The sequence below is a fragment of the Odontesthes bonariensis genome, chromosome 21 (assembly GCF_027942865.1).
Source record: "Odontesthes bonariensis isolate fOdoBon6 chromosome 21, fOdoBon6.hap1, whole genome shotgun sequence".
Taxonomy (NCBI): Eukaryota; Metazoa; Chordata; class Actinopteri; order Atheriniformes; family Atherinopsidae; genus Odontesthes; species Odontesthes bonariensis.
The window spans coordinates 15,086,462-15,373,377 of NC_134526.1; the positions used below are offsets into that span (position 1 = coordinate 15,086,462).

Genomic DNA, 286,916 nt, shown 5'->3' on the forward strand with positions numbered 1-286,916 from the left:
AACACATCAGCACACCTGCTGCTAGCCACATGAAGAGAATCAGTTTGTTGCGACCATGCTGATGTGCTTTGTATTACATAATAGGATGTTACGGCCATGAAGTAATTTGTATGAATTGATGAGGGCCAGTGTCATTGTATATACACAGCAACGTGTATACAAATGTACATCTCTTTGATAGATATTTTATTTTGCATTGGACGGAACACTGGAACCCCATCTTGCACATATCTTTGCACACATGCTGTCTGCTGTCAGCATTGATCCTTATAAACACCCATGAGGGTCTACATCAGTGACTGAAAGAGAGAGTCTCAGATCTGGTGTCAAAAAGGCTCAAATGGATCAGGATGCCTTATTATATAGTGTACATACTACTGCACTCGGCTGGCCATTTCAGTACGAGTCTATCCAAAACTGGTGCTCAGTACGAAAGATCATCTTGGAAATTTACATTTCTAAAAGATGTTTTACAGCAGTATGTTACATGTATATGACACACATCCCAAGTTGAATATATCAACAGATTTCAGCAATAGGTCAATTAAAGGCACTGTCACTTTAACGCCACAAAACTCATCATGACATAAGCAAGGATTTACTGCGACTCTTGCAGAGCACCTTTATATAATAAAGACTAACAGGTGATGCAAATCACATCAACACTTATCAGTGTGTGTACTGTATGTATGCTATTACAATTTGAAGTTGTGATGTGTTGTCTTTGGACACTGGTGGTGATTCTATTGAAATTTTTCAGTTAGCATTGCTTTTTTAGATTTTATTGGAATTTATGTGATCTGTCAGTTAGCATTGCTGTAAATGGCCCTAACTGATTGTATGAGTGGTTCAGGGGGGCCCAGACTATTTTGTGCAATGAGACAGTCAGATTAACTATGTATAGCTCCTAAAATTGCTTGTTTAGCTGTCATTACCTTATATTTGATTATCTATGTTGGGTTGAGATTCTTTATCCATGGCATGCTCTGTTGCTTCTCCGCACAACTGTCACACATTGACATCACTTGCCTCAGGCAGGAAAAGAGGGAAGCAATTGCTAACCGTTTCCACAGTTTATAGGTACAGGATATTTCCTGGCAGCCACTTCACTAATAACCAACTGTTTGTCTAACTGTTGTTGGCATGTAAAACAACAAAATTATGATGGTCAGGTATCATACAAAGGCAATGGATAAAAATGCTTAAGGTACTGGTAAATTAGTACTTAATTATAGATATGACTCAAATTATTGCCGTTTTTTTGTTTGTTTGTTTTTTAGTGGTGTGGGGACTGAGACATGGCTGTGTGGTGGGGGAGCCCCAGCTCACGTAGTCCCAGCTACTTACTATTACTTCCTATTTGTTCTGTATAGGTGCTGAGCTCTAGCTGGGGACAAAAGGGAACATGGAAGTACTAGTGTAGCAGAAAGGATATGGAGTCTTTCCAGGCAACCACCAGGTTTGACCTTTTCATTCTCAGAGGAATTTAGCTTTCCCTAGAGGATGTTTGCGTCCTTTTATTTCATTTGCAGTGGATTTACACTAATTCTCTCGAGTTGCATTGCTCTGATGACTGCTTTGAGTTTAGTCTGCCTGATAATAAAACACTTTAGTTACTTGAGATTACTTTTGGTGAAGTTTGGTGAGTGTTTAACCTTCACCCAGTGGAGACTCTGTCTGGATGTGAGGGCTATCATTGTGTAGATGAAATTACATATCAGCTGAAGATCACCAGCATTTGATTTCACTCACCACACTCATCTTGGGTTTGTGTGCGTGTTGGTGTGCCTCTGTTCTCTCTGCTCTCTTGTTTTTGTTCAGTCACTTCCACCTTCAAAGTTTTTTTTTTACATTTTTAATCGTAAGAACAGGTTTTTATTTTTCAAGAAACATTTTCAATTAAACTGTTGCTACTTAACTACTTATCTAATCAAAAAGGCTCATGTTAGAGATACCAACCCCCATTCCAACATCATGTGTCAATTAATGGCTTTCCCTGAGACAGCTCTGGCTACCTTTAGGGCAGAATATAAATCTACTCAGCTACTAGATCCCTCATTTAATAAGATAACGCTTTATGTTGCTCTGCACAAAAGTTACATGTCGTTGTCGATAAACCAACAGTATTTTTACATGCTTGTTGAGGGAATTCATCACTAGCGACTTTAACATTTATTTAAACACATATGTATGCATGTGCATAGGCGTTTGCATTAGTAGTTATGCAACAATGACGTTGGCTGTTCCACCCAACAACTCAATTTAGCTCTGCTAGTGCATTTAGAGCTTCAGACTTGGGTACATATATTTATGGCAGCAGTAAAGTAGGCTGCTGGAGTTAATCTCGTAATGACGTCTCCCTCCCTCTGCCACCCGCCAGTCTGGATTGAGGCTACGTGGGACCAGTCAATGGGGACAACATGGGGAACATGGTCTCGTTTTGGGATGCAAATTCTGGGGACCACAGTGTAAGCTGAACTGACTTTGTGGTAAAGGAGGATAAGACCAGAAATAAGAGCAGACTATGTGTTTTTTGTGTAGTGCGAAGTACAAAATGACATGCATGTGACACAGCATATTCCAGAGGCGTGAGATCCATTACAAGTGACAGTGCCAGAGGGAAATGTTGCTAATAGGAAACAAACAGGTCTCATTTCTCTGCTCATGTCACTTGCTGTTTGCAATGCAGATTGTTGCATTCTCTTTTGATATTTTATCCATTATTTCTTTTTTAGGACATTCATTTGCAAGAATGCTTTGCATACACCTTTTTAAAGCTTTTTTATATTCCATAAATTTTTCAAGGTACTCTACATTTGCGTATGTACTTGATTGCAGGTGTCATTTGTGACATTTCTACATTTGCAATATTTTAAAAATATTTTTGCCAGCAATTTATGATTGCATTTATAGGAGAACCTGCTACTGTATTTAACTTCACTCATGTGATGTGCTGGTGACACTGGTACACACCATGCAGAGCAGTTACCGCCCTTTTCCTTTCTGTTCCAACTGTCCATCTTCCCTCCTTCTTCCTCTCTCCTCTCCTTGTTGCAGTTGTATTTGTGCGCCTTGGGAAGATTACAAAGAGGTGCTTTGTGAGGGGATGCAGCTGCTGAAATCCAACTAGATCCAGCTGAAGAGAGAAGGGAGCAGGTGGGTCAACAACGCCACCCTGCTGTTCCCAGAATATCAGGCTGCAGAGCTGTGCCTCCCTCCCCCACACAGAAACACACCAACACATGCACACACATCTTCAGAGCTCCTGTACCCCAGCCACTATGCCCACAAACATTGCACCATGTCAAACTACAAACACTGGTAACACCCACAAAACAGCAATACAGCAATTTGCACATGTCAAAGGACTACAGCAGTAGAAACGCTGCCCACTCATACAAGTGTGTTTAACAAGAATATTTCATACAGGGAGATAGTTTGCAACACAAGTAAAAATCACTCCAACACAAAAAGTTTTTCTTCATAAGGCCTTATATTAATCCTAGGTTGTGTCTCTGTTGCCTTATTTTGCAATTTCATAAACAGTCGTTTTGACAAGGGCAGCCTGAGTGCTGCAGAAAGCAGTTGAATCTCCTGTCAGCTTTGTGAGGTGAGATGTTAACAGGTCAGGATGCTGCCAAAATGTTGGATTTCTGCATCGCAATGGGGACATTGGTAAGATGACCCTCATCCGGCTTTGTGCCGCACAGAAAGAGGTGGACGGAGATGGGGAGAGGAAAGGAATGAATGAAAGGAGAGGAAGTCATGCTTGCTCCTGTTGAGGCGGATTAGATATCACACCATCCTCTCAGCAGGGATATGGTGTTGGACCAAAGATGACAAAAAATCTGCAGATACAAATTTACTTTATGGGTTTTTTAAATGAGAAAACTCGGGGATCCTAAAAAACTGGTGAGACGCATTGAAGAATTACTGAAATCAAATGTTCCCACTTTAGTTTATCATCTCCATACACCCTTAATCAGCCCCAGACAAGTGGCTTTTTTTCACAAGAACATTCCCAATTGATGTGCCAAAGTAATTAAGGAAGAATTTTTGTAATAACTTTGCATATGCTTTTCTCTCTGTCGTCATGTTCCACAAACAAGCTTTTGTTAATCAGAAAAGAAAAAATGATAATGGGATGTGAAGCAGTTAGCCTATATGAGAAGCCGTGGACTTCATTAACTATTCTCCTGCTTTGTGAAACATGTTTCTCCTACTGAAGTCTTTCTGTATCTTTAATAACAATTTTGACGCACATTGGTTCCTCCCCCACACTTTAATGTGCCCATCCCCCTGAATGAAGGCAATAATTCAGCCATACTGATAATATCTTCCTCTGTCCCTGCATGTAAATGCTTGAATTTCATTTCACAAATAGGGCTGTCCACTGAAAGAGTTCACTGTTCGACACATTTAATATTCTTGTCCCTCGGACACTTGAAGACATCCCTTTCACTGGCAGAAAGTCCAACATCTGAACTTTAATTTTGATTTGTAATTTTGCTTGCATTCTTTTTGTGTTTCATATTTTGTTTCATAGATTGGCAAATGTTTTCAACGGGCTGCAGGCAGGCCAGTTAAACAACCAGACGGAATATATGCAGAGTGTGGTTTGGCAATGTCTTGTGGTCTAATGCACCCCCATAACGCGATGGATGCTGGCTTTCGAACAGTGAGCTGGTAACGAGCCTATCTGTCTATCTCCTTAGTAAGAGCTTCCATATGTAATTTCCAAAAAGAATCTTAAATTTTCGATTCATCTAGCCATAGCAAACTTTCTTTACTCTGCCTCAGCCCAGCTGTGTTTCTGGATCAGATTTTTTCTTTACATAGTAGAGTTTGAATCCATTTCATGTTTTTCAAAGCAGTGACAAACAGAATTAGCGGACAATAAAGCTCATGCAGTGATTTCCATCCCAGATTTCGACCATTTTTAATGCAGTGTCATATATTGAAATTTCCCCATCTTTAATTCTGAAAGGCTCAACCTCTCCAGGACTGTTTCCTTATACCCAATCATATTATGGACCTCTTGCCAATCAAATTTCTATTGAGGTTCCACACCAAGTGGAAACACTTCTTTAGCATTAGACAGTTTTCCACTATATTGTTACCTATGTTCTTTTTGAAAAGTGAAATCCAAAGTGAAAATATATCAAGTAAGTTTTATCATTGTATAACTGAAACCTTCATTTAGAAGATATCTTGGGAATTTTGGGTTTAATTTTCAGTTTTGGCTCAGTTTGTTACTAAACATCAACATGATGTGAAGAATCAGTGGCAATGTGAGTTCTTTTACGGGGGTTACTCATTTTGTCAGTGTCTGGGCAAACAAAATAGCACTTGAACACACCACAAGCAGGACTTCCCGCTGCCGGCCAAGACAGCAATCTGCACCTGCCCGTATAGCTTGCCAGTCTGGAGGGGGCAGTAGTAAGTAGATCATAGATACAAGAGAAACTGCAGGGAAGACTGCAAAGATTTTAATATAATATGTAGGCATGTTTTTTGGTAATGTGAAACAGAGCTGGTCTCTCTTCATAAGGATTGTCAGTTAGTCTTCAATTTCATCAGTATACATGCTTTATGCTTGTTTTGAAGAAATAAGGATGACAAATAAGAGATTTGGTTGACATGTGAAGTTAGCTGTTTGCCCACTGTCGTAACTGCCACCTCCCTTCTTGTGCATTAATACAAGAAAGACAGACACTTACTCCAGACATGCCAAACAGACGATTTCTGGCTTAGTGTTGAAGGCCCCTTAGAGTTTGCTGCTTCAGGGAGACACTCAGTGGTTTTTCAAGCCCGAATATGACACCAAATCCCCCCCTACCATTATTTCTGAAATATTTTAGTTCTTTTGGGGTGCCAGCTGTCTTTTAGCATTCACGCAGCTTTATCTAACCACTGTCCTGTGATGCTATCAGTTCCATCACAGTGCCATCGTATGGACTCTGCGGGCTCCTCGCTGTGTCTTGCACCTCAGAGGAAAATGTGTCTTCAACTCTTCATACAATGTTCAAGGTGCTAATTCATCATGTTATTTGTTACTCAGGTTCAGTGATAGAGAGATTTTTGGGTCTCTTACTTGCTCATATAGTAGTTTGTGTGGGAGAGCAATTGTGACTAGAAGGTGGATGTCTGAAAATGCAGACTTTCAGCCATCTGGTGTTGCATCTTTCCACATGTTTTAGAGTGTGGGAAGCTGCAAGAACATGTCACTGGTTTATACCAAATCAGTAAATATTTCATCAACTCTATACTCAGTCGTGGGTGTGTTGGAGTTATTGTTTGAGGGTCTTTTTTTATTTTCCTTTTACCAATTACGGCCCCATCACTGTCATTTACGATAATTTCCATCAAATCATTTGTCATGTTAGATTTGTTTAAGCCCTATAAATGTGTCCAGCCCATGTTTCTGAAGTTAGACTAAATGTAGCCACATGCTCGCTCTGATCAAATGCCTTTAGCTTTGCGCTCTGTCATGTTAACCAACACTGGGCAACTGCATAAGATGCCCCATTTCTCATCAAGCTTCCATATTTTTAGAGTGAGAGTAATGGTCTCCACATTGGCAAGTGAAGCATCACGCCTGATTGCCGCCATTCTCACATCTGCTTCCTGGAACAGCAGTGGGGAAGTCTCCAAAGAGCTCCCAGTGGAGTGTGGAGCATGTGTGCTCACATATGAGGCGAGAGTATGAGACGGGGGCTTGCCGGTGCGGTTTATTTTCAAAGGGTAGTGCTGAGGACGTGTTGAGAGGTTGAGGAGTTGAGAGAGCTTTCTACACTCTGGTTTAGGTTTCACCTCCCTGGGACACTGCTGGGGAGGGTTGGTTTAGAAACAGGGGAAGGGGGTCCACAAGGATTTTGTGTTTAGACAACATCACAAACAAGACAGAATATTCTCTTTCTGTGTGTACTTGAGAGAGGGAGAGGAAGAGCGAGATAGATAGCTTCCAGCCTTGTACACAATGTTATATTCCCATCGTATTTGTAGGAAATAGCTCATGTTCTTTTAAAGTGTCATTTGAGAAAAGAAAACATGCAAACAACCCAACTGTACTCCAGCAGAACAGGGAAGTACATCCTCCACACCAGCGCCAGTTAACTGTCATATTTGCACCATTCATTTCCCTATTTTTCCGAAGCCACAGTAACATGTGTAGTGATAGGCATCACTCCAAGTGCACCACTTTGCATTGAAAAAAAAGTATGGGCAATATGAAAAATGTGCAGAGGTAAACTGAACTTATTTGGTTATTCAAAGCTACCACACTCTCTCTCTTTTCTGGCCCGAATCACCATACACGCACATTCTTCACAGCAAACTGGGAAGTTCCAAATGCAAAATAAGATGCAAAACTGTGCATTTGCATTACAGTACAGTTTCGTAACAGAGTCACCAAGGCTCACAAGTTAGATCTAGAAATTATTTAATTTGTGATAGTTAGGTATTTCAAGTATTACATGTTTAACAGATAAGTGCAACTCTGGGCAACTAAGCCACAGAAACTTTGTCTTTCATGTGGGCATATTTCATCCATGCTAATACCTTGTAAGCCATAAAAATGTATGTTACATTGATCTGTTATAAATAAGGCATTTCGTGTCCAGATATATTATCTTTGAAGAAAAAAAAACCTTAAAGTCTTTAAAGTAGTGATGGTTTAATGTTTTGTTATGGACTAGTGTTTTATTTTGTCATTATCTGGTATTCTGTAGTCTTCATTCCCAATTATTGCAATCACAGTAACCAGCGTTGCAAATGAAAACAGCGAATAGCAGACAGAAATCATTTCAGCTTTTTTCCCCCTTTTATGTTCTTTTTTTTTAATAATTCTTATGGCTTCACTGCATTGGCTACATGGTGTTGCCTGCCAAACACGGAGGGTGCTGCAGGTGGTGTTTTTTTCAACCAGACTTGTGTTGAGCAGAGCATGTACGATGACTACCAAGAATAAAGATTTTCTCAAATTCTAACAACTGTAAAAAGCAGGACTGATTCATTAAGACTGAAAGTAATAACAGGAAAAAGCATAGAAAAAAAGGTAAAGGCAGAAATTTTCAACTCAAGAGGCATTATTTGGTCGGTCTAATATCTGTTTTATTTGAATGGTTCAGTTTTCAAGTTGGTCATTTTTATAGGTTATGTGTTATTCATCTGGAGAAAAATGCCACTAGCTGTGGTTAACCTGAAGGACTATGTATTTTAGAGGGTTTATTAGGCTTTCATATACAAATATGCAAAAGCTAAATGGAAATATCTTTGATATTTGTATGTTGCCAAACTATCTGTCCACTTCCTGTGCACAGTATGACTGACTGCCTAGATTTCAACATAAGGATGACTAGAAAGGATCCTGCTGCTTTTGCAAATGAAGGTTCCTAACTGTGTGAAATGACTGTTTGCAAAGCAAAGGACCTGCACTGGTTCCTTCAATGCAACCCAAACAAGGATTAATTGTTTTTGTTTGTTTCTTTCTTTCTTTCTTTAACAATCATACTGATTCCAGTTATTTCAAATAAAGTTTTTGTTGTTTTAAAGTGACCTCTTACAAGGTTGTTCATATTCCTATAGCATGCATGAAACAACGTGATAAGATTGCTCGATGTACAGTACCAAGTACACTGTAGTCCATATTAGGAGCAGTTATAGTTTCACACAGCCGACCCACATAGCAGCCTAGTGTAGACGCAAGCATTTTCTCCTCGCAGTAAGCCTGTCTTTTCCTAATCCGTAACATTTTCCCTTCCCATCTTTCCCTGACCTCATCACATGTAACATCAAGGTCACAAGGGAACATTTAGGGAAAGACATAGGTCACATTTTGACTTTATAAATGTACCTCAAGTTTGTCTTCACACTGAGAGTACTACATGTGAGCATGCCCTGTGTCTGTTCTTGCAGAGCAGGGGGGGGCTTCAGCCCGCTTGTGAGAGCGTGACGCTGCACCTGTCAGAGAGGAAGGCCTGGATAATGGCTGTAAGCTGGCCACAGAGTGAACATGTGCACTGAGGAGACCCTCAGGCCAGGAGGGGAGGGTACATCTGATCTAAATTATTTCATGAAAAAAAAGAGGATGTAGATGAATTCCCTATATCATTTCTACACCTTCTGGCTACTCTCAGTGCTCCTCGGGTCTTCCCCTTTACTTCACACTCCTATCACCTTCAGACCTCAGATCATTTCTCTGTTTTACTTGTGAAATCAGCCAACTTTTAACAGTGGTTTCAAGCTTGCTCATGTTTGCTGACTCATCTCTGTGAAACCCACCTTCTTGGGATGATCTGGCCTGCTATTGGCTCCCTCAGGTCTGACAGAGTAGAGACTATTTCTCTGGTCTCTTTTTCTCTCTTTCACTCCATGTTGAGTCATTCTCTGGGAAAAGCAAATCAGCCCTCCACAGAGATTGCAGAAAATACGCTCTCCAGTTCTGTTTATGAAGGGTGAGGTTCTTCTTCTCCTCACCTCTTGAGGCAGGACCACACAGCGTGTGAAAATGTGGGCCACGGACACACCTCAGTTTCCATGCGCAATAAAACGTACATAGATGTTTTCCCACAACAAATGATTTCATCCCACAGTTGAGAGATTCCAAGACATCCCAACTCTGTTGTTGGATATATCTCAGGTTTAGTTTGGCTGTGCACAACTCAGCAACACTCAGTTACTGCCTGCATCCTATCTAAACAACTGCGAACAAAATAATGATTTGTCTGCAGTTTAGGAGCATGGAGCTTGTTGCTTTCCGGGTCTGCCAAATTGAAGGAAAGTTTGCAATTGACATCAGTTGTGGATGCCAAACGTTTGCCTCAGTTTACTTTGTCCTCGTGGACACCAGCTTATTTCAGTTGTATCTGTGCTTTGATTTATTGTCTATTCCTGGAAGACTCCAAATTCACATTACATTGAGTTTGGCCTGTTAGGCTCAGATTCGATTTTGTAAACTCCTTTTGTGTTTGCGTGTGTGGTGTAACTAATTGCATTTGGTCAGCACATCCAAACACTTCATGTTTGGCGGTAATCATTTCAATTGACCACCGTGACATTCCTTTAGAAGTCAAACCCTCAACTTCATTGCACTAATGCTTCTATATATTCCACACCCTCCATACTGATGTTTCTTACTGATAAAACAGCATCAAAAGTAGATCTTGCCAGTTGAAGACAAACTGATGGAGCCAACTTTCTAAAAAGGCTGTAAAAGGTGCAGGACATCTCTGATGTTCTTTTAAAATGAAATGAAATCACAGCTTAAATGAATTCCCCATGACACAGTTTTGGTATCTAAGCTACAGATTCACTTTAGATGTTGATATGCTGAATGAAAATGATTAAATATTTAAAAGAGCATGAAAAAAATGACAAAATACTGTGAGGCCCGATGACTTTTGAGCTACGAAGCAATGGGAATTTGTTTACGGTGCTCCAGAGTTTGAATCTTCCTCAAAATCTGAAAAATCTGATCTTCAGTGACAATTTCCCCCAAAAAAACATCAAGCTGAGTTCAATTGTCCCAACTGAAACATCAGTGACCCTGGGTCTATTTTCAGCATAGCCTATGGTCTTCTAAATGTATAGTCTTCTAAACATCAGAAACTGTGCTGGGCATTACATGCAGAGAAGTGCCTTCTGTCTACAGTTTGTCAATGTGCTTCCACTTACATCTACCATTTCCTCCTCCTTCTTTATCCTTTGTCTTTCTCTCCTCTTCCTCTTACTCTCCTGACCCCATCTCTTCCCCCAGGGAAAAATTTGAAGTGGTATTTCATGTTCTTTGTTTTCTAAATTGGCTAGGTCTGTTGTGTCTAGTGTCTGAACTTTGAAAAAGCCTCGATGCTAGCTGAATCTAATGCTCCACTCATCACGTCTCAAGAAAAGGGGTTTTGGATTCTCTCAGTGGCTGCTAGCCACTGTATTCTGGACCCAATTCACTCGTTACGGAGGTCAAACGCTTCCTATGCACAGAGGAAAATGGTTTTCTGTCTTCCACCGCTACTTCATTCTGAATGTTTCTAAACACACAGCTAATCTTTTATCTTTTTGAATATAATTTTGGGGATCATATAACCAGACAACCTGGAACTTTAAGGATGTACACGCAGCTCAATTCATGCTACATTTGAAGTATCAGTCTGCTATGATAGCTCGTTCTGTGTATAGGTATTAGAGGGAAAATTATAACTTCAAGAATTATAATAAGAAATGGTGAAAAAAATAAAAAGAGAAAGAGAGAAAACAGTCATATCTATCTATGTGGGAAGTTGGATTTGTGTCCATTGTTAAAGGGTCTTTAACAACTGTATTTTCATTGCAAAGCATTCATCATAGCACTCCTGCAGCATCATCGTTTTGTGATATTTCTGTTGATGTATTCAATTCTTTATTTGTCAAAAAGCAGCGATTTACAACAAAACTCCAGCAATTCAGTGGACCAAGCACAACGTGTATCCAGTGTATGACTAAACATATTAAGTATTATGATGGATGAAAATGGATTGTGAGCAGTTTGAGACTTTCAGGCCCATAAATAGTCAATATGTCATACTGCAAAGGTAAATCTTAGAAGGATGCTTAAACAGTAGGCTATTTGAAGCGAACAGACAGTGTTGCTATAGTTACTGCCATCATGGCTTTCTCAGTCTCCTTATTAGGTCTAAACACACACTTATACACACAAAAAGTCACACAAAGTACTGCGGGTCCCCCTGGTCTAGCTGGGCAGTGGGTAGCTTGTAACCCAAGTGTTTTATTAGCAACTGGTCCAACACAGCTAATTGCTTCCTGAGGGAGCCGCCTCCCTCCTCTCCGTGACTGATTAACGGTCCACATTATGTGTCTCGACAACCTTGACAATATTCTTTCTTTTTTTCGTTTTTTTCATTTTAGTCACAAAACTTTTTATTACTCTGCAGTGCCACAAATCTCCAGAGTAAATGTTCCCTGAAACTACTTTTTCATTGTGGAGCAGTTAAACGATTCAGAAACTTTTTTTTTGTCTGTAATTAGTGCATTTAAACATGATTCATTGATTATTGTAAATGGTGGGTTGCTCGAGTGTAATACATATTTGATACTGTATTTATACCTCTTTTACATCAAAGAAAATTCATCTCAAATTTCTTCTCTATAACTTCAAACCAAATAGTTTTTCATACCATGAGCAACTGCATCCTTTTGTGAATTTTACCAAAATTCAAAGATAGATCTTGATATCCTTTGACATGGTTGCTTTGTTTGGGAACTTATAGTGTAGCTTGTAAATTTTAGTGCATGGTGTATCTATTTTGTTTTCCCATCTGGGTCAGTGAAACTCAACAGAAGTTGTTTTCACTTCATTCTTTTAAAGGCCTTTTATCTCGCTTTTCTGAATTGTATAAATTTCTTACTTTCAAACCACTCAGTCTGTTAGTTTAGACATATTTAAAGTTGTCTTTTGCTTGTGTGCGTGAGTTCCTATGTGGATTGAATTTGTCACACATGAAAAACACACATGATGTAAGCGCATGATAAGGAGCTAAATCCAGGCATCATCTGGTTTTTGACCTATTACTCCCTAAAAAGAAAATCCTGAATATATGATCAGTAGATGTCTGTGTGGGAGGATATGCGTTTTGTGGCTCCTGAGAATTCCGCTTCATTTATTTACTTTCTGTTTTTTTTGTGCTGATATTTATTTAGAATGCAGCTTTTCATCTTCTCCAAAACTTTGTTCTTGAAAATCTTAATTACAAATTCTGCATCCCTGATCTCAGAGAGCAGTCACAGGCTTCCGGACGCTTCTTCTTCTTTTCTGCTCCATTTCGTATGCGTCTTTGATGATGCCATTGGGAGCTGTGAGATGGGTTTCAAAAGGCTCCTCTCCCAAACAGGATATAGATGATGTGTAGGTCTGTGCTCTCTGGAACAGATGGATCAAATGGTGTTCTTCCACCCCCCACTGCTTCCTCCATCTCTGCAGGGCGGGGCCCGGATGGAAGGCCTAAGGAAGAGGAGATCTTCCTCAAGTGTGCTTCAAGGTCATGTTGTCCTACACCATCATCATCATCATTTCCTGTGAGTCTGGATATCGTTACATCTACATTTCAGTGACACATCTCTGATAATTAAATAGACCTCTGTCATCCACATTGCTGCACTCTTACACCCCGTCCTGACTGAAAGCGAGCGAGCAAAACTGACGCGAAACGACGACAAAATGTTGCGAAGGTGTCTTATGTAGTTCGCTCGCTTTCAGTCAGGACGGAGTGTGAGTGTTGAAGCCAATCAAAATTATATCAGTCTCTTCATCATTCACATTTCATTTTGATCTCTAATTACTGAACTCTCCCTGGTTCCTAAAACCATGCTGGAGCAAATTGTGGTAACACATGCACATTTTTGGTTTGGCTTTGGAAGAATCTCTCACATGCTTTTTCTAAGAAGACCAGAACTAACATCAAGCATTGAAATGAGCATGGATTTCATTTTGGTACTTATTCTTTTAACATTTTGTTTCCATTAATATGTTAGTCTGGGACATGCGTCTCATCTGATGGATCTGTTCCCTACGTTGTACTCGTGTTTTTCAGCATTTGTACAGCTGTTATTGAAAAAAAGGATATTAGTACTAGAATCGACTTTGACATCAGTGGACACTGATGCAGATGCAGTGACTCATTTGGCTCAGACAGGTTCCCCTGCCCAGTGTGTGATGGCAACCAAATAGATGTGGTTGATAGGAGGACCACAGAGGCAGAGAGAGGAGGAGTCATTTTCGCATTAGCAGAATCACATTTTGAGAACGATGCAGCATTCCAGGACCCCTTTATTTGATTAGCTGTAATGTCATAAATGCAAGAATGTACTCTCATAAATGGCAAAAGTAGCCGATGAATTACTTATTCCCGTCAGCAAATACCCACGCTAGCTTGTCCTCCCTGTCCTCATCCCATGGGCCACATTGCCTCCTCAATCTGCAATATGGAGCATAATTATACTAATTTCTCTCAATTGCATTAGCAAGGGCCTGGAGAAAAGAAAGGCTGTCTTTCTAAGCAGGAGTCTTGACTATGCAGTCAGCCTCCGTGCGTGCACCTCAGAGAGCAAGTACAGGGGGAGGCAACATGACCCCTGGTCTTCCCCCCACCGCCCCTCTTTTAGCTGCACTCGCCTCTCCTGCTTCATTCCCTCCTGCCCTTGTCCCTCTTTTCTCATTCCATGTTTTCCTCCCACACCAACTGCTTCATCTGATATTGAATGAAACTTACATATTGGAAAAACATGAGCATGCTTTGTGGCGAATGTTGAATCTGAATCGGATTTTCATCTTTTTTCTTTGAGGGAGAAACATGAAATTCTGGTCTCCACTTAGGGGCCTCCAACAAACCCCTCTGCTCGTGCTTATATATCCTAAACGTCCAGCTTGGTCATGTTATGAACTATTGCAACAGCTACATAAAATGAAGACGTAATTTGGTCTTAAATCGATCCAAAAGAAAGCAATCAAAGCATCAATATAGTTTGAAAAAAAATCAAGATGTAGATTTTAAGAAAAACTTGGTTCAGCTCTTTATACATTATTTTATCCTAAATTTCATGCCTATTTGAGCAGGGCCAAGAGTGCACAATTGCTCCTAAAGAAAAAAACGTGAGCTAATATTTTAGGTCTGACTTTATTGTATCAAGTATGAATTCAAGCAGTTGAAAAATAAAGTGTAATTATGGGAATACAGGACTCCTCTTTCTGTGTTCCTTCCCTTGTAGATCCAGTCCGCCATGACAGGGTCACATCAGATCGGCCTGGTAGATGAGGGACTCTGGGGGACTGCAGGGTGCTGGTAGTGGGAACACTGCCTCAGTTATGAAAGAAGCCATTGTCTGTCTGCCTCGCCAACATAGAAAATGAATAAATCAAAGTGAAGAGATCAAGAGTGGAGGAGAGAAGGGGAATAGGAAGAAGGGGGGCTATCTGACATCTGCATTTTAAACTGTGCATTGAGCTCTGAAAGAATGTTGTTATCATCCTCCTGCAAATGTCATAATATCACCCCTCACACGTAATACATTTCTATTCATCGTCAAGTGTGTTTCAAAGCTATTCCTTTTTTGTCATCTCGTTTCATTTTTATTTTATTTTTTTCCTGACAAAGAAATTTTTTTTTAAAGTTTATCTGTGCATTTAGTTGATTCACAATAATGAATAAATACAAAGTTTGTTTGGGAATCTGCTTGAACCACTCTGATGATCAACCCTATGGGTCAGCATAGTTTTGCAACAGCTACTATTTTGCTTCCAGATCAAACGCAGTTGTGTAGTGATGCTATTTCTGTTGATTTGATCAAAACTTTTATTTCCCATGTTTTCTTCAAATGGCAGTTTTCAGTGACACATCATTGGTTTTAGTACCCCAACCATAAATAGATATCCTTTTCACTGGATGAAATTGAAAATCCTGCTAATGTAATCATCAGCTCTCAAACTAACCTGGAAAAATGTGACTTACTGGTCAAAACATAAAAGGGTAAACATGGAAGCAAGAACTGTTTCTATTTAAAACCTAAGGTAGCCATGTGTCCCAAAGCATGACTGAAACTTTTTTTTTCTTTTTGTATAAAAATCTGGGTTGTTTTTGCAAGTTTCAGCTAAAATTCAAGTCAGTTTTCTTTTTCGTCCTATACAAGTCAATAATTGTCCGTCTGTGCATTGCAAAAATGTGCCTTACCTCTGAAAACATGGTAGATGTTAGTCTCTGTGCGTGTAGAAGATCTCAATAAGATATCAAGAAGTAAAAAGATGAGATAAACACACACAGAGATCACAACACAACAGGTCTGTCATCTGCAGAGAACATTTTGCTGTGATGTTTTGATACCTATTTTAGAAATTTGTTGATATCTGAATACCATGCACATTGAAACTTATGCAAAAAAAGGTACCCTCTGCTTCTAAAACTGATGCCCTAGGGATACATGTGTGATGGGCTGGGAATTAAAACAGGTTTTAATTTCAAGTCTGATTAAAGTCTGCTAATCTGTCATGTAAATATATATGTGTGTGTGTGTGTGTGTGTGTGTGTGTGTGTGTGTGTGTGTGTGTGTGTGTGTGTGTGTGTGTGTGTGTGTGCATGTGTGTGACAATTAACTATCACTGGCCAATCTACATTTTACGAGCATGTACGGTGGCCAGTCTGTCAGCCTCTGCCTGACCTCTGCAGATTTACAGCCAGTATGGACTCGTGGATCCCTGTAACAGCAAGACAGCAGCTGGCTCTCTTATTCAGTTCAACACAGTGGCACTTTACTGCTGCCTCCGATCCCAGGTGTGTGAGAGTGTGTGTCTGTGCATAAATGGTGTCCTCACAATGGCCGCCCTGTGTGACCCTGTGCATCTGTGTCTGCCCGGACAAGCTCTACTGTCCTGCTTGCGGCTGGGCCCTCTCTTCAGTGTTGACAGCACACTACAGGTGCCCATCACATCTGGTGCCTCACACAACCCAACACATCTGCTGAGGCACTGATAAGTTAAATTAAGGGCAGCCCTCAAAAGAGCACACAAACAAAATCAGTAGGGACATAACAAATTGCCTTCAGTTGCTACTTTGAGAAGTGAGAGAAGTTAAGTGACTTTTTTTTTTTTCTGTGCAGTGCCACAAATACGTTCATTATTTAACCAGTCCACAAGTTCATGACCAGACCTCTGCTCATTAATGAAACTCTGTCTTTGGGGTGGGATTTTGAACAGTCCTCACACTGTTATTTCATCTAACACCCCCCACCATCTTTCAGTACCAAACCACATTCTGCACATAATCAATGCTCTGTCCAGAAGCAACCTCTGTTTGCTAACTCTGGACAGGCAGAAAAAGTTTGGTTGAAAGGAGCCTTTTATAGATGTTTTTGTTAGCTAAGAGAATATTTGTGATTCATTTAGTAACTTCTGAAACACAGTGGTACCCCACAGTTATAGATGTCCATTTTCCTTTCACTTCACAGCTTGCTGTTAAACTCAGCTTAGCTAGAAATTTGTTGGTCAAAAGGAGTAAATATTCTAGTTCAGCCCAGATATCTAATAGGCTATTCAAATAAATCATGTAATATAGTATTTAACCAGTGATAAATAAATGCTCCAGTGAGCTCATCAGCTTTGGTTTGCCACCCAAAATGCAGAAGAACAGTGTGCAAATGAGGACCAGAGGTTAACCAGTTAACAGGTGCACTTCCTCCTTCTACTGACTGGAAATTTGCATGACTGTCTAAGGAGGAACCAACCTCAGTCAGTGAAGTTAGCTTCATGTTTGAAGTTCAATATCTTCCTCATTAACCTGTAAAACAGGTTTGTTTGTTTTTAACCAGAAATGCCTTAAATGCATTACATCTCTATGATTGTGTCACCCAAAAGTACCTTATAGAAACTTTTTTTTATCCAGACATAGCTGGGTTATCCTTCTACAGTGTGTATGACTATGTGTGTGAAGACAACTCTTGGTCTAATAGGTCAGGTCACAGGACATGACAGTTGGCTGGCGTACAGCAGCCTTTAGGCTAGTGCAGCCCCCCCCCTCTTTTGCTCTCACTCTGGGTGGCCTGCGTTTAAGAGTTGCAAGAGCGGGCCATCCCTGTCCGGAGAACATGGCCGCTGCACGGGGGGACTGTTACTGGGTCAACTTTGGAGCAGCAACCAAGAATTTTTTACTTGTTGTTCATGTGCGCATACACACTTGCTGATGTGAGTTTGTGTGTCGATTTAGACTTCCTGTGTGCAGCAGCGCGGGGGAAGTGGATATGGGGGTGAGATGACCCTCGACCCTGACCACATGTCCTGGGCTGTTGGTTGATCACCCACACTTCCGTCAGAATGGCCTTTTTGCTCTTTTCTGAGTTTAAGAAATCTCACAGCTCATAAGCACCAATGTAACTCTGTTGCAGCATGTTTGTCATCAACACAATATGTGGTGTTGCGCAGTTTTCCTCCATCTTTCTCAAATGATTTTCTCAAAGTTCAGGAGCCTAATCGAATAAGTAGAGTTAATAATAATTGTAATAGAAACAGTATGCAATGGTCTGGTTGTGGTCAAGCTGCAACATTTAAGGCAGAAAATTCAAGCTAACATATGAGTGGCAAAAACTGCAGCTACTCCAAAACCGAGTCCATCAAGCCCAGCCATACTGAGTAAGAGCTCTCTGCAAAACTGAAGTGGATGTTTTCAATCATAGTGGGAGATTGTTTCAATTGGGGCATTCTTCAATTGGCAAAAATCACTCTTTGCGATGACTTCACTGCACGGGAACTGGTTCTTAACAGGAAAAGAAGATTGTAAAGAAGGAGATGTTTTTCTACCATAGAAAGTCTTTGCACAATCATACAAAAAATTAAGTTGTAATATTTTTTGGAGCGGTTAGGGCTGCGGTTCTGCTGTAGAGCTTGTTAGCATCTCAAGTAAGCCAGCTGTTGCACAATAAGGCAGCAGCAGGGTCCCCTCTACTCTTTTTTATTCACATACTGCACCTTAATACATCTTAATTCCCAATAAAGCTGCTCTCATTTACATATATCCTCCCTGTCATCAGGCACAAATAAAATCCTAATGTTTTTAAGCACAGAATCATCTGACAAAAGCAATACTCACTTAAGTTGAAAACAATGTTGACGATTACTCAGAGAGAAACATGTAAGCCTCATGTTTATAGATATAAAGCTATGTACGTAGCTAATGCATATCAAGCTCTTCACTTCAGGCACAATTGTGGGTAAAGAATATCAATTTAAACCTTTCTGCATGTCATTTCAAGACATTGGAATCTGTTAGGGTAAATAAAGTAAGATTATAGTGTCATCCAGTCACCATACATAAACAAAAGGATGCAACCATATAACATGCAAAATGATTTAATGTGTTAGGCTATAGCTGAATTATTTCATGATACCGGACTGCAGTGCCTGATCCCCTGACAGTACTAGGTGTTGAATGACGTGCGGAAAAACAACAAATTTGTTGTCAAGACACTTGACACAACTTGGCATGTTATCTATAAGCCGTCTCCTTAAACCAGGCTTGAATTTTTGAGAGCGAACTGATTTGGACAAAACGGCACTATCTGACATCAAGGATTTGGCATACTGGATTTAACACAGTGGGTCAATCCAGGCCCAAGTGATCCGATGTTACGATGCTGAGCTTTACAGCAGAAATTAACACATTTACAGCCTGTAGAAAACAAAGTGTTTAAGTCTCTTTACCTAATTTCCTCATTATTTAATACCCTGCAAGAGTAAAACTCAATTTATCCTTTAAAATGAAGCCTTTAAACTTAAGGTAGAAAGGATATCCGGTGGCCATATATGGTGCATTATTTTCACTTGGATCCATATATCCAGAGCTATACACATAAATAGGCTATGGGTCACCTTCTTTATCATGTTGCACCGAAATGACACTAGAGCAGTGAAGAAAGGGCAGACCAAACCAAAACCTCTGACATTTTCTTATTTTCCACACCCACTATAGTTTTGAGATAGGTTGGGTGTATTCAGTTGGTTTTAAGTTTTCAATTTTATCTTAGATATCACTTCACCTTAAACACAGAATCTTCAAGAGGCGCCATGCAATCATAACAAAAATCATGTATTGCTCTAAATGGCCCCACAAGACAACTCAATGAGACGCCTAAGGTCATGGAGAGGAAGCAGGCAAAATATTGTTTCTACGACTACGATTGCTACTCCACATAGTTGTAATGAACTGGTTGTGTATATTGGATCACTCATTTTCGAAAGCGTCTTAAGCTGGTCAATACGGACATTTTGTAACAACAATGGCCACGCTTATTTGTTACATCTCTATTTAACTCAAGAAGTGAAAGCTGAGTTTTTTATTTCCTTTAATACTGCTAGCAATAACATACTGACCTCTTTACCAGATACCCAATGAGGCTTTACAAAAGAATTCACCAGGAAAATCCACGGTTAATATCAAATTAAAATCTCAAGTTAGCATAGAAAAATAAATAACATTAAATAGCAACACGCAGAGTATGCTGATTTGTTAATGAAAAAAAGAAAATCTTAAAATATCAAAGTAGACTTCCAGCTTTTTTTTCCACCATTTTTTTCTCATCTTGCGCAACTTTTCCCAATCTGACAATGTACATTGTGCCATCCACCCTGATTATTGGTGACCTTATAGCTCCGGGTTCCCTGAGAACATCATCATTCCTGTCCTCTCATTCACACAGCAGTATTAGTCATCAGGTCGGGGCAAACCCATCACAAGGCTCTCTTTGACCATGTCTAATGAGAAGACTATGGTAGTGCATTGCAACCAAAAAGTTTGCTTCCTTTACTCCTCTTCTTATCAGTCAGTGAGTCGAAAATTATTCAATTATATACATCTCCGCTTTTCCTAGATTTTGTCCACTCCCGGCAGTACACACTATTCTATTAATGTGGTTAAATACAATTAAATTGCATAATCACAGAGGCAGTAATTAGTGCAGTATGCTTGTCGATAAAGAAGCTAGTATGTCTGTTGGCAGGACACGTTCTCCTTCAACATCTCAAATCCTGTAATTAAATGTAAGGGTCTTCGCTTTGGGTAATTGGATTTGTTTTGACTTATTAGCCCTGGCATTGACTGATGGATAAAACAGAGGTGGTGGTGTGTTAGCGGAGACAGAGAGGGGTCTGGCACAATCTGTGTGAGCATGCTATCATATTGCTGCTGTTTGTTCATGAGAATCCATCCTATGGGTCAAAGGTCAATAAACATCAGCTCACCAATAAAGCCTTTCAGCAATGCATTTTTAACACACAAAAAGCAGAAAGTGTAACTTGCTTTTAAGTCCACAAAAGATTTTACCCTCAGACTTTACTTCAGTACCTGAGAACTACTTATGTGCTAAGCCAACATCAGTCTGTAGTGTGAGTGTGTGTGTGTGTGTGTGTGTGTGTGTGTGTGTGTGTGTTTGGAGTGGCATTCGCTGTGTTTATTTGGTCAGGGTGTCAGACAGATTAGCTGGTGTGTTACAGGTGCTATAAAAGTTGTTGCTTTGGACACGGCTCATGAACAGCATAATGACTCCAGGCCTGTGTTAATCTCTCTCCACCTGGCTTTGTGTTGGGGTACTGGCCAGGCCGAGCTTAGCACTACAAAACAGGCAACAGATGACTCAAAGCAGAAAACAGTGCACCTACTGGCACTTGTGTCGGACCAGATGAGAAAAGAAGGAAAGAAGACAGAAAGAAGGACGGACTTCAATATTGTCTCCAAAAAGGGCTTAATGTGTTTTGCAAAACAGACTCTTATTTGACTGCTATACTTTATATTTTGGAAGGCTTGAGATAAGAAGAGAGAAATTATTCAGTGCAGATCATAAAGCTGTCATAAAATACGCAGGCAGGAAAGAGAAGAGGGGAAATTATGGAAAGAGTTTAGATGCCTGGTGTGCTCATCTCAGGGGGATAAGTGTGTTGTGGAGGCCATGCTGTTTGTTTTACTAGCCTTTGGGAGTAGAAGGAACAGAACACTTGTGGTGGATGCTAGAAAATGCATGGCTTTTTCTGTAGCTTCTGTAGTTTTTGTTCTGTTGTGTGGATGATACTCTTTAATGGAGCAATATGATCCACAGAGTCAAAGAACTGTCTTTTACTGTCTCACTACTTTGTTTGAGTGGTGTCTATTCGTATTTCGAATGCATTTGTTACGTATCTTAGCTCCTTCTTCCCCTATATGCAATCCTAATAAAGTATAGTATGATGAGAACATTGGGAAAAAAAACCTGTGTATCCTTGGTTGGAGCACCGCCAAGCTGTCAGACATCGTTCCCCTATGAGGTAGTGTTCTGGCCCAGCCGGCAGACGGGCTAAAAACTCAGGTGTAGTTTAGAACCTCAGTGTTTATGAGGCATGAGGTTGGTGTAATCCAAGTAATTGTTTATTACGGTCTTCAACCTATGTTAAAAGTAATTACTTTCGGGTGCCCCTGCCCTGTAAAAATCAGTTTCGTTTCCTGTCTGGGTGCCTAACACCAAAATCGAAGCTCCTCCTTCTAAAATGTATGTATTTTACTACACTTTGTGAAGAGTATTACATATAATTGTTGGTTTTCTGTGAGCTGCGCAGTTGTAAAATACATGCATATGCTATTAATGATCATTAGAGCTTCGATGGTGCAGAGCTATTCCTCAGTGACACTCCATCACCTGTGCCTATAAAACTGTGTGTGCCAAAGCAGTGGGGGACATTTTCTAAGCGCAATGTGGAGCTCTAATAGCCACTGCTTCAATCTGATGACAATATGTAATAATTAGCACTGCAGTTTATAATGTGCATGACATGAGTTATGAAATTGATTGGAGTGAGTTTGCTGGAGCTGGGAGTGAGTGAAGGAGGAAAGGAAGTAGAGCGGAGAAGTCTGCGGTCACAAACTCACCTTGGTCTGTTCGCAATCAGGCTGCAGAAATTGGGTACCTTATTAGAGCCTAACTGAGCTCTGCACCAGCCTAAAGCAACAAGGATTACATCATCTTCAACCACTCATGGATGCAAACACTTCTCTGACATACATATGTGCACAGGCACAGTCAGACATACGCCTGTTAGCCACACAAACTGTGATAACAGTTACAGCCATCACACAGGCCCGCACAATGACTCAGCAAGGAGCAGATTCTGCTCACATTGATTCCCTTTTTTGTCCACTGATGGCAAGAAAAACTAGTGAGCTGTGGAATAAATGTTAATGTTTTGGGTTGATCGTCCTGCTTTTCTTCCATTTTTTGGACAGTTTATCTGCTGCTGTTTTATGTCGACAACGAGCATCGTCATCATTCTACCTTTTACCGAGGAGCCAAAGGTCTAAATGAGACTAGTGTGGAGTTGAGGAACTTATTACCTGACAGTAATCCACAACCAAAAGGTCAGTTCTATTTACAAATAGCCTAACCAAGTGACTATGTGCAACTGAATACTGTACACAAAAGCTCAAAGGCACGTGTGTACACATGCACACAGCTGCACATACTTGAGCAAAGCTAGCATCTGTCACAGATACATCCGTCAGTGCCTTCACATCTGTGTGCTCCAGCTCAAGCCTTTGGCTCCAGGCCCCACACCCGCACACGTTCCCCTCAACTGGGTTTGGCTTCTATCCACAGTGTCAAAATTCTCCAGCTGAGTGATACATTTGCCAACCTCAGACAGCTATAATGGGCTGTAGCCTATTTTTTATTTTATTCCTGGAGGTAATGTGATACAGTGGGTTTTATTTGAAAGCTTTTTTTTTTGATTGAGACAGAAATGCGACAACTGCCTAACATCACTTCTAATGGCCCTATCGTCTTTTTGTTTTATGGTGACACATGTTCAAGGCTTTTCTGGCATACACGCCGAAGTAACAAATGCCGTCTATCGAACTCCCCTCATCTGTCTTAGACATGACTTTGCTTCTTAACTTTCTCACGAACAGACAGTTGAGGAACATCACCAATGTTAGCCTGGTCAGAGCCTGAACCTACAGGCAGAATCGTTATAAAAGAAGCAGTTTGAATCTGATATTGTCTTGATTTTGTGTTCATGTTTTCGAAATCTTCTTAAATCCTGTTCTTGAGGGTTTGTCAGAGGCTGAGTTTCAATTATGTGATGATGTTGTTGTCTTGGCATCTACAGCAACAGCATCATCCACTCTCCTCCCCCCACCTTCACCCCTAACTTACCCCTGACCCAAGGTCATTAGTCATAAACAGAGAGGGGGAGGAGGGAGGATTGTGAACAGTGCAGAGGGAACAGTGCAGAATGGATCCCATTGTGAAAGTCCCACAGGCCAGAGGGTGCCGTCTCATCCAGGGAAGTATCACCATTTGGCCTATGCTTGTAGCCAATTGTGTTTTCTTGGGTGTTTGCGCGTGTGTATTTTTCTGTGAATATGAGCACTTGTGTGTTTGTCTGCGAGCGCATGTATATGTTACTGTGTGTCTCCTCAGATCATTACCATGGTAACTGCTCTTTTTGGTTGTTCACATGTGATGTGACACCGGCTGACGCCACCACATGAGCATGTGAAGCTTCACACAGATTCATTGGAAAACTTGTTGTCTTCCATTACACAACATCATTGTTCATTTAAAGGTATTTCAACTTGCTGGCTTCTTGATGCATCGTGTGTAACTTCTTGTGGGAGGTGGTGGATGGATTAGTGAGTGATTAGAGACAGTCTGTCCTAATCTGAATCTACGTAAAAGCAGTCAAAACAATACAGATTACTAAATATATTGTCATGTTATCACATCCTAGATGATCATATCTTGCTCTGAAATGACACTGATTTCAATCCATTTATACATCCCGCATACTCACTTGACTTAGACTCACTTTAAATTATGCTTAGAGTGCAGAAGGCCCTATCCAGTGAGTGAGCACACCTTATTTCAGGGGATTTGAGCCAGTAGGAAAATCAGCCTTTGAAAAGTATGTAAAGAGAAAGACTCAACATGCCAAAATGGCAGCCGCCCTGTTGACTATTTAACTGGCAATCTGACAGCTAGTGAAGGAGGGAGTGGATTAGAATCCCAGCAATAAGAGTGTTTTTTTCCCCCCTCGCCCTTGGTTTTTATTGCCAAAAGACGGCATGTGCAGTAAGAATACAAGAAGAGGCTATACTGAAACATCACATTTTATGTCATTGTTTTTGCCTGATCCACTGTACAATGTAATCAACTGCCAAATGACCCCATCCTGTAAAAAGTTCCATCGATACTGCGATCCGAACCTACTGCATCTCTTTGTATTCAAGCACTTGACCTGCTGTCCTCACAGGGTAGATCTAAAATCTAATGGTAAGTCTGTTCAAAGTGAAGCTTGGTAGGGAGGAGGTTCTCACAATGTTGGAAACCATAGCACAGCCAGTGCAGACTCCAATGAGGCTTGAATTTTAGTTCAAGCTTTCCCAAAATCAAAGAATTATAATATCTCCCCTATTTATTCACTTAAACTCTCATTAAGATTTGCAGATGTTCAGAGGAAAGGATTTGATAAATTGGTACACTTTGCTCTCCCCTGTATCCACACATATCACTATAGATGCCTCCGACACACACCCGTCCACTTTTTTCCATTTAATGTCTGGACTTTTCATCATTAAAGTAATTGCACCCAGGCTACAATAATGTAAAATCATTGTCAGAGCATTTATGGAGCAGCAGAGTTCACCGTTCCCACTCACCATCACCAACAGAAGCAAAAACATTCAGCACACCAATAAACACGCACACACACTCAAAATGAGTCTTTGGTAGTAACAGTGTTACAGCTATCAGAGCCTCTTGGCCATGTGTTGAGTGCAGTAATGTTAAAGGCAGTGACAGGCTCGACTCATGCTCTCAATAAGGCTCCCCAAGTGCTAGGTGTGGAAAGGTGTCTGGCAAAGCGCCTGACCGCAGCACTCAAAGAGCACTTTGTCCACACACCTCACACCCACCATACCTGCTCATGTTGTGGAAACAGCTCAATGTTGTCACACAGTTGATTTAATAAAATTGGATCCTCAAAATGAGCCTTCTAGTGTTTCAAGGGTGCAATAATGGAAACACATATACACCACCTCCAGCCTCCCTTTTACTTTACAGGCATCCTTCCAGAGTCTGTACAAGTGGGGGAGACCCATGGTAAACGGATACTTCCCTACTGTGAGCCCAGTAGTCTGGGTATGGCACAAGTAACCCCACATCCAATGCAGGCTCAAATCTAGCCACAGCTCTTGATGCTGCTGCAGTTCATAGACTTGTTAAATGATGATTGCTTAAACAGAAAAAGACTGAAAGTAATATAAAGGTAGCACCAGTGGGGTTGAGGTGCTGTGGTTTTGGAAGTTGGTTTTGGAATTGGTAGGGAGCCTTATTAGTCTTCTCCAGACGAATACACAATGCGACAGAATGTACTGTATGTTTACAGTTGTGACATTTTGTAATATCCCCAAGACTAAACTAAATTTATTAGAGATATGAATGGTTTTTTTTAGCATGCATCTATCTGTGATTTCCAAGATTTTGGACTGCAAAAGGATGATCAAATTGCATTATTGCAGGGCTGACCTTGGAATACATAAAGGGCCCACACACAATCAACTAATGTCTTCAAAAAAGATTTCTGGTGTATTTCTAAAGGAATAGAGATGGCAACTATGATCTCTGTAACAACAGAGCACTCTCATTCATAATTCTTCTCCCTTGAGGTGCCTTTTGAGGGTGCAAAGACAAAAAGACTCTCCAATAGGAACTCTGTAGTCAGAGCCAAACCTCTCAATAACTACTAACTTCTGTAATTTTTTTGCTGGCAAAATCGTGGTTCCACCAGATTATTTAATTCCTGCAGTTGTGACTGTGGACTGCATGTAGGATAAACTAGATCTGCATATCTCTGGGTATTCTTAGGCCATAAAAGCATACATCACTGATCTTGTTTCATATTCTGATGATACAGTGATACCGTGAATAGATGATAATACATATATGCATTTTCCACACTGCCATTTGTCTGTAAATATTTTTTTGGAATGATTTCCTCCAACTTGGAACAATATATATGGTTTTCATCTGCAATCCTCCCACACTTGTCTATATGCAGTACACGACCATTTGTACGAGTGATTATGTGAGTACAATATGCATTTTTATATTTAGTTGTCAGTGGGTCTTGCTTCTTTAATTAAATATAGAGTGGCATGCAAATGGTTGGTATCCCTGGTCAAAATGTTAGTTTAGCATGTTTGTGTAAGCTTAAAGTTAAACACCTTTATTCAATAATTTTCAGATTAAAAGAAAAAAACAGGAAAAAAAAAAACAAGTGTGAAACCTTTGCAGGCCACTGCATATCACAACTCTCTCAATTTGCTATGCTATCTTATGTTTCAAGTTATTTTTTCCTCATAATTAACATTGAAACTGTGTTATTTCTATGTAGGAATACATAAATGTGTCCAGTTGTGAAGCCACGCAGTAAGGTTTTTCTGCTGGGGTGGGGTAAGGAACTGTGCAATTTGTAAATGGGTAAACAACTTGGTGCCATGTTTGCTTGTTTATCCACCAGTGAATGGTGACATAATGATATTTCCACAAGATTCTTAGGAAAGGTGGTGCGTCAAGGGTTTGTGTATACATCTGTGTGCGTGGTGGGTTTACAGAGTCCTTAAATTGTGGTTAATGGCTGGTTGTGACAGAGACTCCTTAATAATATAAGGAAAATGACTTGTTTCTTGAATACAGGTGATAAACCTTTCTCTGCATTATCTCCAAATTAGCCACTTGGAAATTGTTGTGTTACTCAGACGTTTTACCAATCCAGGTAGTCAAATGGCCAATGAAGAGGAAAGTATTTGATCACATGAAGGAGATTAAAGGGATAGTTCACCTCTTTTGACATGAAGCTGTATGACATCCCATATTAGCAATATCATTTATGAACAATGACTTACCCCCCGCTGCGTCCTGTGAGCCAAGTTCCAGCCTCGTTTTGGCGTTGATGAAGGTAGTCCGGCTGGTTGGCTGGGGCTTGAAAAATAAAGCGTTTTGCTTCTCAAAACAATATGTATTCAAAAGAGTAATATATTTGCATCACAAAATAGTTGTGCATGAAAAGTCAGACCTCACAATCGCTTGGCGCTATTTTTGCCTCCCTTGATATCAATGCGTCCAATGTAAACTGTGCAGACCGAAGTGCAGACCGAGCAGTCCCCTGCTTCCGAGCAGTAAACACCGTTTACTGTATGTATTATGTATTACTCTTTTGAACGCATATTGTTTTGAGAAGCAAGACGCTTTATTTTTCTAGCCCCAGCCAACTACCTTCGTGGACACCAAAACGAGGCTGGAACTCGGCTCACAGGACGCAGCAGGGGGTAAGTCAATGTTCATAAATGATATTGCTAATATGGGACGTCATACAGCTTCATGTCAAAAGAGGCGAACTATCCCTTTAATAACATTACTGTTGGAGACTAACACTGACACAAATATGAAACAGAGTTTCAGGCAGCTCGTTCCAGAGGTGGTTTTAGCTCCATAACTGCTTGGTCTGATTTGACCACAGAGTTTGTGTGTATGCGCTCTCATGTCCACACATCATGCTGCTATCTCCAACCAAAGTGATTTAGATAAGTTTGTATGGGTGAAATCCAGTGCAATAATTGCACTTTGTAGCATTGTCAACCAGAAGCACTGCAGAAAATGTGTGATTTATTTTTTATATTCCTCCTTTACATAATGAAAATCTCCCCAGAGCTCACAATAATGACAGCTTATGGCAGAAATCCAAAATTCCTTACTTCTCTACCTTCCATATGCCTTCCCTGTCCTCTAATACTTTTCTTCTTTAGTCCCATGTGTTTTAGTCGTCTTTTAAATCTTGATGGGGGTACAAAGAATGGGGAAATTGCACATGTGAGGTTTATTTGGCCTTCCCTTAGGGAGTGTAGTGAAGCTCTGCATCTTAAGGAAACTGCCAGTGTTTTCTGGTCAGCTTGGCAAACTCTCAAACACACAGTCAGACAGAGGCGGACACATACACACTGCCCATCTGGCTTAAGTCACCACTTCTCGCTGTCACAGTGGCAAACTTTGTCCAGTTTTCCTGCTCCTTGTGTTTTCACAACATTCAATTCACATTAGTTTGATGTGTATCTCCTTTGATTCTGTATTACTGCACCAGTCTACTCTCCAAAGCCACTACATCCCTCCAAGGGGAAGTGTGAAAAATGATTTTGATAGTAAGTAGTCCATACGTTGATAACGTAAAGGTGCCTTTTTATAAATCATCTGCAAGGACTGTCAGTTTGCAAATCTCTCATGCAGCAGGCTTTAATTGTCTTTAGTTCAGCTATCATAATAAAATGTTTTCTCTGTCTCTCTCTTTGTTGGACTGTTGTCAGACTTTGCACTGGCAGCAGTCCAAAACAAGCTGGCGCAGAAGACAGACAAAGAAAAGAAAGATGCCACCTCACCCCTCAAGTACTGATTCTCCTGTTCCGGCACCCATCCCCCTCTTCGTGTCTGTCCCCCACCTGGGTGTTATTGAGGTTAACATCTGGGGCAGCAGGATGCCGAAAGAAGACAATCACAGACAGGTGGCTCCTCCTGTGACCTGGATGTACTTATCCGCTGATGCTTGGCGACCCTGACAGGAAGTGAATCGCCGGCCAAGTGACCTCCCCTGGTGGCCCTTCCTGTCCCCATGCTGCCTTGCAGGAAGGAAGGATGCGGTCTGTTGTCCTCAGGCGCCACTCACTCACTATCCCCTCCTCAGCCTGACTTGAGAAACCAGATTATTGATTCCAGGCTTGTCCCTCCTTGTGCTCACTTCTTTTTGTGTCTCCTCCATTTCTCATCATCTTTCTTGTCTCGGCATCCACTTTATCCTACTTTCATGCCTTTCTTCTTTTGTCATCTTTTGAGTTGCGAGTAAACACTTCAGGCATTCACAAACCACAGCATGCCCATTCCCACTCAATTAGACTCAAGAGACGAACAAGTTCCTTGATTTATTGTCTCTGCTTTAATTTCTTCTGACTCACATGTGTTTATTTGTGTAATTGTTTTTTTATTGGCCGTATATTTACATTGAATATGGCAATCATTTCATGTGGTGGAGAAGTCCCAAGGTTAGGCTTCTGGGTTTAGTCTGCTCTCAATTGATGCACATGCACTGTGTAAATTACAGGACACCATTTGGTCGTCTTTAGGAAGAGAAGGGGATTTCCAGACAGACAGAAAAAGAGACCTCACTAACAACATCAAACGCTGCTTTTGTTGTTTTTGGATGAAGTATAAGAAGGGGAACTTAAATCAAAAAAGGTGAGAAGGTCAAAAAAATGAAAAAAACCTAACCAAAGGCTTATGCAATAGTTTTCAACTGTATCTGTTGAAAAACAACATCAAGGAGAAGAAAATTTGAGCCCTTGTGGGATTTCATAGCGTTTTCTGTCTCTAGTCTCTATTAGAATTATTACTGTCATTGGATGTAATTATACTGGGACAGCGAGTAGGTTTTTCATCCTAGTCAACACTGCTTTCACATGAGGACATTATGGTCCAGATTCAAATTTTGTGCGTAATTTTATCTTCAGTTGAACGTGTTACTGCAGCTGTTAGACTTACAAAAGACTGTTACAAGAACTTAACAAAGTCAATAAACAAAACTAAAAACTTGTGTTATATCAGTCAGGTGATACCTGATCGTGATGCTCTTCTATAAACATGCTATTAAAGTTTCTGCAAAGGGAAAAATACACCATCGAGATTTGAACGGTCCAAACATTTTATACCAAACATATGTTTAGGAGAATAAAATCAAGGAAATCATACATGAAGTTTTTGTATTCTAAATGCAAGTTAAAAACATAAGACTTGAATGATGTTAACACTCCACTTTGATTCATATCATTAAATCTTGCAATATGTAATCCGATATCAAGATGTATATCTTTCCATTCGCAAATTCAGTTATAATGTTCTGTGACTTTCCACATTTCTGTACTTCAAATGACACTGAAAAATAAGCCAGAATTGGCCTAAAATGTAGTAAAACTGTTGGACGAAGGTTTCCCAGAAAATCATCTGATCCAAATTAGTTTTTTTTTTATTTGACAAAAGTGTGTTCTTTTCTTTGTTTTCTATTGGCAAAAAAAACAAGTCTCAAAAGACACTGGGGGACAACAGGAAGAGAGAGTGAAGTGAGATGGCGTGATCACACAGGTGTTTTTCTCTCCTCTGTCATGTGAGTCTGCAGCTGTATTGCCACCTAGTGGGATATTATGTTCACTGACCTTTAACTGCAAGGGATTAAATTAATTTACATTTCGTACAAAGAGCCGGTTTGCACTGTTAAAGCTTTGGTAAGGCGGTGAAATAACAGAGCCTAGAGTAACTGCACTGTGTTTGAGCCAGTCATTTGTGTCAGTCATTGTAAGCAAACTGTTTGTCTGCGACTGTGAAATTTTCCAGCTGAGTTCCTGCATCCTGTCCTCCAGTAAACATCAAAACCAAACAGGCAGACTGTGGGTTCACATCTGGAGTCTATGTGGGACAGTTTGTACCAATCAGTGCATCTCTAGAGTCACAACATGTCAAGAAGACAGTGAAAAGGGCACCTTAAAAGTGGTCAAATACACTTTAAACCGTGGGTCAGTTTCCTACAGAAAGAAAAAAGGATAGACTAGATGAAAGGAGGGCAGGAAGAGAGTAAAATGTTGTAAACCATCAAAGACTTTGCTGCTGTGTTCAATTTGTTTTTACCGTTTTGCAAGAAACGAAGATTATGAAGTGCACAAAACTGTAAATGTCAGCTGAAATCACCTAATTTATAGCCGCACATTGTTCATCGTGTTGTTGCTTTCTCATTTAACAGATGTGAGGTGAAGTGAATTTGGAGACATTTATCCATTAGAAGCTATTTTAGGTTTTCACATTTCATGCTCACATTTGAAAATCTGAAAATGCTTTCATCCACTTTAATACCTTTCATGTCTGTCTCTATCTGTCAACCCTCTCAGGTTATAAATGGTCCTTCTCCTGACCCCTACCAGTCCATTTTGTCCATCTTTCATCGCCAATAGCTAAGGCACGCAGCAACAGAGCTCTGCCGTGGTCAGATGGCATCTGTCCCTTCAATAATCCTGGCGTTATCGCTACACATCAAAGTCCGAAAGGCTTGCATAATTGAGTTAACGAGTGCGTTTGGTATGAAACCTGATCTATTATTCCCTGTGTGAGGACTGTGGTCACAGTGTGTGACAACGGACAGAGGCAAAGTGAAAAGGCCCTAAAGCCTTGCAACAACTGTGGGTTCACTCAGTATGCCTGGCAAGCGGCATAACACTCTGGGCCAGCATCAGGCTAATGAAAAAACAACACTGGGATAATGCTGGTGTGGTGCTGGGGCCGAAGCTCCATGCCCAGGGCACAACTGCCCCGGTCAGCACTGGCACTGGCCACAGCGCCAGTTGTCACAGCTTTAATCCTGCCTGCTGAGTGACCTCATCTATGCCTGCCTGCAGCGGCTGCCATGGCTCGTTGCTGCAGCAGCGACAGAGTGACCTCACCTACATAACACAGACACAATCACATGCAAAGCAGGCAGATACGTTGGTGCAATGTCGAAAACATGCAAAACTTTAAGAATACATTTTTCGGTGTATGGTAAACAGTGGTATCTGACCAAGCAGGGTGTCATGGTATCAAGGTGCCAACAGTAGTTGTCGAAAAAATGAAATGCAAATTGAATACACTGATGGTAAATTATTTTATAAATTTTCTTTATGTGTGTGTGTGTGTGTGTGTTGGAGGCAGCAAGTGACAAATACAACATAGAAAACTACTTAACATACATTGGACTCAAAATCATATTGTATCGATCAAATTGCGATGAACTTTTTTTCTATTAGCAGACATGAACACACATGTACATGATCATATATCCACACTTACACACATGCGTGTGGTGAAAATAAAGAGACACTTGCTCTGTTGGCACCTCCTCCAATCACACACGCCGCCTCCACTCCCTCATCCCAGCTGTCACAACTGCAAAAACTCTACAAATACACACGCACACTCTTTCATATTCACACTCACCCACACACACCACTTTTCCTGCTCACACCTTTCCTGCTCACCACGGCTCTCTCCAGTTGGTACTTGTGTGCCCACTCTCTGCTGCAGCTTGTATGCAAAGTGTGTGCGTTTGTTGTGTACGTGTGTGTCTTTTGTTGTCATGGTTCCAGCTGAGTGCACACATGAAGTGCACACCTCTGGTTCTGCTGAACGAGAGAGAAAAAAGTACACTGTGAGCCACGTTTGACTCTGCTAAACTGTGAAAAATTACAGCCACCTAAATCTGTTCTGCGTCTGAGAGTGGGGAAAGAGTTGAAGTGGCATTGGGCAATTGTTTTGTGAAATACTGCTTTTCTCCGTCTTACACCACTTTAGAATTTGCCCCAAGTGTCCAAACTGATCCATCTCACAGCCTGACATGATGTTGGGCCTCTGGATCTAATGATGGGTGTGTGAAATCACTCCTGTGCTTACTCTGCATGTTTTGGCGTGTATGAGGGAGTCAGTGCAACACAAGCGCTTCCTTTTTGACAGCAACGCCATATGCAAGGTCATAAATCTGATCACCAGCGCAACAGAATCCAGTGACACTGTTTGCAGGAAGCACCCTGGATTAGCAAAGATTTATGGTCGGGCCTTGAATAACACACCCATCACTTATGAATGCGTTCATTATCCTCTTTCTTAAAATGGCATCTTTGCAAGTGGAAACACAGAAGACATTCAGATTAAATTCAATTAATAGTGCCAATATCCAAATAAATAAGGGGACTGAAATAAGGAGCATATATTGGGGGAAAATTGGGCCCCTGGTAGTGATTATTGCCTGTGTGGTGTTTTTCCATTCTGGTACCCTGGCTCAGATGTCTGGATCCTTTAAAAGGCCCAGTGAGGCTTGGGCATGTATAACATTTGACAGATCGGATTAAACTTTAGTGTGACTCCCTGATGTCTGAATTATAGAGACCCCCTGTTGGGTTACAGCAGAATTAAAAAGAAAAAATAAATAACCAAAGTGTCAACTGTGAGAAAGCAGAAGTGGAAATTACAAGCGTGTCACTGGGATGCCGGGATGACGTCTTTGGAAAGGTAATAATGAGCGTTGTCACCTATTTTATGATGCAGAGGAAAGAGAATTAAAAGTTGGTATGATGACATATTTGAAGTCAGGGCTTGGCTTCATTGGTTCAGCACATTAAAATATGGCAAGATTGAGTATAATGATCATATTAAGGCACTTCCAAGCAACTATAACCCACTGTTTTTGCAATTGTCTATTTCTTTCCATTTTCTTTGAGTCTTGTGTTAATTAAAGCACGTAGTGACATTAAGATAATATAAATGTTTAATCAAAATTTTGATGCAATAAAACTGCATGAAATATTGAGCTGAATAAAAGCATGTCATATTAAAAGTGCTCGACATCAAGAGCCTGTAGTCCAGTCCATGAAACGGCTCCACAGTTCACTGGCTGCAACATGTTTTATGTAATACAGACGTGGTTCCCATTTTTGGAGTTTGGCGTCTTCTGAAGCATCACAAGATGCTTCTGAGGAGTCAAATATTTCAATCGGGAAAATATTTTTTTATTAATAAAGATGTAAGTCTGTTTGTTACATAGGAAATAAAGTTCCTATGTATGTGCATTTACATATGTGTACATAATTTATTTTTGATAAACAGATATATGAATAATATTTTCAAAATATGAACACAGAAAGTATCCATTTAGATGGTGATCGCTCTTGGAAATACAAATAAATGAATGACACAATGGTGTTCAAGCAGTCCACTGGAAAAATTAAACAACTCTGTGGTCAAAGTAATCCAACAATATCAGTTTAGATTTAGAGTTGTCCTCCTCACCGACTCAAGCTACACCTAAAATGCATCTGAGATTTCTTACTCGCTGAAGCATGTCTGATATAACTACATTTGAATCAATTTACCAAACTGTAAACAAACAGGGGCCGATCATTCTCCTCTAAAACGCACTGTGTTTTTCTCCTTAAGATGCCTCAGAGAGTGAATAGGGGCCAGGCAGTGCCAGTCCACTGGTGGTTGCTCTCATTTGGGGAATGATCGGGTGACGGCTGGCAGGATGCCCTCTGCTGCCCCCGCTCTCCTCCCCCGCTCGCTGCACTCGGTCCACAGGCAGCTGAGAGACAGAGCAGCCAACAGATCAACAGTTGGTATGACTTTGGTTGAGCGACTGGTCGGGCTGCTGCACGCCAGCCAGCCCACACTCAGGGCACCTGACCCTGGGTAAACTGACAAATGCCTGGCCTTTGGGTCTGCCTGCAGATTGATGTGACCCTAAAGCTGCAAAGAGCTTACTACTCTGGGCATTCACATGCACGCGCAGGTACAGCCACGCTCTGCCTGCCTTGTGCTTCCAGTCTCTATGTTAATAAAGTACATTGTACTTCTATACAACCACACTTCTCTGACCGTACGAGTTGTCATCATAAAATATATCTGAGGATGTTTGCAATAAGAAAATGTGCCAGATTAACATGTTGAAGTGGTTGGATGCATTGACTAAATGATGACTAAATCACATGTTTTGATTTAATTGCTACTTTCTCAGTTTCAGTAAAGAACATGAAAATTGACTTTATTAGATTTGTCTCAACTGGCTATACAGTCTGTATTCATAAGCCTGTTTATATGCTCACACTGACATATATTTTGGCACAGACACTCAAAGGCACTTACAAGCATATGGTACACTAAGTATATGTTACTACCGCAAAATGTACAGCACAGTCGTTGGGCATGTTTAACTCATCTTGACAAGGCTGTTAATTTCTCTGAAACCGGGAGTGGATTCCACTGACCCTCTCTATCTTCGTCGCTTATTCCCTCCAAAATGCCCAGCTGTTGCCACTACAGACAGCTGCTTTGAGGGCAGAACGAATCTCAGCTGTCGAGGGGAGCTGTGTGCAGGGGTCAGTGGATTTTGGGGTTTGTATTCCCTCAAACCAATGACACTTCGCTCTCCAGCTTTCCATGAAGTTGGGTGGAGAGGGGTAAAATGCTGACAAACAGCAGTTTTAAGGGACGGAAAACAGATGCTACAACTGTGTGCGTTTACAACCAAACGGCTCACTACTTCTAAACTGGCGGTCAAAGAAGAGGTTATCGCAGAAAGGGTTAACTTCACCTTAGTGTAAATAAATTTGAAAATGAGGATAGGAATAGCATTGCTTCTTTGATTCCAGGTTGTGCTAAAATGCTATTATATGTGGGTCATAGGAAAAATTGTAAGTGAGACATTCCCAAACCTGCTGAGACATATTAATAATGTACTGTCTATTTTTGATCCATTAAACTCACCCTTTTCATGATTCAGAACAATGTAATGTGTGTGTTCTTCCTCTCTTTACTGATTTGTAGTCAATAAGATATGCATATATAGAATGGATCATCCTCCTTGATAGTGTAAACCTTTATGTGATATAGATCGTAAAGGTCATGGGTGAAACAAACTCATTTCAGTCATCTGTTGTGAGGGTCAAATACTATCTCTGGATTATGGTCTCGGACCACATAATAATAAGCCTCAGCAATCTGGAACTCGAACGGAAAGAAAAAGATTCCTGGCGGGAAGCTACACATCAGTGCTGGCTGCCAAGAAACAGGATACAGTCAGAATCTGTTGCTTTTATTTTAACTGGAGCCCAGTTATCATTCAGAATTCAGTGACCGCCAAGCTGATAGAACCTATACACACACAGCCAATACGGGGGCTACTACTAAAAAGGAATCCCTGCTGTATATTTTAGTTTGATTAAGATTCTATTTCATGCAGTATTTCTAATTTAGCTTATGAGTTATATTTTGCTGTTGCAGCACTTTCCCTCAGAAAATGGTAATCTTGTTTCCTTTACTGATAGCATTCAATCTTTCCAATTGTTTTACTATTTTAATTACCTGGAAATCAAAACAAACGATTGAACTTCAAGTGCAGTTTCTTTCACAAGTCAACTCCTTGTAGTTAAGACATGGTTTTCGATTTTGTGTTCCCATTACGCCCTCTTGTGGCGCTTAGTTGAAATCACAAGTCAGACATGTTCCACAGGTGGGAAATCCTTTTCAACTTTTGCCTCCACACAATAAAAATTAATTTCATACGAATAGAGACAGATTACTTTGATCATTCTCACTAACCAGTTACGTTTATATGGGGTTTGTATGCAAAAATACAAACATAATAAGTAAGTATATAATGGAAGCATTTCAGAATATTAAAGAAATATTTAGAAATAGAAATACATAATAATTTTGCTAATTTTTTTCTCTGAACCACAGCCGTTGCTTTCATAAAAACAACACAATCTCAAATATGATTGACATGTGTCACTCGGAAGGAAAATACAGGTGGCGCCATAAACATGCGCAATTATTCATACATATCTTCTGAAATACTTATCTGTAACAGAGGGTATGCGCAACGTATTGTCAAAAGGTAGCTTTCTAAAATTTGTTTATACTGGTAATAAACACACTGGTTTCGATGATTAAGATTTTATTGCAAACTAATGCCTGCAGCCTATTAAGTCATTACTTTTGACTCCATAACAGCAATACATATTATTGAAATGCTCTTAGGGATTTGAATTTATATTAAAATGTGTATACAAAGGTAAGGATTTTCTACATAAAATGGCTATTAGTGAGGACTTCATATATCAGCACCACGGACAGCGACGGGTGACCTTACATCATAGTCTTATCTTGGTTCACAGTTTAAACACGTTGTAATACTGTGTTGTTCGTGTTTTACCCCTTAACTTCCCTACAATCCACCAGTAATATTATGATATATTCAGTAAATATAATCAGCTGATCAGTTAGCTTTGAGCAAAGTCCTGATTGTTTTGCTCTCAAGGTGGAGTTTTCTGCCACATCACTTGTGATCGCTCCCGCAACAGCGCTCAGCCTCGCAGCTGCTGTGCTGAAAACAACAACAAAAAAACCCCGTCAGGAGCAGGAAGCGGCAGATCGACAGCGAGCCCAGCGCACGTTGCTTTTCGCGACAATTTCTCTTATTTGTAAAGTGGACAATCGTGTCGAGGAACATGCGTCCATTGTGCAGGTGAAAATAGAAACTGATCTATAACTTCTTCGCTGCAACAACTTTTCGGTTATTTCGCGTGCAAATTCGGGGGAGATTTTGTTTTGTTTTGTTTTGTTTTATTGATTATACTGAGATAATTTGACAGTTCTGAAATTTTGAGCAATGTCTCGCAAGAAGGCAGTTAAAGGTAAAACCGCAACCAGCAGCCCGTCTGCAGCCAGCCCCGCCGGGAAGAGCACCGGGAAATCTGCGAAAGGCAGCCCGGGTATTGTTCAGATGAATGGCGTGGTCCATCCCAGCAGACCCTCCATCAGCAACAGCAGCGAGTTCTATGACATCGCATTCAAGGTAAGATCACTGCTGCCGTTTACTGGGGTCTGGCTTTTCCTTGCTCCTTGCAAAAGTGAGGTTGTTTTCCTCTTTAATTTCCTTATGCTTTATGCACGCTCATGACTGCAGCTTTCTCAGTAGACCATCTTCAAACAGGAAAGGTCCACATTGCACTACAGTGGCCAGCACACACATCATTGAATCGGTCTGTGCAACCGTTTGAACAAATCTTCTCCTCAGTAGCCCAGGTTGCATCATGTGAGCTCATGTCTGAGTAGAGAGCTGCCACTTCACACTGACACAAATTCCCAGCCACAGATTCTCATTGTTTGGCTTCTCCCGAAACACTTCAAGTGACTTGTTCCATACTATGTGTTTCTGATGCAGGCAGCAAGTCCATTAATGTCTTTGTGTTGCTCCTTTTGTGGAAGAACTGATTGTTTCAACTAATTAACTTAATTAGTTAATAGATCCCTTTGAATTAGTCTGGTCTTGGCAAATTATATAAAAAGATCTCCTCCGCTTTTCCTTGGGAGACACACCAGGGCTTTTACCTTGCCACAAATTGATAGATACCTGCCGCATGCCAGCTTTGTTTTCACTTGGTTATGTGATCTGACAAGTAGCAAAAAAAGCTTTTTACAAATTCTTTTTTGTGTAATACTCTGTTTGATTCTGCAAAACTAACTGGATAAAAATCCAACTTGTAGCTTTGAGGAAATCATTTACAGATTAGCCTTTCTAAAAATAACATGTCCCACTCGTTTTTTTTTTCTCCAATTATCTTGCTATTTGTAGGTCAATGTGCAGTGTTTCACTGCTTTCTACTACCTGTGACTATTGTCCTGCAAGTCATTGAAGAAACTGATCTGCATCGAAACGAAAAACAAAAGAAGTTGGCAGCAGAGGGAAAACAGAGAGCATCATCCTCAGACTAACTTGCAACCTTCTGTGTCTGTTTATTGACCCTGTTACTGTGTGTCCCTTCATTCTCCTTCCTGTGTCTTTCATCTGCTGTCTGCTTCCTTTGTGGACCCAGGAGGCACTTTTGATTTCCATATCTAGGTCCCACAGTCCCTCAGCTAACCAGATAACTGTAATCACATCAAACCTTTAACCTAATCACAGTTGAAAATAAATACATGTACAGTTGGCTGGAAAGAAGCACAGCAATGTATGTTTGTTCACTAAAAGCACACAACTACAGGAACTGTCTGAGGACATCCACCAGTGGCCATTATGAGAAGTTACACTCATTCACACTCTCTTCACTGGCCAAACACCAAAACACAGACTAATTTAGCAGAATGATTCAAATGTTCTGAGGACAAACGACACACACTGATGTATGATTAGAATATGAGCAACAGCTCCCTCAGCTCTGGGTTTTTATTATTGTTATTTGATTTATGCAAATCTTAAGTTTTATTCTTCCCAACTTTGGTTGCACTAGTTTAGCACTTTAGACCTTGTCATTTTCAATTGAATTTTGGACTTCATTGGTTTCCTGTGTAGGTGATGCTGGTTGGAGACTCTGGTGTGGGGAAAACCTGTCTGCTGGTTCGTTTCAAAGATGGAGCTTTCCTTGCAGGCAGCTTCATTTCCACTGTGGGAATCGACTTTAGGGTGAGCTTAAATCAATGGGTCAAGAACCAATCACACAAATTCCCCATTTACGTGCACTTTCATACACGCTTATAGGTTTAGTAGCTTTGGGAAAACAAGGCCACGCTCTAATGGGATTCTTTCCACAGGCATTCCATGTCTTTACAAGCCCCAGAGCTTTGAGTATTTCCTGTGTCAGAGGATAGATATTGATTTCTTAAATTATGCTTTAGTTTTTTTTATCCTCCTTGGGCGATAAGAGTGTCTATCATGTGCCAGTTTCATGGTCCCACATGGATAGCCAGGAAATAATGTGTTCATCCTTTTTAATTTTCACATTCAGGTGTTTGTCCATGAGGTGCATCCAATAAAGCTTAGCTGAGACATTTTGTGTCAGCCATGTTTGTTTTGTTAATATGTAATAAACCTAAATCACCTTGAACATGCATACACCGACTTTCTATGTTTTCATTTACTTATAAGTAAATGCAAAGTAAATGCAAAATATATAATTCATAAGCCAGATGATATATCATCTGGCTTATGAATTATATTTGCAATAGAATTATCCAATCTGAAACCAAATTATTATTATTATTACTTTTTTAATGAAAATAAAGTTATGATTAATTCTAAAGTTTGTAAAATCAAATTAAATAGTGAATTACACTCTTTGGAGACACACAGACCACCACTGCATGTGCACGTGTGTGCTGAACTAAAGTATCCAACCACTTTACATCCTTGTGTGTGGGTTGGATGAGTTTGTAGGCGGATGAGCCGTTGACTTATTTACTTATGTAACGTATCTTATAACACTCTGTTGTGCTGATGCAAATTTAGGCCTATCTAAGCAAAGGGAAGGCCTTCATCAGCTCTCTGCCTGCTAAATTTGCTACTAATGAAGGAAAAAACACAAAACACTGCTCAGTTTGCTCTTTTGTCATGTTGACTCATTATTTAATTGCAGTGTGGTGCAGAGCAGTATGACATGTATGATTTCATTATCACCCTCAAGGCACTGACTCTTCTCTGAGCAAGTTTCTTGTTAAAAGTACAGTTTTTCTATAAAAGTGAAATAAATCCCCCTGAACTCATGAGTATCTTCACATCCAGTGTCACCTTCCAATGTTCACAAGTGTATAATGAATAGATAGACACAGTATAATTTATGATTACATTCATTTCAATAGCCCTCTTAATAAACTGCATAAATTGTATAAACATTGAGTTAGTTTAATGAGTCGAGAGACCAGGCCTTTGTTGAATAAGCGAACATGAGGGATCTTGTTTTTTTTTTGGTTTCATCCTGTGGAGATGGAGCAACAGACAGGGACTGATTGCTATTTTTAGAAAAGACCGATTTGTTTATGTGAAAGAAAGGCAATTAGCTCCATATGAGAGATTGATATGGTTCCCACTTCAAAGCTCCAGTGAGATGCCATGTTTTCTTTCCCCTGTTGTTTCCTGTAGTCTCATCTCATTTAAACCTCAACATGTTCTCGGGATTACAGAGCTGCTTTAGTGCATTGTTAGGCTTAACATGTACGTAGCAAGTCTTGATGCAAAAATAACTCTTCTTTTCCATTTAATTATAAAATACACTGATTATTTGGGCAGACTTAATATATCTAATATCATTCAAATGTTACTGACTGATATTACTGTTCAGAGTCTAAATATGGCAGGTGCAGTTATTATTTATCACTAATAAAAGTTAGAGCTTACTTTATATGGTTCTGCAGCACATTTGTGCCAATGTCTTAGTACAAATTAGATTCATTTTATGCAAGTTCTCCTCCATTACCTAATGAGTCAAACATTGGCACACTGTTTATACTACAGATATTATCATTGATTTCCAGATAATGTGCAAACTTATTATCTTTATAAATCTCCACCGCCACCCCATTTTGTTGCATATGAAAGGTTTAATGGAACTAAATGATAAAATGTAAATTACTGAGACTCAGTTTTCACAGTTCTGGAGCTTTTCAAATGATTCTGTTATGACTTAATAAACCCAAAAAAGAACATGTTTGTATAAAAGTAATGACTTCTGTGTTTTTGTTCATGGTACATTACAAGCCACAGAAGCAGAGAATAGAGTTAGTGCTTCCAGGTCAACAGTTGCCATGGTAGTCCAGTGCTAATCGATTTGCGGATGACTTGATGGACCAAAGGTCAGAAATTTTCTTTATCCACCTTGTGTGACCCAGAGTTCTAGGCTTTTGAGTTTGAGTGCTCTTTTTTGGCCTCAATCAACAGGTCACACGCTTTTTATGAAAGCCATCAGGTGGGTACAGGTGACTTTTTTTTTTTTTATTAGTTTTTGTATTTTAGTGAAAAAAGGTTCTGATGTGTTTTTAATGCTGCAACTCACTGTTTAATCATGGCAGCTGAATATTGAAAGTTCATTTAATTCACTATTTTTTCTCATTGTTATTTAATTTCTATCAAGCACCTTGTCATATTGCACCAAATCTTCAGCTTCAAAAGTTCCAAAAAAAACAAGATGAATATCTTTAGGAGTTATGAATGAAAAATCAGCATTGACTAATAAAATGATTCCTCCCTGCTAGTTTCTTTATTAAGTTCTTGTTTGCAGGGCACAAATAAAGGGCTAGATCTTTGCCATGGAAAAGTAATAGGATGGCATATTAGATTATGAATTTCAGATTTATCTGGTACTTAATCAAGAATTTGTTTCATTACAGAATGACAAATAGTCATTCATAATATCACTGTGCAAATGTAATTCATTTGGATTTAGTTAACCACATCTATTTAAAACAAAAAACAAATTAAGAAAAGTGATCCATGAAGCCGCCAAAAACAAAAAAAAAGTTTATTCCGAGACATTGTTCATTGTTTAGTGTTTAAATGAAGAGAAACTAATCCAAAAACATTGTTTCAGGAAGAAGCCTGCATCATTAGTTTTCCCATTAGTTTGTCAAGATAGTGGAAACAGTTGGCAACTCTATCACATCATTAAGAGGTACATGGATGACATTAAAGAATCGTTCCAATTTCCCCATTGCCTTGTAAAAAATATATTTTCCGCTTATTGGCCCTAATTAACAATTCAAATTTCACTGTGTTTTTCAAGCACTTTAACATATAACACACTTTTAATTGGCTGTTTTCTATGTCTGAAGCTCAGCCAGTTTAGTGCAAAACAGTTGGGCATTTCAGATTTTAGCTGATGTCAAAATGTCAAAATAGGGTCATTGTGTTGTGGACAAATTTTAGCCATGGAGCACACTTGGTATTCACTTGACACTTTGGCAATTTCAGTTATTTTTTTGTCCTGTGGTGGTCCTCATATTTATTTTTGAAAAAAAGGGAGAGCTCTTCTCAGTGCTCAATACTTCCTCAAAAGTTCAGAATGATAGAGATAAATACTAATCTCTCGAAATATTTGACATCTCAGTCAATATACAGTACATCAGTCTAATGCAATCATATTTTCCCGCACTGACAGACCCATATCAGCTGTAATTTTATGCATTCATCAAACTGAAAGTTTGCTTGATTTTTATTCCCTCCTTCGAGTCCTTTTTTTTGTATTTCATGCATATTTCTGGATGAAATAAAGTTTGATTTGTTGTTTATTCTTTTAAATGTCGTAGCCTGAAGGGAGTATTGTTTTTCTCACTACCAACTCAATGCCACAGTTTCAATTAGTGGCAGAGAGGTTTTATCTAAGCTATAAGTATAATGATTTCCAAATATTGTTTACAGAAAAACAACATCTCCTAGTGAGGAACATTTGTCTCTGTCTCGTTCCTGGGTTCTATATTTCTTTATTTGGAAACAAAGTCTGAAGACATTCAGACTTGATTAAGAATAATAATAATAAGAAAGAATAATTAACAAAAAATAAATGGAGGAGGAATCATGCAAAGACAAAGCAGCAAAACACAGATCCTCAGAGAGGAGCTAATTAGTGAAAGTACTCCAACAACCCTTTATATTATTTCTGATATACTTGAAAATCAACCTTTTCTTTCTGTGTTTTTCTTCCGAAACAAACACTGGTGTGTGTCATAATAACCATGCACACATAGATTTAAAAGAAAGTAAAGTTATATATATTATAATCGAGTACTTTAAGAAAGGTTCCCATGCATTTAGTGCGTAAAGAGATCGTTTTTGTATACACAAAAACAAAGGTGTGAGTTTGATGAACTGAGAGGATTTTTGTGGGTTTAATCAATTCTTGGAAAGGAAGAATTTACTCAGTCGTTGGCATGTATCCCAAGAAAGGATAAATGTCTTTCTTACCGTTAGCACAAACCAAACTCCACAATCCACAACAGATGCAACATCACAATGCGGTTTCAGTTCTCCAGTGATTTACTTAGAGCACTCTTGCGATCCATAAAATGTCCCTGGCAGGTTTAAGAGACATGGATCCCATCTAGCATACTAATTTAAGTTGCCCTATTTGTAGACTGTACTGTCCCCACAACCTTAATCACACTGTCTAGCTTTAGCTTTGCAACATTACAAGGGCCTTTTTGAGCTACAGGCACAAAGGAAAGATTTACTGCATTGTAGGTGGCAAAACACACACAGTAGTAACTGCAAGCAGTGTGTGCCATCCAGAATGACCAGCTATTTATGGGATGCCTTAAAAGTTAGCAAAAAAAAATAAAATGTATGGTTCCTATTGAGTCCAGCTGACCCTGGCTTTTACTCTGGTTCCACCATTAAGCCAACATTGGTGACTTTAAGTGAAATGTGTATAAAGTGGATTTCCATGAGACTGAGTACAAACATTTTCCAAAAAATAGATACAGCAGTTTAGTGATAGCCTTTGTTTTTTTTTTTAAAAAAAAGGTTCATAAGGCATCTGAACCATTTTTAAATCATCATTCCATTATTTGGGAGAAATATTTGTAAAACTGGCAATGTTTTAGGTGATCTGGATATAATTGAATAATAATCTATTAATAAAAGATGGAAAAATAGATGGTTTCCATTGATGGCACGACCAGTTAGTGCCTGATAACAAACAAAAGTCTCACTAATGACACTGACCCCTGTGTGTCACTTGTTGGAGATTAACAGCTCATCAGTAAGGCTGACGTATATAAAACCAAGTTTCCATTTTAATCACAGCAGGGGAGTTTCATACATAACAGACTACCCCATTGATTTCACTTTCCTCTGATGTTATTTTTGGTTTCACTTAATATGTATGCGGAGGTGGGGGCTATGAATCAGGCAACTGCTGAATCTCCACTCAACATTTCGTCTGATTTTGAAATAACTGAAAATGGAGATGCATTTCATCCCTATTCGTGCATTTTAATACATTCCTTGTCATGTTGTCTTCTTGCTCGTTGTCGGGCTGGACAATACAATGGGAAGACAGTTCAAAATTATTTGATTAACTAACTGCCAACTGTTTCTAACAGGAGGACTTTCCTTGACAAAATAGAGCATTTAGTCATTTCTTTCTACACTCAAACTAATGGATCAGCTACAGAATCTGAAAGTGTTGTTGCACGTGTGTCCAGTGACCTTCATCGTCTTTGGCCAATTTGTTTATTACATTAGTCATCAGCCGGGATCGATTTACTGTAGAATTTGTCCTTTTATCTATCCGTGAAGAGAAAAATACTTGTTGAATAATTCATATATGTCTGGTCTTATTTTACAGGCAGTGTCCAAGATTGTGTTGATAATTGTATGTGCATGTTCCGTCTGCAGTTTCAGAAAGTAAAGAGATAGGAAGGATGTTACAGGATCACTGAGGGGTCAGATTTTCTATAAATATTCTTGTCTAAGTGACACAGGAACAACACATGGCTGTGGACACTTTCAACATGTCTTTGAAAGACAAAAACAGGGGTGAATAAGTTCAGCATATTCCTCCATATATTGGGCTATAATGATGCTCCAAGGATCTTGGGAGGTCCTCCCCTATTTTTTTTTTTTAAACTTTTGCCAGTCTGTTGCCAATTAACGTAATTGGGTATGAGGTGTTCAACCTGGTTTCTTTTTATTCGGTTTAGCATTACCCAATCTTTCCAGTCTTCATTGCCCCTTTGCTAACTTGTAACTGGCATCAAATTCAAAATGCTCATATATTTTTCATGAAGTAATAAAATAGGATCTGCTCTCTTTGTATTATTTTAGTTAAGTATTGGGCCTAAATCATTTTTTGTTTTAATCCTTATGTGCTTGATAGTTTTACAGAACCATCTGGGAAGTCCCATGTTTAAACAAACCACTGGCTTCTGGTTTGTCTACTCTGGGCTACTGCTGAAACAGAGAGTGCAACATGGCAGACTGCTTTCAGAACAATCCAAACCTTCTGCTCACACTTGGTCAATTTAGAATCACCAAATAGCTCGCATATCTTTGGATGACAAGAGGACAGGGAAAACATGCAGACTTTTTACAGAAAGGCTCCAGCTGAAATTGGAACGAGGAACTTTCTTTGTGTGATGTCTCATGTGAAACCACTACACATACAGCTAATTAACAAGATTATTCTTTTAAACATTACTTTGCTCCCAGTAGATTTGTCTAAATGTTGCACACTTGAAATTGGAAGAATAGGAGAATACACCTTATATGTTGTTGGTTCCTATGACACCAAAACAGCTGCAAGACCTGAAGTTGAGATTTTGGCCATTGCCATCTGGTTTTTTGTTGCTGAATGAGCCAAGACAGTTGCAAATTATCAGTAGCTGGTTTTGATTGACAAGCAAAACAAATCTGAATCAGACACTTTGTTTGGTTTGAGGCAAATAAACTAGTCTGCTGTTGCAAGAGGGTGACTGTTCAAATTTACTAGATGAAGTAGTTACCTAACTTAATAACCTAATCATAAAAAAAATGGCAGTGGAAACCCTGCTAATCACAAGGTAGTGATGCTGTTTATTCCCCATCTTAAGCTTAAGCATTTGCCAAACCAGCAGTGTGCTTTGTTGACAAAGAGTTTAGAGAAGTGATTAGGACGAGGCAATGTGCTTCTTTAAGTGAAAATAGTATTCAAAATCACATTGAATTAAAAATTAAACTATTTTTCAAATTATACCACTGCATCACCTTTAACCCACATCCCTCTTACTGCACCCATGCTTATACACACACATATACCTGTGTTGATTTTACAATCACATTCTTTTATGATGCAAGGCTATAATAATTATAGTGTAAAACAATAGTGAAAAATGTGTGCTGGGAGCTTCCCACTCAAATATCCATGGCAGACTGGTACGCTAGCTTCACCTGGCAGTTGGCACTAGACTTACATTTTGTTTGTATTTTTTAAGGAGATTTGAACAAAACTTTTTGAAAGTTTGATGTTTGGCTTTGCAGTACACATTGTACCGGAGCCTGGCAAAAGTGAAAACTCTTCTGTTGTTGTGTCACAGTGGTTGATGAACATCTTGGTGCATTACTGCCACCATGTGGTGTTAGTAACAAAAGTACCAGGTGCCTTTAAAACAAGATTTTACCGACTCATATCGAGGCAATGGTAGCAAAATATATTGAGTTTCTTGTAATATAATAATTATTTGAAAATTATTGTCCATTCCTAATTGAGACTATAATAATTAACCTTATTAAATCATTTATACTAAATTTGGCCTTTGCCAAAGTCACACACCTTTACTCTTGCCTGCTTTTTCTACATCCAACACTTACCATGTTACCTTTCTTTGCCACACAGTATTACAACATGTCTATTTTCTTATTTTTACTGTACGTAAGTTTATAAGCTGTATTTTGTTTGTTTTTTAAATTAAATATGCTCAGCATACAATATGGTGTCTGCCTTTCAATTAATTAATTCATTAGAAACGTACCGCTTTCGTGTTCAAAGAGGCAACAGTTTTCTACGAGATTGTTTGTGTTCTTTTGTCATTCGAGCTGAAACTGGATCTGTGAATATTGATTTCACGCCTGACCTCTGACCCTCATAATCCTGAGGCTGTTTTCCCTCTGTATTGTGTCATTCCTCACAGGAGCTGTTTTCTTTGTGGCTTGGTCAGCATTCAGTAAACAGGGTTTTTCGGTTACACTGGAAAACTGAACAACGCTTGTGTGGTTTATAGTACTGATAACATCTCGATATATAAATAGGCTGAAAATGTGCTTAATAGTCACCTGCTAATGGCTATATTGCTATAATGGAAAAAACTGAGGAGGATACAGTATACTATTCATGTGTCCAAGTAAAAAGTGAAATGTCCTTGCATAAAAAAAATTTAGGAGCGTCAAAGTACATTTAAATGTAAGGACAATAAACCTTTTTATGAAATATAAATCCTTTCATTGATAAGTAAGTGTCTGTCTGGCTTGTGTTCAATCTTAAACTGATACAATGGTATGGTTTCCATTCTGTTTATTTCAGCTGCACATTATGCAGCACATTTAGCAATGATAGACTCACACATGTACACACAGAAATAAACACACACGATGATAGCAAAGCTCAGTAGATGTGGAAATTGTTAATGAACCAGGAAAGGTTCCGGCTGACAGTTTTCATGATGCTTCTCTCTCTCTAGAGCCAGGCATTATTAACAAGATCTCTTCCATCACTGTTGAAACATAAAACGTTGTGTAAACTGGCACCGTCTGTCTTCCAGTTGCCATGTTTCAGAATGAGTCAGTGTGCTAATGTGCAGGGATTCTGTTTGTTAAACTCAGGGTTTTTGGTCCAGTGTATAAAGTTTTAAAAAAGGAATGTAAAAAAAATCAAACATAAGATAAGCATGCTAATCATAATTTACACTGTTAATCAAGGCAGTTGTTATGTGGAACAGAGCTACAAAGATTAATTGAGATAACTGATTGACACAGCATAATAAAGTTGATGTGTAACTTTTTATTTAATTGTTGAAGAAAATGTAAGATTCTTTATACTTGTTTTTCATTCTATCTGAGGACTACATTTTGTTCTTTTTACTTCACTAATCTCTGCTTCTGTATTATCATTAGCTACCATACAGATTAAGGTTTTACTTGTTAGCTCTCCATCAGTATAAAACAGTGTAAATTCATTTTTAGCTATTCTTACATTTAATTTAAAAATGCAGGATTCTATAGGAAATGTAACACTGATAGTGGTCATTTAGAGAAATGCCAAAGTACTTTTACACATTTCTTAGATGTTTTCATAATAAAAAGTACGTTTTCTGAAACGATGCGTTGGGCATTTTTCAGAGTATGCATCACCATCTGTGATTTATAGATGCATCTATAAGAAAATGATCATCAAAAATTAAGGTAATCGTCATTTGCAGCACTAGTGTGGGACTCAACTTGGACATGCACAACATGTTCAGTGGCTGAGCCCTCATCCTGCCCTGTTGAGTCATGAGCCAGTCCGTCCTCAGTGATGGCTCTCTGAAATAGATTAAATGATGACAATCATGGTATGAATCACTCTACTTTCATATCTAACAGTGTGTTCATTAGCGTGCATTTGTAGTTGTGTGTGTTCATACACCTCCAAACTCTAACTGGGCTTTCTTTGACTTCTGTCTTTAATGTAAATGTCATAGCGGACATCGTACAGGCTTTTTTTTTTTTCTTTGAGTGCATTATTATATGTTGAAGTGTCTGTAATTTACTAAATTGCTTTGTTCCAACAAACATGAGGTAATCATTTTAAGATGGTTTAGAGAGTGAGTCATGCAACAAGTGGATGTTAGTCATCTCTTCATTGCTGCTCTCTGTTAGAGTTTAAAACTAGATTAACTTTAATTCAATTCCATTTGCATACTTTGACAGTAATTTTGCTTTGATATTATGAAATACCTGACCTTTGATTTTCCCCATGTGCAAAAATTTGGTTAATGGGGTAACTTTTTACATGAATTTGTAGATCAATTTGGATTCAAATGAAACTAATGACAGAACAAAAAGTCAATTTCACTGCTTTGAGGTAATTTGGATGCACAGGTTTAGGGGGGTAAAATAATTTGCTTCATCTCTTACTTAACTTCCTGCTGTCTGCCTTTAATGTAGGTTTAAATCCTCAATGCGCAGCAAGTTCTGCTGACGTGAAAACAGACATAGCCTTTTCCTTTTACAAGTCTTCAAAAACTGGAATCTGAGTTTGAAAGTATTTTGAAAGTCAAAACTGTCATGATAAGCCTGTTAGGGGTCTGTCGACGTGTCTGCCATGCACCTTTTTAATAGGGAGTCATGAGAAGAGAGGGGAAATAAGACAGCAGGGAGAGAAGCGGCAAGAGGATGAAACGCATCACAAAAATGAAGCATTGCTTGATGATTTGTTCCTCTGTTTGAAACCTTCCTCTCCTCTTCAATATATCTGATGTCGGTGTGGATGTCACTGACAGTCCATGGCCCCACTATCTTTCACTTATGTCCAGCTTCAGCACTTTCTTTGTTTGGTGGAGGGATGGTTGACTGATTTCTCCATTATCCACTCTCCTGCTTGCCAGTTTGTCTGCCTGCCAGCCTGCCTTCTCTGAGAGGGTGCAATTAAAGTGCCAAGCATGATCATGCCAGCAAGTGGCAGTGATGTTTTTTCTGCTTCAACAATAAATTGAATTAAGATGAATTGGGTGCTACAGTGCCAGGGGGAAAAGCACACTACCAAAATGAAAATGGGGTTATATGTGACCTTGAAGCCATTTTTATCAATTGTCTCTAGTTTTTCCAGTCATATCTTGTTCTCTACTGACACAGAACTATTTTGTCATGTTCATATATAAGCGTTGCTCCTCACGATATTAAAAGTATTGGGCTGGTGTTTACATTGCCATGGGAGGTGTTTGTTATTAATGAGAAGCAGCTTTACCACCTGCTGCCCTAATGTCACTGGAATCTAAAGAGGTAAACCCTGAGGAGCACCATGAATATTTAACCGTTGAATTAAAGAGATGTGGAGGGAATAGTTGGAATACTGAAGCATCACTTGACAAATAATGCAAAACAGATGGTAATGGAAATGAATACCAAAAAAAAAATTATAGGATATTTTTTAACAGTGATGAAAAAGAGTAATACTTATTTGAACATGTTTTTTACTCTTATTTGATTTATGAAGCAATTTTTCAGTTGTATTGCAAAGTTACTTCACAGCTACGAAGGCTAAATGATTGAATAAATTAACTCGCAGATGAAAGCAATAACGATTCTTTTAAAACTGATCTGTCATAAAGACAAAGACCTGGATGACTCAGAATTTTCTGCTCCTAAATTCAGACAAAACTGAAATTGTAGCCTTTGGACCCAAGAGCTTCAATGACAAACTGTCTAGTTACATACTTACTCTAGATACCATTTCCTTGGATTCTACTACTACAGTGAGGAACCTTGGAGTATTTTTTGACCAGGACCTGTCACTTGACGCACATAAAACAAGTTACAAAGAAGGACTACCTTCTTTCACCTTAGTAATATTGCCAAAATTAGGAAGATCCTGTTTTAGAGTCTTGCAGAAAAACTGGTCCATGCATTTTTTACTTCAAGATGAGACCACTCTAATTCTTTATTATTAGGCTGTCCAAAAAAAAATCTATGCAAGTCTACCAGCTGAACCAAAATACTGCAGCCAGAGTTCTGAGGAAACTAGCAGGAGAGATAACATTTCTCCAGGTTTAGCTTCTCATTGGCTCCCTGTCAAATTCAGAATATAATTTGAAATTATTCTCATTACATATAAAGCCCTCAATGACCAAACTCTATCAGACCTTACAGATCTCGTGGTGTAGTATTTTCCAGAGCAATTAGCTCACATACTGCAGGTTTACTTGTAAACCTTTACTTGTCTAAAAATAGAACGGGAGGCAGGGCCTTCAGTTTTTAGGCCTAGGAACTAGTTGCCAGTATACATCTGTGAAGCAGACACCCTCTCTACGTCTAAGATCTGGCTTAAAACTTTCCTTTTTGACAAAGCTTAATAATTAGGGATGGCTCAGGTGACTCAGAAATGGCCACCTTTCCTGTGTGTGGTTCTTCCAGAGGTTTCTTCCTGTTAAAAGGGAGTTTTTTCTTTCCACTGTCGCCTTGTGCACACTCAGGACAGGGGGTGGATCGAAGAGAGGTTCTGTGCTATCACTTGGTTTCCTTTTTTTTCAAACTGGCTTTGTATTCATGAATTGGATAAATGTGGATTATAATTAATTGGATTTGATTGGATTATGATGGGCTGCATGGTGGTGTGGTGGTAAGCACTGTCACCTCCCAAATGAATTGGATTCTAATTGGTTTGAAATGAATTGTATCTTTGAAGTGCCATAAGATAAGATTGTAATTTGCAGCTATATAATAAAAATTTTATTGAAAACTTGTTCCACATGGTAGCTTGCGGTGGACTTTGTGTAGGAGCCTTAACGGAAAATCAGGGAACACACTCTGGAATACAACAAGAAGAGAACTTAACCAAAGGACCATAAAATCAAGATCCATTTAAAATGATACAGAGAACCTATAGAATACAACACATGGAAATGAGAACAGAATTAAATGAAAACCTAAAATATGACGAGTCACATAAACCGTGACTGAATATAACAAAGGAGATCCTATAGAATAGGAAAACACTTTGCTAGTATGTAGCACCAAATTCAAAATTACCTTTTTTTTTTTCCCCTTTACTTTTATACTAATTTCTACTTATCAGATTTACATGCATTTCAAATGACTGCATTTTTATTTTTTTCATGGCATTCTGTAATGATTTGTGAATGGTGGAGAGATGAGAACCAAAATGCAGATCAACTGACTGGTGGCGGATAAAAACTGTATTTTAAGAAACTTTAACCAAAAATGTAGCTGAGCCAGAAAACCATAAACTAACACTGAGAAAACAAAAACAAAAAAGACTTAATACAAAAATAAACCATAAAAACAAAACAGATGTGCAAAGAATAGCCTCTGGCACATGACTCAGAGGTTGTAACAGCAAGACTCTAGCAGACTGAACTCACCAAAGGAGTATAAATACTGAAGGGAGAACTAATGAGGAAGTGGCTGCAGCTGAGACTGATTGAGTTGAAGACAGGTGTGGAAGTGGAGCTAATCACCAAAACAGGGGAATTGAGGATAACTAGGAGTAATGACCAGAACAAGAATCTAAAATCCCAATTCAGAGTATAAGTTCAAACAAAATACAATCTAAGAAGAGAACAGAGAGCAATCACAAAGTTAAAAAAAAAAGAAAAGAAAGAAATAGTTAAAACATAGAAAAGACCAGAAACTCAAAATCATGGAGTAACTTTGGACGAAAAGACAAATCAGCACGAGACAGAATAAATCATAATTTAAACCAAAGACTCAAGAACGCAAACAAGAAAACAGAATCAAGACAAAAAAAACATCAAACGTTTGAAAATCCACAAATCCTAACAGAGCCTGGTTTTAGTCGTGTGTTTTTGCCACAAAGTACCAAAACACTAGCCTGGCGACGCCAAAGATTTTGGCTCCGCACATAGTCTGGCCAAATCCCCCTACCTCGGTTCGCTCAGTGTTTTGCCAATCAGCAAACAGTTGCGAGTGGTGACGCAGAACTCACGCACGGAGTCCATTGTAGTCCATATAATTGTAGTTCAACCGCAGCGGAAATAAACATGGCGACGGAAGAACGCTAGAAGCTATCCATGAAGTTGTCTCAACTCTGGAGAGCATTATACAATTAAAACAAGAGCAAGGGGAATGCCTCGTCAATTTTTTTAGTGGCAAGGATGTCGTAGCTCTCCTTCCAACTGGCTTTGGGAAAAGTTTGATTTATCAAATGGTACCGGTATAATGAAAGCGGATGTGGGAAGCGTGATTCGCTAGCTAGAGCCTTGTGAGAGTAAGCATGAACCTCGGCGCATAACCTACGTCCTTTCTAAACATTACTGATTGGTTAAGGGAACTCCAATGAATTTAAGTTGCTGAGTAAGGTCCCACCCTCCATGGGAACGGATTCCTCTTGGGGTTTTCCAGACTGTTTGACGGAGTCAACAGTCGGCTTTCGCCCAGGCTACCAAAACACAGCCCAATGGGAAATCAGTTATTTGCACATACAATACTTCTTTGGAAGAACGACATTATTATAGCCTCACTAGTGGCTATTTTTGCTTGGACTTTGCTCGCATTTGTATGTTCTCTACAGTTCTAGATGTAGTGCATCCTACGTGTGTGTGTGTGTGTTAATTTCATCATTATCTAAAGTGTAACATGAAAAATTGAATTTCTGAGCTCAAACAAACAGCTTTCATCACACCCTGTTCTGTTTTGGGACTCAGCCACACAGGTTTATTCATCATCATTACTCATTATCACACATAGCCACAACAAACACACATAGTAGAAACTGCTGTGGAGCCATTTTCATTGATATCATTCCAGATTATTAGAGATCCTGGGGAAAAGAATTGGAGGGGTCATAGTTTCCTCTCATTGCAAGAGAGAAGTTAAATCTTCAAGATGTCAGATTTGAGATTTTCCACTCCACGCAAGTACAAATCAAGAAATTTAGTGAGGAAAATGGCAGATTAGCATTCTTTATAATGACCGAAGCTCTCAGAACGAGGAGGTCTGTATTTTTGCTGCAGGGCAGTTCATGGTATTAAAAAGCTAAAGGCCCCCAGCTCTTTCATTTAGTCTGTTCTCAATTTCACCCCATTGAGAAAGTCCATAACAAAAAGGTTCCCACTCTTACACCGACTGCACAGTTAGAGGCGTTTTTTTTCCCCTTTCTTTCTTTTTTTTTTTGTCGAGATAAATCATACTTCATAACCCTACATATTCTCCTAAAATTCCTCAATCAATACAGATTGCAAAAAAAATTGTTCTATTTGAATTGATTAATTTGAAAGTTGCTATTGTACAGCACATTGCCAAATTTGTTGATGCCTCAGCAAATTTGGTCTTCCTAAAACCTTGCAGGGTCAAGAAGCCCATCAATAAGTTATTCCCACAGTGTCCGAATGTTGTCTTATATTAGTATCCTCCTTAATGTGATTTATTGATTTATCTTAGTCTCCAGGAAAATATCCAGCACATTTTTGTTCAAGCATTTGTGAAATAGCGTCTTGTAATTTGAAAATGCTGAGTAAGCTGAGTACAAAGTCTCCAGAAGAATAGAGGAGACCCAGTATGTTCAGCTATTTTTTAATAACAGCATGTCTCTGAATGATTCATTTCTATCAAAGTGAACAATGTATCTGACAAGCTACTCTAAAACAGAGTTAGGAGTGTTTTGCTTACTCACGTCGCATTATAAAGACTCAGTACAGTACAATATGTGTACAACTATCAGATTAAGAATATTTCTTCAGAAGAATTTCATTGTTTGAAAAAATCCTTTTAGTCAATTCTGTCATGATCTGTGTCTTTTCTGTCTTGTCACGGATTTGTCAGTTCCTCACTTTTTTTCTCTGTTCCCTCGTGCCTGCTCATGAACTCCTCTGTCTCACCTCTGTTCATTTATCCTCAGCTGCACTCATTCACCAATCACACTCCCCACAGTATTTGGTCTCCCTGAAGTTTCACAGCATTTGTCAGATCCTCTGTTGTCCACAGGTTATCCTCACGTAATGTCGTTGCTGCTTGGTTTTGGTTTCGGTTTCTAGTCGTTTTCATCAGTTCCTTGTTTTTTGGGGTTTTTTTAGTGTTCTTTTGGATTTTTGTCATCTGGCTTCGTTTGTTTAAAAATAAATAGTTTTCTTTTCATTTTACCTTCTGGCTACCAATTTGTGTCTGCACCTGGGTCCTCCTTCCTCGCCACCTCCAACACAAGACAAATTCAAACTGTTAACAAACCCCCAAAGCTTAGTATTGAACAAAGGAAAAGTACATGTTGTCTTTCTCAGGGGGAATACAAATGCCTATAATTCTTAGGCAACAATTTGCTTAATCTCAATTTTTATTGTAACTATAACAAATAAAAACAAAATGACCATTTTGCCTTTCAGTGACCTATAGGAAGCATTGCTTTCAATGGATGCCACTGACCTTCTGTCCATGGAGTCTGTTTCTCAACTGCAGCCTCATAAATGGTGCTCAAAGAAGTGTTTGGTCTTCCTTCACTTTTAATCTCCCATTTAAGAAAAAAAGTACCAAAAGGTACCAAATAAATTTTTACAAAAATAGCCACATCACTTTTCAGTGATAATTGAGGCCTTGGAAAATGGCAGCAGGTTTTTGGCTAGAGAAGTAAATTATGTGAATTTACAAGCATCTCTCAAAATCCAAAAAGTAAAATGTGTACACCTGAAGGAGACCAGGAGGGTGATGGAAATGAATGTTTCCAAGCAGTATTTGTGAGTGTGTACATATGTTTATGTTTGTTTATGTCAGTTTACTGCAGTGTATGTACCTGCCTCACTGATATCGCTGTTATTTGGCTTGTTGCCCCAATGATTTGATTTGCATAGGGTGCATGCAGCAGTATGTACCAGTAAGCGATCAAAAGCAGCTGCACAGACACCCAGGAACAGCACCACATGGCCTCTTCCTCATGATTCTCATCAATGCCATTAATTTGTCTCATATGAGCTTTATGTGGACGTCATTCTCCTGATAGTTGCCTCATGCTGCAGCTATTAATGTTTTATTGGTTCACACTTCACAGGTCCTTCTGAAAGCTCCTCATGCATCTGTAATTTATGATCCCTGTGAAGTGCTTTTAGAGTGAATCTGTATTGTACGTTTTCAGCTGTGTACCTTTATTTGCGGGGAGTAGTTTGAATTTGAAAATGTCATCTGTGCACAGGTGGTTTGTTGCAGCTTAGGGAATGAAACTGACCTAAGAGTGGTGCATTTTTAAAACAAATTGAGCCTCTAAGGTGATGAAGCTGAGAAAGTTCTGAAAGAAAAGTGGAGTAAGAGCTAGTAGATCGATACCCTTTAATCTGTTATACCTTAATTCTTCAGTCCGCCAGAGTAGACTGGCTTGTACGCTATAAGCTGTTCAGATACATGCTTTTCATCCAACTTAATCTATTCTTTCAGTCTGTATTGCTGTATATTTGATTTAGTGTTTATTCTTAACATTTTCGGCATTATCAGAGCAATCAAACTGGACCAACCGCCCAAAATCCTCACCGTGATGGTATCACAAGACTCTTTTTCTGGGTCACTAAATATTTATGAAGCCTCCAAGCAAATTGAGGGTTGTTTTTAGCAATAACATCCACAAGGAGGTAGTCTTTAGAGACTGACTCCTATCAGACCACACTTATAAACTAGCTTGCAGCTCAAGTTCCCCACATGAATATGTATGGCATTCCCCATTTGTGACTCTCAGAGAGGTAGATGAGCTGAACACATCAACAAAGACCATATCTACATCCAAGTTCTCTGCTGGAAGATTAGGCAAGGCAAGGCAAGGCATCTTTATTTATATAGCGCATTTCATTTCACAGGCAACTCAATGTGCTTTACATAAAGACAAGGTATTTAAAAGAACAGCATAAAGCAGCATAAAAACAAGCAATTTAAAGAGAAAAAAATAGAATAAAAATTAAAAGCAATCAAAGAAGAGGGGAAAAAGAAAAATATAAACTCAACCATAAGCACACCGAAAGAGAAATGTTTTTAACCTGGATTTAAAAGTGCTTACAGTTGGGGCTGATTTCAGTTCTGCTGGTAGTTTATTAGCAGCATTTTGTCAGGGCTGAGTATCCTCTGTCTCTCCTTGGGGATCAGGGAATGAGAAGGTCACCCACACCTCTTGGGAATATCCCAAGGAGTTGGGAGTAAGGATAGGAGGAAGGATCTGAGTGTTGTACGGACAATAGGCAATTTAATCCACATCATCATACCGGGACAAATAAGAACACTTTGACCTCTTCTGTTCAATGGCACCTCTAAGCTCATGGAATGGAGAATGGAGTCTGGTCTAAATTCATAGAATAGACTTTTGTCTGAGATTATAAACATTTCAGCTGGAGCCCAAACATTTAGATTAACCCATTAGTAATCCGATATTAATTTAATGTAACTTGTTCTGTTGTTGGTTTAGGTTAGGTGTTAGCATACCAAAACTTTTGTCATCCTCTTTGTATGCCTCCTACAAACTTGACTTTTGCTGCCATTAGGTTGAGGATTTTCATTTTGGTGAAAAGTTTATTGAGATAGTTGGAATTGGGGTAACGTTTTACTAACTTTGATGTTAATGTCAGGATGAGTTGTAAAAATCTTTTTATTCCTGCAATGTTTTGCCATCATTGGCTGCCCAGTCTCAAAAGGAAACATGTAATGAATAAGTTTCTGCAAATGTCCAAAATATTTTATCATCACAATAAAGGTAAATAGGGATTGTGAGGTGGTAATGTTTTACATAGTCTTTTGTTATGTATAGGGAAGCATTAAATCTCTGTGAGGACAACCTGTGAGATTTAATATCTGTTAAATTAAAAAAATGTATTTTTACTCTGTTTACCAATGGTGCTGCTGTGGTAGGCAGCTCACAAATTAGAAAATTCCCAAAATAAAAATAAGATAAGCTGAACAATACAGTAACCAGAAGACACTATCTGCAAACAATAATCTGTAAGCAGCATGTTTTACTTTGGGGAACCTGGCCTTGAACACCGTGCTCGGAGCTGAAACTGCATATCCATTTGTGTGAGCTCTGTTGTGTGACGGAGCCAAGTGCAGCAGAGATCAGAAGAAAATTTCCCTGGAAGAGACAGAAGGAGGTGAGCAGAGCAGAGGAGGTTAATTCTCCAGAGAAAAGAGGCGAAGCTTCATCAAAAGGGGCCCGAGTGAGTTGGAGACATGCAATATTGATGGAAAGTGGAGTGCGGAAGGTAGATGAGAGGAATAAGAGGGAGAGACTGTTCAGACAGGTGCTTGACCGCAAAAACGCACACACCTCATGTTTCCCCCGTACCCTGAAAAAGTTTTTGCTCGTTGGGAAGCGTGTTTAAATTTAGGTACTGTCGCATAACCTCATTTCTTACTTTCATTTCCAGAACAAAGTCCTGAACATTGATGGAGTCAAGGTGAAGCTCCAGGTAAGTGCTTGATTTTTTTTTTCTCAAAAAAGAACATATATAAAGAATGACAGAATCTGTAAATGAAAGTACTTGAGGTTCTAGACAAAAAATGCTAAAAAATGATTAAGGGAAAAACCAAGTTAGGGGTGCAGTCCAGGCTTTAAAAGGTCTGCTCTGGATGGAAGAGATGATCTAACCACAGCTCGAGTCAAAATGACGACGCCCCCTGGTTGGCCTGAAGCATATGGGTTGCTTCTTAATATCATGATCCAGACTGAGTGTGTATAGATTAACTGATCAAATTACATGTAAAACAAATTGCCTGTATTGACAAAGAAACAATGGGAGTTATAACCTGATCTTGTTCCATTCAGCTCTGCAGGAAGTTTCAGCAGCTGTTGTTTTAGCAGTATAAGAAACTTAAACTTCGATTTATGGAGTAGACATGCAGTAAACATTTGTGATTGAAATGTGAGTCCAAAAGTTCTGTTTGCTCATTCTTGTGAGTGACACCTGTGATAAAAGATATCAGAATTGACTACCCGCCAGTCTCAATTAGAGTGGAAGCTTAAACCCAATCAGTGGTAAAAGTAGTCATAAGATACATGATAAAAATTAAGTTGATTAAAATGTCAGTATGCACTGAAAATAGTGGAGTCAAACTGTAAGTGAAAGAAACTTATGCGATGAATAAGGTATAACTTTATTTACAAAAGCTGATTTGATCGGGTCCTTGGTTACAGCGCTGATTTTTAGCAAAGTTCTGTTTGCTATATCCACAGCAGCAAAAAGCAAACAGAAGTAATTGGCAATTATAGTGAATATAATACAGATATTTTCTTGAAGAGTTTGAGATCAAAACAGAGCTCAGATCTGAGTGACTGTTTTTTAAGTTTTCTTGTGGTAGACAGAAAAATGACTACTACTTAAGGCAGTTGGTGTCTGCAGGATTGATTCATAAAAAGCATTAACACACTTTGCTTTGTTGACAAGGCAACAGACTGAGCTATGCCCCCTTACACAACTGTGTCTTTACAGATAGATTCCCACTCAAAAATCTGATGGTAAACTATTCATGATTTTGATTAAAAAGTATCTACTTTACATTGTAAGATAACTGTAATCACAGTCTAATCGGAATATATATTTCTTAGTTGGAATAAATATTGCACCTGCCATCATTACTCAGTCAGCGAACACCAAGGGTTAAACTGGGAGCAAGTTGTTCTGTATCAGAATCTTTGCAATTGGGGGGGGGGTAGCTCAGTGGTAGAGCATTTGACTGCAAATTAAGAGGTCCTCAGTTCAAGTCTGAGTGCCCCCTGTAATTATAACAATATCAAGTAAGGTATCTTCTCAATACTTAAAGGCCTTGAGAAAGCTTTCTGAGTTCTTAGGAAATATAAATGTAGTGTTTAGAGCAAACAGGCTTAACAGTTGGTTATTGTTGGTAGTACCACAGTTGAGATGTCATCAATAAAATCGATGTATTATTATAACAATATCAAATTAGTTATCTTCGCAATACTTAAAGGCCTTGAGAAAGCTTTCTGAGTTCTTAGGAAATATAAATGTAGTGTTTAGAGCAAACAGGCTTAACAGTTGGTTATTGTTGGTAGTACCACAGTTGAGATGTCATCAATAAAATCGATGTGTTATTATAACAATATCAAATTAGTTATCTTCTCAATACTTCTCAATACTTAAAGGCCTTGAGAAAGCTTTCTGAGTTCTTCGGAAATACAAATGTAGTGTTTAAAGCAAACATATTAAACAGGCTTAACAGTGGGTTTATGTTGGTAGTACTAAAGTTGAGAATTACTCAATAAAATCGATGTATCTCAGGGCAGACTCGACAGGATATTACACCATGGACTAGCATGCAACTGCATATCACATACATTAAAATATTGCAAAGGAACCTTTATCTGTGGACATAGCAGTGTTAGTTGTCCCATCTGGCTGTGAATTCTCTAGAACCAACTCCAAAAGGTAATCTAACACAAGACTGTAAAGCAGATTTTGGTTTTTGCTGTTTATCACATTTTAAACTTACAATGCTTGGATAAGCAGGGGGCACCCAGATTTGAACTGAGGACCTCTTGATCTGCAGTCAAATGCTCTACCCCTGAGCTATACCCCCCTGTGTTAAATTTCTCTCAAGTACTTTTTAGTAAAACTTCCAATTCCATATGGCAGAAGCATTGACCATCAGTTTCCAGTGTCAACACAAAAGATGTCAATGATAGAATGTATGAAATAGTTGGGGGGTATAGCTCAGTGGTAGAGCATTTGACTGCAGATCAAGAGGTCCTCAGTTCAAGTCTAGGTGCTCCCTGTAATTATAACAATATCAAGTTAGGTATCTTCTCAATACTTAAAGGTCTTGAGAAAGCTTTCTGAGTTCTTAGGAAATATAAATGTAGTGTTTAAAGCAATACTATGTAACTTCTCAAAAAGCCCATTATGGAGCTCCCCCTACAGGCTTTGAGGTAATGTACGGTTACGACACTGCCTCTCTTTCTCTTCCTTGCTTCATCAGTCAACGTCTTAACAGTGGGTTTATATTGGTAGTACTAAAGTTGAGAAGTCATCAATAAAATCGATGTATCTCAGGGCAGACTGGACAGGATATTTCACCATGGACTAGCATGCAACTCCACATCACAACCATTAAAATATTGCAAAGCAACCTTTATCTGTGGACATAGCAGTGTTAATTGTCCCATTTGGCTGTGAATTCTCTAAAACCAACTCCAAAAGTCCATCTGACACAAGACAGTAAAGCAGATTTAGATTTTTTCTGTGTCTCACATAATAAACTTACAATGCTTGGATAAGCAGGGGGCACCCAGATTTGGACTGAGGACCTCTTGATCTGCAGTCAAATGCTCTACCACTGAGCTATACCCCCCTGTATTAAGCTTCTGTTAAGTACTTTTTAGTAAAAGTTCCAATTCCATGTGGCAGAAGCATTGACCATCAGTTTCCAAAGTCAACACAAAAGATGTCATTGATAGAATGTATGAAATTGTTGGGGGTATAGCTCAGTGGTAGAGTGTTTGACTGCAGATCAAGAGGTCCTCAGTTCAAGTCTGAGTGCTCCCTGTAATTATAACAATATCAAGTTAGGTATCTTCTCAATACTTAAAGGTCTTGAGAAAGCTTTCTGGGTTCTTAGGAAATATAAATAAAGTTGTTTCAAGCAAACATATTAAACAGGCTTAACAGTGGGTTTATGTTGGTAGTACTAAAGTTGAGAATTACTGAATAAAATTGATGTATCTCAGGGCAGACTGGACAGGATATTACACCATGGACTAGCATGCAACTTCACATCACAACCATTAAAATATTGCAAAGCAACCTTTATCTGTGGACATGGCAGTGTTAATTGTCCCATTTGGCTGTGAATTCTCTAGAACCAACTCCAAAAGTCCATTTGGCAGCTCGTTCAAGCTCGCACTATTTTCTTAGCGGTGGCGGAGTAATATCAACGAACATCCAGTACAAAATGTCAAATAAAACACGACAGAAGCAACTTTTCGCAACGAAATTTAATATGGATTACCAGTGCACACCAGTAACCACTCCGGTGAGTTGATGATTTTGAAAACGGACGTTTATGGTGCTTTTACGGACCTTTTTGGACATGCACCATGCTTGCCATTCTGAAGCAGGTTGAGAAGAATCAAAATTAGGCAAATACCGGAGACAGCAGTAAACATCAAAAAAGCGGTGAGGGGGGTTCTAAAACATTGCAGACGACTCATAACTGAGGCTTAATGTTGAAAATACCGCAGTTCTCCTTTAACTAGGATGCTTGTCCATATCAGGAACTATACAACTCTCAAACAAGCAGGGTGACACTTCCTATGTAATCAAACGTGACATGAAAGTTTTTCCAACTCCTTTAAGTTTAAGCATTGACGAGATAACTAACTAACTATTGTTATAATTTCAGGGGGCACACAGATTTGAACTGAGGACCTCTTGATCAGCAGTCAAATGCTCTATACATATACAACTTGTTTAAAAAACTGAAAGTTTAATCTTTATTTCCCTCTAATTATCTGTAGATTTGGGACACAGCTGGACAGGAGCGTTTCCGCAGTGTCACTCATGCCTACTATCGTGATGCCCATGGTGAGACACTCATGCATGTGTACTATTATAGATTTTCTTGATAATTGTTCTACAGATTTACATTTTTCTTTTGTCAAACAGACAAAGCAATGAAATATGCAATTCCCACTAATAAAAACAAATGCAACTAAAGTCAGGTTCCTATTTCGCAGACTGTAGCCTTGCTGTAAAGGGGTCTTTTTTTCCCCGTACCATCTGCACATTCCACTGCATTCTTTCTGTGTGGATGAAAGTAATGCCAAATTGAGTTTTAATGACATTTTTAAAGCTGTTGCTTTGCCATCAAAATAAATGTTTACGTGCCAGTTATATCTCACAGTTGTGTTAGTGCCACGGTTTAAATTAGTGTTTTTTATTCCACTTTGCAGTATGTTACAAGTGCTGAGGTTTTATAACTCTTCCCCTAAAATGTAAGATGTAATGTAATCTGTCATCATATGTTGGTGTGTGTTTCTGTCTCTTTGTGATTCAGTAGGTCTATACATCTTCCTTTAATTCATTTTGATGTCTTTGTTGACTTTGTAAGTTCATTTAGAAAGCACTTTCTGGTAACTCTCCGTGGGATTCTGAAGACGCTGGTAATTAAGTCTGAAGTGTTTCTTGGAATAGCTTCAATCAGAGTGCATTAAAAATGTGTGTGTTATGAGAAAAACTTGGTCTCCTGGCAAATGAGGTTACATGCTATGTGATCGTCAATTTTTATGTGACCTTCACCATCTAGGTTCAACCCACAGTGTAATTACAGTCCTGTAAGGATTTAGCTTGTCTTTAGATTATTTAAGATATATGCAATCAAATATTTTCAGAAATACAGGCTGATATGAAATGTTAGATAACCTGGGAAAACTGGAGGATTTTTACAAACTCTTTTTCAGAGCAGAACTGACTTTTCTACTTAGGTTAGAAAATGACTGCTCATGTTTTTGATATTTGTTCTCTCAGTATTCGGGTGCGTTTTCGTAATTTGTACTCTTATCTGTATGTTGGATGTATCAATTCACTTCATTTCACTGAGTATCTGGGCAGCAGGGATTCTTGTGTGATCAAAGGGGAAATTTACCATCTGGATTTGTGTATTTCTATGATTGTCTTGACACACAACTTAAGTAGGACTAGGTTTCCTGTGTGGGTAAAAGAGAGACTACATGCATACCTACATTGTGAGAATGTTTATCTTACTCATTAACCATGTCATGGATTGGCTGTCAGCCTGCATAATTACAGCAGATTCATTTCACAGGATTGTCTTTGTTTCCTATGAGGAGGAGATCCCAGAGGACTTTCAGGAGTTTTTATGCACTATGCTTGGAAATATGCCCGTCTCTGGAAACACCAACACACATCTTGAGAGTGTAGCCTAACACATCTCTCCGTCCAGACTTTCAATTGCTTTTCCATTCCTGACATGAAGCATATCACACAGGATGTCCACACTTCTAAGACCTTTTTAAGGGTTATGTTGGCACAAGTGATCTTTATTGGAAGGTTGCTTGACAAGGAATGAGGGCAAAGAGAGGGGGAGGACATGCCTTTTTTTCTGTTCACCTACTGTCCTGTGGAGTAATAGAAGAATCATATGTTCATCCTTTTGTTAATGAAGAAAAAAGAGCAATATATATAATTACTCAGGCGTATAGTGAACATGATAAGATTATTGACAGGTTATTTTCAAGACTTTCCTCTCTTTTAAGTGCCTACTGAAAGGACTCCATTATTTCAACACTCAAGTGGACACCAAAGCCTTTAAATGTTGCTGACTATTCTGACTGCAACTGACTGTTTAATCTGAACAAACTCCTGTTTCAGAAGAAGTCTTTTTTAAAGTCTTTTGCAAAGTGGATTTGCTAAAAAATAATCAGAATCAATATCATTGTATGTCTCCTTGTACTTTCATACATAAGATTGGAATGATATTCAACCCCGGTTCCAAAAAAGTTGATGCAACATCCCCTACCAAAGGTCCAGCAAAATTTTCAACATTTTAATTTCTATGTATCATTGTGAATAGAATATTTGTTTACAAGATTTGCAAATCATCACATTTTTTAAAGTGGGTTTATGAAATCATGAACGACCAGAGCAAATACTTAAAGATGCATCAAGGCCAAAGCCAACAAAGTCTTATCTGCATGCAATCTAAATTATATTATGTTATATTTCATTATATACTATAGTTTACGGCCATTATATTTTTGAGATCACAGCAAAGCTGCTGGCACAGATTGTGAGAGTTAGTGCCAGTGCCAGTGCAGATAGATGAGTGTAAGACGATAAAGGAACACAGAATTAGGAGAGGCTCTGGAATTGGGAAGGAAAGAGTGTATTTGAAAAGAGTATTGTTTTAGATAGTGGTGGAAAGGAAGTATATCTGGTGTGTGGGAGAGAGTACAATCAGCAATCAGGTTTTTGTTTTTTTTACTGCTGTGTGAAATTCAGTCATTGTTGGTAAGCTTCAGGTTGTTTTCTGTTGCTGATAGGATTATACTGTATGTTGGTTTAGCATTTATTGTACATCTGTTATTGTAGACCTCGATGACGACACGGTGATGATAAAAGATGAAGATTAAAGCGACCACAAAAAATGGAAATTACAGAGAAGCACAAGGCAGTAAAACATTTGAGCTCAACAGCAGACCATCCTGTGTGTCCTGGATGAAGAGCCCTATTGAAAATTGTTTGTGTTTCCATAGTTTGCCCACAAGCATCCTGTCATATTTTTAACAAGCATTTATTTTTGCTGTTCCAGATTGATGGATGACTCTCTAGCTGACCCAATGGGATCTGTACTCTACTGTGCTGTGCTGTGTTGTGTTGGTGAACAATGTGTAGATGGTTGTTTGTTAGATGAAAATGCACATTGCACAACCCTTTCCTTTCATTTGGCTTTTATGTTTTTGTTCACATCATCTTTTGAACAAACAATCTGAAGCTGAACAGGAAACGTGAACATTGAAACCCAGGGAAAAGACTCATCTAGAAGAGAACTTAACAACATAAGTCTACATGAAAAAAAAAAACAGCTTTTGTGTCAGAGGAATACTTAGGGATCTTTTATTTTTCAACAAATAGCATATTTTCATTTAACTCAGCTGTAACATCTTTTCCTAGACATACAAAACCATAATTTCACTGTTGTTTGATGAAGCTCTAAGAGTGTAATTACTTTACTCTTATCACTTCACTGAATAGTTTATTGGAAAAGATCCAAGCTAAATGTGAATAGAAAAAATAATACACTCCTGGGGAGAACGTTGATGTGAGGAACAAAACTTCAAATGAATCTAAAATTTCCCTTCTTCCCACTTTTATGTACTCCTTAAAGGTATCGAACAATTAAGTTCTTTTTCGCTGTTGTTTTTCTTTTCATCGCAACATTTGTTCTTCCTTAAGTCCTAAACGCGTTTCTCTTTTTCTGCATCTGCAGTAAGTTTTCCAACAGCTCTCTGATTTAGATATATATTCGGTTGAGACATCAAAATTAAACATCAAATGAAACATTTGCTGAGAAACCTTTCTACCACAGTGTTTTACATTTGAACTTTTCTTTGTTTCTTTCAGCTCTTCTTTTACTGTATGACGTCACCAACAAATCATCCTTTGACAACATCCAGGTTGGTCGTTAGTTGTTCTTTAAAGCTCTCAATTGACTGAATATTTTGTGTTTGATCCAATAGCCTATAACATTTAAGCTCAGACTTGGATATTTCTACAGTCTTGATTCATTTCTATAACAATTTATTCCACCTGGGCTGTAATGCCTTTAAATAATGGAAAACCATTTTATGAAAATTTCTCAATCTTAGACTTTAATCGAGGCAAAGTCCAGAGCATTTTTTCTCAGTTTTCAGTTTGTACATGAGGATTGTGTTAGAAATCCAAAGGCAGTTGATGTATTAATTCTGGCCCTTCTTAGGTCAATCTTTTAGATTGGAACTCCTTGTTTATTTATTGGAGTAAGAAACGCAGTTCAGTTAAGTTCTATTTTATGAATCCCAGTGGGGAGATTCGTCCTCTGCATTTGATGAAGGTCAACTAAAGATTCAGCGGGAAGCCTCAGACCAACTCAAGTTCTGAGACCACCATCTTGTCAATATCAGTATTCCTAAAAGGCTGTTGAGGTGTATGGACCCACAGGCAAAATGGCGCCCAAGACACATGAGGAAATCTGAACTGAGTTCATTGAGGCCACAGACAAAATGGACGAACCGGAGTTTAATGAGTCCACAGCTGGTTAATTTCAAGACGCCTCCGCGCGTCTCCGTGCAAGACACTGAGATACACTGAAAAACAAGCCCTTGCATTACCAAATAAGATTTGATATAAGACATTCGTGCAGTCAGACCATATCTCTCTTGGCTTAACGCCTGGACAAGTGGCCTTGAAAAACCTTTAAAGAGTGAGGACTTTCTCTCCAAGAGCAGAAAGGATTTCATAGGGCTATTGGACACAGACTTTCTCCAGAAGATGCATCTCTCTGTAAATTAGACACGAACCTGACGACAGAAATAAAGATTTCTTTTGTTCGACTGAGTTCTTGTCAGCAGACTCCTTCATCACTCATTTTTTACACCGGTTCGGCGATTCTCCTCTATTGAATTCACTTCACTGTCTTATCTAAAATGTCTCATCTCTGTGTGGTAGGGACCTATTATGGCACGAATATGCAAATTCCAAACAGAAAGCTCCCAGTGACTTGTGGTGGCATAAAACCATGCCGGGCTCGGTGGCGCCTGCTCTGCCTGTTGGCGCAGACAGTCAAATGTTCATGTTTCATGCACTCTGACAGTAAGAGCACTGAAAACAGATTAGATTATGAAAGATGAAACTGATTTAAATCATATGAGCCCTCATGCAAAGGAAACCATTCATGACTGGTTTTTATTATCTGTGTAACAAGATCGACTCAGTGCACAGCTCACTGTGGGAATACGCTGTAGCTCAATTTAAAGATGGTGTTTCGATGCAGTCGGTCTCGTATAACACAGCATACAGATCAGTTACAGCTTACTATTAGCTTTAAAAACATATTCCCCTTTTGATTCAACCAATTAAAATAAAATTACAATTCGATACAAGCCTGACCCCAGTAATATCATAAATTAGACGAATAATCTTCGGGATAAGTTTGCCGCTGTGATTGCCTTAGAAACATTTTGATAATGAATTAGATTTTATTCTTGCTGTGTTCACAAAAAGCTCATGCCAATAAAACAACAAACAATAAATAATATATTTTTAAGTTAGAGACACATGACCAGGAGAAGGTTGACATTAATATGTGGTTGGACTGTATATGGTCATCGAAGTTATCATGTAATGTGAAATCACACAAAACTACAGCATTATATGAGCTGTTTGGTTCAGTGTTGCAGGATCAGTGCTTATACTGTACTAATATCATTTAGCAGTCCAGGTAAATTAGCAGCACCGTTATCTTTTTTTTTCTCTCCTTCTTTGCAAGAGAACAGAATCTTTTAAATAACTACGGAAACAATAGTTTTTGTGCTGTGTATAAATAAAGAATTTACCTAAAGGGTTAAAAAAACATCTTTAAATTGATTGTGTTCATGAATTTAGTGTTGTTTTTTTCTGTCTTCTTGTGATGTGAAGGTAAACTCGTGACCTGCAGTTTTGGTTTAAGATGTGGGGGAAAACATTATTATTGACTTGTACCACAACAGGGAGTAGGGTTGGCTTGGGTTTGGAGACGTTGCATCATAAATATTTGAGTGGCTCAACCATCTGAATTGGCTCTCAGTTTTTAGGTGGGTTTGTAAAAAACCTGCGCCTGCACATCTCCTCTGTGTTATTGGCTTGACCTGAGTGGAAGGTTTCCAGAACTTTCACAACTCCAAAAAAGAACATTAAGTTAGAGAAGAGCTGAAAATAAAGCAAGACTCTGGTTGCACCAGAGAGAGCAATTCTTTAATAGCAGTTATACTCCAAAGCACAAAAAATAATACCGAAAATAAACCGTCCAGATTCTGTGTGAGTAGATTCCATTCACTGTGGCCTCACTGTTCTCTGACCATACACCATGGCTGAGCTCTGACCATAATACACTTTGTGCTGCAGCTCTGAGAAAGAGGTTGGGCCAAAATGTTTAGAAAACACAACGGCCAATAATGCTGGCTGGCTAATCACATCATCTGCAAAGAATGTCAGCTGCACGGGTAGAGAGAACTTGAGGAGATATATCAGAAGAGCCTAAGTGAGCATGCTCTTTCAGTTGAAACTTAAAAAAAAACAATAACTACAGCTAAAGCAGTAATAAGAATGATGTGCATTTGCTGTCACACTTCAATATTGGAAACACAGGTTAAACAGTACCACTCTCTTCTTATCATAATACTTTTAAATAGAATGGATCACAATTCTGCACTTGTACAGTAAATGTCAAATGATTTGCCAGAGCTGTTAAATGGAAAGCTTTCACAAACCTCCTAACCTAACCTCCTTCGTTACTGTCTTTCATGGCACTGTAACTGCTGTCAGATGGACTAAAGCTTTTATCATGTTACCTGCCGTTTTCCACGGTTTAATAAGTGTAACATACAACACTCGAAGTGAGGCAGTTTTCAACTGCTGTAATTGGCACTGTCCAGAAGAATGCTTTCTCAGAGCACCAAAGGGCTCGTTAAAGGAAGAATATACTGTTTGCTACCACTGTATGACAGAGAAATGTGATGCACCACTATGCTCTGAGGGATCACTGAAGCAGAAAAGATGCTTCCATAGTCTAAGTCCGCTTCCCAAGCGGAGAAAGAAAAGCACAGGTATGTGAGCAGCATTGTCAGCAATGTGACACACTCTCCTACCATCTCTGTGGCGAGCTGATGCAGCTCCAGGAACACAGTTAGCTTCAGGTTCTGTTTTACACAGAAGTCTTTTCTATCTGTAGGTTTTCGGCTCACTGTGAGGCTATTACAAAGTGCTCTGTTAAAGGTTGGTGATAGCAGCAAATGTTCCTTTTATTTAATCCAAACTAGCACAGGAAAGTCCTAATTTCTTATTTTGAGTACCCCTTTATACAAAAGTGATTTCCACAAAAATAAAACACATTTGATTGTGAGAGATATTGAAAGGAGAAAATCCTCAACTTTGAGAAGCCTTTTTTGTTCTGATGATGTGGTGATACGAGTTCATCAACTTTGCATCTGATAACTGTTTCAAACCTCTGACTGACTATGATTAGTCTCTGGGAGCCAAAACATGCCTGCACAAAATCTACTTTTATAAATTCTATAGTTTTATAGAGCATATGGAATTATTTAGGATTTCCAGTGTGGCTCTGTCGCAGTTAACATTTTTACATGACTGAGTTGCTGAAGTCCACCTTAGGTGTTTGGTTTTATAGATTCTTTGAAGTAGGACATTAAGTGTCACTGCTGTGAATGTTGAAGTTTTCTGTTATAAAAAAAGTTTTTTTTCTCTCACATATTAGGGATATTTGTAGGAACCCCAGATTGGCAAATCATTTCCCACTCTGGTCAGTGTTCCTTCGTTCTTCCACAACCCTCCACCACTCTCACATTCAGTCAGTGTCTGTTACTGGAAGGAATACTGATGTCAGCTGCAAAGTACAAATGCCTGCTGGCACATCGCTGCCTAACAAGCACTAACTCATGTTAATGAACACTAGTGATGAATGTCACTAAGGGAAATGGATAAATTAGAGGGGCAAATCAATTTTCCTTCTGCAACCTCGGACATGCTTCTCTCTGTAGTGAGTCACTGTCTCTCCAGCGAGGACACAATTAAGAAGGCAAAGCATTAACGTCACTGAAGCTGTCCATCATTTTAGTGAGAGTGGCTTAATATCTAGGCATGAGAGGCTCAGTCAAAGCAATTAATCTTATAGTCTTACGGGCTGCAACTGAAATATTCAGCTGCTTTCATTTGGATAGAGCAATTTTGTGTAAAGTGGTTTGAGAAAACAATTTTATTCAAATCCGATTATTTTTTCTTACAGCTGCATCAGAATTTCTCAGAGGTTCGATGTTGTCCACTGTGGCATATGAATCAATCGCTTTTGTTTACATAATATGCAATAGCAAGTAATGCAAGTCAATCTTTTTTGGCAGAAATACACAAGCCATTAAGTCATGTGATGAATGTCTCGTCAGAAGCACTGCTTCAGGGATACTTCAAAAGTCCATTTGAGCCTCTGCTACAAATAATTTGTCTGGATTACTCTACAAAAAGCAACCTCCTCCAGCAGCACAATCATTCAGATGTCAGATTATTGGCTGTGGATGGGAATTAAAAGATTACCTAATCACCACGATTTGGTGATTGTCACTTAACCTACATTTAATCTAACAAACAATTTGCACAAAGTGTACCACACTATCAACACATAATTTCAATAAATGATCACATCATCTGCGTATGAATTGCACAGGTTCATTCAGTATAAACAGGACCAACATACATGCTGACAAGCATGATACCACAGACCTGTGTTCTCAGCTACTGAAGCCATTTCCTTGCATTTCTACAGTTTGCTGCAGACAACTGCAAAAGAACACGCACAGCTCACAGTCTGAAGGATACAGTTTAATGCCATTCCTTCCTGTTGTAGTTGTTCCTGGGAAGAAACTTATCAGCTTCTTGAAGGTTCTTGTAGGATAATATTTCAACCACTCACCCCAATATCTCAGTTACAAGTGAGATTGGAACTATCTTTAACATATCAGAGTAGATACAATTGAGGATACCATTGCTGATTAGGTGTGACTGCAAACGAAAATTACTCAAAGAGCCTGAGCTTCATCAAACCTCAAACTTGAGTTTTTTCTGCTCCATGGAAGAAATACAACAAAATGATGAATTATTACATTTCAAAGTGAATGCACCAAAGTTGTTAGAAAACAGTGGCTAATTTACACATCCACTGGCTCTAGGAAGTGTTTTGATCCGTTAACAAATTCACGTTGAAAATCTGCTCTCTTAAGAGCTCTATTGTTCTCAACTCACTCCTGAAACAGGCAAAGTACTCCACCAGCACTAGCAAGTTAGTCAGTAATTGTCTGCTGGTGGGTGTTCAATCAATGTTGGCTTTATCTTACCTTTTTTGAGCGACAAAAACTGCCTGCCATGAGGGTGTTAAATGTCCCATTAAATCAAACACAACGTTGAAGTGTTTTTACCTGATAAGTCTTTCATCATCTATATCTGGCAAAAACAAATGACAATGAAATTGTTGTATAGATATTCTCTACTCTCTTCTGATGGGAGGCTTTAAAAAATCTTGGTGACTGAGCATTGACAGGCATTTAATTTGTGTTCAATTTAATGCTTCCTGAAATTGTATATATTCACTTAATTTTTTGTCTCTCCCTTATAACAAAGTTGAAATTATGACCAATTAGAGACAGCTGTGGTACAGAAGACCAGAAGGAACTGTTTTTTCTCTTCCATGAGTCCTTTAGTCCCTTTCATAGTTGTTTCAGCCAGTGTTAATAAAGAAACATTGATTGGAGCAGCTGTAACCATAGGAACATGAGATCAGACAGTGTTTAAATGTTGTCTTTAAGTGTAACCACATATTCACAGTATTTGTCCAGCATAATCTCCTGATGTGTCCAGTCGTTCTGTTTTCAAACTGCACTGGATCTAAAGTGATAGATAAAAAAGATTTCTATTATTAGAACTGATGCGTATCCAGGCAGGGTTCCAGATTAATTAGTCACATGCAAAAAAAAAAAAAACCTCCTCGTCAACGTATTGATTATGCAGATGTGTAGCTCTAATGGATTAGGATACATTCCCTTTAAATAGAACACATTTTTCTTGTTTAGTAATCTCATTCTGATTATTAAATTATCTACCACTGTGGTGCAGCAACTTTGTGCGAGGTTGCTCATGTACAAATACTTGATCATGCTTACGTGTCTGTGTTGTAGAAACACAATGAAAGCCTGAAGGGAGATGAAACCTTAAGCTGCTCGTCTTCATTCATCTCACTGTCTGTCCCCAGGGCATGTACTGGCTTCAAATGAAATGACCGCCTCCCTACCCCATAGCTGCTGGTTAAATGTCATGCCACCAGCACACCAGATGGTGGTGAAGGAAGCTGTTAGTAAATATTGCAGTGATATAAATTCAAATACCATTTATAATCATAGAAGACGCTGGAATTTGAGTCATTTCAGATTCGGAAATGTTCTAAAAAGTCTCATTAGAATAATTTTACATCATCAGGTTCCATGCAGGTATGATATGCAGCAATCTGAATTGTTTTTCTGTATACAACAATATTAGTATGTCAGTTCCATAGCATCAGTAGATTACTGTAGTCATATATGATAGCTGCTGTGGAGTGTAGCTCTGCACAGTCGAAGTGTCGGAGGTGAAAGGATCCATCAGGGCTCAGGCAGCTGCTCTCTGTGGACAATTCCATTTACTTCAATGTCAGCTGCAAAGTGACAAAACAGATGGGCTTTCTGTGCGTGCACACAAACAGTGCAAGAAGAATGGACATGTTCTTTGAGTAGCTTGCTTTTTGTTTAAGCTGAATCAAATTTAACAAAAACAAAGAGGAGATTTTAGATTAAAATGGCTTCAAAATAGGTAAAGAAACATCGATAGGTTAGAAAAAACGATGGCCTCTCTCTTTCATCTCGCTTTTCTTTGTTATGTAACACCATCATTCCTGCATGTTCACCCGAAAAGTGGCTTTTATGCTCCTCTGAGTTCATTGCAGCTCTGCAGAAAGAAGCTTTTTACCTTTGACGGGTTAAAGGTTAAAGCTCCAGTGAAAAGCTGAAGAGTGTCTATCTCTGCTTTTACTGCCACAGAGAGCATTTTTTAATCATTTCAGATGATCAGGAAAAAAACTTTGAACAGATCTGAGGAGGACAGACGTGTATTAGCACTGTATCTCCTACTTCCCTTACACAGGAATATTCTGATGTAGTGGTGCATTTCCAAAAAGAAACATTTGAGACCAGACATTCTGAGGTCTATTTCTGATGCCGATTTGCAAAGTAATTCCTTATGATCTCTAACTAATGAGGGAAAAAAAGATTTTTTAGGGCAAATAAAATCGGTGGACAACATTCATTTGTTGCCTGTGATACAATTGTGACAGATATTGTCACAATTGTAGATATTCTGTTAATATTAGTTTTACCTCTTAGGCATCATAAAGATAGTCTGGAAGTCAGAGGCGTGTTTTATGTGTAATAGGTTTACAGTAGGTGACTCATCCAATCATCTTCTGCATTATTTCTCTATATCTTTATATTTTTTTCTGTTCATCACAGTAACTGTTGGCAACACAGCATTCAACAACTGGTCAAAGAGACATTTTAATGAAAAGCTGTACAAGTACAATGTCAAGTTTTCTGAATCTCAGTTGTATTTTTTGTGGAGAAGCAGAAAATCCCACTGAGCTTCTTCCTTTTTGTTTTATCATGGCTTTTTATGTTAATTTAGAATTTAGTCTGTCAAGAGCAGACGAATGCATGTCGGATGAATTGGGTGACATATTTTTTTGCTCTTTCTTACATTACACTCCTTTTGCCCATCTTTTCTCAAAGCAAAAGATTTTGTTTACTGCAAGGTTTCCTTTTGATTAGCGGGAGGGGACACAGGCCCACACCAAGACTTTAAACACTGTGGAAAAAAACATGGTACAAATGTCATCGGGGACATCAAAATAATCATAAGTATGCATGTTAATGCATTTTCAAAAACTGCACAAATGACTTTATCTGATTCCTGTCATGAGGTTAGATGGCTCTTTGATGAAATCACAGTATTGAAAATCGAGCATATTAGCTGTTTAATGACTTTTTTTATTTTTTTTTATTTAAGACTTTACATCCCCATCACGATGAATCTGCAAAAAAAACATTATTTATTCATTTCCATATTCATGCATTCATAATTTGTCACTTATGCAACATCTTATTAGCTTGTCACCTCTGTTTCTCTCACTTTAAAGAGATGCAGGAAGTCCCCAGGACAGAGATGTGCCGCCAATGAAGGAATGCCTTAAAGTGCAATATCATTATCAAGTGGCTTCAAAGTACTACTGTCTCCAATAAACTCCCATTTAAATGTTTCCCACGAGTCATTATGGTGTCATTAGCTAAATTAACTCATATTAAACAGTGTTCTGATTGTGTTTCAGAAAATATTGTCATGAAAACATTTATATTAGACCTCAAAGATAGATATTTTTATCCAAAATGGTTTCAAGAAGCACTCTCCTGCTCCACTTTCTTTTTCAGTTATCGTTACTTATTGCTCCAAAAAGACCTAAACGTTAACAGCCAAATACAGAACATGTCGTTTCAAACCAGTGGCTGACATTACAGTGCCAACATCCACTACTCATATGTAGTCTACATATGTGCATGTCAGTTTCACACTCCAGCTGGATATACATGTAGATCCAGAAAATAATTCATCCTAAATCACTGACATCTTCACTGTCTGACGGATTAAGTCCACATATCAGGATTAATTTTCTCTTATTGATAAAGAGAAAGTTGAAAAGTAACTGACAGGCACTAACAGGTAACAGATATCACCAGAAAACGTCTTCTTACATAAACCGGCACTTAGACAAAACATTGAATGTTAAAGTAAGAAATGTGAAAGATAAGGCAGTAACATTTTAACCCTGTGGTGTGTTGCCTCGTTTCTCTTTCAGTGTTTGAGAAATGAGCAGACCAATGGCTGTAGTTTTAAAACCAAAATGTTTTTCCCATTCTTGCTTTATAAGAATTTCAGATGCTCAGCAGTTCGTGACCTCTTTTGCCTTTAATGTCTTGTCTTTTTTTCCATAATTAAAAAAAAATGTTTTATGGTATGGCATCTGGACTATGAGCAGGCCACTTAAGTGCCAAAACTTTTAACTATATCATACTGTTATATTACCAGCAGAATGTGGTTTGGGATTGTTTTTGCTGATATAACCAAGGCTTTCTCTGGGGAAAGAAATCATCTACATTCCAACAAATGATCATCCAAAACCTGTAAACATTGTTCAGCATTATTGTGCCCTAATCTACCACCATGCCGTCATAGGTGGGGGATTTTGACTCATTAACAAGCCAGATGCTCCACCTCTACTTTATCCCAGAGGATGTAGGGTCCACAATGTACAAAAGCATTTTTAAATTTTGTTCAATCAGACCACAGAACAGTTTTCCACAATGACTCCATCTCGAAGGAACTTAGGCTCAGAGAAGAAAGCAATATTTGCAGACTTCTTTTATTTATTTATTTGCGCAGTGGAGTTTTAACGTCATTTACGGAATCTGCAATGTACTACATTCTCTGAGATTGATTATTTATTTATTTATTCATGTAGCCATTTCTATTTCAGATTTCTATCTGTTTTTAATGCAGTGTTGTCCGGGGGCCCAGAGAACACAATCATACAGTGCACAGTGAAAATGAGTACACCCCTGTTGAAAAGTAACATTTTGAACAATATTTTAATACACACACAAGTTATTCCCAAAACGTGCATAGAGTAAGTTTAATACAACATCTGTTCAGCTTACAACAGAAAAGAAAGGTCAATAATATAACTTAAATGACATATTTGTCCATTTTTGTGAAATTATGCTGGTGCAAAAGTGAGTACACCCCTATGTTAAACTCCCTGAGAATGGGCCGTGTTGGCCCGAAATGTCATGAAATGAAAAGGCATTAAAAGGGAGGTCATCGTTGTGCGTTTCATCCTTGCCTTACATTGAAATTTTACATTTTGAGTCTGCACCAGGCTAAAAGAGACGTGTGTGAGATTTGACTGAAATCCTATGGAGAGTATCATGATCTGCTTCAGTAGTCACAGTACATGTTGACAAGCATGTTTCTTTTGGTGAAATTCAGCTTCCTACTGTTGATGGCATCCATACAGCCCCAAACCATGTCACTCCCACTACTATGCTTGACTTTAAGCATGGGGCACTTTTCTTTGTACAAATCACTTTTTACCACCACACATGCTTGACACCATCGAAAGCAAATTTGTTTATCATTGTCTCATCAGAGACAAACAAACTAAGGATATGGATTGCTGGAACCATGTCCTGTGATCTGATGACACCAAGATGAACAAATTTGCTTTCGATGGTGTCAAGCATGTGTGGTGGTAAAAAGTGATTTGTACAAAGAAAAGTGCCCCATGCTTAAAGTCAAGCATAGTAGTGGGAGTGACATGGTTTGGGGCTGTATGGATGCCATCAACAGTAGGAAGCTGAATTTCACCAAAAGAAACATGCTTGTCAACATGTACTGTGACTACTGAAGCAGATCATGATACTCTCCATAGGATTTCAGTCAAATCTCACACACGTCTCTTTTAGCCTGGTGCAGACTCAAAATGTAAAATTTCAATGTAAGGCAAGGATGAAACGCACAACGATGACCTCCCTTTTAATGCCTTTTCATTTCATGACATTTCGGGCCAACACGGCCCATTCTCAGGGAGTTTAACATAGGGGTGTACTCACTTTTGCACCAGCATAATTTCACAAAAATGGACAAATATGTCATTTAAGTTATATTATTGACCTTTCTTTTCTGTTGTAAGCTGAACAGATGTTGTATTAAACTTACTCTATGCACGTTTTGGGAATAACTTGTGTGTGTATTAAAATATTGTTCAAAATGTTACTTTTCAACAGGGGTGTACTCATTTTCACTGTGCACTGTATGTATTGGTTTTCAGCCATGTCACTTACAGACGTTTCTCCAGATCATTAAATTATATTGTTTACCACAGATGATGGTTCCACAAACTCTCTTTCAGTGTCATATTAAGTTGGACCATTTGCCCTTTACTAAGTAAAGTGGTTGAAGCCTCTGTGCCTTTATTTCTGAGTTACCTTTTTTTTTTTTTTTTAAACATTGCACAATTTAGCAAAAAAATAAGTGTGAGGTTTTTCTCGACAAATATTTTCAACCATGGTTTGATATGATACACAAAAGCTTATCAATCAAACTATTTTGTTTTCCGCAACAGACATTAGCCTACCGTCCTCCACTTGCAAGAAATACACGTGCCGCCTTTCATCGGGTTATTCGTTACAAACAAAACTATGTAAACTTGTATCTGAAAGGGTAAGGTCGCAGCTCATTCAGCCAGTGCATTTCAAAAACTTTTTGGTGAAGTGTTTCACTCTCACTCATGCTTATGTTCACCCTGACTGCAGCTTTTCAAAGCACGTCAGTCAGCTGTACATGTCTCACACTCGGGTTTGTAAGCAGACACGTCAGCTGCTCTTTTACAAACACAAAAGCCTTTCTTCTCCCTGTCAGGCCATTGACATCAAGGCTGATCAGTAGTGTTTTTTGTGTTATTTACATTGTGATTTTTTTATGGCACAGGCACTGTATGCAGATCTTTACAAGCATGCATTGCTATAAGAAAACAATTTAAATGTGGATACTGTGTCAGACAGCGGCACAGTGCCACTCTGTTTAGCTCAGCTGCTTAAACCTCCTCTCTGGGGAGAAGTCCTACTTTCTCCCCACGCTCCTCTGGGTTGGCTTAAACTGACTCTGCCTGTTGTTGGGAGCAGACTTCTCCCCTCTGTCAGATACTCTTATCAAAGCTTGGCAAGAATAGCGTTGTCACCCAGAGCAAATCTGCTTTGACAAAAGTGCCACAGAGGGAAAGTTGGGGCATGAGGAATAACTCCAAGGCTCCCTGAAATGATTCATGCTCATTTGTTGTAATAGTCAAACTATGACCTAGGATTTATAGCATGGAAATAGATCCTGTTTACAGTATCGGGATGCATAGTTTGTTGTTACTGACAATAACATATCAGGGAATTCAAGGACAAGTCATTGAGATTTAGATTTTGATGTGTGTGCGTGCGTGCGTGTAATAATATTAAGATTATGTTAGCCTGATGTTTCATTTTGCCATTGATTTAAATTACTTGTCTAGCACGTGTTTTAATTTGAGTTTAGCAGTAAATGATTTTACACAAGTCATTCTGACACTATGAACTGAGACAACATCAAAAACCTCCTTTTATTTTAAACCATGAACCAGCTCATCAAAAGATTATGAAGAAAGTGAAAATGTAATAAGCCTCTCGCTGACTTCACCCCTCCAATTAAATCACACCCATCAGCAAGGCAGTTTCTACAGGCCTACCAGTTTTTCAAGAGCACCATTAGAAAGGTGATTTGTGCATATTAATTTGTGCTGCTTTGGTCATAACTTTCTGCATCTTAAATAGCAAAGTAATGAAAGCAACAGTGTAAAACCCACACTAAACCCCTGGTTAAGCACATAATTTTGAATATCTTCAGTAATAAATTAAAAAACAGTTTTATGCAATGCCGGTTTGGCAATGGTATTATCCGGGACCTATCCCGGCCCAAACCATCGACCTGGGCTGCTTGGCCCATGGGGAAAATAGTAATACTAATACTAATTTTTGTCACTTATAATATCAATTCAACTGTAGTCTGCATAAATTCACCATTGCAGTGCAGCCGCCTGCTGCATCACAGCAGATTAAATAGGTTCTACCATGTAAGGGAATTCTCTCCTCCCAAATGTTTCAGATGGTTTGGCCCATGGCTCGTCTTTTAAATAACAATGGCGCGAAACAGAGCGCGTCAGTGATGGAGGGTAGAAAGAGGCCAGGTGGAACAGAGAGGGCTAAGCTAAAAAAAAGACAGGAGGTTGCAGCCAAATGTGCCAAATTGACAGATATCTTCTCAAGACAAGCTGGTAGGTTACTGAGAGATATGGATAATAGGCCTGGTTGTGAATTTGATCAAATAGGCTATAACGTGGCGAACGTTTGCAATGTCAACTCAACTGTCATCTGACAGCTTTTGTTGTTAAATATGTAAAATCTCACAATTTATATGATTTAGAAGTGTATTCCTATATTCAAAGAAGAACTTTCTTTCTTTACGAACACTTTCTTTACATTCCAGTTCTGATGAACAATTGCTTATCACTTTATCACGCTTTATCTCCTCATCAATTGTAGCCTGCATTCCCACAGGCGCGCACATGTGGTTACTAACGCAATATTAAATAGGGGCGATCACATTTGTTGTTTGAGATTTGTTATTAAATGGATCTCAAACGTGCAATTAAAATAAATATAATTATTTAGAAGGGCTGTATGCAAATATTGTACATGGTTCGCGTGCGCAGGGACAGGGGCAGTAGGTATGGCAGGGCAGGGGCAGCGCGAGCACATTGGGGTGTTTAGTTGCCTTTTTTAATTACTGGAGAGTCTGCATGCGCTTTCTATCCGCGGGAATCAGCATGTTTCATGTTCAAGCCTTCCCCTCCCATTTATTATAATGTGAGCTGAGCCTGCTCACGCCCGTGCAGGGAATAGACTGTTCTATTTTCAAGTTGCAATGAGCACTTATCCGGACACCGCGCGGGCACGACGCTTTGATGTGAAAGGAAGAATCTGTTTTCTTGTTGATTTCTATCCATTTCGGACTGAACACAAATGCAGATGCAGACACGTTCACGTCCCGTGCTTGCTGTGTGTAAACGAACCGAACACTTGCTTTACATTCCAGTTAAAACAAATAAAAAGCATTGTGAGAGAATTGTTTTTTGTTTGTTTTATCTTTTTTCATGGACTCCAATTCCTCCTCCATATCAGAGTGGCCTGAATTTGAATTAAATTCCCGGACTGAGAAAATGGCCCACCCCGGCCCTGGTTTTATGTATTAAAACCTTCTTAGCCAAAGTTATTGAACTAAAAGAAAATTGGCTTTCACACAGTGAAATAAATAATACAGATCTTTTACTTAAAGCTATAATGTGTAATATTTCACGGACAATGAATGTCTCCATGTCGCTCCGCCATTTTAAAACTACGGGATTTGTAGAAGGACATGTCATCAGCTTCGCATTTTCCGTTTCCAATGTGGAAACGGAAAATGCGAAGCTGATGACATGTCCTTCTACAAATCCCGTAGTTTTAAAATGGCGGAGCGACATGGAGACATTCATTGGAGTGTAACACTCTTATGTACATTCGTATGCTGAATATAAAGAATATAAGAACACTGCACTTTTGTGATGGAGGTAATTAATAACGATTGAGGTAATACTTGTGAATGATAAGACTCAAATTTGTTAATAGACAACGTGAAATATTACACATTATGGCTTTAATTTCACATGGCCTAAATTAACCAGTTAGACACGGTTTCATTGCATAAAACAGTTGATTATTATTATTATGTTTCTTGCTCACAATGATGAAGACAAAAGAGCCATTTGAGAGAATCAGAGATGCTATTATGAAAAAAAAAAAACTAAAATAGTTCCAAATGCAACAAGGCAATCATCAGGATCTTGACATCCCTATTTCAACTGTTTCTAGTGTGAAAAGAAGTTTCACAGCCATAAATCCGTGAAGATTGCTTCAGGGATGTGAAAGAAACTCAGTGAGGGAAGTCTGTGAAGGTTGCTGCAGAATGTGGAAAAAATACATAACAATGTGTCAAAAGAGCTTCAGGCTTATCTGAAGTGGTGGTCTTAGCTTATAGTATATGCTGCACGCTTAACCAAATAGGGCTTTAAGGAAATATCAGTCTTGTCCTTCTATGCCTTCCTTTCCGACAACTTCCATAGATCTTTCTGGGATAATGTTTTATGCTGTACTTAAGAGGAATTTTGAGGTATCTGTATTTTTAGCTTTGAGTTTATTTTTCTGTCAGCTTTTTACTTACTAAATTTTGATATGAATATCTGTATGTTCTACTCATTTAAAGCAATACAATGTAACTTCTCAAAAAGCCCACTATGGAGCTCCCCCTACAGGCTTGGAGGCCTGTCGTAAATACAACACCCTTTCGCTTTTACTTTCCCGTTTGTTGACAAACCGGCGAGGAGTCAGAAGGTGCAAGCTATGTCGACCGAGAAGGTAAGAGTAATCAAATGTACCTGGGAGCGTGAGAGGGGTCTATTTGTTTTTGCGGTAGGTGTGCCAGAAAGCAAGTCGAAGTACTTCCGCTCAGCTCCCGGGCCGGTCCAGCAAAGTTACATAGCGCAGTTATTCCAACTCAGACCCCCGAAGGGCATAGGAGACAGGCCAATCGTAATATTAAAACTCATTCTAGCGGCACAATTTTTTTCAAGCTGTTATTTTAAGATAGTAATGTTACATAGTATTGCTTTAATTTTTAAAAGAGGCTCATCACATTTAATGTTTTTTTTTTGTTGTTATTTAAGATTAAGATTAAAATCAGATTAAGATTAAGATCAGATCTATTGTTATGTAGATGCAGGAAATACACAAAGTTACTCCTCCGCATTTAACTGTCACGTTTGGGTGGTGTGATGATGCGTGGCGTGGAGATAGGACACAGATGCAGATATTTCCAAAGTAAGAAACTTGATTTATTTCCACGAACAAAAAGCGCGGCTGAGCCGGATTACAAAAACTAAACTAAAACAAACCAAAAGGACAATCCTGACATGGGGAATAAACTTGACTAGGACAACTGTGGCTAGGAAGCATGAAAGACGATGACCATCTTGAGGGACGGGGATGGTGACGGTGAGGATCTGGCACTGGTGCATGGGAAACCTGGAAACTAAATACTGAGGGAGTGATTGGTGAGTGAGTGCAGCTGTGGGGAAAAAACACAGGTGTTGTGAGTGAAGGTGATGGCAGGGCAACAGAAACATGTTGGGGAACATGGCAAAACTAAAGACTAGACCTGAGCTTAAAGCTTAAAACTTAAAACTAAACAGGAACTGAAAACAAGACAAAAACCCAGAGACATGACATTAACCAATCCAGGTTGGCACCTGTTGAACACGCACATGCACTCATGGAGACAGATGCCATATACACTGGAGCGGTGGGCAGACATTCACAGCACCCAGGGAGCATGGGGGTAAGGGTGCTCAAGGGCACCTCAGCCATGGCAAGGAGCTGTCACCAATCTTTGAGTGGTGAGAGTGGGAATCAAGCCGCCAACCTTCTGGTTATTGGACGACCCACTCTAGCCACTGGGCCACACCATGTTTATTCAGTCAATAGTGACATTTAGAAATAGCAATTGCATGCTGTTTTGATCAGCACAGGTCAGACATAACAAGTCACATGAACATAACTTTACGAAACAGACAAGAAGGAGACTTGAATGTAATGCCTGTGCCAAATGGTTCAGCACAACACTGCAAATGGAGCTGATTCAGAGCAGCGAGTTAGTCCTTATCTGTAACATTATTGAACGGTTTGAAGCTGTCATCTGTCATGCTTCTGGCCAAATGCTTTGAGTCTGTGTTACTGTTTTCTTTCTTTTGTTCCAATCTTATATTTATAGTTAAAAAGATTTAATATTCTTCAGCATATGCATTTTATAAAAGGTTTAGTTAGTGTTGTTAACTTTGCACTTAAACAGCTGGTCGAATTGTTCCTCAAAGGGTTGTTATTTTATCTTACTCAAATTATATTTAAGAGCCTGTACTTACTCATTTTTACTTAAGCTTACTGCTTTCAATTTTTTTTTTAACAAAAGCCACCACCACCCCAGTTTCAGGTGTTTTTCTTTTCTCTAAAAGATGCGGTTGAAATCCTTATTTAAGAAATGTTCTCATAAAACTCTTGTTCACTTTCAATTGCCTTCCTCTGGCTCGTCTTTCTCTCCTTGTGACAACAAAGAAAAACAGATGCAAGGCAGCATCAGAACTGCTGATACACACCGTAACAAATGACAACTTGTCTTGACAACATCACATTCCACCTCCAGACAGCTGTCTTCCTGTCTTTAAGTTGTCCTTTCTCTCTGATGCAGATACTTTGGTCTTTGTCTTATCTTTTCCTCTGCCTTTGCTGCCTTTTGGCACCCACTGAAACATCTCTGCCTCTGTGGTGTCAGTCTTCCTGTCTTGTTATCTTCCATCACCTCATCAGCTTTACCATTTGGCATTGTAGCTGAATGAAATGTATTATTTGAAAGCAAAGAGATGCTTCTCAAGAACTGTTGATTGTGGACCAGAGATCTCTTGGCTGAGTTTGAGCTTGGATTTGGTGGCCCTTACAAATAAAACAGGCTTTGAGCTGCATTTGAATTGTCACAGTGTTTGGGACCTTAAATGCAAGGGTAATGAGTAGGTATAGAAATTCATCACCTCCTGACACTGCGCCATTATCATTGACATTTGGCTCCCTGAGCATTTGGCCAGAAATTCTGGTATTAGTCTTGAATAAAAGATGAACCCAGCCCATTTCCCCTCTCCTTGGCCACTGAGGATATTACTTATTTGGATCCTGACATTTATTATTTGTCTTATTCTCAATATGACCACTAAATGGAGTATTCTTAAAATTTTATTTGGAAAAATGTGTATACGTATACTACACTTATACATATGTATACTAGAATAGAATAGAATAGAATAGAATAGAATAGAATATAAATAGAATAGAACTTTATTCATACTACACTTCAGGTGCAGGATTGGACATGTCATAATCTTCAGTGCAGTTCAAAAGCTCCTCTCACAACACTCTCATGAAAAGAAAACAGCCACCAGTTATAATGAAATGTATGATCATATATCCAAAACCATCTTTTTGTTTGTATTATAATTTACGTAAATGTACCCTTTCACTCATTAAACTGCTGTTTCCTGCACTAATCCATTTTGTTGTCGGCTGAATCACTGCTTGCATCTTACTTCTGATATGAGAGCACAGAAGGAAGCTTTAATTATCCTGGTTCCAAGTAATAAGTGGCATCATCTGGAATCAGTCATTATATCTGTTAAACCACCCATGAGAGGATGGCTATAAACAGGAAAAATGATCTAATTACAAACTAGTTCATCAGGGTAACCCTAGCATATGGAGAGAAACACTCAGAGTTAAGCTTTTCATATTCTTTTCCAGAAAAGGTTTGGTTACACTTGTTATTGGAGAAAGATGTTAGATGATTGGGCAGCAGATGGCACTATCCAATGGTCGGTTTAAATCCGAACCTTGAAAACTTTTATATTTAATACAGATTTTTAAGGAAGCGCATAATTTAAGAATATGACACACAATGAAAACAGATCTAGCTAAGCAATATGATAGGAACAGTGAATGATAGGACACCTTGACAAAAATCAAACCGTAACGTAAGCAGGTGATTTGCCACATGCAAAATGTTTTTCCCTCAGCGGTATGCTGAAAAAGCGCTGTAATGCAAATCTAACCCCAACCCAAACACTTTTTTTATATATATTTTAGAAGGGGAGAGGGCTCTGGCCTTTTTTGTAAGACATTTTCTGACCCAACCCCATTCTCCACAAAGGAGGAGCTTGTAGCCTCATTGAAAAACCCTTACATTCACCATCAGGTCTGACCTCATTCACCCCAAAGCACATCAAATCGCAAATGTGATCCATAAACGTTGCCAGATTAATTAAGGGTCAAATGTACATGTTAAAGAGTGTATTGAATTGTTGCTGGAAAAAAGTTTTGAGTGGAGAATAATTAAGAACAGTCATAGTGTAGCTGAATGTTATATAAAATGAAAAAGTCACGAAAAAGTCACGACTATTCATGAACTATGAGTTAGTTGCTAAGGAAATCACACTCCCAGCTGTAAATGAAAACTTTACTATTCATGTTTGTGTTGGACATAAATAAACTGTCACTGTGTGCACTGCCTGCAAAACAGAAATGCAGCGTATAAAACACAAAGGCAAAGCTATCTAACAGGTATCAACATGCCAACTACCAGAATTATACATTAAAATTCTTACCTGCCTGTTGATCCGCGACCCGATCCCCGGACAAGCGGCAGATAATGGATGGATGGATGAATTCTCACCTGACTGTTGATTCACAAGCATACACCAATCTTCGACTAATCGCATCAGGCATGATGCAGAACTTTTCTCATTTGTTTCGTTGCAGAGTATAGTTCTTGCTTTCAATATAAAACAATTTCCTTCGCAATGAAGGGCTCAAAAGCCCTTTATTGTTTTATGAGGTGACAAATGAGCACAACGTATTCAGAGACAGGTTGCCTGAGCCATATTTGGGTCAAGTTTGGAGGAGACTAAAGCAAAGCTCATATATGAGTGGGATACACCTTCAAAGGAGCATCTTTCTTTCCGTTGCTAAAACTGTCCATGTATTTTCAGTTTAATCAGCATGTAGTATGCAAATCATCTTAAGAAAATTCATACCTCCCTACAAAAATAATATATGACTTGTTTAACTCGGTTGCTGCCAAAGAATTCTGCTCAGCTTCCTGAGTCCAAGCAGACTGTACTTTTTTTGCCAGGCTCCTCGCCATGTTTGTCGTACGTCTGCATGATTTATAAACCTTTCAAGTTTCCCCGCTTGTGTACCCTCACCCAATACCTAGTGCTCTCTTTGGCTATCGCTCATTGCTGGTGTCACAGGGCTTACAACAGTTCCAGCATGATGATAAAAGTTAGAGTAACAAAAAAAATGTTGCAAAAACTAACTTTTGCAAAAATAAAAAGTTCACGTTGACCAAGTTGTGTTTTAAATTGTTTTTCACAGACCCAAGACGGTTTATTGTTGCAAATTGGGGTATTTTCTTTGGAGATGTGACACTTATTTCATTCTGAAGATGCACTGTGGTTAACGGCATGACAATGTTAAGTTCCCACTGTAGATTTAAAGGCAACACTGTCAACACACAGCCTATCACATCTCCTGTTGTCTAACCTGACCTTTGTATAGAGGTGACTGTTACAACCCTCTTAATTATGATTAGTCATGGCACTGGGGTGTAACACAAACAAAGTAAGTAATACCTCAGTCAGTTGATGTCCATAGAAAAAAGTATAATTAATTTATAATTGTGAAAAGGTAACATAACAAAAAGATCATCCAAAACCACAGTGAAGCTTTTACTCTGCAGGGTCTCTGAGGCCAAAACAACAAACAAAACACCCCCTCTAATTATGAAATGAAAATATCTCTGGCTAAGAGTAAACTTAAAATTACAAGGGCTAAACTCCCTGCCTGACCAAAAAACAGGAGAAAAGAGTGAGAACAAAAAAGGCAGAGAACCCCTACCAGCTTCCACTGTGAGAAAACAAAACACAAAATTACTCGTCAGTGACCTAAAGCAAATACCAAAACTGTACACCTTTTCAAAACACAATACCCGAGCACGAGGCCCAGAGGAAAAAGGAAGGACCGCTTGGCACATCTGAGTGAAGCTCTTTATGGAGCAGCTGACGAGCTGTAATACCAATCACCTGTGGCAGCAAGGTAGGCCTGAAACACAGGAAAGGGTAAGAAGGGTGTCTCATGAAGAGAGCTCCCCCCTGGAGGTCGGTGACCGCCCAATCTTTTTACAAACACAAATTCATCAAGAATTAACTGTAAAAGGGCTGTCAGTGAGGAAACGGCCTCAGAGCAGGACTGTCAAAGAAAAGGCAAATTTATCAGCAGCCAGTCATAAGTCCATCCATCTATTTTCTATACCCGCTTAATCCATCGTTCGGGTCAAGGGGGGGGCTGGAGCCTATCCCAGCAGTCATCGGGCGAGAGGCGGGATACACCCTGGACAGGTTGCCAGTCCATCACAGGGCCACACAGAGACAAACAAGACAAACAACCACACTCACTCATACTCACTCCTAAGGACAATTTAGAGTCACGAATTAACCTAACATGCATGTTTTTGGACGGTGGGAGGAAGCCGGAGTACCCGGAGAGAACCCACGCATACATGGGGAGAACATGCAAACTCCACACAGAAAAGCCCCAGCCGGGAGTTGTCAGAAGTCCAATGTGGAGTAATTTGCTGCAGGGTAATTAGGCATTGTACTGATATGAGGGATATAATTTCATCAGGAGGGTTTGCAGGTGTTCATCCAAGCTAATTAACTGCTTGTTAACAGCAAAGGGCTGGTTCAGCAGCTGTCAAAGCACATTCAGCCAGAAGTGCTGTTTGTTCTGCTGCAAGGTTTAATCTTTTCCCCTGTGTATAGTTAAAACTGGATGTAGCAGACAGTGTTGATTAATCCGGTGATATTTGCTACCGTAATGTACAGTATTCTTCTTCCTGATATGTTCCCTCTTGCTTTGTAACATTTTCTCTTTGTCCTTGTCTTATTTTTTTCTTTTATTTATCTGCAGATTTTTGCTCCTTTCAGTCTAAAACCAATTGTCACTCTCCATTTAGATGTCCTCTTGAATCATGTTATTATATGTAGTGCGCATGCTGCCCTTGTCACGTCCCAGACAAGGTTTTCTTGTTCACAACCCCTTTTTATCCACAATAATTCAACAAAAAATGTTTTAATCAGGCTATGCATTTTGCATTCACAATGTCCTCAGCTGTCTTTCTTTCTTTCTTTCTTTCTTTCTTGCTTTATGTTTACCAGGCATGGCTGACGGAGATCCATGAATACGCTCAACAGGATGTGGTGCTCATGCTGCTAGGAAACAAGGTAGACCACTGACAGTTGTCACTACAATAGAGCATCTGAAAAAGAAGTCTTGATAATGTTGACAATCTTACATCACGTTGTGTTGACTTTGGGATATCTGAGCCTGTTTTTGTCTCACCAGGCTGATTCAACTCATGACAGGGTGGTGAAAAAAGAGGACGGTGAGAAGCTCGCTAAGGTAAAGACGAGCAAAGCCACGAAAAGATCGACCGAGTTTGATTCAAATTTGGTAGAAAGTAAAGCTTCTTACAATATTACCATAGACTTCCCACATATCTGTTCAAAGTGTTTTAAAATCAAGACCTCCTTCTTTCACGTCATTTTCAACTGAAATTTTCATGATTTACTGAATTTCTATTGCATGTGAGATGACTAACTATATTACTAAAAGGTTCAGTTATATACAGATCAGTTTAAAAAAATGTTCTGTTCATTATATCAGACTTCCTTCACCTATGAGAAAATGTACAATCTGCAAGCAAAAAAGATGAGTAAAAAAAGGCCAATTATTCTCCTCAGACACAGGATAAACGAATAATCATTTCAGTAACTTAAGGCTCAGTCTAGGAAGAGCAGACACATTAGTTATCATCTCTGTTTGCAGAGATGTATTCCACTGCAGATGGAAAGCCGGGAGACAAATTACTAGCTCAGAGATTATCCAAAGTAAACTAATTAAATTACAAATATTGCTCTGGTAGACACTGATGTAGACCTTGTTTCCTTCTTTTTGTTCCACTGAAAAGTCTAAGTCTGTTAAAGTGTTACAATTGCATGGCTGTTCATACTGGGAGTGTCAGGGCAAATAATCATCATTGCTTTGACTCTGCAGGAATTTGGGGTTCCGTTCATGGAGACCAGCGCCAGGTCAGGTCTCAATGTAGAGCTGGCTTTCATGGCGGTGGCCAAGTGAGTATAATTCAGCAGGTGACTTTTTTTCTCATTTGGAGCAGGGAGTTGTGCTTGGTTCACAATTTATCTTGAACTCACAAATTGCCAAAAGGAAACTCCACCTGGTGGAGCAACATGGCACATTTTCTGACATCTCTTGTTCCTCTGCCATGTTAGTGAATACAGTTGTACTTGAATAAATTATTGACTGCAATTAAGAAATTCACAATTAATCATCAACATCCCTATTTGTTATTTTAATATTTTAAAAGTGCTCACATATAACAGGTCTAAATAGTGAGAAAAATATTTTGTTGATCACACAATTTGTAATTAGTTTGACCCCATAAGAAAGAGAAAAAAAAACAAGAAATCTTTATTTAAGGTATGCCTTTTGCACTATAAAGTATTAAAACTCTAATACCCTCAAATTAAAGCTCACAATGTCCAAATTTTTCTGGACAAAATTTATCTCATAATATTCTCTTGCTTTTTCCCAGGGAGCTGAAGCACAGGTCCATGAAGGATCCCAGTGAGAAGTTTAAGCTCCAGGAGTATGTAAACAAGGAGGTGAAAGGTGCTGGCTGCTGTAGGTCTTAAACAGTTTTATGTGTGTGTGCATCTCTATTTGGTGATCACTTATCTTCATGTTGTATGTGATCATGTATGGACTTATCAGAGATAAGGAGTCAGCTCTGGCGAGGTGTAAACTTTTTTGGACCTTCTGTTTCTCTCTCTCAAACCTCATCTAATTACACAAGACCTACATCTGGTGCGCTCCTCAATCATGCATTTGCTCATCCCTCCTCTTTCTGTAGCTGTGAATGTAGCCCGGGGTTATGATTGCGAAAGAAAGACACAGCACACTTCTGTTAGGGGACATTTTCATCCATAACTGTAGCTCTACAATTATCTTTTTGTCCTTGCAATATAATGCGTTAGCTTGTGCGGTTAATTGATTTAAAAGTGGATTTAATCACAACATAATTCTGTTTATTGAAGTGAAGATGCATGTTTTGTGAAGCAATTTATTTTCTCACATGTACTTAGAATGTCATTAGCAGCTTCTGTTAGAATGCTGTGGATGACTCTCCACACACTAGATGTGTTGTGGTGTTTCTCTTATCCATGTTTCAGTGTTTTAAAAGGCTCCCTGGGGCCTGTTTAGCTCACCAGCAGAAATTCTAAAAAAATAAAAAAAGTATTTCTATGATAGAGACATGAATATTTGGAAAAATATGTATTTGCTCAACATACAGCAAATGCAAACAGATGTTGCTATTTTGAATACAAAGGCACTGAGCAGAAATGAGCAGAAATCAATTCTAGTATACAGCATTGGAAATAAATGTGTAGAAAAATGTGTCATGGACTGGTAACCTCTCGTACTGCTGCATTTGTGTACATTGTTTGTGAAATAATCAAAAATCTAATAATCAAGCCTACTTTATGTTATCTATATACAGTGGAGTTTTAACAAATGTGGTGTAAATACTTAACTGCTTTTTTCTGCATGTAAAAAAGTTTCAGTGGAGGGGGGAACAGCACTTCAAGTGGGAAAAGAAAAATATAGTTGAGGTTGAGGAGAATTAGTTACCTAAAGTGTTGTATGATATATGTGTGTTTTATTGGTATATTTGTAGCCCTAGGCAAATGTATTAGGCTGCTTTAATTGCCTTTTTTTTTCCATTGAATAATATATAATTGGGGTAATTAGTGCCATGTTTTCTTAAAAACATTTGAACTGATATGTTTCGTATGTTTTGACAGTATTACCTATTCTTCATGAAAGACAGGCTTCTTTTTCAAGACTTTTGCATTCATAGACCATGACCATATAAATGGAGCATCTCTCTGTGCAGCGCATACTGTACATTCTCGTGTGTTTTCCTATCTCGATGTTCAGGGTCTCGGTTTCCTTTTTTGTTTGTTGGTATGTTTAGCTACCATTCGATGTGCAACTTATTTCTTGAAACTGAAAGTTTACTACAATAAAAAAAAACAATACAGATGCTTATGTCGCAGTCATGCTTTTAATAGCGGCCATATCGCATATTCACTTGCACAAATTTTCTTCTTACTCCCACATTCACCTTATTACAGATCAATATGCGCAGCAAAGAGATACACAATGACAGAGCATGGCGGGCTTAACTCTTCAAGTCTGAATACAAGATTTGTTGCCTCCATCATGGTGCTGCTTGAATAACATCCTCACGACTTTCTCTTCATAGCTTGCTCAAGTTATTTAACATGTAGACCTGCAGTCGCCTTTAATGAGCTTTAATGAGCTGCTGGAGATTTTATGGGGAGTTCAGGGTGAGTTTAAAACCTGTCATTTGTCTCCATCTGCTGGATGAATAATCCACGACATGAAAATAGACACCACACTGGACCAATGCTTAATGTTCAAAATATAAATATAAATATTAAAAATTAAATATCACCGTACCAGTAAATAATGTAAAATATTATACAGATGTGTGTATGACATAAACGTATTCCTCACTGCTGACATCTTTGTTTGTCACGTTGTTTTAGTTTTCATATAACTGGTCAGATGAGCCGTTTGTACACAGGGCTGAAATGCAACCTAAAGTAAATATCAGAAATGTAACAGAGAAAAACACACTGACATCATTCCACATATGAGTACCAACAGTACTGCTTCCCTCAGGCAAAACCTCTGCACATTCAGGTCAGCATAACTTTCTTCTTTCAAGTACGCAAGTCACGTCACACAATAAATGAGTGGGTTAGGCTAACATTCATGAGCTTAGGAGTGACTGATTACGCCCAGAAGAAAACAGTCTAACATGTAATGCAAGTGAGGTTCAGCAGGGTGGCTGTTGGAGGAGGAGGGATAATTGTGTCTCACTTGCCGTCTCACCTTCTGGATCTTCTCTGTCACCTTTCACTTTTTAGAAGGTCTTCTACTATGAGATGCACCAACAGCTCTTAAAGAACACTGAAAATCATGGTTTGTGCTTAAAATATGCCTCGACTGTGGAGAAGAAGGAAAGAATATTTCAGACGAATTCAGCAAACAAAAACAGTGACTTGAACTTCTTCAATTTACCTGCATACTCTTGTGGCAGCATTGGCCTTTTGATGACAGTCTGAAATGCTGCAATCCACTCTTTCTGATCCGTTTCAGTCTCGCATGCAAAAAGGAACTTCCTGTCCGGTGTCACAATGGTGATTCCAAACTGCCAATGGTGGCCTTGAATGTTGGGAGGAAGGCCAGGAAGCACTGTGTAGCTGTTTTCCTTACTGCCAATGAACACCTCACCTCGTGCATAGGCGTCCTATGAGAGACAGAGGGTGACACCTGTAATCCTCCATCATTCAAAAGGAAAGTCTGTGTTGTTGAGGGACGAAGAAAGCTGAGGTTGCAGGAACACAGTTGTGTAATGATCTGAGAGGATATGCCCGTTGTAGCATTGTTATGTGCCACATAGCAAAGAAACTTGTCTCGATGGCTAATTTTCTGTTCACGTCTTTGTGTCACTGTGTCTCTGTAGAAGTCTGAAATGTACAGTGTAATGTGTAGACAAAAAGGCGCAGCATCATCGACTGATGACTGGGCCCAACTACAGCCTTTTTCTACAGATGTGCAACTGTAATACCAGAGGATCTTTGAAGTACATGAGCCTCCTCTCATCCATAGTAAACCACCTCTTCTTGAAGCCCTCTTTGTGCTGAAGGACAGAAACAGGAAGAGGTTTAATTACACCTTGATGGGAATGTTCGAAGCCTTAACTTCTACCTTAGAGTATCATGTATGAAATATATACACAAATATAACAAAAGAACAGCCAAATGAACTACCTTTGGACCAGTCTTCTCCATGTAACCCTCCTTTATGTAGTTCCTGGTTAGCTTTGGCAGTAGCTACACAAATAAAAAAGAAGAGATACATTCACTGAAAAACTGTGGCTAAATATAAGTCTAAAGGCTTTAACCAGAGGCTTAGACCAAAGTGAGAGACTTCTTATTCTGTCAAAATTATTAATTTGTAGGATTCCTTTTTTCCAGCGGTTGGGTCTTGATTGTGTTTGAAAGACTTTTCTATGTTGGTTAAAATCAATTGTTGTTGTTCTTTACAAGTTCTTCTATGGAGTTTTAACTCGTTGTAATGTTTTTCTTAGATTAACGGAGACCTTTTAAAGACTTGGTTATGGCTAAATAGTGTAAGTGACAAAAATGACTCGGGAGTATATGGGTGGCACTAAAGCTGACAGCTCGTTGAATTCTCAGAATGCAAAAGAAAGGCTTGTTTATTTCTTTTACTATAAACACTGGAGAGTCTTTATGACAGGAAATGATACAATACCATCTTATATTTCCTTGTAGCAACAACATTCAAAGCAGAGCACCATAATTAACATATTAACCACACCACAAAAGTTTGTGTTAAGAAAAAAAGATGAGGGATATTTTTAGCCAGAAAATGTTTTAGAATAGATTAGAATAGAATAGAACTACTTTATTCATCCCAGCTGGGAAATTGTTTTGCAGTAGCAGCGTACAGACAGTAAAAATAAAAATAAAATAAGAATAAGAATAAGAATAAGAATAAGAATAAAATAAAAATAAAAATATATGTACATCAAAGTGCAACAATGCAGTTGTTTGGTTATGCAGTTATGGTATTGAGATACCATAATGACAATGACAATTAACTATTATTGACAATTAACTATTTTTAGAGAAAATTCTTAAATATTTGAAAATAAACCTACAGAGCTGCATGCATTTTAAATTTTTTTCATACAATAATATCAGTCAGTAATCATCAAAGCAGTTCCAGTTCCGCTTTTGGAGCTGGACCTTACTTGGAACCAGTTCCATCCGTTTTGACTTCCAAAGAACTGGCTGTGGGCCAGGAGAAATGTAGCAACTGTTTCACCAACTCTTTGCTGGGTCTGAGCAAAGAAGCGCTTACATCAGGGTTTGTTCGAAGGTTATGGAGACCAATCAGACTAATTAACACTTTGTGACTGCCATTGTCTAAAAATCCAGAGCCAGTGTGACAAATAAGAGTCCATTTGAGGGTGAGTGTGAGCAACCATTCTAAATGTGAAAAGTATTTTGCTTCATTTGTGTAGGTGGTAGCCTACAGCAATGTTTCTATTCAAATTCCAATCTTATTAATGACGTAATATTATTAAATCTGGAGCGTGCATGGGTGTTTGTCTTGTTTGTCTCTGTGTGGCCCTGTGATGGACTAGCGACCTCTCGCCCAATGACAAGTTTGATAAGCTCCAGCCACCCCCCACAACCCTGAATTGGATTAAGCGGGTACAGAAAATGGATGGATGGATTTTTCACTGGGTTGTCAATGTTTATCTTTATTCGTGAAGCAACAACATAAGAACGGGTTTAGTGAATTCTTTTTCTGGTCCACCATGTCTGCGACAGATTTAAGTTAACTAAAGATATAGTGACCTCTGCAGGAAAAGTGTAGTTTCAACTACAGTTTCTGAGAAAACTACAGTTTATGAGGAAACTACAGTTTATGAGGAAACATTCATGGGGGTTAACTGATCATGTGATTTACTGAAACCACACAGAATTGAACAAATTCTAACACTTTAACTGCAGCTAAACAAAAGACCCATAACAGCTCCATTCATTCACTAACTACTGTGATATTATTTGTGGCAATATTTCTCTACTACAAATGTGATCTCCTCCCAATGTCCTTACTAAAACTTCCAAAAATATACAAAGAACATGTCAACATGTCCCCTGTGACCATACTATGTTATAATATGTGCACATATGTATGTGCATACATACTCACCTCAGAGGTGGGAGCCCCGGGAAAGGCCACCTGCAGGTAGTGAAACCTGGCTGCTCTGATGGCATTGAACCAGTCTACTATTTCCTGAAGGACACAAAGTAGAATAAGTGATTCATCCAACTGTCTCAATTACCTCCAGCACTACACCTAGGACATCATGCTACAAAATGTTTTATTCAAAGGAATCTGTATTAGAAATAACATCTGAAAACCCGTACAGTCAACAGAAGATGTGTCTTTTGAGGCATTTTATCTGATTGTATTCAATGTTACCTCATAAGAGTATCTTATGAAGGATTTTCAAAAGTAAATTGATACTGACTTGTAATTTAAAACTTTTTGTACTAGAGAGACACAAATTCCCCAATCTTACTCACACATACGCACACACACGCACCCACACACCAACTCTTGTTAATCATTTCCCCTCTGAAACAAAAACCTCACCTTCCCATCCTCATGGTACACAAAGATATTCCTGGTGCTGTTGTCTTTCAAATAAGTTATCTGTAGTCCATGAGAAGTGCCGATTTTAGTTGGCTGGAAAGTGGCATTCAGAGTATTGATCTTCATTATCGCTTTGGGCTCTCTGGCCTGCAGGAAGGAATGATGTTTTTAGTTCATGATTAAGTCCAATCTCTTTAGGCCGTCAAAGTAAACTGGGATAAACAGGATATTTGCAAAGGGACAAACATTAACAAAGCACTTACATCATGCTTGTTGAAGTATTTCAGCACACCCTCACGTTCAGTCAGAATAAATTTTCGGCTAAGGTATTGTCCATTGTCTCTTCCTCGTTTCCATAGAAACCCTTCCCTGTAGCCTGCCGTGAGGAGAGTCATGAGGTTCACAATCACAGCGAGAGTAAACACAACTTCTTTCAAATTCAACTTAAACGAAACACAATATGTTTATTGTATTGTGTTTAGTTTATCCCAGCACAAAAACAATTTATGCATTTACTGAAAACAAAAATGATAACCTTGACATATCAGCTTAGAAAGAAATTAGTAAATTTTTTGGTACATTTGGAGACATCAAAATAATCCATAAGCACAACACTGATAATCAAATCACCTTTATAGATGTAACTTTATTATCACGTTAGTAATTACTTATTACTTAGTTTTGATTAGTTTTTGTATAATTTCTGACCACTTGATGTCCCCATTCAGTGTCCAGCAAGTCCTGAAATCTGTCTTTTTTTTTTTTATCCCAATGCTCTACCACATTTAAGATCTTTTTTTGCACTTGTGAGTAGAAGTAAAGTTGATAATATAAATGTAAATGTATTTTATTTATACAGCCCTTTACAGACAATCCTTACGATGTACCAAAGTGCTTTACAACAGGTAATAAATAAAGAGAAGAATAAGTAAAAACAAATAAAAACAATAAAAGAACAGTGAAAGCAATAAAATGCAACAAAATCAAATGAGATAAAATAAGATAAAAGTGTCATAAGTGTAAAGCTGATCAGTAAAGTAAAATTCTCAAACTATTAGCAAGCAGTACACATTATGCAAGCGTTTTTTAAATGATTTTTTAATATAAAGGGATATTAATCAGGGCAGGTTTTTAACCATACATGACACCGTCCTGCCACAGATCAAGCAAATGAGTTCCTTCACAAGAAATAAGGCCTCAATATTTATATGGCATGCAACACTCTCCAAAAGTATAAAAAGGAACACTCGAGAATTTGGTGTGATCCCTGCAAATGCACAGCCATACATATGAATCTGTTGTCATGTTCAAGAGGCAGCAAATACACCACAAAATTGTCAAGCAGCTGTAAAGCTAAACAGTTTGGTGCCAGGCTGAAAACCAAAGTCGTGAACTGTGGTGTTCCAGCCTCCGGGCACTCCAGGGCAGTTTCAGGCCTGGAAATGTGCAAAGCAAAAGCTGGTGTACTTCAAAATGTGTCAGAGCACACAGTTTTAAAGTTCATAAATGTCTCCAGTGAAGCTTTCATATGTTATGAAAAATCAAACATATATCTTACTAACATACAAGAATGTCAGGAAATGTGAAAACACCAATTGTGAAGGAAACCTTTCCAGTAAGTTATTCAAGTAAAAAAAAAAAAAAAAAAGCTCTTGCAGTAGGAGGGGACATGAGAACAGTGTTGTCTTTTGAACCTGCTCCTTTTAAAGCTGAATCACTGAGTTAATGAACAGTTAGATTTTGCATTGTGTCTGTATACTGTATCATTGAACCTTGTACTGTTGGGTTAAGAATTGGTCGTTCCCAGACTTCCTTTAACCAAAGGCATACTGAAAAGCTTGAAAATATTTTGGAGTACTCCAATAAACACTGAATTTATGTATTTGTTAGTGTTAAAAGAAAACTTCTGTTATTATGTGCAATATGGGAGTATATAAGAGCATACAACAACATATGAAGCAAATTCCAGATCTTTTATCGGGTAAGCAGAAACAACATTAAAAGCTCCTAAAAGGACATATGGTACTGGTGACCTGGTACATGTGTGCCTATGTGTGTAGTTGTGGTGGGGGCATTTGTGGGTTTTTTTGTTTTAAAACCCTCATTGGTGGTAGGCGGAAGAACATCTGCTGTTAAAAGAAATCGCTTAAGGAAACACACTTGTGCGCACACACACTTTTACACACAAACACAGACCTCGCCTCTGCTCCGAGGCCCCTTCCTCACACCAGCCACTATGCCCATATTTAGCATAAGCCAAGAGAAACAGCCCTGCATGTAGAAATGCATTGTTATGCACGTATTTACACACTGATACAAAGCATCCCACACAGGCCAGCAAAACATAAGTGTTAAGCATTTAACAGCTTCTCATGAAAGTGCTGGCTGATACATGGAACAATACCTAAAAAGCATGTGTTTATCTTTATTCCATTATAATATCAACAGGGCGACACTGCAGTGTGAATATGTTTCAAGCGTCTTAATAATTCCCGAGTATTTGTATTATTTTGATTAGTTTCATTAACTATTTTAAAGTAGTTTAACTCTGCCAAGGTCACGTGTGGTGTCACAACTCCAAAAAGGTGTATTAAATTACTGTAATAAGTGATTGTTGTTTCTCAATTGTCTTTCATTACACAGGCGTTTTCTTCGAGCAGACAGCACCTGAAACAACTGAACTAAACCACTTCCCCTTTAAGAAATCGTATAAGACAACCATTTCCCTATAAAGCAGAGTGCCACAGTCAGTTACTGGTATGAAATGAGGCAACGTGAAATGCAAGAAGGAGCAGGCAAAGGAACACTTTCTGTTTTCTCTCATAAATGCACCTGAATAATGTTTCCTGCTGACCAGATGCACCTTTTTCCTTTCCCTCCCTTCAGTTTCCTATTCTCTACAGTCTAAATGTCGCACTGATTTGAGGCACAGATAAACTCCTAGTTGAGCAATGGTTTCATCAATAATTCATGAGTCAAACTGCTTTCTTCCACTACTGGAAGGTCCGGGTCGAACTTCCCACAACGACATAACACAGCAAAGGAGAAGAGAGGTCATTCATTATACCAAAAGATGTCAAAGATTTGCAAACGTTTCAAAGAACGCAAGCAGGTTTTGGACCACAGTACAGTTTCACTGAAGGACCCTTGACAGATCAATAAAAAGTTTTTTTTGGCCCGAAGTCTATGAGCAGCATTATATAGAAGTCTTTTACACAAAGAGGGTATTCTTTTTCAGTGGCAGATACACATAGCCACATGCCCCCAAACCTCTGCACAGCACCACACAACAAGCCATTCAGAGAGGGACACAATGTTCAACAGTCATGAGACTGATACCAGCACCATAGCCACTCTACCTGCAAGTGTCATTTACTCTCTGCATGCACATATTCTTTATCTATAGCATAATAATAATCCACGGAGCCATGCTACAGTCTTAATTTAAGTCTGCACTTGTCTTGCATGCAAAATCAAGAATATTGCAAATGTTGTTTTAACTCAAATACAGTTAAGTAAATTTGTATCATATATATCAGACTACAATATAGTACAGCAAAGGCAAATCCTAAACAAGATGAAGGTCTGAGATCCCAGAGAGAGCTTAAGTACGCTTTAATTAAAAGGGAACTGTGTTGACTGTGGACATCACAAACTGTTTTCTCATCACATGGACACCTCCACAGCATGCACACTTGGCATTTTTGTGAATACCTCAATTTTGGCACTGTGACAACACTTCACCACAAAGTTGAAGAGACAGCTCCACCCAAAGCATCCACAGCAGAGGCGTGGAGCAACACAGCAATGTTTTTACATGTTCTAAGAACAATGCATATCGGCCAGGCTTTCTCCTGGAGAGGATAAACAGCTTCCTGTTTCAGGCACAGAGTTAACCAAGGGAAACAGTCAATTAAACACGATAGAAAGCCTGGTTGGTGATCATCCTTTTTTTTTTTTTTTTCACAGCTGAACATGCAGACATGACTGAGAGCTTCCTATTTTGCTGTGAGACTGCAAAACTCTGATAAGAAGCTTCAGCAGAGACGTGTGTTAAAAAATCATATATATATAGATATATGTATAACAGATAATAATATTACCTTAGCTCACAAATGGGTGTTGCACAAAAGAAACCCAGAGGAGTGTATACTCTGCTCTTATCCTTCTCTTTGTGGGAGCTTGTTTGGCACAAGAATGTGGTTTGATAGGTGGAGGAAAATTTCACAAAATCTAGAAGTCTGCATACTACCTTTTGGATCAGCCGTGCTTAAGCTTCCTATGGGCATGTAATTGGTCTACAGTGTTGAGTGGAGGTGTGGATAGCGACAATTCTTCAACAAAGTCACTCCTCCAAACAAGTGTCCATGTTGTTCTTCTGCTCCTTGTCTTTTTGTCTGAGACGCTGTTTTATCCCCCTTGTTTTTCTGAATGAAGACTGGCATGTGGGTTGCCAGTGTAAAGGGGTCACAACAACCGATACGGTGGAACCTGTTTGTTTGATGTGTCTCCCAACTGTTGTCATGATTGTGCCAAGAAGGGGACATGAAATGGAAATAAAAGCAGAAGAATTGCAGTCTTTCATCATAGCCAACTGTTCAGTTGGTATGATTGTTGTCCAGTTTACATACATCAAAAATTATGTCATACCCAAGTAGACTAAATGGGAGTTCATACATAGGCTTAAAGTTTTTTTTTCTTTTTTCAAACATACCGGTCTGACCTTGGAAATGGCCAGTCAGTCTGGGGGGGATTTCTATCATTAGCTAATTCTGGTTAGGTGGGTGCCAGTTTCTCTCTACTAATGAGGCGGCACAGCACAATGAGTGAGACATTTGTGGGAACATTATTCAGCACAAAAGACTGAGATAAGGCTTATGTAATACAAATTGAGAGATAAAGTGATCTAAAGCAAACCACAAAATTGTTACAAACCCAACGTTGAGAAGGGATAAAATAATCTACAACGCTAAATGAGAAAAGAGGATGCAAAAAGAGTTTTCTTCACTTGATTATTTACTAAAATTGTGTCTGCAATATAAGTCACGCTGACACATCTATTGGCCTCACAAGCATGATAAGCAGGTTAAATGGGAAGATGTAAATGAAGAGCAATTGATGGTACCCACTGGGCTCTAATCTAGTTGATATTACACACTTTAGAGGCAATACCAGATCATGTAGCACATCCTGCAAAGTGTGGACCTACCAGAACATAACAATCTCACAACAAATTGTGGGGGAGAGATCAGCTTTTTCTCACCAAGAATGCTGGTAACAACAAATGGATGATGCTTGCCTGCTGAGTATTCATGCAACACTGAATGGGTTTTGTTGCGTGAAACACAATCACTTCTGTTCCTGGGGACGCAACAAGTAGAATGTGTTTATGTACACAACTACAGAGACACGCACTTCTTTCTTACCTGCAGAGTAAGCCTCCTGCTGCTCCACACACATAAACTCCTTCCTCTCGTACTTGGCTCGGATCCACTGGTCCCGCAGGAGGCTGCAGAGCAGAGACTGTGAGACACTCAACTCCACCTCGGTTTGATGATAACTTCATGCTTCAGCTGATTTGTGGAACACTTTCATAGATCGCAGGCTTATAATAATCATAATAATATTCACTTATGTCTCCCTTGCCTTCCAGTCTGTATGATATTGATTATATTACTCACGCTGTCATTTTTTCTCTCATCTCTCTCTTTTATGCAGTGATTATTCTTGCATGTGTTTTCGTATTCTGATTCAATTTTAAAATTATAGTTCATTTCAACATTTAAGAAATTCTGAGCTGCTTTCAACGAATACATTTCACAGTTTTTAATGTACTTGTTTTGTATAGCTCATCCCAAAAGTGCCCAAAGACTTCACAGTCAATGCATTTATGCTTTTTGTTTCATCTTTAATCATTCATTAACTTCTTTGTCAGGGTTGCTTGTATTGCCCTCTTAAACACAATTTAGGTCTACACTGAGTTTCTAAATGGACAGCTCTGTGGTTTGTTGTCACAAATTGTTATTTTTATCACTGGACGGTTAAGCAGAAACCATCATCCTAAACAGTTGCTTCCTGCTCACACTGCTGGAACATTCTTATCGTTGTGAAGTTTCTGCATGACATCCTGGAGAACTAAAATCATCCGCTGAGGAAGACATCCATTTGTTGAATAATAATTAGTGTGGCAATCTACTGTCAATGCAAAAGGTGACGGTTAAAATATACAGAAGCAGAGGTGTGTCCAAAAACCTTGAACATAAATACAAACTGATTAAAGTAGCATTACATTTTCTTTTTACAAAAAAATGGTTTCTTAATTCATCCTTAACTGCCTTTTAGAGAACTTCATGAGTTCCAGCTGGATGCATATGATATTCTTTAAATTCATAGGTGTTCAAAATAAGCTCAAAACTATGACGAAAGAAATGTTTCAGCAATAATATGCCAATATGTACTGATTCATCTCAGAAACACCTCAATCAAACAATAAAGAAGACAAGAGAGGATGCAGTACTCACAGGCAATCTTTATACGTGGGACAGTAGAAGAAGGCAGGAACTATCCGTTCATATTTGGCCTTAGCAGCGTTGTTACCTAAAGACTCCATAAACTGCAAAAATGTTTTTGAAAAATAGATGTTTTCTTTGTCACAAAGACCTGACGAGATCATCATGGTAACTTATTCTGAGATCATAACCTGCTTCTGGGGATGTTATGTTAAGAGTTTGGGATTTAAGTCAGCTGTAAAAAAGTGGGACTCTTTGATCGAGTCTTCTGTTGATTATGTCCTGAAAACCAAAATCAGATGGCACAATATCTAAATGTCGCCTTACAGAAATGCTGAATCTATAATGATGTTTGAAATTAAAACCAAATGAAAACACTTGTAGATTGATTTTGAATAATTAACCTCATTGCCAGGAGAATGGGATGTCATATTTCTTTTTATCTATTACATGAAAATAGAGACTTTCTGGACACATGCAAGATGTTTGCTGGTTCAAATTGTAACCCGTTGTGAATTCCTCACCTTAAACTCAGCCATTATGACAATAACTCAGTATTGAGTTAAAAGGTAATAGATGGATAATACATTGTATATCCAAATGAAACAGGACAGTGCATTGATTAAAATAGGTTAAATAAAACTTAAATTAACTTTACAATTTACTTGATCAACAACTTTGATTGGAGTTTTAGGTTTTGTCCTGGAACAAGGCCACACTGTCTCTGAGGTGCAGGCTTGTGAGGCAGGAGATATGCCAGCAGGAGGAGGCAACAAGGCAAAGGCCGTTGCACAGACTTAGCAAGGGCAGAGGCTGAGATGGGAGGGAGTGGAGAAGAGGAAGCTTTCTTAAAAGGATCTGGGAAAGATAGAGGCTGCCTATGATGTCCTGCTGTCTCACAAAAAGTTCAGCCAGTGGTATGGAGAAGATCCCACATGCTCACTCTGCCCACTGCCAGCAACACTAAAGCACATCTTGGTGGGCCAATACAACTGGCGGCACAACCAGGTGCTACAGTGCTTCACAGGAGTGCTGGAGAGGCAACGGACGGAGAGTCAAGCCCTCCCTCCTCATCAACCCCACAAACTTTGTCCAGGAAGGAAAGGGTTAAGCCAGAAGTACCACTCCAGGACCAGACACCAGGCAGCTGGGTGGAGAATGGGAATAAAACATGTTGGTGGACCTAAGTCAAAAACTCTGCTTCCCAACTTATATTGCATCTACCAACCTCAGACCTGACCTTGTGCTATATTCTGCATCACTCCAACTCTTCTAAATCATTGAGTTTAAGTTAACATGGAAGGATGCAGTAGAGGAGGCTGAGGTACTCCGAACTCACAGCCGATGTGCGACACCAAGGCTGGAAAGTTAAGGTCCGACCAGTTAAAGTAGGATGTAGAGGATTTATAGCCACTTCAACATCAAGGCTACTTTGGGAGATGGGAGTGCGAGGACAGACCCACTGGCAAGCAGTGAGGGATCTCTCCAAAGCCGCTGAAAAGGGCAGTCAGTGGCTCTGGCCTAAAAGAAAGAACTTCAGGTGGGCCTCAGCTGAGAAGATAGGGTGTGAGCCTGGGATGCCGGGATTCACTGCTGAACCCTCTGGAGATACCAGGGGCCTATCAGCAAAAAGGTGCAGGAAGGAGGGTGACCACTTGATAACCTTGAAAGGCGCCATCCCTCATTTGACCATTCCGCAGAGTCTAATTTGCATGTCTCATGTAACCAATTTAGGGATATAAAAACCTAGTTCTATGAAACGAAACACCAGCTAACACAAAAGAAAGCTTTGAACCAGCTTGGTATTACGACCCTCCAGTTGCACACTCGCACATACAAACATGACAAAGAAAAGGTGCTTGCAGGTATGTGTTTATGTAGCTGACTTTTTGGCCATAAAGACATATTCCTGCTGACATGGAAGCCCTTGCGAATACAGAGGACTCATGATCAGCATGCATTAACAGGGGCTAAAAAGAACAGATCAAGTACAGATCACATGACAAAAAAATTGCACATCCACAAATAAAGGGAAGAAAATAATGGGATCAAGAAGAGAACCCAGTGGGAGCACCAGGGTGATAGAGTTGATGTTATTTAGCTATGTATGAGAACAATCTTACATTTTTTTCTCACTTTCTCTTCATATTTTCTGTAAAACAAATGTGATTTTAGAAGGATTCCTATGAGTCCCACACACAAACACCCTTGCAAAAGTACACAAAGATGGTGGTTGTGTCTGCCAGCTGCTGGCTCATGCCTTTCAGTCTAAGCGGAATTGATACTAATGACTTGTCCTATTCTTCCGAGCAGGGCTGCAGTGGCAGAACAGGAGGCAGGGAGGGATGCTCTCAGTGGAGAATGGTGGGATGAGTTAGGGCGAGGACGCAGGCGTTACTGCAAGCCACGCTTTAAACAACTGCTGATCATCTCTAACACAACAGGAGGCTTTCTACTCTTTTCTGAATTTTTTTAAGAAACAAAAGTGAAAGAGGAGACAGCAGCTCTCACCTCTAACTCAGAGAAGCTCCAGGGATCCAGCAGGAGAGATTTGACCTTGCTGATCTGAGCAATGTTCCTGTGGAGGCCAGAGCAGCTCTGACACACAAACAGTCCCAGGGTGTAGGAGGCCCACTCGGGGTCTGCAATGCAGATTGAGACATATGGATTCACACACACAAAAAAGACAAAAATAAATCATGCTAAGATTTCATACGAATGTCTAATAGGACACAGTTATAAAGTAATGACATTTTACATTCCAAATGTCAAAGGTTATATAAGGGTGTACTGTTTGTGGAACTAACAGTTAAGAGTTATAACTGAAAATTGTTTAGATTTTTTTTTTCCAGTTATGTAGGCCGAGCAAGGGAAAGAGTCTATGTTCAAATGTATCATGCTGCAGTTTACAATCAGTATGATACAAATGGAAAGCTCAAACTACTCATGTATCAAGAGGTGTCTGTCTGATATATTCACTCAGATGTTATGACTCTTGGATATGCAGGGATTTTGTTTCACTTTACTCAAAGAACAACATAAAACAATCCTCGTTCTCCTGAGGGGGGGGTATGAATATATATATATATCAGGAGAGGAAAATATAGCTTTCCAATATAGCCTTTGGTGTAATGGTCATAAGTGGTTCCCTTTTCATTTTCAGAAAAAATCATATCAACTACATAAATTATCAACAACAAAAACATCAATATACATTTATACGAACAACAGCATGTTATTGTTAAAATATCCGATAAATATTATCTGATACATTTTTTTTTTTTTCCAAAAAGAAGTTGTGTAAAAATCTTTTAAAATTCATTCAGTGATTATTTACATGCGTATAAAAGTCACAAAACCTATCTATACATCTGCAATAGATCTGTGGTTCGGAAATTAGCATAGAGAGCCTTTATGAATGGATCCCTGGGCCAGATCAAAGCTGAAACAACAAAGAATAAAAAACAGTATGCAATGGTTAAGATGAAGGCAACGGGACACTGGAGGACAATGATAAGATAATAATATAAGATATACATTTTGTTGCATGTCCTAGGTTGTTTTCACTTTGTCTCTTTGCATCTTAATACAAACAGGAGACCATCTCAGAACTGAGCCATTTATCAGTGAATACACTGAATAAGAATACACTGCTCTCATGTCCACACTGTTGAGCAAACAGGAAGCGGGTCAATAGAGAGCAAAACGCTTGGCTTTGTGACCTTAATGTATATACATTGAGCAAGACAGCGTTGCGGCAAAGCTGTTAGTGGCTCCGCATGCATGAAGCTCCTCCTACACGTATGCTCAAAAGGTAATTTTCAGAATCATTACCCTGATCAGTGCAAGGAGATTAAAGCTGCTGTGGTGGGTTTTAGGAAGTAAGCCAGAGAACTGGGGTAGTGTCAAGTGGGCCAAGTTCATATCAACGAGGCGCAGCTCTCCAAAAATAACAAATGAAGAAATGCGGTCTCAACGCACAATCGATGCAAAAACATCAAAGCAAAGAATTTGAAGCTCACTTCCTTGAGCATGAACGCAAAGCTGCACATGCAAAGTCATGCAACATGTCCAGTGTGCGTATTCGACCTTCACTCAAAAGCAGAAATTATTTTCCCTGTAGAGAACACAATGCAAAATGAGTCAGGCAGAGAATTAGCAGAGAATGCACATTTAGCACAGACAAGCAAATGAACAGAACCTTAAAATCTGAATGAACTTATTCGACATTCAATATATAATAAGAGACCAGTCACAGACCTGGAAGAACAGACATAAAATAAGCACTCAAATTAATAATTGAGACATTTGATAGGAAGCCCTCACCTTATTGCATTTCACACTGGAGAAACAACTTTTCAACAATGTCGAGGAATATATTTCACCCAGAATTAGCGAATGAAAACAGATTTCACAAGGCACACCTGTTGCCATGGATGACCATGTGCCAGGCTGCCGTTTTGAAGTGTCATTCAACAAGACTATCGTGACTTTTAAATATGTTGAAAGATAGCAACCATTAAGATGACTACATGCTAAGACCCCTTCATCCACACACAGAAAGAAAATTAGAATAAATCCATCACTTCGGACTGGAAATGTGAATGAGATTCAACATTCCTTAAAGCCTTTAGCTCATTTCAAATGCCATGAGATGCTCTTTAATTAGTCTTCGATGTTCTTTTGGTATGAGAGAGGACGTTTATTTGTTATCTGTTCAATATTTCATCATGCCCACACCCAGTTGTGACTGTCTGAGACAGGAAACTGGACCTTTCACCCTTCAACGAAAAATAACTCAAGAGGCAAAGTGAAATTCTACTATTGTTAATAGATAAGAGTGTCTGAAGGAGGGGCTCTGTTCAATGGGATCTTAATAGAAATAGACACTTAAATGAATTTTTTTTTTACAGGCTTTTTTTGTTTATTTATTTATTTAGTTGTAACGGAGGCTAAATTTAAGAATCTGACAGTGACTTGCTTGCGTTCAGCCTACCTGCAGCTCCGCAGTCGGCACAGTTTCCATTCCCCGGTTTCTCCAAGAGCTGTTTCACACGCTGTCTGTTTTTTTCCTGTTCCGAAGCCATAACTGGATTGATTCTGCTCCAACGCCTACTCTGAAATCTTCAAAGTGTCACACATCGAAAGTAATATCAGTGGACTCATTGGGGCAAAATGAGCGTCATAAAACTGCCCGAAAACTGATTAGAAGGCAGTCGTTTTTTCCGGGCAGGGAGGGTGGCTGTAAAGCTGGAGCAGGGTCTGCTGTGGATGCTGTAAAAGCCGTGATAACAGAATGACATATGCAAACTATCAACTCTTCCAGTCTTTGGAGTGAGACACCCAGTGGTCAATGCGGTAGAGACATGTTCTCACTACCCCATTCGGCGACACCCTAATTTAGAGGCACGCTAAGGTTTCTTGGCGCACATTTTAACCGCCTGAGAAAACATGAAGTTGCTTGTAAAAAAAAAAAAAAAAAAAAAGCGACAGCTAAGTGTAATGTAATGTAATATTTAGATTTTATAGAGCTGTTAAATTTAAATGCTTTTCAGGTTGACGTAAAGAAGTGTCATTTGTTTGTTCAGCACTAATGAGATCACTCATGAGAGACACCTGAACCATTGGTGTCACGTGCCAGCCAATGCACGTGTTTATGAGGCTGATGTCAGCTTGCTGATTTCCAGGTATGTTTACTGGGAGCAAAGTCATTTTAATGAATTTGTTTAAAAAGCTTTTCAAAGCTCATGTCAAAATGTCTGCTGTGGAAAGGGTCTATGGTTTGTTGTTGTTTGTGCATTAGAATGTGACTGTTAACTGACAGAACATTGTGAGATACAAATCTATCTCTAGAGGGTCAGAGCTTGTGGTGTAACCAGCAATGATTCCCAAATTAGTTTATAACTATTACAGATTTCTTTGTGTCCTTGTATTAACATCTTGACAAATTAAAAGGGTCCCATTTAGTGCTGAATGTTTCTTTTACATTTGCTTCTCATAAATCAAAATATCTTTTAAAAGATTTTCTTTTTTTTTAAAAAGCACTTCCCGAATCTAATTTTGGATGATGCCGAGCATGAGGAACAGCTGCCAAGGGGTAGTAATCAACTGCACTTTCTACACAAATGTACAGATAGAGCATCAATGCCAATGTCAATGTTCATTAGAAACGTATGTATGTAAATGTAAAAATAGGCAATGCTGAGCAAACATCTTGCAAGTGCTAAGCCAAGAAGGTAAACAACCAGAATCCATTCAGAATCTTGATGTTTCTGCATGTTTATTTTTCAAAATGTCTAAAAGTTCAATACAAGGTAAAAAGAAGTCAAACTTTAAAAAAAAATTTTTGTAGATCTCAGCCAAAAAAACAAAAACAAAACTGAAGCTATATCTCAGAATCAACTTAGCTCGAAACATGGGAAGGGGGGGGGGGTGAGACACACATTTGTACAAGAAAGCACTCTTGCTCTCTCCATATGGTTGACTAGGGTGCAGATTATATTATTTCTGTTGAGCCCATAGAGTTGGTAGAAGCCAAAAAAGAACAGTTGGTCTGGTGTCACGTTGTCTGAGTTTGAGACATCTGTCTATCTCGAAGAGTTAGAACTGGAACGAGAACGGTGGCGCCTGCGACCGGGGGATCTGGAGCGAGAACGGCGACGTACCGGGGACCGTCTTCTTGGGGAGCGGGACCTGAATGGGCACAAAGAGAAAGGCATTTAAAAAAGAAAGAAAGACACATTTGGAAAGAGGGCATTAGGATTCGACAGTTCTGTATGAAAACCGGTGAAAATCAAGTCACGGTACCTTCTCCTCATGCGTGGAGGGCTGCGACGCCACATTGGTGGCGGTGGCGGCATTCTGCGAGGAGGAGATAGTCTACGGGGTGGAGGACGGACTCGCTGAGTGAGCACAGCAGCTGCAGTGATTTCCTGTCCATCAATTTGACCTATCAAATAAAAAGGCATCAAAGACAGTAATGCAGTGTTAACACTGCATGGATTTCCAGGTAATTCAGAGGCACTGAAGTTATCCGTGCCTACCTACCTCCATCCATATGTTTAAGGGCTTTCTGTGCCTCGTCAGAGGTCTCAAACTCCACATAAGCATGGCCCTTGGGCAGATGTGGGTGGAGCCTATCCATTGGCATGTCAATCATTTTGATTTTCCCATAAGTTGAAAAGATCTCCTGAATGTGTTCCTGTTGAACCGGCACATAGCAGTGGGTTATTAGAAACCCTCCATATGTGGAGGGAATGTTATCAGAACATCATCTTATTTCATAACCAAAGAAAAAGTGTTTTCATTTGCCCAGTTTTGTTTTCTGTAACCAGAAACGTTTCCCTTACGTTTTCATCTTCCAAAATGTACTAACCCAAAAGATTAAAGTGTGGTTGTTCTAATTTACCATACGAAGTACATCTGTGATGCTGACAAAATGATTAATTATTTCTTAGCTAACCTTGGTTATATTCCTCGTCAGCCTTCCTAAGTGAACCTTGGTTGGTTTGGGGGTGGGGCTTCTTTTTCTTCGTTCCTTATCATCTCCCCTCTTCTGCGTTTTGGAGCTGAAGAATCACAAACTTTATCATGACTCAAACAAGTGCGAAAGCAAGACATCAAATCACATAAATAGTAAGTTTTTGTATTCTATAAAAGGGATTTACGGTGAGCGGGAGCGACGGCGGTTGTCGTGGCGTCTGCGGCTGGGGCTTGGAGACCCTGAGGAGCTGGAAGAGGAGGACCGAGAGCTAGATGACCCAGAGCGGCTGGAACCAGATGAGCTGGATCCACTCGAGGAACCTGAGCTGGAACCAGAGCTGCTGCTTGATGATGAGCTTGATCTGGAACCAGTCACAGTGAAAACAAAGAAAAATATTTTGTGTTCGAAAATATTTCTCTAATATGAGCATAGATCTTAAAAAGAATGACTTGTAAAACAAACCTGCTGCTGCTACTGCTGCCAGTGGAAGCACTGCGGCGTTTCCTTACTTTATCCCTTCCCCTCTCTTTGTCACCATCCTTGGTGCCAGTCTTTTCTTTGCCTCTATCTTTAGTTTTTTCATCCTCCTTCCGCTTTGTGGGTGACGGTGCCCTGAGGTCAAGAGAATACCACTGTTACCTTAGTCCTGTTTACACCCGATATTAAAATGCAGTGAGTGAAGAAATGCCTAACAAGCTTAAAACAATAAAAACGGCTTTGCTGAAAGTGAAAATCACTTTGCTGTCTATAAAATAGTGTGTTATCTTGTGTTATCAGTTAATAAATATTAAAAAAAAAAACATGGTGTGCCTGTGCTGTGTTTTGGTATCATTCATGGTTGTGCTGTCAGGGCTTCGCACACAGCATTGTTGTAAAGTAACATCCATATTCTGCAAAGAACCATCTCTGCACGTTCTCCTGAAAATCTCTGTTGTTCATGCCAGAAAATGGCTCAACAGTGATAATCCAATCATGACCCCAGAAAGGGCAAACAGTCCAATTTAATTTTAGACTTATATCTTTAGGCTCAAGTCCATTTAACGGCTAAATATTCAATATAAAGACTTTAAGTATTTAGACTTGAACTGATTAAACACTGATATACTGAGTAAACAATTTAACTTATTTCAAATTTGTACTCAACATGACCTCTTACAATCCCAGTGAACTTAATCAATCTAAATGTGACTTTGACACAAAAAGGTCATTTGTTATTATGGCTGGTAAAAGGGCATTCTGTCCGGTGACCTAAAAAGTTCATGTCAAATACTGAATTAACCAAAGATAAATTGCTTTTCTTATAGAGCTAAACCTATTTTTATTTACGATATAACAGAGAAACTGGGAAAGGTTTTAATTATCAAAATAACATCCTACGGTCGCTCTTATGTCTAACCACCAGTTTAAAAACCCAACGACATACAAACAATAAAGATGTATTGGAGTTTGGATTTTTTTTAACAAATGAGAGATTATACTATCGACCAGTAGTCAGATTCTGTTTTGGGAAGCAATAAATAAATGTTTGGACATACTCTTCTAACAAATATAAGAAATGCAACGACGGAATTACAATCGATTAGAAGTACCGTAGCCTACTTCACTGGCGAAACGCTGTAAATAAACATTATTTTCAAAAGTAACAGGTAACACAACTCAGAGGCTTCCCTATTACAGCAATCGTGTTGATTAGGTGATGAGAAGTTTTACAGCAATATTGTCACTGAAAAATAAAAATTAATTTAACGGTAGCACTCTGGGAAGGAAATCTGCCGCCACCGCCGCCATTGAATTTCATTCAACCTCCTCCTAAAAACAAGGGAAGGAGAGCCAATGTGCTGCAGTTTAGCGAATACCCTGCTATTCTAAAAGGGTAAATGCGACACGGAAACACCTCACCATTTTTGCTAATGTATCAATTTAGTACTGGACAAAATACGCTCTGGTTTTGAAGCCAATAAAATCATTAAACTTACATTTCTTTTTGTCGAAGTGGCTTCGCTTGAGACTTGTGGCCTGAGAACGCGTCGCTTGGTGATGACGACAGAGGAAGTTGCGTATCTACCTGAGCGCCACTTACAACTCATTTGTTTATTTTACGTTGTTGACAATAAAACCGTGAGTTTATATATTTGGTTTCGTCGTATTCATGCAAAAATGACACGTCATCGTATTGCATGAAATTAGTTAATCAAATTGGAAACGAAAGTCGAGCTTCCTTCTTGTCGACACGGTGAGCGCAACACTTTATTATGGCTGTTGTTGTTAGCTAGCCCAGCTAACATCTAATAGTTAGGCTACTACTACAAAGAAGAATATGTTCTAATAATCCAGGCCAGACAGTTTATGGAGCACCTTTGGTTACATTGATTGGAAAATCGTCATACGTTGTTCTAAGGTTGTAACGCGTTAGTATAATATCATTGACCCCTAGTCATGATCATGAATTAACAAAGTGTGTATATGAGACAGTCGTGGCTACAACTTTGTCATTGCTTTGCCACGACGTTCAAGAATAAACAGCATAAGCAAAGTGCCATGTGACCGTTCATTTTGATATTGCATTGAACAAACATGATCATACTTTGACATACTCTCTGAACTGGAGTTATGCTATGAAATATGATTGAACACTCTGGCTTCATAGCTGAGGCGTCTCTATTCAGAGATGCTTAGATCAAACAAACATAAATGATAGAGGTTATACCAAAAATTTGTTCCAAGAATCTAACATTCAAGCATACATGTTAATAGCAATGAATAGTCAATAAGTAGATCTAATTAAAAATAAAAAGGAGACAATGCAGTGTCTTCATTCATCAGTTAACATGACAACTAAAGCTTTGTTTATGCTTTCATGTTAGATTTAAGCAGACCTATTCTTGAGTGAGCATTTGTGCAACACATGTCTATGTAGCTCTACAGTTTAGACCCCCGAAGTCCAACAGTAATTGGCGGCGAGGTTTCTGACAGTGCTTCAAACAAAGCTGACCAAATCAAATGTTACTTAATGTAACTCCAGCTCTACGACTATGAAGAGCTAATAAATTAACCAAGAGGCTATTGCTGGACTGGTGGAGGTTTTAAAATGAGAAAGTAGCTGCTTCACATACCATAATAATAAGCCCACAGAAGTAACACTATTTAATTTATTTAGAATTATATGTTTTTTTTCTAAAATACATAACATTATTGTAAAAGGAAAATATTTTGTTTATAGATTCACAGCTGAGCTCACAGGGTTGCTCCGGAGTGAGAGACCATGGGTCGACTAGATGATGCTGCCAAACACAAAGTCGTGGAGCTGCGAAAAGCTGGTCTTAGTTTCCGTAAGATCAAAGCTGTGCTGGAACTTGAGAACATCAAGGTTTCAGCTCAGGCCATCTACCTCTACCTGAGAGAGCTCCAGGGGAGGCCGCCAGGGAGGGTCAGACCTGTGGAGGCTGGAGGCAGCACATTAGCAGCACAGGTGCAGGCTCGAACCGGGGCACTGCGAGAAAGCTGGAGCAATATTCATCTCCAAACCCTATTACGAGAGGCTACTCAAAATGTTGGCTTTGCAGCTGCTGCAGACTTTGCCAAACAGACATCTACAAATTCAGAGACTGGTGCAAACTCAGGGGAGGCCAGTGGAGGCGGTCGACAAGAGCAGCAACGCGAGGGAAATAAGGAAGAAAACGACATCCAGATTGTCAGTGTCACTTCCCTTGCACAGCATGGCCAGCAACGAGTTCCTCAGTGTCCGGTAACAAGGGCTGAAACAGATGCCTTGTCATCCACATTAACAGCTTCTGGAGCATTTATGAGGAGGAGAGTCACACCTTCTCCTGCAACCAGTTCAATGTTGGCAGCCCGAAGAAGACTGTTGGATAAAGCATTGTCACAAAGGACTAAGGTACTTGAAATTAAATTCACCCATTTCCTTCTAACCCAATTAAAAATTTGTAGATCTGAAGTTTTGTAATTTGTTTAAAAAATGATACAACACTGTATTTGAAATCACTTGCACGAATTGTTTTCTGACAGTCATTCCACCAGATGGCATCATTGTTGAGGAGAGATCAGTCCAGTGTCCAAAGCTCTGATCTGAGGAGTGTTCTAGCTCAGCCACGTGAAACCTATGATCTGACCACAGAAAAGGTGAGAACACTGTGAACATCCAAAACCAAGAAAACAATGCATAGCAGTTCCTGTCTGAACACCCCTACGTGCATATTATTGGCGTGGATATTGTAGCTTCTATTTCTTGACACATCTCGAGTTTCAGTTATTTCTGTTTTTACTTTATCTATATGGTTGAAATCTTTATTTATTTATTTATTTATTTTTTGGTAAGGCTACACTATAACCATTGATTTGATGAAATGTTTTTAAAGTTACAGACTGCTATTGAGGGTCAGCCTGGAGGGGACTGCTCTCCCCGGCGCTTTCCGACACAGAGACCAGGACTGAATGCCCATTCCATTCACCCTCCGCCTCGTATTGGGATTCGCCTTCCAAACCGCCCAATAGCAAATTTGACATCCTCGGCTCCTGGGGCTGCGCTTCTTCGAATGCAGACCCCTGGGGGCCAAGGTGCCACTCGTACTGAGAGGAATCCGAGCCCACAGCAGGCAGTCCAAGACACCGGAGGAAGAGGTGGTTTGCAGGACCAGATTCAGACCCTGGGCTCTGAAGTACGAAGTCTGGGACTGGCAGTGAAGATGCTTGTAGAGCAGCAGTGCCGGCTGGAAAGAGAGCATTCGCAGCAGACACAGATTCAGAAGCAGATCCTAAGCACTCTCCAAACCCTGGCCTCCAAAGTGGTACATTGTAACAGTGCTCTACCAAAGCATAACAAAACTCCATCACCCTCTTCTTTGCCAGCAGCCTCTGCCTCTTCCTCGTTTAGCCAAGACGCTTTCAGTTTTAGTCAAGGGACCTACACTCAGTGTAGCCAAACTCAGCCAAGCTATAACTCTTTGGAAAGTGTAGAAAATGTGGAGGCCTTTAAACTGCCAGGACTGCGGCCTACAAGCATGAATGGGTTTCCACCATGTAGTAATGCAGAGAGCCTTCCTCTTACCCACACTCCCCCTCAGACACTACCGTATGCAGCCGCGTACCCACAGCAGACCAGTCAGTCCCTAATGACACCGTACACACAATCCTACGTCTCAACGTACAACCAGTCACATGCTCAGTCGTTTAGAACACCAGAGAGTAAAACCTCTGATTTCTCAAGCAGCTGCTCATCCAGCTCTTTCCAGGACTGCAGAGTTCCCACCCAGCAGGTGATGAATTCTAACCACCCTGCACAGGATCAGCAGACCAGTACCATCAAAGTGGAAGGACCTTAGAGGGCTTCAGATTCCATTTGGGGACCACGAGGGCTTGACTGTGCTTTTTTAATGACACACAATGAGTTGATGATGTTGCTTTTTAAAGTTAATTTATTTCCAATGGTCCTTGTCGGACAATAATTGCAGCAATAGAATTATAAATGAAAAGGCTTTCATAATACTGTTATTATTATTTCTTTGTTGAATAAGTCATTATGAATATCAAAAAAATATACTGGTAATGATTTTTTTGTGGAAACACTTTCTGTAACTTTTGTATCAGTTTATCTTGTGTCATTTGTTCATGCAGTACAGATGGTTAATTTTCAAACCCGTCTATTGACTGATTAAAAGATAAACAGATAATGAGTCAATGTGTCAATTTTTTTTGTTTTACGTAGTAAGATATGAGTATTCTTGTTGTATTTTCAGTACCTGAAAATGCTCCTCTAATGAATAACAGCCCTCCAAAAGCGGCAAAATGAGTACTGGTCTGAGAAGAGTATATGCAGATATTAAGAAAAGAGTCTGAGACAGACTAAACCAAAGCTTTTCATATGTGAGAGTGAGTTAAAATAGGATTAAAGATGAACTCAGTCATTTTGATCTGACGCAGCTTTTGTGAGATTCTGCAGTCATGTTCTCACAAACTGCAGTAAAAATTGCCTACAATTGAGCAAAACTCCAGCCAGCCAGCAAACGAACGTTTTTGCTCAGCTACACGTGCTGCACAGGACAAACCCGTAAATTCCTACACATAACCTGCGCTGGTTTTAGCACCTTCTGACTTGCCAGAGCATGATCTTTGAGAGATCTGATCCTGCAGAGGTATTTAGAGTGGTTTCATATCATTTGTTTTGCCTCAGCTGAGAGAAAGAGACAACGACATTCACACCATCTAAAATCTTAGAGTAAGTATCTGTATTTTTTTGCTGATTGACGTCTCCCTGGAGAGGTGTTTTGGTCATGTCCTACTAGCAGGTGGCCTCTGGGGGAGATAAAGGATCCACTGAGACAAATCTCTCAGATAGCTTGGGAATGATTCCCCATGACCCAGACCCAGATATATGGCGGAAAATGGATTGACAGAACTGATTACTTATATTAAGGTTTGCGTCATAAATTATATGACTTTCATGTTTAAATAGGCCAATGAGGTATAATTATATAGAATAGGTGCTGATATAGGTAAGGGTTTAAAAGATATACTGTAGGAAAATAGAATACATGTATATTTTGTATTTCTTTTCACTAGACTGAAATAAAAAGCAAAATAGCTTAACATCTGAAATCCAAAAAAATGTTTTGTTTGTGGTGTGTTGGCTTTGTCAAAAGGATAAATCCTGACTCATTCTGAAATAAGTGTAAATCTTATGCTTATGCAAAATCTTCTTAGCATAAGAAATTAAGCTAAACTTTCTTCATTTTTTATTTCAAATTAGTTTTCTTTGAAATTGTGTGTATTCTCTGCTGGTATTCATTTGTTACTTCAGCAAAGAAGCAATTTACAGTAGCAATTCTTTTTTGGGGGGGCAATAGCAAAAACGTTGATGTGAAGAGTGTTATGAATACCTTCAGCAAATGTCCTACAGTTGGGAGGTTGGTGGCGCAATTCCCCATTTCCCAAAGTTCACGTTCTTTTCAGAAACATTGCTAAATCCATATTGCCTGCCGATGTGTTTCACTTCTGATAACTGTCTGCTAAATTAATGTAAATACCAACCATTAGTTTTGAAACTCCAAAACAGGGTTTGTACCAGGTACAAACCATTCACAAGTCTGGCGTCCGATCTGAGTTTAAGTTAAACTCGTGCACACAGATAGTATAATGAAGTAAGAGAAACAGTTTGGTTCGCACACAGCTAAATATGTGTTGCTAAACGCAAAATTTAAATAAACTTTGTTCACATTTGCCAGCCCTGAAAAATGTGCAGTTCCACAAAATAGCTGAGGGGATTTTGTTAATGTGTAGTTTTGACACCATTTCTTGTGTACAGCAGTAATGAAAGTCAAAACTACATAGGATACACATATTGAACATAATTAATCCCAAGTGTCATAGATAAAAAAAATAGCATTACGTGGAATGTTTTCTGGGGTCTTTGCTCACAGCAAGAAGGTTCCCGGTTCAAAACTCATCTGCGGCTGTGTGGGTCTGCACAATCTCCCCATGCTTCAATACTGGATCACGTTAAAGCTTTTCTCTATTGTTTTGTCCTACAAGCATTATTCTATTGTTTTCAGCTTAAGCGATTGAATTCCAAATTGCTGAGGTTTTTCAGAGCTTTCCACCCTCTGGATGAAAGGGTTTAAAGGCCCACAGAGCACACATCCATCTGTATAAAGCCAAAATAAGAAGAAAAATAATTATTTATATTGATTATTTCACATCAATGCTCCAAAGTGCTTCGCTAAAGAAAATAAAAACAATAAATTCACATATAGAGTCTGTCTTTGAAAGCAAGCCATTTATTGATATGATTGAATAATGGTTACAGTTACTAATTTTGCACATCTGTATGATAATTAACAAATATTTTGATTATGAATAATGTAGGATATATTGTCCATATATACTATAGAATGGAAGAAGTATGGAATTAGACACGTTTTTAGGAATGTCAGTCAGGTCAACATGCTCTGTGCTTTGCACACTGACCTGGAACTTGATCTAATCTTTTGAGGTTGCCGTGACAGGTTTGTTCGAAGTCCACAGATACTCTTAAACCCACATGGGAAAAAAAAAAAAAAAAAAAGAAAAATCAGGGACAGGTTCCCTGCTGAATTCCATCAGCACACTCTTATCTACTGTGATATGTAGCTGTAGGCTGGTAGAGTGTCAAGTGTTTGGCACTTCCCACCCTCACAATGACAAAAATACCCAAAAAATGACCGAGCTCCAGTTTTCTTCCTCACTGGCGACGGATGGCACACAGCTTTTGAGGTAGAGGAGAAAGGATGAAGCCCACAACTGGTGTCAGATCCAGTTCATCTTCTGAAACTCCAGGTGGGGGAGTGAAACAAAAGAGCTGAAGGAGGGAGGTGAAGAAGAGGAATAGCTCCATTCTGGCCAGTCCTTCTCCAAGGCACACCCTGCGACCTGCAGGAGGGTGCAAATTGTTACACTCGATCCTCTTTGTGGAAGCATTAAAACCTTAAGGAACAAAATGTACCTGCAGAAAAGGACATGAAGGCATCTCTCCTGATGAATTTACCCTCATTATCCAAGAAATGAGAAGGGTTGAAAGTGTGAGGGCTCTCCCATTCACTCTCATCATACAGGACAGACGTGAGAAGAGGAAGCACGGTAGTGCCCTGCATGCAAAAAGAAAAGAGAAGCTCAACAAAAGAACAAAGGTTTGTGTTTTGGGACTTTGTAGAGAAGACAATGGGAGCACCTGACCTCTTTGATAAAGTAGCCCTGAAAGGTGACATCTTTGCTTGTTGTGTGTGGAATGGACATTGGGACGATGTTGGCAAGTCTCTGTGACTCATGGATGACTGCGTCAGTGTACGGTAGGTTCTTTCTGTCCTCTATTCGAACCTGACGACTTCCAACCACCGTGCTAAGCTCCTCCACAACCCGATCTGGATAAAAATACAATTTAGACCTAATGAGCTATGATGCTGCTGTAGCAACAGTTTGATGTGAAAACTGTCTTTGAATCCATCTGGTACCTTGGATATGAGGATACTTGGCCATGTAAAGAAGACACCACTTCAAAGTAATTCCTGTGGTATCAGTTCCAGCTGCAAACAAATTTGTCACACTGTAGAGCAGGTTATCATCATGGTAGTGTGAATTCTTCATTTCATTCTCCTGGTATAACAAAAAGTAAAGAGAGAATATATTTATTGATCAGTAGTCACGGCCTGGGATTAGACTCACTGCAGTTATGTTGCTCACCTCCAGATTTTGCTTATGGATCAAAAATGCATCCACAAAGCATCTGCACATCTCAGGGTCCAGAGTCTCCTTCAGATCTGCTATAATCTTCCTTGTGTCTGCATTTCCGGCTTCCACATTCCTAATCACAACCCTCCAGTTTTTAAGGCAAGGGCCCAACCAAGGAAACAAGTTATACATCTGAAAAAGTGCAGAATATAAACCAATTATTGTTGGAATTTAGACAATTATGAAACACATGAGGGCTTCAATCTAATATTTGCTTTTCATCTAATCCTTCCATTTGAATAAAATTGGAAAAATTGAGAAAAAAAAAAAAAAAAAAAAAAAAAAATCAGAATGTGTATATATATATATATATATATATATATATATATATATATATATATATATATATATATATATATATATATATATATATAAAAAAGCAAAATAAATTAAATTAAAAAAAAATTTTTTAACGGAAGATAAAGTTAATCACAGCAAATTCTCTTCTGTGTTGGCTGGCCCTACCCAGAGCCTTTTAAAAAGTTTTTATACACCACTCTGGCCCTACTGGGATGTCGGTCCGGTCCTTTATCTGCTCTAACAGTGGCTTGAGGTGGACATCTTTTATTACCATCGTTATTATTGTTTTTGTTACCACTTAGTTATTTATTTAGTTGTCTTTAACTTTCTCTCCCTTATTGATTATATTTGTTATATGTATCATCTTCTGGGAGAACACACTCGCACAACAAACCCCCACTCACTACACACACACACGTAAAACTTTATCGTACTTTAAACTTTTTGTTGGTGTCCTGTAGGATTTCACTCTTTTTTTTGTGGGTATGTTTTTGTCTTGCATGTTACGATGTTTTAAAAAAAAAAATCTAAAAAAACTTAAAACAAACGCTTTAGAAACTAATTTCCAATTCTCTGGAAATGGTTGTGCAACCTTTTCTAACCTCTGAGATCTATAAAAATCTCTTATGTCCGCGCAATGATTTACATCCACAAACATGTTGTGTAGATCCAACTTTGATAAATCTCCATTCACACTTCGCACACACTCACACTTTGTTGTCATTAATTAGATAAATCAGATCAAATCTTTGCTGGAATATAGAAAAGTCTAAAAGCTAAAGTGCTTTTGTAATTTTATTAATTACAAATGTAAATAAAGGGGAAAAAATGAAGATTTGACAAGTATTTAATGGACTGTGGTCATATTTGACCAGACTTTAAGATTAAAATCAAGGTCAGTTTTCTTACCTGGAGGGAGGCTGATCCCGTCAGATGGATAGTCTCATTATCTCTTTCCACCATTGCTTGGAAGATTTGGTCTTTGTATTCAAATCTTTTTCCAAACATTATAGATGATATAACATTTGAAGCTGCATAATGAATGGCCCGGGTGTTATTGAAGGGTTTACCTGTGACGAAAGTTCGAAAACATTAGTCAGATATGACTTGTTCAAGGTCTGCTACACACTACAAAGAAATGGGTTTTGCATTTAAAAAAAAATAAGAGTTTATTCACAACTGTGTAATCCTTGAGTTAAATACTCTATTTAAGCCTTTACCTTAAAACTGTCACCTTTCTCTTTTAATTTGTCTGTCAATTGAACAATATGTGCATCTTACAACTGAAACTACAAAGGATACACACATTTGAACAACCAGTAACTAGTGTCAAGAGAGTTTAAAAAGGAACTAGAATAGATCACAATTATTACTTGTTGTCCCAGTACATACAATAAGAATAATTAATGCTTATTTAGGAAAAAAGTCATGAAAATGCTGAGTTGCAACAACCCATTATCGTGGTTTGTTACTTCGTGCCTTCTGCAGCACTTAACACATTTTGGTGTTACAATGACCCAGTTTTAAAGCTATTATTCGTTTAATGTGCAAGTAAATGTGCTGTGCTTTTGAAGACAGAATGTTACCTTCAAATTTGACAAATTCTTCAATCAGATAGTGACATTCTTCAATTATTTTTTCTTCACTTATCCTCTTGCCCATTCCAAAATCTTTTAGTGTGGTCAAAGCAAAACGCCTCATTTCTTTCCACGACTCTCCATTGGAAAACAAGATACCTGGAAACAGAATAGGTCATTCTGACGTGAACGTAAATTTGTCACTACCCGCTGAAAACCTTTACTCACCATGCCCTTTGTTGAAATCATAGAAAATTGGAGTGATTTCTCTGTTTCCAAACTCGTCAGCATGGTTTACCAGAGCCTGTTTGACAGTCCTGTAACCTGCCAGGACCACCACCTTCTTTATTCCAAAATAGATTTTGAACACTGGTCCATATTTTTTGGAAAGCTAAAAAAAAAAATATATATATATAAACACAGCTAAAGGTGAGACACGCAGCCGTCAATAACCGCAAACCAGCAGTGTCAACAACAAAGGTGACCGAAAACGGTGTCCTTTCAATGTTCGTTTAAGACAAAGAATACATTACTTACATGGAAAAGACTTTGGTGGATTCTCTTTAGATCCACCTGAAGTAGATTACCAATCAGAGGAAGAGGTTTGGGCCCCGGAGGCTCATTCCTTTCTTTAGAGCCAAAGCTGGTGTAAAGAAAGTGGAGGACCAGCAGACCAACAAGGATCCCCAACAGGGAAACGGAGGTGGACGACTGAAAAATGTCCTCAAACATGTTACTGCAGTCACCTGTGAGCTTCCTCCGACAAACACAAACCTTTCACTGTGCAGCTGTCCTCAATCTGAGTTCAAACTCTTTCATAGTTGGCAAATTGATCCCTCAGTGAAGTGACGGACTAATTGCCTGGTTGTTATTTACAGAAATTCCTGTTTGAGAAGTGACCTTTGGCAAATACCCCAGTCTCACGATAAGCCCTTTTAATTATAGCTTTAGGGTAGTGAGAAATGAGTAAATCCTACAGAAACTTTTTGCTTTTTTTTAGGGGATAAAGAAACATTTGAAAAAGTACCAACAGAAAGATGTGATACAACAGCATGAGAAAAAATCTATACCCAAAAATATAACTTCATAATTCTTTAAGGAAAAGCCAGTCTGTGACATCAGCCTGCTGAAATTCCTGACCTATTTCAGAGCTTTCCACCCCCTGGATGAAAGGGTTTAAAGGCCCACAGAGCACACGCCCATCTGTATAAAGCCAAAATAAGAAGAAAAAGACTTATTTATATTGATTATTCCACATCAATGCTCCAAAGTGCTTCGCTCAAGAAAATAAAAACAACAAATTCACTTCTCGTCAAAAAGAGTGATAAGATAATCAATCAGTGAATGAGAATTAATTACGATCTCCCAGATTAAACATATAGTCTTGTCTTTGAAAGCAAGCCATTTATTGATATGATTGAATAATGGTTACAGTTACTAATTTTGCACATCTGTATGATAATTAACAAATATTTTGATTATGAATAATGTAGGATATATTGTCCATATATACTATAGAATGGAAGAAGTATGGAATTAGACACGTTTTTAAGAATGTCAGTCAGGTCAACATGCTCTGTGCTTTGCACACTGACCTGGAACTAGATCTAATCTTTTGAGGTTGCCGTGACACAGGTTTGTTCAAAGTCCACAGATACTTTTAAACCCACATGGAAAAAAAACAAAATAAGAAAAATCAGGGACAGGTTCCCTGCTGAATTCCATCAGCACACTCTTCTTATCTACTGTGATATGTAGCTGTAGGCTGGTAGAGTGTCAAGTGTTTGGCACTTCCTACCCTCACAATGACAAAAATACCCAAAAAATGACCAAGCTCCAGTTTTCTTCCTCACTGGCGACGGATGGCACACAGCTTTTGAGGTAGAGGAGAAAGGATGAAGCCCACAACTGGTGTCAGATCCAGTTCATCTTCTGAAACTCCAGGTGGGGGAGTGAAACAAAAGAGCTGAAGGAGGGAGGTGAAGAAGAGGAATAGCTCCATTCTGGCCAGTCCTTCTCCAAGGCACACCCTGCGACCTGCAGGAGGGTGCAAATTGTTAAACTCGATCCTCTTTGTGGAAGCATTAAAACCTTAAGGAACAAAATGTACCTGCAGAAAAGGACATGAAGGCGTCTCTCCTGATGAATTTACCCTCATTATCCAAGAAATGAGAAGGGTTGAAAGTGTGAGGGCTCTCCCATTCACTCTCATCATACAGGACAGACGTGAGAAGAGGAAGCACGGTAGTGCCCTGCATGCAAAAAGAAAAGAGAAGCTCAACAAAAGAACAAAGGTTTGTGTTTTGGGACTTTGTAGAGAAGACAATGGGAGCACCTGACCTCTTTGATAAAGTAGCCCTGAAAGGTGACATCTTTGCTTGTTGTGTGTGGAATGGACATTGGGACGATGTTGGCAAGTCTCTGTGACTCATGGATGACTGCGTCAGTGTACGGTAGGTTCTTTCTGTCCTCTATTCGAACCTGACGACTTCCAACCACCGTGCTAAGCTCCTCCACAACCCGATCTGGATAAAAATACAATTTAGACCTAATGAGCTATGATGCTGCTGTAGCAACAGTTTGATGTGAAAACTGTCTTTGAATCCATCTGGTACCTTGGATATGAGGATACTTGGCCATGTAAAGAAGACACCACTTCAAAGTAATTCCTGTGGTATCAGTTCCAGCTGCAAACAAATTTGTCACACTGTAGAGCAGGTTGTCATCATGGTAGTGTGAATTATTGAGTTCATTCTCCTGGTATAACAAAAAGTAAAGAGAGAATACATTTATTGATCAGTAGTCACGGCCTGGGATTAGACTCACTGCAGTTATGTTGCTCACCTCCAGATTTTGCTTATGGATCAAAAATGCATCCACAAAGCATCTGCACATCTCAGGGTCCAGAGTCTCCTTCAGATCTGCTATAATCTTCCTTGTGTCTGTCTTCCCGGCTTCCACATTCCTAATCACATCCCTCCAGTTTTTAAGGCAAGGGCCCAACCAAGGAAACAAGTTATACATCTGAAAAAGTGCAGAATATAAACCAATTATTGTTGGAATTTAGACAATTATGAAACAAATGAGGGCTTCAATCTAATAAGAACTTCTATGCTGATTAATTTATTTGCTTTTCATCTAATTCTTTCATTTGAATGAAATAGGAAAAATTGAAAAAAAAAATAAAAAATAAAAAATCAGAATGTATATATAAAATACATACATATATAATATGTGTATATTATATATAAACCATAATATAATAATAAAAAAAATATATATATATATATATATATATATAAAAAAGCAAAATAAATTAAATTAAAAAAAAATTTTAAACGGAAGATAAAGTTAATGTAATCACAGCAAATTCTCTTCTGTGTTGGCTGGCCCTACCCAGAGCCTTTTAAAAAGTTTTTATACACCACTCTGGCCCTACTGGGATGTCGGCTCGGTCCTTTATCTGCTCTAACAGTGGCTTGAGGTGGACATCTTTTATTACCATCGTTATTATTGTTTTTGTTACCACTTAGTTATTTATTTAGTTGTCTTTAACTTTCTCTCCCTTATTGATTATATTTGTTATATGTATCATCTTCTGGGAGAACACACTCGCACAACAAACCCCCACTCACTACACACACACACGTAAAACTTTATCGTACTTTAAACTTTTTGTTGGTGTCCTGTAGGATTTCACTCTTTTTTTCGTGGGTATGTTTTTGTCTTGCATGTTACAATGTTTTCAAAAAATAAAAAATAAATCTAAAAAAACTTAAAACAAACGCTTGCACAACCAATTCTCTGGAAATGGTTGTGCAACCTTTTCTAACCTCTGAGATCTATAAAAATCTCTTATGTCCGCGCAATGATTTACATCCACAAACATGTTGTGTAGATCCAACTTTGATAAATCTCCATTCGCACACACACTCACACTTTGTTGTCATTAATTAGATAAATCAGATCAAATCTTTGCTGGAATATAGAAAAGTCTAAAAGCTAAAGTGCCTTTGTAATTTTATTAATTACAAATGTAAATAAAGGGGAAAAAATGAAGATTTGACAAGTATTTAATGGACTGTGGTCATATTTGACCAGACTTTAAGATTAAAATCAAGGTCAGTTTTCTTACCTGGAGGGAGGCTGATCCCGTCAGATGGATAGTCTCATTATCTCTTTCCACCATTGCTTGGAAGATTTGGTCTTTGTATTCAAATCTTTTTCCAAACATTATAGATGATATAACATTTGAAGCTGCATAATGAATGGCCCGGGTGTTATTGAAGGGTTTACCTGTGACGAAAGTTCGAAAACATTAGTCAGATATGACTTGTTCAAGGTCTGCTACACACTACAAAGAAATGGGTTTTGCATTTAAAAAAAAATAAGAGTTTATTCACAACTGTGTATTCCTTGAGTTAAATACTCTATTTAAGCCTTTACCTTAAAACTGTCACCTTTCTCTTTTAATTTGTCTGTCAATTGAACAATATGTGCATCTTACAACTGAAACTACAAAGGATACACACATTTGAACAACCAGTAACTAGTGTCAAGAGAGTTTAAAAATGAACTAGAATAGATTACAATTATTTCTTGTTGTCCCAGTACATACAATAAAGAATACTTAATGCTTATTTAGGAAAAAAGTCGTGAAAATGCTGAGTTGCAACAACCCATTATCGTGGTTTGTTACTTCGTGCCTTCTGCAGCACTTAACACATTTTGGTGTTACAATGACCCAGTTTTAAAGCTATTATTCGTTTAATGTGCAAGTAAATGTGCTGTGCTTTTGAAGACAGAATGTTACCTTCAAATTTGACAAATTCTTCAATCAGATAGTGACATTCTTCAATTATTTTTTCTTCACTTATCCTCTTGCCCATTCCAAAATCTTTTAGTGTGGTCAAAGCAAAACGCCTCATTTCTTTCCACGACTCTCCATTGGAAAACAAGATACCTGGAAACAGAATAGGTCATTCTGACGTGAACGTAAATTTGTCACTACCCGCTGAAAACCTTTACTCACCATGCCCTTTGTTGAAATCATAGAAAATTGGAGTGATTTCTCTGTTTCCAAACTCGTCAGCATGGTTTACCAGAGCCTGTTTGACAGTCCTGTAACCTGCCAGGACCACCACCTTCTTTATTCCAAAGTAGATTTTGAACACTGGTCCATATTTTTTGGAAAGCTAAAAAGAATATATATATATAAACACAGCTAAAGGTGAGACACGCAGCCGTCAATAACCGCAACCCAGCAGTGTCAACAACAAAGGTGACCAAAAACGGTGTCCTTTCAATGTTCGTTTAAGACAAAGAATACATTACTTACATGGAAAAGACTTTGGTGGATTCTCTTTAGATCCACCTGAAGTAGATTACCAATCAGAGGAAGAGGGCTGGGCCCCGGAGGCTCATTCCTTTCTTTAGAGCCAAAGCTGGTGTAAAGAAAGTGGAGGACCAGCAGACCAACAAGGATCCCCAACAGGGAAACGGAGGTGGACGACTGAAAAATGTCCTCAAACATGTTACTGCAGTCACCTGTGAGCTTCCTCCGACAAACACAAACCTTTCACTGTGCAGCTGTCCTCAATCTGAGTTCAAACTCTTCCACAGTTGGCAAATTGAATCCTCAGTGAAGTGACGGACTAATTGCCTGGTTGTCACTTCCAGAAATTCCTGTTTTGTCCTGTTTGAGAAGTGACCTTTGGCAAATACCCCAGTCTTACGATAAGCCCTTTTAATTATAGCTTTAGGGTGGTGAAAAATGAGTAAATCCTACAGAAACTGTTTGCTTTTTTTTAGGGGATAAAGAAACATTTGAAAAAGTACCAACAGACAGATGTGATACAACAGCATGAGAAAAAATCTATACCCAAAAATATAACTTCATAATTCTTTAAGGAAAAGCCAGTCTGTGACATGAGCTTGCTGAAATTCCTGACCTATTTCTGTGTGGTTTTCTTGGCAGCAACTTTTTGCAACTTTGGAGTTGAGTTTTAAATCCTTTGTCCTTCGCTTTTTTTACTGAAGGCCTTACAGAACTCATTGGATCTGAGTGGGATGATATTTAGAACGTCGGTACTAAAGGACCAAACTCTAGATGTCAGTTTAGACAGTTAATCAGTGGTAACGCCGTTTATTTTCGAAACGTCTGCCCTTAAGTTCCCTCCGGCTAAACAGCCATTCGTGTCAGCTTTTGGTGTAATTTCAATTTGCAAATTTAAAATGAAAATAGAGACGACCAACACTGCCCAGGAGGCTAGTTCCACCCCACTCTGACAACTGGCATGCAGAGTCATTCACCTTCATCTATCAGAGATCAGATCGTCTTTCACACAAACACAAAGCAAACTTTGGCAGAACCGCTGAAGTCTGAGTGACAGTGCTCTCACTGCCAGGTGCCAGACGGGATTAATCCAGCGCTCCTCTTTCTCACCACCTTCTCAATAATAGAAATTGAATCACTACATTGCGTGCATTTAGACGGATTAACAAACTGACTCAGCAGCCTTGCAAAATGTCCCTGCCAATTTTTTAAAACGAGGACAAAAACAGTCTAATTCATGTTCGAGCCTTCTCCTTAAAACTTTTGTATTACTCTGTGTTAAAATGTGCTGTATTTCCTGGTCACAAAGTTTTATTTAAATATGGTGCCAAAAATCTCTGTAAGTGAACAAAATAAAAAGGTTAAGCTTCAGTTTATTTTCATTTAAGATTTATTGAGTGTGAAGAAACTTATCCAAATGTATTAAACACTAACAATATACTTCTATGCTTCCTGTAACATACATCTAACCCAATTCTAATCTGCAAAAATGTATCAGTATGTGAACATAAACATAGTGGCAGAAAAGCAGGAATCTACATTAAACATTACTGGTACTGGTATGAGTCTAAGAAACTTAACAATGTGAACAAATAGAAAAATTAAAAAAAAAACAACATTCATCTAGGCCAGAAAGTTACTCCACCTATCATTGATGGGGTTCATTATTACTATATCAGGTGATCAGTGCCACATTTTGCTGCTCTTCCTCACTGCAGGCTGACGGCACACAGCTCATGAAGTGAAGGAGCGAGGACGAAGCCCACAGCTGGTTCCAGGTCCAGTTCATCTTCTGAAACTCCAGGTGGAGGGGTGAAGCGAAAGCGCTGAAGGAGGTTGGTGAAGAAGAGGAAGAGCTCCATCTTAGCCAGGCTCTCTCCGAGACACACCCTGCGACCTGCAAGAAATGTCATCATGTCTGGGCAAGTGGTAATGATCCCGAATCTCTAAAGTAGCAAAAACCTCGACAAAGTTGTAATACCTGCAGAAAAGGCCAAGAAGGCATCTCTCTTGATAAATTTACCCTCGGAATTCAGGAAATGAGAGGGGTTAAAAGTGTACGGAGTCTCCCACTCACTCTCATCATGGAGGACAGAAGTAAGAAGAGGAAATACAATAGTTCCCTGAGGAGGAAATGAGATCATTATGTAAAAATATGAGGATCACAGAACTTTTTCATGTTGTCAGAGGTGTATTTATATGTCCTACAAGCAATATTGTTTGGAAGATATGAAACACTAGTGAGCTGCTGACCTCTTTGATAAAGTATCCCTTGAAGGTGACGTCTCGGCTGGTTTTGTGTGGAAGGGACATGGGGATGATGTTGCCCAGTCTCTGCGTCTCATGGATGACAGCATCGGCGTACGGCAGGTTTTTACGGTCGTCTACTCGGACTTCACGGCTTCCTATCACCCTTGTCAGCTCCTCCTTAACCTGGTCTGCAGATAAAGATACTTTGCAATGCATTCACCTTCACGGGACCGTCTACAAGCTAGCAGCTCTGTACAGCTATATGGCACGTACACAACATTAGCATTTAATGTTTAACATTTTCTATGTCTCAACAAGTTCAAAGTACATTGGAGGCACTTTGTAGAACACAGAAAAGTGTGAGAAAAAAAAGCAGCACAAAACCTATGTGAACCATTAAGCAGTTATACAATGGCTAACATAAAAATGAGTTTGGCCTTGAAAAAAAAGTGCTTTAAGATGAGACATGCTATAATTTGGCAGTAAATAAAGGTTGGCATCTTAAACTGCCATTATGTACAGTTATTGCTGCTGGAAGGAATGACCGCCAGTACTGTTCTGTGATGCAGCAGAGCTGAAGAAGCCTCTGACTGAACACACTCTATTGATTCAACTCTATGCTGTGTAGAGGGAGGTTTACCCTGAATTTTTGGATATTTGGCCATTAGCAGCAAAGCCCATCTCAGTGTGGTAGCTGTGGTGTCAGTGCCAGCAGCAAACAGGTTGGTTACTGTGAATATCAAGTTTTCCTCAATGTAGTGAGAATCCATAACACAAGAATCCTAAGAGAATGAACATCCCCATATCATCAAAAAACAGACATGTTTAACACCGATTTTGTTCTAAAAGAAAGCGTAGCTCTTACCTCATCCTTCTGCTTCCTAATCAGAAAACAGTCCACAAGTCCTCTGCATATCTGAGGGTTCAGTGTCTCTTTCAGATGTTTGATCAAATCTTTCACATCCCGGACACTCCTCTCAGTATTTTTTAATATCACCTGCCGTGCTTTTACCCATTTGACCAGCCAGGGAAACATGTTGTAAAGCTGCCAAATTACAATGTAAACAAAACAAGTGGAATGATGTCATAGATGAAACTGTACAATGTTCAACAAAAACTGTGACGAAGAATCGGTGCTAGTTTACTTCCTCTAGCAGAATCTACAGGAACGAAGAACAGAATGAAATATTATAACATGGACAAGAGTCTTTGAGTCAAGATGAAGAGTGGCATTACAATTTATCTTGAAACCAATAAGGAAGATTTCAGGATTACATTTTATTTTTAATTTAAAAATAAATAAATAAATAAAATGATCCTTTTCTCTGTGTAAACCAAAACTAACTCACACATTTGAGTGTGTCTATATACTTTAACTATGTGCATGTTTGGGTCTGTACAAGATACATGTGGTATAGTTAGATGTGTATCCATTTCATTGTACAGTCAAGTGAAAAAGAAAGTACACATAAGGGCACAGTGAAAAAAAAAAAAAAAAAATCATTGAGTTGTTTACAGGTGCTCCAGACCAGGGGTCCGTTTCACGTAGCAGGTTCAACCAACTCTGAGTCTATTCCTGATCTCTGAGTTGATCTACTCTGAGATAGAAAACCCTGAGTTTTCGGTTCCAGAAACGCTGATTTGAGTGAGGTTAATCAACTCTGAGTAAGTTCACCTTGAGTTTAGCGCGTGCACCACAACTTTAAAAAGCCAGCATCAATGGAGCCCCGATTCGACGAGTCACCTTGACAACGGGGAAGAGGAGGGGCTACGTTTTTCACCAACCTCGAATTGGAAATCTTAATGCGCTCATACGGCGAGTTTCAATACGTTTTTAGAAATAAGTGCATCACCGCTGCAGCTGCAAAAGTGGGAATCCACCCCCAAGACACGAGTGCCTTTATAAAATATAATAGGCCTATATATGTCTTTTTTAAGCCTATTCATACAAATGTTTATTTGTCTTTTATGTCTTTTTTTTCTTTTGTCCCAACACATTCCGATGGTGCCGCTCAAAAAGATAATTGTCTGTAAATGCAAAAATCTATGCGCGGTCTGATAACCATCTCAGACGAATATTTATTTCTCTGCGCAATAATGCTGCACCTTCATCCACGGGATCGTTGTCAAAAGGACATGTTCGTGAAAAAAGTTGCCTCCTACTGTGCCTAGTGGACTTCTAGAAGTAGAAGAACTCGCTCTGCTGACTGAATGAATGAGGAAATCAAATGGCGTGTGTGGCTGAAAGAGGGCGGAGACAGAAAGAAACTCGGTTTCTTGAATAAAACCTGGTCCCGACCAGGTTAGGTTCATAGAGTCTGTTACTACGGTAACTGACCGAGAGGTCAAGTTACCTCTCTTTGTGAAACAGGCTAGAGTTACCCCTCTTTCTCGGTGTTGAGTTACCTCCCTTTGTGAAACGGAAAACTCAGGGTTTCCCTCATTTCAGGGTTAACCTACTCAGAGTTTTCACTAAACCTGCTACGTGAAACGGACCTCAGCTACGTGCCAAAACTACTGCTTTTTTAGCAAGTGGTCCTACTTGCTGATAATCATCTAATTTAGTGCATTTGATTGGGAACCCCATGGCTGTTACTTGCCCTCTTAATTCCTTGAGAAGCAGAAAGGTTGTTTTTCCACATAAAGCGCATTTTGGCTTTGCTTTTTCTTTTTAAATCTTATTATTAGTAGTAGTAAATAAATAATGTTCAGAGGCAAAATGTAACTTGGACCTGCTGTGAAAATAAATGAAATCAACTCTATCTTCACCGATGTTAAACCAAAACTAAGTTATTCCATGACATTAAGTCAGACGCTAATCAGTTCCTATGAATGCCTACCTGGATTGCTACAGAACCCGTGACGCGTATCGTCTCATTGGCTCGGCTGACCAGGTTTCTGAATCGGGGGTCAGTGTATTCAAATCTGCTTCCATACACCAAAGAGGATATGATGTTGGATGTGGCATAATTTACCGGATGCACTGTGTCAAATGGTTGCCCTGTAAAGTCACAGTGAGAATAATGGGCAGTGCAATTAGAGTAATGCTGCACCGTCAGAACGCATCTCAACACAATTTACACAGGCTACAGATTACTAATGACTGAAGCACAACTTTAGATATATGGATGTATTAATAAGTTCAATAGCAGTACAGAGAGTCACTTTGCATTCTAATGAAGCTTTTCTGTGTACAGCACTATGTGCTGTGAGTTATAATTTACATAATACATAATATAAACATCATACCTTTGTGCTCTTCAAACGTTTGAATCAGGTGACCACATTCCTCTAAGATTTTTTCCTCAGTAACTCTTTTGCCCATCCCAAAGTCTCTGAGGGCGGTGAGGGAAAACCGTCTCATTTCTTTCCAAGATTCTCCATTTGCAAACAGAATTCCTTTAAAAAAACGCATTAAATGTGGACGGATGATGACCAATCACAAGAGCAAACATGTAAACAAATGCATATCAAAATGTGTAATTTATGGTTTTATGTTCAATTTTCAAATAAAACAGTTAAATTCTTTGAATGATTCTGTTTGTGTCTTAGTATCATAAAAGATATTTGCACACACACTGAAAATGAAGGTCATACCGTGGCCTTTGTTTGTGTCATTAAATATAGGTGAGATTTCTCGGTCTCCAAACTCCTCTGCAAAGCTGACCAGAGCCTCTTTGACTGCCTTATACCCAGCCAGGACGACCACTTTTTTGGTTCCAAAGTAAACCGCAAATACGGACCCATATTTCTTAGAGAGCTGGGCGGATAAAAGAAAATGGGTTCGGCATTAAACCAAAATCAGAATCAGAATCAGAAAAAAACTATTTATCCCCGAAGGACAATTAGAAGGGCGAAGAGCGGTACATTAAAAGAAGAACAAGAAAATGGAATCACAAAGAAAATAAAAACACAAAAGGGGGTGACAAAAATAAAAGGCAGATAAAGTACTTGTTGCACACAACAAGTTACGGAATATCTGGTTTTGGGTTAGGAGTACTACGTCACCTCGTGCAGTGTCTTGTGGGGTCTGTTGAGATCAAGCTGCAACAGGTTACCAAGCAGGGGCAGAGGCCTCGGTCCTGGAGGTTCTTTCCTCCTCACTCCCGCAGAGGTGGAAGAAACCGACACGAGATAAAGGATGAGCAGGAGGAAAACAGCACCTATCGCCGCTGTAGGACCCGAGAAGAGAGAAGAAACAAAATCCTCCAAATACTCCATTTACTCCGTTGTGGTAGTCGTCCTTGTTATCGCTGTAGGCAACAGGCAGATGCTTGTGCTTTTGTGAAAAGCTCCAGGGAATGTAAGCTTCAACAACAGGTTAACTCACTTAATTAGCCCGCCTCCTCAACTCCGTGCGCAGCTGAGCTTTGGACATCTTTATGTAAGGTCAGGGCCTCATAAAAAGACAGTTGCGGCACTCTTGAAATAATCAACACACTGTCACAGGGTTCATGTAGCCCGTTTCAGTGTGAATTTAGTCATGAAAAATGTTCACTAAAAATGACTTTTTGCCATTCTATTTGCTATAGTAGATCATATTTGTAATGCCCTAACTGCTAAAGGTGAGGTAATAGTGAAAAAAACATTTTATATGGAGATAGTATATTTAATAACTGAAAATATTCACTAAAAATCACTAAAATTACTTTGTACCCTTCTGTCCAGTTGACCTATTATGTGACATAGTAGTATACAACTGGAGTCAGGAAAGAGGGCTGGCGAACAGAATGGTAAAAGGTCATTTTAGAGATTTTAAGTAAATATTTTCAGTGTAGCAGACTGACACGAAAAATAAGATCAGACACCAGTCCTCTCGACCATTTGCATAGAGCATTATTTAATTTAAAAAGAACAGCGAGACATACAGATTTGACAGGGTCAGTTTCAAGGTACAGTACAGTACACAACTACAATGATGTAAATTCCCTTTTTAAATAAGATACACCAAATTTCAATAGGACTCAATCCTTAAAAATCAGCAGTGCAAACGTCTTCTTTTTTTCCGGTTTCACTTTGCATTTCTTTCAAGTCATACATGTAATGAGGGATGGATTGTGAAAATATTCAAACAAATGTAATAAAAAAGGATGATTAAGAAATATAAATCTGGTAAAGACCAAAATATCTGCAATGAGAGTATACATAGTACAGATCAGATGGCATGAAGGAAGCAAGGTAAATCATAGAAAGCAGGTAGTAAAGGTAACTGAGCGCTTTGTGTTTAGTTACACAACATACATTCATCTCACTTCTATGAAGTGGCTTTTTTTTCAAAGAGCAGGAATGTCATTTGCACTAAAAGTAGAGAAAATGTTTCTACACCCCAGAACAGAATATTGATCCTTGTGATTAAATCTCTCATCGATAAGTGTGGGAATTACTTTTGGAAACATTAAATGTTGCTCAACATGTTTCTACACAATAACATACATCTTTTTACAAGTTCTTTAAGAATGGACAAGGCTTTGGGAACGCAGTAATCTGAGCAAGCTCTGAACTGAGCTCCATTGAGCAATCGAACGCAAGGAAAAAGAAAACAAAACACGGTGCCGATCATTCTTCTTCAGAACAAGGCATCTGTCTGTATGCAGAGGACTGCAAGTTTCACTATCCATTCATTTTGGGGCCTTTTTATTGCATTTTCTGACATTCCCTGAAGGAGCAGCTCTACTTGAAGATAAAGTAAAGTTTGAACAGAAGCAATCTCTTGCTTTGTAAGGCTGACATTGCATGATGCGGAAAAATCCAAAAGACGTTAGGAATTGTGCTGCGGTACCCTCTGCAACACCGAAAACACCACGTAGCTGCAGGAAAAACAATCCCAGGACAAAATCTGTCACATCGAGGCTTTAAGCGTCGGCAGCATTTGAAAAATATCCTCCCCGCATCACACACTGACTTCAGAATTTCCTTCTAAACAACCTCCACATGAACTGCACGACCAACATCCACATCGAGGCACGCTGCCGCTGCAAATTGTTTGGCAGCAAAAACAGAATGATTGCTAACAAAAGTTGAAAACTGAGAAGTACCAACTGTACTCAGAATGGATTACATGTTCTCTGAGGATTAATCCTCAGCATGGACGGTCTTGTACCGTTTGCTTGCAGCTCTCTTCCTTCAAAGTATCATGCTTTCTCTAAGCTGTATTGCATGCATTCATTAATGTTCCCAAATAAGCAGTCTTGACTTCAGTAGATGGTTTTTGTACCATGAACACTCACATTATGTACATCTGGCAACAACATTAAAAGGCTCCCGTGGATAATCACTTCTGTATAATGCAATGTAAAGAAACAAGAACCTTCATTTGTTAGGTAAGGCTCGAAGGTGTGCAACGATTTCACAATCACATCAGTTGGAGAGGTTCATTCTTTTGTGACGATTGACAATCACCAAAATAAAGCACAAATTTTCTTGGAAACACATGAAAGTAATAAAAGCCATAAATAACAAAAACAAAATCTGTACAGACGCGCAAGTGTGCTCGCACACATGAATAAAACTCTGTCACACAGTTCAGTGTGGCGGTTGAGTCATTGTCTTAGACTTCACTAAAATGGTGCAGAGCTAAGTGTTCATTACTTGGTATAATCAACACCCCACGTGTCACGGATCAGGTGATAATCGCAATCAGTGTTTCTACCTTCACACACAAAAAAAGAAACCAAAAAAAATAAATTAAAAATGAATGACCACACAAGGACACACAAAAGTGATGCAGCTAAAACAAAATATGGTGCTTAAGTTTGGGACTGGACCACCGAGTGTGAGTTGCTGTTCAAGGTAAAAATGGAGCTGGAGATAAACAATGTTCTGCTCCAGCCCGTGTTCACACTTGCTGTGTGATTTAGGCAAGTCCTTGTACACAGGGTATACATGTCAAACTGAAGAGAATGGACAACAGACGGCTTCCTTTCTCTTACTTCCTCTCAGACTGCGTGCAGTGCTGGAACTGGGCGAAGCTGAGGAACACTTGTTCCAGTGATATCTGGCTCACACAGTAGTCTTCAATCTGGTATTTCTCTTTGGCTGCCTCCAAAGTCCCGAACACCTGGATGGGAGTGGAGAATGGTGGAGGACAGAACATTACAAACTGTGTGATGAAACTCCTCCTTGGTGCTGGGTGACAAGATGGCCAGTAGCAAACAAAATGTCAATTCAAATGAATACACGTGTATTTATGCACTTATGTAGCCACAAATACAGTTGATCTTTTCCCCATACTGTTTAATTGTTTTTTTTTTGTTTCATGTTAAGGTTTTCAGCATAGCATATTTGAACATCTGCGCTGAGGTTCAAAAAGATACTTTGGCAAAATATTACAGCGAACTACATTTCAGTGCTTGCAACAGAAAGCCTGTGCTTTTAAATAAAAATTCAGCAAATATTAAAAAAAAAAAAAGACTTTGTTCTGTATCATAAAAATATTCTATTTCGTATTTTCAGAAATACTGCGGTTTAAATAAATGTGTTTTCCGTTTGTTTGATTTAATATCTATTAAATATTTCTTTTTTGCGTGTGTGTGTGTCTTTTGGTCAGTGTACCTGCGTTTTGCATATAGGCCCACCACATTTTGAGTCCACTAAGTGTTTCAAATTTCTAATAATCAATTATAATAATCTATAATGTCAAAAATAGAGGAAGGAGATTAACAACCTTCATAATTCAGTTACTGTTTTTACTATTTATAATTTTGTCCACTAGGTGGAGATCTAACACAGGAAAAGTGCAAGGACCAATATTTCATTGTTTAATCATAAAATCAGCAAACTGTACCTGTGCCCAGGTTAGTGTTTTGTCAGTCAAATGGTAGTGCACCATTCCCTGGTGCTCATCTTTCAGTTGACTTCCTGTTGCAGAGGAAAATTCACAGTTAGATCTGCTTTATTGTTCTTTTACAGATAGATAGATAGATAGATAGATAGATAGATAGATAGATAGATAGATAGATAGATAGATAGATAGATAGATAGATAGATAGATAGATAGATAGATAGATAGATAGATACCTATTAGATCCCCAGAGGAATTCAAGTTTGAGAGAAATTCTAAAATACAACTTAAAAACATCTGTCTTATTTTTCTATGACTGTGCAATGCACAGTTATTCACATTCACTACTATTATACCACATAATGGTCTGCTTTTTTGCTCTGTAAGGCTTTCGGACACCTCTTACCTGGAAAGGTGCTTTCGATGAAGTCTTTAAATAGTAGCAGGTCACTGTCCTCCAACTCTGCCTCCACGTGTACTTTAGCCAGCAGAGTGTAGCCACTGCCAAACTTGCTCTTTAGGTGTTGGGGACTCCCGAGGCACTTGAACTGACCATTGACCATCACTGCAAGCCTGGTGCACAGGGCCTCGCACTCCTCCATACTGGCAAATGTAGGAGCAGCAACAGCAATTTTTCTTTTAGTTTATCATGATGTAGCAATAAAACTAATTGAACTAATGTGTGACATATTCTAAAGAGTTCACCTGTGAGAAGTGATGATTATGGCCTTGCCAGACTCCCGAGTGCGTGTAATGGCATCCCACAGCAGCCTCCTGGCCACAGGGTCCATCCCTGTTGAAGGTTCATCCAGGAAGATGACCGGAGGCCCACCAATAAGAGCCATGCCAGCACTCAGCTTCCGCTTGTTACCACCACTGCGTTGGGTCATAAGGCTTTCTTAATAACTTGCTCAACAAAACAGAACAATATCCAGAATAATGTGACTACTGTCTAAGACAAAGATCCACTTACCTGTAGCTGCGGACCAGTTTGTCAGCATGGGGCTCGAGCAGCAGCGACCTCAGGACATTCTCCACACAGGCTGACACATATTTCTCTGGTATTCCTCTGAGCCTGGCATACATGCACAGAGTCTCTCTTCCTGTCATATGGTCCAACACAGCATCAAACTGAGGACAGTAACCTATGCGCTGCTGCACCTGAAATCCCAAGTTACGTCAAATTTCAGTGGCGAAAGCAGTGAGGTTCAGCAGATAAGAGTTTATTTTTAACCCAAAATCTTCACGATTGGGGTCAATGTAGTTTTCTTTTAACACCCACCAAGCCCTTATCCCTCCTCTTACCTTCTTAACGTCCCTCAAGATGCTGTATCCATCGATGAAGGCGTCCCCAGATGTTATGCTTTCATCACCTGTCAGCATTTTAAACGTTGTGGTCTTCCCTGCTCCATTGAAGCCCAGGAGGCCAAAACACTCCCCTTTCCCCACAGCGAGAGACAGCCTGTCCACGGCCAGAAGACTCTCCCCGCTGCTGTACACCTGAGACGGACAGGTAGCAGTGGATCTTTACCACAATTTCACATATCCGGAGACATGCTTATTTGAGCACTGAGAAGAGAATCTACGTACCTTGCTGAGCTCCTGCAGTATGAGTGGGCTGCCAACCATAGACTCCACTACCGGCTGGCACTCCAGAACCCTCTTCCTCTCGTCGGCCACATCTCTGTCCTCTGGTTGGAGCGCTGCATCTACTATTAGAGGCAACTGGAAAAAAAAAAAAAAAAAAAAAACATGAAGTGTAAGATATTCCCCAAACCAAAATCCATACTTTTCTTTCTATTCACTCAACAGAGCAGCAAATTCAGTCCATATATATGCCTTCACTCTTTGTGTCTTCAAAAAGTTTCCATTTTTAAGGCTTCAGCCTTCCTACACGGTGTTAGCTGGAGTTGCTTGGGCCTTTTTTTTCAAAGGACAGGTCAAGCAAAGCCTCGTTAAAAGCGCCCACAATGCATCTACCTGTTTGCGTCTTCTGCAGAGGGAGGTGAGGAGTCGCCAGAGAGTGTGGACACACTGCAGCTCGATGACAAACAGCAGTATAATGAAGACAACACCCTGCACCGAGAAGGCTACAAGAAAGCGCCCAACACCTGGCTCTGACAATGAGAAGTAGTTTTGCTGGTATGTGATGTCTAGAACAAAAAAAGAAAAAGAGAAACAATAAGTTACATTCCAGTGAGAAAGATGCACAAAGGAAATCAAGGAATTCTATCTATGGTCAGACTGGTGTATCATCTATCCTTATATACCCCCAACTTCTAGTTTACTTTCAATAAACTGACATGAGGGCCTTTTTTACTGAAATAATTTCTGGACTCATATGAAACATAAAGAAAAAAGATTCATCTAATGTGAGTGTTCCAGTAAAACAAACTAATCCTGTAATTCCGATTGCATAACACATATTTCCCTGTTTTATAAAAAGTGGCTATGTTGAGGTTGCACTTACTTAAGTACTTGCAGATTGCTCGGCTGACAGGACCGGAGGTGCAAAATGAGACGAATTCGTAATTCTGGTAGAACTGGCTAAAAGACATGCCCAGGCAGTAGTTTGGGAATATCAGGAAAACTTTGTCCAGTAAGTGTGACATGTTCTGCAAGTTCAGCTCTGGAAACAAAAAAAAAATCAAAACGAGGCAGTCAGAAGTGAAGGGAGACGTTTTTGAAGCATTTTCCTGATCTTCTTCATGCAATGCGGCCTTTTTCCCGGGGAGTGTGTAAAGATGCAGGCATCTCCTTTGGCACATATGAAATTACAGCAGCATTTTTTTTTTTTTTTTTTTTTTTACCATTTCACAGCAAGGAGCTTCACACATCCCACTCCTTACCACAAAGGCACTTCAATCAGCTGAGTGTCAGTTCCTAGAACATGATCCCTCACGGTCTTCCCACACATAGATATTGCATATTGCATTTGGTAAGCAACATAACCAATCCAGCAGTATAAGACAGTAATCAAAATATATTCAAGATGTACATAGATATTTATATATTGACAAGGGTTGTTTGGCTGCCTCTACCAGTTTATATTCTGGACAATGCCATAATTCGAAAAGCTGTAAATGTCTGACATTGTCGACGGTCCGTCTCTCACCGGGGATTGTCATGATGGTGACAGCCAGAAAGGTGGCAGTGCCAGAGATCACGTTAAAGATGGTTAGGCGCGTGTAGGCAGTAGCCGCAGTGGAGAAGAAGAAACTGAGCAGGTACATCAGAGGCACAACAGCCCAGCCGTACAGCAGCAGTAACAACAGCACATCTATAAGGTGGCTGTTGTCCACAAAAGCCTTGACTCCAAATGCCTGAAATACCACCTGGGAACAGAAAAAAGAACAAAGATGTGTGCCGGTGCGACAAACACATCAAAAACTTCAGCCTGGACAACTCATACCGCTCTATTAAGAATAAGCATCATTCTCAGTGTCTTTATTCCGTGAACCAGAACTAGATCTCAAACTGACCAGCATGAGGAGGCAGGGAAGCAAAAAGTTGACCAGGTCCCACAACAGGGCTGAAAACCAGAAGTTTGACAGGTAGACGCCGCTGACCTGCTGCACATGCTTAGACTTGATAGAGGACTCTGTTACGAGCAACAAGGCAAAAGTGCTGGACAGGGAGGCCATACCATACATAAGGTTGATGGCTATGGCAAACCCTGTCTTACCCCTACAGTGGGAGCAAAAAAAAAAAAAGATGGTTAGGAAACAGCAGTAAGGAATAGAAGAAGATAGAGCAAACATTAATATTGATCTAGTTCAACATGAATTAAGTTCAACACTTCTAATCTTTCTTGTCATGTTGTATGGACAGTGATCATTGTTTTGTTTTTTTTGCCCAAACTTGCCATAATGCATCATTTGAAACTGTTTTAATGTCGTCATAATTTATAAACGAGTCTAACCCTACTCTACTCACTCTGTGAGCTGGCTCCGTGCAGCCTCAGACAGATTGCGTGGCATGGGGAAATTCCCGATCTGGATGGAAGCATTTGGCCCGGCTAGAAGTTTGAACAGAGCATTGTCCACCATCATCAGGGCTATGGCTGGCGTATGGTAACCCTGATTGTTGAAGTAGGCCGTTGCTTCTGCATATTGGCTGCTTCTACCACGGAAAGCAGCACCCACCACGCACCGCTCATTGAAGCTGCCGCCTTCTTCCTCTGCCTGGGTTAGGATGTAATCTGTGAAGTCTTAATGGCGAAAGAGAGAGAAGGCATATTGTCAACAAATACTTGATACTAACATGCAAAGATTGAAAACCAAGTGGCCCTTTGGCACAGATTCACAAGGCTTGTGTGAAAGGCCCCCTTCAACCGCCTACATAGAAGATAAGACACCCTGATTAAAAGGGTTGTTCAGAGGTGGGTTGAATGGGTTTGTGGGGCCGTGTCTCTGGTCCTTTGAAGATTGTAAAGTTGGAACTATGTGTGGTAGTCTTTGGCTCTTTTTGGTAATTCTCTATCTATTTGTGTTCTTCTTACATGTATTTTTTTTAGTTGTTATTTTTAGGTCTTTTGTATATTTGTAACCCCTCTGTTACACATTTGGAGTTTCTTTTTAGGTTTTTTAAATACTTTGTAGTTGGTTTGAGTCATTTTGTAGCTGTTTTGAGTCATTTTGTGAATCGTGAATAGTTATTTTGTGCCTCTTTGTGGTGGTTTGACTTTTAAGGATTTTCAGCAGACATTTTACACTCTATCTGAATCATGTTAACCAAACTACAAGCTACTTGTCTTTCTCACAGTGCTTACCAGTTAAATTGATGAGTTGACCGAGCTCGGCAGAAAGTTGGGAAGTGTAGGTATTTGCCAAGGCAGAGGCAAGGGGACCAGCCCCAGGCTGCAGGGCCACAGGGACCCTGGTAGCACCATAGCGACTGAGTGCGAGCTTCAACTGAGGTGCGTCCCGGTGATTGGGAAAGGTGCGTGCCACAACTAAGGCCACAACAGTGAAGATCAAAGGGACCAGGAACTGAGCCACCATCACCTTCCAGTTTCTCCAGCTGTACAGCGCCCTCTTCAGGAACATGGCATAGAACTGTTGCAGGTGTAGTCTGACCTGGTGGAGGAAAATATGTGCAGTGTAAGTAGCGCGCTGAAAACAACAGAAGCACCAGATTGTTTCTGCAATCTCACCCCAGTGTTCAACTTTATGTTTGAGCAGTCCTCTGAGATGAGTGTGCCACTGTCTGTGAAGTCAGTGACATCGGTCAGGCCGCTGATGCTGCTGGTGTCATCCGTGGTCCAGTCGTGAGAGCGTCTCTCGTGCTGGTACTGCAGGGCTGGCAGCTGAATAGCCTGGATGTCTAAACTAGAGTCCACCAGCTTTCCTACTCTGAAAACATAAATCAACCACAGATTACGTGCTGGGTAAATAAAACCTAAAAAAAAAAGAAAAGAAAAACATCCGTTTTTACAGACACAGTGTCTGAAATAGTTATTTCAAGGGAAAGAAAGAACACAGAATAAATAGTTATTACTTCCAAGATATTTCCTTTAATCAAGGTAAAGCACAAACTGTATGCATACAGAATGTCCAAAAAAAAAAAAAGACTATGTGTGGGAAGAGTTATTTACAGTGCAATTATTTGAATTTTTCTTTCCTTTCAATAGGATCAAGAGGTTGAGAGAGGTTGAGAGAAATAGAGGCTGCCTGTAGAAAAAGCTATTTCTGGAAAGTTGTATTAGCCCTTCAATATGTGAATAGCTCCTAAACAGGCCAAATCCAGCTAAATTAGACACCCTACCCTCAACTTAGTGGATATAGAGTGCCTTTCTAAGCTTACATTGTAGTTTCCTCCATCTACTCCATTAGTGTTGAGTTGGATTTAAAAAAAAAAAAAAAAGAAAAGAGAGAAATACAGGGTAAAAAAAGCCCTCAATAAACATGTGTTATGTACAAGCTCTTCCTCAATACATATAAAAAGACAAAACAGTTTATTGCTTTCGGTAATTAGATATCTTTAAACTCTGGAAAAGAGTGTTACACTCTTCAGTGGATTGTATAAATGGTAGCAATATGACAACCATTGCGGCTGTAAAACACAGGGATGCTAAATGACCAAATGCAGCAGCTTGCCTCGTTGTCATGTCTGATGTTTGATGAATAAGGTAAATGGCCAGAACACACTGCTGGACTCCCAGTAGGATTTGTGAATAGAGATTGGCAGAACCAATTATGATTTTAAGCATGTGCGACAGTGCAAGTAGCATCCAACGTTAGCCTTCTGCTTTGGAAGCTGTCTTGTGTTTGTTGCCATGGAAACAGAAATCAAGTGAATGAGGAAAAAGAAGTAACTGATGATTGAACAGCAGGCAGCAGGAACTGAGATGTATGAGCAAAAGAGGAGAGACGCAAACAGATTTAAATTTAAAAAAAGTGGTTTAAAAGTAAAGACAGCTAGCTTTTTGCAAGAAAGTGTTTTATATGAGAAGGTAGAATATGGATGTTTTCAAAAAGCAACCCATATAGTTCTCTCTAATGGTTATGAATGTAAAGATACAAAGTTGAAAGTATTTCACAGAGAACCGTAAAAATAAAAAATGACCACAGAGGTTTGATTAGTTTTTTTAAATTATGTTAGTGGTATAACTGGACCGATTTCCTGATATCAAAGTGCCTGCTCTGCTGAACATCACAGGGATTTTCATTACCTAGAGCAATCAAATTACCAAACAGCAGGAGAGTTACTTCCAGCATCAAATCCTACTGATACGGAAAATTAAAAAGTCTAGCACACTCATCCATGTTATACATCTCCTACCTGAGGAAAACCTCCTCCATAGTGGTTACTGAGGCTCCGAAGCTGGCGATGCCCAGTTCCTCCCTGTTCATCTCCAGCTCAGCAAACAGCAGTTCGAACCTGTGAAATAACACAATAATGTGCATGAGGGAAATGGATTACACAGTACCTAAACAGTACTAAACAGTCCATATTACCATATTAGCTCTAGATGACTAAAGCGAACATGAAATTAAATTGTAATCTGACAAATAACAAATAATCTGGAGGGAAACTTAAAGAAACGGTCTATTAAAGCACATTTACCACAAAGTTTCTGTGTAGTGCCCTAATGAAAAGAGATTTACTGGCAAACCTGTTACCGTGCAAATTCATAATAATTATGTCACAAGTATGTCTGGAGAGTGGATAAGTAATATTTCACAAATTTGCTTGCCTATATTTAGATGTTCAGTAATTTGCTGCCTCCTTTCAAACAGTTCAGAGAATTGATCATTTAGTCCATAACTTCAGCAGGAGTGACTCCAAACCACTGCTCCTTGCCCCTTCACCCACTGGGTTATTGTTAGCACTTTAGTGTGAATGACTTGAGGCCAGACGAGCTCACCTGCTGGTGCTTTCTTTGGGCAGAATATAAGAGAGTTCGGCTCCAGCACTGCTCTCCAGAGTAGCATTTGGAACGTACATGTGCACAAGGCGGGTGATCTCGGACACGTTACAAAGAGCATCCTTCACTATCACCATGTGGTAACCAGCACCTGGTGAACAGAGAAGAGGGACAGACCTGGATCATTAACCATGGAAATAATGTGTGTTCACACCATTGACACGAAGGAGTTTACATTTAGGTGTTCAACATCCTGTGTTGCCTTACTTTTTTTGTTTGAAAAGAGACATTAGTGTTTCTTACAAGATTAAAAAAAACACAAAATTGGTCAAAAATTGAATATGAAGCTGAAAACACAAAAGATCTGTAGTCATTTTAACTCTGAGCAGCCGACACCTTGTGCTTCAGGACAGTCTAGATAGGTTGGGGTTCTATACAGTGTGTATAAATTTTCTTAAAAGGAGAAAAAGCACTTGAGAAGAAAAACACATTTTTGTCATATCTGTGCAGCTCTATGAAAGGATGGCTGTCCTGTAAAAAAAACATTTGGATGCTGATGTTTTGAGCCTGCTCCAGCCACTTCTACTCCTTTTTTACTTACCATATTTGTTCTTAAGGAAGAGTGATGACCCGCAGCACTGCAACTCCCCTCCTGCCATGATGGCTATACGATCGCCGAGCAGGTCAGCCTCGTCCATAAAGTGAGTGGTGAGCAGGATTGTGCGATCTCGTCTCTCCCCCTGCAGAAGGTCCCAGGTGGCACGACGTGCAGATGGATCCATACCTGATGTGGGCTCATCTAACATAACAACCTAAAGGAAGGGAAGATAAAGGATGAGATGAAGTAATTGATGAGAATGAAGAACAGGGACAAAAAGGAATAAGAATGAATAATGCTGAAATTCCCAACCTTGGAGTCTCCAATGAGGGCAATTCCAATTGAAAGCTTCCTCTTCATGCCGCCAGAGAGGGTCTTGGATCGAGCCTGCTTCTTGTCCTCAAGGTTCAGGATGCGGATGATCCGATCCGCCTCGTCTGAAATCTTGTCTTTTGAGAAGCCTTTTAACTGGACATAAGGCAGATCAAAATATTTGAGTATAAAAACATCATACCCTCGTCCATACCACAGCATCTACATTACATCAAAGAAGAGCCGAGGAGAAATTGTCTGCATGTATCTTTCAAATCTTTTTTTTTTTTTTTTTTTTTTAACTAATCTGGGCCAAAAACAAAGTAAATGTTCATTCATGTATACCTTTTTTTTGTAAGTTAGTTTGTTTTTTGCATTCTTGAATGAATTCTCTCGTTTGATATGCATTTATATAGATTAATAGGGAACACATTTAGGAAAATAACAGAAATGGCAAGATCAGACCACTCACTTTCCTAACCATTGTGCATGCAATGTATGTACTGTGTGTATGAGGGCCTAATCGTGTGAATACCTGTGCGTAGAAGAGGAGGTGCTCTCTAACTGTAAGGTTATCAAACAAAACATCGTGCTGGGGACAGAGTCCCAGACTGCGTCGAATCAATGCCATGTCCTGACAGATGTCATAACCATTGATATAGGCCCTGCCACTGGTTGGAGGAAACAGACCTGAAACATGAAGGCAGGCAGGTTAATACTGTTACAGTGCAATGTTCAATATGCATGTGTGTGTGTGTGTGTGTGTGTGTGTGCGCAATGCTTGTTTGCAAATATGTTTAGACTGGTAACCTGTAAGCATGGACAGTGTTGTGGTCTTCCCAGCACCATTGTGTCCTAGCACCACTGTGATCTGTCCCTCGAACATGTTCAGTGTCAGATCTCGTACAGCCTGACGTGTCTTGTTGCCCACTTTGAACTCCTGTCAAAAAGAAAATAATCCAAAAGACCGGAGTAACGATTAACATTACTTCTGTGTTGGTTATTTGCAGCATCTAGTTGGGGACCTTTGAGACAGGTTATGTTTATTATTAGTTTCCGGTTTTCCAGGTGGTGCCCCATAATTATTTTCAAATTCTTTTATCAATAATTTATTGTAAATTAACACACAGTTCTAATTGTTAATAACTAAGATAACTCCTATCATATCCCCAATTACTTGGACTCTGACCACAGGTCAGAATGTCCCCTTTAATCATCTATCAAATCAAATCAAATCAAAATTAGTTGTATAGCACATTTCATGTACAAAACAATTCAAAGTGCTTCACATAAAATAAAAGCATTGCAGCAGGGAGTGTAAGAAGCATAAAAAAATACATAAAAGAATATAAAGAGAAACAAATAAAATAATTTAAATGAATTTAAAAACAAGCAACAGTCCAGATAAATTAAAAGATAGCGTGCAGATTTCATGCATAGACACATGAGAAAAGAAATGTTTTTAACCTGGATTTAAGAATGTCTACATTTAGTGAAAGTTTAATCTCCACTGGCAGTTTGTTCCACTTGTTTGCAGCATAACAGCTAAATGCTGCTTCTCCATGTTTAGTCTGGACTCTCGACTGGACCAGCTGACCTGAGTCCTTGGATCTAAGAGCTCTGCTGGGTTTATATTCTCTGAACATATCACATATGTATTTTGGGCCTAAACCATAACAACAGTGTATGTTAGAATGCTCACCTTAGTAAGGTGTTTAATCTTTATTCCAGAGACTAGTCCAGCTGGCTCCTCTTCGATAAACTCCCCTTTAAGAGCCTTTTCTGCATCCTCCTCTTCCTCCTTCTCATTCACCAAAGCCATGCGAGGGCTGCTGCACCAGTATGAAGGCTGTAGATAAGGGTATTAAAAGAAAGTCAAAATGTCACCATACATTGTGAACATAGTGTTGTCACTCATCACTGAACTATTTAACTATGGGGTGACACAAGGGAAGCAGAAGCACACTGCAGACAAACATCATTATTGTTCATGTGCAGTAGAGGGGATTGTTTCCAGGCCAAACCACCCTTTGCTGCACTTCCTTAGAACCAGTCAATCCTCCCCTTACTGTGCAACAGAAACAGCCTCCACAAACACAATGGATCCAGAGTGAAGTGCGTCAGGATCTAATCCACACCCTGCTGGCAGTCTCTTTAATTCCTGACGACTGGGAAATGGGTTAGCATGAGTTTATTTTTGTGAAAGCACGAGTGTGTGTGTGTAAAGGAACGCCATTTCGTGATGGTCTACAGTTGTTGTAAAGATAAATCTTATTTGTGTTGGCTGGAGAGACTCAGACGTTTCCTGTTTTTCTAACTAGCTGAACTCGAAGACTTCCTCTGGCTGATATGTTGGGACCTCTCATTTCTATTCCGCATCACTCCCACTATGTCAGAGCCACTTTCACTGAGTGGTGCTGGGACTTTAAGACAGGTTAATCATGGAGGAGACCTTGGCCGTGACATGATCTGATTGAACTGTAGGTGCTAAACACCACTGACTCGCAGCATTCTGTAACATAAATCAGGTTAAAACTTTCTGAAATACAGCACATTATAAATGAAAGAAATAACACTGTTTGACACTATGACAAAAAAACAACCAAAGCATTAGGGGATATTTTGTTTGTAGGTGACTTCCCCTTTTTTGGTCCAATTCTTTCAGGTATGACACAGATTACCACTAATGTAGACACTTAGCACATAAGAACTCATGTGTATGTGTTCATGTGTACAATCCCACAAATATATCTCTAATTGTACTTGTTTGTTTATATTCCCAGTGAAGCGTACCAGTAAAAAGAAGTAAGATGGCAGAGGCACTCCATACTCCCCAGGAAAAACTGCCTCCATGTACCAAGCCACCAGCCCATACAGCACAGAGTCAAACAGCAGCAAGCACAGAACCTGGGCCAGAGAGAAGTCATCGTCCACCGTCACAGGGTCGAACAAGTTTGACCACTGGACTCCAGTTCCTGAAAAGCAAGGAATGGGTGAATAAAATGCAATTAATTTTAACAAAAAATTAGACGATCAAAAGATGTAAACAAAAACCCAACTCTCACCTTTGCCTTCAAACATTCCTATTAGCTGCGCTCCCATGGCCATGGCCACATTAGATATAAGGCAGGCTGAAACCTTCTGGGCATGGCTCAGTAAGTCATAGCGTGGCCACAGGAACAAATAAGGCAGATAGCTGAGGAAGTACACGAAACCTCCCGCTGCCGCCGCCACATTGGCTAAAGTAAAACAGAAAAACAAGAATCAGAGCCTTAAAAATGGAATGAATTAAGAAAAGATTTTGGATTTTGTTCTAACAAAGAGAGTGCTAGTTGATGTTCGAACACACACTCAAACTATTTTGTGATGTCCAATTTCCCCTGATTGTGTAGAGCAAATCTGCGGGTACTGTTCGGATCCAACATCGAGGCGAACAAAGGGAATGGAAAATCAAGTAATGTGAACGAGGAGAATGAAAGACTTTAAAGGCTTTTTTTTTTCTTTTTTTTTACTCATATTCCAAAGAAACATGACAAGAACTCTACTAAGACCTCCTGTTGCAAACAGTTGGACATTTTGGAGCCTGTCTAGAACTTGCATCGATCAAGTGCCATTATCTGTTCTTAAAACGCGCATCAGTGGGTGGGCAAGTGATCAGACAGCTGTAAACACAAAAGGGAGAAAAAATAGCCTGTCTTTGTTCAAAAATGGATGAGGAGGTCACTAATGGACAGCTTGGTTGATGACCAAGAGCCTCAAACCAAACTGAGGTTTAAATGACAACTTATTGTTTGCAACTTATTGTGTCCGGTGTCACGAAAAACAAAATGACGCTGAGGTTTGATTAGATTTGTAGCAGTTGGCACTGCTTAAATAATTCAAGTCAGGCTGTCTAATATCACAATTGGGCGATTGTTCATGCAGCACAGCGAGGCCAGGCTGAGTGACGACAGCTGAAAACGGGAGGAAGAAAGGACAACAGCAGGACAAGATGGATAAGTGACACGTCACAATGTCAAAGCAATACAGGAAAACCGAGTGGGCAGATCAATTCTAAGAACTAAGAACTAAGGACAGAAATACCGCACGTCCAAATAAGAGGCATCACAGTGTAAGGAATAGAACTGAAGCTTTTTCTTCCTCCGACCTCTGTGGAAAGAAACGTTTTCAAGTGGCTAAAAAACCAAATAATTCTTTATGTGCAACCGTTTTGCAAAAAGCTCCTTGAAAATAGCCTGAGTCGTACTAGCAATCTGAGCTGCTTTGTTGAGAAAAGCTGGAAGCGGAAGGATGCTGGTTTGAAAGAAAGGCTTTGAGTGAGTGAGAGAGCGAAAAGAAGAACGTGAGAAAGAAGAGACTTAAATAGTTGCTCTATTGCTGAGGTTGCCCTGGCCCTGGCTGAGTGTTTGGCTTTCACACGAGTGCAGAGGAGTCCTGACTTACAAATGATTTGCCCACTTTTGGAGTGAGCAAAACATTCTCATTACATAGCAACGGCACCGTACAACTGCATGCTTATTGGATCTGGAATTAGGTATATTAGTCGAATATTTACTCTAAAAAAAACTATTGCGCTAAAAGTCACGGCAGAATTTTAGGGAATGAATGCTGCATCAAAAGACTTCAGTAAAAAGTCACGTCGAAACCATTTGCCCACGTGGACAACAAAAGACTGACAGTCAAAAAGGGACATGAGTATCTTAAGAAAAGAACTGACGGATAAAAACACCCACCTCGTGAGAAGAAGGCACTGATCATGAAGCTGAAGTTGATGGTGGCCACAGTAAAGACGAGCAGGAAGAAGAAGACCAGTGTGGGGTCGCTGTAGCTCAGCACTGCACCATTAGGGCTCACCTACAATTACAGATTCAGTTTCAAGTGGCTGTTACGACTTGGCTTACCAAATTCACAGTTGAGGTATTCCTATTATTTACTTGAATAAAAACACCAAAATATTAATGTGGGGAAAAGAAGCTAAATTGTTAGTAAACGTGAAAGTCTGTGCTAAAGTAACAGTAGGTAGTTTGAGTATTTAGGAACTAGTCTGGCTCCAATGAGTGAACGAGGCTGTGTAGTGTCATCACAAGGTGGTGATGTTGGTTAGGTAACACACTGAAAAAAAAAAAAAACTATCGCTTTGGTCACATACGAGAAAAATCTAGAAAAATCCAAAAAGCTTCAGGATTGTTTTCTTTTGTAATAATTTTTTCATGCAACCTACTATCGACCACATTGCTTTAGTAAAAACAGAGAAATCTTCAGAGTTACAGATTCTTTGGCAAAGGCATTTCCCCCTTTCATGCTCAAGAGAGTGTAAAATCGTTTTAATCCTTTTTTTTTTACCATTTTCCTTGATTGAAAGTCACATTCATCCAACACTTCTAAGTCTGTGCACTACAGTCTCACAGGCTAAATGCTGCTTTTTCTCCATTATACACAGATTCACACACTGATGAACGCATCAGAAAGAAAGCAATGTTCAGTATTTAGCCCACGGGCAATTTGACACGAGGATTAGGAAATCTGGGGATCGGGGCCACTGAACTGTTCCCTCACCTGAGCTAAACCTCTGAACCCAAATGTAAAAGGAAGTAAAACAAACAACCAGGTACTGATCGGGGTTCAGATGCTTCATACAATAATTAAATAAATAGTCTTGGAGAGATATCCTGTGATATCTATGACTGTTTCAGGAATTGCACAGCTTTATGTTGCCCCTCGTTGCTGTTACTTAAGCCAGACTTCATAACATATTTCTTATTTCATATTTCTAAGCTTCAGCTTAGTTTAGTACACTTGAAAAGATACACCCAGAAAGTAAACAGTTGCTTCACACCAAATTCAACTGCAGATAATGACGTTGCGTTACCTCTTGCTTAACTAAGACACCCACTCAAAATATAACAAGAGAATTACTTGGTTTGAATGCGAGTTATGCAAAGATAACTTGTAACACTCACTCACCTGGATGCAGAGGAGCAGAGTAACGAAAAAGACTGAAATGGAGAGAAAGAGGAAGAACATCAGGAACCAGGCACTCCAGTGCAGCCAGTTGCTGAGACCCATCATCCTCATGTACTCCTGGGATGCACAAGAAAAGGCAGAGATAAAGCACGAGTTTTGCATTCGAATGACTGATTTCAGCTCCTGTCGCAAAAAAAAGCTCGCAAGCACACCTTGAGCTTCCTTTCTTTTTCCTGCACCACAGCTCGCACTATGTTGAGAGAGGTGTATGTGAAGCTGAGCACCAGCAGAAGGGGCAGCTGGTTCTGAATGGCCAAGATGAAGACATCGTATATGAAGGCAGGGTAAGGAAACCGCGACAGGACCACTCTGATCTGTCGCAGCAGGGGCGTAGCAGCAGTTCTGTTGTAGGAGCGCATGATGGCTAGATCCACTGCGTGCTGAACTGCCAGAAAGCCCTCACGGAAATATCCTTTAAAAAAAAACAATAAAAATAAAAATATTAACACGATTAAAATACGCTATCATTACTAATGCAGTTCCTAGAAATGACTCGTGGCAGAAACCCACTTAAAACGTGACCTGTTCAACAAGTGCTTCTAAGCCTCCATCTAGAAGTTAATATGAATATGAAAAAGTAGCTTTCAGAAACAAACCTGGAGTAGCAAACATGAGTAATTCTGCAATATTCAATCGACTCTAAAAGCTTGTCTTTTCTATTCAGGATGTCAGGATAACTTCAACTTTAGAAGTATGTCTCTTCCTCTTATTTCTTTTCATTAAAAGATCTGATGGCTGAGGTACAGCCAGACGGTGCCTTATTTAATCCACCTTTTATTGTTAAGTGACAAAACAAACAACCTCAATGACAAATAAAAAAAACGCTGCCTCTTATAGGCCACCGCAAATGATCTCAAAGCACTTCTACCAAAATCCTAGATAACACTCCACATGCCAAAGATGTGCAGGGCCGTGGTTGCCATGGGGACACGGCCTGAAGAGAGGTCTGTCACTCAAGATGCAGACAAATCAAAAGGCTTTTTCGTCAATTCGAAAAGTAAAACGTTAAACATTGTTTGGAAACTTGATAGATATTCAAACATGAAAAATGGGAGGATTGTAGGGAGCAAGTGTTTTTCGAACAAGTAAACCTTCTCACCTGGTGTGCCACCTTCCTTATCATACTGCTCTCTTGGACCTGGGAGCTGAAAAAGCGGAAAGAGGCTGAGCGTGTGCCAGTCCAGGTCGCTGTTCGGGTTCAGCTCCGACTTCTCTTTCGGTGGGGCATTGCGGGGGGTGAAGGTGAAGCGCAGGTGGTAGCTCACCTGTGAACAAGAGAGCGGGAGGGGAGGCAGAATGAGTAAGGTCAAAAGTTCAGAGGAGCTCACTGAATTACATGTGCGCTCTGTCCCCGGAGTGGCTCTCACCTCGTCAGCATCTAGTCAATAAAAAATAATTAGGAATTAAATCAGTGTCAGGATTTCCTGTGTTTCCTGACTGGAGGTTGGTCTGGAGCTGGAACCAATTATCTACACACACCTGCAATCAATGGAGCCTCATCTACATCCACTCTCTTCACCCATAAAGCCCTGGTTCAGTCCTCCACTCGCCGCCAGATTGTCTGCTTATCCTCAGTGGTATTGAGCCTTGACTCTGGTCTTTTCTACAGTATTGTCTTTGCATATTACAGAACCTTTTTTCCCTGTCTTCAGCTCCTGGTCTCAGCTACTCACCTGCCCTGCCGTGGTCTCCCTGGAATCCTCCTTCTACCTCTAAGCCGCCAGCCTCCCACACAGAAGATCAGTCCCTGTTTTCCCCTGGATTCCCCACCTTCTGGTTACTGGTCCATCTCCATTATCCTGCACCTCTGTTTCCACCTGTTACCCGTGTCTTGGCAATAAACCGGTTTATCACCACCACTGATCCTTTTTGGTTTGTGTCTGAACTAGTGTGTCCAGTTAAAGACTGCCGTGACAATCAGCCCATACCAAGCAGTGAATGTTTAACTTTTGAGAGACCATACACGTAACTGTCTGCTTTGGGCTATTTATGTTCACCAAGACGTTTAGCTGCCCTTATTCAAAGCTCTTTGGACAGGCCTACTGTGGCTGTCTTTTAACAACCAATTTCCGATGTCACGATGTATTATTTTAAGGTACTCTCGTTCATTTTGACAAATTACAAAACAAAAAGAGGCCTTTGGTTGAACAGATACTACCCTGGTCTCCTTTGTGATCTCACAGACAAACACACCTTGCTCTTGGATTTATTTTTTTTTTTTTTTTTTGGTCGAACACCACAAAGGAACGATGTTCTTGAATTTCCTCCATTCTTCATACTGGTGGAGTCCAAACTCTTCAGAGATGTTTTTTCGTAACCTTTTCTAACCACGATGAGCAACAAAAAAGGTCATATTTTGCTAGAGCTATACTCATTAAATAAAAAAAAATTAAGTTGCCAACCACTCATGAATGTAATTCTCCTGGATAATAACACCGGACTCTCATTTCAGCTTTAAATTAGATGCTCATCCTAAAAGTTTTGGAACATATTGGAACATTTTCCAAAACAAAAATATCAGGTTGAATATTCTTTGGCTCATTTATTCAACTGTGTTATCTTCATCTAAATATAAAACATGCCTGGATAATTTAGGTCCTATTTATTCAGAAATATAAAAGAAATTCGACTTTATACACTTCTACACTTTCAAATCATCATGTTCAGGAAATAAAAAGTCAAAATGAGCCTGGGAAGATAGCTAAGGAATGGAAAAAGTACTATAAAAAAAAGTCTATATGTCCAAAGCTTCTTCTTCATAATGTTCCATTCATCATTAGAGAACTACCAGCATCTATACTACACTACAACAAAAGTTTGACTGTAATGGTCATAGCCTCCAAGTCTCGTCTTTCTTTACCTGAACAGTTCTCTGCTTTGATTGTGTTGCCCATAAACACAGTTGCAGGCATTAAGCCAAAATAATTGTGAATGACTAATCTGTGTGGCTGTGACAGAGGGAGAAATAAAAACAAAAATCAAGAAAACTGAGCTTAAGAACAAAAAAAAAAAAAAAAGACTGTACGTATGTCATTCTTTGTTTCATTAACTTTTATGTATCTACGTTTATGGTTGAGTAAGATAAAGGAAGACAGTGACATAGGCATGACAATGCAAAAAGACTAGAGAAAAAAAAAATGGGGTCATAAACATAGCCACTACTCTACTGCACTAAACATTGAGAGATCTCAGGCCTCGGGTTTGTCAGTTTCTTCCATCACAGCTACACCTCAGATCTCTGATCTCTCTGATCTCTTTTTTGTCAGGTTTTTCTGGCTACACAGGAATAAAACTGCTCTCAACTGTTAGAATCGGCAAAACCTTCACATCCATTTACCCTTTTTTTTCAAACTCCAGCCACTACATAGGTTAACCAACAGGATTTGAGACAGAAGACTAAAGTGCCCAAACCAGTAATACCAGTTTATTTTCTTACAATAAGATCAGCAAAGGGATACTTGCCCTAGTATTCAGAGGCAAGAACTGGGCACCAGCCAGAGTGTGTGAATGTTTTTGTTGTTGGTGTTGTTTTTTACCTGCAGAGGCAGGGGCTCATCGTCATGAGTGAAGGGGTGATCAAACACAACAGCAGCAAGCAGCTTTCCTGACAGAGGGTCATTTCTCACATAGGTCTCAAACTGCTCCTCTGTCTCAAAGCCACGGGCTGCAACAGAAACATACGCACACGGACACAAAGCACATTACGTTAGTCTTAATGTGGTATTCATCTCATGTATATTGGTATCCATGTCTCTCTTATGGCCTGACCTTGCTCCTCACTATTCTTGCTGACAGGCAGGAAATTGGTGAAGACGCAATCAGCATACTGAATTCTGTGACCAGTTTTGTCAATAGTACGGGTCAAATTCCAAAGTGAAAACAGCGTGCCAAAACACAAAAAAGTCATAATGGCACCACAACACAGCTTGGCAAATCCTGAATAGTGCGCAATAGAATGAACACAGGGCAAGAACAGCAGAGCAATAACAGAAAAACACTTTTGGGTTACGTTTAACTGTATCAAATCTATCCGTTTCCAGGTTTGCTCGGTGACACGTTCAGTTGTTCTATCAAGCACACATGAGGGTGATCTGAATCTGGCAAAAAGCATCAGTATCACGCAGCTCTGCTCGGGTTAAATCTGGGTCATGTTCATAAAATAAACACTTGTGTCACTCGTGTGACACATCGAAGGCAAAGAAGGAAAAGCAAATAGCTGCCAAATGCACAAGCACTAACATTTACTTGATACACTGTTGAAAAGGTTATGAGTAGGTTAGCCCAATCATTCCCAAACGGAGGAACTTGCCCCTGAGGGGTACTTCTGCAATGCTAAGGGGGTAAAAACAAGAAGGACCATTAAAAGCAGTAAAATATGTGAACCTATGCACCTCGTCGCCGTTGTAACAAACCTTTCCTTCAGGCCTAACATCTAAGCTTTGTCAAATTAATGACAGATTTGTGTTACTTTGAGTGTGAATGACAACACTAAGATTCTGCATTGATAAATTCCCCTCCACCTGTCCTTCTGAACGTTACGACCAGTTCAATTATTCATTCGAGGCTGAGCAGGGATCTCAGATGGCTGTGCACAGGACAACCATACACAGATCTGTCTCTCTGCCCATCTCTGCTCTCAGCTTCACACTGCAGCGCAGCATGTGTCCATCTTGTTAATTGTCTGTCAAAAGGAAGGCAAATATGTAAACAGCCCGTTTGCACACCTGTCAGTCAGACCGTCTGCATGTTTCTCTGGAGCCACACAGAGGAGGTGTGTGCGTGTTTGTGACTAACAAAAAGATGGCATGCTGGTGTCCTGAGGGGGCAGGCAAACATACTACAGTGTGCACTTCCTTCTTTCCCTGTCTCAATACCCGGCTGATATTGGAAGTAGGGTGTGGTCTGTTTGCCCTACTGAGGACTGTTTCTGGAGAAACCAATATTCCCAGGTCTGTCCAGGCCGACAAATGTTGACATGGCTGTAGTATTGGTTTCAATGGTTACAATGGTGGCACCGACAACTGGAACTGTTGTTGTCGAGCATGCTGCCCATTTTGTCTCCCACCATTACCCACCTGAGGAGAGAGACAGGCTGGTTCTCACATCGTCTGCCACCTGACGCACCACACTGGAGTTATGGGGAACATAGGCCAGCTGTAAGCTTCGCAGGAATGGTTTCGGTAGATAGTCGACGGCGTAGCTCTCGTAGATTGTGGCATTTGGATAGTCCTTAAAAGGAACCTTCTGACGCAGCACAATGAGGATGCCGGAGAAGAGCAGAGGAAGGAGTATCTCCACCAGAGTTACCAGGATCTGACGTTTCTGGAGAGTAGAAATGGAGACGTTTGCTCAACAGAGGGCATAATAAGTACAGATTTTTTTCTAAAAGCGTAGTAATATGAATAGAAATGAAGACAGATCCAGGTTTTTGAGAGGAAATACAATGCCTGACAGGGCGTTAGGGGGATCAAAACCTTCCATCAAAATCAAATGAAATCTTTTAGGTATTTTCTAGTATTTTCGGTTTGTTCTGAAAGTGTAAATTCCAAATCATTCTAATCAAAGTACGGTTTGGGTATCAATTCAGTCTTTTAAAAAATATTCAGGGTTAAATGAAGACTGTTTTACAATTTCCGCAGTTGAAACATGGTATAATATATAAGCTGGCCTCCTCTTATTGAGTGACTGAAGTACGAAGTGACTCGGACAGTTTTAGGACATTATTCAGTCAATCTCGGCGAAGCAGCTACATCCAGTGACGGCACTGAAACAAACTGGCATAGAATAAATTAAACCCCATTACAGTAACATTCCCTGTCAGTGCAACTTTGGTGATGAACTCCACCTAATGGTAACATATAAACATACCGATTCGTGTCAAGCCGTGGACTTAATCTTCATACTTTCTCAAAGTATTTTACAGCCTAGTTCACTCCGATTTATGTTTAAATAACAAATTCCTTTGAGATGTAGACAAAGTAGTTCAAATCTCTCTTGCTTCTATGCCCTATTGCCGGTTGCTATAATGCTCTTGGTCAAAACTGTCTCGAATGCAAATTTCCATCTTATGCTGGCAACATGGAATATGCTCCTCCGCCCTGACACATGCTCTCTGTGAGTTAAAACTTGTTTTTAATACTGCCCAGCATGCCTGGTGTCATTCAAAGCTATTTTTCAATGCAAACAAAACAAAACGAAGATGAGAAGACGTCAAAGGTAGAAATCAAAGCAGGTGAACGTTCCATGCAACACCACTTTTCGGGGGATTGATACTGAGTCAGTATCTTAATGCATATACTCAGGAATTCTAAAAGATAGTGTCTCTCTCTACTTTAAGACCCAATATTGAGGACAAAAAGGGGGAAAAAATGAAGTTGAAACTTGAGGCCAGAGGGAGGCTTGTTGCTACCCCTGCTATGTCTGTGTTTGATAATGCCAGAGTCATCTACATGCTTTCATCTTCTTAATGTTAACACATATCAAATACTTAATCCTTAACCTTATTTTCCACTGCACTTTGTAGGCTTAGGTCACGCTGTTATGTTATGCTTTGTCTTGCAGTAAACTAAACCCCGGTCATCCTTCAAAAAAAGTCATCAGCAAGCACTCATTCTGTTTGACCCAGACCGACTGTGATGATGTTCCCAATTCTGGCTTTTCCATATTTCCTTTTTTTTTATTTCGTGTGAATGCTTGATTTGTGTATACAGTGTGTGTGTTTTATGTAAGCATCGCAAGCCCCTTAGCCTAGATAAAAAGTTTAACTCTCAAGAGTCCTGCTTTCCTAACTAAAAATAAAAAAAAGAAAGCTCCTAAGCTAAGTAGTTAGAATCGGTATGCGATTTGCAATTTGTCATTGTATTCTCCAGCAATCAACATCTGTTGTCGCCGAACTGGAAATAAGACAACATATTCTCAAGAACAGACCATACACTGCATATGTAGCCTTTGCTAAACAATGCTTTAATACAGCAACTCCAATGCACTAACATTCCTTATGAAGGTAAAATGTTTTAGAAGCAACAGCCCCCACACGCATGCCATGCAGCCAACAAACCATTGCATTGCTCAACAGCTAAGCCATTGGGAAATCATTGAGTGATATTAATGTTCAGCTTTATGCAAGCAGCCTCTCAGAGCAATAGATAAACAGAAATGTGCCGATATCCTGTGCAAGTAGAAACCCAGCATTGTTGAAAAATGATCCCCTATCTTCTGTACACTGACGGGCCTTAAATCTAATGATATGGTGTTCTGGAAGCACAATGGAAAAGCCTGACAGTGATGGTTCATGTCTCCTGATTCCCGTCTCATGGTGTATGTCACAACAATTTAGAAAAATTTTAAGAAGTAAAAGGTAGAAGAAGTGACTTCTCAAGAAGATCGCTTTATAAGGCTGGAGGACACGTGACAACAAACATGTTGACCTGGCAAGAACAGAAAAATATACTGGATTTCCTCTCAAATAGCTGGACAACATCCGTGAAGTCGTTTGAGCAAAATGTTAGGAAGTTTACTGTATTTATGATGTCCCAAAAGCACATTACTTAAAATGCTGTCATACAGGAAGCTTCTCTGTAAACACAACTACCAGCTGACAATACACAGTCGCAAACCACATCAGCACTTAATAAGGAAAAGCAAAGTCTAAATGTAGGTGCATCTTTCTTTCAACTCACCTGCTGAAGATAATTTTTCCACACCAGCAGTCCAAACTGTTTCACAATAGCCATTTTGAAGAGGACACAGGTCACACAGTCCAGGAAGATTTCTACAGGGGCTGGAGGCAGAAAGACGGGGACATTTTTAAGTTCAGGAAAAACAAAATCGTCCTCTTGAAATGACTGTCAGTGACTCTCTCAGTTTCCATTTGACGATAACAGAAGAAAACGAAAAAAAGAGAAGTGAAATTGAGCAATCATCAGTAATATAATGATCAGGATTTTTTAGTTGCTTACAATAACCGCACATATATGAAAGGGTGGGGAAATAGAAAAATGTTTCAGCCTTGGACAGAGGGCTGATAAGGGCCTGAAAATTAGTTAGAGCAGCTGGGGGAAGGGAGGGGGGGTGGAATAAAAGAAAGACAAAGCCAGCCATTGACACGCACACACATGGCCATGGGAAAATTACCTATTAGGTTGATACAGCAATAAAAAGTGATGCCGGAAGAAAGCTCTTTGTGACATATGTCATGAATCATCTCACAGTTAATATATACATACTTAGAGATAATACACAAAGGGTGATCAATAAATTTGAACAGTCGGAGCCACATAATCCAACTTTGCCTCAATAGAGTCTCAGATCACACAATTTTCCCTAATTTAAGACTCATCTCACAACACACAGCGACATCTGAATCTAACAACAACAACAATGCAGAGACTGTCTGCCTTCACACTGGTTTCATTCATCGTGGCAAATCAGGAGTAATTTTGCGAATTAATCGTGTAACTGAGTTCAGGAGACCATGTGCTGCATTTTAAAAGCAGCCACTTCTTTATTCGCGTGTTCCACAAAACAATAATCACACATAAGCTGTTAAGGACGTGGACCTTTTCCTCATGAACCTACAAAAAGAAAAAAAACGTCTTACTCTCTTCTCTGATTGGTCCAAAGCAGTTTTCAGTCTGTCCTGATTGGACAAGTAACCTGCTTGTCAATCCAAACGATGGAGCTAAGGTACAAAGCCAGGAATATATGAATTATTACCTTCAGTTCAACTTTATAATAGAGTTTAATACAACATAATTACTCTTGACTCCCAACTGAATGGTTTTTTGAATGTTTTATCAATAAGTGCGCGTTGTTACCTTAAAAACACAGGTTTCAGTACATGGAGAGCACAAGCTGTGGTCCCTCTCCAGTCGAGGTGAAAACAGTTCTTCCTTATTCCCTTAAACAGGTATCAAAAACATCACTGCGGAGCTTCTTACTCCCCCGACATCATCGATGCTCGGTCGCATTAGGTAACGCTAAGGATGTCGGCAGCCCAGTCCAGCTTTATCCCCTCCAGTTCACTGCCCGCTAGCAAGGCGATGACATAGCACCAGCGGCTGGATAAGCCTGTAAATTCATGGTACAAAACGGAGCGGCAAACGTCAACAAAACATGTCACGTGATCTCGGAGGGAGCGGAGGGTCACCTGATCCCAACAGCTGGAACTGGCGCGTGTGTTATACATGTTAAACGTGTACTTCCCATGTATTTTCTCGGCATATTTGTTGGTACAAAAAAAGAAAAACAACACAACTTATTTGCCTGGGTTTTTCTTCTCAAGGCAGTTACTCGTTATCCTAGATTAGATTCTAGGTAAACTTGATGGATGACGTTCAGAATTATTTAGCCCAATTATTATTACTCCGGCTCCTCTCCTGCCCCATTGTTTTGTTTGTTTTTCATGTTGTACGTTTCCCATTAATTTACTACTCTGCTGTGCTTCCATAAGACCTGTGGAATTGAAAATACAAAATAAAACAAGGAGGAGGAGAAGAAAAAAAAAGGTTATGGAGACATTAAAACATTAATCAATGTGATCAACCGCCAAATAGTTAAATCCGTCATTTCTATAATGCATCTTAATTAGTTGCGCCATGTCATACCCGTAATAGTGGTTATGATTTGGTATCACACACACACAAACGCCAGTTGTGAACGCAGCACCTCTCCCCCGTTTGGGTGAAAATCTTCATATTTTCACCACATTGAAAAAAACGTTCTGGCAAGCTTTTTTTTATTTCCGAACCTCAATCTACAATGTGCGCTGGGCAAAATCGATTGATTTTTAGCTGAAAACAAAAATGTTACTCCTAGGAAACATTGGCTAATGCAAGAATGCAGCACACTGCACGAGGTAACCAATAAACTGCAGTGTGTATTGCTAATGGGCAACAATGATTCAAACTAGATCTAATTACACTGTGCATCCGTGTGCTGGCAAAGCATTAAGAGAAACAGCAAAAACAAAAGCGGGAAGACATTTTTTTTCCTTCTTCTTTAATTTGAACTCAATACAAAAAAAATACATATTCACATCATGACCTTTAACAAAACACTGTAGAAAAATTTGTGACAAAGAAAACTGCCTTTTTGGAATGAAGCAAAAACTTTTTCAAGTAGTAGTGGCATGTTCTTTGCCTCCCCCCATTTATACATACAGCATTATGTACATTTGAATAACACAGGAGATAAGCAGTAACGGTTCTAAATGTATTTACAGTCAGTCACAGTCATTGTGTATTCTGTATCCTGAATCAGGTGAACAGTACTTTGAAAACCCTCTTAAAGTAATCAGTTTCCTCTAGTGTCTCAACTGTGTTTGAGAAAGACAAGCACAACCATTAAAAAAAAATAATAAAAAAAATATCTTTAATTGCATTTGTGATGCCAAATGTGCTCGACCTAATTCATATGGAAGGAAGAGTAAAAACCTATCAGCATGTTAGAGTGTCACGTTGCATTGTATGCCTAAATACATTCGAGCTGAATATTTATGACTGCACTACCAAAATTTGGATAGTACACTGAGGGTTGTACAAGCCTCATCCAGCTTGTGATGCTTGATTTTGCTTCAATGTCAGCACATCTCAGTGATTAAGTTGCCATCTATGTGGAGTTCCTGATCTGATTAGAGTGCAGCGCATCAACAAAAGCATTTATCAACAGCACGACTAGAGTATAACTGGACTATAGTTGATGCAGACTACTAAATTGCTCATTTCACAGCCTTTTCTTTTCAAGCAGATGCCCCTGAAAACACAAATGGCACTACAGTACCTTTGGCAAACATATTCAAATGACAAAACTGAACAAGAAGAATTACAACAATCATATTTGTTTAGGCTTCAGTTGCAGACACGTTCATCAAATAGATGACAGTAGTCACCTTTTGATAAAAATGCTCCCAATACAAGATTGATTCTTGTACAGACAGTACACATCAGAGACCATCATACCCAAAACAGACACTAAAACATGACGGCTATGTCTTCAAATAACAACGGACACTTTTTCCCCTGAACAAATGAATCCATTAGGTTTGATTTCTTGCACAAATATCTAATGTGATCTGAGATAGGTTGTTGTCGCGGGCTGTAAAACAAGTGAAATGGTAGCTATTGTACCAGGCTCCTGAGCAAAGTCATTTTCCAGTGGTTTCAGAGTTGACTGTGAGTCTGTTTGTGGGAGGTATTCTCATTGTGCCATGTCTGTAAACATGTAAATGAAATGTAACGTGATAGAAAGGCAAGTCTCTGGGTAATTTGTATGCATGTGTGTTTTCCCTTCCTCATCTTAGGCCAAAAGTCTTTGATCTCCCAGCAGTTGACTGACTGGTCACTGGCAAAGGGAACGTTGAGAACAAAAAAAAAGTGCTGGAGGTTAGAAACTGAACAGCCCAAGGTCGTTTTAAAGAACCACCGTCTACAAGCTCAGAAACCCTGCATTAGCAGAATACTCTTCTCCATCCAAATCCTCTTCTTGCCTTTCCACCTCACCTCCACTATGAGCTGCTATATTTTTCCTTTTCACTTGTTTAGTGCAGGTGCCTCGGGGCCTCTGCATGGGCACCAAGAGGCGGAAGCCAGGCTGGGCATTAGCCGAGGCTCCACCCACAGAGGTGGTGAAGGTCTTGAATGTGCAAGGCATGAGGGAGGAGGAGGAGCATGTGGATGAGGGGCTAACACTCTGGACGGACGAATATCCCGAACTATTAAGGTTTGGAGATGAGGAGAGCGCTTCTTGGCCTTGGCAATCCTTGTTGACCTCACCCTCTGCTTCACAGAAGCTGTCTTCATCACTGGACAGAGCTCGGCAGTGCTGAAGTCTGGCGTCTGCATCAGTCAGTGGGTGTAGTTTGATGGATATCATAGAGGCTACAGAAAGAAAGGTGACAAGGTTAAATAATAAAAATAACATGGCTATTTTTAAATCACTCCACATTTAACGTTCATTTATATGCTCATCTATAGAGGTGGACAATACAACTGCTGTGTAATTTCTAGTGCAATGTCCCAACGAAAGAGAAGCTCCTGCATAATTCTCCTCCTCCGCATATAGATTAGTTCATTTGTATGCATTACCTTCAAGCCCACTGGTATTCCCACTGGAATGAATATGCCCAGCACCTTACTCACCTTCACCATCTTTATCTCCCTCGCTGTCTTCCTCGTGGTCCCCCTCATAACCAGAACAGGAGGAGTCCAGACTCCAGTCCAGGATGTCCCCGAGCAACATCTCCTCCTGGTTGGACAGCTCTGCTGTGGGCGTGGCCACAAAGCTGCCTCTGTGGGCTTGCATGCCGTCATCGCGTCTCCTTAAGGGGCAGAGGGTTACAGTGAGTCCCAGGAGCACCTCACAGATGGCCAAAAGAAAAAAAACACCTCTTGGACAAAGATGGTTCACAAGTCTGTGTCATGACACACAGGCGATGATGAGAACCGCCATGGGTAGTGGTCATTTACCTGTCAGTGAGTTTATATCTTTCACAGGTGACCCAACATTATAGTTTTACGTGCAATATGTGTTGCCAAGTTAAACAACATAAATGATCATTGTTTTAGGTACCGTTGTGTATTGGAGCTTTAGTTGTCCCTTTCCCTGGTTCAGTTATCTGAAATCATTTAACTGCTCATGTGGGCTACAAGGAGCAAATTTCACCCCAATCATACTTGTAATCCCCATAGAAAATAAATATGAAATCACCGACATACTAACATATTTAGCTTGATTTTCACACAACTGTCTGGATGAATTCACCAAATTCTAGCTATTGGAGTGGATACATTTTTCATATCACCCTGCCATTACACTGAGCACCTCTGCGTTGGTAGCTGGCGTACCTCTTGTTGGTGCTTGATGGAGATGCCAGGAAGGTGTGTATGTCAGCTGGTTGACCGGCAGTAGGGCTGGGAGGCTCCATCTGAGGTTCAACTTCAGGAATCTCCAAGATCTGACAGAGCTCTTTAAAACCGATCACCTGGCAGAGGCCATAAGGTACAATTAATGACGAGTTAGATTCAGGAAAAAGAAAGAAAGACTTACTTTGAAACCAAAGCAGTGAATCACAACCTTTTCTATACATTGAAGAAAAAAAGAAATAAAAGAAGTGAAATGAATACCTTTTCTCTACTGATTTGTTGGTAGGCCTCATCTTCAAACCTTTGCTTAACACCAGTAAGAGAGACGTGCCGGTAATCTTTGGGAATATCTTGACTGAAACTGAAAAAAGAGTGAGAGGGAAACAGAGAGAGAAAAGGAGAACTGAGTTGGATCCTCTTTGCTTGCTGCGACGCTATAATCAACTCTCGGGGACAAATCTTGTTACATGTCCATTTGAGAATTGCAGTTTGTCGATACAACACTCACCTCCCAAAGTGACTCACTCTGGGGCACGTTTCTGTGACACTGTTGGCGGTTCACTAATGATTACACACCCACCCCACTCCCACATCAACGAATGCTTCCTACTGTATTTATCACACTGCAGGTCTCCCTCCTCCACATTTACTTTAAAACCCTAATGGTCATCCATTTTCTTGGTAACCAGATGTTTTTAACGTCCTAAATTGAATTAATGCGGGCATGCTGAAAGCAGCCAGACACATCACCAATCAATTCCTGTTATCTCTTTTCACGGTGGAGAGAAGGGTGAGGTGGTAGCCATGTGAGTCACTGTGTAGCAACAAACCAGAAAATAGACTGGTGCATTTCCAGAGCCATTTTATGGACCTTTATGGATATTGTTCATTTAGGTCTCAACTCCAGATAAGCTGTTGTGCATTCAATAGACAGCTGAATAGATTAAGCAAATCATCAATGATATTGATATTACATCTCTAGAGATTAGTTTCTTTTAATACAGTCAATATTTTGGGTTATCAAACAGAGCTGTTTTCATTATAGGCCAAAGGCAAGGCAAGGCAAGGCAAGGCATCTTTATTTATATAGCGCATTTCATACCACAGGCAACTCAATGTGCTTTACATAAAGACAAGGCATTTAAAAGAACAGCATAAAGCAGCATAAAAACAAGCAATTTAAAGAGGAAAAAAAATAGAATAAAAATTAAAGCAATCAAAGAAGAGGGGAAAAAGAAAGATATAAACTCAACCATAAGCACACCGAAAGAGAAATGTTTTTAACCTGGATTTAAAAGTGCTTACAGTTGTGGCTGATTTCAGTTCTGCTGGTAGTTTGTTCCAGTTGTGTGCAGCATAACAGCTAAAAGCTGCTTCACCGTGTCTAGTTTGAACTCTGGGCTCCACTATCTGACCTGAGTCAGCAGATCTCAGAGCTCTACTGGGTTTATACTCTGCTAGCATGTCATTCATGTATTCTGGACCTAAATCATTCCGTGATTTGTAGACGAGCAGCAGAACTTTAAAATCTATTCTGTATCTGACCGGGAGCCAATGTAAAGACTTGAGAACTGGGGTGATGTGATGTGATCTCTTTGTTCTGGTTAAAACTCGGGCTGCAGCGTTCTGAATGAGCTGCAGCTGCTTGAGACTCTTTTGGGGGAGTCCAGTCAGAAGACCGTTACAGTAGGCAAGTCTGCTGGAGATGAAAGCATGAATCAGCTTCTCCTGATCTGTTTGGGACATGAAACCCTTAATTCTGGATATGTTCTTAAGTTGATAAAAGGCTGATTTGGTGACTGATTTGATATGATAGTTGAAGGTCAGGTCTGAGTCTATCAGCACGCCGAGGTTCCGGACTTGGTCTTTAGTTTCTAGAGACAGTGACTCAAGGTGTTTACTGACAGCAAACCTCTTCTCTTTGTTGCCAAACACAATGACCTCAGTTTTTTCTTGATTTAACTGAAGGAAATTTTGGTTCATCCACTTTTTGACTTGCTCTAAGCAGTCGCACAATGACTCTATAGGACTGCAGTCATCTGGAGACAGTGCGAGATATATCTGTGTGTCATCTGCATAGCTGTGGTAGTTGACTTTAGAGTTCTTCAGAATTTGACCCAGAGGCAGCATGTATAGAGTGAACAGAAGGGGTCCAAGAACTGACCCCAATATGTCCCCCATACTAAACACATGAAACCAAGGCCAGACACTCCTGTTAAAGGGATAGTTTGCCTCTTTTGACACGAAGCTGTATGACATCCCATACCAACAATATCGTTTATGAACATTGTCTTACCCCCCGCTGCGTCCCGTGAGCCGAGTTCCAGCCTCGTTTTGGCGTTGACGAAGGTAGTCCGGCTAGTTTGCTAGGGTCCCGAAAGTAAAGCGCTTTGCTTCTCAAAACAATATGCGTTCAAAAGAGACTGCGTGCTGTGCAGACCGAAGCGCAGACCGAGCAGTCCCCTGCTTCCGAGCAGCAAACACCGTAACAGGCGCGGCTGTCGGCAGGTGGCAGCATGCAGTGATACGAAGGGAGAGAAAATAGCGCCAAACGATTGGTCTGACTTTTTCCTGGAGAACGAATTTGTGATGCAAATATATTACTCTTTTGAATGCATATTGTTTTGAGAAGCAAAACGCTTTATTTTTAAGCCCGAGCCAATTAGCAGGACTACCTTCGTCAACGCCAAAACGAGGCTGGAACTCATCTCACAGGACACAGCAGGGGGTAAGAAAATGGTCATGCACGATACTGCTACTATGGGATGTCATACACCTTCATGTCAAAAGAGGCGAACTATCCCTTTAAATACACAAGTATAGATGCATTTTTAACTAACAACCTGTTCATTTAACATGATTTAAATCATCCAATTCTGATCAGCAGAAACAGCCACTTCCTTTAAGTCGACAAGTGGTTATAAGTCCTCAAAATGTTGCCAAAAGCAATATAGTGAGCTCATCAAAGCTAATAAAAGGTATCAGTAGTCAATGCACTTAGTCTGAAGGTATTATGACAAACTAGTTAAGGGTGCAATTTCATTGCTTGGCTACCAATCCAATCGAAAATATACACACACATACACAATGAGAAGCTTACCACTTGACATAAAGCAGCACACAAAGGGGAACAAGGTCTTGCTTGGAAAACCCTGTGTAGTCAGCTAACAAGGTGGGCCAGACGGGACCTGTGGAGAAGGAGAGCACAGACATAAGTCAAGACGAACATAAACTTCATACCCAAATATAACAATAAATTCCCTGCGTTTGAAAACCTTGAGTGGGATGTTGCATGTGTTGCATGAGCGTGTGAGTTGTATTACCATAGTGATGTAGTGCTCGTGTGAGCAGCAGCGCAGCACAGGCCATTTTAGCGGGAGGTGGTGTGGCGAGAGTGGAGTAGAGCAGCGACAGCTCGCAGATGTAGCTGAACATGTGAGAGGTACGCCTCTCCAGAGGGAGCAGAAAGAGCAGCACATCCCCGTAGTCCAGCAGCGTGGGGCTCTGTGGATAGTGAAGAAAATTAATGCAATAAATCCCTCCTTGCACGAGAATGAAAGATCATTCAATAGTACTTGGATATTCTGTTTTTCATGAGGCTAGTTGCTGTCCTTACCCTGATCTTTCCCTCCAAAACAGACACAACCTCTCCCATCATTCGGACCAGGTCCTCATATTTGTAGGTGTTGTCTGTGAGCCAAACAGCCTCACGTATGGTCAAGATTTCTTTACTGATATAGCTGAAAAAGAAATTAACCAAACATTATCAGTTTGGTATAAGGGCCTCGAAAGGTACACTTTGAGGATGATTTATTTTTTTTATTTTTATTAAGCTCAAACTACATATAAAATGTGCCTTAAAAGTAAAGAAAAGCTTTGAATTATACAAAGACCACAGAGGATCTTGGGATGTGGGCATCCTCACCGTGTGCAAACAACCATGCAGGCAATTCCTAACAACTGAAGGCGAGCCTTGGGAACAGAGCGCAGTGCCAGGTAGCGGTCCACACAGCCCACTGTCACATGTAACGTCAGGCTGGAGAAGTCTTTCATGGTGGTCACCTCTACCAGCCAGTCAACAAGAATGTACCTTAAGACAGACAAGGAGGGATGTAAAAATGTTAAGTTCTATGCATGAAAAATGAATGAATGATCACGTCTAGAATATTGAAAATAGATGAAATTGATTTAAATGTAATGTGCTAGACTGACATGAGATCGTAAAACCTATTAATGACATTTTAATCACCCTTTAATTAGCAAACTTGTGCTATTGTTCTTTTTCATCTTCAGCAATGTCATTACAGAGAGAGCAAAGATGATCAAAACACAGTGAGTCACCACAATGACTAACAGATCTATTCGATTGCATAGGTAGATATCATTCATCAGCAGACTGTAATTATTCCGCAGTGGAGTTCCTGCTGCCATTTACCTCATGGTGTCTTTGATCCCTCTTCTGAGGATGCCCTGAGCACAGCGTTGTGATGCCGGATTAGAGGAACTAAAGAGCTGGGCCACTAAGTCGGAGCACGCCTTGGACTCCAAGCCAAGTGGATTCCCACTGCTGCACACTTTGGCCAGAGACAACTGAGGAAAGAAGGCCAAACATTAAAGAACAAATCTCAGAGTAGTTAAAGAGGGCTTGACAGCTTGTTGAACTGTGCTGCACCAAAAAACAACAATATGGTTGAATACTGCAACAATGTATTGCTGTAATTGCAAAGCTTGTGATTCCGATGAGTCACATCCCAGTGACTCACTGGAGTGAGGAGAAAAAAAAAAAAGATGTGTCAACAACTGTCAAGCCCTCTTGACACAGCATGATAGCACTTCAATGAGAGCTTCTTTGTGGAGTGGGAAATGAAAAACATAAATGAACTAAAACATGGCAGATGAAATGCTGTCAAAAAGACAAAACTCATCACAGTTTTATCTTTCAGCTGTTGCAGTCAAGGGACAAGGGCAATTAGAGCTCCAGATCAACAAAGAAAGCAGTCACAAGACACAAAATAGGAACACATTTATATTGGGTAAGTTAGTGAGTAAATTACACACCTGCGCCTCCCAGCATCCTTTGCCAGCATAGTCCCTGAGGGTTCGCACACACTGGAGGTACCTTCCTGGATCTGCCATCTGAAATTCAAATGCACAAATAAAACATTCATGTCAAAATTGGCCATATTTGTCACTTAAACCTTTAGTCTTGTTTCCAGGAGGGGCACTAAATGAAAGAATCAAACTCACAGCTGCTTTACGACTATGCTCCCACAACAGGTAGGAGCTCTGTAGACAGCCGGCTAGTGATGATTCCTCCAGCATAGATATGGCATCTGAACGTTTCTCATCCTCCTGAATAAGGCAATACAGTTCCAGATGTTCATGACACATTTAATCTGATAAACGTTTTGTTCCTACACCTCCGAGAAAACAGTCCAATACAGCAGTCTGCCGAAACATTGATTTAGCTAAACATGAGAGCAACCAATGTTCCATTCTGTTCAAAAACAAGCACACTGAGGCAAGAAAAACTGTCTGTGACTAAGACAACAATAGGAAAGCTATTATTTTATCTCTGTGCTGCTAACACAGAGATGGATGACAAGCCAGACAGCCCCCTGTGACAGCAGCACACTAATTTACATTTCGATTTTTTTATTAGAGGCTAATAGAAACCGGGCAAACCACACCCGGACAGTCAGATTCAGCTCCACTCTCACTCACCCCGAACAGCAGCAAAACTCTGGCCAAACAGTGCAACAAAGGACCCCGCTTTTCCTGCAGAGAAAGGGAAAAACAAGAGAAACATCAACATACAAAGATATCATTATCTGAACACTTGACATACATTCCAGATTACTACGGTTCTCCTGAATAAGTCTGGAAACATATAAAAACATTTTGATATACCCTGTGGATGTAAATGCTATGCATTATATCTGTGAACTGGGGTTACGGCAGATTACATACAAGAGCTTCATTTTAGGAGCCAAACATAGCTCAGGCCAAAAGAGGGAAAGTGTGTGGAAAAGCGTGTGGAAAAGCAACTTTGATTCACACCAAACTTGTTTTTATGACAGTACATAATCAGTGCAAATCAACTATTCTAAGGTTGCTGAAAAATGGAAGTACTTTTCCTCTGAGCTGGCAGCAGCAGAACCTACCATGTTGTCATCACACTCAGCCTTGAGGCGATTGAACACCACAGCCTTACAGCAGCTGCCAGTGGGAGACCATGGCGGACGGATGAAGACCCATGCGAAGGGATCCGCTTTGGGGGAGCGCAGGCTCTCGGCCAGGCTGAAGAAGTGGGAAGCCTTTCGACCACAGACATCAGCCCGCCCCTCATCACTCAACAATGCTGGAGGCAAAAGAGATGGCAAGAGTGAAGAGCTGTAATCATTTCGTCAATAGGGGTTTTGTCTCTTATGTTTGTCTGATTCCCATTCATCCAGCACGGTCTTTTCAACAGAAATTTACAGTAGAAACAACTAACCAACATAAAGAGGAAAAAGTGTTTAACTTACGTCCTTCATTGTACAAATAAGCAATCCCAAGTTTCACAGCAGCCTCAAAGTTCCCTTTCTCAGCAGCTCTGAGATGAAAAGAGAAATTCAGGATAAATACACTAAAAAAAAAAAAGTATACTTTAGTTAAATTCTTTTCAAAGATTCGACAGAAGGAACTGTACCTTTCAAACAGCCACAAGGTGTTGGGAGATGGCCATGTGTCTCTGAAACTGACCCTGGCCCATACACTGGAGTGGTTATCGACAATGTCCCGCAGCTGAGAATGAACCTGAAGGGGAAGGAGAAAAGAGAGAAAAGAAAAATATATTAATGACAGTGGTCACAAGGTGCAGGACCACATCAAAACTGGTATAATCTGTACCTTTCAACGCACATACATGTCACAGATTATGTAGTGTTTACGCACCGCTCTGACAGACAGTAGGTCCTCCGCAGAGAGACACCGGAGCACATAGAGAACGATCTCCTCAGGTAGAGACAGCAAAGTTAGGGCTGAAGACCGTTTACGGACCCGCTTCCGTGCTGGAACCGTGTAGCATTTTGAACAACGGCAGTGGACAACTAAAAGAAAAAGGAATTGTATCTGAGATATAGCAAATACTTGGGTGTGTTTGAAGAGCAAGCACACGAAATCCCTTTGCATCTTGGTGCAAAGCCGCCAAACTAATTCTCACATGGATGCAAAATGCCTATTTGCTCTACATTAAAAGCAGACCAGTGGCCAGTTTAGTTAGTACGTTAGCAGCTTGTGGATTTTCAATCTAAAGGAGAAGCTGTGGGATGTAAGAAAATACTATTAAATATGAATTCAAATCAGTCAGATGAGGAACAAAAAATCTGGGATTCAGCCACAAACTGAACTAGCCAAGTTTGTGAGAAATAAACTGGAACAGTTATTGATTCATTAACAAATATGATCACAATATAAGCAAAATATTCCCACAATTAAAATAATATTTGGTTGTTGATTGATACAAATTAGCTCAATATTAGATCCACCTCAACCCACTCCAATAAATAGATCCTGCTATTATATTCATGAGTACAAGTGAAAATAGTCTAAAGATATCACAGACACTATGGACATATTTCTCTAATAAGTACTTGTAGGACATTGCTTTGTGATACAGATGATGAAGTAATAATTCAAATACAAGAGTTTAACTACTAAGAGAATACTTTCACAGTTCAGTATTAGCAGTTCTACTACTAGCCTAAAGCTTGCGGCTCATTCCTCTTCCAATTAAAATGACTAACATAAGACACTCCCAAGTAGTCTACTCAAAACCTCTGACTGAATGTGAAAATGTTTCAAATAGCAGATCACCTCGGTAGCATTAATCAATCATACAATGCTGAATTATTGCTGCATTAAGAGAAATTCAACGACTGTAACATCGGTATATGAAGGGGAGCAGTCAAACCAAGTGAGCGCCCAAATTTCCCTCCCGTGGTTCAATAAAAGTAGCGTTAAGTAACGACCAGGTTTATTAATAAGATTACACTTACGAATTTAGTTTTAACCACCGCAAATGATACAGTTAAAATTCAAGGAGGGGGCAGGTTTTAGCATCAAAATACTTGTCAGTTTCACCAAACGTTACAGTGACCTCCAGTAGGAATCCATCACTACTTCAGTTAACGTTTCAGCCGACTAGTTGCTAGTTACTAGCGCAAACTCTATGGCTAGTAATAAAAAAGTACTTTGAAATATATTAAATAATCCGCATGCTATTGGTAAGAAAATGTATAGTTTTAAAAAAAAAACTACTTACCACCCGCTTTCATTGCAAGTAGTGATCTGTTCTTAAGTATCGATGCCTCTAAATACAGCACTGGGCAGCGATTTAAACGTTGCAACGCTACAAGCTAATATTACACACATGCAAAATTGTAGATTTTTTTTTTACCGGACTACAAAATATACAGTGTTACAGTGTCTATTGTGTTGGAGTAGTTGGTTAATATCTATACAAGTTCTTCTCTCTCTCGTCTGAATTCAAATTCAAGCACGCGTCCAAACATGGACCCGCCCCGAAAATACTCTAGGACCGCCCGCGCTCACTGTTTAAACTCTATATTCAATCTGATTGGTGAAGAGTGATGACGCCCACCCACAACAAAAGCATCTGATGATTGGACAGTGTGAAGAAGGATGACACCAATTGGCTAAACGTTGTAAACTATATGAATGTCAGAAGCTCATTGGACAACGTAACGCCATTTCGAAGTACGCGCTCGCCAGTAAACGTAAATGATTGGGTAACCTGTTTATGATGAGCAGCCACATATCCACCTTCTTAAAGGGAACTGTGGGAAATGTAGTTGGACTAAAAAAAAAAAATGCAGTTTAAATGTCCCTTATTTAAAGGGACAGGTGTGCAGTAACCGTCACCAGCAGAGGGAAGATATTTTGCCAAGTCAGAGCACAGTAAAGTGCTTCGAACTAGATCTTATCATACATACTTCCTCTGAGCATTCCTCAGATACCAAATGTTATTAATGTTGCTTGTGAGAACAAATGTATTGTTGAACTTCTAACTGTTAAGGTCAATAGATTTGTCTATATAAGTAATGTTTGTAAAGATCCTAGTAAGGACAACATTAGGTTATTATTTGAATTTCCCCCACGGGGGATGATTAAAGTTTTTTGTTTTTTTTCTATTTCTATTCTATTCACAATGTGTCTCAGTAGAAGTCAGAAATCATTATGATGGTTACCTTGTCCTCTTGCATGTCTCTCATACACATGCATAATAAACTTAATTTAACATGTGAACGAGTAGAAATTTAAATGAATAAAGCAAGAGTTTTGATTTGGCCGGTGAAGCAGCTACCTTTGAGGAAAGTGCATGATTAAGCCCTTTGTGTTGGATCTTCACTGAGAATAAAGAGACGGCTCTCTAAGCTGAATATTGTCCACTTGATTGCTAGTCTTTTGAAGTACAATGAATTGAACAACATTTGTTCATTTCAGGCTCTCAATATGATCTGCACATCACCTGTCCATTCAACCTCATCATTTCAAGCTAAACGCATCATTATCTCTACCACTCAATAGTTGCATCTGATCAGAGCATTAGAAAAGTATTTTGTTTTTGCCAAAGCAAAAACTCAATACTCATAGTCATTCTTCTATAAATGTAACTTACTTATGTGTGGTGGTGAATAGATACAACACATTTATTTTACTTTCTTCGCCCCTCAATGAGGCACATGACTCTTGCTCTAGTTAACACTGGAGGTGAAGTGGGATCAAATTAGCTTGTAGCTGATTGACCTCAGTCGTTGCAAGGGCTGTGACATCCTCAACTTGATGCTCTGTTCCCATAGAAACTCCAACTAATCTCAACCACTTTCTCTGTAAAAACAAAAATAACGAGGGACTAGAAACGACAATTATTAAAGAAATAAAACTAAAAACAACAAGAGGGCTATAATTTCTTTACCTGAGCATCTATTTGTATCATTTTAATAAAAAGAGATGTCATATGAGAGAGAGTAAATCTGAACTGAGAAGAATATGGGAGAATGGTGTTGTTAAGACCTGAGTGGTTTCATTTCTATGGGCTGCACTGTTGGAGAAAAGCTTTCTTTAAAGAGCAAAAGTTCCCTTTTGGAAGTGTAAAATGTCTTTTGTTCATCCAGACATAATAAAAGCTGATCCTCAATTAGTTTATGTGACAGTGTTATGGTAGCCAATTATTACCCAATCCAATTACATCCAATACTTTGTCGGTACATTTGTTTGTATTACAATACATGAATGTTAAGAGCATTTTGCTTTTTGATTTGACTGTCTGGCCAAGCGCATGTAATCTTTGTCTACAGACCTGGAATGTAACTCCATCCCACCACAAAGATATCATTTGGAGCCTACTGCTATCACTGACTAATTAGGTACAGACAGATTTTTCTTTTGCACAAGTGCTGCTGATTGGGAATTTGAATAAATAAACCAATAAGACTCCAGATGGCTCAAATTCAGTTTCCATAATGTCACGTTGTGCTGCCTGCTGCATATCTCCAAACTGATGTCAGTTTTGTATAATTCAAAGTTTGATTAAAGCCAAATACTGCTGAATGCTTGTGTTAGGATCCAAGTCCAGGAGATAGAGAGGCGGATGAGTTGCTCCCATCTGGTTTCCTGTAATCCGTGCTGACCCTTGCAACCCAAGTGACCACTTCCACCCCATCTGCACTTTGCCCCTGTTGGCCTCTCCTCCCTGTAGCCAGACCTAAACACAGTTCCCTCCACACCCACATCAGTTTCCCAGCTCTTAGGTTTCTTTAAGGTTCTGGTACGAATAATTTGAAATAAATGTACTAAACAAATCTATTGGTTTAACTTTCATATATGTTATTAACACATAGGACACATCAGTCCTTATGAGTGTCCTTTGCCAGTAGGGGGTGTCATTTATTCTGGTTGAAAGAGGCCAGTCTGTTTTCTTAACAACCAGAGGATCCCACATGTCTCTGCATATCTGAACAAGTCATCCAATCTGGCGAGGCAGCATATGACAATGTGTCTATATACAACACATAAATATCAAGCAAATGGCGGGTCAGGTGTTTCTGCCAACCATATCTGTGTTTCATACTTAACAAAAAATTGCAGTGACAATCGTCATCTGTATCACAGTCTAAACAGTGTTAGTCTATTGTCTCTTCACTGTCCACCCCATTTGTCTTCTGTATTTTTAGCCCTGTCAAGAGATTCTTCCAGATCTGTCAGGACAGGACTAAATGCTGCTACCCTTCAGATGATTCTGCACAGTTTCCCAAAGTGAACAAGCTGAATATCTGATAAAAGATTAATACGTTTTTTTTTTTTTTTATAAAAAACCTTTACAGAAGAATAAGGACATCACAGACAAAAAATGATCACATGACATTTATTCAATTCAGTACATATGTAAAGAGTTAAAATTTACATATTAGTAGAAATATACAGTACAAATAATAAAAAAAAAAAAATAGTTGTATATACAGCACCAAATATTGGATGGCACATAAACCAACATGTTTTGTGTCACTTGCTGGAGTGACAAACAGCAAAGGCAGACAGCGTGGCTGTCTTCCGAGAGGGACAAAAATCCCCGCAGCAGAGAGAGGTAGCTTTTCCCTTTAATAATTCAGAAGGCAGAAGGGAAATCACTTCACATCTCTAACAAATAATATCTGGTCACCGTCCATTGATTTTTTACTGGCACAATATAGCTTAACAATTTGCAAGTGTAACTATACAAACAAAACATTGTCAATGTGTACTACACATGGGAAAACTGTTTTGATACACAAGCCATGGCAAGAATATAAGAGCAGGTACCTCACTTGTCTTGTTATTTTGCGAGCACTGTTTCCCCGATATAAAATGACATATCACCACTTTTGCTCTTTCTTTCTCTTCCTCTGACTGAGCAGCTCCACAACAACACCAACAAAAGGCAAGCGATTATTCTCATTAATATCTCCTCCGTCAACCTTCCTAAACACTTAACGCGTTATGACATTGCAAAATATTTAACACAGATATTGAGAATGGTTCAGTTTTGCATTTGTGTTAAAGCCCCATGAAATCCACTGTCACTAAGTGAATAGATCTGAAGATAGCTTCCAGACAAATAGTAAAGGCAGACAGTCTGATGCGTTATCACTGAATGTAATGTCATTTCAGGGCCTCATACTTACAAATGCCTCTCCAGCATTTCTGTTAACGTTTACCCTCAAAGACATTAGGGGTTGATGCGAGTTATAGTAAGCATGTTTGGAAATACAGACTGATCTATGTTAGCTCTCGATTTTGTCAGAGCTTAAAGGTTCAGAGAGGACTTACCCCACTCCAGTTCAGCTGACATTTTCTCTGCCATCTCCAGTAATGCGTCATATCCCCGTAATCATGATGTTCTGTTCAGGATGGCTGATCACAATCTAGCTGCAGGGGCAATTCCTTGCTCCTATATAAAAGTCAAAGAAATGACTTCCAAGGTTCTGCTTTTGACTCTCACAATTAACCTTCGCCCCATTCCCTAGTTTAAATGAAAAGATTCTGGCTGACAACCAGTATCTAAATCACAATGAGCTGCAGAACGTGGAAAAAAGACTGCCCCATTGGGTGTCTGTGAAGAGAGGCAGGAAAATGCAGCCTTGCAATTGGTAAGCTGGTCTTCAAGGTGGTCTTTGGCATTGTGTGTTAAGTGCTGCCCCTGCACATATGCACACGTTCTTCTCAGCAAGCATCCCTTAAGTTGGAGTCAGGATCAATGCAACTGTGATCAATGATAGCGCTTGAGGATCCAGGAGTGCTAGCAGTCATTCACGTGGAGACACTGTATACTCCTTTCACCTTCCTTACATTGCACTTCATTGCACTTTCATCTCATGTTACAATCAGTCACATAAAGAAGTGTTTAAGACAGAATAAAACAGCATTGTATATCTTATCCCATGAGATCATACACCAACAGAAAGGCCCTATTCACAGATGTGAGTGCAGCAACATTCACTCGCTCTGTGAAAGAAAACGTGTAGAAAGGGGAAACCCCAGAGTCATTCAGAGCCTGAACATTATTCAGTATTCATTAGAAAATTATGAGTTAGCCTATTTTCAGACTGGCAAAGGGATTTGCTGCTCACTTTAAGCCAATATTCTTTTCATTGTGAAAGAGAAACTAATCAAATTTATTTTGCGAAGAAAAGTAAAGTCTATTTAGATGGACTATGGAGCTCACATTTAAAGGTGTGTCTAAACTTCAGTGTCAGAAGGCTATACACACGTCCTGAGCTATATCACAACGGGGAAATAAGTGTGATAAAGTAAGATAATGGGGATGTAGAATGAAGTGGATGGGATAGATGTGGAGAGCTCTGTTGGGTAAAGAGAGAAAGAGCAGGGGGGTAAATTCTCAGAAGTTCAGATGGAAACTGGGGAATGTGACAGAGCTTTTTTCCATGAGTGCTTGCTCAAGGCACCAAGCGGGAGGGGCCATAGGCAAGCAGGATCAGTCAAAGTGTCCCTGCAGTGGCATGTCCCCTCGGGCAGTGTCCTTCAATAATCCTGGCTTCCCCTGTGTGGAGTTGAGGTGCCCAACATACACGGAAGGCTGGGTGTAAATGCTCGCACATTGACAGGAAGGCAATCAGTCAATCAGAAAGTAAGTGCCCAACGCTTTTGTAAAGTGGAGCTGAAGCTACAATAAGCCTTTCAAAGTAAGCTGCTTTACGAAAAGGTTTTCTTGCTAGGACATGGCGATATGTGCAAATCGTTTGTTCCTTTGTATTTAAGTCCAAAAAAAAAATCTCTCAGTTTACCCGAACTTTGATCAGGGCACACACAGGCACCTTGCACTTCCCCAGCAGATCCTCTGTCCTCTCCAGCTCATCATCCACACAGATGCCAGTAAGATCCTGCTGGACTCAAGTTCCACTCTCCCCTTGCGTAAAAAAAGCCCCCTACACATTGCTGCAGTGTCACAGGACGAGTGAATGACGTTGGGCGCTGACGTGGGTGTCCTGCTGTTTCGGCTGGGTATCAGGTTGCCGTCTTTGGCCCATTTCTGGCCTCTTGGAGAGTCACCTGTCCTGGTAAGAGGAATGCTGTGACTGACGTGCCTAGTGACGCCAGCATCGACTCCAATAGCAGCTCTGCATAGTGTGTTAGGTGTCTGCACAAGCTCCCACTGTAGGACCGCAAGTGCCAATCCATGCATGTAAATATGCAAGAAGTGTGCAATGCATATTTGTGTGTGTGTCCTTAGAGGTTGTTTTGAAACAGAACACCTGCTGTCTGTTGATAGTGTGTGTGTGTGTGTGTGTGTGTGTGAGAGAGAGAGAGACATTTGTTATTCACCTTTGCCTATCCAAAAATCTAGTCCAGACTACATAGATCTTCAATGTCCTTTCTGTCTTTCTTTCAACTTCCTCTGATTTTCTAACCAAATGTTTCTCCTATATGAGCTGAGCCGAACTGTCATGAAGAATAGAGGGAATTTAGCTTTGGGAGTAGGTGAAGTGGAGGCTGTTTTAGCAGGACCTTGAGCTCCCAGCCCTGGGCATGTGTCTGTTGTTGAGTTCCTATAACTTATCTCCATGTTCTTCAAAGGGGACACTGCTCAGAGGTGAATGAGCCTCCCTCGTTCTTTTTCTTTCTCTTCTTCTTGTGGACAGTCCAACAAGCAGTTGCCATCAGCAACAGCAAAAGGCCCATAACAAGTAGCACAACCGATACTACTTTAGTCTGTGGCAGGTCATTGTAAGTGTAGGTCACCCCCGTTCCTGCAACCCCAATAACCAAAGAGATTATTCCAAAGGGAAAAATGCAGCGGTACCAGGACTTCTCCATGCCTCCTGTAGCTTGGGACAAACGCTCCAGAGAGGAGAGTACTTCAGGTACTTTGGCACCTCCAGCCTCCAGGGACTGACTCTCCTGCCCGGAGTTGGTCTGGGGCTGTGGTTGGCAAGCAAAATGGCCCGTTGTACAGCCCATCCTAACTGTGTGGGCTGGTGGATCCCGACCGGATCACCGTTGTTCAACAAGATCCTAATTGTAGTCAGTTCTGGCCTGGAGAAACAGAAGGAGATAAAGAGAGGCTGAAAAGGAGAGAAAGAGGAGGAAAAGATTTGGATGAGACGGAGGAAATTACTAGAGTCATAATGGCTGGAACATGCCAGGTAAAGGATTGTAAGTCAGCACTGAAATCCACTCACACTTTCCCCCTCTCTCCTTTCTTCTCAGGCTGTTTCTCTATACACTGCCTGCTGGCTCTTCGACAGCACATTGTACACTCTGCAGATAGTAGTCACGGAGATATATAAAGGACCAAGGGAATGGGAGGAGCAAGGGATGAAAAACTGGGAAGTCCAAGGGTTATGATTGGTTATTGTGAGTGACATCAAACTCTGAAGAAGGTAGAAGAGGGGCTGAGGAAGCACAGGAAGGGGGAGGGGAGAAGACTTTACTGCTCCCTCTTCCCTCTTGTCCCCGTCATTGCACTTCAATCGAATCTCTTTTTGTTTTCCGAAGAAATAAAATCGCCCGTGTGGGAAATAAAAAAACCCCACTGCTGAATGGAGATCAGAGCACAGAGGGGAATTCTTGGTTACCTTTATCTATTTCTCAACAGGAAAAGTGGAACCTCCTATATGCGATTACAGATTAACACCAGGTGGGAAATACACAGAAATCAAACACAGATACACAGTTCATGTAAACATCTGAAAAAAAATAATATATCGTATAAACAGAGCTGCTACAATCAGAGTGTTAATAGACGGATGTCCATGCCCACTCGTGACAGAAAACACAGGCAGCCTCCTCTTATTTCCCACCCACGCACACTGCGAATGCCAGTTCTTTCAGTCGGTTCTTTCTGAATGAAAGCAAACCTGGTAGTAGGTTGATCCCCAAGTATGCACAACTCATTGTTCTCTGAAAATAACATCAATCCAGACAGCTCTCTTTTCCTCATCCATCTCATCTTCTCTCCGCACTTAAAAAGCGACATTAAAGGAGGATCGGTGTGAATACAAATCTGACGGCATTTCTATCTCCAGGCTTTAACGTGGCAGGAAGGGGCTTTATGAGAATTAGAGTGGATTTATCTGAACAGCCAGCTATTCTAAGGTTATATGAGACTATTTGAACAAAAAAGTAACAAGTCTAAAAGGTAATCTCTTAAATGTCCAAAATATCAAGGTTATCAAAAGATCTGAGAAGTGTGTGGGAAACATCACCATTACCAGTGGTCTTTAATAACAGGTTTAAAAAAAGCATCTCTGTGCCTCTATAAAACATCAGCATGAAAAAAGCTTAGCAACCGCTTTGGTCTTTATAAATACATCAAATTATTCTTCTTCAATGCTTTTGGGGCATACGCAAGCCAGTTACCTAATGTTCCACTATAAATGACAGACATGCTTCTGTCTGCATAGGAGAACTGTTGTTAAGCTAGAAAGCTGGATTAGACCGGCTGATTGGTAGTGGCAATCAAATAATAACACTGACTTAACGAGCAGTTCACCCAGCAAAAGACATGTACACGAGCCAAAGAGAAATAAAAGAGGGAAAGTGAGGAATGTGTTTGTGTAGGGCGGGGGCTAGGGAGAAAAGAAATGTTCAAAAGCAACGGGCATTTGAAGGAGAGAAGTGGATTCTTTTGAGCTCCCCTTGGTTTCTGTGGATTCGTACTTGGACTCCCTTAATGAGGGGGTATTGGACAGAGATAAAATGAAAAAGGCACAAAGACGTGGAGCACAAGAAAGAATTTATTTGGAAACTTATCTGTGTGAGAGTATGTGTACGTGACATACAGACATACTTTCCATGAAGCTTCTTCCATGGAAAGTAAAAGTGTTTGAATCGTCCCTTATATGACAAAAATAGGCGTGAGAAAAATGCAACAAAGGCGTGAGACACAGGCAACCTGGGCAGGGCCAGGCCACGGCGGTGGGAGCAGAGGAGCTCTGCTGGTGACAGCCAAAGCTAGGCAGCAGCTGATGTATGCAGGTCACAGGAAGGCTGACTTGCGTAGGCTCCACTGGAGTGTTGACGTGATCTCAAAGATGCTTTCCTGTCTCATCCTATACTCCCTTCTCACACACTAATCTGAGACCGTATGGACAGACTGCAAGCCTGCAGCGCACTGCTAACAGCCTCTTCCAGACAACACGGCTGCCTCAACATATAGAGGGACACAGCTTGTGCAAACATGTGCGAACATTTTCCTCATTTAGCTCAGAACCGGTCATCTTGAAGTGTTGTGCGCTTGTTTTGGACAAAACAACCTGGGACTGAAATAGTCCTCTCCCTTTTATAATCTTATTTTTCCTCTCCTCGGGGAAACATGCCATTTCCAGCTTGCAGTGCGCAGAGCCAGGCCCACAAGCACATCGTCTTTGTGACTCAGTCGACTCTGGGTGTGCGTGTCTCACTGTTTGTGTGTGCAAGAGGGTTGGTGCAGCAGGCTCAAACACCCACGTCCTGCTGTGTGAACCCAGCGCCACCTGTCGCCCAGTCTGGAACAGCCCCTGCCATCCACACGTCATCTGTGTGCATGAGCCTTTTGGCCCTCCTGCATCTCACACACGCCCTCACATCACATCTGAGGCGGGCAAAACCATGAATCTCAAATCAGAGAAAGTATTGGTCCCATATGTTCTCACACGCATTACATGTCTGCATGTATTACACAAACTCAAGATGGAAATGAAAAACATGTGGAGAAATACTCCGTAGGAGTATAGGCTGACTTCTCTTTGCTTCTTTTTCGACACTGGAAAAAAAAAAAAAAAAGAAAACCTGAAACACTCTGGGAAGGTTGCAGGTCCACATGGCTAACAAGCTCCTTAGAGATTCTGATTTGGAAGAAACTAAAACATAAAGAGAGTCAGCTTGAAGTCATCTTGTGCTTTCCGTTTTCAGGGAAAGACAGGAATAAAACAGGATGTCCGTGTGGTCAATTAAATCCAGAGACAAGCAGACCTACGTGCAGGCAGCAAACTGACCAGTACCCAGTATTTGCTAGTATTAGTGAGAATTAGTCTCTTATCTCGGAGTAATCTTAGGTCAGGGTTTTGAATCTGACTTACAACTCATTGGTTGATTTTGGCACAACAGCCACTTATAGAAAATAACACAAATCACTCCTTATTGTGCCCTGCGGTCACTTATTCTGCTTGTTGAGTGCCACCTGTCGGCACAGAGTGTAACTACAGGTTGTTTTTTTAAATTACAAATTATTTTTGGCATTGACTGTAGTGTGCCATAGATGAGCAATTAAAAAATGATTAAGAATTATCCAGAAAGCTTTAGAAAAAAAGTGTTTATGCGATGTCTTACTGGAATTACAAATATGCACTCAGTCAGATCAATTCGGCCGCATGCTCATCATTTCTGGAATATTACACTAATTCATGTAAAAACAGTAACTGCAAAGTAAAGGCCAAATAAAACCGCATACAATGACAGCAGAATCAAGCAAAAAAAAAAATGTATTCCATTAATTTCCATTCTTGGTTTCACTTAGTTTATACTACATAAGGTACACATTTATCCACAACTAATTATAGATTCTTAACATTTAGGGCCACAGGATACTAGATCCATCATATAAAAAGTCACCAATCAGGGCTGACAAGAAGAAACAGTCATCCATTTGCTCTCCCACACTTTGTTTCCCAGGAACACATCAACATGGAGGAATGCTTTTCCTCTTTACGATGTTTCTCGTTTAATTGGCCGTGTAAGAATCTGTCGTTGTTTCACTGGACTGGAGTGTACAGAGAGGTGTCTGCATACCTGTTGCTATGCTTATAAACTGGCGACTCTCGGTGTAACATGCTCAGTGGTCATTCAGGCTCAGAGTCCAGAACTATGGCAGGAAAACGCTCCCCTCCCTCACCCAGCAGGGAGTACACGTCTCGCAGCAAAGTGGGATTGGGACGTCCAGGTCCAGGTACTAAAGATGAAAAGTGAGGGGACAGAGTGTCCCACAGAACCTGAGACACAGCAGAGGAGACTGTCAGCAAATTATTTATTTCAATTATTTATATAGTGCCAATAAAAACGTCTTAAAAAAAACCCCACACAAACTGCAATATTAATAAGCACCATAAGGAATATGATTCACACTTATGTCTCCAGGTGCTTCATGAACACAGCTGTTACCTGTTCGAGGTAAATCTCTTGTTGCAGCAGCTCCACCCTGATCCGCAGCCTCTCTAACTCTTGGAGTTCTGCCTCTGCCCTATAGATTATGGTCAGGGGCAGGGCTGATGTTTTCCCATCTCCCCACACACCGTTTGACCCAGAGGGGCAAAGACAACCTCCCTCTGGACTCCATCGATTCCATGCTTTCCACTCTGACGGAAAACACGGTTATATTTAGAGCGTGAGCAACCATACCCCAAAACGTTTTCCTGCTCTGTTGCCTCAGCTTTAAATAGCTGGGTCTTTGCCGGGCCACGTCAGGAGAGACGGCTTAAAAACCCCACCATCACTGGGAGGGGATCTGATGAGGCCAAGGAAAGTACTGATCTAGCAGCAAGGTTTCACGGCGGCTCTGTTTTCATTTTCCACATGCCAAGATGGAGAGGCTGCATTAGCTCGTTAGCACACTGCACTCATCATAATCATTTTTTAAACGTTGTTTGAATAAATAAATAAATAAATGATAAATTCCTCTTGGCATGATGAAACCTCTGTAATAAAATCCTAACTGAGCCTTGGGTGTGAGATGTCAGACTGGTTGCAAATGTCCACAACACCAGACAGAGGTTTGTGGGCTCAGAAATGACTGGAACTTCTCTCTGACACAGGCGTTGGCAGACATACTAGAGCTACATTTGAACTTTAGCTGGTAGACATAAAGAAATCCCCCTTCGTGAAGGTGATCGGATCATCTGGAAGAAGTGAATGGAAAATTTGTGGACAATCTCAATAACTGTATTGCTGAAAAGTAATCGAATTTGCACCACTTGTTGATTGTACAGACTGAGTGATACCCATACATGCGAATCCATTTCTCCGTCAATGTGCTATGCATCAGGAGGGTATATGTTGTGTAATCGTATTAGTATGGTCGACTAAGATTCATACCTAGTTGCACCTGATTGGCAAGGCTTTGGAGCTCCACGGCTGTCAGCTGCAACCTTTCAAGTGTCAAACAGGAATCATTCTGCTTGCAACCTGTATAGGAGGTACATCAAAAACAGATTTACAATGAGAACATAGGAGCTGTGCTGTGTAACTACACCTTGTTACTTCAGCAATAGGCAATGGTTTTGCAGTTGCTCTAAGCCTGCAATAAATACAGAAAAATCTCAAATGTCCAGGATCCTGAATCTTTCTTGCAAAGAAAAGACCAAACACCGATATATTTATCCATCTAAACAACTCTCACAAAGTCACTTCCTGCCAACTCTTTCCCACGAACACCACATCTCTCACCCACATACGTGTGTCATCAGTGTACATAACTTTTACTCCTAATTTTGAATGTTTGCACGTATAGCTCTGTTCAGGCTTTTTACCTAACTCCGTGGACATTGCTGATGCCTGCTTGACTAGATTCTCCTCTGCCTGGCAGCGCCAAACAAGGTCAAGCCCTTGGTGAGTGACTCTGTCAAGCAGAGTTCGGGTCTGGTTTGGACTACCATATGGCCAATCCTTGGGAAACTAGAGGGGTCACAGTAAAAGGGTCAAGGATGACACACTGAGTGGAGAAAAAGGGTCAGAGTAATAAAAGAGAAAGCTTCTGCTAATTTCCTAATTCCTGGCTCAAGATTACACAACATGGAAAACATGTCTCATGCCAGATGGCCCACTTTGACTTGCTTCCCTAGAAAAAAAAGGAAGGATACCGTAGCTCTCATTCTCTCCATGAAGTGACACCTCCCAGTCACAGGTTTCCTTTGAAGGGCAATGACTTTCTCCAGCAACCTACAGATAATGCAGGGAAGGAAAATTAATCCGCAGACACAAACTAAGAAATTGAAAATAGTTTTTATACAACCAAAAGATCGTTTTTTACGCAACCTGTTTTGCTTGCGCCTTAGAGATTTCCATTTTGTTGTTTGTTCAGTCGGTAACCTGCCAAGAAGCCAAGCCAGCGGTAAAAATATTTTTACTCCCTTCAACTGCAAATGACAAAGCGTGATCATTTTCACTTGTGCAAAACATACCCGTCCCGTTGCAGCAAATTGCTCGCCTCAGACCCATCTGTGTCCGAAAAAGGCACGGAGACAGATGCCGCCTTGCTTGGGTCATCATCACTCAGCATGTTGCCTCTGACTGTTTTGTTTTTAGAGGGTGAGGCTGTGATCTGATCAGGAGACACAGATGCTGAGAGAGCCTGCTGCAGTTTCCCAGATGCCCGGTGATGCACAGCCCGAGCTGAGTAGGAGGGTTGGTTCTGGGTTACGTTTTTATCATTCCTGTTTTTCGACTTTACAGGTTTGCTGCTTGCTGAAGGTCTTGAGCTCAGTGTGGTGCAATCTGACAAACCAGACTTTTTAGACTCTTTTCTGTCAAGGCTGGCAAGTCTAGAGGTTGATTTGATGGCTGTTTGACGGCCTTTGCATGCTGTAGATGGACGCAATACATCCACGGATGAGTCTTTTTTAGCAGGCTCCGAGCCATGGCGGACCTGAAGGGCTTTTTCCAGCGCTCGCTCAAGCAGTTCCATATCTTCCTTTTCTCCTGTTGAAGCATCTCCATCTGCAAGCAAACATGCCATTGCAGTTAAGAAACCCCCCCTTTTAACTTTTTTCAAATCTATAAATAAACATGTTGTTAAGACAAACTTTCACAAGAGTTTCATAACTTAAAACAACCACAATCTAACCTTGCTCTCTGTCCAGTAGCTGTGATAAGAAAATATACTGAAGTTAATTTATCATTAATAATCACAATTTTGAAACTCGTGTTTTTAAATTAAAAAAAACCATTAAATAAGACTCTTTTCATTCCCCAAATTACCTGCAACAGTATCATCTGCTAATTCTGACTCCTCAAAGCCTGCTTTGGGATGCAGAGTCCTGAGGGGGAAAAATAACTTCACATGACCACAGGAAACTAAGAAAACAGCTGTAGACAGCAGTAAATTGAATTAGCTTGCGATAACAACCTAATTTGTGCATCAACGCAAGCTGGATAACTACAAAATCATCGTTGTATTTTATATCGAAAGTAAAGAAAATAAAGACATCCTTCTCAAAATAGGCACTGCTGGGATTCGAACCCAGGATCTCCTGTTTACTAGACAGGCGCTTTAACCAACTAAGCCACAGCGCCAGATGCCTCGACAGGGCACCAGGTGCCAATTTAAATGCCAAATTTAGCAACATCAGAAGACACGATATTTGAAAGTTAAGACACAGTTCTCAGCTTGCACAATCGGCCGTAACATTAAAAGCATCAGAGCGAAATACAAGCGAAAATGTGAAAACTGATCACAGACAAACCATACTTACAAGCTCTGTAATAATTCTCTGAGGAGCTGAATACTATCACTAAGTCTGGTTTGTTCGTCTTTGCACGACTTGATGGCTTGTTGAACCGTTGAGAGAAGTGACATGGTCGTTGTGTTTGTGGCTTGCTGGTGGGTTTTTTTTTCTTCTGAAAAAATATTAAATAAGCAACATTAACGTAAAAGTATTGCTTTCAACGAAAGTGAATCCACGATAAGGTTTATCCGACAAAGTTACAAACCATACGTTATTCAAAACGCGTGGGTGGAAAAAAGAAGTTTACAATTTCACATAAAAATACCCTTTCGTTTCGACCCGCGAACACTTAACGGATGCGGAAGCCACATTTCTCTCCCCAATGCAGAAAAGTGTCAGAGATAAGTCATATACATATGTTTGGGAAGCTAAACAAGGCACTGGCAGTGGTGCTGTCTTACTTTTGTGAGCAAATATATATCGTCCACGTTATAAAATCAGAAAGCATAACATACATTTTTTAACAATCTACATGAAGTTTTCAGTTCTCGCGAGAATTTACATAGTCGCCGGGGACGCCATGTCGTGTATTATCTCTGGTTGGCCTGGGTCAGAGCCATGGATGTATTATAGGTTAATGTGTTAATATTATATGTTAATATAATACATCCATGTTCAGAGCCTTATAAAAAGATAAGAGTTTTACACCACTGGGTTACCAAAATATGGATAAAATATACGCTTTCCTGGTTTCACATTGTGAAAACTATTGGCATCTGCTCATGTCACACTTTGAAACATGAATATGTCAAAATATCTGAGTTGGAAATAAGTAAAGAAACACCGCCAATTATTCCTATCATAAAGTAGCGAGATTTATTTTCCAAGCTAAAATCAGAATATGATATAACACAAAACATGAAAAATTCTTCCTAATCTGTCAAATTTGCTCAATTGTCCAGAGATTTTAGATACCAAGCCACATTCCTTTCATGTTATACTGAGACTAAGTGTTTAGGTGTTTTGTACAGGAAAAGCTTGTTCACATTTATGATTAATTGAAAGCTTTATAATTTTTGTACACCTAATAGAAATGATGTAATTAACTGACCCTAAAATACTCTGTTTGAGACTGTTGTCAGCAGATCGTTGGATGATTTGTGAAAGAAAGACTTCACAGGTGGAACCAATAATTGTGTTTCCACAATTAACACAGCAATTAACAAAGTTGACAATTAAGTTAACCCAGTAATATGTTAGAGTTTTGAGATTTTGAATGTGTGGCTTTTGGCAGCAGGCATGTTATTTAGTTGTTTTGGCCTGGTTTTAGACTTTTCCTGGGGGAAACCTCTGCAGAAGAAGAGTACTGCCAAGCCAGTGTGGATGTAGAAAGGTTAACCCCCACATTACACCATTTTGCAAATTCACTGTTGTTGCAATGACGGTGCTGGAGTTTTCTTGTAAACTTCCGCCTGCCTACTTCTGCCTCTCATAGTTAATTTTTTATTCAGAATGTAATTCTAGGGAAGTAACAAATTCAAGGAGTGCTTTCATAGGTCCTTACTTGTTCTCTATGGGATTTAGAACTGTTAGGGTCTTTAGGTGGTGCACTGGCTTAATTGTCCTAATTATCTTAATTGGCTGCATGTTTGGAGATGCCTCGAAAGACTTAAAAAAAGGATTTAAAAAAAAAAATTTAATACTGTGTTTCAACTTCTATGTTGTGGCATATACATACTTCAAAATGTAGCAAATAATTGATTTGCTCTCACTCCTATTTAAAGTCACACTTGCAATATAATGCATTTGTACTGTTGCATCAATAGATTATACTAACTGTGAACATCACATATAACTCATTAAAATGGCTCTGATTAGAAGTATTTGGGGACAAAAATGCAAGACTACAGGAAAACTAAACCTATTTCTGGGTCAAATGACTGAGTGTGGGAAAATGAAGATCAGAGACCGCTTACATCCAGTCAATTAAGACGACACACATCCCAAGGATAGTACTGCCACTGTAAGGCAAGTGAGGATGAAGAAAGGAGTAATACTGTACTACACAAAATTGCTAGAAAAGTAGTTAAAGAATAATTCAGTGTGTTTAAAGAATAATTTAGTCACTACAAAAAGCTAGCAAATGTAGTTTTGTGAGCTTTCATCGAGAAAAGTCGTGTCCAAAATCTAAAAAACTTGCAGATTCCTCTCCCCTCCCTTTAAATTAGTCCCCTTCCCCTCTTCTTGATACGCATGAGTGGCATAAATGTGCTTCCCAAAGCATTTTAATATAATGGCAACAGCTTGCTGACCCCTTTGGAGGGAATTGAATCATCTTGTTAGCTCATCTTTCCACCAGCCAGCCTCCTGTGGTTCAGTCGCGGAGTGAGGCTGCCCCGCTAACAAAGCATCTGACACTACAGCCGGCTGCCAGACTGATATCAGGCTCTGACCATCGCACAAACGCATATGCACACACGCACAACTCGCACGGATGCACACACTTGCCAACATACAAACTACAAACAGGCTTTCAAATATATCCTGCATAATCTGTTCGGAAACAAACAACATTCTCGTACAAAGTTCATGAACAGCCTGCATGAATCATATATGCAAAAACATAACTACAAATTCATTATCTGACACTGCTATGCAACTGGAACAGACGATGCGTTTTGTGTGCCCAAGATCGACATATAAACACATTTTAGTAAATCTTTGGAACAAGAGTGCTGGTGCTTTTGTTACTCAATCTGGACAAGCATTTCTTTTTTTTTTTAAACTGCACAACACACTCTATTAAGGTGGGGTTCTATCATCTTTCACTCTCTGAAATGGTACAGCTTAAATTAATTTGTTTCTTTGTGTTAGATCTTATTTAACATCAAGTTTAGTCTCCATTTAGATCACAAACTTTTCCCTTTATCCTTCTCAGTTCCTGTTGAATTGGATAAACGGAACCTATTTGTAAGTTGTTGTTGTTAAACAAGCCTAAACTTTAAAAAATGGCTACATAAAAGTGCATGATAGTACATGGAGCCAGAAAGCAGAACAGATGACAAGATTTGTCAACACTGCAGTAGGCACAATCATACCAAGAATAATTGCTGATGCAAATGCTGTTCTGTGGTTGAGCAAAGCCAACACATATTTAATCATTTCAGTATATCCTTGGAGTACAACAGGGGTTTCTGCAAAAGGTAAAAGGTTTTAAACAAAGGCGAAAAAACTGGAGAAATTTTGAATACTTTATTTTGTATGTACAGATTTGCTGCGGAGCCGAGTGAATTTTATTAGTTGAAAAGGAAATCCAGTATGAATCCACATTTGTAGTGATGTATGAATTTCTCTGGCATTAACAAAAAAAATGACCATGCATAAGAAAAAGTTCAAATAGTATTACAGATCATGTTCAGTATAAACCATAATCAAGGCTTTATATTAGCAAAAATAATTAAAATGAGTAAATTAATTTTCAAGCTTATTTATCTGTGTGTTCCATCTGTTGGCCAAAGGAGCAACTGAAACAAATAACAAACCACTGTACTTGTAGGCACACTGCATCAGTATAACCAGCTGGTAGGATCGATACCTCGAACTTGGAAAAGAAAAATAAAAAGTTTCTCTGTATCACAATGGGTATGCAGGCCCTATATAAAATTGGGTAAGTGGATCACAAAAAAATAAATAAATAAAGAGATGTATAACTTCAATTTGGTGAACAGTAAACTCACAGATATTCCTTATAAATATATTGACTACTGGGAACGTCAGCTGGATACTCCAATACCATGGAAATATGTTGTTATAACACTATACAAAGCAACACTAGATAATAAAATAAGATATTTCCAATACAAAATGTTTTATAAATTTTTGGAAACAAAAAAAATGTTGTATGTGTGGGAAATAGAACCATCCCCGAACTGTCGATTCTGTCAAGAAGAGGAGGAGACAGTGGAACATCTTTTTTGGTACTGTGCAACCTCTGGGGTGTTTTGGTTTGAGGTTGAAAATTGGTTGTCTGTACACGGTATCCAACTATATACAGGTCTGTTTACGGTGCTATTTGGTAACCTGGCAGAGGCAGAAGGCATACAAAATATTATCCTTTTACTTGGGAAAATGTTTATTTTTGGTTCAAAATGTAAGAATAGATTAAATATCAAAAGGTTTATGAATTATGTTAAACTATATTGTAAAATTGAATGTGGGATGACATATGGAGGTAATAATGAAATGTATGGAAAACGATGGATTAAACTTATAGAGGGGGAATATTGGGAAAACTGAGTCAAAGAAAAAATAATAAACTAGCCTAAAAAGTAACTCAAAAAAGATAGATTTGCTATAAAATGTTTTTTTGTTATAGTGATCATTTATTCTTTTACTTTAATGTTTTTTTTATTTTTACATTTATTTATTGTTTTGTATTATTATTATCATTATTTTATTATCCTAACCTTTCTCATTATTATTATCTGTACAATTTCTATAGTTTTAATCTTATGAGTGAAACAGCCTATGTAAATTGTGTTTTGATCTATGTTATAGACTTAAAGGATAAGACCGGTTTTTTGACATTGGGCCCTTGATTTCACATTATAACATGATGTTCTACTCACCCCTGCTTGTTGTTTGTCATTTGGAGCTGTTCCGAAGATATTCGCGAGGCGTCTGGCTGCTCTCTTGAGATATTCGGCCATGAAACGGTTTCCTATGGGCAAGCTCATACAGGCACAAACTATGCTGTTTATAATTTATTAATTACTCTACACTAGAACTGATAACGTGGAGGTGCGTCGCTTACTTAAAAAAATCCGGGTTATTGTAATTTAGATTTTTTTGTCGTAAAGTGGGTGTTACCCCCACAGACCTGCTGCCTATTTATTCATTCGGCTAAAATTCAAAATTAGTAACCCGGATTTTTTTAAGTAAGCGACGCACCTCCACGTTATCAGTGCTGGTGTAGAGTAATTAATAAATTATAAACAGCATAGTTTGTGCCTGTATGAGCTTGCCCATAGGAAACCGTTTCATGGCCGAATATCTCAAGAGAGCAGCCAGACGCCTCGCGAATATCTTCGGAACAGCTCCAAATGACAAACAACAAGCAGGGGTGAGTAGAACATCATGTTATAATGTGAAATCAAGGGCCCAATGTCAAAAAACCGGTCTTATCCTTTAATTAAAAAGGAAAAAAAAGAAAAAAAAAGAAAAGAAAAAGAAAAGAAAAGGATAAAGAAGAAAAAAGGTCCTCCATTAGGAGGGGGGTGGGGCGGTGGATGGGTTTAAGAAAAAAATAATAATAAAAAAAAAAAAATTAAAATTAAATTAATGAATGTGCAACTACTGTATGTTAATAATGTAGCAACTCTATAGAAAACAAATAGGAAATGTCAAATATGTGAATTTGAATATTTTTTTGAAATGGCTACATACAAGATGTACTGTTCCTAAATGTATTTCAATTTTTTTTTTGTAACATGCTATTTGTAGTTTGTAGTCATTAGAACTACAAATGTATGTGTTGAGAACTACAGATTTACGAAGGCGCTTCCGGTAGTGAAGCACCTGACTATAAAGGCCGGGTAGGGACATACTGTGAAGGGTAATGTTCCGACGGACGTTCACATTCTGACTCTTGTAAATCGCCTGTCACTCAGCCAAGGGGAAGGTTTGTTGCGCTCAGTAATTTACAAGACCATCGCGTTCTATTTAGCAAAATATACAGATGAATAGAAACGAAAACAATACAGTGTTACAACGCCGTTCGCCAAATCATAAATGAGTTTATGAGCAGTGCTACGTTAGCCTGCTTTTAGCTGACTTAGCTAGTAAAGTAAAGTTAGCTGTGGTTGTCAAATGTGGTGTTACTGCTAAGTTAAGATGAAATTAGTATTATTGGAAGCGTTTGTACGGTGAAAAAAAAGTGGCACAAGATTTTCATTTCTAAATAAAATGAACTTCAATAAGTGACATCACTTTCTCAGTCAGTACGTGCAGCACTAGCTCGATGTATCTACATTATAGTCTCTGAGACCTCGGGTAAACGCCAGAAGGCCCGTCCGTGCTTTGTTGTTTGAGCTGCTTTTTGTAGGACTGTTTCATGCAGTTCAAGTCTGGATGTTATTGAAGGCTGTCTTTGTAAACAAACGTGGCTCTACTAGAGGAACTTTATTCAGTATCGCTCTGTTAAAGTGTTGAATTCCTTTTAGTGATCAGCTGGTGGAAGGCAAATTTCCGTTGACCATCAGCTCAGCATCGAGAGGAGAGGCGTGATTTTCGCTCCACCTGTTTTCTGATCAGGCCTCCGCTGCCTCTTAGGTGAGCGCTACGGTTCTGTAATCAAATGTTCACTGGATGTTTGTCTTTTCATTAGAGCTGTTGGTGAGACCATTTTGCACTAATGACTGTCATAATAACAGGTGATTATTAATGGCAAGATTCTAATCTTTGAATCTCATTTTGCTGCCTCTTTTATTCCCTTTTACTTGAAGGTGAACTCGGTTGAGGAAAGATCTCACCATAAATATTAATGGAGAAGAAGGAGACAACAGCGAAGATGTCCAATGGAGCTGGGACTGGTTATGAGGAGAAAGAAAACGCCCTCAGGTAAATTTCCCAGTAGTTTTGTAACTTCCTTTTTATTACTGTAAGAAGAATACAATATTGATTATGATGCTGTGGTTCTATCAAATGCACAGTTTCTTTGTTTTTCTTTTACTTGCTCAGTCCAGAGGACCTCTCTGAGATGCTGGGAGCAGGGACCAAGGAAGTTCACGAAAAGGCTGAGAACACGCAGTTTGTGAAAGATTTCCTCAGGGGACGCATCCGCAAAGAACTCTTCAAGGTCAGATTGACGAAAACTGGTTTTAATGTCAAATAGTACTTAGAAAATAAGGTAAATGTGATAAATCTACAGCTGATGAAGATGAAGAAATCTGTTTAAAAAGAGCAGTTAATGACCGACAAATATGAATATTTTTCCATCAGTGTTTATTTTTTTTTTTTTAAACATTTTGTCCACTTAGCTTGGTGCTGTGGCGCTTTACTACACGTACACTGCCATGGAGGAGGAGATCGAAAGGAACAAGGACCATCCCCACTTTGCTCCTCTTTATTTTCCCGTGGAGCTGAACCGCCATGAAGCTCTGGCCCGTGACCTCGAGTACTTTTATGGTCCAGAATGGAAGAGCCAGGTCAGCTGCTCCCAAGCTACTCAACGCTATGTTGACCGCATCCACGAGGTGGGGCAGGAAGACCCGGTGTTGCTGGTGGCCCACGCCTACACCCGTTATATGGGGGACCTTTCTGGGGGCCAGGTGCTGAAGAAGGTGGCACAGAGAGCTTTGAAGCTGCCGCCCACAGGAGAGGGCCTTGAGTTCTACCAGTTCGATGGCATCCATAGTGCTAAGGCATTCAAGCAGCTGTACCGAAGTCGGATGAATGAGCTGGAACTGAACATGCAGACTAAGAAGAGACTGGTGGATGAGGCTGTCAGAGCCTTTCATTTCAACATGCAGGTGAGAGGCCAGACATCTAGATCTGGTGATCTGGTCACTTGTGGTGTTGGTTGAAATGACCTACTGTAAGTCTTGATTTCATTATAGTGAGTTTGTTTATGTTTTGAGCGGTTGCTAGAAATGAAAAAATAAGGTATTGTGTGTATTCCTAAAGGCAAAAATGTGATAGTTTTATCCAGATTAAATGCAAATACAAACTTAAAGACTTTATTTTTATTTTTAAAGGTGTTTGAGGAGTTGGAAGAGATCGGCAAAACCATCCAGGAGGATGTTTTAGATGCTGGCATGTCTGTTCATGGAGCAATGGATGGAGATATCAACAAATGTCCCTACCATGCTGCCAAAATGGGTAAACATTGTGCTGTTTTCGGTACTACAAACCTGAAATGATGCTGAGTCTAGGTTTGCCAACTAAGTTTTTGCCTCCTTTGTGTCTCAGCGGCATCGGGTGGAACGGCATACGCTTGTCAGATGGCCATGGCTGTTCTCAGACATCCAACAGGACAGGTGCTGTTTGCCACTTGGTTTGCTGCCTTGGCTGGATTAGCTGCATGGTATCTGATGTGAACCAGCGATCAGTCTGTTGCATGGCAAATTTGAGACAAAGAAGTGGTGAAGGAAGCACAGTAAAGGCACCAGGAAATTTCCACAAACTGTTGATCATTTCGTACAAACATTCCCATCAGAGCCGTGTGTTTTTTGAGTGCTTTATTTTTCTTTCTAGCAGCGTAATTTCAGTTAAACGATTCATAGGACCATTATAATGTCCGTTCCATCCATAAAGCACAACCTCCTACAATTTTTCATATATACATTTTTATTTCTCTACCTCCGATGTGCTGTCCTTCCATTGTGTTTGGTCGCATCCCAACACCTGCTGCAGCTGCTGTCTGGCCAAAGCAGGGTTTGGGTCCAAAGTGTTTTGTCGAGGTGACGGATATATTGTCCTAGATTGTAATTGTGAAACATTATATTTTGAGATAAATGTATATCACTGATAAAATGACAAAGGTAGCACAATAGTAATGCAAGCTCACCCTTTAAAAGCGAATTGAAGTTTTAATTCCTAAGAGATTAAGATATGTATTTATTCGTGCTCTTTTAGCCAAAATTGCACCAAGGTGAACGTTAAACATTTGGTCCAGGGGTTAAATGAGCCATAAATTCCTGAACGGGCTGCCAATTCGGTTTCTTAACGGTTAGAACTCGTGTTAATAGGAACTTTTGGGGCTGGTTGTATTGCCATCAGCTTCATTGTCAGCGTTTTTCAGCAAATTCCTGCTTCTTTGCCTTTTATGTGGTCCACTTCTATTCAGCTTAAACGGAAACAGTTCTAACATCAGAACTCTGCTGTAGAGCTTTAAAACAAACCCAGACCTCTTATTCCCAAACCCTATTATGACTGAGTGCAATAGGGTTTGGAATCGGGTATTAGCAAAAACACTTATTTGCCTCAAATAACACATTCTCTTCACTTCACCTTGTTCATTGTTGCTGTGTGTTTGTGCTGGTGCATTTATCATTAAATTACTCAATAACATAATTATTGTTGTGGGCCTAGCTTGAAGTGACATTTATTTATTTATTTTCCCCCTCCAAAGCTGTAATTGACTATATGATGTGGTACATTAGCTAATGAATCCATGGTGATGGTAAACATACTGTGCGTGTTTTCTGCCCTGTGGCTTCATGCCTAACAGACTATCTTTAATATGGCAACAAGAAAATAGATTTATAGAGAAATGTATTCTTATATCTTATACTGTATTATTTGTTTTTACACAAACATTATGTGAAAACTGTCACATTTCATTATTCATTCTTGAGCTTGAAATGTTCCCAAGAACTTTCTTCCAAGTGTACTGTGAGACAGGTGATGGGGACCAAAAAGCTCTCTTTGACGAGTGACTATTTTAGATACTAGTGATGATACAGAGTATTATGTCTCCAGCATGTTCGCCCATAATCTTCATCAGATTAAGAATTATGTAATGACTTATCTTTAAAGAAAACAAAAACTGCCTATTAATCTAATTGTGCAGCTTAATTAGTTAATAGTTAACTGCTTACTCAGTTTTATCTGCTACCGGAGCCAAAGTTGGGACATAAAGTGTTAAAATAGCCGATTTGTCCTTCAGTAATAAGGTTTTTTTGTTTGTGTTTTTAAGTCTGTTTTTGTAACGGACACGTAGAGCAGCTGCATGATGGCTAAACGCATGTGGGTGTTCTGGTTTATTATCTGCTTCTAATTAATGGACTTTTTAGCTGCTGCGCTTCTGTTAATGGTGTGAATATACCACTGCGCATTATCGCTAATCTATGAGGTCTTTCCTGTAGGAGAAATATTCCTGTCAGTGCTCGCTTCTGTGTGGTTTTTTTTGCACCACAAATGAGGAGAAATATTTCATGGTGCCTGTGTGTGCAATGGGACTGTTTAGTGACGGTTTAACCTGACATGGTGGTGACATTTTATAAATTTTTTGCTTAATTGTCTTCAAGCAATTATAACACAGAATACCAAAAGAACTCTGTTGGCTACACGTCAGCCTGATGCACATGCGGTGTATTTGCATGATGCATTTATTCACAAATCAATGTGCAGTATTTCTTCGTCGGTAAACAGGAGAGTTGCAGCTGCTTGATCACAGACATGGCAGAGCAGTTGACCGTGTCTCTGAGAGTCTCAGGGTTTATACAAAGAATCGCCCCCGGTGGACCAATAGTGGAACCGCCTGACAAACTTTTGTCGTTACGCGTTTTATTTCATTCATTTGATGCAGATGTAATGCGGGAATATTTTTGGCAATTTTGGACTTTTTCAGGAATCTCAGAAGTACAGTTGGTTATGCCCATAAATAAAGATGTTTAACCAATTTGTCTCGATTTACTCTGCTCCCAATTCCTTTTGCATACCTAACTGAAGCTTTTATTTGCCACAGAGTGAAGATCCAGGATTATATTGTGTTGTTGATCATTAAATTAAAGTTTATTACTCTTCATACTAAAATAATAAACCTGATTCACTGGCCTGGTGTTTTTATTTTTTTTAACACAAAGATTTAAGTATCTGGTTATTTTGGAGGGAATTTAAGCTATTTAAACTTAAAATTTGTTAAAATGTTCTCAAGCTGTCTCTGATCATGCTGAACATGGATGATTCATTTGGTCCAAGCTGAAATTTCTTAGTAACTGTCGAATGGAATGACGTGACATTTTATTCAGATATTCATTGTCACCAGCGAATGAACCCTGAGGACATTGGTGATACTTAGCACCAGATAATGCAGTTTTAGGTGATGCTCACAGATTGACATGCAGGCTAGTAGAGACATTTGTTGTCCTGTGCCTAAATCGCATCTTCATTTATTCATATGCAATGGAGGCTTCTCCCAGAACAAAGCTTTATTATATAGCTGTACAGTATGTTGCCTTTTGTTTGATTCATGCATGAATGCATGTTCTACAACTCTGTAGGTTCGAATGTGATTCTTGTTGAGAGCTAAAATGGTTTCTTGGTTACAATGCGAAGGGGTTGAAGAGAGACAGATCAGAGAAATCATTGTTCACAGATCAGGAAAGTCTAAACTCACAGTTTAAACCAACATCAAGGAAAACAAAGATATCTATGCACTTAACCAGTAAGAACTCATAGTGCAGGCAAGACATACACCTATGCTTGAAAACACAACTGATGGCTACAGAAGTTAGTCATGGGATTTTTAAATCCTAAATAAAAATTTAGATTGTATTTTATGTCTTCTTCAGTACAATATTTTTTTTTCTCAACTGTGCCATCACCACGATTAGATTTTGGCAACCAGCAGAAGTGCAATGAGAACGTCTTTGCAGCCACACAGGCCTTCATAGATATCTGAAAAACCAGTGATCTGCGAACTGGCACACCTTCATGTCTGTGGATCCACTGGCGCAGAGGAGCAGAGTAGATAATCCTGTGGCTTTTTATTTTCACTACAGTGTTGAGTAGGTAGGTCTGTAATGATCCATCTTCCCCCCCAAAAAATACTTGGAGACCACAGCCAACATCCAGCAGTTCTACGTCCCTTTTCACTTTCTTTACAAAGTGGCTGCTCTTGCTTTACGCTGTCCTCTCTGCCATCTGAACCACTGACGAAGTCTCAGTTCCAGGATCTTTTACCTTGAAAAGAAAAAAGGTTAAGAGCAGGTGATTACAAAATCCCAAAAACTGGCCATCTATTTAACTTAATGCCCGGGAGCATAATTCAGTTTTTATGATAGCCACAAACCAGATAGAGAAGTGCCAAAAAGTGCAGCAATAAGCCTCATAAGCATGGAAAAGGTCGACCAGGAGGTAGTTATTTGAGATAAATTGATAAGAACTCCTACCTGGTTTGTGGCTGTCAAGAAGTACAAAGCAAATTCTTTAATTTGGAGAAGAAGCCCCCCTGTTGTTGCAACTCTGCTTCCTTCTTGACATGCCTGCTTTGCCCTGCTTAAGACCGTTTAGCACTGCTGCCCCCACCTGGACAGAGATTAATAATGCATCTAAGTACCCTTGTTTAAACCCCTTTTCACCTGACCAGCGATGTGTATCACGTAAAAGGAGACAGTTTCAGCTAGCTAAGAAATAAAGTTATTTTCAGGGAGCATGTCCTTATACCTGTGCTGGTGGCAGTGACACCGTTCACCGTTCCCTCTATGTCCGTCTCGTCTTCAGCGTAGCTCGTCACCAGAGCTTTCTGTCGGTCAGTCAGAGTCCTGCACAAAACGACAACATTTCATTTTTTGGTGTGTTTGGGGAAACAGGTTTCAACGATGATGAAGACGATGACAACCCACCGTATTCGGGTTCAAAGCTGAGGGGGAAAAAAAAGTTGTCTTACTTGGGTATTTTAATTTTGACATGGATGTAGTGATCTCCGAAGCCATAGCCAGTGACACGGGCGATACCTTTCCCTGTCAAGCGGATTCTCTGGTCCGTCTGGATTCCAGCAGGGATCTGAAAAAGAAAATGTCCCAGTCAGTAATTAAAGTGTATGAGACTGAAACGTCCCCATATGACTCGGTTAAGTGGAGAGACTTTGTCCACTTACTGACAGATTGAGTGTTTCATAAAGGCCTGGTGCTCTAGCTGTTCCACCCAGGATGGCTTGAGCCACAGAGACAAAAACATCAGAGTGGATGTCTGCACCATCCCTTCTGAACGTGGGGCTTTTCTGGACCTGGACACATCGCAATCGCAAATGTCGTCAAAGCATTCAAATTTCAAAAAGCAGCACACCACAGATTTATAAAATCACACATCAGACAGTTCATTGTTTCAAACTCATCCACATAAGATCATTTAAATCTAGTTTAGTTCTGCTGTGAGATCAGCAGCAGACATTCAGTGAACACTAACCCGAAATGTGATGAAGATCTCTTTCTTTCCAACTGGCATTCTGACTGTCTGTCCATCCTCTACTCCTAAAAGCCAACAACGAGTGCAATGGTTAAAATGGATTTGTATTTGAGCAGGTCTGACAACACCAGTCAAATTCAGAAATAGGAGTCCTGACAGCAAATAAAACACGACCTCTATTGATTTGACTTGTTTTCTAGGAAAGAATTTGCAACAAAGTAACAATTGCTACAGGGTTGAAAGGTGGCCAGAGCTTTATTGCATACTGTGTAAATAAAAGATAGCAACAGGTGTAAATTTACTCGTCTTATTCTTCATGAAAAGCCTAAATATGTGGATTTTCTATTCCAGGGGTTCACACGACTACACACTGCCGTTATTTCACAGCTACTTTAGTCTCTGGTAGGGAAATATTGTCATGTTTTCAGTTAAGAGGCATATGGTAATAAAGGAACCAAAAAAAAAAAATCTAACTCAAAGTATATTAAACATTTTACTAGAAACGTGTAAAAAGACTTTGCCAAGCTTACAAATTCAGGCAGGATTAAAGTACTTTAATATCTCAATGTGAAACTTCAGCTGCAGTTACTGTGGCTTCACAAAAATTTGCCAAAAGAAAGAACAATAATCGTTTTTACAGATCACAATTCTGTCCATGCACCTGCATCTTTTATTATGTTAAACAATAAAACCCTGCACCAAATTCTACTTCTGGCAAGGGCCAACACTCTCCAATACTCAGCTAAACCGATTCTGGAGTGAGACTGACCTGCGGGCACAGGAACCATCACAGTCTTCCTCTGCTTGGTCTGCCCAGCGCCGTGGCAAGAGTGACAGGGGGTGGAAATGACTGTGCCTTTGCCACCACAGCGACGACATGTAGAGCGCATCACAAACGGGCCCGTATTTACCGTTTCCTGTAGGGAGGAAAGCACGTGTTTAGAAAAATAACATCAATAGAATTCAAAGATACAAAGTGCATCAGAGTCCTTACCATGCCGGAGCCGTTGCAGTGGTTGCAGTGCTGAACCTTGGTGCCTGGCTCGTGGCCCTTACCATCACAACGCTGGCAGGTTGTGTCTATGTTAAAGGACATCTCTTTGTTGACTCCCTTTGCTGCCTGAGTGAAAGTCAGCTCCATAACATACTGCACCAAAAACAGAGGGAGCCAGAGATTCTTTAGTATGAATATGCAACCAATAAAACTGCCAGCGCACCTCTCTAGGAAACAATCAAAGGTTCTTCTTGGCTTTACTTTCACTCTCACTTTGTAGGATTGCACTAACCTCCTGTGGCTGATCAAATATGGCGTTAAAGTCCCCAAAGCCGCGGCCTCCCGAAAACTCTCCAAAGATTTTGCGGAAAAGCTCCTCGGGGTCCACGTTGCTGCTCTGTCCACCCCAGTACTGCTGCCCTCGACCCGCCTGACCAGCGTCAAAGCCAGCTGTGCCGTATGTGTCATACTGCTTCCTTTTCCCTTCGTCACTAAGAACCTGTGAAGGACAAAGGGGAAGGTGTAAGACGACTCAAACTAAAAAGAAATAATTACAGGAAAGTATCACTTTTCATAGATTCAAGCCACAGCACACGATGGAAACAAATACACAGTGTTGGGGGAATGCTTGAAAAAAACAAACAAAAAAAAGTCAGAACCAAACCTCATATGCTTCAGCCAGCTGAGCAAATTTTTCCTTAGCCTGTGGGTCATCTTTGTTGGTATCAGGGTGATACTTTTTTGCCATCTGAGGTACAACAAATATGATGTCAGCCCATCTTACAACTATCACAAGCTGTCCTTGTATGTCAGTCAGCAACGAACCTGGTAGTAGGCTTTCTTGATTTCTTTCTGGGTTGCTGTGCGAGGTACCCCTAAAATCTGGTAGAAGTCCTGCTTGCTGCTGGAAGGGGCACTTGTGTGAAAGGACAGTGTGTAGACAGCATGGGGGGACTTGACGCCTGAAAGGTGTCCAGCGGGATGAGAGGGTACGTTAATGTGATCAACAAGAGCTGTCGCCATGTGCTGCAGCTGCATCCCAACTAACTGTACAATTCCACCACCTTTAGAACGCCCACATACTGTAGAAATGTCTGCCAAATTGTCATTGCTCAAATGATTTATCATATACTGCATATGTTGTGATGTTGATGAAAGTAATTTTTTTCCTAAACATCACTTAAACATGGCCACAATTATTGATGGCTGCTTATGGAAAAGTCTACATAATGTACAAACTACTAAGAAGTTCACAAATGTTGATAGTTATAGCAACATCAACATTAGTATATAGATGTGCCTGTATTAGCACGAACAATTTACCTGATCAAAGATGATAAACACTATCTACATAGTTTCCTATATCAGGGTTGCAGGATCTGATCAAACTCTAACCCAGTGTAAACACCATGGCACCACTTTATGTGGTGACACAATCAAAATGCATGCAAATAGCAAGATAAAACGTTTGCAACAGCCTAAAATTTTAACCAGTACACAGAATTTGCTGCTACACGAGCCCTGCCACTTGATGATCGCAAAGTTAGCAGGATTGATTACATCACCTCTGATCAACAAATCTTCGTGTGCTTTAAAGTAACTGCTTAAGTGTTACAAGCTAAACTTACTGTCACAGTTCGCTTGACAAGATACTCATTCATTTTCATGTAGTTACTGTACTCTGCGTCACTTAAGTAAACGATAAATTACAGCAATTTAGCCTAGCCTAGCTTAGCTCAGGCCAATATCAAATGGCTCACCTGACAGCCCTCTCAATGTCAACGCTTTCCCTGCTCCGCTGCACCCCAGGCTCGCTCCACACCGGAGTTTTTCCACTCCCAGTGTAGAAAACCGCCTGGCCCATCCATGGTCAGACGAGAGAACGGCACCGCCAGCCCTCCGACATCCAGAGGACACGACGACAGTAACCCAGCGTGAAGAGCAGCGGACAGCCGAGGACGCCATCATTCCTACAGTGGCCGCCGCTCTGGACACACTGCGCATGTCTGGAACGGGGTGGGCGTCACTGAGAGAGAGCTCGAAATTCTTGCTTTGTCACTAAAACAAGTTGGAGAAGTTTAACTTTCTCTCTCTCTATTTCGTTTTTTTTTTTTTTTTAACAAACTCTACCCTAGCGGACACATTAGATATAAATCAAGAGCAACAAAACCTTTCCAGACAATATCATTAAATCAGCAAATACATGTGACAAGTAAGAAATTATGCAAATGTTTTAACACCCGGGTTAGCACGCAGTGAAGAGTTCTGTGGAATGGCATTGGGAAAGATAAATAGCCGCCCAATCGGACAGCTCGATGGAGCAAAACGAGCGTACACCACAGGGCGAACCTGATCTGTCAGCTGTAGCAGGAGCACTCTGCAGTACCAACCAGCTCGACAGAGACACCCGGAAGGCACGAAAGTCAATTTGAGAGGGCAGCATGAATCGTTTTAAGACCTCCAAATTCAAAAACACCACTCAGAAAATTGCCAAGAAAGATGTGAGTAGCACTTGCGCCTTTGGGTAAAAACAGATCTCCTGGCTAACATTAGCACTGGTAATTAGCTGAGCTACTTTGGGGGGGACGCCTGCTTGCCACAAAGGATGTTGAACTTCCTGCATCTGGAAGCCTTAATATAAGAGAGGGGACGAAAGTGTCGATTCACATGCTTGATTTACACAGACAGCGGATCAGTTGTAAAAACAACCAGCCACGTGAATGCATGGGGATGCTAACCTCCATAGGATGTTGCAGTGACGCCCATCATCACGCTTAAATTACGGCAGTTCAATTTTCTCATCGCTTGCGTTTGGTTCACTCAGAGTCTTGCTTTGCTCTGCTGAGATTTCTCATGCCAGGCAAAGAGAAAGATTAAAATCAGAATTGTAAATACCAGCAGCGCTACAGCTGTCCCGATGCCTGTTTTACAGCGATAGCTGTCATAGGTTGTAAGAGTCGACATGTCTGGACCAGACTTTACGTTTTGCATACAAATCTGCAATTTTTTTTCTCGTCCTTTGAGCCCATTAGTTCCACGTTGCAGCGCCTGCAGCTCCCCTTTCTCTGATGTGGTGTATGTAATCCCCTACTTTGTTTTCACTGAGATTGTAAAAAAATGCCTGGCATGCACAGAGACAGTTGATGGTCTCGGTACCTCTCCAATCTCTGCACATACAGCAGGTGGTGCCGTGCTCCTGTGAATGTTAAATTAGCAATTCACGTGGGCATTAAGCTATTCCAGTACTGTAGTCATGTGCTCTTTTGCTGTCGTTTCAAACTCGGAGCAAAAGGGAAAATGGGACAGGAGACAAAGTTAGGAGAGAGGCTGGCTTATGGGGGAGGAGGGAGACAAGAAAGCAAAGCAGGGTGCATCTTTCTATCCTCAGATGATCCCAGACTGGTTGTGTGATTAATCATAGGAGTTGTATTGAAACAAATGTAGGCCCCCTTTCCATTTTACAGATACAAACTGCCACTGTGAACACTTTTTAGTGTCACATCACTTTTGTTTTTTATGGCTATATGGCAGACACTGCAATGACTAACTAATCAGTCCTGAGAGACTTAAACTATTTATTATAGGAAAACCCATACTATATATTGTTCTCATTGGTCATAGTGCATTCATAAAATCTCCTTAACTTAAAACTGATGAGCACGAAGTAGCTTTTGTGTCCTTGGAAAAAAACTTGTTGAATACAAGCGCCTGTCAGATCCACCAAGGAGTAAAATCAGTTACTAGTAGTAACCCTTATCATGATCAGCATTATATGTGGTTATATCAAGTGAAGGACATTATTATTTATTAGGTAAGGATTTATTAAGTTTTTATGTGTTGTCCACTTCTTTTTTTGACAGAGACGGGTGTAGAAGATATCCTTTTGAAATATGCATTTACTTACAAAGGGTGCTTAGGACTGTATGGTGCCGTAAACAGAGCCTCACTGTGTCTTACCTTATTAAAGCTGTTGGAGCTGTTAAGTGTCCTCTTAGAAAAAGAAAGGCACACTGTCTATCACTGTTGCTTTTAGTTTTCAGTGGAGCAGCTCAGCCTTAGTTGTTGGAGCATGTTGTACAGACGCACTGTCCTCATGCTGCTTTTGCCTTATTCATGTTACGCAAGAGGTTATAAGAGTTCTCTGCTGTGCAATGTAGGGAGCCCTTCCACTTCCTCAGCACTTTGCTCATTCTGAGGCAGTTAAAGTGTGCATGTGTGTCTGTGCGCACTGAACTACATCCTTCCTGTTTATTGCAGGGTTCACTTTTCTTTTTCTTTTTTGGTTGTTACTGCAGCTTGGGCATGTGTGCTCTTGAACCCTATAAAACAAACTGGATTCCTCAGTGTTGCTAGTTGGTTGTGTTCATTTTATTATTTTTGCATATATTGCACTCTAATTCGCCATGATCTTTTACTCATGCTCTCCATGTCTTTAAATCTAGGAATGGATCAACAATGTTCGTGCTGGTTCCTTTTCCTGCCAGGGGAACCACATCAAAGCAAGCTCCAAGCTGGTGGCTTTCAATACTGAGCAGGCTGGTATGGATATAAACGTGTAGTTGAACAGCAACACTTTTTTGAAGTAGAGATACGTCTCTGCTGTTACTACTTTTAGCCCAGTTCGAGTTTGCATTCAACCAAGTTCAGTTCAGTTCTGAATATGTTAGTCAGTAAATTCAATTCAAAAGCATGATCTTCAATGTCCATTTGAGCTCATTAGCCACTCTGTGGTCTCAGAGAGGAAATTTGAAAGATAAGATCCCTCACAAAACTCTGATAAATGTTGCATATGGCTGATAAATGGTGATACTGATCAATAATTGCATGTGCAATCTTCTTGATTAGAAAAAGTATAATCCATGCCATTTTCTTTTTTTTTTTTATATCTGTACTCTGTGTGTCTGCAGGTGGAGGTATGGTGGGCCTGACTTCAGTCAAACCTGGTTCAAATGGCCAGTGGACAGTCACCCAGATGTCCTGTCATTCTGGTAGTTTTTTTTTTTTTTTTTTCCCTTTTCCTCCAGCCTATTCTCATGAGACTGTATGAGTAATATTTCAGGGTATTTCATGTCTTATGCATTTTTTTGTTTGTTTTTTACTGTATGTGTGTAACTTAACACCTTATTCTCTTTAGGAATGACATGTTGCTCTGGAGTTTTATCCTAACCATTTGGTTTGTCCTTTAGAACAACACACAAAAAAGTGTGTAGAAATTACATGTGGGATGTGCCAAAAAACTGCGCAATGTTTATTTGTAATAATGTGAGATCACATTGTTTTTAATCAGCTGCTTTAACAACGATTTCAAAAGTGAAATGTCGTTAAAAAGCAGAGCTGTGACCCAGATCTGCTTTTTAACTTGCATACATTTTCCCTCCTTTCCATCAGATCTGCTGACTGATATGGACTTTTCTCCTTTTGATGAAAGTCTCTTGGCAACCTGCTCCAGAGATGAAACGGTGAGCTTTTTTGCGTCCTATTTCCTCTTCCCCACTTCTTCGTCCCTTTCATCTTGCATTTTCCTCTCTCAGTATACTTAACATAATTTCATTTTCCAGCCTCCAAGCTCTGTTGTTCTTGGTAGCGCTTTGAATGCAACGGGAACCCTCTTTCAAAGAAGACTCTCTTGTCTCAGCACATTGTTCTTAGCCACAGGTGCTCTAGCTTACTGAATGTGCTGAGAGTGGAACTGCATCTTCAAATTCAGCAGCTCGGTTTACCTCAGACCTGCGCAAACTCATCCAACTGTTGCCGCACACAGACCCCAACACACATACACACACTGACCTGATCTGCAGTGCCCAGCATCTGCAAAGCACTTTTACTTTTCTTTATCTTGTGTCAGCGGGCAATATTTTTTTTTACCAGTCCAGTTTTTCCAGTTTACTTACTTAACAATGAACTCATTATTATTCGGCCAAACTGATTTGTCGGCATCCGCTGGAAATCCAGCCCTGATCCGAACCCCACATTATTCCGTGTTGTTTCAACATTTAGAGACCGTCATGACTTGATTCTGAGTAGAGTGATCATAAACATATGTGAAGGAGAGGACTGGCACCCAGATGCGACGACTTATTTCCTGAGAATTTCGATGGTGAAGAGAAAAGAAGCCATGGCCTTCATTTCTTTCCCTCTGTGTGTGTGTGTGTGTGTGTGTGTGTGTGTGTGTGTGTGTGTGTGTGTGTGTGTGTGTGTGTGTGTGTGCAGGTGAAGCTGTGGCGTTTGTGTGAACCAGAGCAGGAGCAGCCCAGCAGTCCAGAGCTGACGTTGCATCCAGGTCAGGGCAGGCTGGAGCTGCTGCACTTCCACCCCACCTCCTCTGGCTTGCTGGCTATTGGCACCACTAAATGTGCTCTGATTTGGGACACCAGCCGCCACGATGCACCTTTAGCAGGTAACTGCTGCTGGGGGAAAAAAAAAAAAAGGTTCAAATTAAAGACATCTCAAAGTCGTTATTGTGCATTTTGTACTGTGTCTTTACATGTAACATTTCAGTCTCTGTCAGTTAATCTTCAGTTTATGTTGTGGCATGTTTTGTTTCTGTGTGTAACATTAGCATAAATTCAGAATGGGGGAAGTAGTTGGTTGCCCTTTTTTTCGTTGGAGAATGTCTGACTGACACTGCCTACGTTTTACAGCCCTGTGGCTCTGTCTAAGAGCTGGAGCAGCAGAGGTAATGTTTTAATTTGCAGTCTTGATCCCAGTCTCCCTGGACTGGCCTCAGGATATAGTCACTATCCTCTGGCCTCACCCTCCCCTCCACTCCCCTCCCACAAACACTACACTCCTCCTTCACCCATCCCATTACAGCTGGCCTGGCTGCTGCTGCTCACTGCTGACCCAGCTTTTCATGAGCTGTATCCACCCCCCAATGTTTTTCATCACTTTCATTTGTAGTTCTCTTCTCACGTGTGGTTAAGGTATATCATCTAAAGGCCAAAACGTGTCTTTAACTGAGTTTTGGTTCTCGTTTTCCCCTCTACAAGTATGTAAATGTCTTAACAAGAGCGCCCTTCATTTTTTATTTTTCATCTGTTTGGTGTCACGGTGAAACTGAACAATTTACACAAGCTGCGCTGTGCTCGCTTTAAGGCACTGCAGTTTTATGTGTATCATGCTCAGAATTTCTCACGTATGCCTGAACTGGAGGGCCATCCTTCAGTGTAAATCATCCATACTTTTATTGTTGTGTTTTCTGAATTCTTTGTGCTTGATTTATAGCTTCATGTCCTGCGCCTCATTGACCTCTTGAGAATTCTGTCTTTTGTATTTTTTTTGTCTTGTCTGTGTATGTGCCATTGCTTTGTGTTCATTACATTTGTTGTCATGTTTTCTCATTTTCTGAGATTTTCTTCTGAGATTTTCCTTTTGTTCATACTTAACCGGAACACAGTGTTTTTCCTTTGCTTATTTCTCTCACTGAACATCTGTGTGTCTGCAGCTCTGGAACAGCACAGCGACCAGGTGCAGAGTCTGAGCTGGAAACGGGATGGCTCCCTGCTGGCATCTTCCTGCAAGGTGAGTACAGCCCACCCTGTACTGCATGGCTCATGTTCAATTTTAAAAGCTGTATTTTTATTTTTTTTTGTTACCTCAAGCATTTAAAGCCTGGATGCATCAAGGTCTGATTGTTGCAGTTGCAGTCTGTGACCACTAGATGGAGCTAGTGCCCCACATGGAGCGCAGCTGTCTCTTCGGCTCATTTAATGTCTCATTTAAGGGTGAAACTCATAAAAAAAAAGGGTGGGAATCCCATTACATAATGAATTAGGAGTTGGTGAACGATATTTTCTAGGAAAAAAGGATAAACTTGGATGGCACTTAAATGTAAAGATTTAATTACCTGTTTTTTTTTTTTTTTTTTTTTTAGTATTGTAATAGTGACGCCAAAATAATTTATAGAGGGCCTGAGGAGATTTTCCTCATTAAATTGGGAACTGTAGTCACTTGGAAATTAGGACTTTAAAAATAGCAGTAGGCTGCGTGTTAAGGTTTAATATATCAGGGCATTAAATTTGCCTCAACCTTACCTGACCCCTGAATTTTGGTGCACGTTTACTCGGCTTCTGACGACTATCACTTCTTTCCCATGTGTAGAAGTTTTGTAGAGCACAGGCAGAAGGAACTGATCCAATTGCTTCGAGAGATAAAGTGCATATTTATGACTAAGGGGAAGGGCGAAAGAGGGAGGTGACGGGAGTTGAAGAGGAAGGGGAAGAGAAAGAGGGGATTTATAAGTTGTTTCATTGGAGGAGCCAGACTTTTTCACAAGTGGAGGTTAAAGGGATGTTTCATATTTATGATTTGTTAGCGTCTTACTTGCAGATGACACCAGTCTGAGTGCTCTTTGGAGAATCAGGAACTTTCCCGACAGGCGAGCTAAAGCTAGAAATCTCTTTGAATGGGGGCCCCCTGGTAAAGCAAGTTTTTTGCGTTTGAAAACGACTCAAACCTAAAAAGTTGTATTGCGGCTCGAGCGAACGTTACATTGTCGACAGTTGCCATAAAGTCGGTGTGTGACGCAGTTAATATCAGATGGTTAAAGACTCTCTTATCTTGTAGTTTTAGCTCACTTTTTAGTAAAGCTTCTGATTTTCCAAACTCAGAGTGCACCGGCTGCCGTTTGAACCTCGCACTGTATTTTTTTCTTTTCTAAAAAAATGAGTCGGAGGCCCCTGGTTTATACATCAAACAAGACATGATGTGCTTACTCCAGCTACAAGCCAAACAACCTTTGACACTGAAATGTACCACGTGCATCTACTTAATTGATATGATTGTTGGTCCAGTTCCCCTTGTTTGTCTTTGCTCTGACAAATTATTCCACCAATCATGAGCTCTGTCCAAATCATGACATCCCTGACAGAATAATCGTCCTCATCAGAGCTACCAATGCTGTCGGCTTCAGTGTAGCCGAAAAGAACAAGACACCTGAGAAGAAAGCGTGTATTGGGGAACCGAGGGGCCTCCAAGGGTCCAGCCCTGTTGGGCTCTGGTGTCATTTAACTAGAAAGGCCCCATTCAATCTCTCCAATCCAAGTTATTAAAGCAAATAGAGCTCGCCAACATGTGGGTTCAATCTCAGGCCCTCCTATAGGGTAAACATTGGGGCACAGTGCTTGGTTGGGGGAAGATGAAGAGGAGACCACCTCCCTAAAGAGCCGGAATCATGACAGGCCTCATTTGGACCTGGAGAGAACTATATTTATGACACACTTTTAGAGAGAAAGGCAGCATTCAGTAAAAGGGAACAAGATCCCCAAGTAGCAGTGAGCAGACGTGGAGGCGAGCCTGTGTTTACCTCAATGATGGACAGGAGCCGGTGGTTAGCTTTTCAAAAATGAGGTGTTGTTGGATTTGTGGTGCACTTTGAATTCTGAAGGTTACATAATAACAAAGTTCTGCACCATGCTGTATTGCCCCTGGTGCAAAGGATAAGTGATGAAGATCCTACAGTCTCACAGGGCCATTCGCAACAGGCTTTGACTCTGGTAACCATGGGAGACTGGGAACAGCAGTCTGGCAGCGCTGTGTGTTTGATGAGCTGAGCGAGTGACAGAGAGCACCCCTGGGTGAAGATTCCCAGCATCTGTGTGTGTTTACGCACATGTGAAAGTTGTGTGCAGCAGACCTGTGGTGAGAACTCATTAACAGCAGCTTGAGAAGGAGGCTCCACCTCTTTGATTAAACAGCTGCTGTCTCAGCACACACACAAATACAAATCAGGCCCTCCCATCTGCGCATTTATGAGTTTAGGTGGTGCGTGTTTTTTATATGTGTTATTGTTATAGGCTCAAGAGAGCGTGTTTGCTTGTATGAGTGTGTGTGGTTACTTGGTGGACACATGTGTACATGGATAGCCCCTCGTTTTTGTGTTTGCACAGCCAGATAGTTTCTTCCCTGATGTGTTGTTTACGCTGGAAGCCTTAAGATGATATGCCACACAACTGCTTTCATTAGGGGGATGTATGTTTTTATATGTATGTACAGAAAATATGTGTGTTTAGTTGTTCTTCATCACCAGTCACAGAGTTGGTAAATGAATGCAGCTCGTGCAAGATTGTTCGGATGATAGTTGACTGTGGGTTAGTTTTGGCCAGTGCACATTTTGATATCCTCTTTAGTTTCTGCTTTGTTTTGTCAGCATGATAGCAAGCAGAAAATTATGTTTTTTATATTGTTGCTCCCTCAACAAATGGCATTTTAGGACATCAGTTTGGGTTGCTGGAAATGATTTGATCAAAAGAATGGATGAATTAAGACATTAATGTGCTCATGCTGCAATAATGGAAATGATCGTTTGCAGCAGCCCTCTTTGGATATCTATCAAAATAACCAGATGAGCCTATCAAAAACATTTACCAGAGAAAGGTACTCTCTCGGATAGCTTACAGAGGTGGCTTGGGCCAAATTATTTTTATTAATTTTTTTTTTCAGCAGGTGGACTCTTAAGCAAAGGTCATGAGGTGGAAATGTGCATGTGCGTGTTTGTGTGTGTGTATTGCTCCTGGATTGCTCTCTGAGCCTTTGGCTTTGTCCCAGGTCACAGAGGCCAGAAGACATAGCTGAGGGGCATCATATTCGTGGGTGGGCTGCACTCGCACACAGACAAGATGGACAACCAAAAAAAAAAAAAAAAGAAGAGCACATTGTTTGGTATTCAAGTCAAAACTAGCAAATAGATCCCCTCTTTGATTTCTGAGAGGGTCCAGCTAAAGCTCTGATCAAATTCTTAGACAAGTATCTTGCCGAGATAAGACAACCTGCTGCTGTTAATGGGAGACATATGATGTCTGAATCCATATTCAGTGCAGACAAATGTTGCAGGGGTCCTCATTGTTTTCGTGTCTGTGTGTGCTTTATTGTGTCATAGTCAGCCTCTTGATTCCCTTTGACATGTATATGTTAAGTGTGCTCATGGTTTAGCCTAAGTGCTTATAAGTATTACCTTCTATCAGCTCCGTGTGTCAGCCTGGTGCTGTGATCACAGTCACACAGCAGTATTGAGTGACACGGCCGCAGACACCAATGTCCCACACAGCCTGATCCCATTAGGCCCCATTTCCTTCCAATCACACAGGAGTCTTTCTGATTGGCTCCTTTGATTGATGCCGAATGTGTGTTTTGGCTGGTCGGGGTCATGGCGCATGAGGGCGTGGAGAGTTCACTGGATTGGATTTGCTAACGATGAGTCCGTTAGATTTCCCTGATAAATGGGGAAACTTCTGAGAACTTGTGCTGTTCACTGTTTGAATTCTACTGAGGTACAGCGAACCTTTTGTTAATACTTTCAAGATGTAGCTTAAATATTTCAGATGTCAATTTAATTTGTTTGAAAATGATTCAGCTGACCCAGAAGCATGTAAATCCTTCCACATTTTCTTTTAGGGTATTTTCAAATCCTGAACTCACACAAGCCCTTTGACCTCATTTGTGTGCTGAACTTTTTATTCCTCATGAGCCTTTACACATTATTTGCCACTGAAGCTCAGGTACTGTTCACACGGATTGGGCTGAGAATGAAACTCATCATGTATACTTGATTTAAGACAAAGGGCACTTGAGTTTTGACTGATCCTACAATGCTTGATCATGTATACATTTCTGTCATATTTAAAGTTTCTCTTTTTTTTTTCTGCGCATGGCTAGGACAAGATGTTGAGAGTGTTTGATCCCAGAGCCCAGCTGACACCTGTTCAGGTAAGCCCCCTACAAAAAACAATACCACCACCCTTCCAAAACAGCAGGCCCCTGCTGTCAGTTGCAGATCATAAGCACATTTTCTTTTTTTTTCCTCAAGATTACCTTTCCCTATATTAATGAAAACAATATAGATAGGGTTTATTTTGCTCTGGTCCTTGACCCCTTCATGCGTATTTACTATGGGCACACATTTTTCTACGCTGCATGTAGTAAACATGTTGACAGTAACCCAGAGAGCACACCACTGGCTACTTTCAGTGACTCATCTTGCATTGATTTATGAATGTGCCGCACATGGTGCAGTCCCTACTCTCTACTTCCCACGGTACCCATCCTACACAAATCTAGTGTGAACCTCAGCACTCACACCACTCCTTTTTTTTTTTTTTTTTTGCCTTTAATGTAAATCTCTCACCAGTGACCTCCAGGCTGAAGCCAACAGGACTTCATCTCAACCAGCAGCAATGAGGAAGTGGAGTAGCCGGGCATTTGTGTGTTGAGGGAAGATGAAGGGGCAGGGGCAGTGACTGCTTGCTATAGAGCAAATATTCTCACACATTTCAGTTGCAGACCTCCCAGGGTGTTTAATTACTGGGGTGCTCAGCTTGCCTCCTGGGCTATCAGGTTTGTAAATATGAGAAATCCTCAAAAAACACTATATGCCACAGTGGATTAAAATCAGGTCACAGAAATACCTGGAAGACACATCAGCTTGTATGGCAGTGAGAGGGAGCATATTTTTGTGTTCATGTGCACAAAAAGACTCTTTCATCTGTTTACAGTATTTGCTCAGCCATCCGTTCTTTATCTGTTGAAGCATTTAAGACCTTCATGAAAGGTACAACGCAGGGAGCCAAAGAATACACGCCGTGCGGATTCATTTCTTTGTGTGCATTTAGGACTGTGTGTCTGTACAAGTCACAGCGTGAGGACTGTGCGTTTGTTTTTGTGTTTGTAATATCAGCTGAGCCGAGTGGCTCTCCAGCCTTTATACCTGACTGTTGACATCAGGTGTGTCAGAAATGATTTCATTCTCTACACTGTTTTGAATCTCTCTGACTGTTCATCAATCTGCATGACAAATGTCTCGGAGTTATTCAAATAGAATTTCACAAAAGTTGCACGTAAATCCCTTGATGCACCCACAAAGATGTTGTTTAAAACGGTGACTCCAGCGGGGGTGGCGAGGAGCAGTCGTAAGATCAGTCATCTGCCAGTTGGATGGGTGGCAGTTCAACTCCCAGCTTCCATGGAGCACGTGTCAAACTGTCCTTGGGCAACACACTGAACCCTGTGTTCATCCATCGGTGCGGGACTGTTTGCGATAGAGAAAAAAAAGCAATGCGTAGCCCGTAACGCTGTATAGACTCAGATGTGCTGTAGGAGTGTGTGACTGGGTGAATATGGCTCGTAGTTTGAAAGCACTTGATCAACAAGCCAAAGAAAGCGCCATATAAATACAGCCAATTTACCTTATAACTGGTGCTATATCTATGATTCTATTAGACAGATGGTATTGGAGAGCAGTACATGAATGGACAACAAAGTTCTGAAGGTCCAGGATTTTAAAAGTGAAATTAAACTTTTAATATGAAGTAAAATTATTCTCTGAGGCTGCTGCGATCAATATTAATGCTGTAAAACTGAAGCATCTTTTATTCACATATTCTTCTCTTTTGTCCAAAATCCAATGCAACTCAAAAGCACACCGTCAGACCATTTGGACTGAAATTTGGGTGTGTTATGCTAAAAGTCGCTGTATGGTGGAGAGATTAGGAGAGTGTTACAGAGGTCTGCTTGCAGAGAGGTCTCCACAGAGAGGACCAACATGTGCAAATGTGAGTCAGCACTCTACCCTCCTCTGCACGCAGCACATGACTTTACCACCTCAAACCATGTTTGAGCCACAGATCAAAGTTATTAGAGGCTTGCTCTGGCCTTTGGTTTTTGGTTCTCTTTCTTTCTTGTCCTCTCTCTGTACATCTGAAACACACAAGGCCCTGCATTGAGAGGTTTTGGTTTGGAGGCCTCTTGGGCAGACCCTCTCTCTGAAATTTCTCTTCGCACCCCATCGGCTGAGAAGTGGTTTACAGGGTGTGGGCGATGATCCTAAACACACTAAAACATTAGGAGAGCTGTAATTTGATTGGATAGAAGAGTGCATCCCACAAAGCTGTTCAGCACCATAAAACACACAATACAACCCACCATCTCTTTATTGTATAAGTGGTTTCAAGGAGATTCCCCAAAATCCTTTGTCTGTGCTTGGTGGAAGAACATTTATCAAGCACTTTCTCCACTTTGCATTTTGATTGGTTTGTTGTTGTAGATGGGATGTGATGGAAAGGAAAGGCCAGTGTGGCCACAAAGTAAACAGAGAGGGGCAGAAAATGGCCAAAGTATTTGAAATTCTAACCTCACTGGGAGGTCTTTTTGGCTTCTGACATGAAGCCTCATTAAGAGAGGCCACATCTCTTCTCTGAAAACATTTCATCAGAAGGACATCTCAACAAAAAAATCTGGAGAACATTATTTTTTTCTTATTTGCATTACATTTTTCTACAGTAAATGATGAATAAAATGCATTTTTAGTTTCAGTATTTGAGGGGGAAAAGATATCAGATACTTCCTTTTTTTTGTATGTGGTTTAATTTATATCTATTGCATTTCATTTTCTGCTTCTGGTGTCCTTCTAACTGTCCATTGTGTTTGTCAGGGTACAAGAACACTTCCTTCTTTTAAGTTTCTTCTAGAGCTACGCTCAGATCAGGCAGCTGATAGTCACTAAAGTTCTATTAACGAGATAATTTACATATCTAATTGGGTAGACCAGACAGTTACTTTTACGTCCTCTGCAGCCCCCCATTTGCTTGGACACAGTTCATGTGTGTCCACTGGTGTCCTGGTTCCATTCAAGCCTGCGTAGTTAAGTGGGGCTGGTTCATCTCTGTGGGTTCTCCCCCAGTCAGGTGGGGTAAATATAGGCCCTAATTACAGTCCTGCTTTTGCTGTATTTATAGGAAATAAGACTGCACAGGGCAATTAAGGTCTTGGACAGAAGGAGCAATGTATTCTTAATCTGTAATCAGGGCAATTGTTGTATTTACATAGTTGGCACTCATGATGAAAGAGTGTCTGCATATGTGGCATCTCTTCTCTTGTCCCACTGACTGTCGGCAGGTTGAGGTTCAGATTTGAATTTTGGTTTTGGGTTTTCTCTTTTTGTTTGAATTTATTTTATTTTGCATTAAAAAGGCAATTCCGCAAACATTTTACATTAATTATATCTCACTTTGGATATTTCCTGGAGAAGATGGGTCTCTTATGTTACTTACAACTTTTTTTTTTTTTTTTTTTTTTTTTAACAACTATTGCAGTCTCCAGGCTTTCTTAGGGCCCCATAGGGGCTTTATACACCAAACCAACAGTCGGCCATTGGGAACATCTGGAGCGTTAGTGAACGTCTCTCTCTCTCTCTCTCTCTCTCTCTCTCTGTCTCTCTCTCTGTCTCTGTCTCTGTCTCTGTCTCTGTCTCTCTCTGTCGTATTGTTGGTGTGTAATGCACCATTGGGTCTGTCGGGCCCCGTCTTTGTTGGCTGATTCAACATGATGAATTGGGGCTGTCAGTGAGAGGTGTCACTCTGATTGGCTGTTTAGGATGGTGAATGAACTCTAGTACGTTAATGGGACATTAACAGTTTTATGTTTTGATGCATGAAGCTTAAATACTTGATAAAAGCCTACATGTACAAAACAAATCCATATGATCAGTTAGTTCGAATTAAAATGCAGGTTTTTGAGGCTAAACTGGTTGAAATGTGCCGAACTATGTGCGAATAATGACAGCACTTGACACAAACATTGCTATGTTATTAATTTGACCCTATTGAATAAAGTATTGACTCCTGTTTTATTCTGCATTGCAAAGTTATTTCGTCATGCATGGATGCAGATTGTACGTGGTCATGTGAAGTGTGAAGTCATTTTTTTCTTTTCCCAGATGCTTGGGATATGTGGCTTTGCCGCAGGTTCCTGACATCAATTTAATGTATAAAAGAGCCCATATATATATATATATATATATATATATATATATATATATTGTTTTGGTACTTGTATAAATTACAGAATGCCAAAGTGGTGAATCATCAAGCACCAAACATAAACTTCTCTTTTTCTCTCTTTTCTATTCTTGGTTCTGCCATCCCTGCCATAACATCCCAATATTGGCCTCTTGTTCTCAGATGAATTGCCTTTATATCTCTATATAGATAGGCCTCCACCCTGCTTTCCTGTACTGGGCCACAAGGCTCCTTAGACTCATTCAGGAGAACAAGTACATGCTGACCTGATCTTAATGAGACACGTGCCTTTGTTGGCATTTGTCTCTTCTCTCTACTCGCCTGCATCTTTTGATCTATCTCCAGTGTCTCTGTATTTGCTGATTGTGTGGTTCTGTGTGTGAGCGTGTGCCTGTGTGTGCACACCATGTGTGTTTCAAATTACAGTGCTGAAAATACTCCTCATAGTTGTTGGCCGCCGCTGGCCGTAGAGCTGTCGATTTGTGGTCGCTGGAAGAGGAGGGAGACAGGAAAAGGGAATAGTTTGCTGGACTCGAGGGGCCAGATTCCTCTTTTTCTGCTCAGGCTTCTGCTGCTCAGGGTGAAATTAGAGAGGACCGTGGGCTGGAATGGGTTTGGACTCGATGAGGGAGTGCTTGGCAGGGCCAAAGAAAAGCACAGTGGTTTCAGCACTGTACCATCTTTTATACTTTTCCATAAATTACACAGTATGAACTCCCTGGTAGGTGTGTGTATCCATTCTTGTGTTTTTTTAAATTTTTTTATTATAGGCATAATGAACTACATTTGTATATTTGTCTTTTATTTGTGTCTTTACATTCTTGTGTGTATTTGAAAAATGTGAATATACATGGGTTCATGATCAGATTTCTCATAATAGGCAGAATAACCACAGGCAGGCTCGATGAGCTCAGGCTGTGTGTGTTTGGACTCTGACAGTCAGCACAATGAAAGTCTTTGCTGCAGAACCAGTAAGTCTGTCTCACTGATTTACACCCAGAGGAACAGGTGTGGCGGAGAAACCTTCAGAGAAATGAGATGAAACCAATTATTCAGTTTTGTGCTCTTTGATGCTCTTCTTCATTCTTTTGTTAAACTCTATGGTGGAAAAGGGGGATTAAAGTGAAATCAACTGTGATGGAGAAATGATGTGACCAAGCCGTGGATTTTTGTTTTGTGATATCTGTATTACAGGTCAGTCAGTCAGTCCATTTGTTGGCAAAGATGCTGAAAAGTCCAGCTCAATGACCTGCACTAGCAACATGTGGTTCATCTGCATTTTTTTTTTTCAAGTTGACTTAATTCAATCTGACATAACTACACCTTCAATTTGTTCAGTAGCCTGGTCTGACTTCTTGTAAAGTCGCATGACCCTCATCAGCACTGTGAGAAGCTGTTATCTATGACTGAAAAACTGAGTTTCATAGTTCATTCTTTAGCCACGAAAGTGCTGCTGACTACACTGAGCTCAAAGACGTCTTAGTTGCTGTTGTAGAGCTTTCTGTCATACGGTTCTTACAAGCAGATTGAATTTAAGTTCAAATTCAACTTTTATTAATGATATTTTATTGTATGCAAAGCAAGGCAAGATTATTTGTGTAGCACAATTCAACAACAAGGTGATTCAAAGTGCTTTACAGATACATTAAATAGTAAAAAATAAAAAGCACGATTTAAATTTTAAACAAAAGAAAGAAATAAGAACAATAGATAAAATCAGTAGTTAAAATGTGATTAAGTTTTGAAACTAAAGCTTCAGATTTGGAGCTTTATTCAAATGCAGCTGAAAATAGGTGTGTCTTCAACCTGGACTTAAATACAGTGATCTGCTGATCATTCAGCTGATCTGAGGCTTTCTGGGAGTTTGTTCCAGACATGTGGAGCATAGAAGCTGAATGCAGCTTCTCCATGTCTGGTTCTGACTCTGGGAACTGATAAAAGACCGGATCCAGATGACCTGAGGGGTCTGGAAGGTTCATACTGGGTCAGAAGGTCACTGATGTATTTTGGTCCTAGACCATATTAGAGCTTAATAGAGCAGCATCAGAACTTTAAAGTCTATCCTCTGATGGACAGGCAACCAGTGTAAAGACCTCAGAGCTGGACTGATGTGGTCCACTTTTTTGGCCTTAGTGAGGACTCGAGCAGCAGAGATCTGAATAAGCTGCAGTTGTCTAACTGACTTTTTAGGTAGACCTGTAAAGATGCTGTTACAGTAATCAAGCCTACTAAAGATGAATGCATGGACTAGTTTTTCCAGGTCCTGCTGAGACATCAGATGTTTTAACCTTGATATATTCTTAAGGTGATTGTAGGCTGACTTTGTTATTGCCTTAATGTGTCTTAATGCAGAGCTAGAATTTCTTATGAAATATGAATGTTATGTTAATTTATTTTTATGTTTGTGTTTTGTTGTTGGATGACTTGAATATCTTGCTTAAATCACATGCCTATTAAAGCAGTTGTACTTGAAAAGGATACGAAGAAACAGTATAATCCAACATAGTGTGTACGTATTTGAGAAAATTTGGGAACTGCCTCAATATATTTAGTACTGTTGGACACTGATGAAAGCCCTTTCTGAGCTTTGAGTCTAAATTTGTGGGAATGAAGCTCAAAACAAACCTATACTTTAAGGTTTTATAAAGCATTTCATAAAATGTACTTCAGATGTGCAAATTGTTGTCTTAATGTAAAAAATGCTCAGTATTCAGCTTTACCAACAAATTATTTCTCCTCGGCGAAGTTCTGTGCTTGCCAAAGAATGAAATTCTGATGCTTCCCGCAAAATGATGCTTTTTTTGGAGTTTGGAGACTGTTTAATACCAACACCACAGGGATACAAAGTTAACGCTGCGAGATGTGAAATAAAATGTCTGAATAAAATGAAGAATGGCAGGTTTTTCCAAGAACATGTCACATGCTCACCCAACAGCAAACTTTAAATTCCAGCCTCACAAGCGGCATACTTTAACCCAAAACTGAGTATCTGTGTTTTTTAAACTATTTGTCTATACAGCTAATATTGCTGATCATGACTGGACCGACATCACTTGTGGGGAAAAAGAGTTACTTAAAGCGATTTTATGGCCAATCTCTCGTGCTGGTAAACGCATTGTTTTGCTGCTAACTATATCAGTTAAATTCAATTCACTTCATTCCCGAAGGGAATCTATATTGCTATGGTGTAAATGATTATTATTATTGATGTGCTATTGTTATAGATAGATTAGCCCTGCATTTCCTCGTCCTTTTCCGTTACTTCTCTGTCTGCCCGTCTAATTCTAAAGCTCAGTAGAGAGGTGTTAGCTCTTGCAGCCATGTCTCGGTGGAAAAAAGAAAAAAAAATATTGCCACTGATAGTTCTGCTTTGAGCCTCATAAGGGTTCCAAGGTTGTTGATTTTATCTGCCAGTGATCTCAAACTTATGATGATCAAAGGAAGAAGGGGTTTAAATTTCATTCTCTTTTTCTTCTGTTTTGCTCCTCCTCTGCATTCTACGTGTCTCCTCTTAAACCCATCAGAATTTGGGGTCTTTCTTGGGACTGATGGAACTTTTATGTTATGCTAACACAGCTTGATGTTGCAGTGTTCGTCATGTAGAGTGACAGCTTTACCCGAAAGTGCACATATGTCTCTCTGTGGCTTACTGCCCCCTCAGACCGCACAGATTTCCCTCCCGTGGTTTATCTTTTTGTGAATGCTCACCTTCTTTCCCAATCACTAACATACCTAGCACTTCATGCCTGCATTTTTCTCCATCAAACCCTGCTGGGTTCAGGACCTGGTAATAGCCAGTGGTTAACTCAGCCCAGATGTTGTGCCCACCCCCCCTTTCCCCCTCTTTTCTTGTACTTTCATTCCATCTGGTTACTGGCTACTGCCCATCACCAGTCTTAGGAAATTTGGCAAAACTGGAAAGACCAATTCTTCTTGAGGAGACAGTCTTTTTATCTTGGATAGCTCTGTTAAACAGTGGTTTGACATCTCAATATTCTGTTCTCTCCTCTTGATGGAGTCTGTTTCAATTACGACTGATCCATCAAAGTTGAGTTTCATGACTAACTCCTCAATGTGCTTGTTTTCTTTGTAAGCAATGTGATGCTGCCAAGGGTTTATTTTGGATGTATAATTGAAGTTGTGTTTTGTGAGGGATGGCTGAATGAATGCGGTGGTGGGGGTGTAACTGAAGGAGCTGGGCATTTGGAGGGTGAGATTTGAAGTTTGAAGGGGTTGAACTGCTTCAACTAGTGAATAGGTTTTGTCTTGGAAAGTGTGTGTGTTTGTGGGTGTGCGTGCTCTCTTGGTATGGTAATGAAGATTTTTCAACAAAAAATATTTTGGAGTGAAAGGGTTGGAGTGAATGCCAGCTGGCAGCAATGGAGTTCTGTGCTCACATGTGTGTGTTGTTTGTGAACGGAGGCCTCATTAGTGAGCCGACTGCTCTGGGGCTCTTATTTTCCAACTAGTTAAGTACCCACGCACACATGTGGATCACACCTGGAGCCAAAAATAGGTGGAGATTAGCTTTTTCTGCTGATGCTTCCAAAGAGTGAGGTGCCACCATCATGGGAATGAGGGGCTTCTTCAGCAGCCGGTCATACAGTATCTGAGTATTAACTCTTTAATCTGATCGATGTAACGCATGCAGATAAAGCTAAGAGCAAATATTCTGCAATGAATGGATCATTGTTACAAGGTAAATTAGATTAGTTCATCTAGAAATCATTTGTTTCGGGAGATTTGTCATTTTTTTATGGGAAAGATGGAATTGAATATTAGAAAATAATCAGAACCTTGACCTCAGAGCTTCCAAATCAGCACAGTTTCAGCCTCTCACAAGCTTCTCTTTTTCTATGCTTTTCAGTTTTCATGATCTATGTGGCTTGAATTGTCCACTCATCTGCTTTACTCATATCTATCCATGTTAGCTAAACGGTTACTTACCGTGTTTACTTCTATATTTTCCAAGAGTTTATATTCATTTTGTTATCTAATCTTTGTATTTCTTTTTACCCTCTGTGTGCTGACTCTTTCCTATTGTGTTGTGTAAGCTGCTGGAGACTGAATTTCCCGGAAGGAGTCATCCCAAAGGGATCAATAAAGTTGAGTCTAAGTCTAAGTCTAAATGGACAAAATGTCTCTCTGTTCTTTGTTTAAACTTGGCAAAAAGTCTGCTGCACCTCGAATTATGACATGGTATAGAATAAGTCTTTTTTTGTCTTGTTTTTATGGGTGGATTTGAGTATTCAGTAGCAGAGGGCAGCAAGTGCTGTTTGTACGCAAATTTATTTTAGGATTAGTTGGGTTATTGTTTGGGTTAATAAGTGAATATTAGTCCTTTTGTAGTTACCATGATGCGTTAAGTGCACAGAACACTTATTTGATGCTACAATTGAATGATATTTCAACATTCAGACATGAACTTTTAGCATTATGGATCATTCATCTAGAGAGCTAGTGAAATACCTAGAATCAAAAGCAAAGGCCGACCTGTCAGACAAGAATTTTGCTCTCTATAACATGGTGCCGTAGGCCTCCAATGCAGAAAGTTAGTGCGGGGCCTAATATGCAGCTGAGACCAACCTCTGAGTGCCCCGAGGGAAATAAAGTGCAGCCTGAGCTCCATCCGTGGCTGGGAAAGCTGACCTTAGTTTGACCAAAGCCTAGTAATATTTCAATTATCCTGGTCAGCACAGCCTGTGTTTTCCCCATATGTTGGCCTAATTAATCATTGTTATCTCTGAGGTCAGGATGGTGTGCTTCATATAAGAGGTGAGTTTGAAGAGATCCAATCTGGCGCGTTCACCATGCATTTAACCCACTCTTTGAACCAGGATCATATGCGTGCAGATTTAAAGAAAAACCAAAATAAAACGATATGCACCCCTTGTTGGTTTCTTACCACAAATTACGTTTTGTTTTTGTTTATTCTTCAAAATTCCAGGATGTAATCAGTTCCATGTCTTTATTTGGTATAGACAAAGCTCATAGAATAAGCTTACCCTAGTAGATTGTGATGTCAAAATCATTAGATTTTAAAAAGATTAACAGTTTATTATGAGATAATTATGTCATTAGACATAAATGGTACAACTAATCAAGCATAAAGATAATAAGATTATATTTTGCTTAAATGTTATAAATCATAGCCATAAATCACTGCTGGCAAACATTGTTTTTTTTTCACATGCAACCCTAATTCTGAAAGAGTTGGGATGCTTTGCAAAATGTAAATGAAAACAGAATGCAATGATATCTGTTTTTGTTCAAAATAGAACATAGAAAAATATTTCCTCATCTTGAATTTGATGGCTGTTATACATCTCAGAGAAAGTTGGGACGGGGGTAACAAAAGTCTGGAAAAGTAAGTGATATTTAAAACAACCAAACAAAAAAAGAGATGGAGAAATATGTTGCAACTAATTCTGATAGTTTGCAACAGGTCAGTCACGTGATTTAGTTGAACAAGAGAAAAGGTCATGTCTCTTAGAAGTAAAGATAGGCAGAGATTCAGCAATCTGCTAAAAAAAAAAACGTGTCCATAAATCGTGGAGTACTTTCCACATTATTATCCTCAAAGTCAAACTGCAGACTTTTAATATTTTCCACCATCAAAAGTACATAATACCATCAAAGATTTAGAGAATCTGGATGCCCAAAGATCTTTGGGCTCTCAGGCAGCACTACATTAAAAACAGACATGATTCTGTCACGGAAGTCCCTGCGTGGGCTCAGGATGACTTCCAGTAATCATTGGCCATCCACATATTTAAATTTCCTTTTGGAAATCATGGACACCACAACATCTGGACTGGAGAGGAACCATCCAGCTCGTTGTTAGAGTTCAGTTATAAAAAAGCCTGCGTCTTGGATGGAATGGGGGAGCATTAATACCTACTAATCTTTGAACTCATACATCTGGAAAGTCACCATAGATGTTGAAAGATTTTGGAAGAACATATACTTCCATCCACACAACATCTTGTTAAACGGCATACTTTACCTATTTCAACAGTATGGCTTTGTAGTAGATGAGTCTTGGTGCTGGCCTGGCCTGCCTGCAGTCGAGACCTTTTACTAGTTTAACACATTTGGTGCATCATATAATGCAAAATGCAACAAAAAAGACCCAGGACCCATTTATAGACTGTTGTTAAAAGAACAGGGACTGTTAAACATGACCCTCTCCCGACCTGTTTTTGAGATGTGTTGCTGGCATCACATTCACTTTATTTACTTTTTTTTTTTTAATGAAAGGTGAAATGGGATTCTATTTTTTTTTTTTTTTTTTTTTTATGTTCTACTGTGACTAAAACATTAGTATGTGAGATTGGAAGTCATTGCATGATGTTTTCCAAAGTGGTGTTGCCATGTTTACATCCCACTGGATTAGTGTATGATGCAGAGAACAAAGCTTTATGCAGTGCCCTGACAGTAGTCTCCCCTGCTCTGCCTTACAGTGCTCAGTGCTGGAGCAAACCTGCATCGGTGGTGTTTTTCTTCTCAGGGACCAAAGAAATGTGCTGCATTCTGTAATGAGTTCTCAAGAGTAGGAACTACTGAGGAAAATCTGCCACGCACATGTCTTATGTTTTTCCAACAAAAGCCAACTTAGGTCATCTTTTACTAATTGAGCTTCTTAAGACAACAGGTTCTGCTGCAATTTGTGGTTTCATGCTAGAGCTAAATAGATGTTCTCCCTGAGTAAAGCTGTTGATTGTTGGGGAAATTTAGGCCCTGTCATAGCTGGGAATTCTTTGTTTCAACTTGATCTGCAGCAGGTGTTTGAGATGTTTGTTAGCACAGTGACAATGAGGTGATTAATCAAGCCGTTGCTCAGCAGCCCCGTGCCCTGTTGCTCCATATACAGTCCGCTTGGCATCAGTACTTGAGCTGTGGCCATTTAAATTATATTCACTGCAAACATGTTATGAACCTTACTTATCTCAGTTTAGGCAAACACATGCTATGGCAATTATATACATATTATATATGCACATGATTACACATAGATGGCACACATGAACATAGCATGCCTGGCACACATGTGCCCCCATTGAATATCAATGTTCACAACTCGAGTTTCTGTGGGGGCACTTTGAAGATGTGAAGCCTCTCTGATGTGGTTTCAGGGAGGGAGTAAAGTCATCCAGCTGTACTCAGTGCAGCTATCAAAGAGCCATAAATGACAACAGGCCCAAGAGGCTGCTGAGACTGAGGGGCTTCATGGTGTCTCCAACAGTATGAGCTGTGTGTTGTTTGCTCCTGCTCTGTCTCAATCACCATGTCTTCACCAGACCCTTCCCTCCCAAAGACTCATCTCTGGTTTTGTGAAGCAGGTCTGGTGTGCAGATTCTCCTCAGCGCAGGGTGTCAGGATCCCTTGCGGTTGTCAGCAGCATCATTCCGTCCTCTGTCATTAGTGCCCTATCCTGCTCCACGGATCCCTGCTTTCATTTAAAGGACCAAGCCACTAAGTGCATCTCTAGAATATTCATTACTTGAAAGTCAACCACAATTACCATCAAAAACTCTGGAGAATCTGGCTGGCTAGTGCTTCTTTTGGACCGAAACACAGATTTGGGGAATTCAGTGGTCCCGTTAATCATGTTAGTTCCAGGAACAGACAAATTCTGTGCAGCGCTCTGATCCAAAACCAGCTTATGTGACCTTGGGTAGTTTTGACAGAGGCCTCTGCCAATAGGCAAAGTGCCATTGGTGCCATTCTCCTTGCAGTGCACTGAAAGTGGGTCCACTCTGTTGTCTCCTTGGCCTCAGGAACGTCAGTCTAGACTAGTGTAGTTGGCTTCTTAGATTCCTGGCTGGGCTGCACAGCTGAATTAGCACATAGGTTTGATAATCTCAGATTTTTTGCATCTAAAGTGTTTCACTTCTATTCGAAACTGATTTGACTCCAAAAATCAAAATGCAGGTTTACTCAGACTCTATTGAAAATCATAAAGGTTTTTTAGTGTTAAGTTTATGAAACGTGTTATGAAATTCTCGTGTATAATTCGTGACTTTAGTAATAATGCTATACCACTGGATTAAGGGAGAATTTACTTACCGTAATTTGACCCTTCGCTGTCAGAAGTGATTCAAAATCGGCAAAAACAAGATATGATGCACGGCTTGATCTGTTTTATGAATGGTAGAACATAAAAACAAGTCCTACAGTGTGTTATTGCTGAATACACTGAATGCAGTTGAAAGTAAGAATTCCCTCCCTCACCACGGGCAAGAAATATAGTGTAACATTTTCGTGTTTGTTTTGGATGATTTTTTTTTAAATAATGTGATTTAAAATCATATAAGATTTTGGGTAAAGTCGGAGGATAATTTTTTATTTTCTAAGGATTTTGGAGCACTTTTTGACAGGAAAATGGGCAGAGATAGAAAGAGAGGAATGACATGTGGCAAAGGGCACAGGCTGGGACTTTATCCTGGGTTTACTTTGAGTGCCCACTTAACCAGTTAAGATTCCTGGTGCTTTCATATTTGAGGATTTGTTACAGATATAAGATCGTGAAATTGCCATTCATTTAGAAAAAATTGAATGATAATTGGTTTGAAACATAATCAGTCCAAAAGTCAACATGCAAACCTGCATCCCTGTAACTGCAAAACAAAAACTGACTTTAAAACCATCTTTCTGAAAATGACCTTACTTCTCACTTGATTTCTTACCACTGCAAATATTTTCTTAGTAAGTTGAGGGTCTCTATCGCAAGTTTTACATCCTCTTTAATACAGCATGTTGTCATTTTTATAATTTTTTTCCCCTCGTAAAGTAACATAGGCTGTGCTTCAGGCTGGAGCCGTCTTGACTGAAAAGTGTTTACCCGTGGATTTGCATGGTCTCCAGAGTTCATAGTCGGAGCCACCAATGGCTTGTGACACCTGATTTCAAAGAGGGAAGATGGGGACGTCAAAAATGCTAACTTGAATCTTCAGAATAAGTTTGATTTCACAGTTTTGGGTGACATCACCTTGGCTTCCGCCACCTGTTTTTACAAATATGAGTCTCATGGTAAAGGCACCTGCCTTGTCCAACCATTCATCAGCACCAAACACCTCCCTATGTGGATTTTGGGCTGTACGGTTTATACTGTATCTTATTATCCCCAACATTGTAAGTACTTTCAGATAATGATAAGAGGGGAATTGAAATTCAGTGGATGTTTGAATGGATAAAATTCGCAAGATATCCTTCAATCGCTACTTAAATTAACGAATAGCAAAGTATGAGCTCTCTTGATTGACACGAATCCAAAGTCTATTGAGAGTGCAAAAGTCTAGCCATAGTGGAGATGTGCCAGGCATTGTGCCAGCTTCTAAAAGGCTATACTGCTGGGAAAGTGGGGCCTCTCTCCATTTATACATATAAGGTCAATTTTTCCCTCCTATGTTTAAAGCCATTTGCTGCCAAAACCACGCAAGTTATCCTTCGTGGTCATACCCATCTTATACTCTCTTATACTGACTTTTCTCGTTTTCCTCGCTAATACTAAGACATTCTGTTCATTATTAGTTCAGTCCTTCACGGCCCAAAAATTAACTGATAACTCGTTAAGCCTCCCTTTTTCCCCATATAATCTTTTTTCCATGATGTTAACTGATTCCAGGGGCCAGTATTTTCCTGCTCTCTTAAAACGCAGGATGACGTCTTTGTGGCAGGCAGAAAAGGTGGTGCTGATCAGTGTTGCCCAAAGTCTCCTTCACAGAAGATGCTGCCCTTCATTCTCTAAGCCAGACTCTTACAAACTGAAATCTTTCTGATTATCTCTTCAATTTAATTTAGTTGGTTCTTGTAGAAAAAAATCTACATTAGCAAAAGGACAGCAGACTTAACAGTGTTGAATCATAATTTAATTTCAGTAGTTTTATGTCATGTTTTTGCACGAAAAGTAAAAAAAACATTGTGAGCAATACATTTATATATTTCTGCCATCGGTCACCCTGCCCTATAAATAATCCACACTGAAATTGACCAATATCAATTCCAAAAAAACCCCCAAAAAAACAAAGAAGCTCAGCGTTGTGTTTAAAATGTAAATTAAACCAGAATGCAATAATTTGCAAATCTCATAAAACAATCATTTATTCACAATAGAAAACATATCAGATGTTGAAAGTGAGACATTTGGCTGTTTCATGAAAACATTTTGCTCTTCTTGAATTTGATGACAGCTAAAAGCTTAAACAAAGGTTGTTTACCACTGTGTAGCATCCCATCTTCTTTTAACAACAGCTGGTAAATGTCTGGAAGCTGAGGAGACCAGATGCTGGACCTTTGCTATAGGAATTTTCACCCATTGTAGCTGCTCAACATTCCTGGGTCCTCTTTGTCATATTTTGTATTTCATGATGCACTGAATGTTTCAGCTGGTGGAAGGTCTGGACTGCAGGCTGGCCATTCCAGCATCAGGATCCAACTATTACAAAGTCATGTAGTTGTGTTAGATACAGTTTGCGGTTTAGCACCGTCTTGCTTAAATTTGCAAAGCTTCGCCTGAAATGTGTAATCTGGACGGAAGCATAAGCTCCTCTAAAACCTGTAAATACCTTTCAACATTGATGGTGCCACCTCCGTTGGCACTAATGGTTATTGAACTGAGTACTGACAACAAGCTGGATGGTCCCTCTTCTTTTTAGTCTGGAGGTTGAGTTTCCACTTTGCCTCTGTCCGTTTTGATTTAGCTTTGGTCCAGAAGATGAAGATGGCAGCGTTTCTGGATCATGTTCACATGTATGGCTTCTTCTTTGCATGATCGATTTGTGGATGGCCCGGTAAACTGTGTTCGCAGACAATGATTTCTGGATTTCTGTGGTTTGCTAAACTTTTACCCATCTGAGAGTCTTTGCCCCTTTAAGGTGCTCTTTTTATGCCCAATGATTTTGCAGACCTGTTATCAATTAATTTGATGTTCAACATGTTTCCCCAGCTCTTTTGTTTAGGTTCACTTCCTTTTCTAACCTTTTGTTGCCCCATCCCTATTTTTCTTTTTAGATTTGACATTATATGTGCAATTCATTGCATTTTACTTATATTTCAAACCGTGTCCTAACTTTTTTGGAATTGGGGTTGTAAAATGTTCAAACCGTTCTCTGGTTTCAGCCTTTCAAATTGAAGATTTATGCTTTTCTTTGTCTAATTGTAATACTTTGCTTTTATTGCCAGTTGTTCTATTGTTATTAAATTTTTTTTAAACAAAAAGTAACCGTCCACCTTGTAATATAGGAGTTCTAGGATATAAGATACATATGTAGTATGTGTGTTAGATGAAACTGAAGAAATGGCCTCTTCATCCCTTGAAGACCGATGTGCCTTCTATATATGTTCAGTACAGTATCCTTGTTATCATTATTTATTTCACACACTTGTTCATTTAAGTTAAAAAAGGGAGATAGGGATAGAAAGAAAACAAGGAAAGAAAACGAAAAACTGGGCAGACAAAAGACTTCTGGATATCCAGTTCTAGCTGGATGCTATATGTATATATATATAAATATAAAAAACTTGGAAGCAGTCCAGTCTGTAAACCCTTCCCGGGGGTCTTGCCTGGTGTCTGCAGACTAGACCGAGACCCAAAGCTGTCCTCTTTGTCTTTCTGGCTCACCTCTCAGCTGGATTCGCTGACACAAAGGAAATGAGACGAGGGAAAAAATGACTGCAGGACAGGCAAATATACAATAAAGATGGTGGTAGTTCAGTCTCACAGGTGAGTCTGTAGAAGTACTTATATGTAAATGTTCCCATTTCAGAATAGTCAAATCTTTGATTTCTGCTATTGCAGCTGCACGATTTACTGCCTCATCATTCCCTTAGATTCTACTCCTTGGCTCAGTTTTTTGTGACCTTACATGTTTGTTTTTTTCTGCAAAAGTAGAGACCGTATATAAAGAAGTAATAAGGAATAGCACTTTGTGGCCTCTGGACTTTCAGGAGAAATTAGCAAAATGTAATAAGGTTTCAATTAACGGGGAGAAAAAGTGGCAGTAGGGGGCAAAGGAAATGAGAGAAAAAAATTACTGGTTTGATTTCCATCTTTCATACTTCCTGTTCTCTTCTTCTTGTTCCCTCTTTCCATCCTATTTCAAGAAGCTCTGTAGAGTCACTTACTTTTGAAATGGCCAGTTCCAACTGAGAAACAACTTAAATGGGGCCGAGCAGGATGAAGAATACCTAGTAATTAGTGAAAAGACTAATTACACATAGATGAAGAGAATGAGAAGGGGCTCTGTTTCTGGGTGATGAAAGCCAGAATTGGTTATTGATTGGAGGAAGGGAAATGAAAGGGAAAGAATTATGTTTCTTTAACATCAATTCAGCCTTTAGGATGTGTGAATAGGGAGAAAATTCGAGAAAAAGGAGAAAATGAGGAGCAGGTTTCAAAGATAAATGGCTGCAGCTGGGGCTACTTGGTGTGGTGTTGTGCATCATGCTGTCATGTTAAAGAGGAAGTACACCCTCTTTTGATTCCAAGAGCTTAATAGAAAAGTAATCTCGTCCTTACCAGGTCTTGAAATTGAGTAAATAAAACCTCAGAAGAACAACAATGCATACCACATCATACTCTGCCATTTATTTGACATAAGCGAAGCCAAAAGGCAGAAGAAGTGTTTGAAAAACTTACTGCTTCCATTGGGATAAAGAGGGTAAGTAGCAGCCAGGTGCTGCAACTCCAGTACACTTGATGAATTAATCATCGGCAAGTGTGAGCACTTCTATAAAAGCTTAAATGTTGGCACTTTGCTGATCTGGAGCATTCAGATGTGTTAACACAATAATAATGAGGAAAGACATCAGCAATGATCTTAGAGAAGCAATTGTTGTTGCCCATCACAAACACCTCATACCAACGGTCAAACACTGTGCTAAAGGGCTGGTGATTTGGGCTTATTTTGCAGCCACAGGACTTGCTCAGACGAGTTTTTTACTCACTGTCCTCATTTTGTTGTATTGTATTGTTTGTTGAATGAGGATTTGCTTTCTCTTTCACATTTTTGTGCATTAAAATTTGTTGTCTACAAAATGTAACTGAGATATCCCTTTTCTTATCTTATTCTAGGGGGAAAAAAGCAAACAACCATATTTCGTTACATTATTGCTGCTAAACTACACCTGGTAGACAAGGTTTTATGTCCATATTGGGGAAAAATGGGGCTGTGAACCAGAATTAGACAATTAAGTCTGAGCATTTTGAAAAAGGAGGATATGACTTGATTATTATCTGACGGGAAGGTCTCAATGTATGGATGACGTTCTAAAAAAGATTGAGTTGATTTCTGCAGCAGATGTTGGACTCAGTACAAAGTACTTACAGAATCTTACAGTTCTACAGAACAGGGGAAAGACAACAGAAAGACAGTCAGTGAAAGAGGTAGAGTCTATGATAGTTCCCATATGTGCACACAGACACCTGATCTTCGTCCTGGTGGGTGAATCAACATTCCCAGCAAGTGTCACATATGTGCACGCCGTCTGTTCAAGTTCAGATGTTAAATAGCTGAGGGAGAAGAACAGAAGGAGGTGGACTGATCCTTATTTGTTTATATTGAGCGAGGATATTTAATAGACCCACAAAAGTATAATCAGCCACTGGTACTTTCCCGTGTCTACATCCAAGCCAGCAAAGTGTTTAACTTTACCTTAAACCCTGCCTGGTGTCATTTGAGGTTTAGTAGCATTATCTCATTCAGCAATGCTTTCTTCCTTTTTTTCCCCCTCTTTATTGATCTTGTCAGATATTTATAGATATGGTTTATCACTTGTATTACTTAAGTCTGAAAAATACTTTCCCACATCATCGAAGCTGACCCCTGTGTCTTTTCTAAGATGTAATGTCATTTCCCAACTCCATACACCACCTGTGTGCACTTTGTCATAAACAATTTCTTTCTTCTTTCTGCCTGTCTGTGTTATTCCATCACCTTGGCTCCTTAGTTTGGCTGCTAAGGAAAACATTTGTCTCATTTTTCCTTTTTTCTTTCCCTCAATCCTGCCACTGTATCACCCCCTTTCTCTCCCATTTTTAAGAATGTCACGATCAATTTGTTGCATGTCGGTAAGGTTAAGCTCCAAGGAGGAGGGCGCAAGGTGAGTGGGGCTTGAGTCATATGACTGCAAAGTAGGGGATACTGTTTGGCGGCTTTTATACAGACTCACAAGGTCCAGATGTTGTGTCCTTTGGCTGGCCTTGAGTGGAAGGAATAGCAGGAATAGTAGCTATTGCTTTGCTATGCTTCCCTTGGCTGAAAGCTGCTCATATAGGTAAAAATTGAGTGAAGGCAAAGCTCAAACTCGTATCTTCATTTGTACCTCTGGAGCAGCAGCTGCCAAGGTCTGATGACATCTTTATCTTCTTAGGCTTAAAGCTTAACACTGGTGCGATGTGATCTATGGAGCATACTGTCTGCCTTGTGATATAAGGCTGGTTCATTTGTCTTGTGTGCCTGACTCAGGCAAGGTAGTAAAGGCCTAAGAGATGTTGTAATGGCAAAACTTCAGCCTGGTTTGAGAAAGATGATATCTTGCTATTTTTTGTTGAACCCCTGAAAATTAAACTTGTATTTTATTTCTCCATACTCCAACGACTAGTCTAAAAGGAGGTTTGTGTTGGCGTGATTTGAAGCTTGTGTACATAATGAAGAAATGCATCATACAGATGAAGACATGATGAAATATTAACCAAAACTGCACCAGGTTACAGAGCTTTCTATTTCTATCACAGGAGATCTAAATATAAAGTGTCAAGCCAGGTTGCTGGTATGACGTATTTGTACAAAATAAAATACAGTTTTAAAGACATTACAGTAAATATCCTTTTCTTCTTTTTATCCATATCAAAATAGAAAAAAACATTAGAATAAATGGCAGATAACGGTTTACTTTTTTCCTCGTTAATACAGGATTATAGTAATAAATACTGCTGGGTGTGTGCTCTTTCTTCCTTAATCTTAGCCATATTCAAATATGCATTCATACATTCACACCCACAGCAAATTTAGAATCACTCGTTAAAGAAACATGTATGTCTTTCAACTTTTACAATCGGAGGATTAATTGGTGGCATGATTGAGTACAAAAAGAGGTTCCACCAAAGGCTTAGAGTTTTTTGGTACATTAGTGACGGCGTCCATCTGCAGTGCTGGTAGCCACCGCCACCAGCCATTTTTTTTCAAGAAGACATGCAGTCCCACAAAATGCTAAGGCACCAATGGAGGGATCTATGTTCAGCCTTTTAGTCTTTCCAACCACAGATACGCCTTGTGTCGTACTCCATCAAAGAGTAATACGTTTTTAAAAAATAACCATCAACATGTACATTGCGTGATACTGAGAAAGGATTCAGGGAGCTGCTGAAGAGTCAAGGCTGGAAACCTCTGCGGGATGCGAGTGATCTTCAAGCCCTCTGGTGGAACTACATGAGAAACCAGCGTAATAGACGGAAGGACAATGGACACACTTTTTGTAGTCAGTCCATGTTTCCTTTGATTTTCGGAAAGTTGACATCAGGTTCTTCATGTCAAAGATAAGAAAGGACATCAGTGCCCATGGTATGGATGACTTGCATCTGTGTGAATGGCCCACTGTTGTATAGTTGTATATTAGAATTTTGAAGAGACATATGCTACCCTCAATGCGATGTCACAGGTGTATGGTTATTTCAGCAGGACAGTCAGAGACCTAATTCAGCACGGCTTGCAATAACATGGCTTGTGTATTTATTTCACTGGCCTGCCTGCAGTCCAGATCTGTCTTCTTTTGAAAATACATGCCGCCTCATGAAAAAAATTAAACCCGACCACAGACTATTGAGCTGCTGAAATCTCGTACTCAGATTCTTCTTGCAAATTCCAGCAATTAGTATCCTTAGTTCCCAAATGACTGAAAAGAGTAATTAAAGGAAAGGCTGACGTTGCACAATGTCAAAGATGTTTTCTGGCATCTAATTCTAGCTTTCTTTATATTTTATAAATATAATGTCGTTGATCAGTGAAGACACTGAAAATACTTTATTATGTGCCTTTAAATAAAAATTTAAACCAATTAACAACTTAAGGATGTACGTTTACAGCTTTTAAATGGCCTTTGTAGATTGTGAATATGGAAAATCCTGAATCTGCTTGAGAGCAACCTCATGCCTCTGTACAGCCTCACAGTGTTGGTAAGCATGTCTGTGTAGGCTTCTTCATTTAGATTATGTGTCTCTTCATTTCATTAGTTATTTTGATGATTCCTCGAGAAATACTGTCATCCCACCAGTGAACGCTGTTCAGCAGTGGATCAGCATGACTGAATATGGCAAAAGAAAAAAAAAAGAAGCGATGATAGCAAATTTATTCTGTTTACTTTAGCAAGTTATATAAACACAACTGGAATCCCCTGCTGTTAGCCAGTAATATGAATCAGACTACACATGTGTCTCCTTAAAGCAGTGCTGCTGTTAGACAGACACAGAACAGTTTAAAATAGCCTGAGCTCAACTTGTTCCTAGTTTGGTCCGAATGCCAGACCATTGTCTTGCCCGTGGAAGGAAATCAGTGGTGCCGGTGATGAACAGCTCAGTGGCAATGAATTATCTTTCTGTTTATACCACACCAGTTTCAGCCTTTCCCCCCCTCACTGGTTTCTGATCTATTGCCTTTTTTTTAGGTCTGAGTTTACTCGGGACTGCTCCTGCTGATCAGGGCTATTTTTCAGCTGACGCTCCTGCATGGACTTATCGAGGCATATGGGAGCTCGCTTACCTGCATGAGACATATCATTTCACTTCAGATTGAAAAATGATCCCCAGTCATGACTGAGATGTTTATTCTAACCAGGACTTATTATGAGAGCGTTGATAGTTACTTTAGAAATGTGTTGGAGAGCCAGGTCGGTGGAGTGTTTTGAATATCCTGTAAGTGGATAAAGCTACTTGGGAGCACAACAGACACTAGAAAACATCTGTTTAAAATACAGGTGGTGTCAGTTAAAACCTCTGGTATGGACTAAGACACATCATCCCTGAGAGAGGTGCAGAAGTTGAAGCGTACTTTTGATGTTGGCTCATGGATATGTTGTAATATCAAGTTCCCTCAATGCTGAGAACAATAAATTTAGTATGAAACACCAGCGTGGCCTACAAGCACGCATTCAGCTGGCTGCAGAGCATTTATGGTTTTATTCTCTTTTACTGACAGGGAAAGTTCCAACACAGGAGTCTTGGCCTAAGCTTTACATTTAGAGGATAAGTCAAACACTTTCGGAAATGAACTATTTGTACATACGTGAGATTTATGTCCATTCATGTGTTCTGTGTATCTAGTTCATAGCTTACAAAGTTTTTCTCTCTTTTTTTTTTTCTCCATAAAGTCAGATGAGGAGACCGGAATTGCTGTCATGCAGTCAAGAAACAACTGACTTATCTTAGTAAGAGGCCTGGCTTAAAGCTCAAAACGTCAAAAGTTTACCAAGTCCCACTTTGTGTCTGGTTTATTTGATTTGTATATCAACATACGTGTAAAACCAACATGTTTTCCAGTTTTCTTTGTTTCATTTGTAGCTTCAGATTTGTGTAGACGGCCCTTTTTCAATCACAACTGTATTGTCTTGCCTGCATCGTGAGTTATTTTGACATATTTTACCTTTTTTAATCTGTAGTCCACACATCACTGAGTATTTATAGTTACATCAGCGCATAGATTGAGCAAGCTCCGTTAGGACACGAGTTTTCACGTGCTTAGTCACTCTTCATAGCAGAGAATCATCATCTCATCTCTGCATGTTTATATTTTACTCAACAAGATAACATACTTTAGCAGAATCCTGTGGAGAAGGGAGTTAACTTTTGAAATTCCTTCTCACTGAAATAAATAAAACAAGCAGCAGTCCTTCTGCCTAAAATGACCACCCCTTCATATTCAAAGAACTGCTGCTGTTGGAGTAATTTGACACACAGTGTCTCATCCATAGTCCACATGTATGAAAATAAGAAGCACCTGGGGAGGACTTTGGAGGAGCAAGCAGCAATGAGGGACTGGGGTTTGGGTTTTTTATCAAAACGACCTGTTTGTGTTGGTCCCTTCCCAACCAGACATGCAGAGCTCCTGTCAAACAGGATATAATTATTCTATGTTCATCCTTCATCCCTGTATTTTCTGTCACTGGCTTCAGGCTCAGATCTATGACGTACTCAGCGAACTCTAACAGTCAGATCCATGTTACGCTCTACCCTACTGTGTGTTCAGGGTTGCAACATGGCAGCTTAAATTCTCCCCATTTGTTTTTACAGTTTGTCATCTGCGACCAGTTAACGGTTAAACTGGAATGAGGCTTCTAGAGAGAGGTTGTGAATGTAAAACTCAGAATTTAAGTCTCTGACATGCACAGGCATCCAACAATGTTCCTTAGAGGTAGCGTGGCTGTAAAAAAGGACAAAAGTTATTCTGGGAGACACAGCGGGATGAGGAGCTAACAGCTCCCATTTATGGAAACTCCATCCCTGCACACCTTATTGGAAAATGCAGCATAATTCTAGTTCTAATACACAGTTACCAGGGGACGTATGATTGACTGTGGCTCTGTACTATTATAGCGTTACCTGTCTGGACAGTTAAGCTCTAAACAGCATCCACGTTATAACGTTGGCTGTATAAACATTCCTCTCATTTCAACACTCGTTTTCAGACACTGCCTTTGACAACATGTGTCATTTGTGTTTGAAGATCATTGATTAAACTCAGCCTGACTGGCCTGTTTTCATAATTATTCACCTTGGAAACTGTGTAAGAAAAGGCCCACATGCACACACGCACTGTCACATTTTGGTAATCTGAGCTACTCTCAGGATAGAGATGTCTTCAACATCAACAATAACAGGTTCTCCTGTCATGGGACAAGTCCTGTTCTGTTCAACTCCGGGGATGTGAAACACCTGGGAATTCTGTCTGTACTACTTCATCTCCTTGCAAATCACTCACTCATCACTCCGCTCATTATCTTCAACTGGAGCTCAGTTTGTGTCAGGGTTAATTATAGAGACATTGACTGTTAGTAGTCAATATGGGTGAGCTAAGAAAGATGTGTTTCTGTGATGCTTCAGAGCTGTTGAGTAACATTTTTCTATTGTTTGTCCCACAGAGTGCCAAGAGCCTTCAGAACAACAAGGAGTCTCGCATCCTATGGGCCAAAGATGACCACTTAGTGACCACTGGCTTTGATATGGTGGGACATTTTACATTATTATTTTTACATCAGATTATTACACTATCTGATAGTGCTGTCTTTGTTTTCCTCTCAAAGTTGGTTAAATTAAATATTTTACTTACTTCCCGAAGTTCAATTGTGAAATTTATTTTTCACGTATGATTGTCAACAGTGAGGTGAAATGTGCACCACTTCAGTGTTTGGACTTTATAACAAGTTAACCTATAACTAATTTCACCTTTCAGCCCCCCTTTCCCCTTTCAAGGCCTGTTTTATTTTTAAGGCCTTCCATGAAAAAGACATCACCTGGATAGCAGCATGTGCTGCTACAAACGTTGTATTGTTCAGTGTCAAAGATGCACTCTCAGATTTGCAAATTACCCACGCTTTGTTCATAAATGCACCCCCATACAAGCACAGACGTTTGCTTTTGAACTGTGTGCTGGTAAGTAGCTGATGGCTCCTCTTCTCTGTAACTTAGTAGATGCATTCGTCAGACCACAGGACAATTTTCCCTTCACCTCAGTCCATCTTAAATGTGCCAGATATGTTTTTTTTGCTGCTTGGCAGAGTTTTATCTTCCATTTGTGGATGTGAGATAGAACTCTGTTCACTGACACTTGTTTTCAGAAGTGCTCCCTGCACCGATTTCCACTTCAGAACCATGTCTGTTTTTAAAGCTGTACTGAGAGAGGGCCCGGAAATTATGACCTTTCAGCATAGAATTTCACGGTTACAGATGTTATTTTCAGTTATTCCATTAAAACTCAACATCTCTGAAATGCCCTTTTTTATGCCTGATGCTGTTACTGACCTGCTGCCAATTAAAATAATTAGCCGTGAGTTGCTCCACCACATGTTTTTTTTTAAACATTACACAAACGTAGTCTCTTGTTGCCCCCGTCCCAAGCTTTTTTCTATTATTACTGCAAATATAGGGCTTAAATGATTTGCGGAGCAACTCAACTTGACACAGAGGGGTTGAAATTAAGACGTAGTCTGCCTAATCCTTGTGTTGAATGCTCCATGTCGTGTATTTTGGTATGACTTTCTTCCTGCCTATGTTTACATTTGATGTGTGTGTGTGTGTGTGTGTGTGTGTGTGTGTGTGTAGATGCGTAGTCGTGAGATGAGGCTTTGGGACAGCAGGAAGCTGAGCTCTTCAATCAGCTCAGTGTCACTTGGCACTGCCAGTGGGTGAGTACTGCATCAGTTTGTAACCACTTACCCCCATAACAGACTCACACAGTCACAACACTGACCTTCTTGCATCTGTCAGTGAGCGTTCATGTGTTACAGCACAAAGTGTGTCTCTGTGTAATTTGACATGCCAAACAGACAGCATATATGCGTGTGGTATGTGCTTATTTGTGTGCAATATGTACATGTATAGAATGATGTATGGTGGGCACACATTGTGTATGACTGTTTCGGCATGTGGACCTCCCAGAGCTCTGACACTGTCCCTCTACATTCCTGCCGTTTCCTGGGTCAGAGCCGCACACACGGAGTCCTGTACTGTCCCAGCTGAGGAGAGACTGTGTGTGTGTGTGTGTGTGTGTGTGCTCTGCGTCCTTCTGTCCTTAACCACTGCAAAGGGTCAGGAAACAGCAGCAGACACACACGCTTGTCATTTCTCCAGTTGCTCTGTTTGTTTTTCCAAACACTGCTGCCGAGGACTTGAGGGTAGCAGGAGCGTGGCTGCGCTCCAGAGAGAGGAAGAATGGAAGGATTGAGGAGGGGGTGGGACAGGGAGTGAGGATTCTTTGTCAGATCCATTCATACATTTTAGTGCTTTTATAAACAGGGCCAAGCGGGCCAAGTCGTTCCAAGCTAGAGCTGACCGCACTTTATCAGGTCATGCCGTGTGCTGTGACGGATCTAGTCAATTTATTGTCATTATTATCACTGTAAACAAGGCAGTGAGGAGGCTGTGCAGAGCACTCATGTATACAAATATGTACTGCTGTGTTTGAAGAAGGGCTGTAGCAGAACGGCTATAGCAGAACAGATTCCACATTTTTTGACACAAGTATTTGAGACTGGATCAGAAAGTATAAAGTCATAACTTATAAATACTTTATAAATACTGTTCTATAAACATTAGACATCTTAAGGGTAACAGTGTCTGGGATATGTAATTTTTTTTTTTACATTTCATGAGATGCTTGGGTGTTGACACAGCACAGCAAGATCTTAAATGACAACTTCATCTCCATTTCCTCCACTTCCTCTTTAATGCAACAAGGACAAAAAATTGCCCTTCAGTGTACCTCTTTGCAATCATCACAGTGTTTGGTACCGTCATGCTTTTCATGCAAATAGAGGATATCTGATGCCACACATCCCATTGTTACCTTCTTATTACTGTAATATTCTTTATGAGATTCATACCATATGTCAGGAAAAATCTTGTCTTTAGTGTCCCCTGAAACCATTAATTAGTTAATTTTGCTGGAGCGTTTGTCTGCCTGTGGTGTCTTTTCTGTTGACAGAGGACTGTTTAAGTTTACTCAGAGTGTGTTGGTGCTGTTTTGTTTGAGAGACGATGGCGTAACTTGAAGACAAAGTACAAACATGAGGAGGATCTCTGCTGGATGGTCCTGCTCATTTTTGTTGAAATCCTGTTAAGCATTCCTACTTCCTTCTTATTCACCTGGTCTGGTTTTCTGTGAGTCCTTAAATCAAGAGTGGATTTGTTAGATCAATTTTATTAGCTCTGAAATTAAGGCAAACCCTGTGGTTTCCTGTATTTTGATACCCATATTTATGAAATGCAGTGATTTCTCATCTGATCTAATTGCATGGGTGTGGGCTGCCCCATCTGCTCTACATTTGTCTGTCCTGTTTCAAATCACCTCAATCATGCTATCATGTACAGGATGATGTGTCAAAGAGCTATCACTCACAAGGCCACATCCACACCAGATTGCCTGCACACATTTCTATAAAAGAGGCAAGCAATCAAATGACAGACGAGCTCTTGCCCTTTACTGCCATTCCCTCTTTTCCTTCTCATTTCTCACATCTTTGGCTTATGTGAAATACGTCTGTAATGGATCTTTCACATTTATTAGCTGCACATTGTCGAGCAGCTTATCCCTGCCTCTATGTTTCCGTCTTTGCTTTTCACTACCTTTCTCTCTTCTATTTATCTATCTATCTGTCTATTTGCAAGCCAAACCCCTTATTAAGCTCAATACCTCTCAGGCCTGGTTTGTAATCAGGAATCTCTGATCACAGCAAGGTCTGGCATGTTTGTAAGTAAATGGACACGGTCAAACTGTTCAGTATTGCTGTCTGTTCGATAATTCGTACTGTATCTCTTTTTTAAATCTGTTTTATATGCGGTGACTAAATGCTTGACCCTCCTTTTAATCACACTAGCCACTTTATTCAGTATTGCACCTTGGTGGTGTAATGTCTTATGTAAAAGTCACTATACTTTGCTCTTCCTGTCAGGATCATACTGTCCTCAATTCCCTTTGGACCTGTTTTAATTTTTCTCGTGGTTGACCTTCTGTGGATAATTTTATCTTAGTTCAGCATTGCATCTGTGTGTCTCTCTTTCTGTATGACCAACTAGCTGTGGAAAAAAACAGCATGCAATATTCAAAAGGAGAACTCTCCTGCTTTTTTTCTCTGTCCTTTTATAAAGTGAACGGATCCATTTTTTTTTATGATCTTACGAGGAAACTCAAAGTCAAACACACATATTGGTGCGTTTCCTCTCTGTCATTTTGGGCTCGAGGTACACATAAAGATGGATTTGTTCTTTGCTTTTTTTCTTGTCTGTTTTTAATCAAACAGGCTGTGGTAAATATGGTGTGTAATTGGAGCAGCAAGCTGGCTTGTATCAGGTTAGCTGTGCTTGTCCACAATGTTCAGTAGGACTGTTTTCTTTGGATTGTCACAACATAAAGAGGCCCGGGATCATGAGCCAGTAAAACGGGGTTGTGGGTGGAATATAATTTGGACAGAGCATAATGGAGGGGAAATGTTTACTTTTTGGTTCGGGTTGAAATGGAGACCTAGCAAAATGAGGGATGGATGGTGATGAGTCAGTGAGGGGTATTTTGAAGTGTACAAAGGTTGCTATTACTACAGGACCGTTTTCCAGACAAACTGCAGATCTGGAGATTTTAGAACAGTGTGCATCTCTGTGTACAAGTCTCTTTCACTCTCCCCTCTATAGATCAGAATTCTAATAATGAGTTTAATTGGGCCTCTAAGCCAGCTGCAATCAGTGAACTTTACAACTGGGCATGATTGCAACCAGCTTGCTGTGTAAATGCTTGAAACGTCATAATAATTATCCACGCACCACCACTTTAGCAGCTACACACACACACGCACACACACACTCACAAAGTTAACACATCCAACTCTTTAGGATGTTTGCCAGTACTAGCTTGTAATTGTATCTTAGATCGGGCAGTGAGTTCTCCAATGGTCACTTGGTAATTATTCAGCATGACAAAACTGTAACCTCAAAAATGTGTGGCTGTGACCCCTGTAATTGTCCTCAGTCACTACCAATGCTTTCTTCTTCTCTTCAAGCACAAGTAAACACCGATAACGCATTTACACATGCAGTTTCTCTTATTTCTCATCATGACAAATCTTGGCTGCTTGTTCTTTTTACTGGCAAGAGGCTGATTAAAACAGATCACTGTGACCTGGAACCCACAAGTATCCAGCCTGTTGATTGTCGACGACGTAAGCATGTCCCTGGAGAGGCAACCTCACTGTTTTCTCAACCCAGTCACAGGTTACACAAAGAACTTGCTCTTTGAGGCAAATATTGCTGACAGACTGAGCTGTTAGCCGATGGAGAAAGGCTTTGTGGTGGGACAGATGGGAGTGGTCCAGGTGTGATGCTCACACTCGCACTCCACGTTTATTCCCCACATGTTTTTTCTGAGTTTTTATACACGGGTCATGCCTTAAAGTACGGCCCAGTTGGTGAGTGTAATTGAGCCAAGCTCCCTTTAATCAGATGGATTGAGACAACGTCTGTGCCCCATAAGGGACCCAGCCGTTTACAGAACAGTCCCCCCTTTCTCCCACCCTGGCCAAGGCGCTTTAAAATCAGTCCCAGATGAAGGCTTTCCTGTGGGGATTAGGTGCAGCTGGAGTACTGCTAACCATACCAGACCAAAAAAAAAAAGAAAGAGAAATGCTCTGTGTTTGAAAGATAGTTTGACCTTGGTCCTTTTTCAGGGTTCCCTTTCTAAAAAGAGAGAGAAAAAAAAGAGCTTTGTTGTTTGAGTGCTGCACAGAAATCAATGTTTAAGGTGGAGGGAAAATCTACAATCCTCAGGTGATCCTCAGGGTCAAGTCAATAGTTCAGCTCCTGCACCCCCTCTCCAGGACAGCCATAGGGGTTGGTATTGACTAAAGATGTCACCGCACACGAGCTGTCAAAGAACCTTAACTCGGTGCTCCGACAGTTGAAACACGGCCTGGAATCTGTGAGTCATTTGGCGTTTCAGTTTGTAATTTAGTGGAGAGGGAGTGTGACCAGGAAAGAAGATGAGAAGTAGGAGGAGGGAGCTTTGAAATCCCCTCGTATATTTTTCAGATAGAGATATCGCCTCACTATGAGCTTTTATTGGCTTTTTATGTGAGCTCACATGTTAAGTCCAACCTTCTTTTGTGCCATAACAGTTCATCTGAGAAATCTCCTTTCAAATCCTATGATTAAACAGAAGTCTAAATGACCTATTATTACTTACCGTCCTGTCAAAAATACTGCTGTTATCTTTCTGCAAATCCTTTCTTCATCCTTACCATACAACCTTTTAGAGCACATGTCTGTTCCTATTAGTCCCCTCTCTCATTTGTTTCTCACTTTCATCTGTGCCCTACATAGATGAAATGGAAACGTGGGGCTGGGTTTTTGAAGGTGCTGGGTTCTGGGTTTCTAATTAAGAGGGGGGGGGGGGGGGGGGGTTAGGAGGGAAAGCTAATGGAACTGAGTAGAATTGGTTAAAACACATGGAAGTATGTGGAGCTTTTGGCAGGGGATATTTAATATAATTCACAGAGGGTTTTGATTTCATCCCACAGGTATGTGCTCAGCACTCCAGGGATCAGAAGGACCCTTTTGTGTGAACTCGCCACAGATGGAAAAATAAAGTCTCTCACCCCCAAATTTGGTTACCCCTTGCTTCCTGCCCTCCTGCTCTCCTTATCCATCTACCTTTATTTATTTTTTCTTTTCTTTTATTGCTTGGAATATAATTTTATGCACAAAGAACAGAGGATTATTGGTCAAAGAAGGTTGCTCTGCATTATGTGGCAGTCTTAATCACTCAGAACCGAATGGGTTTTTTGGAAACCTCGTTCTGATCTCTCAGATTCAAAGTTTGAGACACTGTCAGACTTTACTTTCCATCATTAACAAAAACAGCATTGAAACTGCACTTGTAGCCACAGAAATGTTAAGGCCAACATCTGGAAAAATCTTGTTCTTCTCCATTATTAACAATGTGCTTGAATAAACATTTGGGATCTTTGCTCTAGCAAAAGCATTCACACTACTTCAGGCCATCCCTTGTCTACTTCAGCATTTGTCTCCCTGTTTAGTGCAGAAATCCAGCAGCTGTGCATCTGATAGCAGAGTTCATGGAAGTTGCAGTAGTGAAGTGGAAACGGCATAGGTCACCATCTTAAGCACTTGGATTAAATGCTCGGAAATTAAAAAACACTATGCAAATGTCCATGCAAGAGGATTGTGTGCAGAGCAGTTTGTCAGATATTTCTTTCATGTTTTTTTAAGACTTCTTTATTCCATTTTTTTTTTCAGTTTCCTTTACTGAACTCCTTTTGTTTATTTTGTCTCCCTTGCCTGTATGCATTTCCATTTTACGTGTTCTAATTCAACCCCCTTTTTTTTCCACCTCAAGAATCTCTCAACTCCTGCACAAAGTTTTAAAAGACTCATGATTGTCCCTTTCACGAGAATCAGGAACCGTGGCACGGCTTAGCTACCGTTTTTAAATCATTCCTTGTTTATCGACGCCAGTCACCTCTTGGATGGCTGCCACCTCTCTCTGCTATGGTAGAAAAATAGGATCTGAGCGATGGAGAGAAGTGTGTTTCTCATTAGTAGATGGTTTCCTCTGCCCTGCACCCTGCAGCCTGGCCTCCATTGCTACCTCTGGGACGGCTGCAGATTGGCAGCCTGTCACTGCACACCTCCTAGCTTTACAAAGAATAATAGAGGTACACCAAAGAGGAGACATAGAGACTAGGATATGGATGAACAAAGACACGCTCATGTAATTCATATGTACAGAAACAATGGAAATAGATGGAATGCTTTTAAGTTATATATTTGAAGATTAAGACCTGGGCAAAGTCAGTGGTACTTCAAACCTCCTACATTTCTGAAAGACGAGGGTTGATTTCACTGAAAGTGTTTGAAATATTTAATGCAATCCACGATTGTTTGACATAATTTTGTTGGGTAGCGCCTGCCCTGTAGCTTATAGTAGAAGTTAAAAAGCAATTGCTGCAAAGTCAGCTTTCAGGTTCAATTCAAGAATGGTTCTCTTGTCTTTTATTGTACAATCTTATACTCAGACTTTAGCTGGCTATCATGAAGGCCTCATATTAGACGTTCTGCATGACTTAATGATGAAGCACAAATTACCGAATGATTGCTCAGTCAGTTCATCTGAGGCTCGATTTTGGCAGTCCAATGCTGGAATCATTGTTGGAATTATTGTAATTTTGGCCAAAGCAAAAAGTTTTACTCAAATACATGAAACAATCCTGATTGCCAATTGTGATACCGCTACTGATCTCATAAAATCTCAACAGGGGTTTATTTATGTTTTTTCTAATTTGTTAATGGCGTGCTTAATATCTTTAAAGCACTCATCCACATCTGGCACTGCAGTAAATCCAGCTAAACCTTCCTTCTTTTTGAAAGCGGGTTTAAGGTAGCAGACTTTTCCTATAATGTGATAGAGAGAGCAGACTAGGTGGATTGTCTCCCCGTTGCATTCTCTTTGGAGCATGTTTCCATGATAGAAACCAGTGACCTGCGGCCCCTCACTGGCAGATCTGCTGACTGAAAAGGAAACTTAAAAAAAAAAAACAGGGGGACATTCTTTATTCAAGAAGCCGTATGATTGGTTAGTGACAGGTGGGCCACATGTGCTCCTGGCTGATGTCACTTCCCATGTGGGCTTTATTTGCCTTCCTACACTGTGGAAACGTGTCACTGTCAGTGAGGCGGGAGCAATATGCCACGCTTAGTTTAACTGGAAAAGTGCTAAGGCGTGCCGCTGCTCACCGTCTGTGTCTTAGCATGTTTTTGTGTATGCTTTCTGGTGTTTTTAATGGTCGTTATTCATAGAGAGCATACGTTTACATATGTGTGTCTTCATGTGAGTACATGTGCACACATTCTGCTGTGTAGTAGGTGAATAACAGAGATGGAAATGGTTGGGAAAGAACCGGGCATTAGTACCTGTCAGATTTCACTTGTCTCTTTGTAAATGTTATGACAACAAAAGCTGCTCTGCACCTGCATGGCGTCTCTGTTTTTTTTCTGCTCAAAGTTGTGTGCCTGAGTCTGTGCAAGAGCACTTGGACTAAGCAGGTTAAAAGAATTTCATCTAAATGTAATTGGTGGAGGAGCTGTGCGGGTGGTGGTGGCCAGCGAATAATTTAACTATTGTGCAAAGCAAGTTAGTGTAGGAAAGAGAAGAAAAAGGTAGAGGACCCTCAGGGAGAAAAACCAGTTGGTCTTTAGTCTGTGTGCTGCTGATGAAACCTCAATGCACTTTCCTGTTCTGACGTCAACCAAAAGACTTTCTATATGTGGCCAGCTAACATTATTTTAGTAAGGTCAGTTAGTCAGCGAGTCTTTGTACGAGTACTTTGTGTCAGACTGCAGGGGCTGAGGACTAAAGAGTTGGTAGCAAGTGGGAGGTAGACGTTTGGAAGTGTACAATAGCTGGGAGTCCTCCATGGTGCCTTTGTGTGGACTTTTGTGTGCCTTTTTTCATTTGACGAAATAAGAAGTTGAGAAAAACTGGCCTCATTGTGATTTTCGCACTTTGTTTGAAATTGTTTTGACTTTAAGCCATCCACTTCAACAACCAGTTCATTTCTGTTTACGTGCTAATTTTCTTTCAAATTTGTAGCCATTAGATGGTTGAGAAAATCGACTTGCCAGCCTTGCTTCAACCATTGGTGCAGGCAGAAAGACCTACATGGGTGAGTGTTAAGACATGGTTTGCTGCACTTTGGTTTTTCCAATAGAGTCAATGGATCCACAACACGATTGAGTGGTGTGCATGTGGCAACACCAGGCATGAGACTTACAATGTCTTTGTTATAAAAAGAAGGCTCCTTACCAATATCCCTCTTTGCTTGCAATTAGAGCTATTAGAGCTTGCATGTGTGTCTCACAGATGTCTCTCACACATCAGCCCAGACTCGAGTTGATGGGGCCACATTCCTACTGGCAGGTCGTACTGGTCAGTCACATACACATGTATGTATTCTTGTACTAACTGCCACACAGTCATACACATATACATGCCTGAACTGGTCTGACATTTTTAGTGTTTCTCAGCAAATGCAGACCATCGCCAAAAGGCATTCATCACCATTCATCAGAATGTGACAGACAGAGTGACGTAGAAGTAATCATCCATGTCTTTTTTTTAGTCCGGACGATACTTTTCCAGCACTGTATGTATTTAAACAAACAGTATGACTTCCACTTCTGTTTCTTTTTGATTCTCTTGTTTTTCTTCCCATCAGTGATTGACCCTGATCTTGTTTTTCTCGTGTACATATCTCTCATTGGCTCTTTTATCTTCTTTTTTCCTTTTTAAAGCAGGAACCATTTTTCATGATATGCTCAGCCACAAAGAGACTACTGAGTTTTGTCCCTAAATGTTCACTTTATCCGGCTTTCTAACGAAACATCTGGGAGAAGCATGTTTCACCAAAATATTTTAGGGACCACCTGCTCCTCACAATCTGAGGGGACAAACCTGGAGGAGCTGCTGGGTCTTTCACTGTAACCCACCTGGATGGTGCTATAGGGGAAAAACCTTTCAATAGCACTGGACTGAAGAAACACAGGCTCAGTGGGCAAATGGTCATAGAAATAGAAATACACACACATTGGGAAAATGGATTGTATTATCCTTAGCTGTTTTCCGCACATCGTGGTCCATCCACGGTCCACTGGAGCTCTGAAGCTGTGGGGACTCACAGCTGTGAGCTGACAAGCTGTGCGCTGTCTCCACAGACAAACTAACTAAGACTAAGAGCTTGACTCTGGGAAAACTAACACACTGTGTGCACACTGGTCATTTACAGGGTTGTAGACTACCTTCAATCTTTGGGGAGAAAAAAAGGGTTTCCTATATGTTTTGAAATCCACAGAATCTTTTACTGCTTCCATTGTCCTTCTCATTAGAAATCAATGGTGGCAGACTGAATGGTTGTGGAGAGAAAAGAGAAAAGGCACATCTGGCGTTTTTACAAAGCTGCTCCTCTTTGACCCTGCACCACTTGCATAGTTTAGTCTTCAGGTGCCATTTGTTTAATGGCTGGGATATGACTGAGAGGCACTATTTAGCACATTGCACATAAAGCATTTACACCTGTTTCTGGTAGCTATATTTTTAGATGGTCTGTTTTAAAAACTTTTTCATGCGTGATTCAAAGTAATTATTTGAGGAATCAAAGAGAGCTTGATACATTTTTCCTGGCAGATCACTGGATGAATACTCCTTTGGGTGTAGCAGTTTGGAAATTTCCAGATGTAGTGCCCCTTATTTGCAGGAGAAGGTGGTTTCAGATGATCTTGGATGGTCTGACAACTACTTTTGTTGAAACATACTGAATCCTTGCAACTCTACGGCTTTGTACATTACCAGCATGCTTTTGCTTTTTACTTAAAATTGTCTTCAAAACTGAATTGTCTGAATACTTCCTTTACTTCCTTTACATTTTCTGTCCCCCTTGTCTCCCCCCCCCCCCTTTTTTTTTTTTTTACCACAACCACGTAACTGTAGAACAGTGGATGCAAGATGTTCAGAGTGGTGTGGAATACCACAGGCCTGCAAGATTTTTTAAAATAGTAACATAAGATCTTTGAATTTCATACGTTAACCCTTGCGAGCTAATCCCCTAACCTAAGATCTGCAGTTACTGGAAAAAACAGAAAGGTTGAGAGGCAGAGGGAGACAGATGGGGGCCAGAAGAGACACTGACAGACAGAGAGAAAGGAAATTAAAAAAGAAAAACATCATGGCTGCTGAGATGGTGTTGGCAACACAGACTCTGCTCCTGACCTTTATTGGGTTTGTGTAAATTATATCTCTCAAGAGGGAAAATATGTAGTGGTTAAACTAGAGAGAAAGACCCCCTTTTTTTGTGGGAGTATTGCATCCATTTTTCAGATCTCATTTAATGTTCTCTTGACTTACCTTCCCTTCTGCGCTTGCTCCTTATCTCACTCTCGTTATTAATTCCTTTATTTTATGAGGCTGTTTCCCTCTTTGGTCACACCACAAACAGTTCAGTCCTAATTTGTCCAATCATCGCCTCTCGCTCCTCTATCTCATCCCACTACTTTTATGTCTCATTTGCTCTCCCCTCCTGCTCTCCCCTCCTGCTTTCCCTTCCCTCTCTTACTTTCTACAGTTGGGCTATTTTCTGCGATCCATGGAGGATACATTTAGCTTGTGGTTGCTCGGGAAGTGATGGCTCCATCAGTAGGAGAGGGGTCTGGTGAATTGCTACCTTCTCTTAACCCCAGTGGGATCTGTGCGGGCTGATGCAGGCTTTCCACTGAGGTGAACCCATTGACTTGAGGTGCCTATGGGTGCTCAGCTGTAGAACCCACGCCCCCCAGGCCACAACCCAGGCTGGCAGGCACCCAAGCAGGCACGCGGCGTCAGCCTGCCATGCGGGTGTCCTTGTTTATGTTTGTCTTGTGTGGTGGTGAGTTTCTCTCTGTGCTGCAGTGAGCGTAGAACCACCCTGCTGGGCTCCTACCAAGATATGCCCCGACAGACCCACAAAAGGCCCTGAGGGATGGAGATGGCCATTTGGACTTGTTTGCCATAACTTCAGATCCACAATGGAGTCAGAGAAAAGCTTAGGCAGTACTTTAAGGAACAGATTGGTTGTTTTCATATTTTAGCATTTGAAATGTAAATGAATGTAAATGCCTATAATTTACTATTTAAAGTACATCTTAAGGTCTACAATTAACATTCATACACTTCAAACTCAGACATTCTCTGTACCTAATCCCACTTCTAATTCTGTTGAAGTGTACAGTTTTAGCACCTATCTTTCCTTTCTTTTTCTTAATGTCTTTAACAGTCCTCTGATAAAGAACACATAATAAATAAAAGAATAAAAAAAAACATGATGACATAATAAAAAACAGAATAATATGAGATAAATTAACATATTACTTAATTTCATTGAGCTGGTACTTTTTTTCTGGTACTCATTTATTCAAAGCTCTCTTAAGGTCCTGCAACAGCAGATCAATCAAGTTGTGATCTTAACTTTTACTGGACCCGAGGAACATCTTGATACTTTTCTTTTTCCAGCCATTCTTTTGTAGATTTTCCTGCTATGTTCAGGAGCATTGTCCTGTTACTTGATTGAATTTGCTTGATTTAAATTTTGCAACCTTTGGCAACCAAGACGAAGCTGAATAAAAGTTTTGCACAGCCTGCTCAGAGCACACAGCATCAGTAGCTCTAGTCCCCTGTATCTTTCTTTTATTTTGGGAGTTTGGAATGTTAGGAACCAGTTCATTGTGATTCACATACAGTATTGGATGATATCAAATAGTGGGCAAGGGATGGGGATCTCTTTATATTTCAGAGCATTCAGATTAGTGTTCTGTCATGTCAGTCAATACGATCAGTCTTTTTAGTAAATACAGTTTATTTCGAACATGTTTGCAAGTACATGTGTGTTTCACAGATGTCTCTCACACATCAGCCCAGAGTCTAGTTGAAGGGGCCACATTCCTACTGGCAGGTCGTACTGGTCAGTCACATACACATGTATGTATTCACGTACTATCTGCCACACAGTCATACACACATGCATGCCTGAACTGGTCTGACATTTTTAGTGTTTCTCAGCAAATGCAGACCATCGCCAAACAGCATTCATCACCATTCATCAGGATGTGACAGACAGAGTGACGTAGACGTAATCATCCATGTCTTTTTTTTAGTCGGGCATTCAAGCGCAACATGCACATAGACGATACTTTTCCAAGATAGTATGTATTTAAACAAACAGCATGAGTTCCACTTCTGCTTCTTCCTGATTCTCTTGTTTTTCTTCCCATCCGTGATCGACTCTGATCTTGCTTTTTTCGTGCCCATATCTCTCATTGGCTCTTTTATCTTCTATTTTCCTTTTAAAGCAGGAACCATTTTTCATGATATGACATGTCCCTAAATATTGACTTTATCCTGCGGGCTTTCTAATAAATGTACCAGGGATTTTCTTTATGTGCCAGCGGTGTGACTTTGGCCTCTGAGTGATCGCAAAAGGGCATCTCCCTCAAAAAACATCTTGGACAAGCATGTTTCACCAAAATATTTTAGGGACCACCTGCTCCTCACAATCTGAAGGGAGCTGCTGGGTCTTTCACTGTGACCCACCTGGATGGTGTTATGGGGGAAAACCTTTCAATGGCACTGGACTGAAGAAACACAGGCTCAGTGGGCAAATGGTCATAGAAATATAAACACACACTCCTACTGGCAAAGTGGGTTGTGATCATCAGCATGTGACAGATGGAGTGACATAGACGTAATCATCCATGTCTCTTTTTAGTCAGGCATTCAAGCAGTTCATGCACGTAGACAATACTTTTTCAAGATACTATTTTTGTGCTTAATGGCTGACTGTCAAAGTCTGAAAAAGTTCAATTTCATGATCTTAAACAGCACCTGTTCACACTCACACAAATGCAACCTTTGGTAATCAAGGCAAACCTGAATTAAGGTTTTGTACAGCCTGTGAGTCAATATGATTTTAGCAAATACAGTTTATTTCTAATATGTTGCAGAGCTATTCGATAGCATAACTTGACCTGTCAGAGTTATGTATAAATAGCCTTACGCATACACTGACATATGAAGAATGTGTCGGTGTTTGTGCTTGTTGAGCTCTGACTAGTCAGGAAACGAATACCAGCTCTTTAATTACCAGACAACAGGCTGTAAAAATCAGCCTTATCCTGGTCTGCTACTCATTCACCATGTCGCTACCAATCAGCACACCGACACCTGTGCGGGTCCAGACCCTCCCTGCAGACGGGATTAACAGATCAGCATTTTGTGTGATTGAGTGTAATAACTCACTCTGAAACACACCCTTTCCGCTGAGTTGTTAGAAACAAACAGGTGTTTGTTGGACAGAAGTTGATGGCCCAGGCAAAGGTCAGAGTTCCACCGGCCCCAGCCCTCTGGCAGTAGTTGGATGTGAGATGGCCATTATGTCCTGCCAGTGAGCATTTGTGTTTGGGTTGGATGTGGATGTGTGTTTGGAGGAAATGGAATTAGTGTGACTGATGTGGATTACTGAAGTCAACCTTTGTGGCACAGCACATTAAGACGGCACGCTCTGCAACTTCACACACACACACACACATTTTACATTGGTTAGCCCACTTTAAATCCCATCAAATTACCCTCGCAAATAATATATTGAATGTCTTTTTTTATTTAATTAAAAAAAAAGAAGCTTTTCATAGAAACTAACAGAATTTGTGGCATTTAAGCCACTTAAACATGTAGGGGTGGGTCTACATCCTGTTAAAGTTGTATGTAAATCATGCTGTTGAGCACAGACACCATGAGTGCTTACCGCGATGAAAAGGATTACAAGCACATAATCTGTGCCCGTCACCACCCTTCACTCCTCACATATGCATACACACAAAAACACGGTGTAGAAATTATTTCTCACCAGAGTGCCAATTTCTGCATTAACCTAAATTGGTTTTATTTTGACCCCGGCAACATGTTTGTACTGATCTTGTTAGAGCTAATAAACTTTTTTTTTCGAAATATGCCCACCCACGTTACAACATAGCTCAGCTCCATTTGAGATTACACAGGAGCTCCAGCCACAAACAGTGTGGAATCTGCAGATGTGTATACATAGCATGGCTGTGATGCAAGTAGAGTTTGAAAGTTATGCAGGATGTGTACACAGCAGCGTTTGATGAATGTCTGCTGGAGTCTTTAGGGATGTATCGAGCGTCTGAATGCTTGACCCCGAGGCTTTGGAGTGGTTTGTCAGTGTGCTACTCCAAAGTTATAGACATCACACTTCTGCTGCTGTGTTTACACTGCAGGCTTTGATACTAGCATAACATGTTGAAAAAAATGTTTCATTTGTTTGGGAAAGAGCGAATGGAAGAATTGAAAAGGTGACAAGAGAGAAGACAGACAAGAAGACATTTTCCAACTCAAACCACCCACTATTATAGCATCTGTTGAAAGGAAAGACGTATAAGTACATTTGTACTATCTTAATTTAGTTGTTGATCTGGGAGATTTGAGTTCTAACTTTGGTTCTATTGGTTTCAAATAGCTCCCAATCTCAGCTTCATATCTGATCCATGCATGGTGCAGATGTTGCATGTGGCTCTTATTAAATGTTTTGATCAAGATTTAAAAGCTTTAATTGCAACTGGATTGTTTTTTGTGTGTATGTGTTTTGGAGAGTGGAGGGTGGGTGGATGCAATATTGACCCATAATTTTCAGTGTTAAACAGCACTGAGTGCCTTTAGTAGAATGCCAGACTCAGTAACTGCTCACCTGACCTGAACTCAATCCTGCGTTCCTTTATGGCAGCAAATGACAAACAACCATCGATCACTCTTTCAAAGTTACTTGGTGTGCAAATCTTCGCGTATACCGTATGTTTCTTCTGCTGGGTTTGCAGAAGTTCTGCTGATCCAGTGTAATGCAGCAAAGCGCTGACTAATATTGTTGTAATTACCACTGGAGTCTGTGCCGAGCACACTGTAGCTCCTGGCAGTGACTGATTATAGACCCCATGGTTGTTCTGATTTGTCTGTGTGTTCAGTCATGTGAGTTTGAACATTGTTAGTCCTTGAACTACAACAGTGCAACACACAATTTGGCAGACTTGAGTGATTTAAAGTTGTAATTTCAAGTATCTTTCAGGACTGGTCCATGTAGACAGTCTGAATCGTATTCACCGGTTAACCAGATTCTTGATAACAATTTGAAATGAATTTAATCCATGTTTTGCCTTCTTTCAGTTTGTGTGTAGCTTAAACATTTGCTGTGTCAGTGAAAGTGTTGGAAGTCTCTTAATGTTTCTTCAGGCTCAGAGTTTATTGTTATAAAATAAGGAAATAATTTTCAATCTCTTTCTGCTTTTCTTTTTCTTTCCTACTGTATAAAAAGGGGCAGCAGTATAACACTCTGCCACAAGATTGAGTGGCAAGCTCCCACTTGCGGTGACTTGTCTCGTTTTTATGTTTCCTTTGTCTGAAAAGATTTTATTTGTAAATATTGAGGTTTGGGGCTCATAAGAAACCAGATATCATCATGTGAAGCCTGTGTGGGGCCATGGCTATGAAGATTATGAATTGTTAACCATAGAAATACTTTCCAAAGTATAACCAAAATTATTCTCTCTGTTTCTTTTCATGTCACTCTTACTTTAGGAATATTAGTATTTTAGGAATGCTAAAAATGTTAAACACATGCACCTTTTGAAGAATAACAGTCATTAATGGGCAAAAAATACAAGTTGTATTTTATGACTTCCAGGCTTTGTAGAGAAAAAAATAAATAGAAAGGAAATGCACAAATTGGTGCAAAAAATATGTATGACTGTAAAAATATGACTGTAGAAAACCATGTGGAAAGAAAGACATTTGCATTGGTTTCTTTTAGCTGTCTTTACTCATGCAAATGAGGACAATTAGGACAACTATGCAACATAATCACAATTATACAATATAATTATGAATCACTGGTGACGGGCATATGTGGGACAACTGTAACTGTTGGTGTTAATTCACAACTGAGCTGTCAAAGTGCGCCCCACACTTCAGTATCCTGCCGAGTGAAATCCCCGCTCTCGGCCGGAAACTAACCGTGCTTCGTATGAAGGCGGGTGTGGAGGGTACTCTGGGGTTGACATTTAAGAGAAGTTGTCTTTTTTTGTCACGCAGTTTGGTTGGTTTCACATGTTTATGACTTAGAGGAAGGAAAAAACAAGAAACTGTGTCCTTACATGTCCTTCAGTGAGAATGATTGGTTGTGATCTTTTTAAATGATGGCCCCATGCTTGAGCTAGCAGCTTCTTCTGCCAGCCTTATAGAGCTTATTTGGATTTTACTCTTCTGGCAAGCTTGATTACAGAACAGTCTTTACCAATATGCAAAAGTACCTTAAGGCCCTTTATATTTTTCTCACCCTGTATAACCTCTCCATTCTCCACAGCCTCCACCCCCTTTCATTAATACCAGATTACTCATTTGCTTATACTTTTCTAAATAAATCAAACTCCAACCACACACCGTCACTCCATTCCTTTGAAATGAGAAACACACTTTCCAATGATGGCAGGCGGTTCTGTTTAGGTGATCTTTAACTCCATCGCTGTCTCTGTGCACACACACACACACTCTCACACACTCTCCCACACCTACTCGACACCTCCACTGCTGCCCCCGAGGGCCAATCATCAGCATGTTTCCAAAGACAGATACACCTATCACATGGCCCTGCTCTGACTTAACCATAAACATCACCTTCCCCCAACATTTCATCATTATGCCACCTCTTCAGTTTCATCTAATTCTTTTTGTCCTCTACTTCTTATTCTACATTTTGTGGGAATCATGTGAGAATCATCCCTCTCTATTTGGGTTACTCATTTATTTCTATATTTACCATTTGATTTGCTTTGTTTATACAAAACAAAAACAAAAATTAGAATAGTATCAAACCAATATGCAGCCTTTTTTTAGATTTTTTATTTTATTTTTTTAATTTTTTTATTAGAAACATTTGAATATTTTCGGGTCCAGAGAAAGAGTAAAGGAGAAATAAGTTCTGGTTGTCCTTGCTGTTCACACATGCTTTCTTATATCAAACCAATGAATGCCTTATAAAAGACACATGGGTAAGATGAAACCCTGATTGGACAGCTATACTTTTCTCTACAGAACACAAGTTTCCAAAGCAGTCTTGTGTGTCAGGCTAAATGAGCTCACTGGATTCGAGTAGGCTTTATACAAAGGCTTTATTTGCACAAAATACTTCTGAAATGTGAATCATTGAGAAATATAAATATATTAAGGAGCCAAAACAGCAAAAAGACCAACTGTGTACCTCACAAATTAATCTTTGTTGCAAGGAAACGGGGATTCTGATGCCTCTGCTGAGCTCTAATAAGCAGCATAGCTCTTATGTTTACAAGAACGCTGTAAGCTTGAGATGGAAGCATTAAGCACTGTACATGTAGATAACTTTGGTGCACGCTACATTCCTATTTTTATTTTTTTTTAAACCCTAATTTTCTGAAAATCCTCCCTAATATACACATAGATACTTGCTTCACTTGTTTGGTGCACACCAAGGAAGCGATAACAGTGTTTTCAGCCTTTTCTGTTGCTGCCCCCAGGCTCTGGAATAAGCTCCCCATCGAGCTGCGTCTTATTTCTGACCTGGGCCTCTTCAAATCTAGGCTAAAAACCTACTTATTTAGGATTGCTTTTAATACCTAGTAGTATGATGACACTTTTATCTTATTCGATTTTGTTGTATTTTATTGCTTTCACTGTCTTTTTATTGTTTTTTTTTTGTTTCTACTTATTCTTCTCTTTATTTATTACCTGCTGTAAAGCACTTTGGTACACCGTAAGGATTGTCTGTAAAGGGCTGTATAAATGAAGTGCATTTACATTTACATTTTACATTTGTTCAAATGGACTCCACTGACAGTGAAGTCACGCCAAAGATGTTTTAATGGCACTCGACCTGTCAAGCGCGAACATACCCTTTGTCTCTGGGTTACAGTAATATTCCAATTGATGTTTTAAATTTTTCATTGGCTGAATGGTCAGTCAAGGCTAGGATTTATTTATACTCATTCAAATTAAGTGTTGCATAGCGTATATAACTCCAATCAATTTTGATTGAGCGTAAGTTGCAAGTTGCAGCCTTTCTCATTATCTGTACCAAGAGTAAAGATATTAAACATTTACAATCGGGGGATAAGGCGAGACTGCTTAATAAAAAGAAAGAACAGTAGGATGTAGAGTTCAAATGTTGAATTGTGACCAGGTCTGCTGATCATATCTGTACAGTACCAGAGGCTACAGAAACAGACCAAACAAACCTAATACGCAGTTGGGGTCCTGAATATATGGATGAGGCCCCCTGTTGCTCAGGGTGCAGACCAGCTATGCACGGACGTTTATTGATACAAATGTAGCACCATCTATAACTTCTGTTGTACATTACATAGCTGCCAGTTTCTAATGTCCATTTCCAGTAGAAATTAAAGGACGTCAGTCTGTATTGTGTAGAGGGGAGCTGATGATTGAAAAAGACACAAATGAAAAGCTTTGCATGGAAGTGAATATCTGCACTGCATTTGTTTTTATATTCAATAATCCTCCGAACAGCACATGAAACGAACTGCATGTGTGCCTTTTAATGCGCTTTGCCAGGAACTAACCAAAGTCAAATTCTTCCTTCGCTTTCTTTTCCTGTTTTTCTTGCTTTCTGTCTTCTCATCTTTCCCCCTTTCTGACATTTTGCTGCAGCAGCATCTCGGCCATCTGCTGGCACAGACTGGCAGCTGTATGGCAGGAGAGGAACCAGTGGCACACCACCCTTCATCTGTTATTAGTACTTCAGAAAGACTTAGATGGAGGGAAGGTGGAATGTGTGGCAGGAGAGTTTGACTGAGAACTAAAGGGAAACGAGGAGAGGGCCAATAACTGGAGCCAGAGAATCTGGTTCCAAAAACAAAGTGGTGGTGTGTTTTCTCTGCTCAGCTCTTCTTTTCCCTCTCCACTCTGTTTTGCCATGGTTGTATTTTTTTTAAGCTCAAAGCAACACAGAAACTAAATACAACTCGAGAATAATGGAAATCTTCCTTGTCAAGACAATGAAATACAGTATGTGATTAGTGTTTGGAGACATTTCGATAAAGCTTCTTATGTCTTTTCCATCACTAATAATGCTTTTGTTTAATTAATTTTGGGTTTGGAGTTGAGTGCGTCATCTTTCTTGAGTTTTGTGGTATGATTTTTTTTTGTCCCCAAATGCAGACTATAAATAATCTTTGCTGAGGTGGGAGAGGTGGTTCAAGGTTATTGTCAGGTCAGCAATGGCTGTTTAAGAGATGGATTATTGAGAGAAGGAAAAAGGCTGCAAAAATCTTTTGGATAATGACTGAAATGTGCAAAGGCAATACACATGCAGCTTGCAGTCAATGACCCTGTGTTTAAAAGAAAAAAAAAAGAGGGGAAAAAAACTTTTTTAGTTGATAATTGTGAAAAAGGTCCCTTGAAACTATAATAGGGACCATTGAGCAGTACAGGGCTTAATGTGAGCTTCAAAGTTGGCTCTCGGGGGCCAGGTTTCTCTTAAAGCCAGGAGGAAAAATAGAAGAATTGTTCTATGGAAGGAAAGGAGAGAAACAGACAGACGGCACACACAAACCCTTTGTTCTCTCTCTCTTTGTCGCATACAGTGCATTAACATTTTCAGAGGCCTGGCCATTGAGTACGGCAAAAACAAGCATGCACTTTTTCACTTGCAGGCACTGTTTTCTCTGATGCAGTTTTCATATTCTGGATACAATGTACATGCGATTAGTACCCATCCATCATTGTGCACAAATGGGAGCACAAAAAAGCTTGAAAACATTGTGTGTGTGGGTGTGTGTGTGTGTGTGTGTGTGTGTAAGTTTGATAAAGACTACAAATCTTGGGAAATGCAGTGGTTAGATAAGTTTTGGAGGAGCAAAAAAAATCAAATCTGCTGACATCCAGGGGGGGTGCATTGTTTCCACTGTTATTTCACAAGTACATTTTCTGTCTGAGAAAACTGAAATAATAGTGCCTGCATGAGAGGAGTGGTGCTGTTTTATGTGTTTATGTTGTTAGCGTGGAACATTGCACAACAGCTCCAAGCTGTGGGCCAATATATGCTCACTTTTGTTATTTTGTGTGTGTGCGCATCCTGCATCAATCCCCCTACGAGCATCCTACCTATAAAAGACATGGGTGGTCAGCCTGTTTATTATGTGGGTTTGCAAACAATGCTCACTCATTTGCCTTTGAGCAGTGAGTCATTTCCAAAGGTTAAATCCATGTGCAACCTTAATCTGAGTGTTTTTAATTATAGTCTCTATTTCCAGCTCACTGCTGGTGAGGAACAAGTCCAACCTATTAATTGGACTGTGGGGCACTGTTGGGACTAGAGTCTAATAATTTTGTAGAATATTTGTTTATTAGACTTTCTTTCCAACAGTGAAATATCACCTATAAGATTACGTTTTGCACAAATATGCATGGTAATCACATGATGAATTAAGTGGATTTCATGGAGTCATTCTTTACCACCCCTAGCTGGCCAACATGTTTGGCTTTTACTGAAAATTATGTTGAGATGCTGTTCTGGTTATCATGCAGGGCCACATCAACTAGAAAGAGTATCCCAATTAACGATCATCTGCTGTATGTTTCAGTCTAACATTTATTTCAAAACAAACGTGGACAAAAATCTGCCTGTGAACAGAAAACCATAATTGAGTTAGGATTTCCTTTAACATTCAGTGTAAAGGACACTTTGCTTTTTGCAAAGCATTCTGTGTGGGTTCCTTTCACTGGTAAATCTATTCTGTCGTCCTTTAATGTCTTCAATTTATAAAACTATATTTATGAATCTATTTAATCTACATATTCCATGTCAGCTTTTGTGGTTTAAACTCTAGAAGTAAATAAATGCAGAGCCTGTACAGGATTTTTCATATTTCTTGTTTCAATAGAACCTCTAAATTGTATCGAATGTTGTTTAATTCCCGAACAATTGTGCTTTTCAAAACAAATTTTAGCATAGGGAGTAGCATTTGCAAATAATCATGCAAATGTCTGCTTTGCTACCAAAGTTAGACGTGTGTATTTCAGCTGTTTCCGTTTTCTTGAACATTCACTTGGTATGTTTTGGGACATATTTGTGTTTAAGATGTTGAATTAATTGTGTTTTCATCATAGCACCAACATGTAGCTCCAGCTTCCTTTTCTTTCGGGTCCTGGTCTGCACTCGCGTCTCCTTCTTTTTCTCGGATTTTTTGCTCTCCTCAGTTTCTGACATATTTCAGTTTCATTGGCTAAAACTGCTCCCAGTTGGGAAGGAGGGGGAATGCCAACACAGAGACGACAAGCACACACACTAAGTGATGGATTGTTAAAGTAAGTTGTCGCTTTGATTCTTTGTTGACATTCGAGGCAAGTCAAGGCAACCCTAGAGCATTAAGCAAGGGGTTATTGTGTGAAAGAATGAACTTACTAAACTTATCGACAAGCATAAACAAGGGTTGCACTGATTGTGATATTCTGGGCCAACACCATTGTTAAAGATAATGATCTGGCCAAAGACTGATAGCTGATAGAAGTTTTTTTCTTTAAATTTCTTTAAATTATGCATTAGATAAAAACTTGTACAGCACTTAACTTTTTTTCCAAGTATTCAGCCTTTCATCTTTGGTTGAGCCCAAAGGCTTTCATACAAATGTATCAAAAACCTTTTTTTTAACATTTCCGTTAAAAAGGTCATTTGTCAGGTAATTTGTGTAAAGAAAAGAAAAAAACACTTTTTAGCCTGTTGCAAGCTGGGTTTTTTTGCCTTACAAAATTAAATGTAAATAAATTCAACACAGCCAGGATACACCAGATAAGCCACTTCCAGTTGATGTGATCCTATTTGCCAATAGGCTGATTTCAGTCAACAAGCTGAATATTGGTCGATAGATAGTTGTGTTTTTGGTTTTTTTTGCATTTGTTATTGTTAGTAGGTCATAATGTTGACTTTAAATTTATTTGATTGATTACACATCCTTAACTTGTCAGCATTCTCATTTACCGTCAAACACAGCAACGCAAGACTCTGAGATTGTCACACTTAAATATCCATGTAGATTCTTGGCACTGAACCGCTTCTTGCAGGAGTTTTCAAAAACACAGACATGCTCACACAGATACACTAATGGACCTCGATTTAGATGATGGCCATATCTTCAACACTACTGTATGTCTGCTTTTGCACTTTTTTTCACCTCTTCTTCCTGAGCTCCCCCTCCTGTGATTGCTTCTCTTGCCCTGCTGAGTGATGGCTTAAAAGAGAAGTTAAACACATCCCCCACAATCCTACCTCCCCCATCTCCCAATATGATTGGTCTTCTCAAAGGTACTGGATGTGTAAAAGACAGACAACTGGTGCTATTTTACTTTTGGAAATTCATTTAATGATAATATCAGTTTTTCCATTTATACAAATAAGTTCACAGAATAAAAAATAAAAAAAAGAAACGACAAATGACAATTTCCCAAAATAAACAGGGACAAATAACAGTAACATCGAAAATACTTTTGGTAATCCTCAATGTATTTCATTTTACAAACAAATATTCCAGTTGCATCTTTTAATTTGAAGGCATTTTGTGGCATGGAACTTGTGCACTGGAAATACTGTGGGCGACTCTACAGGCACAGATGTGTCTTTGGTGTGTTTCCCCTAAGGCAGAATTGTTGGGGCTGGAAGTCCTCCTAGGCATGTGGGCATATTAAGGGAGTAACTGATAGTAACTTGATGTCTGCAGTTCTTTGCACAAGACAGGACATGTATTTGCATTATCACAGTTGAGAGATGTACACTTACACAGACACACACACACAAGTCCTTCTACGCGCCATATTCACAGATTTGGATTTCCACACTCTGTTTCTGTAATGTTCCAGTGGATTTTAGCAAATCTCATTGTTCACCACATAACAATATGTAGATGCTGTTCATTTGTGCATCTCGTTGGGTACAAGCAAGCAAAACCGGGCCAATGCACGTCATCAAGGAGTCTATTTTTACTCAAGAGAAACACAACACACATCCACTATTTGCTTTACTTGTTTTAAGCCAAGCCAAGTTAATATGCAGTGTTTGAATTGTGTTTACCGGATAACGCAGTTCCCCTTACAGGGAAGATAAACAATAAATAAAGCCACTGAAGATTTCTTCTTCTTTTGTGTAATCATTTGAGTATTTACTATAAGACTAACTTTAAAATGATAGAAACACAGTGAACTGAACTCTAAATTAGGGGGTGGCTCAGTGAGCTAATTCCCTCCGTTTCTTGTTGTAATCCTACTTCCCTTCTCTCTTTGTGATGGCAAAGCATGCTGAGGGCTTCAAACTGAAGGAGGGGGATTTAGTCTTGACTCAGTTGAGACTCGCATCTACTTAGAGTGTCTGAGATTCTGGGGGCAGATTCTGACTGACTTTAGTGGTACCAAATGAGTTTAAATCTTCAAAGATTTTAATCTGCTGTTTTGTCTGTAAGTCATAAGAGGTGGGGTGGGGGGGATGTGAGGGATTTTAACATTCACAATGTTGCACAGTTTAAAAAAAAACAACAACAGAGAAACAGATTTTAGAAACATACATATAAAACAAGGTTTTAGATCCAAAATAAAGCAATATGAGCATTAGCTATGTCCACTGCACAACTTCATTTGGAAAGCTCATTCACAGCATGCACTGATCCCTTTGGGGTGGTACTGAGGAGTTGCTCCATGCAGGAAAAGTGATTGTTGAGACTGTTCAGTTGTGCTGTTGTGTTAGGAAAAGGCAGGCAGCACAAGCCCACTTCAGTGCACATAGAGTGCACATAAAGGAGGGCAATTGCTAATTATGTCTCTTAACCCTAAATTTCAGCCGATGACAACACGTCATCTATCCCAGCATCACAGCAAGATGGATGAAAGTCAGTGAGAACGTTGCAGGATACAGCATGTAGAGTAAAGCCCTTTTGATGCAGAAATCCAAACAAATGTTTTTAACTTGTTTAACGTCTACTTGGACAGCCAAAGGGGAGTGAGTTAAAGGTATGTCTTTTCTGGCTGGTTGGTTGATATTGTGTCCTCCACTTTCAAACAGCAGTTGCTGCTTTTTGTATTTCACTTGGAGGGACACAGCAGAAGAATTAAAAGCCCTCCTTTTGATCCGAGTTGTCAAAGTCAGTTGTTAAAAGTAAGAGGGCTTGTGCAAGGACATATTGTTATTTGATGTAAAGTTATCTTGTAGTAGCAACACCTCATATTCCAGACTACCATTTTGAACAGCAGGTTCGGGGTTCATAATTTTGGGCTGTTTGTGAGGCAATGCCCCATTGTCCATGCTAGCTTTAACGCCATCCAGCTCTAGCTGAGAGGTCTCACATTCTAGGTCCAGGTGGCCCTTGGCCTTCTTCCTGCGAAGGTAGCATACCACTCCCACTGCTATTGCAATCAGTACGAGCAGTGGCAAGATAGCACTTGCAGGCACCAGAAATGTGGGAAATTTTTGGCTTTTCATTTTTTCAGGTGCGTCAGTTGTGCTTCTAGGGGCTGTTTGACCCACAGTGCAGACATTGTCTATGCCAATAGGTGCACCTAATGGACTAGCACATACAGCATAGGTAGAGTTGGGATTCAGACCTCTAAGTCTATACTCTGTGAAGGTTACTGGGAGGCTGAGATTAATTGGTCTGCGGTCTGGCCCTGACAGATTGCTGTAGGTCAGGCGGATTCCACGGATGTCAGGCCGCATTTTGATGTAGCGCTCGAGGTCCAGCAGGATTGAGGTTGCAGTTGCTTGATGGCATCTGATGTCTGGTTGGTCTGCGCTGACAGTTGCCCTGGAAGGTTCAGCTTCAGGTGATGAAGGTGGAGAATGGTTTTGCACTTCACAATACATGCCAGAGGTACCATGTGGACAGGTACACTCTACTTGGCCATGTTGGTCCAGATGACAAATACCACCATTCAGACAAGTGTTAGGGGGACAGAAATGCAGCTCCTCATCTTGGTCGATGCTGCTGCTACTGGGGGATGCAGGGACAGGGGGTTGGGGAAAGTGAACCTCTGTGTCAACTGGGTTGTCGCTGGCCTTGGGGTCTTGAATAACTGTAGTTGTAGTTGGAAAGGTGGTGACTGGAACAGAGAGGGTGGTAGTAGTAGTTTTTACAGTACTTGGGGTGACTGTAGTTGTGATTGGACAGCCAAAATCCCTATACTCCAGGCTTTGTAATACCTTTCCAGCATGAATAGGTGGGAAATGGCAGCGAGTCTCCTGTGTCCTCTCCAGCAAGATAATTTCGGTTTTGATCCATCTTGGAAACCATGCTAAGTTGCAGAGGCAATTGAATGGATTTTCGGCCACTGTGAGCTTTCTGAGTTCAGGGAAGAGTTGAGAGAACTCTTCAGGGAGGCCTTGTAGACTGATGCTGCTAATGTCCAACTCATTTAGCTCCTTAAGGTTCTGCAGGTCCTCAACCTTTAAAGAACTCAATGGGTTCCTAGCCAGGTTGAGATAAACCAAATCTGGGGTCTCCTTTAGTACTGATGGGAAAGACTTCAATTGGTTTCCTGAAATGTCCAGGTCATGAAGATTCTTCATATTACGTATGAGCTCCTTATCCAGGCTAGTGAGGTTCACATCACCCAAAATGAGCGACTCCAGGTTTGGGGTCTGGAGGTCTGAAGGACCCAAAGTGGGTAAAAAATTATATCCAAGGTCCAGCAGCAACAGCCTAGGCAATGAGAGGGTGGGCAGAGATGTCAGCATGTTACCCTGCAGTTTAAGTTCCAGCAGATTCTCCAATCCATTAAAGGCTGCAGGGTGGATGGTCTTGATGTGATTATTATACAAATAAAGGCGCTCAAGCAGTGGCATTCCATAGAAACATTCCTCTGAAATGTGGGTTATCTGGTTGGATGACAAGTCCAGGTTTTTCAAGGAAGTCAAAGGTTCAAACACCCTGTCTGGAAGTTGGGTCAGTTTGTTTTGACTAAGGTCTAGCATGTGCAAAATATCTAGACCTTCAAGGTCCTCGGCTAAAATGCCTTCAATCCCATTGGCGAACAGGTAGAGGCTTATTGTAGATGAGTCTAATCCCTTGGGAACGGTAGAGGAGCGTCTCTGGTAACACAAAATGGCTCCACCGTCGGAACAGGTGCAATCATCTGGGCACTTACTGGAGAAGATGCCATCAGGACAGATAAGGAGGAGCAACAAAGGCATCAGTGAACTGAGAAAGATCTTCATGGTGTGAAGTCTTTCACTCTCCATGCTCAGCCTAAAACAAGAGAACAAAATTGTTTAATTAAAAACAGCTCTTCACAGAAGTACACAGTGAATACTGCATATATAAACTTGATGGCCTCTGTAACTGTGAGAGGGCCAGTCAACAAAATCACCTATGAAAATGATTTTGGTACTTTACTCCTTTTTCTGAAAAGAGATGACTATCCTAGGTTTATCTATGCATAGGCAGTGATCAAAGGCAGGCTTTTGTCACAAGGTCTCCTATACAATAGGGCTTCAACCGTGACCTTAGGCTTCACAGGGAGTTTTCTTTCATACTTGAGGGGGGGAACACACTTTGCAGGTTACAATCTCTCTAGCATCTTTTAATTTCATTTTGACTGTTCACCTCAGTGCACACACTCTGATTGTAGTGGGTTCACGGGTAGCTGTCCTCCCTCCATTTATAATTCCACAGTTTATATGTTTGAGATTATGTGAAAAGTGAAATGAAAACACAGAGTGTGTTTGTAGGGTATTCTTTTTCTCAAGAGCCAGTGAAACAGCAGAACATATACCCTCTTAACAACAATTAACCCTACATTGCTCTGTCCAGTTTCATAGAATCATACAGTGTAAGCTTTGGGTGGCTGTATGTATGCTATGCTGCACTTAATAAAGCATATGTGGATGATTAATTTGTGGCATTCTAAGCCTGGAGAAAAGCGGATGGCCTAGAACTTTCTCCACAGTTGTACGATAAACAACAAACATTTTCCATGTTGTTACACAGATCAGTGGCCAGTGTCTTGTCAAACAAGAGTCTCTACTACAATAAGATGGATGAAATATACTGGTAAGAGCTGTGAATAAAAGCAAATATAAGCCTTATGAAAAACAAATGCCCTGGTGGAGTGTCAGCACAACACTTCAAAGGATGATGGAAAGGAGAGGGAGAGAGGAATGAAGGGAGATAACGAAGAAACAAGTTGCAGACAAGAGTCTGTGTAGCAGTTTATCATCTTCTACTATCAAGTGAGGCGTCCTTGGGGGAAAGAAGAAATTTGTATCTCTTGACCATTGCTTGTCTTTCTCCTGGGAGTTAGTAAAAAATACTTTTTGTCCTTATAATCATAGTCGTGGCATTGTGGCTTAATTGGCTCAAAACTAATCTAAATTTCTTTGTTTCTGTTTCTGTTTCTTTGTTTTTGTGTTGTAATGATTAGGGAGAAAAAGAGTGAGTAGTTGATGTTTCCAAACTGCTTTCTCAACATTTTGACATTCTGCGTTCAAGTACTGTATGTTGTACGACATACATACTTGAGGGAGCTTACTTGAGGGCCTTAAATGGTGCAGTTGTTTGTCTCTGTACTGCACAAAATACTTCCATAAGAAGCCAAGTGTGCACAACTTACAGTTCTACACAGATGGAGCACACACGGAACGTTCTGTTCTCGCTCTGCTCACCTGGGGTTGTGGCCCTCATCACTTCACTTCAAGCTCTCATTACCATTCCAAAAATAATTTAATGTTGATGTAGTTTGTTCCAGTGACTCATAACGCAGGTGTCAATGCCAACTCTAAATGAAGTCTGTCCCGTCAATAAAAAGTCCACGTATGTCTTCAGTAGCGTGTATTACAGTAGAATCAGAGTTGATGCGACTTTTAAAAATTAAATAACTTCTCTCTTCTTTTCACTCTGTTTAATGTAACACTTTATTTTTTTTAAAAGAAGAAGAAAACCCATCTTCTAATTTGAAGAGATTAATTGTGGATCAGACTCACAGTGGAAGATGGAGTATCACCTCATTACCCCAGCTGTGGTCTTCTTTTCTCAGATTACTCTGCTCCTTGACATTTCCTGATCTCTTATTTTTTTTTCTCTTTTCCTACTTTCCTACAGTGTATGAATTAAAGTGATAATTTGCTTTAACTTGCCAACTCTTTCGAGCAAGGAAGATATGTTGCTCAGTCCGGTTACATGTCAATGAAATTAACCCACTCAAATCTCAATGCTTGACTAAACAAAGCGCACATTTTCAGAGTCAGCAGCTGCTAACGGATTGAAAACACTCCCCCAAGAAAAATCAGACTCACTTAGAGTTGTATTTGTTTATGGGAAACCTTGCTGAAAAAGTAATGACAGCGTCTGATGGCAATGGTTCTCTGTTAGGTACAAGTGAATGAGCAGCAGCGGTTCAGAGCTGCAGTTAACCCATATTCAACACACAGGGCCTGAGGGAGTTCATGTTAACAATAACATAGAAAATTCTACAGGATTCTAGTTAGTGACTCAGTTGCTGGGGAGAAATCCAAAGTTAGTGTATTTTATTTGATCTTGTAAATAAAGATGTAATAATCGAAAAAAGACTTGAGGCACAAGCAGACCAATTTTAAAAAGTCTGATGTAAATTAAGGCCTCTGGAATTATGGAAGTGGGGGTGGGTAGGAAATAGGGAGAATCAAACAACAGCTGGAACGTATGCAGATGGTCTCAAGTTTTTGTATCACTGTGTATAGGGAGCTGAGTTTCAGTTTCAGCACCTGATACTCGAAGTAACAGCGTGCCTTTTCAGGACACTGAATAACACTGAATGAACTTTACTCTTTGTGTAAAGTAAGGATTTTATGTGAAGCTGTTCGAGATAGAGAAACTTTAGAACTTAAATGAAATGTTTCTTTGGTCCAGCATCTCAGGGTCAGAGATGGGTATAAGGGCCAGAGCCAAAAAATACAACATCAAGGCAGCTGTGAGAAGAGAGTGAGTATGCAGATAAAACAGAATATTTTTCTTCAAAACTCATTGTGGTATTTCTATCGTAGCTCCCAGGGGCAGAATGTTTATTTTAGTGTGTCTCATCCCAAACTGGGCCAGGCACATCTGATAACCCAGCAGAGGAGAAACTCTGGTGGAGGTGGATGGGCTGGGATTCAGCCAGAGAATACTGCCAGATCACAGATAAACTGGAACTTGAGAGGTTATATTCTACTGTTTTCTTTTTCTTAAGATGCAAGTGACTTGTGCGGATCAGTGGGTAAGATAAGACACAGCTGTGGGATCACTGTTGTATGAATCCAAGTTGTACCGCAGTGTTGACTGACTGCTGTGAGAGGAGGTGCAGAGCAGAGAGAGATGGTAGAAAGACAAGCCTTGAAATCCTGTACAAAGAAGAATGCCCCCTCCCGTCTTGCCCTCCTCCTCCTTACTTGAGTTGTAATTTCCTTTTCTCTCCCCTGTGCACTTGAGACATTCCTGAGACCGGCAACAGCTGAGTTTGAAAAAGTGAGCTTGGCTCCCTCATTGGCATTTCAGGAGCTTTTTTGAGGGGTAGGGGGTTAAACAGTCAAAATATAGTATGAATGGGACAAGTATTAGTGTACAGATGTGTGAGTCTTGGTTTGTTGGTTGTAATAGAATAAAATGTGTTGGTTGACGGTGTATGCAGAACAAGGACTATAAATGTGAGAAAATATTACAAAGGAGAGACCATAATGACTCTGAATCTTTGAGCAACACAAGGTTAAAACAAAAAAACACGGTCAGTGCTTTGACAAGAAAAAGAGGTAATAAGAGGAGGCATAAGGGAAAAAAAACACAAATCCCTTCGGTCCCAGCTCACTTCTTATCCCGCTTTTTTCTTTCTCCAGATGAGTACGAAAAAAACAACACAAGCTGGAGAACAGCGCAGATAAGAGCAGGTTTCTGTCAGCAGGGACGGGTTAGGGCAGGGGCAAATAAGGCCTGGCTTCGGCAGAGGGAAGTGGGCTTCAGAAATGAAATCCCAGCAGCCTGGGTGTCAGGACTTCTTGTCTTCAGAGTTGAAGTCCAACTCTGAGTGAAAATGACAGTGTGTGGACAAGTTGGCCACAAATGGAGCAGACACAAAATGGGTGCTCTATTCCAAGTGACGACAAGGGATAAAGCTGCACACTACAGAGACAATACACCCCCATTAAAGAGATCCCTTTCCTTATCTTCAAAAAGAACAATCCTTGTGATATGTATATTAGGCTATGATCTGCAGTTTGGTCTGGAGGCTCATCCCATCCCTTTCCACCATCAGCAATGTCCGTGCCACCAGTTGGACCTTGTTGTCTACAATCTAATATCGTTATTCTTTCGGATGACAAATAGGTCAAGTTACAGGAGAGACAAAATCATCCCAGGATGAAAAGATTGCATTCGAAGTAGCACAGGAGAGAACAGGAAGAGTTTGTGCAGACAGCAGACACATGTGCCACAAATATGCATATGGAAATGTTAGCTATGTTAATGTAAGACTTACTGGTATGCATGTAATGCAGTACATTTTTTACATGTTTTTTTTTTTTTTTTATGACATGAGCTAATCTGTCTCTAATGTGGTGTTTTGTTGCTGGTTGTACGAGTTCTACTATATTAGATGAGCTACCGCAACGTGATTGAAGCGTGAGAGGAATGAAACTTGAGTGTTGCCTTGTGCAAGGATGGGATATTCAGCATTAGTGGAAAACAGATTGTCCTCTTAGGGTCTAAAATGCATTCTTTCCCAAATTTAAAAGTTATATTTATTCATACTGAAATAAAATCTGATCAAACTAAATCTCTTGACTGTTTTATTTTGTAATTTTGTGCTGTCAGTGTAAATAAGGGTACAATTTCTAAGATGACAAACAATGGGTCAGTTTTCTAAAAGATAAATGCACGGCTTAAGGCAACCTTGTCATAAAAACCAAATGGAGATACTATTTCTTAATGTTTCAGTGGTGAAGTTCTAACATTAAGGTCAATGAAGCAGGCAGAAAAAAAAAAGATCGAGCTTAAAGGAGATTTGATATACAGAAATAATGATAGTTTTATTATGTCTGTCACTGACAATACTCTTATTTAAGCCAATATATCATTGCTGTGTTTTGTAGTGGTATGTAGGGGGATTCGGGGCTTTAGTAGTTCAACAATGTGCTGCACAAAAGAAGCTTCCAACTGATTTAAATGTGACCACAAGAAAGAAAACGCCTAATAGCCACATCCACTGTGCATTTTTTTCATATGACACTGCGGTTATGAAATCAGACTTATATCAGAGCAGAAAGACATTCTGGAAATGCTTTAACGAACCGTGAGTTGCCATGTTTTTCTGCACTTTTTGTTTGCTTTTTTTTAATGTGTATCGCTATTAGCTGTAAAGTGGGTTGTTATTGGTGTTAGAGGCAACCCTTTTCATTTCAGGATTTAGGGTTTGGATCTCGACTGCTTATAAGGACAGCGTGAAGCAATACCATTAGAGCCTGCAGCTGGAGGACATGAAAGAGAAAATAATATACAATCCATGGGTGAATGGGAGGGAAGGTGAACAATAAAACTTACAAAAACTGAGTATTTGCTGCCCTGTAGAAGAGCTATGGGGCAGCTCGGCTTTTGATTTTGTGATACAAGTAAGTAATTATGTTTTAATAGATTTATAGCTGCTTAAAAATGTATAGAAAAATATACACATTAGAGTCACAAAAGAGACCCTAAAGCCAAATAGTCATTCATCTGGTCAGATAGCATCAGTCCAAAGGACAACAAAGCCCATGAGCAAGCAATGCATGGAGCACCTCCTTGAAGTCAGAGGTCAGGCTCAGGTTAATGTTTCCACTTCTACTCTGTATTCTGGGTCCTCCGTTCTGTCCCAGACAGCACACAGATAAAAGGTCCTGTTTGACATGGGTACACACCCTGCTCCAGTTACATACATGTACACCTGAGTCCTCGTCTCCACAACAGGTGCCTTCTACGCTACTTTAAGACAACGTGAAACCTAAAACCTCTGGAGTGTGTCTGAGTAAATGATGCGACCTGCGCCAAATAGACAGAGAAAGTGGGAGAGGAGAGGAAACTGACAGAGGTGGGCGGCCGGGCAGCCAAACCAGACCAGAGCTGGGTCTCTGCAACAGCATGTGTGTTGTCTGTTTCTGCCTCCGCTGAGGTCTAGAGCACAGAGTTCAGGCGCTACGAGTTCCAATAAGAAATGTGGGCCATTTCCTTTTGCTTTATTACTAAAGGATATGACAGATGGTTCAGTAGATGCTAGAGCTGACTTTGTTTCTATAAAGGCACCAATTGGAGACACAGCATGCTCTGGCAGAGACTGACTCTCTTCGTCTCTCCTTTTCTTTTTGTCTAAGTTAACACAGTGTCTACTTGTTTTGTCTCTGCACTGACACAAGTCTTTCGTCAGCGCACCCTGCCCTGTGACCCTTTGGGGACAGAAACCCACAGTCACGTTTCTTTCTTGGATGCGCACATCTGCCTGGGATCTTCACCGCAGGACACTCACATTACACAGACACAAAGGATTCCAGTGCACCACTGACAACCTGGGCTTTGAACTGTTTTCTCAAAGTGGTGTTTACACCCACAGCTTTTGTCATTCTTGTGTCTCTTACTGCTCCTTTTCAGTCAGACACAACAGCAAAACCACAACATTGCAGAGGTCACAGACTGTTCAGGCCAAAGCGCTACATCACCAGGAAACGGTAAATATAACGTCCTCGAGTCAAAAATCTGGACTCTCTCCAGGTGTTGGCTTGCGCCTTCATTTCCTGTTCATGCCTCCAGCCAGAATCAAAACTTTATTGTACTTTCTGACTGCGTTTCCAAAGCTCTTTTGTACTGGTACAAACACCTAATGCAAACAGGTCTGCAGCAACACAGGGCGGTTCAAAAAGACACCTTTAACTGTCGTTAAACTTCTAAACTGGCACCGGGGCAGGATTTTGTTTGTGCTGTGTGCTTGTGCGTGTGCGTGTGTGTTTGGGGTTTAAAGTGGCTAGATAGACCAGTTTTATTAGTTAGGCGCAAGCCTACAGTAATGTGCACACGCCAACACTCTGTCTTCCTTAGTGACACTCATTCCAGCTTTGACATGATTACAATGCTGGGTTGTCTTGTGTCTTGTGGCCACCATGATCTTTTTCCCATGTGGCACAGAATGTACTTCTTTCATAATCTTTACCTTCGTATTTCCGTCTGCTCTGCAGTGGACAAATCCTCCACTGTCATGATTTCTTTGTTTTTTGACCAGCAGAACAGGAATCATCCAAAGTGTTCTTATATAATCAAAAACTACCCCAGAATATCGTAGAAAGTAAGCCATAATCGCATTAGTAATATGACTGATTTCAAATCAGATAAAACTATCGCTAGTTTTCTCATTTTTATTAAAATACTCAGACTTGTAGATCATACTCTGTGGACAGATGGGTGTTGACACTGTTTTTACGTTTGTTCTTTGAAGCTATTGTGCTGTGTAAGGGTTCAAAATTAAAAGGAGGGTGTGCGATTGAGGCGACAAGCAGGCTGAGTGCGAGTTGGACCGATTGACTATCAGGCTGACTATCCTTGTTGGACAAATAGTGTCATACTCACCGAGGAAAGCCTTATTCATCTGCCTGTTTGCTCATCCGTCTTTATGTCTGGATCATATTTACACTTGTTTTTTCAGCATGCTGTTGTTACCATATGGGACTATCTTTGGATTTCAAGAAGTTGTGGTTCTACATGAGCAAATTACACAGCTATTAGGTGGCATACAATTTTTTTCCAAGATCCTCCTCTTTGCCATTTTGTACCCTGTCCTTCCTTTGCTTCACTGCTCACCTCTCGTCTTTCACTCAGGTTTGTTCATGACAAAAGCACGACTGGAATCCAATGAAGGCATGTCTCCTTCACCTGCCAGAACAACCCTGCAAGGCCTCACTTAAAGTGTTCGTTAGGTTTAAAGGGGAACTCCGGTATTTTCAACATTAAGCCTCTTTTCTGAGTCGTCTGCAATGTTTTAGAACCCCCCTCACCGCTTTTTTGATGTTTACTGCTGTCTCCGGTATTTGCCTAATTTTGATTCATCTCAACCTGCTTCAGAATGGCAAGTCATGTGCATGTCTTAAAAGGTCCGTAAAAGCACCATAAACGTCCGTTTTCAAAATAATCAACTCACCGGAGTGGTTACTGGTGTGCACTGGTAATCCATATCAAATTTCGTGGCGAAAAGTTGCTTCTGTCGTGTTTTATTTGACATTTTGTTCTGGATGTTCGTTGATATTACTCCGCCACCGCTAAGAAAATAGTTCGAGCATGAACGAGCTGCCAAATAAAACACGACAGAAGCACCTTTTCGCAACGAAATTTGATATGGATTACCAGTGCACACCAGTAACCACTCCGGTGAGTTGATGATTTTGAAAACGGCCGTTTATGGTGCTTTTACGGACCTTTTAAGACATGCATATGACTTGCCATTCTGAAGCAGGTGGAGATGAATCAAAATTAGGCAAATACCGGAGACAGCAGTAAACATCAAAAAAGCGGTGAGGGGGGTTCTAAAACATTGCAGACAACTCAGAAAAGAGGCTTAATGTTGAAAATACCGGAGTTCTCCTTTAAGAAAGCTTAAGGCTATGACGGTGGTAATGAGGAACGTGGGGTAATTCTATTGCTGACTGGGAAAAATCTTCCTGTTAACTCTAATAAATGCAATTTGGCATTCGACACGTGTAGACTTGAAAAAGACAAATGTAGCCTCGCACTTGATTGGCACAAGTCAGTTTTTTTTTTTTTGTCCAGATATTTATGGTCAGGGCTCCCGCATCAGTGGTTTCAGTGCTACTCTTCGGCAGTCTTACACTTTTCCTATCCCTCTGAAATGTTAAAGCAAGACAAGAAATATTTGCTGTTTTCATGACTTTTTTTATTTCAGCGACATTAAGTAAATAATGTTGTGCACTTATTAAATATGGCACAAGTTGAACATTCTTCTGTTTCAGTAGCAAAACCTTTGTGTAAAGGCAGTCCTTGTACCTGTTTTTCAGGCCCTCAACCCCATACCCCCTCTTTTCTGATAAGTTACCGTTTGAGATTTTTTCTTGTCCCTCTGCCCTGCAGCCTTTTCCCTTAAAAGAAAAAAAACAACAAACTCAGACATGTGTCACACGCACAAGATAAATATGAACTGGAGATCACTAGTGGTGATTACAATGTCACAAAGGAATTTATTGTGAAACTGGCTGTGTTGGTACTTGGCCAGCACTGGGGGAGGTTGGCTGGCAAGCCAGCAGTCAGGCGGTGTAGTTTCCCCCCCCGCCCCCAATGCTGACATACCTCTCCTCCATGGCCTCAGGTACCCTGTGATCACCTTCTGAACCAAGACCGTTGTTTCGTTTACTAAAATGTCTTTGTTACGCTATTCAGATGGGCTTCTTAGATACTTCTTTTTTTATCAATTTTGTCATTCACATTTAACCTCCACATAATTTAACCAAATAATGTATGAAAAATAATATCCAATCACGTCTTACATGCAGTGGATTGCATCTAATTAATGAATTCAGAATATCCACTTTGAATTGAATCTGACAACTTCACAGATAAATGACCATGAATAACATAACCACATTCATCTGCCTTTTCTGTCTGTACCAGCCTCTGACCGAATCAGGTATCTTAGGGAGTGTAAAGACCACAGTCAGCAACAGTCTATTAAGACATCCAAATTAGACCTTTTACAGTTTGCCTGCAGCTGGTCTGCACTGCCTAAAGATTCCTCATATTTGGTCCAAACAAGAAAAGGGTAGTGATAGAAGTGGACGAATAAACATGTGAGCCTACTTCTCCCTTTAGGGTGCCAGTACAAACAATCCACGGCTTACATCTGCTGACTACAACTCCAGCTAACAGTCTATATAGAAATCATAACATTCAAATATCTAAAAGCACAACACAGAGGTTTAGCAGATGAACTAAGAGTGATGTAAAGTATACATGATTAGCGCTTTGAACATGCACAAACCCCTGCTGTGATTTAATAAAGAGAGACGGGGTCTCCTTGAATAGTTTAAGGCCCAGATCGGTTTCTGTGTACAATATGTGTGTCACACACGTTCAGGCAGAAGAAGTGAATGATGCTTTGTTTGGCGGTGAACAGTAATTTGTCTACATAAGGACCAGTTTGTTTGCTCACATCGACACATCCGTTCATATATGTCCTCAAGGTGAATGAAGCAGATTCCTGAGTTGTAACACACAAAGTGTGTACACCTGTGTGTTTGCTCAAAAATGTGTGCTCTGGCTTAATATTCAAACGTCAGTGAGTTTGTGTAAGCGTGTGGTAGAGTCGCAGTATAGAAATGTCTTGGAACACCCTTGTTTGCTCTAACATGTTTGTTTTAGTCAGAAATATCAACATTATTAACTAACACCAACACTGTGGTTTTGGGGATGTTAATAAGAAATCCACTCAGTGGTTGAGGTCATATCGATATTGTTTTTCACTACTGAGCTGCGGGTTGCATTAATGGTAAACGCATACAGCTCACAGCAAGACTTTCTAAATGGAATCAGAGCCTCGTCATATTTTAACTTGAAATTCAGATGCATACATGGCAGCGTAGACATGTGTAAAGCTGTGCAGTCAGTCGTCTGGAAGAAGGTGCACAGGGTTTCGAACAGTGCTGCAATTCAAGCTTTGATGTTAAACACTTAAAGGCCAAAACTGAGCCAGTGCTGACGTTGAAGCATTGGCTGCATGGCAAATAATTTACAACGAGCAGATACACCATGCACAAAAGCGGAGGAATGTGGGCACGAATTATGGCCAAAATCAATAGCAGGATAACTTCACCACTCTTGTCTTCTTTTGTGTTTTCCCTGTGGAGGATAGGATTGGGACACATGGAGAGGTGGTGGAGGACTGGGGCAATTAGCAAGACTAGTGACTGTGTCTTTACAAGTCCGCACAGTCCCAGTCACAGTTCACTGACAACTTGCATAGCACAGAGGCAGGTTGGAGGCCGAGAGGTCAGGAGAGGTGTGTTGAACAGAGGATCAGTCAAGCAGTGACAGCCAAAAAACCACCAAACATGGACTGCCGCATATCTTTTCCTCTTCAAACAACACGTCTAAGGATATGCTCAGTCTCCTAAAAACTAAACAAACAATTGAACTATAGAAGTAACTTTTGATATTCTTAAAGGGACTCCATATTGTGTGGATTATTTTCTGTCCTTTTGATCATGATTGGTCAAAAAGTCATTCTGCCATCCGTGTGTGTGTGTGTGTGTGTGTGTGTGTGTGTGTGTGTGTGTGTGTTAAGAGAACCATTCTTGTTTTCCTGCCAGTATTTTTTAACAAACCCAGTGTTGTTTGAGAGGACTATATTGACAAAGTTACAGTTAACATAGTTAAGACTGCCAGACATGGCTGGTTTAGGATTCTGGATGCAACTCTTCAGTGAATTATATTGCCACAACAGAAATGTGATATTTCTAATGCAGGCTGTCATACCCAAAAGACTAAGATTAAAGATTAAAATACAGCTTTCCTGATGTCAACCATATGTTTTATTGTGGTAACTGGCCACATCTTACTCATATTAACAGATTAGTAGTAAACTTGCAAAATTCAGTTTGTTCCACTCACCCAACGGAGGTGCGTCCTGCTCTACCACCGCTCTACTCTTCTGACCCCTCTTCAGGTGTTCAGGTTTGCCTAGAGGAAGCACAGCAGTTGCACCTATTACTAAAATATGTTGCAACATGTGTTTAATTTGCCCTTCTCCTTACTTAGTTGGAATCCAGCCACACCGTCACGCACTGTTAATGGCACACAAGCAAAACAGGAAGGTTTTTGTTTTTTTTTCTTTCCTGTTAATTGGTTAGATTCCAGCTGAGTACAGGAGCATGCTGAGCACCGGCGGGCTGTTTGGCAACACAAGAGAATGACAGAGCACAAGAGAAAGAATGCAGGCCAACAGCTCTCCACTCTGTCAGCTCCTTGTCTTGTGCTATCAGCACATCAGTCATGGCCTGAATGTGTGTACGTCTAGAGCGTTGACTCAAACAATGTGCCCACATACAGTATGTTGTATTGTTTTTATAGCACAGTTTCTGCCGTGACGTGAAATATTAATTTAGTTTTACCCCTCTGAGTGTGAATAATCTGTCAAAATGAACCACATGAGATGGTTTTATTGATATTTCTGCACAGATTAAAAGTATTGAGGCGTATAATAGAGTTCTTTCTCTGAAAAGAGAACATTCATGTCTGTGTTTTTCCTCATTTAGTGTTTCAATCCTGTTTGTTCTACTATACCACATGAACTCACTTTCCTTCAGCCAATACCATTATTTCAATTTATATGATATTGGCCTGGCAGCCTGGCACAAACTGGTCATCATTTTTTTTTTGTTTTTAATGAGTAGCGTGTCAATATCCACAACCACACAACCTTCTGTAAGCGCATTCATGATCTTGCTGCTTTCTATAAATGCAGCATTGACTAATGTAAAATGTTGTTTTTAAGCGTGGTTATGGCATCATAAACAGGAGTTGGTTTTGGGAAAAACCAAACACAAAGTGGCCACTTGATGGATGTTTTATTAGCGGGAGAAGTTTGGCCAAGACCAGCTCTGCATTTCTTTCTAGTAGCAGATTTTTCTAATTTTTATTTCATTGATTTAATGTGTGATCGTAGAACTTCTTCAGAGATAATGAGCTTTTTTTCTTGTTTTTTCTCTCTTCTGTTTGTACCGTACAAACATAGAGAACATAGACTTTTCATGAGTCTTCATGCTGAATTCACTGGACTCGCTCTTCCTCTCTGTCTATAATAAGCAGATTTAAGCCATATATCATATACCTGAGCTCTGAGTCATGCACTTTGTAGGCGTGAAAAACAAATTGACTTTCAAACCGCATGCTATGCTGTTACACCTGAAGCCTCTCCTCACTTTGCATTTAAATTGCTTTCATCCGGAGTGTTTACATCTGAAAATAACATGTCGGAGCACCAAACTCCTTTTAGCTCGCCAACCTGAGTTCAACCCTTTGCTCCTTTATTTGTCTGTTGCCATGGTTATACAACTGCACAAAAGCTTTAGTCTTTTGGATGTGCTTATTTGCATACAATTCACGATCTGCACAGGTAAATGCAACGATGCATGCTTGCCAGTGGGTGAGTGGCCCTCTTGTGTAGTAGCTGCTAAATTTGAGGACTCGTATGCTGACCCTGCTGTGGTCAGTTTCTCGAGGTCACTGCCTCACAGACAATCCCTTGACTGAAGTGTAAATATTTAGCTTTCAAAGTGGAGCTCAACACTCAAAATAGATGCACATCATCTTTACCACAAAGCTTCTTGAACGACTTTAGCACAAAACTGTTGACAACACTGTACTGGTCTTGGTTTGTTGCCACCTTCACATTGTCTGTGAGACATTTGGTCTTTAATTCAAGCATAATCGGCACTATAAAAACAAAGGTAGTTTCTTTTAACCTGCTGCTACGTCTTACTTTCCTCTTTCCAGAATTATTGGCTTTCTTTTGTATCCTCGAATATCTCGGAAGGAGGTTTTTTTTTTTTATCAGTCAGTTGCTTTTTTTCCCCTTTTCTCAATCACTCATATATTCCATCCTTTTTGTCCAATCTCATTTTTATTCTTTCTCCATTTGTTCCATCGTCTCTCTCTCCCTCTCTCTGTGTCACTCCCTTTCTCCTTCCCCATGCGGCTCGGTCTCTCTGTAAGCAGGGGACATCTGAGCAGTCTGACATAAATGCTCCAGCGATTTGTTATGGCAACCCCCTAAAACTAACAGTTTATAGTCCAATGTATTTTGCCAAAATACAAGCTCAAAGCATCAATCCAAGCTAAACTTGATAAAGAAATTTGTGATCGCTTTTTGTTTTGCTTTAGATGTCTGATGTTGTTAGGTTTCTTGTTGCTTGAATTCTAGTGACAAGCCATGACTTGTGGCACTGTCACATCTGCTTGCCTGATGATTGCAGTGTTGAGTGATTAAGATTCGGGCTGATGTGTGGTGGCATTCAGATATGCGCGCACAGATTTGTGCTCTCAGGCTGCCTCTGGCTCTCTAACTCGAAGGGCAGAACCAGATAACAGCATTATCTGTGTCACCCCAGCTGTGACTGAAATAGACCTTAGAAAAAGTGAGTACAAAAAGGCTGACCAATGCAATGAAAGAGAGCCGCCCTGTGCGTACGTGTTGGCTTGTATGTACGACGTGCCCACATGAAAGTGTGTGAGAATGACATTGAAGGTCTGGGACACGTGGCGTCCTGATTGTGAAGACACGCACCAACTCTTAGATATACACACACGCTTGGACAATGTGCCGTCTTACACATCATATCATGAACAATAAAATCCCCATCAATGTTATTTCCAATGGTTATTAATGGCTGACTCAGAGGGAAAGTTGTCTTTTCCACTTTTGGTTTTGGTCAAATGATATAGGCATGTGTGTGCGCACCCTTGGTTTTGCTCATGCCCAGTAAGATCTGATTCCAGGCTCATCTCCTAATTACAGTGCTGGCCAGAAGTAATTACAACCTTAGATTAAGAGTCGTTTCTCTTTTTTTTACTGGCCCACTGAAATGCAGCAATTTGTGGTGGCTTTCTGGGATGAGCATCCTTCTTATCCTTCCTCTGTCCCTCACTACTTCACTGGAATTTTGGGGGATTTTTTTTGGCTCCTTGCAGATTTTCCATCTAGACTTAGAGGGTAAATAAATACATAATGGTTTGAATAAAATGTAAAGCTTGACAGTGAAGTGATAGGCAGTTAAAATCTGAATACAGCGTGTATGTCTCTATAAGGATGTGGACATGGAGAACGGCAGTTATTTGGGGTTTGGGCTCAAGCTGGGCCACTCCAAAGCCCTCACATCCCTTCGCATGTGTGTGTATATATATGCAAGTTTTGAAGTGGTTTTTCTGAACGCATCATTTGGCTGCATCGGCAAGCTCTTCTTCAATTTAGCTTGGCAGGCGTACGGGCTAGGGTTTGCCTTCACATACCGCTGGTTCAGCATTGATGTTTGAGGCTGAGGCCTTTGAAGCTGGGGGTTTTATTCAACAAGCCTCTTATAAGGAGCAGCTCGGGCTTTTGGTTGTCAACCATAGACAACAACGTCCCCCGCTATGCAGCAGTTTCGGGGTGTGGGGGGGTCGAATGAGGCAAACTGAAGCTTTAAATTATGACATAAGATAGATTTTTACTTCTTGAATGTGGTCTTTTCTAACTGTATTGAGACCTCACTTTCACGTGGCCTCGAGAAAAAACAATCACATGCACACATGACACACTTATTCCAACTTTCTGCCCTATCAACTTCCTTCTCCTGCCTGCTGTGAAAGTGCCCCCCTCTTGTTGTCCTCTCCTGCCTCCACCTTCCCATATCGCTCCTCTCCTCATTCCCCAGGCCTCTTTGCCTTAGCACCTGACTTTTAACCCTCTAATCCCTCTGATGTAGAGGGTAGGACGCTTCAGGGACTCCCCCTAATTGGCGTAAAACTGAGCTCTCTGACAGGTTTGAGAGGGAGGAGGAAGCGTTTCATAGACCTGTGTTGTTGTAAAAAATAAGAAATTTACAATTGCCACAAAGCTGTGGTAAGATGTCCAACGATTCTTTCAGTCATGTTTAAAAGCAACAAATGAAATACCACATCTGTCAATCGTGGACTGCAACAGATTTAGACATCAGTGCTCTTTTCCTCCCAAGCTCTTTGGCACAGATATCGAAATGCCAGCCTTGATTTTGTAAAAAGAATAATAGATAAAAGTGCATGTTGACACAATGTTGCTAACATGTCCTGGATGCGTGGTGCGGTTTCAACATCGTTTCAGTTGTGTGACAGCAAGCCTGAGCTTCGTTATTTAAATCAGGTTCTATGGCAGAGAGCTTCTTCTCCTTGGTGTTGCTTCTAGGCCACACACAGACAATTAAAGGCAAAAAAGAAAAAAAAATCCATTCATTGTTCATTGTGTGTCTCTCTTGATGTTCACTCCAGCACGCACAACCTCACATTTCTTTACTTTAGTCCCACCATGTGTTATGCAGCAAATATTTTGACAAGCTGAGATTATAACTGTACATCAGAGGTGAGGAGATGCAGATGGAACTTTACTTCCCCCCATTTTTTTGTCCCCTCATTTTTCATTTAGTCTCCGCTGTGAGACGTGAGTGTCAGCAAGTGCCTTTAGTAGCATAACTGTCCGCCATATAGAGTGAAACTCCGAAGACGAAAGTCTCTACATCTTAACAGATTCTTAATAGCATCTTTACAACATCAAGCTGTGCGCACCAGCACTCCTGTGCTGCTGTGCTACCATCTGTAGCTTAAAGTTCTCCACATTAGTGAGGAATTGGCCTCCTGTGGCTACTCCGCTGTGTCTGGTAGCCTAATGTAAACAGATTGCAACGATTACATACTGTCAACGACAGCTTCTTATATAGCATAATGACAGTTTGTGAGGAAGCACAAGGCGGTGAAACAAGCATTGCACTGGTGATGGGTTAATAGGGGGGCTATTGGAGTAGTTTAGTCTGCTTGTTTGCCCCCAGGAAAGCGTAGGCGGTTTGCTGTGTCTGTGGGGGCCGTGGAAAAAAAGGGGAAAAAGATGCTAATGTGGCTACTGATTGCTTTCAGAAGACTGTTCTTACATGAATGAAGCATCTCATTTGACATCGCTATAAGAAAAAGAAAATCATTCTATCTCACATTTGATTAATTTGGCTTTAACACTGAAGCAATTTTTCCACAAAGAACCGGTGTGTTCGGTTTGGGATTTTTTACTGGCAAATTATTTGGAAACGTAACAGGAATAAGGAAATACTATGACACTTTACTTGTACCTTTACTTTTTGGAAGAGAGATTGCACTAAACATGTTGAATCACGTCACTTTATTGGACGTTAGTTTAGAGCTGGAGTAGGTCACTCAGAGATTTAATCTTTAAGGAATTTGACCTTATGGCTCACTGCTCTGCTGAACACTTGCTGCAAGAAACTGACGTTTGTCTAATTTCTCTGTTTATCTTTCCTCACATCCAAGAGCCTCTTCCATTCATCTGCATCTGAATCGCCTTCAGCTGAAAGTCAAATGACTAAGATGTTTGTGTTTACCAGCTATGGGACCTGTATATGTTTCCAGTTATAAAATACAGCCATCCTTTATTTCCCATAATAGTAGCCGTGCTTGATGGATGTCTTTAAAATTGCAGTGTGGCACAGATCATGCTTTAGCCTGAAACTTGTCTGGAAGAATTTCATTTCCTTGTAAGTCATGCATGAATTTGGGCTGTGTACTATTCGGTAGTTTTTAAATCGGGCTTCACTGATCATCCTGTTTGGTCTTGGAACTTTTTTAAACATTTCTTAGTTAATTTTTGCTTTCCTGGACCATAACAGTCCTTAAATGGTCAACTAAAACTTCATTTCACCTTTGTTGACTATCCTGCTCCTTGAGGTCATTTCGTGTTCTGTTGAACTTTGTGTAGTTCCAAAAACAGCTGTCCGCTGCGGTGAGCACGGCTCGGTGCGGTCTAGACACTCGGCTCGGTCCCTGCATGCTGCACGGCGTCCTGCGGTCCAACACCAGCCCACCTCATTACCGCCTCGGCGGGTCCATTTGCACTGCGCGCACGCTTGCGTTTTTTTTTACGCATTTCCCGAATAGAGAGGAACACGGTTTTACTGTCAGTATTTGTGGACCTGAAACATTGTGGTACCCACATCCCCAATTAACTCGTTGCATCTAACAACACAGCGGCAGGGCATCCATGCAACTTTACGCGTCACAGGGCATTTCAAGAAAAAACAGGAATAAATAAACAAGTTGCACACTATGCAAAAGAACGATCTTCTAGGCAAAATAGATGGGGAGTGTCTCTTTTAGATTCTGTTGATGTGTTTTAATTAGGAGGTATTCCTAAGGGGCACAAAAACATTAAAGACTGGCGGTGACCGACGTCTCAAACGGAAAACTGAACTGACAAACCTGATTTCCGATCAGATCATTTACTTAATCGATGAAGATGTTCGTCAAATTATACCTAATCCCAATCCCGTCAGCACCCCCTTGTTCATGTGTTCAGTGTTTTTCGCTCCCCAGTCTAAATCTTTAAAGATCGGGAAGTATCCAGTTGTGTCTTTTCTTATGTTATGACCCTAAAAGAAGGAAACTCTTACCCGTAACTTCAGATAAATTGGGAGCGCAGTAGCGCTTGTGTCGTTTATCCAGCAGATCACCTCACCGATGTTAACTCCAATCCGCGTAGTTTTCCGTGTGCGCTCTTTCTTCAAAAAATGTTTTCAGTGGACGTATTATTAAACTCATACGAACGATCTTCATCAAATCCTTGGAGAGGTACACCAGCCTCCACGTCAAGGAATGCGCTCAAGTGCCGACTCCCTGGACAAAAAGCGCTTTATTGGTGAGCACAGAGGAGAGTTGAAGCCGAGGGATGGGAGGGGCGAGCCGAGGCGCACGCAGTTGGGCGCACTCCTGCGCTGACTCAAGAGCAACAAACAACTCACCTTGCAGCTTGGCTGAGAGCTCAGGAGAGAAATTCCAGCCTCTTTTCAGTTCGCGATATCTTAATTCCTATCTGCACGATCCGTTTAGAACAAAATCAATTACAGGCTTAACTTCTAACTGCACCGATAAGTTGGTTGCACTTAATTTGAAGAACTATTTCCAAATTAGTAAATTTTAGAGTTTTTTTTTTTTAAGTGCCAGGCTGTATGCAGATTACTATGTAGAGAAATTAGCAGATTGATTACCTTCCCTGTTTATTGATAGTTTGATAAAGTGATATCAATAAAAAAATTCTAGCAAATACAAAAAAAACTACATGTATATAGTTTATAAATAGTTTATCATCTTATGTGTACACACACCTGATCTGTTCATTGACATGTTAGATACTCTAAGAGTCGTGGTGCAGGGCACATATGGTTGCTTCATTTTCAGAGTTATCTTCACGCTAAGAGAGCTATCAAATACTTCCAAACGCCAGTGACAAACTACCCGTTGGCAGCTGGGAGCCTATTTCAATGTCAGCCAGTCCCAACAAGGTACAGTAAGGCGATAGCTCTGAAGAACAGTGTCACCTCCAATGTGTACTTTTAGCCGCGTGTCACTGAATTACACACAACCAAAAGCCTCTTCTTCCTAATATTTGTGTCGGGTTGCACTGCGCTTACCTGCAGAGCTTCTGTTTTCTCCTCTTGGTGACAAGAAATAACTTAAACCAGCCAAAACTTCTCACTGTGGTGATGTTGCTGACCCTCGTGGCTGAAGGTATCAAGACTCTAACAAGAAAATGATTCAACATGCAGCCCTCTCTCTGACCCTGAAGCAGTCGCATGTGTCTCCTGAAACCACCCCCACCCTCAGTGTCCTCTGGACAAGGGGTGCTTTAGTTCCACTTGTTGAGCCATGCTCACAGTGTGTAATTTTTACCATTTGCTTTTGCATAGAAGTCTCCACACAGTCTGTGGTGCATGAATCTTGATCGCTCTCCTCCTGCTTCTGCTATAGGAGTTATTATCCATGTAAGACACACACACACGCACACAGTACCATCTGTAAGGCATTATAGTCATTACAGGAATAGAGAAATGATTTCACGCATTTCCCGCAGGGTCCAGATGTAGATCTTCAGTCAGTGCAGCAGTGAAGTTTTACATCTTAAGGAGAAATAAAGAAGGAGTTAGAAAAAAACTTTGTTTAACCCACATTTGAGACCCACGGAGTCACTGCATGAGCCCTGTCGCTTCTTGACCTTATTTACCCTTTGTGTAAACCTTTGTCCAAACTATAGCAGCGGTGCTGAGGTTATCCAGGTATGTTGTTGACAAATTATTTATCTTAGGGATTCAGTTTGTTGATGGTGAGGACCAGCATCTCCAGAGCTCAGGTTGTCCAAAACTGATGCCCGCTAGACTGGAGACTGTTTGGAATTTTACAGTCTATTGCAGAGTGCCTACTCTGAGCTAATGCAGTGTTGGCTCAGAAAGACAGAAAATGCAGCATAAGATAATATATATAGACTGTAAATGATTTGTTTAGATGTCTCACTCATCCGGTTTAAATTTGAAGGAACTGTCCACAACCAAAAGTGTCACAGTTGTTTCAGGTATTGAACTATGATATTATCTGTAAAATGTGTTTCTGCATTGTGCCATGGAAAAAATAAAGAAACCACATGGTCAAAATACAAGATACAATCCTGGTAGAGAATTTTTTAATCTTAACTGACATTCATTTAGCAAATGCTTTTATTTAAAGTGACTTGCAAGTCAGAAACATATTGCTGGGCAATGTTGGGTTCAGTATCTTGTCCAAGGATACTTCAACATGTGTATTTAGGTGGCTGGATTTAACTTTTCAACTGAAAGATGGCCATCCTGACCTCTGGAGCAACAGGCGCCCTTCTGTTAATCCAGTTGAAATGTTTTTCACCCACAACTTTTCACTTTTCTAAATATTTACAAGATATACAAGAATCATCCTTCAGGATCCGCCATTTATCATTTGTGTGTATTTGCTGAACGTAACCCCCCCCAGTTTTTTCATGTGATATCAGGTCAGGCTGTGCCATTCATTTTTCCTAAACGAGGGCGTATCTGATAATCTACATTTCCTCTCATAAATTCTTATAATTTAAAATTTTTCAAGACTTGTACTCTTTGACTTTTTTTTAAGTTGTTCATTGCAGCATTTATAAGAAAGAAAAGCAAGTTTTTTTTTAAAAAAAGAAATAAACATAATCATGTGGCGACAACAATCATCCCATTGTAACAAACACTGTATTCATTGTTCAGCAGATTTCGAAGGAAATATGGGGTTAGTTGTTTGAGTCATTATAAGTTTTAAATTCAGTTGATTTTATTATCCAGCATGAAACCATGCAAATTGTTGCACCTCTTCTAATCTGCTTTCTGCCTCAACTGGAGCCTTGTCCACTCTGTTTTCTGATTCTAAAGTCCAGCATATGAAATCACTCATGTAATCTGCTCCGCTTTTCTGGACATAACAGGACAGACGTGTGTGTTTGGGTATAAATCACAGTCCCAGTGGCTGTAGTGCCGTCACCACATTGGGCTCCTAATGACCATGGCTCAGTAAAAGATGGCAAGGCAGCTTACAACACTGCCCAGGGGAACCAATAAAATTCTGGTGTGGTGTTGAGCCAATTCCTGCCTGTTAACGGCTTAAAATTGGACATTCTTAACCACACAGCAGCATGCTTCGGGGTGATAAGGATTTCTTCTTTTTATTTTTTTTAAATTTGTTTTCAGAGAATGTCCAAACTGAAATTCATTTGTAGTGTCTGTACATTTCCTTTTTATAATTTCACTCATTACTTCAAATATGTTTATGAGCTAAGTCGTGCCTAATCGTATCATATGTCACACTTTCTGTCTCTTTTGCTTCATCGTGTCTGAACTCATTCACCCTTTTTTATTGCCATCATTTATGATGACTGTTCTAGATGTTTCAACTTCGTTTTAGTTTTAAGTTTAACTGACATTTATTGAACTTTCATTCATCACTGTAGATATAAATTGGTGCATGATTTGTTGTTTGGAAGCTTGCCATCATGGAGCGCTTCGAAAGCATGAAGAAAAAAACCAATGGAGTATGTTTAGGAGTAGACTGTAAAATGAAAATTATTGAGAGGGCCCTGGAAGGTGAAATAAAGTATTTGAACACTACACAAGACTACGCTTGTCTTAACTGGATATGAGCCTGTTACCCATCACCCCACTGTTAAGGGACAAATACAAGCCGCCCACGTTACGCACCCCGAACCCTCCACATCTCCTGAATACAGATCTGTGCCAAAACGTGAGCGTGTCTTGGTTTGAGGTGTTCATGTTTAGTGGTTCACAGCATGCCTGTGGGTTTTTACTTTTAGGAGCTCCAACAAGGGAAGTGTCCCTGTACTGGACAGTTGGGAGGTAAGTCCGTGAGAAAGAGAGCAAGTTTACAAAGTGCGGTTTACCACAAAATGACACATACTGTCGACACCAAAAAATTCTGTCTTTTGAAAAATCTATTTTAGCTCGAGGAGCTTTTATGCAGCTCCAAAAACAGAATGAAGTGTTCCTGTAAAAAGACCAAAATACAATGTAGTTACCTCATGAGCGAAATGTTGGGATTTCTTCGCCCGTTCTGTTTTATTTGGAGGTTACAAAACAGCTTTCGTAAACTTGCATTCAAACCTGAAGAACAAGCTCAAGTTTGATGCTTGTGGCAAAAGGGCAACGAGTTTGATGCTCTGCTCTACATGTTGTAGCAGAAGGTACGACCCTAGTCCTTTTTAACACTACTCAGTATAAAGTACAGTTGGCATGCACATGGGGAGAGAGTTGGGGACGTTGGGGACAGCCAGGGGATAACTGTTCTGGTTTATTTTCTGATGGAGATTCTATTCATTACTTTCCCAACCTCACCTTGTCCTTTAGATGCTGAAGCGAGTTTGCTGTTTGTTGGTGTTTAACATGTGCATATGTATTCGCATCTGTCCTTACTTGTGTTTTGCTGACATCAATGCTATCCTCTCCCACAACTTGCCGTCACACTTAAATGCATTCGGACGACAGTGTGTGTGGGCTGCCTAGAGACGGGACTCCATCCTCAGAATGCCAGAGTAAGGTTGCTTCCCACAGCACCTCACACCCCATAGCTTAAGAAAAATATCCATGGGAAGTGTAGTGCCATGCTAAGGAGGAAGAACCTTGGAAAAGAGAGGGAGAAACAAAGAAAAAGCAGGGTTTATTGGAGGCTGCGATAGGAACCTCAATATAAAAGAGAAAATATGGTGAGTAATGAGTGTACTTAAAGCAGAAGTTGTGTCTGTGTGAAAGTAAACACTTAATTCTATTATCAAATGCACACAGTCCTTAGAAAGTGAATTGTTGACTCTTCCCACCTGTCCTCCCCTGCCAGCTTCACCCATTATAAGTCATTGTGTTTCTCATAAAGCTGTCTTCTTTAGAGGAACCTTTGGTATATACAACAGGTGTTCATTTTATCATGCCATTTACATTATGTACTACAGTTCATCTTTAGTTTGTTTGACCCAAAGTGGATTAAGGATTAGTCTGTATCCTGAAGTGCACTTCATGTTCAGGGTGAAAAGGGCTCAAGGTGTTTATCCAAAATATCTTTTTACCCTCTCATCATTTGTCACTGAGAGGCAGAATGAGACCGCCTCTGTTCATGAACCTGGCTTTCGGGAACACAGACAGGATATCTGTTTTTGTTGTTGTTTTTTTAATCTGGCTCTTGTTTGTTGTCTGTTTATTGTTTTGTTTTTACCCATTTTATGATCATTATATATTTTTTGGCTCCATGTTATTTCCTTTTGGCCTAGTTTTGGCATTTTGGCCGCATTGGAGCATGCTGAGAGCTTCTTTTGAGCTCGTTATGTTGACACGAAAAGGCCCTCAATACATTTTCATGATGGCTGGAGCTGCCTCACATGGAGAAGGACAACACCGCAAATGTATAGACCTGGGAAGGTCAGACCAGAGTTCACTTTGAGGTTTATGAATCTGTTGTCTCTTCACACGCTAGCATTTCCCATTAAGGAGCTAGACAGAGGGCACAGCTGGTCCATTCCTGCATCAGAGCTAGACAAGTCATTAGAGACATTTAATGTTAAGATTCTCAAGAATTCATTATAGGTTGCATGGTGGGGTGGTGGTTAGAACTGTAGTCTCACAGCAAGGGTTCCTTGTTCAAATCCTGTCTGGGTCCTTTCTGTGTGGAGTTTGCGTGTTCTTCCTGTGTGTGGGTAGGCTCTCACCAAGAACTTTGGCTTCCACCCACCATCCAAAAATATGCATGTTGGGATTAATTGGTGATTCTAAACTGATCCAAGGAGTGAGTGGGAAAATGCATGTTTTTTTGTCTTGGTCTTTGTGTGGCTCTGTGATGGACTGACGACTCATCCAGGGTGAACATCGGCCAATGGCAGCTTGGATAGGCTCCAGTCACCTGCGACCCTGAATTGGATTAAGCGGGTATAGAAAATGGAAGGATGGAAGGATTCATTACGAACATAATCCTGGCTTCACCAACCACCAGTCATGAGCTGATTGAGAACTTTTTTCCTCAGCCTCTGTATGGTGTGTATTTCTCATAGATCTCTTTCTGAAAGACCTCATTTAGATCTTTAAAGTGATAGCTGTTAGCTGTGGTCACCTGTATTTGTGAGGAAGGCATTTACAGTTGGTGTCTGTACTCTTTTCAAGGTGAGAACACTGTAAGGGATGTAAGCTCTAGCTCTGAGGCGCTGATATCGGATTGAGAGATTGATTTTAAGAAGAAAGGGTGGGCATGTGGGTGACATCCTCCACATTGGTTACCTTGCAGGGGTCATATAGAAGTGTCATATTCCCATATTCATCTCCCCCCA

At 40.0% G+C, this 286,916-nt stretch overlaps 14 protein-coding genes, 1 long non-coding RNA gene and 6 other non-coding genes across 29 annotated transcripts in view; 8 read left to right on the forward strand and 13 right to left on the reverse strand.

Moving 5' to 3' along the window:
- The window catches only part of LOC142371959 (uncharacterized), a 6,845-nt gene extending 3,706 nt beyond the window's left edge, over nt 1–3,139 (forward strand). Inside the window, exons 2-3 of the long non-coding RNA XR_012768149.1 lie at nt 1,374–1,459; nt 3,058–3,139. This is a non-coding gene — a long non-coding RNA (uncharacterized LOC142371959). The remainder of the gene's footprint in view (nt 1–1,373; nt 1,460–3,057) is intronic.
- A 34,353-nt stretch (nt 3,140–37,492) lies between these two features.
- Nucleotides 37,493–91,009, forward strand: LOC142371292 (ras-related protein Rab-26-like). The gene is made up of 9 exons (XM_075453934.1): nt 37,493–38,014; nt 39,512–39,622; nt 58,516–58,557; nt 62,619–62,685; nt 66,244–66,296; nt 88,040–88,105; nt 88,227–88,283; nt 88,938–89,014; nt 89,497–91,009. The coding sequence occupies exons 1-9, from the start codon at nt 37,829–37,831 to the stop codon at nt 89,594–89,596; spliced, it is 759 nt and encodes a 252-aa protein (XP_075310049.1). The 5' UTR covers nt 37,493–37,828; the 3' UTR covers nt 89,597–91,009.
- trnac-gca (transfer RNA cysteine (anticodon GCA)) lies at nt 59,792–59,863 on the forward strand. Its single transcript has one exon. It is a non-coding gene; the product is annotated as a tRNA-Cys (tRNA).
- On the reverse strand, nt 60,611–60,682 carry trnac-gca (transfer RNA cysteine (anticodon GCA)). The gene has a single exon. It is a non-coding gene; the product is annotated as a tRNA-Cys (tRNA).
- On the forward strand, nt 60,806–60,877 carry trnac-gca (transfer RNA cysteine (anticodon GCA)). Its single transcript has one exon. It is a non-coding gene; the product is annotated as a tRNA-Cys (tRNA).
- Nucleotides 61,382–61,453, reverse strand: trnac-gca (transfer RNA cysteine (anticodon GCA)). The gene has a single exon. It is a non-coding gene; the product is annotated as a tRNA-Cys (tRNA).
- On the forward strand, nt 61,576–61,647 carry trnac-gca (transfer RNA cysteine (anticodon GCA)). The gene has a single exon. It is a non-coding gene; the product is annotated as a tRNA-Cys (tRNA).
- A 1-nt stretch (nt 91,010) lies between the features above and the next one.
- On the reverse strand, nt 91,011–107,032 carry LOC142371291 (arf-GAP with dual PH domain-containing protein 1-like). Its single transcript, XM_075453933.1, has 11 exons — nt 106,758–107,032; nt 104,273–104,403; nt 101,774–101,865; nt 100,679–100,761; nt 95,516–95,628; nt 95,253–95,399; nt 94,806–94,889; nt 92,828–92,890; nt 92,626–92,697; nt 92,076–92,304; nt 91,011–92,000 (listed from the first exon to the last, which is right to left on the reverse strand). The coding sequence occupies exons 1-11, from the start codon at nt 106,846–106,848 to the stop codon at nt 91,972–91,974; spliced, it is 1,134 nt and encodes a 377-aa protein (XP_075310048.1). The 5' UTR covers nt 106,849–107,032; the 3' UTR covers nt 91,011–91,971.
- A 990-nt stretch (nt 107,033–108,022) lies between these two features.
- rnps1 (RNA binding protein S1, serine-rich domain) lies at nt 108,023–111,289 on the reverse strand. The gene is made up of 7 exons (XM_075454991.1): nt 111,221–111,289; nt 109,707–109,856; nt 109,429–109,605; nt 109,224–109,329; nt 108,809–108,962; nt 108,569–108,710; nt 108,023–108,454 (listed from the first exon to the last, which is right to left on the reverse strand). Coding segments are annotated over exons 1-7 (837 nt in total). The 5' UTR covers nt 111,223–111,289; the 3' UTR covers nt 108,023–108,348.
- An 8-nt stretch (nt 111,290–111,297) lies between these two features.
- LOC142372152 (uncharacterized) lies at nt 111,298–114,894 on the forward strand. 2 transcript variants are annotated; one of them, XM_075454988.1, is made up of 4 exons: nt 111,298–111,477; nt 112,465–113,139; nt 113,271–113,384; nt 113,621–114,894. In XM_075454988.1, the coding sequence occupies exons 2-4, from the start codon at nt 112,507–112,509 to the stop codon at nt 114,581–114,583; spliced, it is 1,710 nt and encodes a 569-aa protein (XP_075311103.1). In that variant the 5' UTR covers nt 111,298–111,477; nt 112,465–112,506; the 3' UTR covers nt 114,584–114,894. The 2 variants fall into 2 exon arrangements, with proteins under 2 accessions (XP_075311103.1, XP_075311104.1); XM_075454989.1 differs by having other exon boundaries at nt 113,627–114,894.
- Nucleotides 114,895–117,379: 2,485 nt separating this feature from the next.
- On the reverse strand, nt 117,380–121,129 carry LOC142372153 (cytochrome P450 2K1-like). The gene is made up of 9 exons (XM_075454990.1): nt 120,935–121,129; nt 120,626–120,788; nt 120,407–120,556; nt 119,730–119,890; nt 118,473–118,652; nt 118,244–118,385; nt 117,969–118,153; nt 117,739–117,880; nt 117,380–117,665 (listed from the first exon to the last, which is right to left on the reverse strand). The coding sequence occupies exons 1-9, from the start codon at nt 121,127–121,129 to the stop codon at nt 117,478–117,480; spliced, it is 1,506 nt and encodes a 501-aa protein (XP_075311105.1). The 3' UTR covers nt 117,380–117,477.
- A 737-nt stretch (nt 121,130–121,866) lies between these two features.
- On the reverse strand, nt 121,867–125,930 carry LOC142372186 (cytochrome P450 2K1-like). The gene is made up of 9 exons (XM_075455060.1): nt 125,736–125,930; nt 125,430–125,592; nt 125,211–125,360; nt 124,533–124,693; nt 123,242–123,421; nt 123,013–123,154; nt 122,738–122,922; nt 122,508–122,649; nt 121,867–122,434 (listed from the first exon to the last, which is right to left on the reverse strand). Exons 1-9 carry the CDS (start codon nt 125,928–125,930, stop codon nt 122,247–122,249), a joined length of 1,506 nt encoding a protein of 501 aa, XP_075311175.1. The 3' UTR covers nt 121,867–122,246.
- Nucleotides 125,931–127,104: 1,174 nt separating this feature from the next.
- Nucleotides 127,105–132,258, reverse strand: LOC142372185 (cytochrome P450 2K1-like). The gene is made up of 9 exons (XM_075455059.1): nt 131,991–132,258; nt 131,580–131,742; nt 131,232–131,381; nt 130,823–130,983; nt 128,848–129,027; nt 128,623–128,764; nt 127,986–128,170; nt 127,714–127,855; nt 127,105–127,629 (listed from the first exon to the last, which is right to left on the reverse strand). The coding sequence occupies exons 1-9, from the start codon at nt 132,201–132,203 to the stop codon at nt 127,442–127,444; spliced, it is 1,524 nt and encodes a 507-aa protein (XP_075311174.1). The 5' UTR covers nt 132,204–132,258; the 3' UTR covers nt 127,105–127,441.
- A 542-nt stretch (nt 132,259–132,800) lies between these two features.
- On the reverse strand, nt 132,801–159,141 carry abca3b (ATP-binding cassette, sub-family A (ABC1), member 3b). 2 transcript variants are annotated; one of them, XM_075455058.1, is made up of 32 exons: nt 158,882–159,141; nt 158,665–158,745; nt 157,745–157,845; nt 155,141–155,387; nt 153,602–153,729; nt 151,165–151,330; nt 150,218–150,477; nt 150,006–150,122; nt 148,775–148,895; nt 147,107–147,280; nt 146,835–147,016; nt 145,744–145,890; nt 144,852–144,981; nt 144,577–144,731; nt 144,042–144,197; nt 143,733–143,943; nt 143,132–143,282; nt 142,546–142,644; nt 140,918–141,116; nt 140,534–140,840; nt 139,699–139,972; nt 139,245–139,449; nt 138,878–139,097; nt 138,233–138,391; nt 137,743–137,915; nt 137,353–137,487; nt 137,068–137,262; nt 136,736–136,923; nt 136,468–136,638; nt 136,169–136,365; nt 135,766–135,839; nt 132,801–135,039 (listed from the first exon to the last, which is right to left on the reverse strand). In XM_075455058.1, exons 3-32 carry the CDS (start codon nt 157,796–157,798, stop codon nt 134,908–134,910), a joined length of 5,127 nt encoding a protein of 1,708 aa, XP_075311173.1. In that variant the 5' UTR covers nt 157,799–157,845; nt 158,665–158,745; nt 158,882–159,141; the 3' UTR covers nt 132,801–134,907. The 2 variants fall into 2 exon arrangements, with proteins under 2 accessions (XP_075311173.1, XP_075311172.1); XM_075455057.1 differs by lacking the exon at nt 158,665–158,745.
- A 922-nt stretch (nt 159,142–160,063) lies between these two features.
- On the reverse strand, nt 160,064–171,444 carry ccnf (cyclin F). Its single transcript, XM_075453835.1, has 17 exons — nt 171,231–171,444; nt 169,862–170,016; nt 169,617–169,723; nt 169,453–169,520; nt 169,090–169,286; nt 168,650–168,703; nt 168,173–168,277; nt 167,984–168,061; nt 167,361–167,515; nt 166,851–167,015; nt 166,542–166,665; nt 166,249–166,429; nt 166,026–166,113; nt 163,187–163,286; nt 162,908–163,044; nt 162,203–162,381; nt 160,064–161,941 (listed from the first exon to the last, which is right to left on the reverse strand). Exons 1-17 carry the CDS (start codon nt 171,241–171,243, stop codon nt 161,490–161,492), a joined length of 2,358 nt encoding a protein of 785 aa, XP_075309950.1. The 5' UTR covers nt 171,244–171,444; the 3' UTR covers nt 160,064–161,489.
- An 8,269-nt stretch (nt 171,445–179,713) lies between these two features.
- Nucleotides 179,714–185,944, reverse strand: tedc2 (tubulin epsilon and delta complex 2). 5 transcript variants are annotated; one of them, XR_012768153.1, is made up of 10 exons: nt 185,428–185,768; nt 184,934–184,992; nt 184,138–184,672; nt 183,992–184,045; nt 183,817–183,895; nt 183,487–183,631; nt 183,053–183,142; nt 182,123–182,316; nt 181,754–181,953; nt 179,714–180,557 (listed from the first exon to the last, which is right to left on the reverse strand). XR_012768153.1 is itself a non-coding variant. In XM_075454679.1 (10 exons), exons 2-10 carry the CDS (start codon nt 185,529–185,531, stop codon nt 181,804–181,806), a joined length of 1,410 nt encoding a protein of 469 aa, XP_075310794.1. In that variant the 5' UTR covers nt 185,532–185,572; nt 185,862–185,944; the 3' UTR covers nt 179,714–181,803. The 5 variants fall into 5 exon arrangements, 3 of the variants coding, with proteins under 3 accessions (XP_075310794.1, XP_075310793.1, XP_075310792.1); XR_012768152.1 differs by having other exon boundaries at nt 179,714–180,728; XM_075454679.1 differs by adding an exon at nt 185,862–185,944 and having other exon boundaries at nt 179,714–181,953; nt 185,428–185,572.
- trnat-agu (transfer RNA threonine (anticodon AGU)) lies at nt 185,175–185,248 on the reverse strand. The gene has a single exon. It is a non-coding gene; the product is annotated as a tRNA-Thr (tRNA).
- A 5,049-nt stretch (nt 185,945–190,993) lies between the features above and the next one.
- Nucleotides 190,994–195,802, forward strand: hmox2b (heme oxygenase 2b). The gene is made up of 7 exons (XM_075454680.1): nt 190,994–191,080; nt 191,622–191,730; nt 191,904–192,018; nt 192,139–192,256; nt 192,438–192,929; nt 193,155–193,278; nt 193,369–195,802. The coding sequence occupies exons 3-7, from the start codon at nt 191,942–191,944 to the stop codon at nt 193,494–193,496; spliced, it is 939 nt and encodes a 312-aa protein (XP_075310795.1). The 5' UTR covers nt 190,994–191,080; nt 191,622–191,730; nt 191,904–191,941; the 3' UTR covers nt 193,497–195,802.
- Nucleotides 195,803–196,313: 511 nt separating this feature from the next.
- On the reverse strand, nt 196,314–201,303 carry dnaja3a (DnaJ heat shock protein family (Hsp40) member A3a). Of its 2 annotated transcripts, XR_012768151.1 has the most exons (12): nt 201,064–201,303; nt 200,129–200,265; nt 199,968–200,051; nt 199,596–199,802; nt 199,304–199,456; nt 199,079–199,226; nt 198,310–198,374; nt 198,002–198,130; nt 197,792–197,907; nt 197,569–197,666; nt 197,295–197,430; nt 196,314–197,085 (listed from the first exon to the last, which is right to left on the reverse strand). XR_012768151.1 is itself a non-coding variant. In XM_075454676.1 (11 exons), exons 1-11 carry the CDS (start codon nt 201,269–201,271, stop codon nt 197,066–197,068), a joined length of 1,365 nt encoding a protein of 454 aa, XP_075310791.1. In that variant the 5' UTR covers nt 201,272–201,303; the 3' UTR covers nt 196,314–197,065. The 2 variants fall into 2 exon arrangements, 1 of the variants encoding a protein (XP_075310791.1); XM_075454676.1 differs by lacking the exon at nt 197,295–197,430.
- Nucleotides 201,304–201,612: 309 nt separating this feature from the next.
- Nucleotides 201,613–286,916, forward strand: part of coro7 (coronin 7) — a 109,976-nt gene continuing 24,672 nt past the window's right edge. The window contains exons 1-9 of the mRNA XM_075454675.1: nt 201,613–201,804; nt 203,746–203,842; nt 204,211–204,291; nt 204,692–204,762; nt 205,514–205,700; nt 206,748–206,824; nt 210,956–211,006; nt 235,222–235,305; nt 236,402–236,484. Of these exons, the coding sequence (XP_075310790.1) occupies nt 201,745–201,804; nt 203,746–203,842; nt 204,211–204,291; nt 204,692–204,762; nt 205,514–205,700; nt 206,748–206,824; nt 210,956–211,006; nt 235,222–235,305; nt 236,402–236,484 (791 nt within the window). The 5' untranslated portion in view covers nt 201,613–201,744. The remainder of the gene's footprint in view (nt 201,805–203,745; nt 203,843–204,210; nt 204,292–204,691; nt 204,763–205,513; nt 205,701–206,747; nt 206,825–210,955; nt 211,007–235,221; nt 235,306–236,401; nt 236,485–286,916) is intronic.
- Nucleotides 258,831–280,940, reverse strand: vasnb (vasorin b). Of its 2 annotated transcripts, XM_075453922.1 has the most exons (3): nt 280,672–280,940; nt 274,103–274,171; nt 258,831–262,717 (listed from the first exon to the last, which is right to left on the reverse strand). In XM_075453922.1, exon 3 carries the CDS (start codon nt 262,708–262,710, stop codon nt 260,626–260,628), a length of 2,085 nt encoding a protein of 694 aa, XP_075310037.1. In that variant the 5' UTR covers nt 262,711–262,717; nt 274,103–274,171; nt 280,672–280,940; the 3' UTR covers nt 258,831–260,625. The 2 variants fall into 2 exon arrangements, with proteins under 2 accessions (XP_075310037.1, XP_075310038.1); XM_075453923.1 differs by lacking the exon at nt 274,103–274,171.

Excerpts from the sequence above, each read along its gene's own strand:
- LOC142371292 (XM_075453934.1), top strand. The coding sequence starts at position 37,829 with ATGTCTCGCAAGAAGGCAGTTAAAGGTAAAACCGCAACCAGCAGCCCG. Across the intron at positions 39,623-58,515 it reads CTGTGGGAATCGACTTTAGG|AACAAAGTCCTGAACATTGA; the intron begins GTGAGCTTAAAT and ends TTTCATTTCCAG. Across the intron at positions 58,558-62,618 it reads GAGTCAAGGTGAAGCTCCAG|ATTTGGGACACAGCTGGACA; the intron begins GTAAGTGCTTGA and ends AATTATCTGTAG.
- LOC142372152 (XM_075454988.1), top strand. The coding sequence starts at position 112,507 with ATGGGTCGACTAGATGATGCTGCCAAACACAAAGTCGTGGAGCTGCGA. Across the intron at positions 113,140-113,270 it reads CATTGTCACAAAGGACTAAG|TCATTCCACCAGATGGCATC; the intron begins GTACTTGAAATT and ends GTTTTCTGACAG. Across the intron at positions 113,385-113,620 it reads ATGATCTGACCACAGAAAAG|TTACAGACTGCTATTGAGGG; the intron begins GTGAGAACACTG and ends ATGTTTTTAAAG.
- ccnf (XM_075453835.1), bottom strand. Across the intron at positions 168,278-168,649 it reads GAGTTTTGCTGCTGTTCGGG|GAGGATGAGAAACGTTCAGA; the intron begins GTGAGTGAGAGT and ends TGCCTTATTCAG. Across the intron at positions 168,062-168,172 it reads AGCATAGTCGTAAAGCAGCT|ATGGCAGATCCAGGAAGGTA; the intron begins GTGAGTTTGATT and ends TTTGAATTTCAG.
- LOC142372185 (XM_075455059.1), bottom strand. The coding sequence starts at position 132,203 with ATGGAGTATTTGGAGGATTTTGTTTCTTCTCTCTTCTCGGGTCCTACA. Across the intron at positions 128,765-128,847 it reads TTAGGAAGCAGAAGGATGAG|GATTCTTGTGTTATGGATTC; the intron begins GTAAGAGCTACG and ends TCATTCTCTTAG. Across the intron at positions 128,171-128,622 it reads CAAATATCCAAAAATTCAGG|ACCAGGTTAAGGAGGAGCTG; the intron begins GTAAACCTCCCT and ends CTTTATCTGCAG.
- hmox2b (XM_075454680.1), top strand. The coding sequence starts at position 191,942 with ATGGAGAAGAAGGAGACAACAGCGAAGATGTCCAATGGAGCTGGGACT. Across the intron at positions 192,257-192,437 it reads TCCGCAAAGAACTCTTCAAG|CTTGGTGCTGTGGCGCTTTA; the intron begins GTCAGATTGACG and ends TTGTCCACTTAG. Across the intron at positions 193,279-193,368 it reads CTACCATGCTGCCAAAATGG|CGGCATCGGGTGGAACGGCA; the intron begins GTAAACATTGTG and ends TTTGTGTCTCAG.
- abca3b (XM_075455057.1), bottom strand. The coding sequence starts at position 157,798 with ATGGCTATTGTGAAACAGTTTGGACTGCTGGTGTGGAAAAATTATCTT. Across the intron at positions 145,891-146,834 it reads CATCTTACTTCTTTTTACTG|CCTTCATACTGGTGCAGCAG; the intron begins GTACGCTTCACT and ends CCTTATCTACAG. Across the intron at positions 139,098-139,244 it reads TTCCCTGCCTCCTCATGCTG|GTGGTATTTCAGGCATTTGG; the intron begins GTCAGTTTGAGA and ends TTCTGTTCCCAG.
- dnaja3a (XM_075454676.1), bottom strand. The coding sequence starts at position 201,271 with ATGATGGCGTCCTCGGCTGTCCGCTGCTCTTCACGCTGGGTTACTGTC. Across the intron at positions 200,266-201,063 it reads GACATTGAGAGGGCTGTCAG|GCGTCAAGTCCCCCCATGCT; the intron begins GTGAGCCATTTG and ends GACACCTTTCAG. Across the intron at positions 198,375-199,078 it reads GATGGTTCCTGTGCCCGCAG|GAGTAGAGGATGGACAGACA; the intron begins GTCAGTCTCACT and ends GTTGGCTTTTAG.
- LOC142372186 (XM_075455060.1), bottom strand. The coding sequence starts at position 125,930 with ATGTTTGAGGACATTTTTCAGTCGTCCACCTCCGTTTCCCTGTTGGGG. Across the intron at positions 124,694-125,210 it reads AGAATTTGTCAAATTTGAAG|GTAAACCCTTCAATAACACC; the intron begins GTAACATTCTGT and ends CTTTCGTCACAG. Across the intron at positions 122,650-122,737 it reads AGGGCTACTTTATCAAAGAG|GGCACTACCGTGCTTCCTCT; the intron begins GTCAGGTGCTCC and ends TTTTGCATGCAG.
- rnps1 (XM_075454991.1), bottom strand. Across the intron at positions 109,606-109,706 it reads GGCAGCAGTAGCAGCAGCAG|ATCAAGCTCATCATCAAGCA; the intron begins GTTTGTTTTACA and ends GACTGGTTCCAG. Across the intron at positions 108,455-108,568 it reads CCTCCACGCATGAGGAGAAG|GTCCCGCTCCCCAAGAAGAC; the intron begins GTACCGTGACTT and ends GTGCCCATTCAG.
- vasnb (XM_075453923.1), bottom strand. The coding sequence starts at position 262,710 with ATGGAGAGTGAAAGACTTCACACCATGAAGATCTTTCTCAGTTCACTG.
- LOC142371291 (XM_075453933.1), bottom strand. The coding sequence starts at position 106,848 with ATGGCTTCGGAACAGGAAAAAAACAGACAGCGTGTGAAACAGCTCTTG. Across the intron at positions 100,762-101,773 it reads CCCACGTATAAAGATTGCCT|CCTCCTGCGGGACCAGTGGA; the intron begins GTGAGTACTGCA and ends TCTGCTCTGCAG. Across the intron at positions 95,629-100,678 it reads GCAGGAGGCTTACTCTGCAG|GCTACAGGGAAGGGTTTCTA; the intron begins GTAAGAAAGAAG and ends TCCTCACGGCAG.
- LOC142372153 (XM_075454990.1), bottom strand. The coding sequence starts at position 121,129 with ATGTTTGAGGACATTTTTCAGTCGTCCACCTCCGTTTCCCTGTTGGGG. Across the intron at positions 120,789-120,934 it reads TCCACCAAAGTCTTTTCCAT|CTTTCCAAAAAATATGGACC; the intron begins GTAAGTAATGTA and ends TTTTTTTTTTAG. Across the intron at positions 120,557-120,625 it reads TGATTTCAACAAAGGGCATG|GTATCTTGTTTTCCAATGGA; the intron begins GTGAGTAAAGGT and ends TTCTGTTTCCAG.
- tedc2 (XM_075454679.1), bottom strand. The coding sequence starts at position 185,531 with ATGTCACTTCTCTCAACGGTTCAACAAGCCATCAAGTCGTGCAAAGAC. Across the intron at positions 183,896-183,991 it reads CTAAGGCGCAAGCAAAACAG|GTTGCTGGAGAAAGTCATTG; the intron begins GTTGCGTAAAAA and ends CATTATCTGTAG. Across the intron at positions 183,632-183,816 it reads TGGAGAGAATGAGAGCTACG|TTTCCCAAGGATTGGCCATA; the intron begins GTATCCTTCCTT and ends TGACCCCTCTAG.